A 288,358-nucleotide genomic window follows, 5' to 3' on the forward strand; every position below is an offset into this window, starting at 1 on the left:
CTGTGATGGATCTCACATTATCCACGGGCGGTGGTCTCCCGGATTTGACCCGTCGGAAACGGGAGTATGCACCAGTCCCGGGTAGTTTTGATAAAAACATATACACAGACGCAATAGGAGTACCCAGAGGGGTCCCCAACGAACATAAAGCCTGGAATCAGATAGCGGCAGGATTTGAAACAATTCTATTTTGGTGGTCTACTATTAATAAAAATGTTGACTGGATAAATTACATATACTATAATCAACAAAGGTTTGTTAATTTTACAGAAGAGGCAGTCAAAGGACTGTCCGAACAATTGGATGCCACCTCCCGGATGACCTATCAGAATAGGCTAGCCTTAGATATGTTATTAGCAGAACGAGGAGGGGTGTGCAGGATGATAGGGACAACATGTTGTACTTTTATCCCCAATAACACAGCTCCAGATGGGTCCGTGGCCAGGGCGTTGGCCGGACTGCAATCCCTCAAGTTAGAGTTGGCCGAGAACTCCGGTATTATTGACCCAATAGCTGGATGGATGGAGAACCTGTTTGGTAGGTGGAAAGGCATGATCCAGTCAGTACTCATCGCGGGAATAATGGCAGTAGCCGTGTTAATTGTTGTCGGCTGCTGTTGTATTCCCTGCGCACGAGGGCTACTGAATCGGCTGATCACCACAGCAGTGGGCGCTACAGAAGTGCCAGGTGGCATTCATGCTTACGTAGGAATCAGATATAATCCGTTGAACTTGGATGAAATACCACCTGAGGGTTAGCTAACCTCTCTGTGAGCTGAGCCCTTGACAAGGAGGGACGAGTCTTGGGTTCATGAATTACAGGCCCCGACGGCGACAGAAGAAACAATGGCTGCGATAATAACAACGTCCAAAACCACCCACATGCAACAGCGCACCAATACACGAAGATCACCTGAACCACCCAAATCCATGCTAGCCTATCAATAATCTTGAATTTTTTAAATTTTTATTATGACTACTAATTTTGTACTTTACTTTTGCACATGTTGAAAATTGTATGACCTTGTGTTGCACATAACCAAAAGGTATTAGCTTAGGATTTCTATGGATACTTTTGTTTGTGTGCTGTTTGACCATATGATTGTATGATAACCAGGATATATGTTCATTGTTGTATTGTTAATATGACTTGTATTACCTATGAGACCCATCAGGGCGAATGCCGTTACAGTGTCATGGTAACCCGTGGTGGTTTTTACTCTAATATGGAGTTGTTCCCACTCGGTTGGTGGTGTTGATGATTTATCCTACTTTGACTATGTTTTCGGTGTGGTAAATGGTGTTTATGATTTAAAATATTATTGTATGGTCATCTGAGATGACCAAGGAGGGATTGTTACGTATTTTAAGAACCTAAGCAACCCACACATAGACCCTATGAAGCAGAACCAAATATATAAGCCGTAAATACTATACATAGCCACAAGGGGAGCGAGACCTTACTGAAGGCTGCAATAATTAGTTAAGCCACAGAAGGCAGCACCACAGACAAGGGAGGAAGCCAAGGGTAATACGTCACACCGGCTCCTCCCACTCCTTCCGGGTCTTGCGGACCAGACGATAACATTGCGAACACGGGGGAGAGGTCTCCAGAATCTTCTTTGCAGCTATTAGACATACAGGGTTAATGTTTTTGATCAGCTAGGAGACGCTCGACACGTGTTAAGATACGCTTCAACCTCCTTTTGCTCCGTAGTATCAGTTTTTACCTTTCCCAAAAATACTTTATACCAAATAAAGTCTCTTAAAATCTATCCTTTGGATTTGACCACTTTCCTTGAAGAACTCAGCAAGTCAGTCTCTTGTTGACACAAAGAGACTTGGTCATTCTTGCTTTACTTGAATTCTGGAATAATTGTGGGGGGGAGTGCATGAGTTTTTGATCAGAATGCCTGATGTAGGCTAGATTGGATGGAATGTGTGAATTGAGAACAGCCAGCTCACGATGTGATACAGCGTTCAGCTGTGCAACAAATATATTTTTCTTTTTCAATATTGACGACTTTTGTAGCGCTGTGTGTAGCCACACGTTTGACCCTTCTGAACTTAAACACACAGTTAATTTCCTTTCCTAGATCCTCATGTTTATGTTGGTAGCTTATCCATGTCTTGTCACGTTGTCAACATTGGATACATGGAGCAGAACAAAGTGGGTCATATGTACGATGCTTTTTGGAAACGTTTTCTTCATAAAACGTGTCAGACAGATTTTGTATACATTTTATTCCTTAGTAATTAGCTACATGGGTATGGCGTCTTTTAGAACCTTTCATTACCGGTGTGATGCCCACTAATGTGTGTTGCCCACTAATGTGTGCCCACATTTGTGTATATTACGTTTTTATATACTGCACCATTTTATATTATTACGACACTTTATTTCCTACTAAATTGATCTTATTTTGTATGAGCAATATCTTTTATAGTTTTACATTTTTACAATGCAAGTGCACTTTCCTGCCAGTAGGAGGCACAGTAATATTGTGGTTTGCCTGAATCCCCGTGGGATCCTCATAACTAATGAGGATTTGAAAAGACAAGCCACGTCTCCCGTGTCAGCATTCTTTTCTCTTTGTTTCAGGTGGGTTATGTGTTTAGCTAGTAAGGGCCGACGCTCGCCGAGAGATTTGTAATGGCGGCGCCGTTTGAAGTCTCAAGTAGTCTGAAGTCTGTTTGAAGTAGCTTTAAGCTAGTACAGACCACGCTCGTCTCTACCTTTTTGTTTTATTGTAATTACACCACACGTGGCTCATTTCTTGACGTTTTCGAAAGTGTTAAAACGTTTAGTGATTTTTGTAAAGTACTTTAAAGATACTGTTAAAAACGGGTTTAGAAAAGTTATTTGAAGTTCAGTAATAAGAAAATGACTGACCTAATGCAGACTGAATCTGCATTAGGATTAGACTTAAAAAATGTAAGTGGAAGTGGTGGAAGCCAACGTCCCCGCCGTGTACGCTCTGGAATCCCGGCTTGGTAAAAAAAAAAAAATTACCGAGGACACCATTTAACATCACAGAACGGGTGACAACTTTTCCTCAACCGTCACGAGTTCATGACTAAACGAAGATCCTCCCTCCCTCTCTCTCGGTCCTCAACCACGAATTTGCTCAGGTCTATTATTAGTGTGGTAATGGCATAAAGTATAGTAGGTTAGCGACATTATAATATGTTGTGAATGTTTGCCCGAAGTATATAGTGCTACCTGCTGTGACCATTGTTGAATCTGTTCTGTCTCTCACACACACACACACACACACACACACACACACACACACACACACACACACACACACACACACACACACACACACACACACACACACACACACACACACACACACACACGTTCTTGTTGTCTCACTCATTGTTTAATAAAAAAAAATACTATCTCATTCATCCGAACGTAATGGGTTGTTATTCTTTAATATATATGATACTTTGTGCATGGCTTATGTGACGGACACATAAGATTGACTGACGTCTGGACCAATGGGAGTGGGAAGCAGACATGGAAGAGAGGCGGAAGAGGCGGGTGACGAAGGACGAAATATCGCCCCAAGCTTTAAGTATCCTAGCAACCAGAAATAAGTGTGGGAAATCGAGATGGCGGCGTCAAGTAGACAAGAACAAGAACACACAGGGCTTCAGCTACCCATCAATTCTGTAAAATCTCTCTTGCTAAACCCCTTCGAAAGGAAAATTTTAGGGGAAAAACTCTGCGTTAAAGAACTTGGACCTGAGAAGCCCGGCCTGAATGTAACACAGCAGACACAGGAGAAAGGTAAAACGTACCAGAGGAGCTTCTCTCTTAACTGGTATGACAGGAAGGCTTGGCTAACTGGATGTGGTTTTGCAAATGCAGTATTCTGCTTCCCGTGTTCACTTTTTAAAATGCCGGGGACAGATACTACGTGGACTGTAACAGGAGACCTAAAACATTTCCTCATCGTCATCCGCTTATCCTGGGTCGGGTCGCGGGGGGGAGCAGCTCAAGCCGGGGGCCCCAGACTTCCCTTTCCCGGGCCACATTGACCAGCTCTGACGGGGGGATCCCGAGGCGTTCCCAGGCCAGTGTTGAGATATAATCTCTCCACCTAGTCCTGGGTCTTCCCCGAGGCCTCCTCCCCACTGGGCGTTCCTGAAACACCTCCCAAGGAAGGCGCCCAGTGGGCATCCTTACCAGATGCCCGAACCACCTCAGCTGACTCCTTTCTAAGTAAAGGAGCAGCGGCTCTAATCCGAGTTCCTCACGGATGGCTGAGCTTCTCACCCTATCCCTAAGGGAGACGCCAGCCACCCTTCTGAGAAAACTCATCTCGGCCGCTTGTACCCGCGATCTCGTCCTTTCGGTCATCACCCAGCCCTCATGACCATAGGTGAGGATAGGAATGAAGATCGGCGCGGTAAAGCGAACACAATACCGCCCCCGCTGCTCCGATTCTCCGGCCAATCTCACGCTCCATAGTACCCTCACTCGCGAACAAGACCCCGAGGTACTTGAACTCCTTCACTTGGGCTAAGGACTCATTTCCTACCCGGAGTAAGCAATCCACCGGTTTCCTGCTAAGAGTCATGGCCTCAGATTTAGCGGTGCTGATCCTCATCCCAGCCGCTTCACACTCGGCCGCCAGCCGATCCAGTGAGTGCTGAAGGTCACATGCCGATGATCCAAAGAGGACCACATCATCTGCAAAAAGCAGTGACGAGATCCTCAGACCACCGAACTGCAACCCCTCCCCACCACGACTACGCCTCGATATCCTGTCCATGTATATCACAAACAGGATTGGTGACAAGGCGCAGCCCTGGCAAAGACCAGCACCCACTGAGAACGAAACTGACTGGCTGCCGAGGACGCGAACACAGCTCTCGCTTTGGGAGTACAAAGATTGGATGGCCCTGAGGATAGACCCCCTTACCCCATACTCCCGCAGCAACTCCCACAGTTTCTCCCGGGGGACCCGGTCATACGCCTTCTCCAGATCCACAAAACACATGTAGACCGGATGGGCATACTCCCAGGCCCCCTCCAGGATCCTTGCGAGAGTGAAGAGCTGGTCCGTTGTTCCACGTCCGGGGCGAAAACCGCATTGTTCCTCTTCAATCTGAGGTTCGACGATCGGCCGAACCCTCCTTTCCAGCACCTTGGAGTAGACTTTACCAGGGAGGCTGAGAAGTGTGATACCCCGGTAATTGGCACACACTCTCTGGTCCCCCTTTTTGAACAGGGGAACCACCACCCCGGTTTGCCACTCCTTTGGCACTGTACCCGACTCCCACGCGATGTTGAATAAGCGTGTCAACCGTGACAGCCCCTCAACACCCAGAGCCTTTAGCATTTCTGGCTGGATCTCATCAATCCCTGGGGCTTTGCCACTGCGGAGATGTTTGACTACCTCAGTGACCTCCACCAGGGAAATTGACGACGAAACACCATCAACCTCGAGCTCTGCCTCCAACATAGAGGGCGTGTTATTCGGATTCAGGAGTTCCTCAAAGTGTTCCTTCTAACGTCCGACGACCTCCTCAGTTGAGGTCAACAGAGTCTTACTGTACACAGCTTGGATGGTTCCCCGTTTCCCCCTCCTGAGGTGCCGGATAGTCTTCCAGAAACACTTTGGTGCCGACCGAAAGTCCTTCTCCATGGCCTCTCCGAACTTCTCCCACACCCGCTGCTTAGCCTCCGACACGGCAGCCGCTGCAGCCCTTCGAGCCTGTCGGTACCCTGCAACCGAGTCAGGAGTCCTCCAGGATATCATATCCCGGAAGGCCTCCTTCTTCAATCGGACGGCTTCCCTGACCACCGGTGTCCACCACGGTGTCCGAGGGTTCCCGCCCCTTGAGGAGCCTAAGACCCTGAGGCCACAGCTAGCCACCGCAGCTTCAGCAATGGAGGCTTTGAACACCGCCCACTCCGGCTCAATGCCCCCAACCTCCACAGGAATGCCAGAAAAGCTCCGCCGGAGGTGTGAGTTGAAGATACCTAGGACGGGGGCCTCCTCCAGACGTTCCCAGTTCACCCGCACTACTCGTTTGGGCTTACCAGGTCTATCCGGAAATTTCCCCCATTCCCTGATCCAACTCACAACCAGATGGTGGTCGGTTGACAGTTCCGCCACTCTCTTTACCCGAGTGTCCAAAACATGCGGCCTCAGATCAGATGACACGATCACGAAATCGATCATCGATCTTCGGCCTAGGGTACTCTGGTACCAGGTACACTTATGAGCACCCTTATGTTCGAACATGGTGTTTGTTATGGATAATCCATGACTAGCACAGAAGTCCAATAACAAACGACCGCTCGGGTTTAGATCAGGGAGGCCGTTCCTCCCCACCACGCCTCTCCAGGTGTCTCCATTGTTGCCCACGTGGGCATTGAAGTGTCCCAGCAGAACTACGGAGTCCCCTACTGGAGCCCCATACAGGACTCCATTCAGGGTCTCCAAGAAGGCCGAGTACTCTGAGCTGCTGTTTGGTGCATAAGCACAAACAACAGTCAGAGTTTTCCCCCCTACAACCCTTAGGCGCAGGGAGGCAACCCTCTCGTCTACCGGGGTAAACTCCAACACCGCGGCGCTCAGCCGGGGATTTATGAGTAGCCTCACGCCGGGCGGGTGAGGCGCCTTCGGCAACTCCGGAGAAGAATAGAGTCCAACCCTTATCCAGGAGTACGGTACCAGAGCTGAGACTGTGCGTGGAGGTAAGCCCCACCAGATCTAACTGATAGCGCTCCACCTCCCTCACAAGCTCCGGTTCCTTTCCCCACAGCGAGGTGACGTTCCACGTCCCCAGAGCCAGCTTCTGCCGCCCGGGTCTGGTCCGTCGAGACCCCTGACCTTCGCTGCCACCCATGTGGCTGCGCAGCCGACCCCAACGGGTCTTCCCACAGGTGGTGGGCCCATGGGATGAAGAGAGGGGGGGTGCCACGTAGTTTGTTCGGGCTGTGCCCGACCGGGCTCCGTGGCAAACCCGGCCACCAGGCGCTCGCCATCGAGCCCTCCGTCTGGGCCTGGCTCCAGACGGGGGCCCCGGGCTTCCTCCGGGCCGGGTCACATCTCCTCTTTTTTCGTTATTCATTGGAGTTTTTGAACCATTCTTAGTCTGGCCCCTCACCTCAAACATTTATCCGAGCGCATTTAAAAAACATGAATGCTCGAAGGTGCACATGAACAACGCCGTCAAGCTAGCTATGCTAGGAAGGATAATTAGCATAGCTGCACAGCTGGATGAAGGACACAGGATTGCGGTGAGGAAACACAACGAAGAGGTGGATAAGAACAGACACATTTTATCGAAGATCATTGATTGTGTGAAATTCTGTGGAGCTCTTGAGCTGGCATTGCGGTGCCATGCCGTAATTCCGACGCCTCATTGTTCCGACGTCTCAATGGTCCGAAATATTTCCCATTAGATCGACATGCCACTATGCCGACGGTTCAATGTTCCGAAAACGGAACCCATTGGTCCGAAGGTCCGTTTGTCCGACTTTTCAAAAAGGAGGCGCATTAGGCCGACGGTTCAATATGCCGAATAGGCCAAGGCGCAATTCCCCATGTGTGATAATGAAACCAAAAATAAAAGACGATGTAGGCTATAGTTCCAGCAGTGCACTTCACCAAGCCAGACTGTTGCTGTGGGCTTGAACGGTCACAAGAGGTGAATTTATGAAGCGCACGTTATACAAGGACTAATGCTTTTACTGTAAAGAAGTCAAACAGTGAGTGAAAAACAAATACAAATGTTATCTTTAGTAGCTGTGTGTGGGCCTATATGTGTTGTTTACTGTGTTTACAGTGGGCTTTTAGCCTAAATAATTTCGTTGGTATTGATTTAGTCAAACTTGGGCTGAAACACCGTGTCGAAATGAAATGAAGTGAAGCGTTGTCACTTTGCTCTCCAATATTCATCATGAACGTGATATGTAGGCCTATGTTGTATTTTGTTGAGAGAGCGAGAGAGAGCGAGAGCGGGAGCGAGGTATACAACTCTTTATATGTAGTAGGCCTATTCGGCATATTGAACCGTCGGCCTAATGCGCCTCCTTTTTGAAAAGTCTGACAAACGGGAACATTGAACCGTCGGCATAGTGGCATGTCGATCTGATGGGAAATATTTCGGACCATTGAGACGTCGGAACAATGAGGTGTCGGAATTACGGGCAGGCGCCACGATGAGACGGCATCCTCCAACAACCCTGGCATTTTTCGGGGATTAGTCGATCTTGTGGCGTCACTGGACGGTGTGTTAGCGGAGCACCTGAAGACCGCCACTGTCTTTAAAGGCACCTCAAAGACAGTTCAAAACAAACTTTTGGACTGCAGCTGTCGGTTCTTCGAGACTGCATTCTGGAGGATGTAAAAAGGGCAGATTATCTGGCTATTCAGGCAGATGAAACAACAGACACTGCCACTCACCGTCAGCTGGTGCTTGTGCTACGTTACATTGACAGCCTGAATGAAGTCCGAGAGCGTTTTTATGAGTTCATCCAGCTTCCAAACTCGACCGCTGACACAGTCGCCACCGCGGTGTTAGAAAGGCTGAATACTTTTCTTCCTGAGGGACAACGGGGGAAATTAATCGCCCAAGTCTATGATGGAGCTGCTCTGATGAGAGGAGTCACAGGTGGAGTGCAGTGCAAAGTTAAAGACGTGTACGGGAGTGCCCACTATGTACACAGTTATGCTCATCAGCTCAACCTGATAATGCAGCAGGCAACATCCCACATCACCAAGGTCGGTGCTTTTTTTTCAGATCTGGGTGGTTTTGCTGCGTTTTTCTCCAGGTCATCCCAGCGAACCGCTGTGCTTGATAAATTGGTGGCACACAGACTTCCTAGAGCTTCATCAACAAGGTGGAACTTTCACAGTCGTGCTGTTAACACCATTTTTGAGCACAAGGACAACCTCCTGAAGTGTTTTCGGACCATCAGAGAGAATGGTGAATTTGATGCAACAACTGTGAGAGAAGCTTGGGGTTTTGAGAGGATGCTGGAAGATGTTTTTTCTTGCATTTTTTCATAAGATCATGGCACATGTAGACATGGGGCCCTATCTTGCATCCGGCGCAAGTGACTTAGTCACTGGCGCATGTGTCGTTGCTAGTTTACAACTGGCGCAGAGCGTTCTTTTCCCACCACCGCCACTCGCCGGTAAATTAGGGATTGATCATGCGCTCCAAGGGGCGGTTCGGCGGAAGAAGGAGGCGTGTTCTGGCGCAAACGGTATTTGGTAACCCTTCCTTTTACAGTCCCCTAATTACTAGGTATTTACCCGGTACATACATGGTAAATTATAGTGTATTACTGGGTAATTACCACTGGTAATAAGAAGGTAAATACAGAGGTAGTTACCCGGTAAATACATGGTAAATCATAGTGTATTACTGGGTAATTACCACTGGTAATAAGAAGGTAAATACAGAGGAATTATCCGGTTAATTATAGTGTATTACTGTGTAATTACCACTGGTAATAAGAGGGTAAATACAGAGGAATTACAGCTGATGTACCAAGTAAAACCTTCACTATTACCCATCAACTCAACTAAGTAGCGTGTAGTTGTAACTGTTTTAGGTTGGTAATAACTCCGATATTGTGGACTTCCTAGGAAATTAGGCAACCAATTCTTAGAAACACCCATTATCCAAGGTTTATGTTGGTAACAGCCCAAATTTAATGATGTACTATCTAGAAATTAGCATAGTACTTTAAAATAAAATACTTTTTCTTAGTTATTATTCATAGCTACACCCATTTAGAAAGGGTTTATTCGATTTACCACTATGGAATTACTTACCTGGTAACAACCTCTGCAGGAATCTGTTTTCCTCTAGTGTCATGGTACATCTTCTTAAATACTGGGTACGAAGCCGTTTGTTTCCATGGTATTACCAGGTTCTTACCATATAATTCATAATAGATACATTCCATTATCCATGCAGTCAACACAAACTTGTACCATGTACGTTCTGCGACGTTACCAAGTAAAACACGACAATTTACCCAGTAATTAAGCTGAAACTGTACTGTAAAAGGAAGCCTTGTTTGTTTCCATGGTATTACCAGGTTCTTACCATATAATTTGTAATACATTATTCCCTTTTCCATGCAATCAACACAAACTTGTACCATGTACGTTCTGCGACATTACCAAGTAAAACACGACAATTTACCCAGTAATTAAGCTGAAACTGTACTGTAAAAGGAAGCCTCGTTTGTTTCCATGGTATTACCAGGTTCTTACCATATCATTTGTAATACATTATTCCCTTTTCCATGCAGTCAACACAAACTTGTACCATGTACGTTCTGCGACGTTACCAAGTAAAACACGACAATTTACCCATTAATTAAGCTGAAACTGTACTGTAAAAGGAAGCCTTGTTTGTTTCCATGGTATTACCATGTTCTTACCATATAATTTGTAATACATTATTCCCTTTTACATGCAGTCAACACAAACTTGTACCATGTACGTTCTGCGACGTTACCAAGTAAAACACGACAATTTACCCAGTAATTAAGCTGAAACTGTACTGTAAAAGGAAGCCTTGTTTGTTTCCATGGTATTACCAGGTTCTTACCATATAATTTGTAATATATTATTCCCTTTTCCATGCAATCAACACAAATTTGTACCATGAACGTTCTGCGACGTTACCAAGTAAAACACGACAATTTACCCAGTAATTAAGCTGAAACTGTACTGTAAAAGGAAGCCTTGTTTGTTTCCATGGTATTACCAGGTTCTTACCACATAATTTGTAATACATAATTCCCTTTTCCATGCAGTCAACACAAACTTGTACCATGTACGTTCTGCGACGTTACCAAGTAAAACACGACAATTTACCCAGTAAGTTAGCTGAAACTGTACTGTAAAAGGAAGCCTCGTTTGTTTCCATGGTATTACCAGGCTCTTACCATACAAGTTGTAACTGGTTATTCCCTTCTCCATGCAATCAACACAAACCATATATGTTCTGCAACATCGTTCACCAGTAGTTAAGCACTTTAATTGTTGTTATAAAACCCCAATCCACTGTTGATGAAAGGCATATTAAAATTAAACAAAATCAAAGGCTTATCTTTCAAAAAATGCATACCTCACAAACAAGCACTGAACACTGAAGAAATCAGACAAAAAAAAAGAGCCGTCTGCATCAACTCAATATAAATGTTACTGATGGTGTTTTCATAAAACACATGACAGTGTTATGGCAAGTGACCACAAGGAAGACTGCTTCAACCTCTACAATTTGAATAAGTGGTGAATGCCATGCAGCAATCGGCCTATGGGAGCATCTTTGTGGTCATTCGCAAACCAATGAGTCCACTCGATGAATGAGAGATGACTCTTTAGTGTCTTCTCTGTGAGGTATCCCTGCAGTCTCCACATCTGGGATTTGAAGGCTGACCAAGACCTGACCAGGTACCTCCAAATCTCCCCTTCCATACTGTAATAAAGAATCAGAAGACAAGAAAATAAACATTAGGACTGTCAATTAATGAACATTTCTAGAACATGTAGAACTCAAAGATTATTTTGTTTATCAGTTAAGAAAGGATGCTGGTCCTCTGGCCATTGTGTTTGGTCATATTGAAAAGAGAAAAAGGCATAGCCATAAATACAGTTAATAGGACGGGAGGGGACAGGCTGTTAGCTCCGGTTAGCCATTTAGCATCGAGCTAGCGGAGCTTCTGTCATTCAAATAACTCGGACATGTTGTTTAAAAACTATAACATCGAATTTATTAAAATATCCGGATTTAATCGGGCTCTCTCCCATAAGTACAGTTAATAGGACGGGAAGAGACAGGCTCTGTTAGCCCCGGTTAGCGCGATGCTAAAGAGCAGCTCTACAGGAGCATGCCACCTCAACAGGTGCAAGTTAGCCTCCGGTTTGATATTCGGTTTACCACCCAATCGGATTCATCAACATAAGTGCAATACATTACGGGCTTAGTATGTTGAGGACGGTTTAGGACACCGTATCGCGAAAAATCACAAACACATGTTGGCGCCATCAATGTCTGTGCAACAACGTCATTTACGTTCTGGCTGCTACCTGTTTTAGGGACCGTCAACAAATTACACTCACCGATAGGTGGCAGAGACGTTACCATGGAATTGTTTCAGGAAATTAATCACACAAATATATTGCAATATAGTTAATCAAAATGCAGTTAATAGTTTAATATTCGAAAAAAAATCGACTAAACTATATTTGAAATTATTAATTGCATTCCGTATAACAATAATGCAATATATTAGCAAAGTTACCTGCAGTAAGTAGCAGACCACCATTGGCAACTACTACTACAATCAGGTGACAAAATGTATTTTTTTTTGTGATTTTTATATTATTTTATATGATTTATTTCCAGAAACAATTCCATGGTAACGTCTCTGCCACCAGTCGGTATGTGTAACTTGTTGACGGTCCCTAAAACAGGTAGCAGCCAGAACGTAAATGACGTTGTTGCACAGACATCAATGGCGACAACATGTGTTTGTGATTTTCGCGATGCACCGTCCTCAACATACTAAGCCCGTAATGTATTGAACTTATGTTGATGAATCCGATTGGGTGGTAAACCGAATATCTGGCGAATATCAAACCGGAGGCTAACTTGCACCTGTTGAGGTGGCATGCTCCGGTAGAGCTGCTCTTTAGCATCGCGCTAACCGGGGCTAACAGAGTCTCTTCCCGTCCTATTAACTGTACTTATGGGAGAGAGCCCGATTAAATCAGGATATTTTAATAAATTTGGTGCTATAGGTTTTAAACAACATGTCCGAGTTATTTGAATGACAGAAGCTCCGCTAGCTCGATGCTAAAGTGCTAACCGGAGCTAACAGCCTGTCCCCTCCCGTCCTATTAACTGTATTTATGGCTATGCCTTTTTCTCTTTTCAATATGACCAAACACAATGGCCAGAGGACCAGCATCCTTTTTTAACTAATAAACAAAATAATCTTTGAGTTCTACATGTTCTAGAAATGTTCATTAATTGACAGTCCTAATGTTTATTTTCTTGTCTTCTGATTCTTTATTGCAGTATGGAAGGGGAGATTTGGAGGTACCTGGTCAGGTCTTGGTCAGCCTTCAAATCCCAGATGTGGAGACTGCAGGGATACCTCACAGAGAAGAAACTAAAGAGTCAACTCTCATTCATCGAGTGGACTCATTGGTTTGCGAATTATCACAAAGATGCTCCCATAGGCAGATTGCTGCATGGCATGCACCGCTTATTCAAATTGAAGAGGTTGAAGCAGTCTTCCTTGTGGTCACTTGCCATAACAATGTCATGTGTTTTATGAAAACACCATCAGTAACATTTAAATTGAGTTAATGTGGACGGCTCTTTTTTTTGTCAGATTTCTTCAGTGTTCAGTGCCTGTTTGTGAGATATGCAATGTTTGAAAGATAAGCCTTTGATTTTGTTTAATTTTAATATGCCTTTCATCAACAGTGGTTTGGGGTTTTATAACAACAATTAAAGTGCTTAACTACTGGTGAACGATGTTGCAGAACATATATGGTTTGTGTTGATTGCATGGAAAAGGGAATAACCAGTTACAACTTATATGGTAAGAGCCTGGTAATACCATGGAAACAAACTAGGCTTCCTTTTACAGTACAGTTTCAGCTTACTTACTGGGTAAATTGTCGTGTTTTACTTGGTAACGTCGCAGAACGTACATGGTACAAGTCTGTGTTGACTGCATGTAAAAGGGAATAATGTATTACAAATTATATGGTAAGAACCTGGTAATACCAAGGAAATAAACAAGGCTTCCTTTTACAGTACAGTTTCAGCTTAATTACTGGGTAAATTGTCGTGTTTTACTTGGTAACGTCGCAGAACGTACATGGTACAAGTTTGTGTTGACTGCATAGAAAAGGGAATAATGTATTACAAATTATATGGTAAGAACCTGGTAATACCATGGAAACAAACGAGGCTTCCTTTTACAGTACAGTTTCAGCTTATTGACGTGTTTTACTTGGTAACGTCGCAGAACGTACATGGTACAAGTTTGTGTTGACTGCATGGAAAAGGGAATAATGTGTTACAAATTATATGGTAAGAGCCTGGTAATACCATGGAAACAAACGAGGCTTCCTTTTACAGTACAGTTTCAGCTTAATTACTGGGTAATTTGTCGTGTTTTACTTGGTAACGTCGCAGAACGTACATGGTACAAGTTTGTGTTGATTGCATGGAAAAGAGAATAATGTATTACAAATTATATGGTAAGAACCTGGTAATACCATGGAAACAAACGAGGCTTCCTTTTACAGTACAGTTTCAGCTTAATTACTGGGTAAATTGTCGTGTTTTACTTGGTAAAGTCGCAGAACGTACATGGTACAAGTTTGTGTTGACTGCATGGAAAAAGTAATAATGTCTTACAAATTATATGGTAAGAACCTGGTAATACCATGGAAACAAACGAGGCTTCCTTTTACAGTACAGTTTCAGCTTATTGACGTGTTTTACTTGGTAACGTCGCAGAACGTACATGGTACAAGTTTGTGTTGACTGCATGGAAAAGGGAATAATGTGTTACAAATTATATGGTAAGAGCCTGGTAATACCATGGAAACAAACGAGGCTTCCTTTTACAGTACAGTTTCAGCTTAATTACTGGGTAATTTGTCGTGTTTTACTTGGTAACGTCGCAGAACGTACATGGTACAAGTTTGTGTTGATTGCATGGAAAAGAGAATAATGTATTACAAATTATATGGTAAGAACCTGGTAATACCATGGAAACAAACGAGGCTTCCTTTTACAGTACAGTTTCAGCTTAATTACTGGGTAAATTGTCGTGTTTTACTTGGTAAAGTCGCAGAACGTACATGGTACAAGTTTGTGTTGACTGCATGGAAAAGGTAATAATGTCTTACAAATTATATGGTAAGAACCTGGTAATACCATGGAAACAAACGAGGCTTCCTTTTACAGTACAGTTTCAGCTTAATTACTGGGTAAATTGTCGTGTTTTACTTGGTAACGTCGCAGAACGTACATGGTAAAAGTTTGTGTTGACTAGATGGAAAAGGGAATAATGTATTACAAATTATATGGTAAGAACATGGTAATACCATGGAAACAAACGAGGCTTCCTTTTACAGTGCAGTTTCAGCTTAATTACTGGGTAAATTGTCGTTTTTTACTTGGTAACGTCGCAGAACGTACATGGTACAAGTTTGTGTTGACTGCATGGATAATGGAATGTATCTGTTATAAATTATATGGTAAGAACTTGGTAATACCATGGAAACAAACGGCTTCGTACCCAGTATTTAAGAAGATGTACCATGACACTAGAGGAAAACAGATTCCTGCAGAGGTTGTTACCAGGTAAGTAATTCCATAGTGGTAAATCGAATAAACCCTTTCTAGATGGGTGTAGCTATGAATAATAACTAAGAAAAAGTATTTTATTGTAAAGTACTATGCTAATTTCTAGATTGTACATCATTAAATTTGGGCTGTTGCCAACATAAACCTTGGATAATAGGTGTTTCTAAGAATTGGTTGCCTAATTTCGTAGGAAGTACACAATATCGGAGTTATTACCAACCTAAAACAGTTACAACTACACGCTACTTAGTTGAGTTGATGGGTAATAGTGAAGGTTTTACTTGGTACATCAGCTGTAATTCCTCTGTATTTACCCTCTTATTACCAGTGGTAATTACACAGTAATACACTATTATTTACCGGATAATTCCTCTGTATTTACCTTCTTATTACCAGTGGTAATTACACAGTAATACACTATGATTTACCATGTATTTACCGGGTAACTACCTCTGTATTTACCTTCTTATTACCAGTGGTAATTACCCAGTAATACACTATAATTTACCATGTATGTACCGGGTAAATACCTAGTAATTAGGGGACTGTAAAAGGAAGGGTTACCCGGTATTTTGCCGTTTCTGAATACCATTGCGCTACTGACCAGGAAATACCTGGTTTAAAGTCAGTGGCGCGTTGTTCAGATGCTATTTTAAGGGCGCATGCATACATGCGCATGCGATGCATACGGATTGCTTGTGCACCTCGCGCATACACTTTGCTTCTCTCATCTACACGGACAGCAGCTCCCATTTGTGCAAACCATACATAATTACAAGGAAAATAAAATATTACCACACAAGGAAAATCATTGTGGTGTCCATAAAGATAAAATAAATAGGCATAAATCTAGCGTACACATTTAACCAATTTTCACGCGAATTGTAGCAGGCGTAATGACGGATCAAATTAACCTGGTTGACCAATAGTGGCAAGAGACACATGTAAGGACACCTGTCAAAGTGGGTTGTCCGTCAAGAATCAGGAACCACAATTCTGAAGACTGTGAATTCACCTTCTGTAAGTCCATTTAAAACCTACTCTGCAACTTACCAGTTAAGTTGAGGTTGCTCATAATTTTTCTATTGCACAGTGGAATGGAATACGTCTTGGGACAGAGGATCAGACGCCGGGGGGAGAGGGTCTACCGGCCCAGACACACCTATCTCTCCCTGAGTGAGGCGGAATGCAGGCGTAAGCTACGCCTGACCCGTCAGGCTGTCACAGATATCTGTCATCTCCTGGTCATCTCCTGGCAGATGAACTGGGGACTGATGCACGCTGTCCCTATGCCCTCCCCGTTGAAGTGAAAGTTACAGCGGCACTGCATTTCTATGCATCTGGGTCGTTCCAGCATCCCCTTAGTTCTATTGGACGCATTTCACAATCGGCAATAAGTTCGGCTATACATGCAGTTACGTCAGGTCTAGTCCGACATGCTGGGGAATACATCAAATTCCCTGTTACACCTGACAGCCAGGAAAGAACAAAGCAGGAGTTTTGGACCAAGTATGGGTTCCCTGGCGTCCTTGGTGCTATAGACTGCACCCATGTGCAGGTACGTGCCCCATCAGTAAACGCACTCGTATACATAAACCGGAACGGAACTCATTCGATTAATATCCAAGTCATTTCCGATGCTAATTGTAGAATAAATCATGTCTTTGCTAATTACCCTGGCTCAAGCCATGACTCTTTCATATTGGCAAACTCGACCATTCCTGCTATATTTCGAGGGGAATCCTCCCTTGGATGGGTGGCTGTTAGGGGACAACGGCTATCCGTTGAAGTCATGGCTCATGACCCCCATTTCTTATGCCAGCAACCAGTGCGCGAAATTGGTATTCAACAGAAACACACACAAACACGCAGTGTAATTGAACGTACATTCGGAATACTGAAAATGCGCTTCAGGTGTTTGGATAGGTCAGGTGGTACTTTACAGTATGGTCCTCAAAAAGTCGCAGCATTCTTTGTGGCATGTTGTGTTTTACATAATAGCAATCCGCCATGGAACAAGCGCCGATCGCTCTTAAAGGGGATGCGAGAAAACGCTCTGATTGGTTCATTGCAACGTTACGCCCAAACCACACCTAACGGGTAATTAGGCTGCTTCAGACCAACCCTTTTGACACTTGCGCCGCGGCGGAAGTGTAATTTATCCGCCTGTAAAATAGCGATAGCGCCGTAGAACCGCCCACAAAGCTACTTGCGCTTTGCGCTTCCCACTTGCGTTTCAGACCGTTAAAATAGGGCCCATGCTGTTTAACCAGCTGCAAAAGAGGGACATCGACTCTGTCTACATCACAGGAGTCATTCAGAGGTTCACCAACAGCATACAAGCTATCAGGTAGGCTATGTCATTTTTCACATTGACTGATAAAATGTCTATGAAAAGAACAAACATTAATTACATGTCTGAACACAGTAGAATAACTCATAATTTTGATAATAATAACTAAGCCATTTTTCACAATTTTAAAGACAATCCAGTTCGGATGAGCTAGTAAAAATGTATTAATGTAGTGACAATACACAGAGCTGGACTAATTTTATATCTTTATATTTCTGAAACTGTAATTGTGCACAGCGACTTATGAATCATCTGTTTTGTATCAGGGACTCCATTCCTCTATCTGTTGCAGGCAGCCATCCACAAAGAAACGGAAGGCCCCAGGCCAAGAGGAGCAGCACCGGTTAGCTACAGAGGTAAGCTGTAACATTGTTCTATATACAGGACATGAGGTGTTTTACTTTTGGTATCTTTGTTTGTCTTAAATTCCTGTATAAAACAGTTAGCCTATGCATTAAAATATTATGAGCAGCAGAGCAGCAGAGCAGCGCTAACATCCACCTGGCTCCAGCAACAGCTAACAGCACAGGCAGCCACCATCCACCTGGCTCCAGCAGCAGCAAGCAGCAGCCACCATCCACCAGACCCAGGCTTGAGCAGCAGCCACCATCCACCTGGCTCCAGCAGCAGCTAGCAGCAGCTAGCGGCAGCTACCATCCACCAGGCCCAGGCTTGAGCAGCAGCTACCAGCCACAAGACCCAGGCTTGAGCAGCAGCCACCAGCCACAAGACCCAGGCTTGAGCAGCAGCCACCATCCACCTGGCTCCAGCAGCAGCTAGCAGCCACCATCCACCAGGTACAGGCTTGAGCAGCAGCTACCAGCAACAAGGCCCAGGCTTGAGCAGCAGCCACCATCCACCTGGCTCCAGCAGCAGCTAGCAGCTACCATCCACAAGGCCCAGGCTTGAGCAGCAGCCAGCAGCCACAAGGCCCAGGCTTGAGCAGCAGCCACCATCCACCTGGCTCCAGCAGCAGCTAGCAGCTACCATCCACAAGGCCCAGGCTTGAGCAGCAGCCAGCAGCCACCATCCACCTGGCTCCAGCAGCAGCTAGCAGCAGCTAGCAGCTACCATCCACCAGACCCAGGCTTGAGCAGCAGCCACCATCCACCAGGTACAGGCTTGAGCAGCAGCCACCATCCACCTGGCTCCAGCAGCAGCAGCTACCAGCCAAACATCAGAATGCCACCCAAAGGGTCAAAGGCGGAGCCGAAGGTGGAAGAGGAATACGTACCCCTTTCCCAGGTGAGCGATTTACTCCTCCAACAAAAAGAAATGTTTATGGCGCTGATACAGCAACAAAGTGACAATTTCAGAGGCTTTGTGAAAGATATAATGGACACAACCAATACACGCTTAGATGCGCTATCAAGGGAACTACATGACATTAAAACCAGCCTGCAGTACACGCAGAAGGAGGTAGATGAAGTAAAGAATTCCAACGCGCAACAAACAGAGCGCTGCAGCGCGACCCAGACAGACCTCTAAAAAATGTGTGAGAGTCTGCTGGTTGCCACAGACAAGATGGAGTACCTCGAGGGACAGTCCAGACGCAACAACCTGGTGTTTGATGGCATCGCTGAATCACCAGGAGAGACCTGGGCAGAGGCAGAGGAAAAAGTGAAGAAGGTGCTGGCTGAGAAGCTACAGCTGCAGCAGGACGTGGAGGTGGAGAGGGCCCATCGCGCAGGGAAACCTGGAGGTGAACGACCAAGGCCGATCGTGGTTAAATTCCTCCGATACAAGGACAGAACATCAATCCTACAGCGCACAAAGGCACTCAAAGGAACCAGAATCTTCATAAATGAAGATTTCACAGAATCAGTGAGGCAAAAAAGAAAGGAGCTGATGCCAGAGCTAAGAGCTGCAAGAGAGAGGGGTGACATAGCCTACTTACGCCACGACAAGCTAGTTATCCACCCTCGTACCAGTACATCAAATCCACCCAGAGACGTTTAAATAACACAATCATCCCAGGCATAATCCAGATACACACATAATCTACAAACCAGGTACGTTAAATGCACTCTGATGACAAACACAACTCACACATATCCCGGACAGAATGATTTATCACAAAGGATTGCTAATTATGAGGATGTGGAAATACAGACCTTTCAACACAGTAACTATCACACACATGACATTGAAAATGATATAGATCCCGAGACTAACTTCTTTCACAGCTTAAACAATGACTGCCGATACTACAATGAAGAGCAATTCAATAATACCATCAAGACCAGTCATAAACTTTCAATCATTCATTTCAATAGCAGAAGCCTGTATGCCAATATTCACAACATAAAGTATTACCTCGGACAATTCTCGCAGCCATTCAACATTATTGCCATTACAGAAACCTGGATTAACAATGAAAGGGGCATGGACTTTGAACTCGAAGGGTACGAAATGATTTGTAAAAACAGAGAAAACAAAAATGGAGGTGGTGTGGCTCTGTTTGTAGATAAAAATCTCACCTACAAGGTAGTAGAGAACATGTCAACAGTGATAAATGATGTTTTTCAATGTGTTACAATTGAAATATTAATGGAAAAAAAGAAAAACATCATTGTGAGTTGCATGTACAGAACTCCAGGCTCCAATATAGATTCTATCATTAACTGGGTTGCAGAAAAATTTACAAAAACAAACCATAAAACCATGTTTATCTGCGGAGACTACAATATTGACCTTCTGAACCCAAAAAAAGAACAGAATGACAGAATAATTCATTAACACCTTATACAGTCTCAGTCTGTGCCCTAAAATAACTAGACCCAGTCGAATCACCTCACACTGTGCCACGTTAATTGACAACATTTTCACAAACGTCCTAGATAACAACATAATAAGTGGATTATTAATAAATGACATCACTGACCATTTACCTGTATTTATTGTCTATAACTGCAACTACAATAAAACCTCCAAAGACATCAGACCACAATACAGACGAGTCAGAACAGAGGAATCTATTATTGCATTAGAAAACAATTTGATTGCATATGACTGGGACTCAATATATAAAGAAAATGATGTGAATATAGCATATGATAAGTTTGGAAAATCTTTCAAAAGGTTATATGATAAAAATTGTCCAGTTAGGGAAGACAGCAGGAAAAATAAACATAAAAATTACCCATGGATCTCAAAAGGATTACAAAATGCTTGTAAAAAAAAGAACACTCTATATAGAGAATTTGTCAAACACAGAACTAAGGAAGCAGAAAATAAATATAAGAAATACAAAAATAAGTTTACAAGTATTATCAGAATATGTAAAAAAGAATATTATAGTACAATATTAGAAAATAATAAAAATAATATTAAAAGCATAAGGACCATATTAAATAATGTGATTAGAGATACCCCGAGACATATCACTTACCCCCAATATTTCAGCGACAATGATAAAAAAATTAATAAAATGGAAGAGGTGGTTAATCAGTTTAATAATTATTTTGTAAACATTGGACCAAATTTAGCGGAAAAAATACCTATGACAGATACTTTAGCCCATGATGATACACCTATTAAGAGAAACACCAGCTCAATGTACCTTAATCCTGTTCTTGAAAAATAAATTATAGATGTTCAAATGCAAAAACAAAACTTCCATTGATTGTGATGACATTGACATAAAAACTGTCAAAAGGGTAATTACGGGTATCTCTAAACCATTAGCACACATCTGTAACCTGTCATTCCAAACTGGACAATTTCCTAATAAAATGAAAACAGCCAAAGTCATACCGATGTACAAAACTGGCAATAAACACCACTTCACAAATTATAGGCCAATCTCTCTGCTCCCACAATTCTCTAAAATTCTTGAAAAACTCTTTAATGACAGATTATGCAAATTCATAGATAAATACAAATTACTAACCGACAGTCAATATGGATTCAGAACAAACCGGTCAACAGCACTAGCCTTAACAGAACTCACAGAAGAAATCACTAACGCCACGGACAATAAGAAATTTGCGATCGGCACATTTATAGACTTAAAAAAGCATTTGATACTATAAATCACAATATATTAATTACAAAACTAGACGAATATGGGATCCGGGGGGTAGTTTTGAATTGGGTGAGGAGCTATTTAGAGAGAAGGCAACAATTTGTGATAATGGATGGATTTAAGTCAGAATGCTTGGACATTGTGTGTGGGGTTCCGCAGGGGTCAGTGCTGGGACCAATGTTATTTAACATGTATATCAATGATATTTGCAACGTATCGAAATCTCTGAAATTCATACTTTTTGCAGATGACACAAATATACTGGTTTCTGGGGAAAATTTGCAGCAACTTCTGTCCACATTGACCGTAGAGATTAGTAGACTAAAAAAATGGTTTGACAGAAATAAGTTATCTCTAAACCTAAATAAAACTAAAATTATGATATTTGGAAACTGTAAAAAATCGGAAAACATTGAGGTACAAATAGAGGGTGTAAACTTTGAAAGGGTATATGAAAACAAATTTCTAGGAGTAATCATTGACGACAAAATTTGCTGGAAACCTCATATAAAACACATACAAACCAAACTATCAAGAAGCATCTCAGTCCTGTGCAAAGCCAAGCACTTCCTGAATAATAAATCACTCCATATTCTTTATAACTCATTAATATTACCATATTTGTATTACTGTTCAGAAATCTGGGGAAACACATACAAAAGCTCTTTACAACCGTTGTGTATTCTTCAGAAGCGAGCCATTAGAATAATCCATAATGTAATTTATCATGAACATACTAATCAACTATTCATACAGTCCAAAACTCTCAAATTTCCTGATCTGGTTGAATTCAAAACTGCCCAAACAATCTTCAAAGCCAGAAATGATATGCTACCAAAAAACATACAGGCAATGTTTTCTGAAAGGGAGGGACGTTATAAGTTAAGGAGACAGCTGAACTTCAAGGTCCACCACACACGCACAATGAAAAAAAGCTTTTGTATCAGCATCTACGGAGTTAAATTGTGGAATAAGTTAAGTGTGGAATTACAGAAAAGCCAAAGCACAGGACAGTTTAAAAACAAATATAAAGACATCATCTTCACAAAGTAACGAAATTTAGAAAAGCCTCTGTAACATTGACATATGTAGACTGTAGTTTTGTAATATACGTGGTACTTGTGTTTATATTTGTAATATCTATATATATAGTAACTTATAATATACATGTATAGGTATTTATAATGTAATATGAATTGTTTGTAGTATATATATATATATATATATATATATAATTGTTTACAATTATATATAAAATTGTTTACAATATTTGTGTGTGATTATATTGACTATTTATAAATATATGTGGATATATATACGTAGATATATATATATATACACCCAATTATTCTGTTTTCATATTTATATGCATTATTATAGCTTGTATTATACTGACATGTTGGTGACATCTATCCAAGCTAAATTGATCTATTAAGGGGTAGGACTAGATACGTTTTTTTTACTTCCTCCTACCCCCTTTCGAGCATGTAGAAAGTTTTTATTTTTATTTTACTTCTGTGTGTTTTTTTTTTTGTTGGCTCTTTTATTTTTTATTTCATCTATTAATAATCAATTGATAATCATTAATTGATTGATAATCATGTTTTTTTTATTGTTTACATGTTAGAAATAAAGACAATCAATCAATCAATCAAACTATTCACCATACAGCTACTAAAAAAAGCAAACACGCTAAAATGTTTAGATGCAGTTATTTCATATTTATGATGTTTAACAATAAGCTGTCCTTGTCCTTGTCAGATGCTAATGATATTTATATCAATGTTCAATGATATATGAACATTTAATTCTACTGTTTATTCAGAGTAGTGACCTTCTTTTTAAATGATGTATCATTTCATAGGTATGTGATACCATTCTGAGTCATGCCAAGGAGAGGTTCTCTTTCACCAAGCACCTCATCAGTGCCACTCTGCTGCAAGGAGACTTGTTCCCCCAACACAGCGTAAAGTTCCCAGATTCAGCGCTGGAAACCACTGTGGAAGCCTACCCCACACTGGACAAGGCCAAACTGAAGACAGAATTGTCCCTGGTCTATTTAAGGCTTGCATGTGGCGCACTGGCTCTCTTCCAGGTTTTTCATGGAAACAAAACTTCAGGACACATTCAGCGAGACTGTAAGTCTTTTAAAGATTTCTCATCACCACAACCGATGACCACAGCAGAATCAGAGAGGTGCTTCTCTACTTTTAAAGAAGATAAAAACATTCCTTAGGAACCCCCATGGCACAAGCACCGCCTGAACGCACTGCTATGCTATGCTCTCCAGTGGAGGAAAACCTGATACAGAACAATCCTGACTTTAACACCAAAGTCATTGAGAAGTTTGCCACTAAGAAAAAACAGAAGAGCAAAGTTCATGTACAAATAAGAGCCCTCACTCCCTCACAACACTCTCAACTCACTCACACACACTCTCTCAAATTCACTGCACTCACTACAACTTTCAAAACTCAACACACTCACTCACAAACACACTCTCAAACTCCCTCACTCACTCAACAACACACATACTCACTCACACACTCTCACACTCACTCACAAACACACTTGCACATATACTCACTCACAATCACACTCACACATATACTCACTCACTCATACAACTCAGTATTTACGCAGTCCCCAGGTTTCAAGGGAGTGAGACATAAACGCTGATTAGACTCCAATTGGTACATTTTATGTTCCTATACCAGTTTTTCTGTGTGTAGTTAACTTTAATCATCCATCTGTAAATATTACAATCATATACAATGATATTGTAATTTTGTACTAAGAGTATTCACTTATATATTTAATCCAATTGGTACATTTTATGTTCCTATGACAGTTTTTCTTTGTATATAGTTATTTTTAATCATCATCCACTTGTAAATGTCTCTCGAGAACTTGAATTTTGTATTAAGAGTATTCACTAATATACATCGCATATCATTGTCATTATCTGTCTGTTGTTTTTAAAGGGCAATTAAATAAATATTGTTTATCCCTAAAACAATGGTACCTTTTGGTTTGGGTTCTTTTATTGGGATAGTTACCGAAAGCTTCTGGCACCTACAGCCCCACCTAGAATATTTTTCACCAGCCGCCACTGTTTGTGACTGTTCGAACAACTTTCGCCACCTGTTCAAATAGATACAGACTAAATATCTTAGTTAAATTTGATTTATTTTATGGAGATATCTACTGTTGATTCATTACTGTGTTGTACGGAAACTATGTTTAGTGTTTAGATTATTTTACGTTTAGATTATTTGCAGGCCTGCAACGCAAATATAATTATTTGTTTGATTACTATTTCATTATTTCTTAAACTGCCCAACGGAACTGCAGCTTAATTGAGTAACATTAAATGTATTGTTTTTTTCTTTAGGATATTTTCTGTTTTTCTGGACAAAAAAGGTGGGATATATTCTAATGTTTTCTCAGTTTCACTACATTGACCGCATCACTTAGTTGCCCCGCAGTAATTCCCAGTTAGTGCTCGCATAACAAACGGCCACACTGAACGCGTTACGTGCGTAGGCGTTGAAAATCAGAATTATTTCGGCGCGTTACGCCCAACGTGCATCTTTAGCACGTGTAACGCATATACGCACCTAAACCAATGGTTCCCTATGCAAAAATGCAGATTTTCAACGCCTCTAACGCTCGTAACGCGTTCAGTGTGGCTGTACCTTAACGTGTGACTTTAACAACCAATGAGTATGCAAACCTCTAAATTCACAGGAATAGGCTGCAGTGAACCTTCCATTGTCTACAGGTGTATTATGGTTTGTAGAATAACCTTCATATCCTTGATTTTTTTTATATCTAATAAAGGGACTAATAAAGTACATCAAGTACATACAAGTATAAAGATACGTACTGTAATGTTCACACTTTTGTGTTTTTAACAAGCCTTAAACAATGTTAACTTTACATCTTATTAAGTTCAGCTTTAATATTGAATGTCTGCTCAGTGTTCAATAAAAAAACAAATGGTGTGTTGAACATCGGAAGGTACATTTATCATTGGATACAGCACAGGAATTACATATTGATCAGGACTCATTGCAGCTTCCTTCTGCAAAATTCTAAATATGACCTTCCGCCCACGCCAAACTTACCTGAATTTGTAACATAATTAATGGAGAACAACGGAGTAAAACTTGGCAGCCGACTTCAGTTAACACTGAATGAACTCCGCTCAACGTCGAGGACACAAGGATCAGTTGGTACTACAAACGGTACAACTATAGTGTTTGTGAAATATGAAGTTGTGAAAATGGCTGTGTGATTGGCTGGAGGACTTAAAATGACTTGTATTATAATGCTGAATATGGACATGGTTAAAATACTGAAACACACCCCTTTAAAAAGTAAATCAGAAACAATCATTAGGCAATGTTTGAGTCAGCCTGTCTGTCTGTCCTACTTGGGGGTAGTGAGGGTCAAGATGTCTGTCGGTCTGTCCTAGCTCGGGGTATTTATCTGTCCTAGCTGGAGTCGTTAGGGTCAGAATCTGTCTGACAATCTGTCCTAGCTGGGAAGTTAGGATCTGTCTGTCCTAGCTGGGGGGGCGGTGGCATTAAGGGAATGTTTTCGGAGCAGAAGAATATGAACTTGACTTCAAAGCCACTGTGCTTTGTTGGATCAACATTACCAAAGACAAAAATTCTAATCCTAAAATTAACACAACAAAAATAAATTTAAGGAGAACATTCCATTAAAAAAAAAAAAGAATCCATGAAGAATTAGTACATATACATATTTATATAACAACGTTGTATACTTATAGTATAACCATAAAGAAGCTAATGTTTTGAGTGTATTTCTGAACGCGTTCTTGCAGAGCTGTAGAGGGTTATTGAAGCAGCCATGTCAGTGAGGAAGAATGTTAGTCTTGTAAGATACGTCCCTATTGGTAGGACACTAAATACAGATTCAACGTGTTCTTGATAGCATAATCACATGGCAACAATGGATAATTGTCCATCATTCTGCATTTGCCATGTCTGGCAACAGGAGGGAGCAGTTGAAACCAAATACGATTTCTTCAATAGCAAGCTTTGAATAAATCAGTTTCAACAATCAGTGACTGAAAAGCATGTGGGCCATAAGCCTAGAGACAGGATTGCAGTAGTCATAATGTTGGAGAAAGGTGAAAGCAACCAAAAAAAATTAATCAGCTAATCAAACACGGAAAAGCATTGAGTTCTGCCCTTTTCCTGCTTCTAGACCAATGAAAAGGGAACACAGCAAGATTCTGCAGCTCGCACTCTTTAGCTGTTCATTTTACATCCTTCCTTCAAACAAGGTGTAGGGGGGCGGGGTGGCGTCTGGGGTCCAGGTGTGCGGGATCTAGGTGTAGACCTAGGAGGTGCCCTCCTTGGGAGAGATGGGACCATAGGACTGGGAGGTGCTGGAGGAGGAGGTGGAGGCAGAGGAGGAGTTCTTCAGCGAGCCCAAAGTCTTACTGAACCAAGAGTTCTTGGCAGCCTGGACCTCGTTCAGCAACACACCCCTCTGGTGCTCCAGCTCCTGGAAAGGATTTTAAACATAAAAAAATACGTAAAATGGTTGGAAACAAATAAAGTGTGTGTGTTTGTGTGCGTCTACTAGGGTAGTAACTTGGAAAAGTATGTTATTGACCTTATTCCTTCACAACTAGTTCATCGCAATAAGCACGCAAAATGATGAGGCTTTCAAATCCACTAGAAACAACGAAATTGAGCAAAATAGCAAAATTGCATGATATGTGTGGAGTTTAAGCTAAAATATATCCAAATTTCCAGAGTGGATTTTTGAAATTGTGGTATCTTTGGAAAGCTGGCGAAGTGTAGTGTGCATATCTGGTGTTGTATCTAACACCATTTCAAAGCTGTCCTCTAGGGAGCGCAACGAAATTGAGCAAAAAAGCAAAATCACATTATATTTGTGGAGATTAAGCTGAAATATCTCCAAATTGCCACAGTGTATTTTTGTAATTCGTGCTATCATTGGAAAGCTGAGGAGATCTAGTGTCCAGATGTGGTGTAATATATGACGCCATTTTAAAGCTGTCAACTAGGAGGCGCAACGAAATTGAGAAAAATAGCAAAATCGCATATGTATGGAGTTTAAGCTGAAATATCTCCAGATTTCCAGTGGATTTTTTAAATTGGGGTATCCTTGGAAAGCTGGGGAAGTGTAGTGTGCATATCTCGTTTGTATCCAACGCCATTTCAAAGCTGTCCACTAGGAAGCGCAATGACATTGAGCAAAATAGCAAAATCGCATAATATGTGTGGAGTTTAAGCTGAAATACCTCCAAATTTCCAGTGGATTTTAGAAATTGTGGTATCGTTGGAAAGCTGGCAAGGTCTAGTGTCCATATGTGGCGTAATATCTAATTTCAAATATGTCCACTAGGAGGCGCAACGAAATTGAGCAAAATAGCAAAATCGCACAATATGTGTGGAATTTAAGCTGAAATATCTCCAAATTGCCAAAGTCGATTTTAGAATTTTTGGTATGATTAGAAAGCTGAGGAGGTCCGGTGTCCACATGTGGTGTAATATATAACGCCATTTCAAAGCTGTCCACTGGGAGGCACAACAAAATTGAGCAAAATAGCAAAATCTGTGGAGTTTAAGCTGAAATATCTCCAAGTTTCCACAGTGGATTTTTGAAATTGTGGTATCTTTGTGTAACCCATATGGAATATAGGGCTACTAAATCCTTTATTATTCAAAGATGCAATTGCTTGTGTTCTCCAGTAGGGAGCGCTCAACATAATTCCAGTAGCAGGAAATTACACGTGAGCACCCCGTTTCCAGGTTGTCACCTTGAACCGTAACATTGGACAGACAGCAGGTATTAAACACAACAGAGAATCTCCCGGTATAAAACGCCATAAATTAATATTACAACCTTGATTAATTCAGTCATAAAAATGTCCATGATATTAATAAGGCGTTTTATTAGGACCTGAACATTGAAAATAGAAGATAACTACCGTGAATTATATTGTTCACTTGAATCTCCGGTGAGTGTTGCCCATGCCAATGCTAATGTATTGTTGCTTAGTACTAAAGAGAACAAGATACTATAAAAGCTATTTGAGTTCAGATACCTTTTTAAGTATACTTTTGTGTTCATGGTGTCATTTTTAAATGTGTTTAATAAATTGCTAATGCGATCGCTAATCGTTAGCTACATGCTAAGTGCTAGCTGCTAATCGTTCATACCAGGCTAATTGTATGCTAATAGCAGCGAAGGTCAATCACTATGCTAAGGACGCATCCTAGTTAGTAGAGCAGCATAGACATGATGATGAAACCTTAAAGATGAACTGAACTGATATTTGAGGTTTAGTTGATATAACAGATGCATTGTCTGCCTTCTCATTGGTACAATAACTAAAAATGGCTGAACTTGCTAAAAGGGTATAAATTGTACGTTGAAAGTGTTACAGGGCGCCGCCATGTTGGATTTCAACAATCAGCTTTGTCACTGGCATGATAACCTACTCCTACTCTGTGGCTCTAGCAGCCATAACAGGTAATTCTCCTTTCGCTAAGCCCCGCCCCCCTTGGTTACTGTTGCCAAGTCCGACAAGCGAGTTACTAATTTCAACATGGCATTTTTGACAGCTCTTCCAGCTGAACTGCTGTCCGGCTTTTATAAAGCAGCAAATGCTGTTTCTGACCGAAGTAGACAGAAAGGTTTACAATATGCCTTTGAGGGTTACATACAGGACATCAAGGTAACAAAAAAATAGCATAATGCGATAAAAATAGAGGCAAAAGCCTATTGATCACAATCAAAAAGTGAGTTGCCACATCAGCTGATGATCAAGACGGAGGCTTGCACAAATGATATCAACGAGCAACACTGTTTCTGTAAAGCTGGGTAGGTCTATATTCACTATTATCGTCGTTATTATAACGCAAAAGCACAAAGCATGTATAACATTGTATAGCATTATATGCTAGCATATCATAACCATAATAGTCAACGTTAGCAGGCTAGCTGTAATTAACGAGGTGATCTTTCGTTAGCTCCGCAGGGTTCTGCGCCCACATCATTGGGCTTATCCATACCCTGGACCTCTGTAAGACGCCAACATGTCTATAGGCCTACAACTACAGTCCTCCACAAGCTTACCAACACAGTGGCATAAACCCAGAGGTGTCAAAGTAACACCACAGCCCGTGACAGCAATTGTTGTGGCCAGGGCCAAGACAGACAGAAAAAGGAGACCCATCTTCTGCCAATACAACAACGACAGGTAAGAAAACTCTTGTTTTTAAACACACCTTATTTCCTTCTTCCACATAGTAAACAATTCAACTTACTGTGATGAGATGAAGCTTGTACTCCAGATCAGATAACATAATTAGGTATGGATAATTTTGTATTGATCAGATTGATATAAGTAGACATGTATGTTTTTTGTATCTCACAGGGCCATGTCTGAGGTCACAGATCAGGGTATTTTGTTGTTGAGGGAACTGTCAGGGACACCTATGAGCTCCATAGCAAGCAAGCCTCCGATGGATGTAGAATTAGGTTAGGAGAAGTACCCTCTTGTAGGGCTGGGCGATATGACGATATATATCGTGTGATGATATAAAAATGTCTATCGTTTCATATTATGCTCTATCGTTTATATCGTCTTGTCGCAAATCACACTCATTACGGTAATATTTTAAGTCATTTGGACGACGCTTTACATTCTTCCACACGGCACATGAAGGCAACACAAACAAACATGGAGGAGAGTGAACATGACAATTCTGAACAGCAGAAGGACTCCGATGACCAGCCAAGACAAAATGAGCTCGTACCTAAAAGAGGGGCTACTTCTATCGCATGGACGTGGTTTGGGTTTGAAAAGTCGGACACGGACCAGAAAAACTTACTTTGTAAAGTATGACGCAAACCGGTCCCCTCACCAGACTCAAACACCACCAACCTATTTTACCACCTACGAATGAATCACGACAAACAGTACGGAGAGTGTCTACGGATGAAATCCACAAAAGTACAGTAGTCGAGTGCTCAAAACGTACTTGTAATATTCTATATATTTATATTGTGAGCCTTATTTTGCTGCATTGGTCCCATTGAAAGTGTTCCATGTTTACATTTCGTATTTTATATACCAATATTTATGTTAGGCCTGTATTAATTTTTGTTTGCGGCTACAATACAAAGTTCTACTGTTAAAGACTATTGGTATGGTTGGTTTTAATATTTTTGAAAACCAACCAAAAAAGAGTGTTTTATATTTACCTTTTTATATTTATACATTCATATTTTATATTTTGCTGGATGCATAATTTGCACAAAGGTTCTAAATAAAAGGAGAAAAATAATCATGAGTAAGTGGATAGAGTAAGAGTATATAATTCAAAATGTAATACGAAATAGGCCAAGTGGTCATTTTATATAAACTATTTATTCATTGAATTTACAGAAAATGTGCTATATCGTGATATATATCGTTATTGGGATATGAATGACCTATATCGGGATATGATATTTTGGTCAGATCGCCCAGCCCTACCCTCTTGGAAGTGGCTTTAGCTACCAGGTAAAGCAGTTAATCCTAAACTGATAAAGATTAGGACTTATTTCTTATCATTTGCAGGTAGAGATTTTATTACAGTCACATACATACATTTCATTCATTCATTCATTCAATTCAGTAGCTTATTTTAGCGTCTCTTTATTTAGAGACATAATGATCCGCTAGATAGAGCCTATGCCTTTATAATGTGCGGCTGGAAATTTGGCAGCATACAGACTACAAACCATATCTGATTTATGTTTCCAAGCCCGACATCCTTCCAGAAACTATTTTAAATTTCTTCACTTTGGCGATAGCTCTTTCCACATGTACCCGGTGTTTGGCTTTTTTCTTTGTCATCTCAACATCTGTAGCTGGCATTTGACTATTTGATTTGGCAATGGGAGGAATGTTCAAATTAAGGCCTAGCTCATTCACATCCTTCTCAATAAGAAAGCTTTTATCAACCATGAGCCCATCGCCTGCCTTAAGGTAGCCACAGTGAAGCAGACCTTTCAGTAAATCCTTGACTCCACATTGTCTAAATATTTCTTGGTCAGAGATTGATCCAGTGAAAAGTGTTGATACAAAGATAATGGAGCAACGAGGATCACAGGCAATCAGACACTTAAGCGTATTGGTAGTTTGTAGTTCGTAGGCATGTTTTCTGTTATGCTGTCCCTGTGCGGCCAAATAGACAAGTTGCCTAGCTTGCCATACATGAAATCAATCCGCGAATTGGATAAAGTGCTAACGCTTTGCACTGGAATTTGACATTTGAAGGCAAGCTCTGTCAGATCAAAGTTTTGCCTCAGCTTCATCAGTGTGAGTAGGAACTGTTGTCGTGGTTAAAGGGGGGTGTCATGAATATTTGGCCTGTTAAGCCCTTTGAGACTGTAATGGTGATTAAGGGCTATACAAATAAAATTGAATTGAATTGTCGTAAAGGCATGAGGTTGACCTGCTGATCTACTTTGTGATATGTCACAGGGATAAATGTTTTTGGATCCTTTGCAGTACTGGGTAACCTGAAAAATGCACACAGCTTATTAAACTCATCATAACTAAAGCCTGTGCAATACTTGAAGTACTCAGACACATCACAGTTGCATAAAGTCTCCGGTGTGAGTGGGTACGGTCCCTGAGTGGGTGTGGGTGTGGCGTGGGTGAACTTTGTATCTTTTCCCTCAGTAAGGCATTTTCTTTTTCCTTTTCAGCGAGTTGCCTCTTAAGTCTTTTCACTTCATCTTCCTCTGTGCGATCTTGGTCCTCTGTGTGAACCTGGTCCACTGTGCAGAAACATAATTATAAAGAGATTACAACAGGATGAAAACATAATGCAAGTAATCAATTGTAAATATTTGTTTTCTTCTTTGCATGTGCAGCTCCCACTTATGGACAGTTGGCAAAAATCCTCCCAATCAAACTCTACTGGTGATGACTTCCCAGCATTCCCTTTCCCACCACTGCCAGGCACTTTCTATACTGTCCTTTCTAAAGTGCAGATGGAAATGTTTAACACTATGATGGTCTCCAAGTCTGAGGCAGAGGCGCTTGAGAAAGAGACCAGACAGCAAAGTAGCAACAACATATGGCATCATGTCCGCTCTACTCGCCTTACTTCAACTTCATTCAAGAGAATATTCTCGAGGAGAGCAGACTTCGAAAAGCTTGCCACCATTGGAAAAAGAAGAACATCTGTACTGAAGCAATGAGGAGAGGCATAGAGCTTGAACCAGCTGGTGCAGCCCAGTACTCTGGCAACAAAGTTCAAATTTGTGGATTGGTTGTTAACCCTGACGCCCCCCATTTAGGTACATCCCCTGACAGAAGATTTCAGAGCGATGAGGGCAAAACCTATGAAATTAAGTGCCTGATGCAAATCACATACACCAATTACCAGTACATTGAAAAGCTTAGTGATAACACCTACAGGCTTAAGCGTACACATGAGTATTATTTTCAGATCATGGGACAGTTGGGGATAACTGGTATGCCATGGTGTGACCTTTTTGTTTCATGTGATGGTGACTATCACCTGGAACAAATTCATTTTGAGGCAGAGATGTGGGGGAAAATTGAAGCAAGGCTAGACTGGTACTTTTTTGAGCACTTTTTACCAATAATGTGCAATGGATCCTTATAGTCACATGAACTCATACCTGTTTCAATGACCATGGGCCTCTCCTCCGTTGCGGTGTCCTCCACTAATGAGCCTGATGTTGTGGTGATCTCTCTGTAATATACATGATACAAATTAAAGTATTTGATGCTACTCCGATGTTGTGTTGTGGCTGTGATGTTTTTCTATAATAAAGTTGTTATTCTATTACATAAATTTAACCTTTTAGTCTGAAGTCTTCGACATTTCACTGGAATTTCTCTACCAGATGGAACAGCAGGAACTGGATTTGGGTAGTCGAGACTTGGCTCCCCATTGACAAAGTGCTGAAATAGCAAGAGAAAATATTGTTGAACTGGCAACACAGTGAAGATATTCACCTAGAAAACAGCCATAACAGTTGGTCTGTAACATATTAACGTATTAAGGTGTTTGGATGGACCATGACAAGTCAACAATCTAGCTCTAGCTCTGTTACTATGTTGTCAAAAATAGAATCCAGACTTTAGCATCTAGCACTACTCGATTGCTAAGCTATCGCTAAGGTTGCTTGCTACAAGCTAGCGCCTATGATTCCTCATAATTTGGGTTAGCGAGCCAAATGTATAGATCAAAATCACAGAATACCGAATCGTTTAACTTAATTGTAGGGTACGTTGAGGACAAAAGTCTTACCTTTGAACACACAAAAGTGTGCCGGTCGATCCTTGAGGGGTTCAGCTGAGAGTGAGGATGTCCACAAAGTTTTATCCACAGGCGACACTTGTCAGGCTTTGATTTTGGTTTGGGGAAGGGGAAAAAAACGCACAACCCCCTCCAACCTCTCTGGGTAACGACTATCAGTCTTACAAGTGCCCCAGGCACAACGTTTAACCATCTTTCTCATAGTCTAAAAACGACAGTGTTAAAAGACGAAAGTACGAAAATCTGAGACACAGTCAATGGAGCACTGTCGTGAAAGTGTCTGAGCTTAGTCGGAGACGGCTTTTGGCTCCGCTGTGATTGGCCAGTCTGCATTCTAGGGCGTGGCTTAGCGAAAGGCGAATTGTCACAATGTCAAACTTTTGTCATGGACCACTAGATGTTGCCAATTCTGACTCTGGTCTCTGTGTTTATTCTGTCTAAATTATGTCTCTGGTTAAGCAGACTCACCTGCCCCCTGTTCTAATTAACATAATGAGTCAGGCTTTGAGGTAGGGCTGCACGATTTGGGCATAATATGATATCCCGATATTTTAATAATCACCTGTGCAAAAAAAAAAGCTGTAGGTTACACAGCTTCTCCCTCCCTTCTCCGTTCCATTTGGGAACATGTTTGGTTTAATTTCGCTTGTTTCGTATATTTTAATTAATTAATTAAGGGCGCCACCAGAGGGTGCCCCCAACACATTTTCCGCCCTATGCGATTGCCTAGGTCGCCTATGCCGAACGCCGGCCCTGGTTTCGGGGCAGAAGAAGCTGTTGCGGCCGGTGATGCAGCAGCAGAGTTTTACGCATTCCTCATACTGCACTATGTGCCGCTGCTGTAAATGGTGGAACACATTTGTCGTGCTTCCACTTTTAGCGGTTTTGCTACACTCTCTCTCTACAGATGACCTGCAGCTGCTGCTCATCTGTTTTTTAAACCCAAACCATTTCCATATTATGGAGCCGTTGGTTCTCCTCTTTGAAACAATTTCGTCTCACGCCGCCGTCACGTTTTCTTTAACGATATTCTCCATGCATGTTGTGTTGTGTGGGGGCGGTGGGGGCGGGAATGAGGCGTCTTTGCACACGGCACGTTCGGAAGGACAGAGTGGGAGGGGGAGGGGTCGCGCTCACAGTCTCCAAGGCAAACACAGGTGGAAACTGAGGTGGAAACTGACCATTTTAACGCATATATCGATGTAAACGATATTGTCAAATCTTGTATCCCCTTGGAAATTATATCGATATATCTTACATAGTCGATATATCCTGCAGCCCTACTCTGAGGCTCGCTGAAATGGCTACGGAAAAGCAAACAACCAGGTCTACAGGAGGATGATCTTATTGCATTGCCCCTGTCTGCAGTAATGAATTATATAGGGCCAAGGCAGCTGGGGTAATCATACATTTCCACAGGCTACCTTTGAATAGGAAACCAGCCCTTAATAGATGGCTGGCAGCCTTAAAACTGACTAACCCTCCGATTGCCCCTGTCATGTCAATCTCCACAAGCTAGCACTCCGACCATAAAGTGTATAAACTATTACTCAGACGATATCCCAGATCTATGTTTCCAAGCTGCTAATTAAACCACGGCGGGTCTGTAAACAGAATTTCCACAAATGTCCCTTTCCACTCACCCTGATGTTCGCCGACTAGCCGATTGCTGATGAGATGCGGGAGTTAAACTCGAAGAAGTAGTTACATAGTAAGATGTATCTGTGCAATATCCATCTGTGCAATATCCATCAATTTCCACCAGAAAGTAAACCTCCAACATCCACCTAAAGTAAACGTGACACTTGTGAATCCGCCTCGCATCTATGCTCACCCAAAGTGCATCTAACATGTCTTAGAGGTCCCGTCCACCCGGAGCAGATTTTTTTGTGAAACCATGTCTTTAATAACCATGTTATTAGCCTGATAATAAACCATGTTCTTTAATAGGTCCAATGTCCTCCATGACTTGAATGTTTTTATACAGCGCGCAGACTGCATGCGCGCAGGCTTGATGCACGCAGGCTTGATGCGCTCAGGCTTGATGCGCTCCACTTTTTTTTGTGGAAAACTAGCGCCTTGAATATGTAGGTACTACAGCGTTTGTACAGCTCGTTGCTCTTCCGCAATGACTCCGTCTTTACGGAGATATTCCTGAAATGCATCAAAGGAAAACGGAGGGGGAAAGGCGTTTTCGCCTTGTTACTTGGTTGCTATTTATGGGCGCTCCAGTGTCTCTGCTCGGACGTCCCTTACTGTGCGTTCACACTAAACGAGACATTTGTCGCCCGTTCGCGTTGTCGGCGAAGTTTTGTCGCGCCACAAATCCTAATCTGTCGTTCTGCGGCGGAGGACCTGACGCAGTCTATTTATAATACTGTAATGACCACGGAAGAGGCAGTGAATGAAGTATTGATTAGACAGAGATTTATTAGATAGGCCTGCCTAATAAACCGTTGGAACACACAAGACCGGAAACCATAGCAACACCGGTAAACAAACCCCGAGAGGCCCAATCCCTATGAGCTCCCCGCGCTATGGCCATCCGGAGGCGCACAGATATTATTTGGCCGTGATATTATATATACAATTATATTATATACTATTATATATAGAGCTCCGGGAGTCGCAAACGGCAACAATCACTTTCTCCTCCATTGCTGCAGTTCACCCCGGACTGCACTGCACTGAGTTTGACGGTTGAACGCTGATTGGCTGTTTACGTTACACATGTCAACTCAGTGGCCACGCTGTTGAACGCTGATTGGATCACGCGAAATTCGCGTCAAAGTTGAAATGTTTCATCAACTCGAGCAGTAATAATAGGGCAGAGGTGGTGGAGAACGATATAGTGTGGCCCGAAAGAGGCACATTGCCAAGCAGAGAAAACGGGCCCTTGAAAGGCTTGTCCAGGCCAAAAGGATGAAAAAATGAAATTAATAAGTTCCATCCACTATAAATTAAGTTATAGTGGATAGACCTTTTTACATTTAAAATGTTCTTTACTGACCAGTTTATGGGTTAATAAATGTGCCATTTTTACCGTAAGAAAATGTTATCTTTTCCCTTTATTTTCTTCATGGACTAAACCAGAATGCTTAATTTACATGTTAAAATAGCAAAATTTGGGTATTCGTTTTCTTGTAGCAGTATTCGTAACATAGTTGTAGCAGTGCAAATGGATAAAATAAGAAGATTAAGATTAAGAGAATACATAAAAAAAGTAATTATCCAAAATAGAGATGAGCAAAGAGCTGAGGACTGAGCAGTAGGGTTAAGATTAGGACCACACAGGAGACGGTAAACCCTCTGGTAGCCTACCTGTATCCTGCACTTGGCCTCCACCAGCTGCAGCTTGGTTTGGGCCAGCTCAAGCTCCAGCTCCCTCAGCTGATCCATCAGGGAGTCCTTCTCATCATCTCCCCGGCTGGCCCTGAGGCCCTCCTGGCTCGGGGCCAGCGTGTGGAGGGGTCCCTCAGCACAAAACACATCCCTGCATCGCTCACAGGACATCACCTTACTCTATACAGACACACACACACACACACACACACACACACACACACACACACACACACACACACACACACACACACACACACACACACATACACACAGTACAAAGTGCCATTGTAATTCAGAGTGGATACTCTGAATTTTAGCCTGATTGGATTAGTATTTTGTATTGCTAAAGATATTTTTAGCATTGATGTCTTTAGGCTAGCTACTAGTTGGCTGTTATGAGGTTAGCTAGTAGCTTACTACTAAACCAGCCAGCCTGTCTTTAAGGCTATCTACAGTATAAGCTGCCTTTAAGGCTATCTATAAGCTGTCTTTAAGGCTAGCTAATACCTTAATATCTTTAGAGGATAACTTACAGGATTTTTCAACCTAGACCATACATTCACATTATTTTGGGTCTATGTGACTAATGTGGACAAACAATTTTGTATTGGTCCAGTTTTGCACAACAAGGTTTAAGCCCTTACAGCCCGTTCGCAGCTGCAATGTAACCCTTAGGGGAAAAGCAACACGTCAATGTATGTCCCCCTAAAAGTAGTCCCTTTGTCCCAATATGGTTGGAAAATAGGTTCCAGATTTTCAGATACTAGCTGAATATCTTTACGGCTAGCTTTTAGCTGAATATCGTCCAGCTAGTAACTAGCTGTCTTTAAAGCTAGCTACTTGGTGAAAGTGGCGTCTCACCCGTACGATGTCCATTTCCTCTTTAGTGGCGACCTGCTGCTTCTCTAGGCGACTGCTCAGCTGGGAGCAGATCTGTCCCATTCACACAGAGACAACATTTAGTCACCATGCCAACACCAACCCAGCACCTGACACCTCTTTTATTCAAAAAGGTTCAGGTTCAGTTCATCAAAGTCAAAATCTGTCAAAAATGTTGAAAAGAAAGTCTGCATGTACGGCAAGAAACTGAATGCAGTATGTGACCTTTTGCTTTTGGGGGCATCCTACCTGTTTATATTCCGCAATGATAGCTGTCGTTTTCTTGATCTCCGACTCTGCTTTCTCAAGCTCTCTCCTGAACACCTCCTTCAGCTGGGAGAGAGAAAAATGTAATCAAAGAAACAATAGAGTCTATCACTGTGTGGCTCATACGATGGGGCAGACTTGTTAGGACAGATGGTGCACTCATTAGGACAAATAGTGGACTCCTGAGGACAGATAGAGGACTCATTAGGACCAATCTAACCTGTTAGGGCAGATAGAAGATTTGTTGGGGTGTGTAGAAGACATCCACCAGGATGGAAAAAGGACTCTTCTTTGGGGGTAGAAGGAAGACCAGATAGTGCAAACCATAGGAGAGGTAGAAATGTTAGAATGGAGGACGAACCTGCGCCGTCTCCTCGTCTTGTCTCCTCTTCTCCTCCTCTGTCTCCACAAGGCGCTCCTTGGTGTTCAGCAGCTCTTTGTTCAGAACATCAGCCTTGTCCTCCACCTGCAACACACACACACACACACACACACACACACACACACACACACACACACACACACACACACACACACACACACACACACACACACACACACACACACACCACACACACACACACACACACACACACACACAAATGCGGCTGATCAGCAAGTGCTTAGACATCTCATCCAATATGCTGTCACATTATGACATTATAATGGGAGCCTTATTAATCCTGATGGTTCCCATGTTCTCAAAGTTTAGTGTGTGTGTGTGTATGTGTATGTGTTGGTTTCAGTGCGTGCCCGGCTGTCTCGTGTGTGAGTGAGGGACCTGGTCCAGGTGGTTCCTCAGGGAGATCTTGCTGGTGACTAGCTCGTGGGCGAGGTCATCGTTCTCCTGCTCCAGACGCATGCTGGCCTCCTGTAGTCGCCGGTTCTCCCTCTGCACACACCAACACATATACATTAGATGTACACAAACACACACGCCACAGGTACACATTATATTGATGCAAACACACACAAGCGCTGACACACACATTAGTTACACACAAACACACACACACACACACACACACACATTTGGTACACACAAACAAACGACCACACACACATGTAGAAACATACACACACATTAGGTATACACTCAAACCAACACACTCACACACCCACTTTCAACATGAAGAAACACTAACAGATTCAACTTGTTTCCTCAAAGTTTAAAATAAGCAAAGTAGCGGAAGAAAATAACCTAATGGGTTATGTGTTCCAATAAAGTATTCTGTAACATCACATAATACATTCTATACCATCCCTATGATTACCCACAAGTATTTATTATGTAGTATTTATTATGCTATACCAGTGAAGTTGTCAGAGTGCTAGCAAAATGCTAGCATTATTGTTATGCTAAAAATATCTGAACACCGTATTCTGTCTGTCTGTCTAGGCTATAAATAAAATATCAAACAGAAGCTACATAAGCCAATAAGTTGTTTAACAACAATATACATAACCACACCATTCCTTTCAGAACTATACATGTGACGCGTACAGGATGCACAAATATTGAATATAAATCAGAGACCATTTCCAATAGAAAAAAGCGACCAGGAGTGATTTTAAAACACTAAAAATAGCTGCCTCCCCCCTCACAATATTGACAGAATCACAAATAGACGGTATCTAATAATAGCATTTCCCTGAATCTTCAGTTCCTGCTGCCACTCCATTTAGCATGTGCTCACTAGTTCTTGGAAAAGTTACTCTGCATACCATGGGACCGCTTAGAGCAGTAGGTGTGTTTGTGTTCTGTACCTGGTAGCGGTCTATGGGGTCCTCCTGCTGTAGCTGGCTCACTTTCTGGGTCTGGTACTCCTTCTCATACTTCTTCAGCTTCTTCGTGGGAACCTGCAAACGACAGACAGACAGACAGACAGACAGACAGACAGACAGACAGACAGACAGACAGACAGACAGACAGACAGTGAGGAGACAGAAATAAAGACTGCTGTTTATAGAGAAAAAAAATCATTCTGAGTTTTGGCAAACATAAAAAAATATATATTTATCATAGCACTTTTATCTGGGTCTTATCTACAACTTCATTATACACATTCTTTAGGCAGGTATAACTGCTATCCCTCAGAGGTTAAGTGTTGCCATGGCACCCGCTGATTGTTACAGGTCCGTCCCTGGGGGGAGGGGCTCCGGTCACATGACCCCTTTCCCCTGGACTCTGCTCTCTCTGTGTGTCTGTGTGTCTCTGTGTCTTGCAGGTATGTACAGGGCCACAGGAGCAGTGCGTAGTTAGCTCTCTTATAGTAAGTAATTTAGAAAGTGCCACAGACTTATCTCTCAAAATGTTGCACCAAAGTGTGGAAGTACCAGAAATCGTGACATTAAATAACAATAAGAATGATGTAAGTGAATGTGCCGAGTCACTACAGCACAAGAGCATGGATAGCGCTGGACTGGGACCAACGCGGTCCATTTCCTTGTCTACAACAAACAAGCTGCGAAGCTGATTGGCTGAAAGGGGCCAAAGGAGGGCGGGGGATAGAATAACTCTGATACACTACGGAAACGGGTGAGAGACAGATGACTAGAGAGCGAGGGACAGCGACAGAGAGAGGGGGTAGATTGAGGTAAAGAGAGTGAGACCAAGAGGGAGAGAGGGATGTAAAGAGAGAGACAGAGGGGGAGAGGGATATTTGCTTTGATGATGGCATCAGTATTTAGTAAAATCTGCCAAAATGTGCAGATTTCGGTCTCCCTTTCTTTAGCTCAGTTGCAATAGGAACCTGGTGGCAGGCAGCATTGGTTGTTGTAAAAGTAGCAACGGTAGGGCAATAACGGGGTGAGGGACGAGGACATGGAATTCCAAGCCACTGCCCCACCAGCGAACTCTTACAAACTAAAGCCAATATGTCTGTTTGAGAACCTACTTACAGAGCAGGTTCCACGGTACTAATATCTATCCAAGACCCTACAGCTGAATACAGCATCACGTCGTAATATACTGGCACTTCAAATCGCAAGGTTTGGTGATGAATGCTAGCATTCATCACAGCTACAGGCATCTATGTTACCACTTGGATACACCTGTGTGACAGTTTGCTACTGTAATGATTTAAATCTCAAAGCAACAAGTTACTAATATTTAGGTCAGCGGTTAATGCATAATGTATAAGAACCACCAGGAACGTCTCTGGAAAGTGTTCTCATGTTTGCTTGCAAAGATGATTTGATAAAAAAAAAAGAAGCAGATATCCTATTTTTTGGCTTTCAACAACACTCTCTTGCACACCAAACACATATACACACACATACACAATGCCATTGACTTCAAAATACAACTATAATTGAAACTAACTTCCATGCTCACGCACTTGCACACACACACAAATCTACCCGATCTGTTACATGCCGGGAAATATGACAGAGAGACACCGACATAAAGAAAGAGGCACAGAAGGAGAGACAGATAATAATATATATGAAGAATTATAGATAGAGTGGTAGATAGGGAGAGAGAGGTACAGAGAGAGAGCGAGAGGTAGTGAGAGAGCGAGAGGTAGAGAGAGAGAACGAGAGGTAGAGCGAGAGAGAGAGAGAGCTAGAGAGAGAGGTAGAGAGGTAGAGCGAGAGAAAGAGAGAGAGAGAGAGAGAGAGAGAGAGGTAGAGAGAGAGAGAAAATAGTAAGAGAGAGCCAGAGCGAAAGAGAGACAAAGAGCTGGATGGAGAGTGTGTTAGAGAGAGGTTAGGCAGCAGGCAGACCTACCCCAGGCCAGTGCCGTTTGGTATGTGCCAGCATGTTCACCAGCACATCCTCCTCTACCAGCTGGTTGAGCACATGGGCATCGTAGGCCACACTGATGGACACCTCCTCCATCATCCTGACCCCCGAACCCCCCCTCGTCACCTCCACACACTGCCTTTACTACAACTGAAGAGCCCACCGGAGCAGAGAGGAAATTAGACAAGATGTGAGAGGAAGAGTGGAGATAGGGATGGGATTGGTCGAAAAAGAGGAGACGAGAGAATAGAGGAGACGCGAGAGCGACCGACCGGTTTTGTATGCGAGCGGAGACGGAGCTCGACTCAATACAGCCTCAAGTCACGCCCCTCTCCTCCTTCCCTCCCTGGGGGACGTAGGGACGAGAAAGAGAGAACAACAACATCACCTCTCTCTCTCTCTCTCTCTCTCTCTCTCTCTCTCTCTCTCTCTCTCTCTCTCTCTCTCTCTCTCTCTCTCTCATCGAGCGTGACGTGTTTCCTGGGCGTATATGTTATCCGAGCACTGCTCTCACTCAGATAAGCTTCAGTTACACTCAACTGCTGTGTGCTTTGAAACAGGAAGTATCCTGTTAGTTGGATCAGAGTGACTCTTCATATCGAGCGGAAGGTCCTGAATTGTTGGGCTGTCTTGGCTGCTGCTTGCGCCGCCTGGCTGATTCAGGTCTACACCTGAGGGTGTCACACCAGTCGTTTTTAAACTGCCAAATATGCCAGCCTTTTACCCGGCATGGTCAGCACGTTAACACTGACCGAGGTAATATACCGGCTTGATTTCGCACCCCAATTTCCCCTCTCGAACCCTTCACATATTGGGGGTTTCATTTGCATGTAATGCGATAAGACGGCATCGCTGTACCAGGGGCGGGACTTGGGTAGAGGTGTTGCTTCGTTGTCTCTACAACAGAAACAACGCAGAGACATCAACATGAGTTCTAACTGGACTTACTGGAGAGACGGTGAAATCCCCAACTGCTGACCATCATGGGAGAGAAGTTGAGGCTTTTGTCGGGATGAATAATATAACCTCTCTCTCTCTCTCTCTCTCTCTCTCTCTCTCTCTCTCTCTCTCTCTCTCTCTCTCTCTCTCTCTCTCTCTCTCTCTCTCTCTCTCTCTCTCTCTCTCTCTCTCTCTCTCTCTCTCTCTCTCTCTCTCCAAATTCCTTCCCATAATCCCTGGGGTCTGTGGAGCGGAGGTGGCAGGAGTTCCCGCTCCTGTAAGCTACTTAGGCCCGGGTGAACTCGGCTTGATGACCATGCCGCAAAATATGTCGACTATGTAGGAGGTGAACAAGGTTAGAGGTACACGGCCTAGCTTATTTTAAACTTTGAGGAAACATTAATTAAGTTCTCTACCTTGAGTGAGAAAGATAATGAAATAATGACGAGGACGAAGCGTATACACAATCATTAACCGTTACCCAGAAATTTTAAATCACAAATCATAGTTAACTTTTATTTTTAAAATTAACTATGATCACAAAAAGGTAAGTAGCTTGCAAGTTACTGAAAGCGATCCCATTTCAACAATGATGACGTTTGACTACAGCTCTCTGCATTGGGACTTTTTCCAGCCAAAATCAATAACAAACTGGTTAATGATTACAGCGTTATTGATCAGCTGCATGCAGAAACTCATCCTTGGCAAAACTGTCTCTCTGACCATAGTCACAGCCCCGATCAGTGATATCAAATACTGTCTTCTCCTGTCCTAATTGACCTCATATTCTATCCTACAGGATATGAGGTCACTGTAGGACATGTGAGAATGAACAGATTTCCACCAATGAGGCATCACAATATCATTTGTAGATGGGTGGATAATTGGATAGGTAGTGCGGGGTGGTGTGGGAGACACTGCATTGATTAAGTATTTATAATCTATAATACAACCAATGAAACAAGCCAATGTATACACGATACTTTATATTGCATCGAAGCCCACACACACAAGGTTCTATCTCAGGCCCCGTCCACACGAAGCCGATTTCATGGCGAAACCGCAAAGGTCTTGTACGGTTCGGCCTTCCGTCCACACGAAGCCGGCGAATCCGCTGACCGAAACCGCAAACTTCTGAAACCACCCTCGGAGGTGGTTTCAAATCTACCCGGTTTCGTTTTGGATTCGTGTGGACGCCTGAAACCGACTGAAACCGTAAACCATGACGTCATCGCCCCACCCCTCGACCCTCTAGCCAATGACTGTTAAGCCCGCGGAGTCTCAGAACTCACAACAACAAGGATTTCTGTAGCAGAAGCAGCGCCCCTTATGGGCCAGGCATGTGTACTACAGCGTTTCTACAGATCTACCCGGTTTCGCTTGGCTTCGTCTTTACGGAGATACTGCGAAACCGGATAGATCGAAACCGTAACGGTTTCGCCTGTTTCGGCTTCGTGTGGACGGGGCCTAAATCTCAATCATTTCCATGTCTCTGTTCCTCATGGTTTATCTAATGGCCACACACAAACGCATATACAGTAATACTACAGTTGATTATGTCAAGCAGTGTTAAGAGAGTGTGGGCCCTATTTTAACGGTCTGAAACGCAAGTGAGAAGCGCCAAACGCAAGTAGCTTTGGGGACGGTTCTATGGCGATGATAACGGCGGATAAATTACTCTAAAAAGGGTTGCTCTGAAGTAGCCTAATTACACGTAGGTGTGGTTTGGCCGTAACTTGCAATAAACCAATGAGAGTGCCATCTCCCATCCCCTTTAAGAGCCATGAGCACATTTGAACCTGACGAGTTGATATTTTGAAGGCGCGTTTGCAGTCTCCGATGAGACAGATGCATTCCCACATGGATTTCAAACTTCAAATGGCTCCGTTTATAGCCAAATAATATGACCTAATTCACACATGGAATAGTGTTTCTTACCAGTATTGTAAACATTATCGGTATTGACTTGTGTTCCTCATATGCCTGTGTCCCCCCGTTAATATACATTGCCATGGACTGTTTGGTTTGCGTGTGTTTAAAGAGAATGATGCACACATGCGCATTCATTCATTCTTTTACACATACGCACATGCGCATCCGCATTCATTCATTCTTTTTAACAGTCACTCGGCATAAAACTATGTTTTCTCACGATCAAATACTTATCAATCCCAAAAGTTATGGGCTTGTGCACGATGTCTGTGTCAAGAAAATATGTGTTTGCTGTACGGTGTTTGCAGATGCATTGATTTAAATACAACTTATTATCGCTGTATCAGCTGTTTTTTCCCAAATAATTTAACCGACGTTATCATTTACCCTAAAACAAGATTTTGTTTTGGAAGGCTGGGTTATAGCCTACTTTGCTCGAGTTTATTGTTGTTATTATTATTATTTAAACGCATGGCATAGCCTACCACAGTGTAAATTCATGCAGCCCCTATGAAATTATATTTTTTCCCACAATCCACATCATCATCATAATATTTCAATAAGGCGTTTGCATGTTTGAACTGTGTAAAGCCTACTGGTGTGTAAGCTTATGTTGAAGTTCAGACTTGCCATTGTACGTCAAAATAGCAAGACCAACTGCTCTATCCGCTAGTGCACTTAGACCAGGTATTTGTTGGTCAGTTGCGCAACTGCTTTATCGAACTGTAAGATAGCACCATGTATCATTTGCGTCGGAACACCCCTCTGCTTTTCGGCAACACGCCTCTCAGGGCAGAAGTTTAGTGGCGCGAGTTTGCTGCGGGGGAAATTCAGCTTTGCGCCGGGTGCAAACTAGCAGCAATACATGCGTCGGTTTAGAAAGTCACTTGCACTGGGTGCAAGATAGGACCCTGTGTGTGGGTGGGTGCGTGCTTGCGTTCGAGGGAGTGTGTGTGCTCTACCTTGATGTTGCAGGCCTGCTCCATGAGTCTGCGAGCATTCTCTGCTGCTCTGTAGCGCTTGGGAAGCTGCACTCTGAAGAACTTTAGCGCTCCTTCAAAGTCCGCTTGAAGTAGGTCCTCCTTGGACGTCTGAGAGAACAAAGTAATACAGTTTCACCTTCAGTCTGTATCCTCTTTTGTTGAACCAGATCCCTGTGTGGATTCTATCTGTAACAGATCATAGTGTTACCTGTTGAACCGGATGATCAACCACTGCTCAATCACAGAGTGACTGTTAAACAGTGGTGTATACTATACACCACTGTTTAATAGTCAATGTTGTTTGCCAACACAAAAAGTGATATCGGAAATCGGTATCGGTAAACCAGTATCGGGAAATATCGGGATCAGATCGGGAGCAATATGAAAATATCAGAATCGGATTGGGAGCTAGAAAATGAGATCGGGACATCTCTAATGTATAGAGTACCTGAAAACCATACTTGAGTAAAAGTAGAGATAACTCACTGGAAAAATTGTGGTTTTATGTTAAAAGTCACCCATTACAATGCCACTTGAGTAAAAGTCTTAAAGTGTCTGACTTTACCGGTAAAATAAAGTATCAAAAGTATTTATCTGATATTGCATTTAGGCTTAACTCAATAGTCTCACGATTCAACATGTTTGATGAATTAAACTCCCTGTTTAGAACTGAATTCCAGTTGCTCCACTATATCTTACCAATTAAAAAAAAAGGGAAACATCATTGATCGCGAAATGTGTCGTTCTCTCGGATGGATAAAAAATGTGGTACCCAATTCAACCAAATACCCTACAGTTGGTGATAAGGGTAGCACGCAAAATCGAACAGGTTACGATCGTTGAAATGAAAATTAAAATGTATTGGAGTACTCAGGACATCGTTTCTTTGTAATTGTAGCCCAGAAACTAAAAAATATGCGTATTAAAAAAACTCAGTTAAAGTACAAAGTTGCCCAAAAGATAATGTACTTTGTACAGTTACTTCGTAACTGTACAAAGTATTATACACCACTCAAGTATTATACACCACTGCCATTAGACCTGATCACAGAGAGTCTGTTGAACCACATCCTAGAGCGACCATTAACCCAGATCACAGATCAACCGTTAAACCAGATCAGAGATTGTTGAAGCAGATAACTGAATAGCTTGCAAAGAATATCACAGAGAGACTCTTGAACCAGATTATACCAGATCACAGTGACTACTAAAACAGTGTCTGTTGAATCAGACTAAACCAGATCAACATATACTGCCTGGTAAACCAGATAACAGGGTGACTGTTGAACCAGATTAAACCAGATAACAGAGCGTCTGCCAAACCGGATCACAACAAGGTTTCACCATCACTAAAATAACTACTGTCTACTCTACGGCATCAAGAAGGTGAAAATAAATCCAACTCCAGACACCAGACATAACAAATATCACATTTGGAAAGTAGATTAGGACCTTAAACACTTCCCACATCCTACAATGGTTTATAAAGAACAAGCACAAGAACAGTCATCCCAAAGACAGAGGCAGTAGGATTATAATGAGAATTTTGCCAGAGCAATGGATTACAATAAACACCTACAGGAGTGTGGTGCCGAGACTATGTGTGTTTAAAATGATTCCTGATTGATGTTTGCTCTATCCTTCTTCTCATCGTGACACACCATCCTGTGACACCAAATCTAGACAAAACATCCTTTTCTTTCACACATTTCGAAAACAAGTATTGGGCAAGCTTCCTGAGGCTATTATTTCCAATAAAGGTGATGACTCCTAAAACAACACCTAAACTCTCAATACAGGTTATTCGATCGATATCTTACAACCAGACAAACCAATAACAAGCAGAAACAGACCCCAGCCTTCCCAAGAGACGGCGCTGTTTCTCAGGTTGATATTTTTGAAGTGGTGGGTCAGAACAGAACATCAAACATGGAGTTGACATGGTAGAAACTAACAACCACAACCGCCCTCACCGCCAGCAGCTTGGGAACGAAGAGACGGTGACCCATGCCCAGGAGGCCCATCACCCGGCACACAGACTCTGATCCGGCCTGCCCAGCCTGGGCCCCATCATCCTCCGCTTTGCTCCCACCATCCTCCAGGGCCAGCTGCACCGCAGGTGGTGTAGTGCAGGGGGGAGGTGTTGGACAGGGGGTGGTTGAGGAGGAGGACAGCGGGTCCCATGCTGGGGCCAGAGTGGCAGCAGTCGGTTCCAGCATGTCGTCCGAGCGCCCCAGAGGCTTCTGGGAGTTGTGGTCGTGAGCCAGGCTGACAATTGGGTTAGGGTTTGGAGTTCAGCAGGAGTCACATGCAGGGCAGTTAACCCAAGTGGATGCTTGTAGAACCTGTGTGGTCCTGAGCTCAGGAATCCTTATGATTCAGTCTGGCCTCTGCAGAACTGTGGGAGAGGGGGGAGGTCGGTTGTCATAGTCCAGAGATCTGTTGGCATGGTAACACCACATCCTTAGCATCACGGGTCGGATTTGGTCCTGTCATGATTTATAACTCCCAGTAGGACATACTGGGCAGGAAGCCCACGTCACAAGAACCTGTAACTGCTCATCCCCTCGCTCCTACCTGATAGTCCCTCTTATTCCCTAACCGGCCAACCTGTGCTTAGCAACAGAGCTGCTACACCAGTGGGCAGGTGAAGGACACTGTTATGCCCCAGTTAGCATGACCCCGTTATAGCCATGCTTTGATAATAAGGTTAGCTCACAGGAGTGGACAGGAGAATGTCTTGTTTTTTAAGTACAACCAACCAGGTCTATTGGTGCCGTCTTGCCTGCTGATCTAGGAACAGCTAAATCCTCTCCTCTAATGGACACTTAACTGATGGATGGAGGAAAGAGATTCAGAGAGTGGAGGGACATACCGAGTTAAAGGGTAGAGATGGAAGGATAGAAAGATAAAAAAACAGAAGTGAGACGGAGAGTGGGAGAGATAAAGAGGGTCACACAGAGAGCTAGTTTTGTTTATGACTAAATTATCGCTTAACAGCATCAAGGGTCGATGAAAAGGATTTTGACAAGGAAACACAAAATCTCGACAGGCGTGAAACACTCAGTATCCAGTGTATGTTTATGAGCAGGCCCTCCACCTCTCCCTTCAGCCCTCTTCTCCCTCCTACATTTGGGAACTTCGCAAACCCGTCCCTGAGAATCCTGATAGCTCCAGTGGAAGCTAAACAGATCTGTGTGTGAATCAGTCAGTCGAGTGGTTGTCCAGAATGCAGCAGCTGGGGCGAAGGCAGAGGAACCACAACAGCAGTCTCTCTTTCTCTCTGTCCAGCTGAGGCATGTGATGCTAGCAGCTAGCGGTGGGGCTAAGTAGCAGCCTTGGGGCCCTTCACTCCTCGGCTGAGGCAGATGGGAGGCGGCACAGGAGGCTTAGAGGAGGCAAGAGGAGAAAGGATAGAATCGCAGAGGTAGAGAACAGTCCACAGGCTAGCTAACTATTTAGCTAGCAATACGACCAGTCCTGGAAGGGAAAAAAGGCCTCCCATCACTGGGCTTCTATTGCACCTTGGCTAACAGCTAAAGTCTAAAGGCTAATACTAACGTAAGCTAATGCTGCTGCTAACGCATAGCGGGATGGTGTCTGGTAGAGACGGAAAATGAGAGGAGGTGAGGCTAAGGCATAGAGAGAGAGATAGAGCAGGGATAGAGAAAGAGAGGGGAGGAGAATGAGAGAGAGCAGATGAGGCAGGGCTGAGGAGGGGGGGCGGGTGGTCTCCGGGGAGAATGCCGTCATGCCTGGCCAATAGGAGAGAGGCTGTGGAAGCCCCTTTCTCTCTCTCCCTCTCCTCCACTGTCTCCCTCTTGCCTCTCCTCAGTCTCCCTCTATCTGCTTTCGCTTTGCCCTTTGCTCCCTCCTCCCCTGTCTAATATTTAGAGATAATGTACAGCAAAATCAACATGTATCAGGGATATTTCACGATAATGACCCGCTCGCATTAACCAGCTTATAACACAGCTACCTACTAAAGAAATCGAAATTTTTACATGAAATATAATTTCAATTGTGTTCTATTCAAAAATATGAATTTATTGCATCCACTAAAGAAAAACTGTGTTTTACGGTTGGCAATAGTGTCCATAGCAACGGCCTTTTATTATGTTTGCAGAAATAACAGACCAGTGTATTTGTGAGGCCATAACTCTCATCAGGAAACCGGTGGATTCGGGTAGGAAATGACTCCTTAGCCCAAGTGAAGGAGTTCAAGAACCTTGGGATCTTGTTCGCGAGTGAGGGTACGATGGAGCTTGAGATTGGCCGGAGAATCAGAGCAATGGTGGCGGTATTGTGTTCATTTAACGGCACCGTTCTGACGAAAAGAGAGCTGAGCCGCAAGGCAAAGCTCTTGATCTACCGTCGATCCTCGTTCCTAACCTCACCTATGGTCATGAGGGATGGGTGGTGACCGAGAGGAAGAGATCTCGGGTACAAGCGGCCGAGATGAGTTTTCTCAGGAGGGTGGCTGGTGTCTCCCTTAGGTATAGAATGAGAAGCACAGCCATCCGTCAGGAACTCGGATTAGAGCCGCTGCTCATCTGCTTAGAAAGGAGTCAGTTGAGGTGGTTCGGGCATCTGGTAAGGATGCCCACTGGGCACCTCCCTAGGGAGGTGTTCCACGCACGACCAATTTGGAGGAGACCTCGTGGAAGACCCAGGACTAGGTAGAGAGATTATAGCTCAACACTGGCCTGGGGATGCCTCGAGATCCCCGTCAAAAGTCTGCTTGAGCTGCAACCTGACATACACATTTATATTAGGGATACACAATACCCGATAACATACAGCTCCTAAAGGCCGATACCGATACCGATAACACACACATATGTATGATCATGACCTAAGATCATTACATTAATACTATGAACAAACCCAAAAACCTTTGGGGTTTTATTCACAATGGATGCCCGATCGGTGTCGCTCAGACATCAGTAGATCAACGGGGGGGTTCAGGGGGGCGGGCTTGCAAGGGGCAGGATATGACGTAGGGTCGAGGTTCGCAAGAGGCGGGATAAGGACGGCCCCTGTCACTCAGGTGCGTTTTGGCCTGAATGGGCAGAATTCCTCGCGATCATAAATATTGCTGCAGCGATGCATCATATATTCCGTTGCATCCACAACATCTGTATCAATCTACAAAAGATTTGAGCACGAGGTACAGACAAATAGAAGAAACCATGAAGAAGAAAGGCGTCGCGAACGACTGCGTTACCAGAGAAAGAGAGCGTATATTTTTTGCTTAATTTCACATCTAACTAACACTGGGACAAATGTAGTTGACTTCTGTGTTTAACTGAGAAAACAGGGAGTGGAAGGCCGGGACCATATAATGGTCAGTTAACTGTTTTCAATAATAATTGTTACAAGAGTAGCGTATGTGTGTGCGCAGGAATGGCAGTGTGTGTGGGTGGTCGAGCGAGGAGAGCGAGCGGTAGCTTTGGGCAGTTTAGTTAAGTAATGAACGAGTCCGGTTGTGTCTATGCAAATGTGTACTGTAAAGTTAGTGAAACTAAGAATAAAGTACCCAGCCTGTCAATAATCGGCGGCCGCTTCATTCAGACCATATTCCGATGACGTAATAATTTCTGTTATCGGTCCGACATTTATCGGCCCGATAATTATCGTGCACCCCTAATATATATATAGATATACATACATACACATATTTAACAAAGATTCGCCGAAGGCGAAGTGATTAGCGGGGAATAGGGCTATTCCCCACTATTCACGGAGCCTGAGGTGAATAATTGTTTTAGTATACCCATGAACACTCCAAAAACAACAAAAGATAACACTTTTTTTAATAGCGGTTTGTTTTTATTAGCGTGATGAGACAACCGTCACGTAACATCCCGAGTTTGAGATATCAATCATGGGATATTGCCCAATATCCCGAGATAGCGAACCAATCAAATTGAGCCATCTTAGGAGGTTCACGTGTAGCATACTAAATATACACACACACACACGCACACACACACAGCGTGTTCTAGCTTCTGAAACAGTGGTTGTATTAGCAGATTGCCGCCACCAGTGTGAGACAGGTTGTAACCAACAAAGACAAACGCTTTCTGTCTGAGCCTGGGTGGCCCATTCAGATAGAGATAGAGACCTAGACCGTGGACGAGAGACAGAGAGATTGAGTTTTTTTAAAATGTATTTAATACCAACCTTTAGAAGAGCCAGGGCTACATTAAAGATGATGTTCAAACCCTTAATGAGAGAAGAGAAGAGAGGAGAGGATATGTATTAAAAACAACAGCAGACCATCCTGTGAATCACATATTGTGTTTTGATGAAACAACACATGTTTTTTTTATTATGAATGCTTTCAATGTGTTAATATTAACCCTTTCACTTTTAACATCCTACTTAAAGCTAGGGTAGGTAATTTATTTTTGAAGCATTGTGTGTGATATTTGTTGAATTCACTTCACCATCCGACATCAATTAATAGAAATAGAAGAAATCTTAGCCTGAGCCAATCTAACTGTGCTCTGCCCATGCACTCATTTCGCCTGAATAGTTTCTTCCACAGGACTAGGCCAACCTATTGCTAAAGCGAGTGAGCCAGTCATGTATTTGGGGGATTATCTTTCAAGCAGGCCTGAAAGGGCGGGCGGGATTGTTTTGGTTGGAATCTTTAAAAATGTAGTATACTCTGGACAAACTTAATTTGGACAAACCAAATTTTGCTAAAACAAGGACCAAACTTATGAAAAAAAAATATGTGAAAAAAGTGTGATATTGCATTATGTCATATTGTTAATAACCTTTGATCACGACTGCCTTTCTGAACTAAACGTGTTTAAGTATCCAAGTGAGAGATGTACAGTGAGATCAAGGGCATCTGAAGGGCCATACCGTGGCAACAAGTTGGTCTCAACAGCGGTGGACCAATGCAACTGTAAAAGATTAGTATTTAATTTAAAGCTGATTTACCGACTAAGAGTGTCATTGTGCCGATTATAAAAGCACCTGTTTCTGGGAACAATGATTAAGGTTAGATGTTCAAATTATGGAACTTACTATTATGATGATTAGGCTATATGTGGTTTATATTTGTAGGCTTTAATTAATTTTACTGGCCAGATAATAGGTTGGATAAAAAGAAGGAGACACGTACAAACAATATCACAGACAGAAGAAATGACTGGCAGGCAGATGGTCAGACACACAAATAGAGGGACATACCAGCAGACAGATGTACAGACCGATAGAAAGATAGAGGGACAGACATAACATTAACATTTAGCCGACGGTATTATCCAAAGCGACTTACAATGAGTACATGTCAGTAGAAAGACAAACAACTAGAGGGACAGACAGACAGACAGACAGAGGGACAGGCAGACAGCAGCACAGACAGACAGGAAGATACAGGGACAGACAGGCAGAGAGTATGACAGTGGCAAACACAGACAGAACGAGAGATACAGAGAGACAAAGGCTAAGACATGCAGGCATGTAGGCACACACTGAGAAGGAGGGACAAAATCATGTCAACTCTGCCCGGGAACACCCATCTCCCCTGTTGCCCTGACAACCTATCCACATGGCAACTCAGGGCTAAAAATACCCTGACAGTTCTATAAATAAAAGCCGGCGATGTGAGCATCTCCACCTCCAGGCCGCTAGATGGCGCTGGTAGGCTGAGATCCCTGTATTTGTGTGTGTGGGTGTGCGTATTGCTGGGTAAAGGACTGTGTGTGGTTTGGATCACGTGGATATGTGTGTGTGGATGTGATGATGGGTGAATGAGTGTGTCTGTGCGAATCTGTGTGTGCATGGTTGGCAGGAAGAATCTGTGTGTATATGTGGGTGGGAGAGTGAGTGAGTGAGTGAGTGTGTTGTAAGCACGAGTGTGAGAGAAACAAAGAAAGGAAAAAAGGAAAGAGAAAAACAGAAAGAGAGAGATAGGGAGAGAGACTGCGTTGCCAAGCCCAATCCACATCACACATTAACCTGCGGCACTAAATGACAGAGTGAGAGAGAGAGCAACAGAGCGACCAAGATAAACAAGGGAGAGATTTTCACATTTTATATTTAATCTGTTACTAATTGTCATTTGTAAATCATTCACTCTGTGCTTGCCAATGTAAAACAACATTTTTCTGCGCCACAAAGATCGTGTCCAAGCCTCTTATAGTCATTCTATTCAATAAAGGGCTGTGTGTTTATCAGCAGAGTTTAAAGTGTTAGTGATCCAACTGATTCAAAGAAGATCGAAAGAAATATGTTTTAGTTAGTTTTAGGAATGAGGGGGGGGGGGGGGGGGGGGGGTTCACAATGGCTATGACCCAAGCCAACTTCATGATACTTTTAGAGAGATGCTGTATATGAAATGTGCCACACACCATAGCGTTATACTATAAGTATCCGTGTTGCTAACCTCACTTGAACTTCGACATTAAATAAACTGCTGCTCAGACATAGCTCCATACATGGGTGACGCAGTCAACCACAGCCCAGACAGATCTCTGCACGTCCACGCACACACAGCCGCTGGTCTCCCTTGGTCGTGACGACGAAGTGCCTTGGAAAAGGCACGTTGGGATGTTACCTGCGTACTAGGGATGGGCGTGAGGAATCGATTACTCGAGTACTCCTCGTTACAAATGAACTCGGTTGGTGGACAGGCAAACTCGAGTTTGCATATACACACAAACAAAGTTTTCTGAAGCAAATGTATACATTTTCTGTCGGCGCCACTAACACATGACGTGGGCACAAAGAAAATTAAATGCATCCATTTCCATGGCGCGTTCCGTGCCGTGTGCAGGCACGCCAGAATTCAAAAAGTTAAGAGATGGCGGTTAAAGCAAAGCGCAGCGAAGAATTGAAATACTTTAAAGAAATAGGAGATCATAAGGTGAAATGTAAAATATGCCAAGCAAAATCGAGCTACCCGAAAGTACTATGCGGCAACATGCTCCTGAAACACAACGGTGAGTTCGGGAAAGCAGACCCGCAGCAACGGTGAAAGTGAAAGTGTGTCGGCTATTTTCACTGCCGCAAGACGCAGCTGTAATCCCGGGCGTGTAGAGAAGATCACAACGCTGAGTATTTCCATAGTCCATTTGCTGCCGTTTTATTTGCAGCTTTAAGTTATTTGCAATGGTTAGGCTACTTGTTTCGTTTTTTTTTTACTTTTACAGGCCTTGGTTCGACGTGATTTAAATTGTGAGACGCATATTTATTTTTGTAAGGAAAATGTGTTTTGAACGTTTGCAAAAATAAATAATGAATACTCTGATAACTCTGACTGTTTTGATGGAGAATAAGCATTACATGTTTGGTTGGTAATATCGCCGTTCATCATCAGGCCTATTCCTGCTGCAGATGCGTTGCATTCTAAAAATAGATTTGATTTAACGAGTACTCGATTGATCCTCGAGGAATTCCTTCGATCACTCAAGTTTGGAATTTACTACTCGTGCCCATCCCTACTGCGTACCAAGCAGCTTGGTACGCAGGTAACATCCCAACGTGCCTTTTCCAAGGCACTTCGTCGAATGTTCACGTAGTGTTGTGACTGGCAGAAACATAGTGTTTTACTCCTGTTTGCTCAAAATGAGGATGTTATTTCAGTAAAAGTGCTAAAATGGTAATAACTATGATGACAATAATATAAGACATATAACCACATAAAAATAAACGGTTTGGAGTTGAATTGTTCTTTAGATGCTCCTTTGAGGATAAGTCCCCAAAAAAAACACTAGTGAGTTAAATACCCCCGAAAAGGTTAGGGTTAGGAGAAGGTAAGAGAGGTGGGAGGAGAAGGGAGGAGGTATAAAGTAAAGGCAGGTTAGAGGAGGAGTCAATGGGAGCAGGTGAGGGATCGAGGTCAAAGGGGCAGGGGAGGGAAGAGTTAGGTAGTGAAAAAAGTAATTCCTCAGAAGAGAAGGGGTAGGATTAGGCAGGGAAAGAGAAGAGAGAGGAGGAGGAGGAGGAGGTTAGGGGAGAAGGATATGAGGGGAGGAGGTAGGGGGTAAGAGAAGGGAGTGAATCAGTATCTCATCATGCGGTTCACTTGCTGAGAAAAAACCTGAGAAACTTAATTGTCCTGCCTGAGGGCGAGCAAGCCTCTCTCTCTCTCTCTCTGGAACACAATGCAGAGTTGTTGAGCTGTTGTGTTATTATTGTATTGTTGTGTTACCTCAGACAGCAGCAGGTCTGTGATATGGAACACCATGCAGAGGGGGAACTTGGCGGTGAAAAGGGTGAGGAACCACTGGGATGCGTACATGTGGGCTTCCAGACTCAGATCATGGAAGTGAGCCCACAGGTCTGGAAGCTGCTCCTAAAGGAGGAGACAGGAGGTGCCAGGAGGAGGAGGAAGGGTGTTAGCTTACAGAGAACAGATTTTCTTTCAATGTTCACTCCTTCCATATCCCTGAAACTGGCCTCCTTGTCATTGCTAAGATGAGGTTCAACACCTACGAATGGAGACCTACGATCTGAGAACTACGATCTCAGAACTTTGACCCGAGACCTACGACATTAGAAATATGACCCATGACCAGTGATCTAAGTACAAGTCTCATCTCATCATCTCATCTTCATCCGCTTATCCGGGGTCGGGTCGCGGGGGGAGCAGCTCAAGCAGGGGGCCCCAGACTTCCCTTTCCCGGGCCACATTGACCAGCTCTGACGGGGGGATCCCGAGGCGTTCCCAGGCCAGTGTTGAGATATAATCTCTCCACCTAGTCCTGGGTCTTCCCCGAGGTCTCCTCCCCACTGGACGTGCCTGAAACACCTCCCAAGGGAGGCGCCCAGTGGGCATCCTTACCAGATGCCCGAACCACCTCAGCTGACTCCTTTCTAAGTAAAGGAGCAGCGGCTCTAATCCGAGTTCCTCAAGGATGGCTGAGCTCCTCACCCTATCCCTAAGGGAGACGCCATTCACCCTTCTGAGAAAACTCATCTCGGCCGCTTGCACCCGCGATCTCGTCCTTCCGGTCATCACCCAACCCTCATGACCATAGGTGAGGATAGGAACAAAGATCGACCGGTAGATCGAGAGCTTTGCCCTGCGGCTCAGCTCTCTTTTCGTAACAACGGTGCGGTAAAGCGAACGCAATATCGCCCCCGCTGCTCCGATTCTCCGGCCAATCTCACGCTCCATCGTACCCTCACTCGCGAACAATACCCCGAGGTACTTGAACTCCTTCACTTGGGCTAAGGACTCATTTCCTACCCGGAGTAAGCAATCCACCGGTTTGCTTACACCGCTAAATCTGAGTCATGGCCTCAGATTTAGCAGTGCTGATCCTCATCCCAGCCGCTTCACACTCGGCCGCCAGCCGATCCAGTGAGTGCTGAAGGTCACAGGCCGATGATCCAATGAGGACCATCATCTGCAAAAAGCAGTGACGAGTAGGCCTGTCGCGATATGCAGTAAATCAATTAATTGAGCGATAAATTAAAATGAGTGATAATTTTTTGCCGGCCGCAATAATTTCCATTCGCACTCTTTTTTTCAAATCATTGCTTTATTGGCCTAATCTGAGAAGAAATCTATGCCATAAACAGAAATATTATAGGCCTTTATTACACGGGTCTTCTCAATGCCGTGGAACGCTCCGTTCACTTGCATAGATAGTCCGGTAACTTGTCAACCCCAGCGTCTTCGTTTGCTAAGCAACGTCAACGTCTTTGAAGGACTATTTCTCTGCTGATCAACACTAGGAATGCTGCTAATGAAGAAATTGTAAAAAGACACACCATGTGAAGTTATTTTTTCGTCTTGGCAAGTAGCCTTGTAATAAGCGGGATGATGTAGTATAGAACGTCGCCGGTCATTATCTAAAATAAGCCCCTTCAGGGTGAAGCAAGACACCTCGGCTGCGCGTCGGTCGCCTGTTCGCCCTGTCGTGGGCTTATTTTCCCGATAGTGACCGGCGTTCTATGCATTATATATATTTATATACATTATATATATTTAGCAGGGTAGGCCTAAGTAACAAATGTCGGGTTGAAATCGGGCTCCGGTTCAACACCATCATCCCACAACAACTTATCTGTAAACTGGTCCAGCTGGGGCTCAGCACCTCGCTTTGCAACTGGGTGCTGGACTTCCTCAGCGAGAGGCCACAGACAGTACGGGTCGGCAATAACACCTCGAGCAGCATCACACTCAGCACTGGGGCCCCCCAAGGCTGTGTGCTCTCGCCCCTGCTCTTCACCCTGCTGACTCATGACTGCACACCAACCTACAGCACCAATCACATGGTGAAGTTTGCGGATGATACCACTCTGGTGGGTCTCATCACTAAGAACGATGAGACCAGCTATAGGAAGGAGGTCAACCTTCTGACCATGTGGTGCAGCAACAACAACCTCCTGCTGAATGTCAGCAAAACTAAGGAGATTGTTGTTGACTTCAGGAGACGCCACACTGAGCACCCACCACTGACCATCGATGGTGCGGCAGTGGAGCGAGTGAGTGGCACAAAATTCCTGGGGGTGTACATCAGCGACGACCTCTCCTGGACCACCAACACTGCATCACTGGCGAAGAAAGCCCATCAGCGCCTCTACTTCCTCCGAAAATTGAAGCAAGCACGAGCCCCCCCATCAATCATGTGCACATTCTACCGAGGCACCATTGAGAGCATCCTGTTCAGCTGCATCACCGTGTGGGGCGGGAGCTGCACTGAATACAGCAGGAAAGCCCTGCAGCGCGTGGTTAACACAGCTGCAAAGATCATCGGTGCCCCACTCCCCTCCATGCAACACACATACAGCACTTGCCTCACCCGCAAAGCGACCAGGATTGTGAGCGAGGCCAGCCATCCCGCTCACAGTCTGTTCACCCTCCTGCCCTCTGGAAGAAGGTATCGGAGCCTGCATGCCCGCACCACCAGACTCAAAAACAGCTTCATCCACCAGGCTGTCAAGAAACTAAATTCTCTCCCCTCTCTCCCCTCAGCCACATCAACAGGGCTGTCAGTAAGCTGAGATACCCCCCCCCCCCCTGCTTTCTGCCTTGCTACACTGTGGACTAACTGTATTTGCAATATTACTATTACTATTACTAGTTTAAATACACACCATACAGACTGAAATTGCTGCTATTATTTATTTATTTATCTATTTAAAAAATGCACTACTACATGACTTTTTGCTGCCAGTATTGACTGCCTCTTTGCACAAATATTTTTACTTATTTTATTCATACAGAACTCCTATATTTTATGTCATTGTCTATCTTGTCTATTTTTAGTGTTGTCTCGTATATTTGTGTTTGTGCCTTTGCACTTGTTATATGTTCACCGCGGGATAGGGGGAAACGTTTTCTCGATTCCCTCACATGTCTTGTACATGTGAAGTGTTGACAATAAAGCTGACTTTGACTTTGACTTTGACTTGATAATTACAGGGCACAACGAGTAAACCCCCTCGTCAAGTGTCAGTAGCCGCGTTGACATGGACACATCTGTTCCGCATAGATTTCTATGTGGAACAGAAAATGATCATGTATACGCCTCATTCGGAATACAATTATCTGTTCGGCATAGATTCTATGCCGAATAGAAGAGGTGGTGTAGTCCGTTTTAATCGCCATGTATGCACTTATTCCGAATAGATTGGGGTTTAACTTAGAGTAGCCGCAGTAGTTCGCAATTGGTCCACTGAGCTCCGTCGGTACTTTTAAGCACACCGAACTTCACCGCTGTCAAGGAAAGTGGATTTATTGCCTGATTCACGTCTTTGTTATCACTCCGTAAAAGTAGTCCGGTAAGCGTGTCAGGTTGCTAAGCGACGGGACATGGGTGTTTATTAATGACGTGTTCGCGTATCGTAGTGTCCGCGCGCGTCCGAGGTAACTGTAAATGAGTAGGCTACTAGTAGTACTTTTGCAAGCTGAACGTTAAAATACTTCTTAACTTAGAGAGATGGCAGCTGCAGTAGTTCGCAAATGGACCTTCGAGGATTCCTGGTCACTAAATTCCTGTAAGACCACTCTCTCCCACCAGTCTTGGCTGCAGACTCGCATCCAAATTCCTCTTGTTTGCGGCGGAGCTTAAGGTAAATATAAAGATCTGACGAGAAATTGACGTTGCTGCGCTGTCCTCCTCCTTCTTAATTGAAGGAGCAGGCAGAGAAAAGCTCTTTCCTGCTGTGCTTTCATTAAAATCAAATTTAAAATCCGCGATAGTGATAAGACATCCATTATGTCGCCGCCGGTCCAGAGATGCGTCAGGTGTGCGCGAGAGACAGAACGGACACTTTTGTTACTGCCATGTATACAGTAGCCTACATTCGGAACACATTTTAAGAACAGATCTGTGCCCGACCGGGCTCCGTGGCAAACCCGGCCACCAGGCGCTCGCCATCGAGCCCTCCGTCTGGGCCTGGCTCCAGACGGGGGCCCCGGGCTTCCTCCGGGCCGGGTCACATCTCCTCTTCTTCCATTATTCATTGGAGTTTTTGAACCATTCTTAGTCTGGCCCCTCACCTGAGACCACTCTGCCATGAGAGAGCCTACCAGGAGCACAAGGCTCCAGACTACACAGCCCTCAGGTTCACAGGGACACGCAAACCTCTCCACCACGATAAGGTGACGGTTCCATGGAGAGGCTAAATACAAGTATCAGAAAAAATGTGTTCACTTAATGTGTAATTTCCCTCTTTTAAAGGGACACTGTGTAAGGATTACTCCCATCTAGTGGTACAATTGTATATTGCATTCAAACTAATGGTGCTCGCTTGTTCAAAAACTACGGTGGGCAGTATGTGCCAAGAAGCTGTATCATGACATCCAATACTACCTCATCGAGTCATTCGAGTGATGATGAGGTTCGTTATTTCAAACAAATTTCAAACTGCATTGAATCATTAGTGTAAGCTAATGATGTACGAGTAATTATTCCTCGAGCAAGATAGTGAATTATTTCAGTCATCATTCACGGTGGCTCAGAGTGAAAACGCGTTTGCATTTCCTGTACCACGTAGTGCTTTTTATCCCTCTCGGCAGTTCATAGACCGGAAGAACATGAAAGCCTCCATGAAGCTTACCCGTCCTATGTAACTACATATTAATTATTCTTCGCTCAGGAGGATGAGTGAGATTTTTGGCAGAGATAATTTTACACCCATGTGGCCATATTTATGAATGAATACGTTGATTTGAGGTAATAATTACTTAAGATATTACACAGTGTCCCTTTAAAAGGTCCCATGGCATGAAAATCTCACTTTATGAGGTTTTCTAACATAAATATGAGTTCCCCTAGCCTGCCTATGGGGCCCCAGTGGCTAAAATTTGCGTTTGTGTAAAACGAGCACTAGGTATTCTGCCCGCCTTTGAAAAAACTGCGGCTCAAGCGCGCTGATTTGGAATGTGGTCCCATATGTCGTCATAAAGGATCTAAGCTCCTCCCCTTTCTCTGCCATGCCCGCCAATGAGACACGGCCCTGCGAGCGCCACGTATGTGTGTGTGTGTGATTACACACCCTGCAACGCAAGTATTTGCTGCTGTTGGCGTTATGGCGCATAACCGACGTCTCTTATATTTCCACACCGAGGCTGTAGTTGGGGTTAACTCAGCCATGGTTGAGAAGGAATTGGGGGAAAGGGACTTTGGCTTTGACTCCCTGAAGAACATGAACTGCGACATGCTGCCTGCCACCGGTTGCCGAGAGGCACCACCGCCGCAAAGCACCACCGCCTGGCAGAGGGCAGCCGGCAGCAGGCAGCGTGCGGTTCAGTCTACTTCAGATTGATGTGGAAGTGGAAGAAGCAGAGACGTCGGAGAACCCAACAAAGTCGTTTGCGATTCATAATATCGTCTGGAGGCGCACACAGCTTTTGGCCTTGTATAATATGTATTTAATGATATAGATATCTATGTATTATATGATATTATTTAGATATTATTATTAAGATATTATTATATTATATTAGATATTATTTAGGCAGTGGTCCCTCGGCAGCGAGGCTCCGGCAGGAGACCACCGCGGTCAACAATCACGGGCAACAATCCCTTTCTCCTCCATGTCGTGGTTCATTCTACTTCAGATTGATGTGGACGTGGAAGAACCAGAGACGTCGGAGAACCCGACACGGTCGTTTGAGATTCATAATATCGTCTGGAGGCTCACACAGGTTCTGGCCGTGATAATTAAGCAATAGATCACGACAGGCTGTGGTATGTGCTCATTATACCACTGTTAAGGGGCGTTGTCCGGCCCCGACGTGCAGCGGAGGGCCGGCGACCCCCTTCACAGTGGTATAATGAGCCTCCATAATAGCTCCAATGAGCTATTATGGCAAAGCGAAAGTCATAGACACACTACATTTAAAAAGAAACAACAAGAAAGTCAAAGTAGCTGTTTTATTGAAGAATACAAAAAAGTAGTCCCTCCTGGCTGCCTTCAAAATGCACGACGGTCGCTATGCAACACACTTTAGCATCCCTCCGAGAGAAGGCTCCGCTAGAGCGGTTTGCCGGCAATTTATCCTATGGAGCAGTTCACTCGCCGTGTGCCTTAACTTTCGTTAGTCTCTCCATCGCCTTGCTCACTCCCGGACTAACAACATTTACACCCTCTCCATCATCCAACATATGTTTTACTTTGTAACTGTTTCTACTTCCAGGCGCGGAGTGATATGCAAACTTTCACAAAATGATCGGGCGTCATAGCAGTTATGTATACGCTCATTATACAACAGTTAGGAACCAATCAGATCGCTGGATTTAGGCCCCCCGTTGTATAATATATATTATATGATAAAGATATGTATAATAATATATTATTTAGATTTAGAGCTCCAAGACCCTGTGTGTTCTAGAATATTTACAGAACACGGCTAAAGGCTGTGTGTGCCTCGCCATTGCGATACAGCCAATGTAAAAAGAGCACATGGTACCGTGGCTGGAAGCTGCTCAGGGCCACACCCCCACCCTCCTCCTTGACCCACCTCTCTCCTCCTTATTTGCATTAAAGCTACAGACACAGAAATGGGGCATTTGAGGAAAGCTCAATGTGCGACTGGCTCGTAGTGGCTGTAATTCTGCACCACGGCTGAAATTCGGGAACGTAACTGTTAACCGTGTTGCACCAAACTTTAAACCTGGTTTAAACATAGTTTAATATTAATCCTGGTTATATTTAACCCTTTGGTAATCTCAGTTTAAACTAACAATTCAACTGAGATAAATTTAAATCTGTTGCACCAGCAATTTGAAACCTAGTTTAAACCTGGTTTAACAGTTATATTCAAACCACCTCCTGAGGAGGTTTATGTTAGGGTTATCACCGTTTTCTTGACAACATGGCTGCATATCTTCGCTGGATGGCGTTAGAGGAAAGAGTTCCTCGCAGGAAAATTAGAGATAGGTTAAACCCAATTAAATTTTACGAAAATAGCAAGTTTTCACAGCGGTATAGATTCCCAAGGAATCTGTCATATGCATCAATGGGAAGGTTGGACCAGCTATCAAGCATCAAAGTGAGAGGAACTTTGCTGTGCAACCACTTCAACAGCTTTTAATAGCTTTGCGATTTTATGCTACAGGCTGTTTTCAGATGGTTGACGGGAATCTTTTTGGAGTTCATAAATCCACAGTCTGCAGGATTGTCAGCAGAGTGTCAAGGCAATTGCAAGATTGAAGGGTCCGTATAAACGTTTTGAACCGAGGAGAGAGACAACAGCTGGATTCTATAGGAGAGCAGGTTTTCTGGGAGTAATTGGGGCTATTGACTGCACCCACTACCAATCCAGGTGGTGAGAATGGGGAACTGTTTCGGAATCGAAAGGGCTACTGCTCGATTAATGTCCAGGTTGTGTGCGATGACCAGGCCAGGATCACACACGTAGTTTGCACGATGGCCAGGATCCACACATGACAGCCGTATCTTTGACAACAGTCAACCTTGTGCACTGCTGGAAGGAGGGGACATCCATGGACACCCAGTGGGTGACAATGGCTATTCATGTTGCCCATACCTGATGACTCCGCTTTTGAACCCTCAGACCTAGGCAGAGAAAAATTACAACTACTCCCACATTCAAACTAGAGGAATAATAGAGAGAGTATTTGGTGTGTGGAAGCGGAGATTCCCATGTATACAAGAGGGACTCAGCACTAGCTGTACTGTTTTAGCCTGGCAAGCCAGACCCATATCGGAAAGATATTGGGTCCGGTCTCGTACGGTGGCGGGATAAACGGTTGTCTTTGAAGTTCCCTCTGCACGCAATAGGTTAGCGCTACAACCAATCAGAACAACGAAGAAGGTGACGTAGTCAGAGCGACGGAAATTTCCATGGGGAAGTGTTGCGAATGGTGGATTGAGAGAATGGAGACCAACGACGAAACTATCACCGTATCAGGTCGGCAAAACTCCGAATACATCTTTCTTTTCCAGGAAAGACAGTGCAGTTCTTTTTCATTTCTCAAAGAAAATGATAACTTCAAGTGTTGAAGAGTCGCGTCCAAAGCCGAGTCGAAAGACAGCTGTTCGCCAGCAGCAGCAGCCATTATTGTTTACCTCTAACCCTGCGTTCACACCAAAAGATGCAAAAAGTTGACTCGCGGCACGATCCCATTCAAAGTGAATGTAGAGACGCGTTGCTGCTTTGCTGCCGCAGCATTTGCTGCCGAGAAAACCGGCAGCAAAATTTGATTTGCGGTGCGGCAAAATCTGATTTGCAGCGCGGCATGCCCGTGCCCGGCAGCGGGCACGGCGGGCGCGTTCACGTATTTTGCGGCGCGTCAAATGCTGCTCGAGTTGAAATATTTCAACTTTTCGGCAGCAAACGCGTGATGACAGCCAATCTGCGTTCAACAGCGTTGCCACTGAGGCGTTGCCACTGAGTGACATGCCGTAACAGCCAATCAGTGTTACTCCCTTGGAGTGAACTAGAGTTCACTACCGTCACACATTTATTTAGTAACTCGAAAAAACCCACAAATCAGCATTCTGTAGTGTAGTTGTGTTTACAGTTAAACTAAACTACGAGTATGCTAAAGGGCTAGAAAACAACCCCAAACAAAACCCAGTTGGGTGCCAGGCAGCACCAGCCTTCCAGGCTCCGAATGGTCTCATGAACCCATAAACGACGGGCATTCCGACGTCTCTCCCTCTTCCACAACAGGTAAAGACATGCAATGCTCGTAATGTCGGCCATGGTTGTGAATGAATTCAGAAGCACCGCGGGCAAAACTTGCCGTGCCGCGAAACTTCCCGCGCTGCAAAACGTTTTTCCAGCAGGCTTTCAGTTGCGTCCTGTCCCTCGTCTCCTTAATGCCAGTTGAGCCATTGAAGCGCTCTGCTAACATGACCCAGGTCTCCTCCTTCTTGTCCAGTGTAACGCTGTCAGTCCTCTTACCCTCAAATATAACCCCAAACTCCTCCATCAAGGGCACACTCACACTAGGCCATCTGTACCGTGCCCAAGTCCGTTTCACACCTGTACCGTACTCAAGTCTAGATCGTTTGGCTAGTGAGAGCGATTTGAACGTACTGAAGTACAGTTCAAATCCGTGGCCTGCGCACACTTCGGAGAGATGTGCTCAGGCCATGGTACAGATGCTAATGAGCCGACACACGCACACGCAGGGCTACGCAACCTGAGCTGGATGACGTATAGTCCATGCTACCCTTCTTTCCCATTAAACAATAAACATGACGGCAAGCGGTTCACGTTGGTGCGATGGTGAAGTTGAGTTTTTGATCAAAAATCCACCGTTCGTCACGGCGCAGGCGTTCTTGGTTCACTTGAGAAGGAGGGGTTGCCTGTGGAGTCTAGACCTCTTTAGAATACTTTGCACACTCCCGAATGTTTAAATTTTTTTATGAAAGAAGAAATCCGCATGCAAGAATAAGTTCACGTCCGAGTGTAGGCTACAAACGCGATTAACTATTTACAAGTGCAAAAACGCCAACATATTCTTTATTTTGCTGACCACTTGTTTTTTATCCCCTAGATCGCAACATCTTTCAACGTCTTTGTTTAATACGACTGCTCACCATCTCTCACATGATCAGCAGCTCGCGGATTTCACTTTCTCTCAAGTTAGAAGTTAACTGCTCATGATCATATCGTTACTTGTCTCTGTGGAGACAGCGCAGCAACACCACTATCCCCCCCCCCCCCCCCCGGAACCGCTGAGCCGTTGCATTTTCAACAGAATTAAACCCAAAAGAACACCAATGTGTGCAGGGTCCCGGAGGGGAAATTGGGGTTCTAGCTCAAGCAGGCAATTTACCTCGGGGAGTGTAAAAGAGCAGACTGTGCCGCGAAAAAAGCGTGCATAAAACGGCCTATTTGGCAGTGTAAAAAGGCTCAGTGAGAGAGGGCTGTATCTGAGTAGAACGGCTCCAAATAAGCAACAGAGTCAGTAAAGTGTCAACTGTGTTCTCTGGCTGTTTCCCAAAGTGAAGGCTGCAGCCTTGCTAGAACACTTCCTTGCTAGTCGCGTCTAGTCGTCTAGTCGCGTCTAGTCGCGTATGGAGATGAGGCTAGGGTGCTGCCTCGTGTTTGTAGCGTCCAGGCTTGCTAGTATGGAAGCGCTTCCGCTTTTTAAATATTGATCCACTAATATTTTTATATTTTAATTGTTGAAATTGTTATTGGCGACAGTAGTTGGTTTAAACACCACCTACTTACATATTAAAGCAAATCAATCCATACAAAATATAGCCATTACGTTGCAAAACGTTTGAAAGAAATCGCACAGGTTACATTTTTGCATTTACATGAATAATCTATAAAAAGCAATACAGCACAAAATATTTCTGAAACGTTCAAATAACTTCACTTGTGTAAAGCAATATGTATTGCTTTCTATACGCATTTTTTTAATATCCCGCGCAGCGTGTGAACGCAAAGGATTGTGGGTATTTTGTCTCGTTGAGGATGCATCGATGCATCCTTGAAAAATCTCGGAATTCTCAAAAATAAAAGGATGTGAAAAAGGGCGCGAATATTTGAGTGTTCTCAACATTGGAACAGTGCCTGTCGGCGTTCTATGACGCAGCGTCCGGACTTGGGCACGGTACAGATGGCTTAGTGTGACGGCGCCCTTAATCTATGAAAGAAGATTATCCCATCAGTCTTTTTCTTGCACATTGCATCTAGAACAGGACAGTTTACCTTTCGCATTGTGACGTAAGGCTGCCTTTTTGAGTTACTGTTTCAAGCACCCCCCCCCCACACACACACACACCCACACAAAAAGTCTGGGTTTCTGGTTGAGAGAACTTCCTCCAGCTAAATCCTCAGCTTCCTGCTTGTTGATGACTTGTGACACTAATGAACTTGCTGTTTCCAAGAGCTGCGAGGAACAAATTGCTGTCAAATGAATATGATGCAAAATTCAATTAACTGTGTTGAGTCGGATTCAATTAACTTGAGGAGGCGGTGGCTTCTGATTGGGTCAGCCCTGGGGCCTTACGACCAACTAGGGTTAGGGGTTCCATGCTAACCCCTTTACTTTGAGAGGTATCGATAGATGAGAATGGTGTGTGTGTGTGTGTGTGTGTGTGTGTGTGTGTGTGTGTGTGTGTGTGTGTGTGTGTGTGTGTGTCAAACGAGAGTCATGATGTTGGAAAAGCCTGCTAACAGCACTTAAGTGGAGTTAAGAGACAAATTAAAGTCCACTTAGAGAGTGGATTTAAGCATGTAGGGAACATCAGCAGAAAGCATCTAATTAAAGGGCTCAATTTAAAACTGTGTTTGTCTATGTGGTCGTCTGTCTGTGTGTCGAACTGCTCAGCTCCACCCGAGCCGTCAGCGTTCCATTTAATGAGTGTTCCATCAACTTTTAAATCTGTCTGGGTCACTCTGCCGTGATAACGTATGGAAGGTGCTCAAACAGTGGTGCACTACTTTCACTCTGAAATGATGACATCACTCTTTGTACATTTCTTGTTTTCAATGTCCGACAGAGCAACTTGTGACCCTCACTGTGGAGCACATACAGCGTTGAAGTGACGCTGAAAATGTCACAACGCCACTTTGCACATGACTCACATGACCTCACAGAACAGCGCATAACCTCATAGCTCATCACGTGACATCACTGTATATCACATGATATGATGGACATCACATGCCCTCACAGAACGTCTCACTAGCTCAACGGTCATTACACAACATCAAGAAAATAGCATGACATCATCACATGAACTCACAGAACCTAACATGACCTCACAGAGTCTAGCAAGACCTGACAGAGCATCACAAGACTTGTGCTGACCTGCATGAGTTTTTCCAGCTGGTAGAACTTGCAGTGGAGGTCCTCAAAGTTGTTTTTGTACAGAGACCGGAGCCCATATTCATACATGATCTTCACCAGCACACAGAAGGTCTGTTCCTCTGGCATCTAGTTGTACATGAACACAGACACAGACACAAACACACACGCAAATACAGAGGGTAAGAGTGACGTGAGGATGGGGTGAGCTTGATTAGGTGAACCGGGTTGGGTTGACAAGGCTGAAACTGAGTGAGTGAGGGGGGCTGGTTGAGAGTGACTGAGTGGGAGTTAAGCCGCCTTCACACAGCATCCGTCCGTTGACGGATCTCATTGACTTTGCATGGGGCGCTCTCGAAATGCATTGTGGGTTTGTCTGTTCTGTCGGCTCCGTTGCCTACGTCGAAAAGTTGAGAAATGTTCAACTTTTCAGGCAGTGACGGATCTGTCGGCCAATCAGATCGCGTCCCCAAACGTCAGTAAAGCCCTCTGTCATCCGTCGACGGACGTGTGCAGTGTGAACGCGGCGGTACTGGGTGAGGCTGACAGGGTGGGAGTGACTGGGTGAGTCTCAGTGTGAGAATGACTCGGTGAGGGTAACAAAATGAGTGTTACAGGGCGGGAATGACAGTTTCGGGATTCTATGTGTGGCCTTATATTATAAGACAAAGGTACTTACATGCAGCAGCAGAACTGCAGCCAGAAAGGACTGGCCCTGACAGTAGCCAATCTCGTCATCATACACGGAGTAGGCCTGCAAGAGAGACACAGAGATACAGTGTAGGCCCTGAAGAGAGACACAATGTAGGCCCTGAGGAGAGACACAGAGATACAGTGTAGGTCCTGAAGAGAAACACACAGATACAATGTATGCCTTGAAGAACAGACACATAGTAAGAATGTAGTTCTGGGAGAGAGACATATAGATACAGAGTAGGTCGTTTTGTGGGCGGATCTCTTGCGCTGTTGCTATTATACCGGCAGATAAATAACTCTTGCGGCTGATGCAAATCTAAAATGGGTTGGTCTGAAGTAGCTTAATGTGTAGGTTTGTTTTGGGCGTAACTTGCAATAAACCAATGAGAGTGCCAACTTCCAGATCCTTTGAGAGCCAGCACATTTGAACTTGAGTTGATATTTTGACATCATGCAGCTGAGACAGATTCATGATGATGACCAAATGAATTTCAAACTTCAAATGGCTCTGTATATGGCCAAATAATAGGCCTCATTCACACATGGAATAGCGTTTTCTTCTACAACTTTAGAACACTGAGTCGTCATGTACATTTCGGCCAAGATTCCTGCGTCCGCAGCTGAGGGTCTATTTAATGATATGCGGCAATACATTAACAAACATCTTTTGTTACCAGCATTGTATACATTATCGTTATCGACTTGTGTTAATAATATGCATGCGTCCCCCCGTTAATATACATTGCCCTGGACTGTATTATGCGTTACGTCTTTAGTTTGCATGTGTTTAAACAGATCGGTGCACACATATTGTTGAACTGCGAGCCAAAATCACCCGCATTCATTCATTATTTTAAACACTCAATCGCGGTAAAACTATGTTTGCAAATACTCATCGATCCTAAAAGTTATGGGCTTGAACACGATGTCTTTCAAGAAAAGATGATGCATTGCTTTAAAGTAATAATTCTCACCGCTGTACCATCTTTCCCAAATAATTTAACCAACGTTATCATTTACCCTAAAACAAGATTTTTTTTTGTAAGGCTGGTATGGTACTTTGCTCAAATTATTATTATTATTATTATTATTAATAACGCATTTCATTAGCCTACTACAGTGTTCATTCATGCTGCCCCTATGGAAACAGTTGTTTCCACAATCCACATGACATTTCATACATAACAATCTTTGACATCTTAATATTTCATATAGGCTAATCGTTTGCATGTTTGTGCTGTGTATAGCCTACGTGTTTGTAAGCTTATGTTGCAGATCCGACCTGCCATGGCACGTCAAAATAGCAACACCAACTGCGCTATCCGCTAGGGGAATTAGACCAGGTATTTGCCGGTGAGTGGCGCAATGCTTTTTGGATCACTAAAATGGTAAATGGTAAATGGACTGCATTTATATAGCGCTTTTTCTGTAACCTGTGGCCACCCAAAGCGCTTTACAATATTGCCTCGTAATCACCCATTCATACACACATTCACACAACGACGGCAGAGTCAGCCATGCAAAGGCGACAGCCAGCTCATCGGGAGCAGTTAGGGTTAGGTGCCTTGCCCAGGGACACCTCGACACTCGGAGGAGCCGGGGATTGAACTAGCAACCTTGCGGTTACCAGCCAACCCGCTCTACCACCTGAGCTACTGCAGCTAGGGCACCATGTATCATTTGCGCAGGAAGACGCCTCTGCTTTTCGCCGACACGCCTCTCCAGTGTAGTTGCGCGAGTTTGCTGCAGGGGAAAATCAGCTTTACGCCGGGTGCAAACTAGCAACGATACATGTGTTGGTGTAGAAAGAAATTGCGCTGGATGCAAGATTGGGCCCATAGAGATAGAGTATAGAACTTTGAGAGAGCACCAAGGACTCTGGTTTTATAGGATATCCCCCAGTAGATGATATTGGTTGTACTGGACAGTGCCCAGTGTCCCCCAGTTGAAGACTGTGGTTGCACTAGGCATTTGTTACAATAGGCTTGTTGTGCTGTGGTATAAACACGGACCATAAAGAGAATAGAGATTGATCATTTGGGATTACTGGTAATTGGTAGGTGACCTTGGCTGACCTTATCATCAGCAGATCTGTAGCCAATCCAGGTGGAAAATGTTTTGCATATAGATGAAGCTAGTCTCCCCATTGATCTATTTTTGCTTGGTATCAGCCGCTCCCATCTCTCTTTCTCCCTCAAGATGAGCACCACCCACATATTCACTTGCCTGCCGATTTATCATTGGGGGTTGGCAGGTGGCAGGTGGGGGGGTCGGCAGGTGTGCAACAGATTTCTCCCTCTAGACTGTTTTGGTGTTCCAAGGTGTACGACAGGTGCCTCTCACCTTGCAGATCTTGTATAGGGAGTCCTGTCCGTCTCCATCCGAGTCCTTGAAATAGTCGTGGGCGGGGAAGGTCCTGTGGATATCCCTGGTGATCACCCCGTCCTGAGCGGATTCCTGGCAAATACACACACATCGTCCCACCAGAAGTGAGACACACTGAAATAGAATAGAATACAACTATATTCGGCCAAAGCAGGAATTTGTTTGGCAAAAAAAATCTGTAATTAAAAACATAAATGCAACACTAAACAACCCTATAACAACCCATTCGGGACCAATAACACTGTACATATGAACCACACACTGAACCGAGTCGATATGTATGGGCTCACTCAGGAAGGCTTGACTAGCTGAGACAATGAGGTTTGAGTAGAATTGTATGGATGTTGGAACAGAGCAAGGCCATTGGAATAGTTACATGACACATGCAAGATGCAGTTTGTAAGCAAACATAATAAAATAAAAACATCTTCTAAATGGCCTTGATCGCTGAAAAATGAAAGATGGTTTGTTTTGATGAGGCATTGCTGTCAGCTTCTCAAGGCCTTGAGGTGGAGCACAGACCCATCTCTGAATGTCTTCAACGATCAGTCACTGCCCACCTCAAACTCTCAGTTCAGCCCATTCATTCTGTGCCACAATAATCATCACAGCATTGTATGCCTTTTATATAAATAATTCCAATTGGTTAATTACAAGCTGCTTTACCATGGCCAGCTGCATCACCATAGCAAACCGGCCTCACATACACACACACACTAAACACACAATCACTGTACTTTTTTCCTCTATATGAAGTTGTCTATCACCCCCTTAGTATCTTGTGTGTTTGTCAAGTTTGTGTCATCAACAGGAAACAATGTTAACCAACCATGATTTTGAACCAACACAACCTGCCTAGCAACAATCACTAGATACTGACGCTGTTCGCACTAGGAATGTTCCAGATTGTACCAGAACAAGAAGGTGTTCACATAGCACCTGGACTGCTCCAGATCAACTAAGGCACTACGGACATCATAATATATTCCACTTGGTGGATGTTATTATATTGAATATCACGTCTACTGTGACTGGATAAGTTCTAAGTATGGGTGAACCCTAGTGGGAATGGAACCACTGACTCTTACTGTGTTATTGCCTAGCTCTATCAATTGAGCTAAAAGTACTTCTTTAGATAAATTTCATACATATTCATTTACAATGTGTTCATCATAATGGTTTTAATGATACAAATATTTGATAGATGGTTTGCATATGATGAAAACAGGTTATGCCGGGAGGAGAGCACTATCTCTAAGCAGTAGAGCAAAGCCCAGGACTTGAGAGGAGCTCAAGCAGGGATGGGAGAGTTTTAACTCTCTGCAGAAGGATCTTAACGTCTGACTGGCTGCTTTCTGACACTCATCACTAGTAATCTCCAGTGCAGAACAAAACTCCAAATGGCTTTTCTCCTGCCTCAAATCGCATACAACGGGAGGGAAATGAGGCAGAAAAGAAACACTAATTACACTCCCCAGGCTGCCACAACAACACAGCCAATACAACAACGCTACGACAACAACCACATCACAGACACAATTGGCTGATCCGCAATTGAATATACAAGTACAAATAGAGACTAAAGTCGGTAGAAACTGAGCTAAATAACTATATACTAGTGAATTATATATAATCTACAAAGATATAACATATAATAATCCCTAAAAGGAACAGGGCTGAGGAGAACACCATCTAGCTCAGAAGCGCCACAGAAAGCAGTTAATGGATAATCCTCCAAAGCCCTGGATCAGCTAGTTACTTTCGTAGCGTGGTACGCCTTACAGTTGGTCTCTATATTTACATTCAGTGCAAAACTGTTGACAAGATCTGCACACTTTAGAAGGGCTTTACCACCGCCGCATAACGCTCCTCATCCCGGAGCCTGCAGGGGTCTGCCAGTGATCTCCCCACCACCACACCCATCTGCTCCACCGAGCTGGGTGGCTCCATCTGGGAGAGGCACGGGGAGAAACAACTGGCTCCCCCTTACCGGATGAGGCCACGGCTATATAGCTATGGAAATGCACAGCATCATCAATGCAGGATTTTCACACTGCCGTGGCCATTTGCATCGTGAGAATTGGCACTTTAATCTAGTTCTGAGAGAGATGTGAATGAGATGAGAGAAATGGTTACCGCGGGTTATGTTATTGGGCACCAGTAGTGCCAATAAATAGCATAGCCAGGGAAAGGAGTGAATTCTGTGAGATTGCTATGGTGAAGCAAAAAGAGACCTGTGTTATCGTTTTCATCGCAGATGTGATCTCATCTGTTGCAAAGTGAGGATGTTAATGATTGGATGTCAAGAGAACAAGCCTGTAGGGATGAGGAGATTGCATTTCTAACCAAATGATGGCTTCTCTCTTGTGCCGTACAACTTAGGCCGACCCAAGGTGTCAAGAAAGAAGTAGGTGAAAAAATACATCCGCCACCCTGCATCCGTGCTCCATGTACTCCATTGTGCTTTGCTTAGAACCATACGATTCTTGTTGCCGTTTGTGTCGGGCTACAAATATGTTCTTGCTCCGTGTGTTTTGGGCTTCAGGAGCAAGGTGTTTTCCTAAGGATCAAATTACTAATTGGATAGATCATGTGAGATTAGAATATACAGTGAAATTTCATCTCCGTGGAATGCATGACAGTATCTTGCTACAATACAATTTATATGTTAACTTCCTTCACTATATTTATTTTATGGAAATGTTTAATTATGAATTGAATTGAGAGAGCGAGTAAGAAGGATAGAGGGGAGGTATTGAGGGAGATAGAGAGAGAGAGTCATGGTTGATGGCAGGATGTGGCACAGTGACAGGTAGAGTTCCTATGAGTCCCCAGGCCGGGGTTCTGTTAAAGACCAACTTATAGTGAAATAAAAAAACCGACGGCCTTATTGCCTGCTGTCACACACAAACACACACACTCTTGTTAAACTCTCCGGATAGTCTCTTGTGATTGGCTCAAATATCCTGGCTTTGCTTAGCTGCATTAAGCAGTCTGCTGAAAAAAACAACACTAGACTGAAAATATTACTATTCCCAATTGGGAAAACAAACCATTTTAGAACACAGACAAAACAAGACAAAGACTTACATTATATCATTAAAGAAAGAGAGGTGTATCGAGGTAAAGAGAGTAAGGGATAGAGACTGAGAGGGACAGAGAGAAACTGAATCAGGGAGGAAGAGAAAGAAAGAGATAGAGAAGTGTTAGACTAAATAAGACTGAGACCTCTGCTCCTCCAATGTCTTCCCTCTTTCTCCTCTTCGGTTTCTCTATCTTGCTTCTTTCCTCACCTCCTCCTCTTCTTCTTTCATCTCCTCCTTTACTTGCTTCTTTTTCATGTCTAAAGAAACTTTCAGCCATGGAGTCTGTGCCTCACCACTCCAACGGTGCCCCCATTTTGCAGATGTTGACCAAGTGTTATTTTTACACACATTAATATTAAATTACTCTCTGACACAACAGTACACCTAAACGTACAAACACACAGTAAGGAAATGGCCTGTGTGTGCTATATTTGCCTCATTATATTCTAGCTGTGCGTCTTTGAAAAATCAAAAAGGAACAACATATGAATGAATAACCAGGAGCACTCCGCAGTCACTGCTAATCACCATTTTAATTTATCCCTATTTTTAAACTGCAAATAAACTCGCAGAAAACTGCCTCTCGTCTCTAGGCTGTGCTCGGGGTTGCCATAGTGACGCAGCTCCTGTGATGCATGAGGATGTGTTGTCATAGAAGACAAAAGGACGCAGAAGCTCTACAGTAGTCAGTACATACGGCCCCACAAGTCGGTCCACACAAGCAACACACACACACATACACACAGCGTGTGTCCATACAATGCTAACACATGTGGTTCCAGACTGAACGATGGAGGGATGATAAAGGAGGGGTGAAAGTAAGGATGGAAGGGTGGTTGAGCGATAAAGAAGTGACATGAAAGGACAGAATGATAGATACATGGTACACAAGTGACAGAGGAAGTACTAATGATGGGGTATCGAGAGAAAAAGTTACAGAGGACAAAGGACAAATTATAGGGGAAGAAGATGAGTGATAGCAGAGAAGCAAAGTCAAAAGTCAAAGTCAAAGTGTGTTTATTGTTGCATGTACCAAATTGCTTCAGCAAAGCAAAAATTCTTACGACTTGGCAAGCATCATTCATCTACGCAGTAGACGTCATACATATAACAAAAATAACATAAAACTCTATAACACTATGACAATAAACCATATAAAATGTAACATTAACATACAACAATTTAAAAAACAACATATATCTCTGTAGCACTATGACATTATAACAATATAACATATAACATTCCACAATTAGAGTACAGTAGAAGGGCTAGCAGCAGTTTAAGTGTGAATAGAGAATAAGTTAAAAAGAAATGCTAAGGATAAGTTAAAAGTTTTTAAAATTGTGCAAATATATCTATGAAGTGAATTGTATGAGTGGGGGAGCAGGGAGTAGGTGGAGGTGGCAACTGTTCAGAGGTTCAGTGTTTCTGATTCAGAAGCCTTACAGCCAGGGGGAAAAAGCTATTTGTGAGTCTGGTAGTCCGTGTTCGGATGCTCCGGTAGCGTCTACCAGACGGCAGGAATGAGAACAGTCCATAGCCTGGGTGGCTGTTGTCCTTTAGAATCTTTTTTGCTTTCCTCAGGCATCTACTGTTGTAGATGCCTTGCACGGAGGGGAGATGGCTGCCGGTGATACGCTCCGCTGTCTTCACCACCCTCTGCAGGGCCTTGCGGTCGGCAGCGGAGCAGCTACCATACCAGGCAGTGATGCAGCCTGAGAGGATGCTCTCAATGGTGCATCTGTAAAAGTTTGTTAAAGTGTTTGAAGACATGCCAAACTTCTTGAGTCTCCTCAAGAAGTATAGCCGCTTCTGTGCAGTTTTGACTGCTGAGCCTGCCTGCATGGACCAGGTTAGGTCATCCTTGATGTACACACCGAGGAATTTGAAGTTAGAGACTCTCTCCACTTCAGCTCCCTCGATGTGTATGGGGTCCTGACCCCCCCTCTGCAGCTTCCTGAAATCCACGATCATTTCCTTGGTTTTGCAGACGTTGAGAGACAGGTTGTTGTCTTGGCACCATTCTGCCAAGACCCTTACCTCATCTCTATAGGCGGTCTCATCGTTGTTAGAGATGAGACCCAGGATGGTAGTGTCGTCTGCAATCTTCAGGATGATGTTGGAACTGTGTGTTGCCACACAGTCATGCGTGTACAGGGAGTACAGGAGGGGACTGAGTACGCAGCCCTGGGGGGCCCCGGTACTCAGGGTCAGTGAGGAGGAGGTGTGGTTGCCCATTCTCACCACCTGGGGTCTGCTCGTCAGGAAGTCCAGGATCCAGTTGCACAGGGGTGTTTTAAGACCCAGGCCCCTGAGCTTCGGGACGAGCTTGGCAGGCACAATAGTGTTGAATGCTGAGCTGTAGTCCACAAACAGCATCCTCACATATGTGTTGCTCTTTTCCAGGTGGGAGAGGGTGGCGTGTGTAGCTAGGGCAATGGCATCGTCTGTTGATCGGTTTGGACGGTATGCAAACTGAAAGGGGTCCAGGGTGTTGGGAAGGGTAGAGCAGATGTGGGTTCTGACCAGCCGCTCAAAGCACTTCATAATTGTGGAGGTCAGTGCTACAGGGCGGTAGTCATTCAAGCAGGTTACTGATGTTTTCTTTGGTATGGGGATGATGGTGGCCTGCTTGAAGCAGGTGGGGACTTCAGACAGATGCAGTGATAAGTTGAATATGGAGGTGAATACCTCCGCAAGCTGGTCAGCGCACCCCCTGAGGACGCGGCCTGGGACTCCATCGGGCCCCGATGACTTCCGGGGGTTCACCCTTTGGAGCTCTCGCCTCACGTCAGCCACGGTCAGGGACAGAGTGTAGTCGTCCTGGTCCTCGGCCAGTCTTGCTGAAGGAAGGGGGTTGGTTGCCTCAAACCTTCCGTAAAAGGTGTTGAGGTCGTCAGGGAGAGAGGCGGCAGGCTGATCATCACTGCTATTTCTCCCTTTATAGCCAGTGATGTGTCGCAGGCCACCCCACAGGCGTCGGGGGTCAGAGCTGAGGTAGGTGGACTCCAGCTTGTCCCTGTATTCTCTCTTTGCATCTCTGATGGCCGTCCGCAGGTCACATCTGGACTTCCCCAAAGCCTCCTGGTCACCAGAGTTAAAGGCAGAGGACCGTGCTTTGAGCTTAGCACGGACATTACCATTTACCCAGGGCTTTTGGTTTGGGAAGGTCTTAACACTGACCCTAAGTACGACATCATCAATGCATTTGGAGATGTATGAGGAGACAGAGTCTGTGTATTCATTGATGTCCCCATCAGCTGCAACAAAGAACATCTGCCAGTCTGTTGTGTCAAAGCAGTCCTGCAGAGTGCTAATGGCTTCAGCACTCCAGTGTTGAACTGCCCTAGAAACCGGTTTTTCCTGTTTTAGGCGCTGTCTGTAGGTAGGGATAAGCATAATGGAGGTGTGATCCGATTTTCCGAAAGCGGGGCGGGGGAGGGGTTTGTAACACTTTCGAATCTGTGAGTAGCAATGGTCAAGAATCTGAATCTGAATCTGATCAGAATCTGATCATCAAAATAAGCAATCCAACAACCAACACACAAACCCGTTACCTACCTGTCTCAAATGCAGCCACCTGTTGGCGGATTCTCTCTCTCTCCCCCTCTCCCTCTTACCGCCCGAGGACGTTCCTCCCTCAGCCTCCACAGACTCCCCCATTCGTTTCCCCGGCAGTGTAGGCGGCCGGTGAATAATATGGGGTTCAATGAGAGAGAGTGGAGTGTGACTAGCTAAGGGGTCTGAATAGGCTGGAGCCCTCGCTGCACAATGAACCAATATGGCTGCGCTATGAATCAATATGGCTGCGCTATGAATCCTGGCTGTGGAACAACCCCGAGCGCCGCACCTATTTTTTGGCATTCCTCCGTTGGATTACCAAGCAATCTGAAAGGGTGCCGAAAACATGGAGCTCCACACGCCGTAATTCTGAAATCACTTACATATTTTTATTTTTTATTTTCTTAAAACAACTGTAGCTGAAAATAAACACAGCCAAATAACAACCAATAGCTTCAGTCATTGAAGGCAAAAATATGCCCAATGATAGGCCCAGATCATTTTATTTAGTTTTACAAATCAAGAGTAGGCCTGATTTGACTAATTGGCTTTGCATTCTTTCATTCTGCCCTTGTAGTCCATTTCAAAGACACGCTGCCCACCAGCTTTCAAAGTACAACGCTTCCACTGGAGGAAATGTATACATTTTATTCACATAATCATCCCTCCTGGCTATTTTGTAGTTCACCAAAACACCCAGAAACAACTTCAGTCTCACATACTTATGCCGACATACGCCACTAACAGTGCAAGCAGGCCAATGGCAAGCAGGCCAATGGCAACCAGGAGCGCAGTTCTTCCCTCCCTAACTTTAAGAACCACCGGCCGCCACAATTATATATTTAAGCAATAGATCACGCCAGGCTGTGGTATGTGCTCATTATACCACTGTTAAGGGGCGTTGTCCGGCCCCGACGCGCAGCGGAGGGCCGGCGACCCCCTTCACAGTGGTATAATGAGCACATGCCACTGACTGAAGTGATCTATTGCTTTTATACAACGGTTACTATTATGGCGAAACGAAAGTCATAGACACACTACATTTAAAAAGAAACCAAGAAAGTCAAAATAGCCGTTTAATTAAAGACTACGAAAAAGTAGTCCCTCCTGGCTGCCGCTATGCATCGACGGTCGCTATGCAACACACTTTAGCGTCCCTCCGAGAGAAGGCTCCAATAGAGCGGTTCGCCGGCAATTTATCCTATGGAGCAGTTCACTCGCCGTGTGCCTAAGCTTTCGTTAGTCTCTCCATCGCCTTGCTCACTCCCGGAGTAACAACATTTACACGCTCTCCATCATCCAACACATGTTTTACTTTGTAACTGTTTCTACTTCCAGGCGCGGAGTGATATGCAAACTTTCACAAAATGATCGGGCGTCATAGCAGTTATGTATACGCTCATTATACAACAGTTGGGAACCAATCAGATCGCTGGATTTAGGTCCCCCATATATATATATATATATATATTCCATGTGTGAATTAGGCCATATTATTTGGCCATAAACTGAGCCATTTGAAGTTTGAAATTCATGTGGTCATGCATCAGTCTCATCGGAGACTGCAAACGCGCAAAATCAAAATATCAACTTGTCAGATTCAAATGCGCTCATGGCTCTTAAAGGGGATGGGAGATGGCACTCTCATTCAGGGTTTCCCCAGGTTTGATCAACCCAAATTTAAGACTTTTTTTTTACTTTTATAAGACCACTTCAATGAAAATTAAGACCTACATCGCACCCATTAAGCGGTCGGAAAGCACCAGTGCATATGTTATTCATGTTTTTTTGCAACATATGAAACATTCATGTCAATACATTAATGAATGTGCCAAAGGATAAGTGTGCACTCACCAATCAAAGAGCCAAACTGAGGACCTAACTCAAAGCCTAGAGGCCTGATGTCTCTTAAGACCATGTACCCAGAAATGATAATAAAAGATTAAAAATACAATACACAAAGTGATGGTGTGAAAGTGTAGCTGTATTTTTGGTTTAAATATCAAACTTTCAACACACAATATAAAATATGAACAAACAAACTCTTTTCAAATTGCTATAGTTTCTCAGCATTCAAATTTCCTCAACCATTTCAATGAATCCACCACTTGCCTCGTTGACCTCTTTTACTAACTCCTTCGTAATTTATGGAGCCAGCCCGAACCCTAACCCTAACCCGTCCACAGACATGGTGACTAATGTATGATAGTAAGCATTATTGGCCCTTAACACTAATATTCGGAAACAACACTGCCTCAAAAGGATATTGGCCTAAGTAACACCAGTAGAGGCTATACTTTTCCCTGAACTTTTAAACGTTGCAAACGTGCAAAAACATAATTATATATTTATGTGGCATTCAGTCCAATGCTTAAAATATATCTGTGGCATTCAGTAGGCCAATGCTGTGGTAAAGTGTGTAAAGTATGACCAAGTGTTTCTTTCTGTTCAATAGATATAACTTTATCAATCCCCTGTAGGAGAAATTAGTTAATGTTTGTCCCTATAAAACAATAATGGCAAAAAAAAAAAATACAAAACATGACGGTAACTCTAAAGTCAAACCGTCCAATATGAAGGCTCTACTTAACCACTCCCCCTACTCACTTCCAGCAATGCATAGCGAACAGAACTGAGGTGGGGAGGGCGTAGCTTAAGTAGTTTGTGACCGACCCAGAGGAACGCAGCGCAAATTCAATGTGAACATGTATGAGGCTTTAATAAAATCACGGACGATTTTGAAATTCTGTCTCAAAAAGAGGGCATGTCTGGGCAAAAGAGGACGTCTGGTCACCCTTCGTAAGGGGGACCCATTTGATTCCTACCTGTTCCACTGTTAAATAGTGGCGCAAGTTGGTGGGCGCTATCCTGGTAATTTCTCTGCGTGAGAAATACGAAGTGTGGCGTGTGCATGGGTCGAATTGCGTGTGTCTCACGCCGAATGCGTGAGACTTGAGAGCCCTGCTTCCCCATGATGTGGCGTCTCCTCTCGACTGATTATGTTTGTTGAGATTGCCGGCGCGAAAACCAAAAGTATTGTTCGTGCATACTCCAATAAATTAGACGTTCTCTGACGTTACGCAAAACCCCGATACGCAAAACGCCCCCCATTTTCCCCTTGTGTTACAGTCCGGTTGACTACGAAAACATATCCTAGTAGGAAATTTAAGACCATCTTCAAAAAATTAAGACTTGGGTAACGCAATTTAAGACTTTTTAAGGCCTTAATTTAGGAACATGAAATTTAAGACATTTTTTAGACTTTTAAGACCCTCCGGCTACCCTGCTCATTGGTTTACTGCACGTTATGCCCAAACCACACCTACGGGTAATTAGGCTACTTCAGACCAACCCTTTTTAGATGTGCGTGGGGCGCAAATCATTTATCCTCCGGTAAAATAGCAGCATCGCCATCGAACCGCCCACAAAGATACTTGCGTTTGGCGCTTCTCACTTGCGTTTCAGACCGTTAAAATAGGGCACTATATAGTGTAGCTAGAAGGTATGGTAGCTAATACTAAAGCTATATGGTCAAGCGAGATAACAATGTGCCGTGTCCAATAGACGTGCATGAAATATTTATATAACATAAATATTTACTCCTGATGTCTTTTAGTTTATGATTCTAAGCAATTATTATGAGGTTAACAGGCATTTAATAACAAGGTCTGTTAAACACTTAACACAGAAGTGGGTTGTTTCTACTATGTTTGTTCCCATGTGATTTGTAGATGGGTGAGAAGAAAAGTCATAGTGCCTTACCTGCTGTGTGCATGTGCACACACAGACACACACATGGTGCACAGCTTTGTTGATGCAAGGAGGACATGCACACCAGTCATACAAACGTGTTGTACACACACACACACACACACACACACACACACACAGGCTTCCAAACTACACACACAAACACACACCAGGTCTATTGTACTTAGGGATCGACCGATATATCGGTCGGCATTCGCGGTTTTTACGTGTATCGTATCGGCCGATACGCGGCTGATTTTCGCCGATATTTTTTCGCCGTTTTTTTTTTTTCTTTTTTTACTTGTTCTACCTCACCTGTTTTTAATATTTGTTAAATATTGTTCATCTACTTATTCTTACTTGTTCTACCTCACCTGTTTTTACTATTTGTTAAATATAGTTTTTTATATTGAAGTTGTAAAGTTATAAATGTTCCTTTTTTTAAATTGAGACTTGTAACATTTGTTATCAGTGTATTTTTTATGATTGAGGGAGCAAAAGCAGTATCGGCTCTAAATATCGGCTCTAAATATCGGTATCGTGTATCGCCGTATCGGCTAAGGCTGATGAAAAAATATCGGTATCGTATCTGCCCTAAAAAATCTGTATCGGTCGATCCCTAATTGTACTATTTACAAGTTTATTTGATAGACAGCTACAGTGACAATAGATCTGAAAAAAAAATAGATGTGGCATTGCTGAGCAGACATAATCTTGTTATAATAATGTAAGATATATATATAAATATATATTAGGGATGGGCGTGAGGAATCGATTACTCGAGTACTCCTCGTTACAAATGAACTCGGTTGGTGGACAGGCAAACTCGAGTTTGCATATACACACACAAACAAAGTTTTCTGAAGCAAATGTATCAATTTTCTGTCGGCGCCACTAACGCATGACGTGGGCACAAAGAAATTGAAATGCATCCATTTCCATGGCGCGTTCCGTGCCGTGTGCAGGCACGCCAGAATTAAAAAAAGTTAAGAGATGGCGGTTAAAGCAAACCGCAGCGAGAAACGTGTAAATGGAAAGGAGTGAACCGCAAAGAAGGAGTGAACCGCAAAGAATTGAAATACTTTAAAGAAATAGGAGATCATAAGGTGAAATGTAAAATATGGCAAGCGAAATCGAGCTACCAGAAAGTACTATGCGGCAACATATGCTCCTGAAACACAACGGTGAGTTCGGGAAAGCAGACCCGCAGCAACGGTGAAAGTGAAAGTGTGTCGGCTATTTTCACCGCCGGAAGACGCAGCTGTAATCCCGGGCGTGTAGAGAAGATCACAACGCTGAGTATTTCCATAGTCCATTTGCTGCCGTTTTATTTGCAGCTTTAAATTATTTGCAATGGTTAGGCTACTTGTTTCGTTTTTTTTAAACTGTTACAGGCCTTGGTTCGACGTGATTTAAATTGTGAGACGCATATTTATTTTTGTAAGGAAAATGTGTTTTGAACGTTTGCAAAAATAAATAATGAATACTCTGATAACTCTGACTGTTTTGATGGAGAATAAGCATTACATGTTTGGTTGGTAATATTGCCGTTCATCATCAGGCCTTTTCCTGCTGCAGATGCGTTGCATTCTAAAAATAGATTTGATTTAACGAGTACTCGACTGATCCTCGAGGAATTCCTTCGATCACTCGAGTTTGGAATTTACTACTCGTGCCCATCCCTAATATATATATATATATATATATATATATGCATATATATATATTAGAGCTGTCAAGCGATTAAAATATTTAATCGTGATTAATCGCATTAATGTCATAGTTAACTCACGATTAATCGCAATTAATCACAAATTCTTTTTCTATGCTAAATATCCCTTGATTTTTTTGTCCCATACTTCTTCTTTTTAATTCTCTTATCAACATGGTGAAGTGCATCGGCTTGCCTTGTGCAAATGATTTTTTATTGATGACAACATTGGCATATACTGATCAAAACAGGACGATACAAAAAAAGAGCCTATAGTGCAATTAAACGACTGCTTTGAACAGATGTCATTTGAACATAGCAGTCAGGCTACCGCTTCTTTGTTTTGAGCCAAAGAAAAAAAAAAAAAAAAAAATCTTTTTTAAACATAATAATTGCGTTAATCGCGCGATAAAAAATTTAACGCCGTTAAAATTGGTTTGCGTTAACGCCGTTAATAACGCGTTTAACTGACAGCTCTAATATATATATACACACACACATATATATACATCCACATGTATATATACATCCACATGTATATATACATCCACATGTATATATACATACACACATATATATACATACACATGTATATATATATATACGTGTATATATATATACATACACATGTATATATATATACGTGTATACGTGTATATATATATATATATATATATATACACGTGTATATATATATATATATACATATATATATATACACACGTGTATATATATATATATATATATATATACGTGTATATATATATATATATATATATATACACACGTGTATATATATATATATATACATATATATACACACACATATATATATACATATACATTTTTTTTTTTTTAAGTCTTTTATTGAACATGGTTAAAATAAATCAATAAAATAATACAAACAAAAACAATTGAGCAGTAAAAAAGGAAATAAATAAATTAAAAACAAACAAATGGGATCCTCAGGATCCTAAGCAACAATTACATAGCTCAAATAACATAGTTCATGTTCAAAAGGGATAGGAAGAAGTTAAAAAAAAACTTTTCTGGTCCTACCCCCTCTTATTTTTTATAATTGTTTTCCAAAAAATAAATCTTCAATATGAATCAGTCAGTGTCTATGATGTTTAGCTCGTGGGTTAAACAATTCAAAACTTTTAGACAAGACAATATCAAAATAAAATAATGGAACAGATGAACGAAAACCATCAAATAGAAAACAGCATAACAGAAATTCACTGCTCCAGCTCATAACAATTCAATGTTTTTCTTCTGAAGAGTTTTTTTTATTTTGATATAGTTGTACATTTTTTCAGCTAATCATTGCAGTTGTTCCACAGACTTACAGCCTTTGTCGTTATACAGTGCAGTTTTGTATTGGTTCTTATAGATGGTTTGTTGAATATACATGTTCCTCTTAAATTGTATTTGCTCTCTCTCAGTTGGAACAACTCCTGGATGCCATGAGGCAATTAGTGATTATTTGCTTTAAACATTATTGGAATAGTTTTATAGTCAATCAAATCTAGAAATTTAAGTGTTTTTAGTTGAACAAATAATGGATTTGTTGGTTCTCTGTAAGAGGTTTTAGGTATAATTCGTATAGCTTTTTTTCGAAGGATGAAGATCGGGCAGTAGGGCCGAGATCGTTTATTGGCCTGTGGCATGTGCCACCGCGACCACTGACATACCATGGCATATGCCGTTCTGGAACGGTAACTGCCGTTCTGAAACGGTAACTACCGTTCTGAAACGGTAACTGCCGTCGCGACCACTGACATACCATGGCATATGCCGTTCTGGAACGGTAACTACCATTATGAAACGGTAACTACCGTTCTGAAACGGTAACTGCCGTCGCGACCACAGACATACCATGGCATATGCCGTTCTGGAACGGTAACTGCCGTTCTGAAACGGTAACTGCCGTCGCGACCACTGACATACCATGGCATATGCCGTTCTGAAACGGTAACTGCCGTTCTGAAACGGTAACTACCGTTCTGAAACGGTAACTACCGTTCTGAAACGGTAATGCCATGGCATATGCCTTTCTGGAACGGTAACTACCGTTCTGAACTGCCGTTCAGGTGGAACGGTAACTGCAGTTCCCAACAATGGTATGTGACACCAGCATAACTCCTCCGTATAATTTCAAGACAGGTATTGCCATAAATGTAAAGGTATATATATTTGGTATTTATTGACACAATATCACAACATAACGCCGTAAATAAAGGGATTTACACGTTTCTCTCGTCCGTGCTGTTGTAAGGATATTTCCGATCTGTTTGTTGTTGCTTTTGTAATGACAGATGCTTTTGAAAACAGCCGGACTTGCTCCGGTGACGGTAGTTATAGCCTAGCCTTCTAGGTGGCCATAGAGCTATAGTCTATTGCTTTGTTCCAATATCCATACTATCCGCAGTCATTATACTTTATTTTAGTATGACTTATTTTTTATATAGTTTGAGTACGTAGTGCGTTGCAATTAAGATCAGGGCGAAAGGAAGTGTAGTGAAAGGACCCGAATGGTATACTCAAAACGGTCAAACCGATGAGTGTGGATTGATGTACACCTTTCGTGCTACACGGCAGCGATCTTAGCTACGTAGCTGAAGAGGCGGAGCCAGGCTGAGCCAACGTCGGCGCATTTTCTTTAATAGGTCCATGCATTTTCCACGTATCCTGCATTAATGGAGTCATTTTGTAGTTTTAATAGCTTTATAACTACTATGTGTAAAGAGTTCACCGTTCAAAGCGAGATGTTTATTGCGGTTGCGATCGTAGTTTCCGGTTAGTGCACCAGAGCCAGGTCCCTATAGGGGTGGCACTGTAGGCTATGGCTAGACAGTCATCCATTTTTCCACTCGTGTTTTATCAAGATGTTCTAGTAGCGTAGCCTATAATAAAGCCTACTGTATGTCTGCTTCAGCTCATAACTATTCAATAGGCCAAATATTAAGTTTTGCATTTGTTCTTATTGGTGTTTAACCAAATATTTAAGTAGGCCTATAGGTTCCTATCATTTAACCCTGATCCAGTGTCATAAACCTTTCTATATCGACATGATCCAGTGTCATAAACCTTTCTATATCGACATGATCCAGTGGTATCATGGCATACAGGCCAAAAGTTTTTCCGCTGGCAAGCCAATTATGTTAATCGGAAGTTCCATTTCCTCCTGGAACCACCGTTTTTCCGCTGGCATGCCACTCATGTAAAATGGTATTACCAGTTTCTACTGGCACCTACCGTTTTTCCGCTGGCATGCCACTCATGGAAAATGGTAATTACCAGTTTCTACTGGCACCTACCGTTTTTCCGCTGGCATGCCACTCATGTAAAATGGTATTACCAGTTTCTACTGGCACCTACCGTTTTTCCGCTGGCATGCCACTCATGGAAAATGGTAATTACCAGTTTCTACTGGCACCTACCGTTTTTTCCGCTGGCATGCCACTCATGGAAAATGGTATTACCAGTTTCTACTGGCACCTACCGCTTTTCCGCTGGCATGCCACTCATGGAAAATGGTAATTACCAGTTTCTACTGGCACCTACCGTTTTTCCGCTGGCATGCCACTCATGGAAAATGGTAATTACCAGTTTCTACTGGCACCTACCGTTTGCCAGTAGATATTCCTTTCCTGTGGTATTTGCCCGTTCATACACACATACCACTCATGATTCACAGCTACACAATCATTCTTATAAAAACGGTAGGTGCCAGTAGAAACTGGTAATTACCATTTTCCATGAGTGGCATGCCAGCGGAAAAACGGTAGGTGCCAGTAGAAACTGGTAATACCATTTTACATGAGTGGCATGCCAGCGGAAAAACGGTAGGTGCCAGTAGAAACTGGTAATACCATTTTACTTGAGTGGCATGCCAGCGGAAAAACGGTAGGTGCCAGTAGAAACTGGTAATACCATTTTACATGAGTGGCATGCCAGCGGACAAACGGTGGTTCCAGTAGAAAATGGAACTTCCGATTAACATAATTGGCTTGCCAGCGGAAAAACTTTTGGCCTGTATGCCATGATACCACTGGATCATGTCGATATAGAAAGGTTTATGACACTGGATCAGGGTTAAATGATAGGAACCTATAGGCCTACTTAAATTATTTGGTTAAACACCAATAAGAACAAATGCAAAACTTAATATTTGGCCTATTGAATAGTTATGAGCTGAAGCAGTCATACAGTAGGCTTTATTATAGGCTACGCTACTAGAACATCTTGATAAAACACGAGTGGAAAAATGGATGACTGTCTAGCCATAGCCTACAGTGCCACCCCTATAGGGACCTGCCTCTGGTGCACTAACCGGAAACTACGATCGCAACCGCAATAAACATCTCGCTTTGAACGGTGAACTCTTTACACATAGTAGTTATAAAGCTATTAAAACTACAAAATGACTCCATTAATGCAGGATACGTGGAAAATGCATGGACCTATTAAAGAAAATGCGCCGACGTTGGCTCAGCCTGGCTCCGCCTCTTCAGCTACGTAGCTAAGATCGCTGCCGTGGAGCACGAAAGGTGTACATCAATCCACACTCATCGGTTTGACCGTTTTGAGTATACCATCCGGGTCCTTTCACTACACTTCCTTTCGCCCTGATCTTAATTGCAACGCACTACGTACTCAAACTATATAAAAAATAAGTCATACTAAAATAAAGTATAATGACTGCGGATAGTATGGATATTGGAACAAAGCAATAGACTATAGCTCTATGGCCACCTAGAAGGCTAGGCTATAACTACCGTCACCGGAGCAAGTCCGGCTGTTTTCAAAAGCATCTGTCATTACAAAAGCAACAACAAACAGATCGGAAATATCCTTACAACAGCACGGACGAGAGAAACGTGTAAATCCCTTTATTTACGGCGTTATGTTGTGATATTGTGTCAATAAATACCAAATATATATACCTTTACATTTATGGCAATACCTGTCTTGAAATTATACGGAGGAGTTATGCTGGTGTCACATACCATTGTTGGGAACTGCAGTTACCGTTCCACCTGAACGGCAGTTACCGTTTCAGAACGGTAGTTACCGTTCCAGAAAGGCATATGCCATGGCATTACCGTTTCAGAACGGTAGTTACCGTTTCAGAACGGCAGTTACCGTTCCAGAACGGCATATGCCATGGCATTACCGTTTCAGAACGGTAGTTACCGTTTCAGAACGGCAGTTACCGTTCCAGAACGGCATATGCCATGGTATGTCAGTTGTCGCGACGGCAGTTACCGTTTCAGAACGGTAGTTACCGTTTCAGAACGGCAGTTACCGTTCCAGAACGGCATATGCCATGGTATGTCAGTGGTCGCGACGGCAGTTACCGTTTCAGAACGGCAGTTACCGTTCCAGAACGGCATATGCCATGGTATGTCAGTGGTCGCGACGGCAGTTACCGTTTCAGAACGGCAGTTACCGTTCCAGAACGGCATATGCCATGGTATGTCAGTGGTCGCGGTGGCACATGCCACAGGCCATTAAACGATCTCGGCGTCTCTCAGATCGGGTGTATATTTGTTTTGTATGTGTTCCCCCATATCTCCACACAGTAGGTCATGTAAGGAAGTATGAAGGAGCAGTACAATGTATACAGGGAGGTTTTATTCAGTAGGTATTTGGTTTTATTGAGTATTGCTATTGATTTAGATATTTTAGCTTTAATATAATTTATGTGAGGTTTCCAACTTAATTTGTTGTCAATTAATACTCCCAGAAACTTTATTTCAGATACTCTTTCTAGTTCTATGCCATTTATCATGAGTTTCTTTTCTGTGTTGGTTGGTCTATTCCCAAAAATTATAGATTTAGTTTTACTTAGATTCAATGTGAGTTTATATTCATCAAACCAGATCTTCATCCTGTTCAATTCCTTTTCCACAGTATCCAGAAGCTTTTCCAAGTTATCTCCACAGCAGAGTAAATTTGTGTCATCAGCAAAAAGAACAGTGTTCACAGTTTTTGATACTTCACATATATTATTGATGTACAGATTGAATAATAATGGCCCTAACACTGAGCCCTGGGGCACCCCACATTTAACCTGTTGCAATTGTGATTTATGATTTTGAATTTCGACATATTGTTTCCTGTTCTGTAGGTAGCTGGATAACCATGCCTGTGCAATGCCTCTAATGCCATATCTTTGTAGTTTTTTTATTAACAGCTCATGATCAACAGTGTCAAATGCTTTTTTTTAATCCAGAAATACCCCCACTGCATATTCTTTATTTTCTATTGCCTTTGTGATTTTGTCTACAAATTCTATGATTGCAAATGAAGTAGTTCTCTTTGCTCTAAAACCATATTGTTGTTCATACAGTATGTTATGTTTGGTAATGAATTCATTAATTCTTGTATAGAATATTTTTTCCAGTATTTTGGAGAACTTGGGAAGCAATGAAATTGGTCTGTAGTTTGAGAGTACATGTTTGTCTCCAGTTTTATGTATTAGTATGACTTTAGCTGTTTTCATATTGTTTGGAAATACACCGGTTTGAAGAGACTGATTGCAAATGTGGGTTAGAGGCCTTGCTATACATTCAATTACATTTTTGACAGTGCACATATCAATATCATGACAGTCTGTGGACTTTTTGCTCTTAAGTTTTTTAACAGTGTCAATAATTTCTTTTTCCTCAGTCCCTCTTAGAAACATTGTTTCATCAACATATATGTCTTTACTTTCTACACCATCACTAATACCAGTATTTGGAATTTCCCCGGCCAAACCAGGACCAACCCCGACAAAGAATGTATTAAATTCCTCTGCAGCTGAAGCCATATCAGTGATTGTTTTGTTATTTGGAGACATGAAAGAGTTTGGATATTCTGCCTTTTCACTTCTTTTTTTGATAATGGCATTTAATACATTCCATGTATTTTTAATATTGTTTTTGTTGTCCTCCAGTAAATTGCTATAGTGATCCATTTTGCTGTGTCTCATAATTTGTTTTTTGTTTATTCTTATATGTCTTATATTTTTGTTCTGCTTCTGTTCTTTTCCTTAAAAAATCTTTATATAATGAATTTTTCTTCTTACATGCTTTTGATATTCCTTTAGTTAGCCATAGTTTCTCAGCATATTTTGGTTTCACTATTTTCTTTGCTAGAGGACAATTTTTTTCATACAGTTCTGCTACAATTTCCAGAAATGATTCATAGGCTTCATTTGCACCTTTAACATATACCTTGTTCCAGTCTTGTCTCAGTAGGTCTTCTTTAAAGGAATTAATAGCGTTTTGTGTTTTATGTCTGGTTATTTTGACCGTTGTGGTGTCTTTTTTTATCCTCGTACAGCTCTGTATGGTTGCGAAGACTGGCAGGTGATCGCTTGTGTCATTTATTACTAAACCACTGTGAACTTTCCTATCCCAGACATTTGTGAATATGTTGTCAATTAGTGTAGCACTGTGTGTTGTAATTCTGGTTGGACGTGTGATTGTTGGATATAAGCTGTTGCTATACATTGAATTAATAAATTCTGCTGTTGAATTGTGTTCTTGCGGGTTTAATAAATCAATGTTAAAGTCTCCACAGACAAACACAATTTTCTTGTTATTTATGTTGTGATATAGTTCAGCTAACTTTTCCTTAAATGTGTCAACACAAGAACCAGGTTTTCTGTACACACAGCTTATCAGAATATTTTTAGATTTTTCCATCTCAATTTCAACAGTAATGCATTCCATGATGTTGTCCAATGCAAATGTCATTTTACTGGCATATTTACTTTTGCAGCTGGTATCAATATATAGTGCAACACCACCACCCTTCGATTGAGTCCTGTTAAGAAAAAACATTTCATATCCCTCAATATCCACCATGTTACTTGTCTCTTCACTAAGCCATGTTTCAGTTATTGCAATTATAGTGAATTTTTTGTCCAGTTGCCTTGAACAATGTTTGATTTTTGATAAGTTTGAATTAAGGCTCCTGCTATTAAAATGTATGATGGATATTGATCCGTCCATTATTACACTTTTTCTGAATTGTTGTTCTGTATAATATTCACAATGGCTGTGTGTGTTATTATAAAAATAGTTTTCAGGATCGATGTCATTTTCAATGTCTTATGTTGCATATTCAAAACATTTCAAATCCAGTTTTTCATATTCTGTTGATAGATTATAGTCCGAACTTGTCATGGGTGTTCTAGGTGTGTTCACTTCAGTGTGTATTCAGTTACCTTGTGTTTTTTCTTTCATACCTCAAACTTTTCCAGCTCGGTAACGTCTCTGACGAGGAGCACTTTCGCTGACTCAGGAGTGGTTCCATTCAGTTTAATGAATACTTTGCAGTTTGAAGTCCATGTTGCTTGAATCTTGTTTTGTTTTCTTAGGATGCGTGCTTTCCTTGCGATGTCAGCGTTCTTCTTTGTGAGGTTTTCGTTGATGTAGACGTCGGTTCCTTTTAATTTCCTTCCTTGTTTGATGATTGCTTGTTTGTTCTTTCTGTTGGTAAACCGGATTATTATTGCAGGCGCGATCGTTTTGTTTTTACTATGCAGGGTGTGACAGGCCTCGATGTCTCCGCTGTCAACCGAGATGCCCTTGCTTTCCAAAAAGCAAAGGACCTGTTGCTCCAGCGACTCGCGGTCGTCCTCGGAAGCGTCGGTCCCTTGCCTCCCGGCGGCGGTGTCTTCGGAGGCCGCAGCAGCCCTGGCATAGCTCCGGTGTTTGGTCCTCAGACCGCTGATGATTAAATCATTCATGCGGGAGTATTGCTCGAGATCGTCCACTCGGTTTTCCAGTAGCGTGATTTTTGTGTCCTTTTCCATGTTTTTTATCTTGAGTGTGTGGATTTCACCCATCAGATCCATGATTTTTGTTTGTTGCGCAGAGATTTTTGCCACCTCAGCTGACAAGAAATCAAGCGATCTTCTAATCTCCTCCGCCTCGTCAGGCTGGCTTGCCGTTTTCTTCGGTGGCATTTTGTCATCAGTTAAAAGTTACAGCAGTTTACATCGAATGGCTTCATTTGAGACATCTAATGGTTGCTCGATAATAATCCCTTGCCGCTGTCACCATCAAAATAGGAATCAAAGCCGCTTTGTGAGTGCGACAAGCAACTACGCTTACACCTGTAGAGCGCTTCTACTTCCTCATCCATATATATATATATATATATATATATATATATATATATATATATATATATATATATATATACACATATATATAACGCGAAACTTTTATCGCGAAACTTTTATCGCGCGATAAAAAAAATATCGCCTTTAATCTATTTTCAAACACTACCTTGTTCGGACCCATCACATGACTGGACTAACCAATCATAAGCTAGAATTTAGACTGAGGTAAATGTGAGGGAATCAGAGAGGCAGATTCAACTGAATATCCTGACTGTTAAATATGTAAACATGTAAATATGTAAGTAATAATTGTGGAACATAAATATGTAAATGATTAACTGACTAAACATTGTAAGTTCATTTCTATCAAACTAACTCCCAATATAAATTATATAAATTTATTCTACAACTTTCAAATATTTAACTTCTTAACCTTACATTATTATGGATTATTACACAGCTCTTCTCAATGCTGTAGACTGCTCCATTCACTTGCATGGACCTTCCCATCGTTCAGCTGTCAATTATTTTTGTTTATGCTCCGTACACTTGCATGGGCACTTCACAACTTCCGGCGGTGAATTATATTTGATAATTTACCGTTGCCAAGTATAATTGACAGCTGTCAAGGTAAACAAAAGGATTCTTTGCCGTTTGCAAAAAAAAAAAAAAAAAAATTAAAGCTCATTGCGGGGGCGGGCGTGATGATAGAGGTGCATTTGCGGGTGCGGGATGATACACTGCACTCCCGCAAATCAAATATGAGGGTAAAATATAAAAATTATCATGAAGCCCTCATCAATAATCAAAACCTACTTTTCCAACAACTTTTCCTTCATGGTCCAAGCAGCAGCTGATTCTTTTACCTTTCATTTTTCATTTAGACGTGCTGGTACTAACCCTTTTATTTTTATATACATATACATACATATACATATATGTATACATATATACATACATATATATATACACACATATATACATATACATATATATGTATACATATATACATACATATATATATACACACATATATACATATATGTATACATATATACATACATATATATATACACACATATATACATATATATATGTACACACATATATACATATATATATATACACATATATACATATATATATATACACACATATATATATATACACACATATATATACACATATATATGCACATATATATACACACATATATACACATATATATACACGTATATACACACATATACACACACATATTATTTTTGTTTATGCTCCGTTCACTTGCATGGGCACTTCTCGACTTCCGGCGGTGAATTATATTTGATAAATCACCATTGCCCAGTATAATTGACCGCTGTCAAGGTAAACAAACAGATTTTTTGCCGTTTGCCATTTTAATCTAGATTCATTTTGGAATTAATCTAGATTAATCTAATTTTAAAAAAAATAATCCCACCACTAATATATATATATATATATATATATATATATATATATATATATATATATATACACACACACATATATATATACATATATATATATATAATCAAAACTTGTCGCCGGCAAATTAAAATTTGTCGCCGGTTTTCTCCCGCGAAAAATTCGCCCGATACACGTCTCTACTTTCACTTTGTATGGGATCTTGTCGCCCCGTCGCGTTTGGTGTGAACGCACAGTGCGCTTCTTCCTTGGCGGCGCTGTCACGCCAAATTTGTACCGGCTGCCAAATTTGTACCGGGCACGTCATCCATACGTAATCCATTCCAAACCTGCCTGGCAACAGATGATCGCGTCGTCCGTTGCCTGGCAACGGATGATCGTGTCGTCCGTTGCCTGGCAACGGACGATCGCGTCGAATGACGTGAAAGGTTCACGAACATTCGCGAACCTTCAAGCTCGTTCATTCGCACTTGTCCGTTATCTGTATTGTGCTATTTCGTCCTTGACCTGCAAGTGTTATCTAGCGATCCGTTTTCTGTATTATGTTATTTCGTCTTTGGCAACATGAGCGCGAATGTTTTTTGAAACCCACTTTAAACACTCAGTTTACTGGCTAAATTTGATTAAACAATTAAATACAATACAAATATAAAGTAAAAACAAGTGTTATCTAGCGATCCGTTATCTGCATTATGTTATTTCGTCTTTGGCAATATGAGCGCGAATGTTTTTTGAAACCTGCCCGGCAACGGACAACCCTTACGTAATCAGTTGTCCGTTGCCTGCCAACGGACAACCCTTACGTAATCAGTTGTCCGTTGCCTGGCAACGGACAACCCTTACGTAATCAGCAACCGGAACCGATAAACGGAATCGTTAAGCAGGCTTGCTAATGTTTCCAAGGAATTGGTTGACTCGGCACCGGTTCTGAACAAGAACCGGTTCTCGATTCCCATCCCTAGGTCTCATTGAGGTTCGATGACACACGCACAAGTCAAACAAAAGAAAATATTTTCATATATTTATTTAGTAGTACACACACACACACACACACACACACACACACATACACACACACACACACACACACACATATATACACATATACATATATATACATACATACATACATACATACACACACACACACACACACACACACACACATATATATACACACACGCAAATATATACACATATACTGAATATACACCAGTGGAGGCTTCTACATTGAGGAGAGGGAGGAAGATCCTCCTTAACATTGTTGAGAATAAAAAATGTAGATTGCCCAGACTACTGTAATGAATTAATGCCCTTAAATATGACTACTTTAATGGGACATTAAAGGGACATTAGCACCCCCTATCGCCTATTGACAATTATTTCAGGGAGGAAGGTCCTCCCTCAGCCTCCGTTGACTCCCATTCATTTCCCCGAAAGTACTGGCGGCCGGTGAATAACATGGGTTTCAATGGGAGAGAGGAGGAAAGTCCTCCTCTGAGTGGGTGTGACCTTATGGCATCTGATTCGCGCAAAACTCTAGTAGCGCTGTGCTATGAACCAATAAGCAGGATCCTTGGCTGGTGAGCAGTGTTGCCAGATTGAGCAGATTTCCCACCCAATTGGGCTTCTTTTAACCATGAAAGGCCGTGTTCACATCTAGCATTTATTTAAATCTGCCAGCGCTTGTTTTACATCATATTCCTATGGAGCAGAGCGTTTCTGGAAAAAGGCACAGCCGTTTTTTTAAACGCCTCTCCAAGCGTTTTTTTTTGCCATACGGAGCGTTGAAAAAAGTTCAACTTTCAGGAAGAAAGCGGCCGACGTCAGGCGTCTTTTGGGCAACTGACCAATCACAAGCGGAACATTGACACTTCGTCACGAAGGAAACTGTCAAAACAAGAAACAATGGCAGACAAATCACTCGGGAAAGTTCTGTTGGAGCGATTAATACTTTTAATTACAGAACATGTCGAGATCTACGACATGTCTAATGGGCTCTAGCCTGGATACATAGTAGGCGGGTAATGTCGGTTCTAGAATGGGTTCGTTGCTAGGCGATAAAAAAAAAACTGCGCTTTTAGGGCAAAAAAACGCTGCCAGCTTTTCTTTTTGTTGAAAAAACGGTCGGCTCAACTTTTCCCTATTACAAAAAACGCTAGATGTGAACACGGCCTTAGGCTGGGAAAATTATCGTTGGGCCGGAAATCTACCCAATCTGGCAACGCTGTCGATAACAGACCCGCTCTGCCTGCATTGCCGCTCAGTCTAAGAGACGCAAAGCAGGTGAAATCATCTGAAAGACAACGAGATTCTAAAATTTGCGAATAAACTGTAAAATGGAAACATTGGAAATAGAGGACATTGTTCATGTTTAACTACACAAAGCATTCCATTCATTGAGTTACAGTGCTAAGTTAGCGACCAAAGAAAAAGGTAGACCAGTTCGCAAAATAGAGATCACCAAAAGTATTGGCAACGTCAGTGTTGTGGGTGCTACATGGTTTGCTAGGTATTCATGGCTAATTGGTAGCATTACTAGCCATCGACTGTATTGCTGGCCCTGTTTGCTAATGAATAATGGCAAATCTCAAACGTGGGCTGTTCATGGTTTCACTGATGTGAAAAATCTTGAAAGGGCAACCAAACGCCACGACAAGTGCTGCTATGCGACTTTCCTTGCTAGGCACCATGCCTATAGATCAGGTTGTTTGAAATAATGTTCTTTTACTAGTTTGTTATTCTGACCGTTCTGTTTGATATTGTGGAAAGGGTGAATGATTCAGAGCAAGATGCATTTTAAATGCCACACATGCCAGTCTTTTTCTTAAAACAACTGAAAATAAACATAGCTAAATTGCAACCAATAACTTCAGTCATTGAGGGCAAAAATAGGACCAGATCTTTTTATTTACTTTTACAAATCAAGAGTAGGCCTGATTTGACTAATGGGCTTTGCATCCTTTCCTTCTGCCCTTGTAGTCCATTTCAAAGACATGCTGCCCACCGGCTTTCAAATTACAGTGATGCCACTTGTGGCTTTGTATCAATTTTATTCACATAACTATCCCTCCCTACTATTTTGTAGTTCACCAAAACACCCTGAAACAACTTGAGTCTCACATTCTTATGCTACCATACACCAACAGTGCAAGCAGGCCAATGGCAACCAAGCGCGCAGTCTTTCCTCCCTCACTTTAAAAACCACCAGCCGCCACTGATATACACACACATATGTATACACACACACACAATATATATATATATAAAAACCTACTGGGGCTGGGCGATATGGACCAAAAGTCATATCTCAATAACTTCAAGCAGAATATCGATATAGATAAATATCGATATTTGTTGCCGCAATAACATAGTTGCAGTTGCCGCGCTCCATCTCGTCATTCTACATCGGTAGCGCCGCTGTGCTCTCATTTCCAGCCTTCCTGCGTCGCTGTGCTCGTTAACCTGCCTTGCTGATGGAGGGAGGGGGGAGTTACCGTTATTACTATAGCCTACCTACCTACCTACCGTTTGGATTTCAGTGTTTCCCCCAGTAAATGTCTTAGTCAAGGTGGTCAATATTTTTATTTTTTTGATAATTTTTATTTTTTATTTTATATACATTGGTAGTCAAGGCGGGGCCCTATTGTTGATAAGGCGGCCGCCTTAACAACACAGTGCTGGGGGAAACACTGGATTTACCGTTACCATTCCTACGCACACCTTCACTAGTCCACCAAGCCGCACCAAACCGACCCGCACCCTCTGGTGGAAATGCGCCAATTCTGTGTACTTTCATATATAATACATGCTGCATTTTCAGTTTTATAACTGATTGTCTTATTTTGTTTAAAAGTTACGGATGGAGTCTGGAGGAATTATGGGGTACTTATTGTTTACACCTTATATTACACAGTTCAGGCTGTTGCAGCTAGCTCAGGGGATAGGCCGTATGACACTAGGTGGTACAACCTGAGACATGCATAATAAAAAAAGAAATTCTTCTTCTGCATTTTCTTTTTCTTTTCCATTCATTGTACCGAACTCACACCGAACCGTGATGTCTGAACCGAGGTATGAACCGAACCGTGACTTCAGTGTACCGTTACATCCCTAATATACATATACACACACATGTATATATACACACACACGTATGTACTAGGGATGGGCAAAATGATTCTTTTCCGGGAACTAGTTCTTTCAGTTCAGTTCACTATAACGATTCGTTTATTTGATTCGTTCGTTTTGATTCGTTCGTTACGTCAGATTACATCTTAAAAAAAATAAAAAATAAAAAAACTTTTTTTTATAATTTTTTTTTTTATTAATTGGTCATGGGTCCGGATAGGACCGTCAAGACTGCAGTCCGCCGTTTGGAGATGCCTGCTATATAGTATGTCAAACGTCCCACCAATATTTATACCACTTGCTTACTCTCTATATTTCATTCATGGTTTTACATTTATAATTTTATTTTACTTTACATTTAATTCTTCATTGTTCAGGCATTACAGAACTTGCATGGTCATAAATAAAAAATACGAACTGCAGTTTAATTTCTTTGTTTGTTCTTAAATTTACGTAGAATGGAGCAAAGACTCCTGGGATTGGGAAATGCGTTTATCCAATAAACAGATGGAGGTCAAGTCTATTTTCGAAAAAATGTAGGGGGATATATGAGTCGAATGGTATGACCCAAGATACGTCAGACAGAGAAAGCGCGCATATTCGACGGTACCGCCTTGTCATTGGTTTACCCAGGTGCCATTCCAACACCATTGCTACCTCTCATTGGCTGAATCTTTGAGAAAGTTGTAGACTCAATCAATGGAAGTCGCGGGGAGACGGAGCTCTGTTCGTTTGTATATTTTATTTACGTGACCATATGTTTGGTTTATGTTAAAAAAAAAGAATCAAAGAACCAGTTCTTCTTGTTTTGGAGAACCAGTTCTTGTCGTTCACGTTCGGGATTCGTTCGTTGTAACGAATCAGTCGCGACCGACACATCCCTAGTATGTACGTATGCATGTATGTATACACACACACACACACACACATATATACATATACACACACACATATATACATAAATACACACATACACATATATACATAAATACATATATATATACATACATATATATACATACATATACATAGGCCTGTCGCGATAAGCAATAAATCAATCAATTGCGCGATAAATTAAAATGAGCGATATTTTTTGGCCGGTCACAATATTTTCCATTCACGCTCTTTTCTTTTTTAAATCATTGCTTTATTGGCCTAATCTGAGAAGAAGTCTATGCCATAAACAGAAATATTAAAAGGCCTTTATTACACGGGTGTTCTCAATGCCGTGGAACGCTCCGTTCACCTGCATAGATAGTAGTCCGGTAACTTGTCAACCCCAGTGTCTTCGGTTGCTAAGCAACGTCAACTTTTTTGGCGGACTATTTCTCTGCTGATCAGCACTACGAATACTGCTAACGAATAAATTGTAAAAAGACACACAGTGTGAAGTTATTTTTTCGTTTTGGCAAGTAACCGTGTAATAAGCGGGATAATGTATAGAACGTCGCCGGTCATTATAAAAAAAAAAGCACCTTCAGGGCGAAGCAAGACAACTCCGCTGCGCGTCCATGTCCTGTTCGCCCTGTCGGGGCTTATTTTCACGATAATGACCTGCATTCTATACATTATATATATTTATATATATTATATATATTTAGCAGAGTAGGCCTAAGTAAAAATTGTCGGGTTCAAATCGGGCTCGGGCTCATAATAACAGGGCACAACGAGTAAACCCCCTCGAGCATGTTTTTTTTTGTTTGTTAAAATAGAGTCCATTTTATTTATTGTTTTTGTTTGTTTTGTTAATTTATTCTGGATATTTGAAACGTCTTCCAGACGTCCAGTTTCATTATTCTTTAAAAATAAAAGTTTATTGATCCTCGAAAGGGTGTACCTGCATTATTATGCAATTATCATTATATTAGTTGAAAAACTGCAATATTATCGCTTATCGCAATAATTTCTGGGGCAATTAATCGCCCAGAAAAATTTGTTATCGTGACAGGCCTACATATACATGCACATATACATATATACATAAACATACAGACTGTACACACACACACACACACACACACACACACACACACACACACACACACACACACACACACACACACACACACACACACACACACACACACACACACACACACACACACACACACGTATGTTCCAATGTTATTTTGGTAGCTGCAATGCCTGGGCTATATGCCTATATGCGATCTTTAATATCACTAGTTTGCCTCTATTATCTGACGACACAGTGCTTAGATACCAACCTTTGCATTTCTCTCTATTGTCCACGAGAACTCTAAACGTACATTAAATGCTGATGAATAAAAAACGAGAGGAAGGAAGGGTAGGAATGGTAAAAGTAAGCTTGTAGAATATGGTTGGACTAGGATAAGGTTGTGAGACCTCATCAAACTCTGAAGCCACGGACCAGCAAGAGAGAGATGGAACAAAATACACACTTCTTTTTCTTTCTGAACTAAATAATGGATTTCCTCCAGGGATACTTTTCTTTCCATTAGCTCACGGACAAAAAAAATCATGAATCAACATTGTTACGCACATACAGTTTAAAAAGAATAATCTGGAATGGACCCAGGAGAGGACCATTTCCCCAAAATGGTACAATTTAATGACTTCAATAGTCTCAATATAAGCCTTGTTACTTCAACCATTTCTGTTTCTTGCCAAACAGAAAGCATCCCAAAAGATCGACGAAAATACAGGAATAAAGGAAATTTCAAAATTATTCAAATTTAGATTTGACTTAACCTTAAACAATCAGATAGCCCTATCTTGATGAATATGAATATGTCCAACTAAGGAGCCGGTTGGATGCTAACAGATCAGATCCAAAGGCAATCTTTACGACACCTAAATCTTCTGAACGCCACATGACGGCATGGCGTGGGCGGGCCGTGGCGTGTCCTACAGACCCCTGGTGACCTGGTAACAGTCTTGGCACGTAAGCGAGTTAAGGATAGAAACAAATATGGAGGAGCAGTACAGGACAAGGAGCACAACTACCCACCTTTTCAATAGAATAGAATTGACCAAATCCAAATAATCTTCTAGTGCTGATTAATTGGATATAGTATAAAAACCAGACATGCGAGGCCGGCCTCGAATTACAATGTCTACGGAAAGTGATACACAAAGAAACATCGAGCCAAGCCCCACGCTGATTTGACCCAGCTAACCTCTACACCCTTTTGTTTTCCCTAAGATACCCAAAGCTGCCACTAACACACACTAAATCACACTTTCCCTGAATCTTTTCTAACAGGCTCTTCTTTAGCCCCAAAATCTTACCGACCAACCCCTACCAACACCCGCCCCTTACCACCACCACCCAGGGACTTCTGCCTCAATACGAGTAGACGGACCCTGAACCAAGCAGACCTGCTGGGGGACCAGTCCTCCAAGAGTAGAGCAGTGCTTACTTCCATTAGGAAACAACAGTCATAGCCACAAACACCATCTGCTCTCTAACAGTAAGGAAACGGTTTACCTCACTTGTGCTTGTACAGTTGAAACGCCAATGTGGTTGTAAACGATTTATTACCTTGTTACGCCAGGGGAATGTGTGTTAATAAGGACCTGTAGGCTAATGCTAATCATAGGGAGAATGCAAACTTGCTGTTGCAGGGCAATTTAGATTCAATCTAAAAAATGATATAGAAAAACTTCAACATCACCCACATCAATCTTCTACCAAAATCAACATACAATTAATCGTGTGGTCTCATTTGACGATTTAATGGCAATGTTTGTGAATCTTTCACAATTTACGGTGGTGACTTCCTATGGGCTAGCAGAGGACACCGAGGGAGAATTGAGCATTAGACGACAGCCATGCTGCAACTAGTTTCTATGTGGGGGTTCTAACTAAAAAAGCAACACCGCAGATTAAAGGGAGCCACAGAGTTTCTGTCTCCCGCCTGTTTGGACACTACATATGCTTCTGTAATTTCCTGTAAAGGATTATTAAAGGATCTATCTATCTTCATGAGCTCTTGATGCAAATAAATCCCTGTTAAACATGACAACAGTCTTGCCAATGTCCACTAAGACTATCACAACAAGAATACTGTTCATCAGGTTCAGCCCTGAACAACTCACTGCTCAACATTCCCCAGCGCCAGATAGTTTGTTATTTGCAGGTTCAAGAAAAGTCATCCGTTGAGGATCCCTCTTTCAAATGGAGCAGGAGTTGGATCTCTTCCTGGGCTTGGGCTGTCTAAAGTCCCGGTCGTCCGCTGAGCAGTGGCTAAAGGAACAAATGGTCTGCGACAGGCTGCGCATGCCCAGGCGGAACACGCTATTGGACAAGCTGTAGATAACGCAGTTGCAGAAGCTATTGCTAATGGCCAGCCAAGTTGTGATGAAGGAGAGGGCGGGGCTGTCCAGCAAATGGGAGCTCTCCAGCAGGAAGTAGATGATGTAGGGCAGCCATAGCATGTAGAAGACGCTGGTGATACGGAAGAGGACCATGGCGTAGCTCCGGTCGGGCCCGTGCCCCCCCTGGCTCCCCCCACTGCCTCCCCGCTCTACGGCCTCCATCTCCTGGCTGGGGAACCTGGCCCGGCGCTCGCTGATCTCTCGGTTGTGCTGCTGGCAGATGCGGAAGATGTGGTAGTAGGTGAAGCAGACCACGAGGGCAGCCGGCGCGTACAACAGGCACACCACGAAGCCTGTGAAGAGGGCCGAGGTGGGCCATGAGCGGGCACACCACTCAAAGATGTCGCCGTGGTAGCCGGGCTTGCCCCAGCCAAAGAAGGAGGGCAGGAAGATCAGGCTGGAATAGAGCCAGATGAGGGCGATGCAGCAGCGCAAGCGGCAAGGAGTCACCAGCTGGTTGTAGGACAGTGGCTTGGTGATGGCAAGGTAGCGGTCCCCGCTGATGCAGGCCAGGCAGGCCATAGACACGCTCTTGAGGACAGAGATGACGTAGCTGAAGGCCTGGCAGGCGAGGGGCTCCTGGACGCTGGCAGGGTAGTGGAGCAGGGACAGTGTGGGCACCAGACAGCTCAGCCCCACCAGCAGGTCGGCGTAGGCCATGGTCTGGATGAAGTAGCTGGTGGTGTAGTGGTGTAGCAGCGGGGCACAGTGGAACACAAAGATGACCGTCAGGTTTCCGGCGATGATGAGCACCGTCATCAGGACAATGACCACCGTCTCCAGGACACAGGCCTCCAGTGGCTCGTTTTGGCCCAAGCCCAGGGGGCAGGAGAAGTTGAAAGCCTGGCCTGGGAGCCCATCTACCAGGCTTCCGTTAGCAGCAGACGCCGGGTCCGTGCTCAGTTTGGAGTAATTCATGGCTCTGGGCAACGTACGGGGGGGGGGGGGTCGTACCACCCACAATTCTCTCTCTCTCTCTCTCTCTCTCTCTCTCTCTCTCTCTCTCTCTCTCTCTCTCTCTCTCTCTCTCTCTCTCTCTCTCTCTCTCTCTCTCTCTCTCTCTCTCTCTCTCTCTCTCTCTCTCTCTCTCTCTCTCTCTCTCTCTCTCTCTCGAAAAGACTGTCTTGCTCACTTTCATGTCACACCGCCTGGCGGCAAATCAATAGAGCCTCTGGAAGCGAGGGGCAACCGTCACGCCTCTCCTTTCCCCATCAGTCATGCTCTGAGTGTGGGGAGTAGTTTGCCAGTGAGGAGGAAGAGGAGAATTGGGAGAAACATAGCAAGCAGTCTTCCCCCGGCACGACGAGAGTGCAGAAGGAGCTGGCGTTAGCACTTCTGTCGGTTCTTATTCCGTCATGCAGGCAGGGTGCCTGCTTCTTGTCTTTCTGCCCATCTGATGCAACATCTTCCTGGGCCTAACGAGGACAGCTGGCGGGAGGATCAGAGGAACCACGCTGCGCTTACCAGGAGGACGAGTGAGATGAAACCTGGCCCGAGGAGCAGTCAGGGATCCAACACACACAAATGGTCGCGATATGAATCCCAAGCAAATGTGGAGACCCTGAATTTGGGTGCGTTTGCACACACTTAACTGGACTCAACTGGAAATACTGATGGTGTGATGACCATTCCTTAGTGACTGGCTGAATCCATACGAGTCCCTGCATGGAGGTTAAACATCCCATTGAGCAGACACCGAGCCATGGCCGCTGCCCTTACCGTGTCACGGCCCCAGCCCATGTGTGCGCTTGTTTTGATGGCTGACAGAACAGTGTCGCCGGGACTGTGTACGCCCTTTCTATTGTCAGAATCCAAACACAGACACGGGCTACAACAACACGCAGATTGCAGCCGCTGATAATGTCATCACACACAGCAAGCTCTGTTAAAGGGAGGGGCGCAGGGGCGGAGGCTGAGTTTACAGGCTGGAGACAAGAAGGTTCAACCAGACACATTCTCATTGGTTACAATTGTTCAGATCTTGTTTCCTGCGTGCCCTGAAACTGTTCACCTGTCCAACGTCAGGGGCTGTGACATTGGTCACCAAAACCTGGAAAAGGGTTAGGAGGAAATCCAGTAGAGTAGGCAAAAAAAGTTGTGTATGTGGCCGGATATAAAGCGACGACGTTGAATTGGTGTGTAGATAGCGTGCAGGTGAATTTCATTGAAGGGAGAGGCCGCTGGGGTACAATAACAAGAGCTCCTCTCACTGTCTCTCCTCACCCCTGTAGATACCAGCACAGGTAATCAAGATCATTTGGCATTCTGCGTGTTTATCCCATCTAGTTGTCCGTCCCGCAGGCACCGTCCGACACCCGGTAGAGGTGTTTGTCTGGAGTGTGTTTACTGGAGAGGATCGCCTGAGGGCGCCTTCCTGGTCCATTCAAAGTCTGACGGTCTTCTTTAGGTATTAGAGAGAGCGGAGAAATGTACCCTCTCTCTCGTCTCCTTTTCCCTCTCTCTCCATCCGTCTCTCCGTCAAGAGTGGGGTGATTACAAAAATCCTACAGACTGAAAAGGGTCACGTCCGTAAGCCACCCCGCCCCCCCAACCCCTCCATATCCCAGTCCCACCGCAGAGATCAGATTAACGCGGCGAGTCCATGCAGAGCAGAGCGGTGACTGTGCTGGTGAACAGAAGCGCTTAGTCTGCAAAGAGGAGAGAATAGAGGAGAGAAGCAGAGAGAGAGCGAAAGGAGAAGAGAGGACGTAGCGTCTCGGTGCCGCGTTGCATCGAAGGCAGGCTCTCTCTCCCTCCCTCCCTCTCTCTCTCCCTCCCTCCCTCCCTCTCCCTGACCGGCTGCACCTCAGGTTCTGTGACACATTATTCAGCTTTCTCTCTCTTTACCTCCCTCTCTTTTTCCCCGACAGCTAAATTTGGACATGTTTCCTATTTACCACACTTCAATCTCACAGTCCATTTACTATTAACTAGACCCAAGCCCCTCCCCATAGCCTTTCTCCATCCCACCCTTTGCCAACCATATTCTCTCTCCCTTTCACCCTTTTACTCTCACTCCATATCCCCCATATCTCGTTGATCTTCTTTTAGAAGCAAACTCTTATCACATTGATGTTTTTATTTTGGCAAGGACTAATTCAAGCTAACACTGTTTAAATTCTATACTTTGTGTAAAATGCCTGAAAATAATATAAAACACACGCTTTTTAACACATGCTTATAATACTCAATGCTTAAAATATACACAATGATACAATCGAGAGAATATAAAATAACGTGAAGGGAGAAAAGGGAGATAAGTCAGAGAAATTGCTTGATAGAGTGTATGCGAGAGAAGATCAGAGAGAATATAAGAATATGAGAGAGCGAGTCAAGCTCATAGGAATATAAATTACAATCCCTTATAATAGTTGGGATAACAAGAGCGAGGGAATAAGCAAAAGAGACTGAGTATTGGAGATCTTTCTGAGATTGCATCTGGATGACCTTCCAGTGTGAAGGAGATAAACCAGCGGAGCAGAAACAGAGCATTCCTGGGAGTTTAGAGAAGGTGACAGGGAATTAAATGAGCTCCGCCTACCCATCCCCACTAAGCTAATGGTGTGATCCAGATGCCTCGGACACCAGCATTCCAAGTTACGAGTGGTGTAATCTCCCAGCTTTCTTGCGGCATTTCACGAAGAACTGCCCCTTTTGGTCAGGCCCCCTCGGAGTTCTGAGCGTATACTAAGTTCAATGATGACGCTCTCAACAAAAAAGCCAGTCTTGATGTGTGTGCAATACAATGTAAAGTTGTGTTTTTGAGCTGGTTTACTAAAGAAGCTAATGTAGCTAACATTGGGGTCCTGACCGGTTTATCGGCGGGCCAATATTATCGGCCGATATTAGGCATTTTCCAAGTATCAGTATCGGCATTTATAATGTCCGATTAATTAATATATTTAAAAAAATAAAATAAAAACGGACGAAAGATCCTTCAACCATGTTACGAGTGTTGGCGTTGCATAGTTTTTCCACCAGAAGGCGCTCTAACGCCACAAACCCTACAACCAGCTTATCCAGCCAGAGTCAGGCAGAGTGATATTGAAGGAGATCATGGTGAAGTGTGTTCATGGTAAGTTGGCAACTGTCACGAGACAAACATTGCTTGAATAACAATTAAAAGAAAATCCCCATCAGTTCTCTAAAGTCAATAAGCATGACAAAATTCATGACTACCATGTCCAGTTTTGCTGCTGTTACATGCTAGCTGAGAGTGAAACAGATTTAGCCAACGTTAGTTGTTACAGTATAGTTGACTGACTGTTGGTTTAACTCTTGATAATGTGCCTGAAGATGCATTTCTTTAATATCCCTGGCCCGTTATTTGGAAAACTAAGTTTTACAATCATTTGCAGCAGCATGTGCCGCGTGAACTTTAATATATTTTGATGTTCTTTTCTGTTGTGACAATAAAACGATCAAATAAAGCTTATTTTTAAACTGCATTACCTTATTATTTTTAGTGAGGACTCATAAATAATTACAAATAACCAATGTTAGGGAAATCTGTTTATGTTTTGTAACGCGTTTCTGGAATATCTTTTTTAAATATATATCGACCGATATATCGGAATATCTGATTTTTAAATCACCAGATATTTGTATCGGTATCGGCTAGGGATGGGCACGAGTAGTAAATTCCAAACTCGAGTGATCGAAGGAATTCCTCGAGGATCAATCGAGTTTAATCAAATCAATTTTTAGAATGCAACGCATCTGCAGCAGGAATAGGCCTAATGATGAACGGCAATATTACCAACCAAACATGTAATGCTTATTCTGCATTAAAACAGTCAGAGTTATCAGAGTATTCATTATTTATTTTTGCAAACGTTCAAAACACATTTTCCTTACAAAAATAAATATGCGTCTCACAATTTAAATCACGTCGAACCAAGGCCTGTAACGGTTAAAAAAAAAAAAAAACGAAACAAGTAGCCTAACCATTGCAAATAATCTAAAGCTGCAAATAAAACGGCAGCAAATGTACTATGGAAATACTCAGCGTTGTGATCTTCTCTACACGGCCGGGATAGCTGCGTCTTGCGGTGGTGAAAATAGCCGACACACTTGGTTGCTGCGGGTCTGCTTTCCCGAACTCACAGTTGTGTTTCAGGAGCATATGTTGCCGCATAGTAGCCTACTTGTAGAACTCTGGTAGCTCGATTTCGCTTGGCATATTTTACATTTCACCCTATGATCTCCTATTTCTTTAAAGTATTTCAATACTTCGCTGCGCTTTGCTTTAACCGCCATCTCTTAACTTTTTTAATTCTGGCGTGCCTGCGCGCGGCACGGCACGCGCCACACAGAAATTGTATACATTTCATTTTCTTTGTGCCCACAGCATGCATTAGTGGCGCCGCACAGAAAATGTATACATTTGCTTCAGAAAACTTTGTTTTTGTGTGTGTATTATGCAAACTCGAGTTTGCCTGTCCACCAACCGAGTTTATTTGTAACTAGGAGTACTCGAGTAATCGATTCCTCAGGCCCATCCCTAGTATCGGCCTTAAAAACCCTTTACCGATCGGGCTCTAGCTAACATTAACCAACGAATAGGCAATTTCATGACACAATCACTAAGACAAACGGGGACGCTACAAGTGCTCCGAGACCGGTAATGATGTCACAAGTGCAACTCGGAAGGCTGGTGTCCGAGACATCTGTATCACACCATTAGATCATCTTTGAAAAAATCTCCCATGCATGCCAAGCCCCCTCCCATCTCCAACATGCCCCAACTCAAAGCAAGCCCCTCCCATTATGTTTTCCACACTGCTGTTTTTCCCCCCTCCCCTTTAACAAACCAATCCATTAATCGCTGATTATGGAGAATCTCCTGTCGACTCTGCAGGTGATCTCCAGTAGGAGGTCAGCTCAATGGAGCTGCCCATGAGGTGAAATACTAGAGCTGTAGCGATGCGTCGATGATGTCGACGTGTCAACGTCAAAAATTCTTCGACGTCAAATTTCTGGTAAGAATTTAAATGGACGAAAGTCACAATAAAGGAAAATGTCCGCGCACAAAATCATCAAAGGTATGGACCTACTTCCAAGTTAAGTCCTAAACGGAAAGGTGTTGTGATTTGCACTCTTTGCCAAATGGAGTTGGCATATCACAAGAGCACGACAGCAATGTTGGAGCATCTCAAACGAGAAAGTATCTCGTGCGCACGAGAAAGTATCTCGTGCGCACGAGAAAGTATCTCATGAGCATGGGGAAATATCGTGCGCATATCACTGGCAGTGTGTGTGTGTGTGTGTGTGTGTGTGTGTGTGTGTGTGTGTGTGTGTGTGTGTGTGTGTGTGTGTGTGTGTGTGTGTGTGTGTGTGTGTGTGTGTGTCGTCAGCGAGTAGGTGGACGAGCGAGGAGAGCGAGCGATAGCGTGCGTGTAAGTCTAGTGAAGTCATGAACGAGTCCGGTTGTGTGTAAGAATAAAGTACCCAGCCTGTCAAGAATCGGTGGCCGCTTCATTCCATCATATTCCGACCTATAAGCAGACTCACTGTCGGTCAAAGTGAAGGGTCATGCCCCCGAGAGACCATCGGACCTGGAGGGAACGTATCACCTCTGCTACTCTCTTGCGCTCCGCCTCCTCCTGGAGGCGGAGCGCAAGAGAGTATACGCACACATTTTTTTCATGTCCATTTACGGGTTCCGTATTAAACAAAGTATATTATTACGATTTTTTTGGTATTTATTTGAGATACATTATGGTTTTTATTAATCGAGCAACAGAAAAATAGATAATCGTCCAATTAGTCATTCGATTAGTCGACTAATCGATAAAATAATCGCCCGATTAATCGTTTGATAAATAATCGTTTACCCCCAGCCTTATGAAATACATTGTATTTTATACATATACGTTTCCTTCAAGGCCGACATAGGACCATAACCGTAGCCAATGGGAGAAATGTGCTGTGTGTGTGTGTGTGTGTGTGTGTTTGTGTTTGTGTGTGTGTGTGTGTGTGTGTGTGTGTGTGTGTGTACCAATTGTGTGCGTGTGACACGTGTAAGCATAAATGTTTATGACACAATGATATTGCAAGGCAATTTTGATTCAGTTTGGTCTGACAGTGATGAAGAAAAAAAATACAGCCCAGGGAGAAACATACAGATATATAGATCTGAAACACCTCGGACCAAAGTCACCAAAACCCACTTCATAGAGTTTATATCCAAATTACTTTCTCATAGAAAATCACGGAGGCAAGCAAAGTAAAAAATAAATAGGACTCCTATTAGCATACATAATCAATGCATATGTTGCAATAGATATGGGGGTCCAGACACATGACTAAACCTGGCAGGGGCCAGGGACAAACAGGACCTCTACCAGACTTACTACTAAGGTACTAACAGTGCAACAGTATATAATAACACACAGTGCAGCGTCAACAGCACCTCTTGCATTCTGACATAGTACTAAAGTACTAACATAGTACCACAGTTGTACTGACACACACGGTGCAGGGTCAACAGCACCTCTAGCAGTTTGACATAGTACTACAGTACTAACATAGTATTACAGTATACTGACACACACAAACACACACACACACACACGGTACAGAGACAAACAGAAGCTCTGGCAGACTCTAATGTTGTCATCGTGCTTGACCGCGCACACCAAGAATGCCGTAATCCCAGTAGTCGCGCAGGGTTCATATGTCTATTCGCCGCGTGCATCTCTGTATCTTTGAAGCTCCACAAGCAGAGTGCGCAAACCGCTGTCTATAGCCATGTTACTGCAAAACGCAGATTATAAATTCCATGTCCATGCGTGGACCGTCCGCATACCTAACAAACGTCCTGAAAACACTCCCTCATTATTGACATCTTGAGAAGCTCCTGCAGTCTCACTGCTCTGGAGCCAATATACTCTTCAACCCCAGAGAACCAATATAGTCTCATCCAAGTCATGACGAGAGAGGAGTGGGTATAAACTGTGTGTGTGTGTGGCTCTATATGTGTGTCAATTCTGGCAGGCTGTGTGCGTGCGTGTGTGTTACCTTGGTGATGAGTGTGCGGTACTCCTCCAGAAGGGTGAGTTCGCTTGGGCAGCCCGCTAGGAGCTGCCAGACCTCAGCCCTCAGAGCCTCGGGGACCCCTGCCCTCACTAGGGACCCCAGGCCCTTTGGACGGATGGCCAGGTTACAATGCCTGGTACACACACACACACGCACACACACACACACACACACACACACACACACACACACACACACACACACACACACACACACACACACACACACACACACACACACACACACACACACACACACACACACACACACACAACAAATCAGAAGATCTTATATCATGCCTGGAGCATTTCAAGAACTGAAATATGAATGGATATAACAGCACACAAGAAAAGACCAACAGATAAAATAATTTCTATTCATAATTTATAGTTTCTACACTGTAGAATCCGATAAGAGGGGCTCAGAAAACTGGGTAATCATGTAGTAATCAAATAGTAATTAGAATTGCTTGAGGTAATTACGGCTACACGAGAACCCGAGTATACTGTGATTAATATTGTCAGGTTATTAATCACAATTAATAGTGTCTATGTCCCTCCCTCTCTCTCTCTCCATCACTCAGTCTCTGTCTCTCTCCCTCACTCTGTCTCTGTCTCTCGCCCATCCCTCACCATCTGCTCAGCATTCCTCCCCATAGCTCCAGAATCTTCTCCGGACAGTCCTTTGAAACGTCTCCTGTCCCACTGGAGATCTCGCTGTCGCTGTCTACACAGGAAACACACACGCCCCGACACAGGAGGTCAAAACCCGCCACTCCCAGTCATGGACAAGCTTCCAATCAAACCTCTTGCTTTATGTGATCCATGTGTATAGGCAGAATAGCATGTGATATAGTATGTGGTACAGTATGTAGTATAGTATAGCATAAGTATAGTTTGGGCTATAGCATACAGTATATATATTATAATATTTGGTATAGTATGTAGTACATCGTATAGTATGTGGTATAGTGTGTATTATATAGTATAGTACATAGAATATAATAGAGAATGTAGTATATTGTATAGCATGAAAAATAGTTTGGGTGTATAGTATGTAGAATAAATTATATTATATGATAGTATGCAGTTCTGTCCTTCCGAGGAGACACAAAACTGAGGTCCTGACTCGCTGATGTCATAAAAGATCCCATATCGCAAAGAGTAGGGGTTTCCCCGGTGTCCTGTTTAAAACTGCCCAACCAGGCTCATACAATCTGGCCTCCTAATCATCCTCCTGTATAATTGGCTGACTCATTAATTCCCTCTGGCGCAGATTGGCGGCAGTGAATCACCCAAGTGGGTGCTACAAACTGGTGGGGGTGAGTGAGGTCCCCCCCCTTTACTGTAAAGCCTCTGAGTGTCTAGAAAAGCACTATATAAATTAATCCATTATTTTTATTATTATTATTATTATTAGTTGTTGTATATCGTTCAGTATGTGGTAAAGTATGTAGTATAAAGTATAATATGGTGCAGGGGCGGATGATGTATAGGGGCGATTTGGGCGAAGCACGGCCAATTGGGAGAAAGGATTTTTTTTCTGACAAATTCTATCACAGCAAAAGTAATTATCAGTGTTCTAGACATATTATTTGTCATTGTCCGATCAGAATTGTCAGATTCAAGTCGCTTTTCAAATTGTCCCGCCTCTCTGGGCGAATTCATTGACGTGGAAAATCGCCCAAGCATTCTCCCAGTGACTGTCATGTTAAAACCTTAACATGACCTTCAATGCATTTTCAATGGGGATTTGGGACTCGCCCTAACGCTATTGCGTCACACGAGCAAAGAGCGCGAAGGGATATCTTCGATCAAGTCACTTGCTAATTTTAACATGGCTGCTAATGTGTGCAATTCCTTTGCGTCTCTGAAATAAGTGCCTTTTAGTCGACGATCCAATTCAGACAAATTGGCATGAAACAATCAGGACCTCCAAGACCAAAATTAATAATTAACCAAATTTCTACAAAGGGGGGAAAGTCCTCCACAAACCCTGAAAAATGCCACGGTGTTCAAGGGGACATCCAAGACGTTGCGGAACAAGCTTTTGGAATGTATGCTAGCGGTCGCACAGGAAAGGAATGTGGAGGTAAAGTCAGCTAGCTATCTGGCCATCCAAGCTGATGAAACTACGGACGTCTCCACGCAGACACACAGGCGCGTGCCGTCCATATGGACAGGTAGGGCGGCGAACTCCCTGCAAAAGCATGCTCCCAAAAAGAATAGTTCCTCAATAAATCATTGCTCCAAGTTTATTTTTAATAATGTGATTGTCACATTAACTATCTATAGTTTCTGTAGGCCTTCCGACTATTTTTGTTCTGTTGATATCAAATTGATGGTGGTGATTCTAGTTGAGTTTAACAAGTCATGCAATGTGGGGCAGGGGAACTCAACGACCGCGTCCCTCCGTATGTTTCTCGCATAACTCTGCAAGCTGCAATAAGAATTGCAATCCACGCATAAGACGCCCATATGGTCGTAAAGTAGTCTGCCCCATGATCATATTCTAGGACTGTTGTTTAAAATCGAATTACTCCGCCTGTATCTTTCGGCATTGAAGCCTATTCATTTATTTATTTCAGCAGGTATTAAAATTGTATACCTGATTTCATACCTGATTTAAACCGCTGTTATTGAGAAATATCTGATTTAAAAAGTGTTGTTATTGAGAGATTTGCACACATCGTCGGGCCAAGGTCCAAATCGAAGGTCTGCTTGATTGATGACTTGTATTTCTACTTTTCATGTTTTTGCAATGCACTCGCTAAGCCTGTTGTTAAATTGTTGTTAGATTGTTCAAATCAAATATGGAAGAAATAACTTCCCTATAATGTCGAATTTGTCCTTTGAAATTTTTGACAATGCAGAGTTGGTGTTTCCATTGGACATAGGCTATTCTAATTAGCCTGACATCATATGACGAGTGTTGCGGATGGCACTTCAAAAGCGTTGCAGTAACATTAGGCTATTAGTTTATTTTTAAATCTTACTCATCGTCACTTCCGGGCGATGTGGGGATAAAAACAAACAAACAGTAGCCTCGAGGTATTATTCTTTACAATGAACATGTCGCGTGAAACGCTTGCTTAGGCAAACAAGGAGGTGGAGAAGTTCCTCTGCATTCTTGAGGAGGAAGACGTGCAGAGGGAGATTGATGGAGCAGTGAGGAACGGTTTAATGCTTCGCGTTCAACTTTTCCATTGTTTTTATTGAGCAGGCTACACTGTGTCACGCTGCTATGATGTCACGATGTTTACGTAGCTGCCGCGATCGACATCCGGCCTACCATAAAGGGTACTGTCGGCGGTGGAAACACGACCTCGGAACTGAGCTGGGCTATACCGCTCCCTCCCTACCGGACTGAGGCGAACCGAACCGTACCGCACCCTTCAGTGGAAACGCGGCATAAGTACAAGGAAATATGTTTGAAAGGTACTGCCATTCATTTTCTGCTGATGCTCTGAATGCCACTGTCAATGCATATCCCACGCCTGACAAGGCAAAGCTCAAGACGGAACTGTCTCTGATCTATGAGAATCCTGAATTCAAGGCTTGTTGTGGTGCACTGGCACTGTACCAGGTTATCATGAGCTACAACCTCCAGGAGACATTCTCTGAGACCACCCGCGGCGCTACCATTGGGCCAACCCATTTTAGGTCCGGGCCCGCCCATTTTGACCCAGGCCTATAGTGAGTAGTGAGTGATTTTCATTCTAGCTGTTCATCCAATAAGCAGCCTGAGGAAAGCATTGAGCAAAAGCTTCTCAGCCAATCAGCGGCTTCTACCCCATATGTGGACTACCTGCCCACAGGCTGCAATACACACGTTGACTCTACTGGGCAAATCATACCTGTACAGCCAAACTCTGTCCTACAGAAATTAAATTATGGAATGACATACTGGACAAGCAGATGATGGAGCTGAACATTTGTTTCAAGCCCGACACATACGGCATATGAGAGCCGCTGCTGCCTGCTTGCCACAGTCTGACACCTTTGGTGACAAGGCTCTCATCCGGCCCGCCTACGCACACTTTTCCATTCCGGTGGAAGACGCAGAACACACTGTGTTTGTGCAGCAGCTTAAAAGAAAGGCAAAGGCCAACAACCAACAAAAAATAAACACTCGTAGAAGTGCTCAACGCATGCCCCCGTGATATTTTCCCCAACATGAACCGCCTCCTCACATTGCCCATGACGACAAGTACTGTGCAGAGACTCTTTTCAGCTGTCAATCGGATTAAAAAAAAGGCACCAGGGCAACAATGTTGACAGATGGAATGAACTCGTCCCTGCTTTCATTTGAAAGGGAATTGACTGATTCACTGGAATTTCAAGAAATTCTTGCTGTGTTCAGCAAGAAACCCTGCTGCCTCCTGCTGTCAGCCCCAAGTCCCACAAGCAAGTTTGAATTTAATTGTGTGCATTTGTGATTATTTATCAGTTATCTCGGAATGTTATGCTGTTGTTTATATTGTTAGATACGTTATTAGGGGTCCAAGCCAACAGGTTGGATCTCTATTGTTTTTGTAAGGATTGGATGCATGAGTAGATCCAGGTACGTGAGGTGACCGCAGACCACAAAATCCAGACCTGCCGGTCACTAGGTGGCGCTATACCTAGGAAAACGTGTTTGGGGCTATAACTCCCACACCGAACCTCCCACAGTCAAAAACGTTATACCCACAGATGCACTGGAGTCTGCTGCATCTTTTGGCATAGGCCACGCCCATTTGCGTCTATAATTTTTTTTCGCTCAAACCGCTAGACTGCCTTTTCGCTACTCCGCCCACATTGCTCGCCCGATCGACACCAAACTTTGCACACGACATCTTCCATCGCACACCAAAAAAGATATTCGAACAATTTTTTGATCCGACCTTCGACGACGAAACGGTAGCGTTCTGAATATTGGTTTATTAGCTAAATTAGACGTGGAAAATCAAAAATCCAAAGAAATCCAAAATTAGACATCGGATCGAGTCCAAATTTTACACCGATGTTGGTGCTAACCTTAAAGGTTGGATAGGTGATCTGCTTTTTTGGCCATTTTTGCAAAATTACTTGAAATCCTTATCATAACCCGCTTACAGCCACTGAGTTAGAAGTACTGACATGAAAATTAAACAAGTCAATCATCTGTGGAACGGGCAGGGCTCGAAAAAACTCCAGCCAATCATTTCCATTGCCACCGAGTTGCATTGGACAGTAAGTACGTCAATCAAACGGTCGTACTGCACTCCCCCTCCCCCCCTTCGTGCAGTACTCGTGACCCAGAGCTCGTGACCCAGAGCAAGCTCCTGTTTGTTGTTATCCTGCGGTAGCTACTGGAACTAGTTAATCCACATTTGGACCTAGCAGTAGAAGACAATTTCCATGGCAGACAAGACGCCACCATCCCCACCACCACCAGCAAAGAGGACAAAAAGGAAAACTCTTTTTCAGAGAGTAATTGATAATAAAAACGCTGAAAGAGAAAAACTGAAATCAAGAATAATCCTAGGCGCTGCTTTCGAACGTTGGCGGCAACTGAAGGACGAGAAGGGTCTAAAAACCGATGCTTGTGTGGCGGTTGACCTAGTTTCAAAGTTTATACCGTTTATACTCGGTAATACCGGTGTGGAGACGAGTGTATTACTCGGTGTGAAAATGTCCACACCGCGGCAACCCTAGTGAAAACCAGGACTTCCAATACAATTATATGAAACAAACATACATTTTCTAAAAATAGTAATGATTTATGTGACCGTTTAATGTTTATAACATCTGGTCCAACCATAGCAGCGAGAACGTATTCTCAGCAGGGGGTGCTGGAAAAAAAAAAAACTCAGCCTGCACTAGACTCGCAACTCGTTACATTGATAAAAAAAGATGTATAGCAGCGCAGCTCAATTACACCAGTGCATGCGCGCACAGTTGAAAATCGATCGTTCACATCCAGCTGCTCACAGAACAAGTTTAGCGCACCACCGCTACCCTCACACTTTTCATATAACCTTTTTTTAGCACTAGGTCATATGAGCATTAAATAAATGCTGCGTCTCAAAATGCCTTGGACAGCAGCGAGGATGACTCGCTTTGCCACGGGCCGAAACAGTTCGGAGCGACCACAGCCAGAGCGAACACAGCGGGGCAGAGGAGTGTCAGGAATAGTCTTTGGTGTACACATCAGCACGGCCTATTTGCACTACTGTTTAGTGGCAATGCAGTGTTTTATTCGATGCCTTTTTATTTTCGTATATTATTTCAATGAATACAATTTATTTATTCATAAAAAACGGATCTGGTCTTCAAATCTTTTTTCCAAATATAGGTCGTCTTACAATGGGGTTTATGTTTATATTCGGACCAATACGGTACAGCGGGCGCTCACATGACGTTAAGCATTTCCTGGTGCATAATGTGACGCTTCAGAACCTAAAATCCCGTTTCTCCCCGTTGACACGACAACACATAACCGGTGTTTTCAGAAATCTCCACTTTGGCCGGAGTTTTTAGAAATGATCGTTTTCTGTGATAAGACAGGGCCTCGGACAGGGGGTGTTGCAGCACCCCCAGCACCCCTACTTCCCGCGGTACTGGGTGCAACTTACAGCTGAATGTAGTGCCATGTTGTTAAACGAAAACCTACGCTAGCCTGGCTCGCTCTCGCGCATCTCTGTTCGCGCTCGTGCATGATTGCGCGTCCAGGTACTTGGAATGGGTGGAGTCAGAGTCAGCGTTGAAGGAGAGGGGGTAGGACCATTTGAGTTGTGTATTTTCAAAATCTGCTGGCGTTTCGCAAATCGCGTACCCAACCTTTAATGTCGTTCGATAAAAAAATCTGAAAATTTCGCCATTAGGGGGCGCAATAAACGAGGAAATTGTATATCTTCTACAAAATGTCGCCATTAGGGGCCGCCATAAACGAGGGAATTGTACATCTCCTAACTGGCCAAAGGAATGTTCTGAAAACGCGTTTGGGGATATAACTCCCACACCGAACCTCTCACAGTCAAAACCTTTGTATCCACAGGTTCACGGTAGCGTTTTGAATACATGCTTCGCGTTGTGCCGGCGAAATGCACATTTCTTGGACCCCTGCATAACTGCTTGCAGTTCTAGTTCATTTAATTATTCTTAAGAAATAAGCTACAGGAGAAATATTTTTTGGGTATACTCATCATGCCTTCAGTGTGTCTTGAACAACCACACATAAAAGGTTGCACATATTATATTGATATTTTATCGTATATGTCTAAATGCATACTTGACTGTAGATAGATTTGAGTGAAGTAAGGCCGCTGTATTAGATATGACATGACAAATTTTCTTTTTGTGATCATTCTGATCGTGCATTCGCCCGGTTGATAAACAAATAATCCCCCTATAGCGACTGCACTCCCACTTTAATATATATATATTTTTAAATCATTAATTATTTTAAAATCGGTTAACCATGTACACGTAAAAAAGGGGTTGTGTAACCGTTTAAGGTACGGCCACACCATACCTTGGGGGCGTAAAAAATCGGCATTTTTGCATAGCGAACCATTGGTATAGACGCGTAGACGCGTTACACGCGTTGAAGCGTCGTGTTAGGGGCGTAAAGGTACGGCCACACCAACCGCGTTACTCGCGTTTGGGGCGTCGAAAATCGGCTTTTTGGCATAGGGAACCATTGGTATAGACCAACATGGTCTCACAGGAATCCGTGAAATGACTAAGGTCGTCACGGAAACACGCCGATATCCGTGTGTGAGCCACGGAATAACAGTGTCATTTACTTGCATTGGAGCAAATTCCGTGGGCCACATCACGGACAATTGAAGTGATTCCGTCAGACCACCGCGGATTTTGAGTTAAGCCCTTGCTGTGGTCAAATGTGGCACACACAGATTGAAACGGGAGCACACACACAGATTGAAACGGGAATCTGTGTGTGTGCCACGGAATATCATTGTCATTTACTTGCATTGGAGCAACTTCCGTGGACACAACAAGGACAATTTAAGTGTTTCAGTGAGACCACCCCGGGTTTTGAGTTAAGCTCCCGTGGTCAACTCGCTCGTTGAAACGGGGATCCGTGTGTGAGCCACGGAACATCAGCGTCATTAACTTGCATTGGATAGAATTCCGTGGCCACATCACGGAAATCGGCGTGTTTCCGTGATGTGTCCATGGATTTCGAGTTAAGCGTCCGACCGTAGTCATTTCACGGATTCCTGTGAGACCAGGTTGGTATAGACGCGTAGACGCGTTACACACGTTGAAGCGTTGCGTTAAGGTACGGCCACACCAACCGCGTTACTCGTGTTAGGGGCGTCGAAATCTGCATTCTTGCATAGGGAACCATTGGTATAGGCGCGTAGACGTGTTACACGCGTTGAAGCGTTGCGTTAGGGGCGTTAGACGCGGCAGACGCACGTAATTACGCACGTAAACGCAGTAACGCGCCCAACGCACCAACGCCCGGAGTTCAAAAAATTGAACCTTCAACGCTCCAACGCGTGACGCTTAGCCGCGATAGCCAATCAGCGTGGAGCTTGACCCGACGTCACTGGCAGAGAGTAGTGACGCTTGCACAGAAGCATACGGCCGACATCTTTCTTTATTCTGGGTGGAAATAGTAACATAGTTACGCCATAAAATGTGTTTATGGAAAAAAAAATAGCGAGAAATGTGCATTTTACTTTCATAATGTTCGCTCGGTGAATGTGAAGGATGTTTGGTTTGATAATTATGACGAAGAGGGAACGCTCCATTCACTTGCATGGACAGCGTCTCTGGTTGCTAAGCAACCTCAACGTCTTGGTGGACTACATCTCTGCTGATCAACACTACGAATGCTGGAAACACACCAGACACACCATGTGAAGTTATTTAACCCGATTATTGTTATTTATATCCGAGATTATTTAATCTAATCCGATCTAAGCTCTATCATGCACCCAAACACGGTGGCGTTTGAGTTTCCTACCTCGGACTCCTAAATCCAGCGCAGCCACAGGCGCGTTAGGCGCGTTGAACCATTTTTGTGACACACAATGATCAAGCGTCAAGTTGGGCTTACGTGCGCATCCAATATTTTTTAACTATCCTTCGACGCCATGGACCTATTGGTCGACGCAACGGAGACGGCAAGGGCTGTGATTGGTCGTCTAACAAAATCATTTCCTGAATCACTTCTCCGGTTTGACTTTGCACCTTAATTACTTTGTACATTGTTTACTTTGCACCTTAAGAACCAATAAAACACTGAATAAGATTTGAAATGCTTTGGAAGTTTATTTACAACACTGCTTACATGGTTTGTAGTCAACATATAAGATAGATGGGGCGGCGAATTGCATTGCGTATTCGACATCCCTACGGAGAGCTGCTGAGCGGATTACGGAGTCGGGTTTTACATTCCGCATCGCAAAACAAGCCTTTACATTCGCCATATTAACACTATGTACACCACATTTACGAACCGCGGTACACCTCTAGTTACTATGGCGCCCAAACCGCCAGTATGGACGCAAGAAGATTCAGGTTTATTTTTTTACTTTTAGAATACCTTCTAAAAGTGTCTGGGTTAAGGGCTGCCGTTTACACTACTTCAGTTTACTGATGAGAAACATTGTTTATTTGCTGTGTAACAATGCCATTACTGAGGAAGATGATGCCGTTATGATATTAATAACCTTTATTTGTATAGCACTTTTCGAAACAGGATTACAAAGTGCTTCAAATAACAGAATAGAACATAATTAAAAGAAGTGACACACAAAAAACGAGAGTACAAGAAGTACTAACAAAAACACCATGAAGTAGAGCAAAAGGAAGGGAGCAATGTGTTAAAATAATAAAACTACTATAAGACAGCTTTTGCAAAAATAAATGGTTTTGAGAAGAGACTTAAGATGATACTGATTCCACTTGTCAGAGATTCTCAGGCAGGGAGCCCCACAACTGAGGGGCCCGTACAGCAAAAGCCCGGTCACCTTTAGTTACAAGCCATGATTTGGGAACAACCAGGAGACCCCTGCCCGAGGATCTCAGGCTTCGCTCAGGCTCATAGGGGACCAATAGGTCTGAAATATAACTCGGAGCCAGACCATGCAGAGCTTTAAAAGTTATCAGTAAAATCTTAAAATCAACTCTAAAAACTACAGGCAACCAGTGAAGAGAGGCAAGGATGGGAGTAATATGGTCTCGTCTCCTAGAATTAGTTAAAAACCTAGCGGCAGCATTTTATACCAGCTGGAGGCGCGACGTGGCTTTCTGACTCAGCCCAGAGTATAGTGAGTTACAATAATCTAAACATGAGTAAATAAAAGCATGGATAACCTTTTCAAGGTCTGTACGAGATACCAAGGACCTGATTTTAGTTATGTTGGTGTACATCCATGGAAGCCCCAGCATAATATGAAGGCTAAGTTTTTAACTCATAGCTAGAATTTGGTTTTACTGAAGTTTAGAACTGCATTTGATTCAAAAGATTCAAGATTCAAAAAGCTTTATTGTCTAGTATGTTGCCATACTAGAAAATTGTCTTTTGACTGAAGGCTTGGAGGTGTGTGTGTGTGTGTGTGTGTGTGTGTGTGTGTGTGTGTGTGTGTGTGTGTGTGTGTGTGTGTGTGTGTGTGCGCGTTATTTGTGTGAGTTCTTTGAGGAATGAGTGTTCTGTGTGTATATAGCTATGGGGATGAATGATTTTTTGTAGATAGCTTTCCTGGCCAAAGGCATTCTGAATCTTCTGCCAGAAGGAAGTAGATCAAAACAAGGATGGAGTGGGTGGGAGGGATCTAAGAGGATGGAGTTGGTCTTCCTTCCCACTGCCTGGATATACAGATCCTCCAGCGCTTTCTGGTGTATTCCTATTAGCTTGCTTGCTTGCTTAGTTAATCTATTAAGTCTGCTTTTGCTTGCGTTTGTGAGGAAGCCGTACCAGGATGTAATGTTGCAAGTGATGATGGATTCCACCAGAGATTGGTAGGCAGTTGACAAAATGTCTTTACTGACATTGAAGGTGTCTAGTTTCCTCAGGAGATACAGACGTTGTTGTCCCTTCTTGTAAACCCCATCTGCATGCTGGCTAAAGGACAGACGTTGGTCGATCTCTGTGCCAAGGTATTTGAACTTCACCACCTGTTCAACCACTAGTCCTTCCAGGGTCAAAGGTGAGGAAAGTGGATGTGGGGTGTTAGATGCCCTCCTCCTATGGCAACACAGTTCTTTGGTTTTGCTGATGTTCAACTGCAGTGAGCTTTCTTTGAACCACAGGGCCATTTCAGTGATATATTGGGTGTACTTGGACAGGGTGCTTTGATCTGTTGATTTGCAGTTTAATAATACTACCACTTATACATCCGTTCATGTCTGCAGGGTTAGCCTACTCATACTTCTACAAACCACTAATAGCTAGTATATATAAAGAATTCATATTTCTTTGCTGTATAGTAATTGTGATATAACTGATAACAATTATGGTAATGGTATTATTCTTATAAACATGAAACTCCTTTATGGCTGCAGGCTTAGAATACTACTGCATACTCTGTATACACTGAATAGATTCAGCATGCTTACATATGTATGGCTATTTAAGCGTGTACGTGAGGTAGATAATGCTGCTGAAATAGTGATGGAACATTGACCAGAAATGTAGGGGTAGAAAGGGTTAGAGTGAATGAGGGTGAAGGTGATGGAGAGTGAGGGGGAGAGAGGGTATAGATGAAATGAGGGTGAGAGAGGGCGAGAGAATGAGAGTGTGAGTGAGAGAGAGGGCGAGAGAGAGGGCCGTCTACCTTCCTCGTGCTCCTCTTCCTCAGCGAGTGAGGACCCCTGAGCTCTGTTGGTGCGGTCCGCCTCTCGCTGCAAACTGACCACCTCGAACACAGCATCGCCCAGAGAGCCAGCCTCCAGTCTCTGACACACACACACACACACACACACACACACACTTCCTGGGATTGTGTTTCAATAAACAGCATTGATCCAAAGGCTCAGGACACTTCACTGGCAGGCAGTGGACTTAATAGATTTTACTGGAGATCTGGATAGAACAGTCTAATAGTATGCTTAAGCCTAATGACTTTATGATACTATTAGGCCCCATCTCATTCCTTTGCTACATAGAAAATCTCAACCCTAGCCCTCGCTGTTGCGCGTTCACGCGCCGTGGAGTCATGTCCCAATACTGTTTAAATGTAGCTTAAGGGGTAGGGGGGAGGGCTAACATCCCCTCAAAATTGAGATTTTCGATGGGCACCCTCAAAGCGATTCAGTTCTGACTTGCTCCCACAATACCTTGCGAGAAAACGGAAAATCAAGAAATATCCTAGACAAGATGGAGGACGAAAAGATGCGACAGGATTGGAAAAACACAAATGTAAGTATTTTCTCTGTAATTAACTAGTAATTATTTTTATTAATTATACTCTGCAGCCCGGCCGCGGGCTTCGAAGCCCGGCCAAGGACTCTCGGAAGATCGTGAAAGTCTGTGGCCGATTTTCGCGGAAGATCGCGAAACTCCCCGGCCGACTTTCGCAGGCCGCCCGACCCCGGTTCTCGGCCGGGATGCATGCCCGATCACGGGCTCTGCATCCCGGCCGTCGACCGGGCTGCAGACCGGGCTGCAGACCGGGCTGCAGACCGGGCTGGATATCATGTCGTATGATATCAAGATCTTCCATGTTCTAGTGACTCCAGGTTAAAAATAAACTTTACTATACTAACACATATTAGATTAGATTAGATTAGATTAGATTAGGCTTTATTGATCCTTTTGGGATGACTCCCTCAAGGAAATTGATTGTCCAGTAGCTTACAGAAAGAAACACAACACAATATTAAATTATATACAATATAAGATAAACAATACACTCTAAGATAACTATAAAAAGTAAAATAAAAAGTAAACAGTAAACAATAATTATAATATAATATAAGATAAACAATAAACTCTTAACTAACTATAAAAAGTAAACAAAAAACAGTAAACAGTAAACAATAAACTCTTATGTAATATAGAAAGTAATTTTAGTAATATTATTAGTTATTAATTATTAATATTCTATAAGTGATATTATTATACTAATATATTATATTATATTAGTAATATTACATGGTTAATCAATGTATTTTTTGGCAGTACTATATTGTGTACATAGCTATTATATATTGTACATAACATATGGCCATATCAACCAGTTCTGGCATATAATTTCTGTTTCCTTCTTATTCGTTTTCTTTCAGGACTTCGTTGAGTCCACTGCCACCAGCCCCCCCCACCTCTCCCTCATGCTCCTCCACCCCAGGCACCTCTTCCACCACCCCAGACACCCCTTCCAAGAGGAGAGTGCCAGGGGGCAGGCGAGGCATGAGGAGAGCGAGGCAAAGTTGGCGGAATGGTGGAGAAGATGTGATTCTCCACCATTCTCTCAAAAGCTGAGAGAGAGTGTGTGTATTTTTAGGTGTGCGTGTGTGTGTATTTTTAGATGCGTGTGTGTGTATTTTTAGATGTGTGGTTCAGTGTTTCTTATTTAAATAAAGTGTTTCTTCTAAAGTGTTCTTGTTCTTAACCGATTATTATCTAAGGGTGCACTCACACTAGGCCATCTGTCCGTGGCCGTGGCCGTTTTAGCACCTAACCGTGCTCAAATCTGCCAGTGTGAGTGTGGCCAGTCTGGCTAATACCACCTTAACAGTATTATTATTTTTTTAACACTTTATTTAAACATGCCAATTACAAAATATAAATACCATTTCAGGTTAAACATCTTTACAATGGGTCTTGCTCGTTGCCCGAGACAATGGGAGCCAGTCTGTCTCTTGTAACATTACCAGGGGTCTGGTTATCTGCTAGGGGGCACAGGGAGGCCATGATGACGTCACAGGGTAGGGTTGTCCCATTTGGTAGGGGACCGTTAAGGGGTAGCAATGAGGGGTAGCAATGAGATTGAGCAATGAGGGTTAGGGTTGAGATGTAGGGTTGAGACAGAGCAAATTAATGAGATTGGGCCTAAGTCTTAGTTTGTTTAAGCCTATATCAGTTTTGTTACTATTACAGTCTTATAGTCTGTAAAGTCTATAGACGTTATGATACTATTACAGTTACTATTACAGTCTTATAGTATGTCAAAGTCTATAGATGTTATGATACTCTTAGGCCCAATCCCGTTTCTTTGCTCACTGTCTCAACCCTACATCTCAACCCTAACCCTCATTGCTCATGCTCATTGCTACCCCTCATTGCTACCCTAACCGATCCCCTACCAAATGGGACAACCCTACCCTGTGACGTCATCATGGCCTCCCCGTGCCCCCTAGCAGATAACCAGACCCCTGGTAATGTTACAAGAGACAGACTGGCTGCCATTGTCTCGGGCAACGAGCAAGACCCATTGTAAAGATGTTTAACCTGAAATGGTATTTATATTTTGTAATTGGCCCGGCCTGGCGAGACTGGCCACACTCACACTGGCAGATTTGAGCACGGTTAGGTGCTAAAACAGCCACGGCCACGGCCAGAAGGCCTAGTGTGAGTGCACCCTTAGATAATAATCGGTTAAGAACAAGAACACTTTAGAAGAAACACTTTATTTAAATAAGAAACACTGAACCACACATCTAAAAATACACACAAACGCACACCTAAAAATACACACACACACACACCCTCTCTCATCTTTTGAGAGAATGGTGGAGAATTACATCTTCTCCACCATTCCGCCAACTTTGCCTCGCTCTCCTCATGCCTCGCCTGCTCCCTGGCACTCTCCTCTTGGAAGGGGTGTCTGGGGTGGTGGAAGAGGTGCCTGGGGTGGAGGAGCATGAGGGAGAGGTGGGGGGGCTGGTGGCAGTGGACTCAACGATGTCCTGAAAGAAAACGAATAAGAAGGAATTAGGAATTATATGCCAGAACTGGTTGATATGGCCATATGTTACGTACAATATGTAATAGCTATGTACACAATATAGTACTGCCAAAAAATACATTGATTAACCATGTAATATTACTAATATAATATATTAGTATAATAATACTTATAGAATATTACTAATATAATATATATATTAGTATATATAATATTACTTACAGAATATTAATAATTAATAACTGATAATGTTACTAATATTCTAATATTCTATATTAGCTAAGAGTTTATTGTTTACTGTTTACTGTTTTTTGTTTACTTTTTATAGTTAGTTATTTAAGAGTTTATTGTTTATCTTATATTATAATTATTGTTTACTGTTTACTTTTTATTTTACTTTTTATTGTTATCTTAGAGCGTATTGTTTATCTTATATTGTATATAATTTAATATTGTGTTGTGTTTCTTTCTGTAAGCTACTGGACAATCAATTTCCTTGAGGGAGTCATCCCAAAAGGATCAATAAAGCCTAATCTAATCTAATCTAATCTAATCTAATATATTAGTATAGTAAAGTTTATTTTTAACCTGGAGTCACTAGAACATGGAAGATCTGGATATCATACGACATGATATCCAGCCCGGTCGTATGCATCCCGGTCTGCAGCCCGGTCTGCAGCACGGTCTGCAGCCCGGTCGACGGCCGGGCTGCAGAGCCCGTGATCGGGCATGCATCCCGGCCGAGAACCGGGGTCGGGCGGCCTGCGAAAGTCGGCCGGGGACATTCGCGATCTTCCGCGAAAGTCGGCCGGGGACTTCCGAGAGTCCGCGGCCGGGCTTCGAAGCCCGCGGCCTGGGCTGCAGAGTATAATTAATAAAATAATTACTAGTTAATTACAGAGAAAATACTTACATTTGTGTTTTTCCAATCCTGTCGCATCTTTTCGTCCTCCATCTTGTCTAGGATATTTCTTGATTTTCCGTTTTCTCGCAAGGTATTGTGGGAGCAAGTCAGAACTGAAGCGCTTTGAGGGTGCCCATAGAAAATCTCAATTTTGAGGGGATGTTAGCCCTCCCCCTTACCCCTTAAAGCTACATTAAAGAGGTATTGGGACATTGCTCCACGGTGCGTGCACGCGCAACAGCGAGGGCTAGGGCTGAGATTTTCTTTGGAGCAAAGGAATGAGATTCACCCTAAGTATTGTAGTATCTTTCAGCCTAAAGACTTTATGATACCATTAAAGTCTTAGTTTGTTTAAGCCTATAGACTTTTGTTAATATTACAGTCTTATAGTCTGTTAAGTCTAAAGAAAATATTTATCTCTCTTTTAGTCAGTTAAAAGTCTATAGACGTTACTCTATTAAAGTGTTTTAGTTTGTTAAGATTTAAGCATATAGTCTTTAAGATATTATTATAGTTTGATAAATAAGCTGGTTACACTGAAAAGGAGGAGAAGGGATAATCATCACCACTAGTGATGGGTCGGTCGCGAACGATTCGGTCAGAACGAACAAATCCAGAAGGTGAACGACGAGAACCGATTCCCAAAACAAGAGAAATTATTATTTTTTCTTTTCTTTTTAAACATATAACAAAAATATGGTCAAGTAAATAAAATATACAAATGAACAGAGCTTCGTCTCCCCGCAACCTTATATTGATTGAGTCTAAAACGTTCTAATCGATTCAGCCAATGAGAGTACTACAGCAGGTAGCAATCGCGTTGCCATGGCCCTTGGGTGCACAAATGATAAAGGCACCTTATCATTTTACTGGACACAAGTAAACTAACGATCGCTGTAGGCTTCAATATCATGCAAGCACTTTATGTTTTCTTTTTATTATGTTCTACATCACAATTGCGTGCTTTCATAAAGTATTGTTTTTTACCTACCATTAAGATTGGCCTAGTGGGGAATTCGCACAAAGGTGCTGCTGCTGCTTGCTTACGCGCTTCACTGCTTATTAGCGCTACTTGGAAGACGCCATTTAATTCTCAATGCACCAGATTATGTATTAAGGATATTCCTGAAAAAAATGCACGTATCTGCTTTATGTATATGCTTAATATTTACACTTAACCTGGGTAATTTCGCCAGAACATTAGAAAGTAGTAGGCTACATGCATGTTGATTAACATTTATTCCATAATTTCTGATTCCCTGGCAAATGACGTAACAGACCATCTGACTTACCGAACTAATCAAACGAACGAATCAAACATACAAGTTGTGATAGTGAACGGAACTGAAAGAACTGAATCCTGGAAAAGAATCGTTTTGCCCATCCCTAACCACCACACTAACTCCACAATGCATTATAGAGGAGGAGGAGGAGGAGGAGGAGGAGGAGGGGTGGGGGTTAGAGGAGAAGGAGGGGTGGGGGGGGGTAGAAGAGGAGGAGCTCAACTATATAATACAGGAAGAAAAGTGTGTTAAAATATCCACATTCACGCATGGACCAACTTCTGGCTAGCTGAAACATTGGCCGAACTCTGAATGTAAATAGATAATAGGTGTGTTCTATGATTCAGAAACCTTTCTGAAGGTACCGTACCTCCTATACAGAAACAACTAAAACCAAACAGAGCACCATCTGCATTATGTTTCTAAAACATGGGGGGGGGGGGAAATGTCGAGATACCGCAGGAAACTGTATATATACTGAATACATGAATGGATGAATTAAGAGAGCTCCAACCTGCTGCAGTTTGAGGTAGAAGGTCTCGCTGTAGCTCTTGCGGCTGAAGTACCAGAAGCGTTCGTTGGCGGGGTAGACCCGGACCAGGACCTCCAGCAGGAAGCGGACTGGCTCCTGGACCTCCGTCACTACCAGGTCCACCGCCACCGTCATGTACATCTGCTTGTCTGGGACACGCGCGCACACCCACCCCCCCACATTATATATATATATATATATATATATATATATATATATATATATATATATATATATATATATTTTTTTTTTTATTTATTTATTTATTTATACACACACTCACACACACACGCACGTAACATGCACCCATATAGAGAAGACACAATGCACACACACACACACACAGCATAAGCACATCACAGATACAAAAGATTACACAAAAGTGAAGGTTTAAGAATGATTTAGCACGTGCGTGTGTGCGTGCGTGAATAAGTTTGTCTGTCCACACTGGCTAAATCTCTAGGAATGATTGTAATGTTAATATATCCAAGCACTAGATTGTGCATTCATCACTCCCTCTCATCTACCGATCACAACTCATTAAAAAATAAATATACAAATTTGCCAAGGAACAAATGTATCCTTAGAATACTCGTATAATACCTTCTTTACATCATTACTAGTTAATCCAACACACATTTGTATAAAGTATCATTGCACCTAGAGGAAGCTCGATTCCTCTATACAATTGAAAAGTGTAATGTGAAATAGCATTTGTATCGCCACGGAAGACAGTTCGCACCACCATGTCAACCTCCTGAAGTCTTAATTGTGTGTATTCCTTTAGTTGACTTACATCTTTAAAAATAACATGTCTTGTAGCCTGCTGTAAAACTTAATAACAAGAACTGAGAATGTGCCGACTCTCAGAGCGAAATCAAATGAATGAGTTTTTTGCGGAATGATCCTGTTGCACAAAATATATACAAAGAAGGAAAAATACTATAAAAATATATATGTTAATCAATATGAATACCTAACCTGTATAACACTTGGTTATAGAATAACATAAATTACGAATCATACCTTGCTTATGCTTCAAGAGACCATAATTATCTTTTCAATTACATGAAATGGGAATGCGGGAAAGTAGGAGGGCTTTTCTCTCGTTCTCGTTTTTACATTTCAAATTCATATTAGACTTTAAAATATTACATTACAGCCCTAATGTTGTGTTTTATGAGAACACCTTGGAAAAGCTCACCTTTAGCTGTATCTTCGTTGAGCAGCTGGAAGGCGGCCATGTTGGGGTTCCAGGTTCCCGTGATGAGGTAGGCCTTCCCATCCGAGCTCTTCCCCATTGACTCCTGAGGTCAAACACAAACATATCATGATTTCCGACTACCTTCTTGTGATTGTGATGCACAACATGTCCTGAAGGGTCCACAGGAAAACACATATCCCAGTTCCAACGTTTTGTATGCATATTGAAATAATAGGCAAGGTGTATAACACCTTTAACACTGAAGCAAGAAAGCTATTTCTGCCAGTGTTTCTTGCCATATTCTATACCATTGTCGATATCAGGGGAAAAGTTTTTTTCAGGAAAGAACATACCCAAAGTAAATAGATTATATCTCCACAACTGCAAGGGCGATAATGTCATCTTTGGGCCAAAAGAAAGATTGTTGTGCAAGTGAAATATTCAATGGGGATAATACTTGGTTAAAGTGAATAAAGCCATGGAACACAGCATAAGTGGAAGATAACATTTCCACCTAATTATCAGTATCAGTTGGTTGTTATCAGTTGGGAGCGCTGTCTTACTAGGAGACACAAATAAAGGTAGATATCTTACAATTTTGACACTTGACACCCCTATTTAAAGTTCAGGGCAATCGAATGCACCAAGCCAAACACTCGCAAATAAATATATGGCCACTAGATTGCGCTGAAGAATATGTTTTCTGATTGAAGGCAATTTACCTATTTCCTAAGAAACCTTCTCTTATTAATTGATTGAAAACACCATGTTAAGTTGCAAAATTTGGCCAAGATACTGGATAATCTGTTTATGGTGGTTTTATTCGATCAGAATCAACTTTGTGGACAAAAATCACAAAGGTAATACTTCATTTTTGGTTGTTAAAAGAAAAGGGGACGTATCTTCTTAAGTTGTTATGTGTGAGTTTTAGTCACAGAATGATATGGTTTGGACTGTTGGAATAAGTGGAGGCTCAGCTTTCATGTAATATATAAAGTAGTTTGTGAGGGTCCAATTTCGTGAAAAAGATCGCTATTGCTGTGTGCATGTGCACAGTTATGAAACCCAAAACCGTGTTCTTGACTTTCCTTGATAATTTGCCTCAATCCAAAGTACTTCCAAACTGCACTCCTCCATCACTACTCCATTTAACTTCTACCTAAACCGTTCGCGGAGGTGCTGCACTTGAGATGCTAGCTGTGTTGGCTAACCTTTAGCGAATCACTGCCAGAGACCGCACTGCGAGTGAGTGACAGAAGGCGGGGCTATATTCGCACTGAAGCGATGCGTGTCTGTTAACTCGCTTTCCGAGAGAAGAGAAGACAGCGCGCTGATCAATTGCAAATACTTCTATTTTGTGTGGTTTTGCGGAACAAAAGCTTGTTCTGCAGTTTCTAAAAACATTTGAATAAATAGCTTTTATATTAACATCAACCCAAAATACACTTGCCCATTCGGGCAACCAGAAAAAATCTCAACTTGCCCAAACATTTTTTTTACTTGCCCCGGGCAAGCGGGCATCCGTTAGTGTCAACCCCTGCTTATAGTAATAATAAAAAATACATATTTGGCATCTTTCAGGACACTAAAGGTCACCTTGTATATCATATGTCATTATAAAAATCTCTGTGTGTCGAGGGTTCTGCTCAGTGCTCACCATGTCCAGCAGATGCATGTCACTGTTCCGGACCTTCTGTCCTGGAGACAGCAGCATCCCGAAGCATCTGCAGATAGACACAGGAGACCGGAGACAGGAATAAGCCTTATAACACTAATGTACAAACCATGAACCATCCATACTATTTAGCTGACACTTTTTTCCAACGCAACTTGTTTTTTAGAGACATACTGATGTCACAACAGTCACATACAGTTACATCTGTTATCTGTTATCAGTGATATCACAACAGTTTGATCCAAACAGGGACATCACAAAAGTAAATTTTCAATATATAGAGTGACTTCAACAGTCTGATATGTACCGTGATGTCACCAGTTCATAATTGTACATTGGATACAGTGATCTCACAATAGTCGCATATATATATTTATTGCACGCCTCTTCTCAATGCCGTGGAACGCTCCGTTCACTTGCCTGGGCCCTTCACAACTTCCGGCGGTGAATTATATTTGATAATTCACCGCTGTCAAGGAAAGTGGATTATTTGCAATCCTTCGTATCACTCCGCAAGTAGTCCGGTAACTTATCAACCCCAGCGTACTCAGTTGCTAGATGACGTCAACTTCTTTGGCGGACTATTTCTCAGCTGATCAACACTATGAATACTGGTAACAAATAAATTGTAAAAAGACAAACCATGTGAATTTTTTTTTTCGTTTTGGCAAGTAGCCGTGTAATAAGCAGGATAATGTATAGAATGTCGCTGGTCTTTACACACGGGCACACCCACACAGTGCGCACGCACGGAACCACACACAAAAAATTTCTATGGTCAAAATCAAAACAAACTACAGTGACAGCGGCAACACTTATCCCGCCTCTTGCGAACTTACACCCTAGGCCAGGGGTTTTCAAAGTGTCAGAGAGTGAGCCCCCCCTCAGAGAAAAAAATTCAGCTATTTTAATTATTTTACACATTTGAAACATCTCTGATCATCATTTTAAAACATTTGAAACATTTTTTAAACATTTTAAACATATTTCTGAAACATTACAACATCTTTGTGCGTTTTTAAACACATTTCTTAACACAATTTAACAACTTTATCCAAGCATGTTTTAGCTTAACCTTTTTTAAATACATTTGAACATCTTAATCTGTGTAAACTGCCAGTCGAATCAGATCTGCCTTTTCAGTCCAGAGATTCGACTATTCGGCGGAGTTTGTTTACCGGCGTTGCTATGGTGACCTAAATTATTATAAGCAACTGAAAACGATGCCGGTTTGAAACTAAAACTGTGGTTCTGAAAAAAGTATAAATGCTATCAAAATTCCGTTTCGATAGTATTGAAGATACAAGTGTCGAGATTTGTTTAATGGTTTGAACGATGGTAAACGGTTGAAAAAGGAATGAGTTACGATGTCTATCAGAGGTGTATCAGAATAGGCTGACGTCTTCAATGAAAACAGCTGAAAACGAAGCGGCATGAAACTAAAACTGTGATTCTGAATAAATTTTAAATGATATTGAAATTCTGTTTAGATATTATTGAAGATAGAAGTGTGTAGATTTGTTAAATGGTTTGCACGAAGATAAACGGTTGAAAATGTATTTAGTTATGTTACTTCTACAGTTGAAGTACGACTGATGATTTGAATCGTCGACTTTCAGGTTTTTTTTCGGGTTTATTTTTTTCTCACGTCGCGCCCCCCCTGAAGAACTCTGGCGCCCCCCAGGGGGGGCGCGCCCCACAGTTTGAAAACCACTGTCATAGGCCGTATTCCGCCCCTTCTCGGGCAAGCACACCCCCCTAAACCCCCCGTAGATTCTACTGATGTCTTAACGACATTGATGTCCGCATATAAAGCATTAAGTGTGAATCACCCTCAGGGTAGGATATCCTGATACACAAATGCTGCAAAAATGTGTGAAAACGGCTTACAAGTAGACAATTATTATGCTTGCTTCTTAACGTAAGGAGGAAATATTGTGCTTGCTTCATTACGTAATAGGTGAACCAAAATGTTATACTTTGTAACACTACAGGCAAAATATTATTATTTTATGTGCTCAGAAATGTTGTTACATTATCGACTGGGGTTTCTACAGAACCCGTGAATGGTTAGTGAAGGGAAGTATCTGGTGCTCACGAGAAAGTATCTGGTGGGCACGAGAAAGTAGGCCTATCTCGTACGCATATCACTGGCTGTGTGTGTGAGTGTGAGTGTGTGTCAGCGAGTGAGTGGACGAGCGAGGACAGCGAGCGGTAGCGTGCGTGTCAGTTTAGTGAAGTAATGAACGAGTCCGGTTGTGTGTAAGAATAAAGTACCCAGCCTGTCAAGAATCGGTGGCCGCCTCATTCCGACCATATTCCGACCCACTGCCGGTCGAAGTGAAGAGTGTTGCACCCGAGAGAGCATTGGCCCTGGAGGGAACGTCTCCCCTGTGCTCCTCGGTCTGGGAGCCGACCGCAGGATAGTGTAACACTAATCATTTCGTAGTTGGAGGCAAGAGATTATACGTGCTCCAATAGTGCTAGATAAAAATAAAGCACATTAATTTGAATGATTTTAGCTTGCGTGTGCCCGTGATGAATCACACACAAGCTAAAATCATTAGGGGTCAAGCAGCGAAGCTGCGAGACAACCTATTGTTTTCGTACGTTTACTTATTATTTTCCTGCCATGGGAGTCTATGGCAGCCCATAGAATGCCTTGGTTAAAAGTTGTGAAATTTTGCACACTGGTTCAGGACAGTCCCATTAGCCCAATTCATCAGCTCTAGCACCACCATCAGGTCAAAGTTGGACATGCATTGTTCATAACTTTCGACCCATTTGTCCAATATTCACAAACAAGGTATCATTGGATTCCTTGCTCCAAGCCGAGTTCAACGCACCCTATGACGTCAATTTGCGCCATGATGGATTCTCCGCCATCTTGGTTTATGTCAAAAACTTTCATAATGCATCTCCTATCACAAATGTTCTCCAATCATCTCGAAACTTGGCACACATGATCTTCAGGCCATGCTTGATAAAAAACTTTGAATAGATTTTTCAAATTCAAAACCGTTTGTCCGCTACAGCCAATCAAATTTGACCGTCAAGTCGCCAAACAGGAAGTAAGCCGATATCTCAGCAGCCCTTTGACATATCATAATTAACCTTGTTCCATAGACCCATGACATCATCATGGGGACACCCAATGAATCTGGTGACCTTTGACCGCTAGGGGGCGCTGTTATTAATGTAGATGTGTTTTAACTCCTCTCTCTTCACATGAGTATATTTCAAACTTATTTTCAATGTCTGGTGATACTATCAGACCTCCCAATATAGCTATGTATATTATTTCTTGCAGAAATATCCGCGACAGCCAATCATATTCGACCGCGAAGCCGCCAAATAGGAAGTAAGCCAATTTCTCAGCAACCCTTTGACATATCGTAACCAAACTTGATTCATAGACCAATAACATCATCATGGGGAAACTCAATGAATTTGGTGACCATTGACCTCTAGGGGGCGCTATAATTAATGAAGACGTGTTTTAACTCCTCTCTCTTCACATGAGTAAATTTAAAACTTATTTTCAATGTCTGATGATACTGTCAGACCTCCTCATATAGCTTATAAATTATTTCTCATGGCATCATCAGACCATGGCCGCCATGTTGAAAGTTGTCAAAATCAGTTGTACATTTCCACAGGCCACAAATTTCAAACAGCTTTCTCAAATTCAATACCATTTGGCCGTTACAGTAGGTCTGTACGGTATGGACTAAAATGTATATCACGGTATGATTTGAGGAATAGACGGTAACGGTATTATATCACGGTATGTTCATTTGTTATCTTCTAATTTCGATATAAATGCCTCTGGAAAGGCAGCATATCCGCATAAAAAAAAATTAAAATCTTTTCTCAAGTTACTTCCATCTCTGAAAAACACTAATGTCATTAAAGGGTAGACACTGCACTCGTGTGGCGAAAAGCGGTACTGCATGTAGAATGCAACAATGAATATATTTACCATTCCGCCCACTTACAATATAAACTGCAATTCCCACTGGATTAGATGCTTCACAAACCAACTCCAGAACGGATGCTTGTTTACATTGTGTCTCTTTTAGGAATATTGTTCCGAACTCCTATGTATTTGTGACATTTGTTCTGTCAGGCAGACTGTATTGCGCCCTTACCTCTAGGTGGGGTCATTTTCCCATTTGGTAAACATTGACGCGTACTCGCATAATGCTCATCCCACCGGCTGTCGGTATTACCGATTACCGAGACGGTCGTCATGTAGCCACCTAGCCGACTACGTCCGTCCAGCAAAATTAGTTTATCAAGTCCCATTATGCTTGAACCCCACATTGCTGCTCGCAGCTATATTTCTAATTAATGTGCTATATTTTTATCTCGCACTATTGGAGCACGTACAGTCAGGTCCATAAATATTGGTACATCGACACAATTCTAATCTTTTTGGCTCGATACACCACCACAATGGATTTGAAATGAAACAAACAAGATGTGCTTTAACTGCAGACTTTCAGCTTCAATTTGAGGGTATTTACATCACCTGATTTTACAACAAATCAGGTGAACGTTGTAGGAATTACAAAAGTTTGTATCTGTGCCTCCCACTTTTTAAGGGACCAAAAGTAATGGGACAAATTAACAATCATAAATTTGTAATACTTGGTTGCAAATCCTTTGCAGTCAATTACAGCCTGAAGTCTGGAACGCATAGACCAGGGGTTAAAATTAACTTTTTTTCACCACCGTCCCGGAAATGTCCCGAAAAACATTTTGAACCGTCCTGAATCGTCCCGAATTATTCCCATAAATCTTTTTTAAATTTTGAGTTGTTACTTACTGATAATATAATAAAAACACAATACATTATGTTGATGAAATAATATATTTATTTCCAGATGACAAGCAACACCCTCAGTCGCAGAACTGTGGTCTACGCGACCACAGTTTTGCGTCTGTGGTCGCAGAGCAGCAGGCTCTCGCACTACTTGCCGCTAAAGCAGCGCGAGACTGCCTAATATGCCATCTTATGCACGCCTTTTTCGCGGCACGGTCCGCGCGTTTACACTGCTCGAGGTAAATTGCCTGCTTGAGCTAGAACCCCAATTTACCCTCCCGGACCCTACACATATTGGCGGTTTATTGGGTTTCATTCTGATGTAAATGCGACGGCTCCGCGGTTCCAGGGGGGGCTTGGGTAGAGAGTTGCGCGGTCTCAAAAGAGAATAGATACATAGAACAATGTGTGGCGCAGCGCCACAGATTCAACACAGAGCGCCACAAATTGATTCTGCTTTTTACTTTTCTTTTTTTTTTGATTTTGAAACATAAATATCGTTCCGTTCAGTCATCTCCGCCTAGCCCATCTTTCTCCCCGTCATTCTCGTTCACACACGCACACAGAGACAAGCGCGCACACAGAGACAAGCGCGCACACAGAGACAAGCGCGCATACATACCAATGGTGCGCGGGTACTCTACCACTTATTGGATAAACCTGCGTATCATACATGCACACGCACTGACAGCGGATTCGCCCGCTCCTCCTCTCAATGCGCCTACAAAGGCAAACCCGAAGCAGCGGGATATCGTAAGGGATAATGTATAGAACGCCGGTAATTATCGGGAAAATAAGCCCCAACAGGGCAAACTTGCTTTGCCCTGAAGGGGCTTATTTTTGATCATGACCGGCGATGTTCTCTACATTATCCCCCTTATTAGACGGCTACTTGCCAAAACGAAAAAATAACTTCACATGGTGTGTCTTTTTACAATTTATTTGATACCAGAATTCGTAGTGTTGATCAGCAGAGAAATAGTCCGCCAAAGACGTTGCCGTCGCTTAGCAACCGAAGACGCTTGGGTTGACAAGTTACCGGTACTTGCGGAGTGATACCGAAGACGTCATTAGAGGCGAAAAATCTGTTGTTTTCCAGTTTTGACAGTGGTCAATTATACTCAAGATTATACTTAGCAACGGTGAATTATCAAATATAATTCACTACCGGAAGTTGTGAAGGGCCCATGCAAGTGAACAGAGCGTTTCGTGGCATTGAGAAGACCCGTGTAATAATTGCGATTAGTGTGAAATACTATATATATACACACATATGAAATTTATATAAATTACGGTGTTAGACCCCCAGGCCGTTCTGCCGGCGATTTAAATTCGCTCTGCAGCATAGGCTGGAGATCGGGAAGTCTCCCGGTGGGTCGGTCCACTTTGAAAATTAGAGGTCTAGACTCCATGCGCAGCCCCGCCTTCTCCAGTGAACCAAGAAAGCCGGCGCCATGACGAACGATTTTACCCCCTCTGCCTCACTGAACAACACAAACGCGAGCGCGCCAGCCAATTGAACGAAGCCCTTTCCATTTAATTAAGTATTTTCCACCGATCGCGACACGTTCTGGTTTGCAGAAAGTGTTGAAAACTTAAACAAAAAAAAATGAAGTTAGTGCAGGCAAAATTCTCTTCGTCCCGAGGTCGACCCGAGAGAGAATAAAATTCCTCCCGATGACAATTAATTACGTCCCCGGGACGACGGGACGTCGTTAATTTTATCCCTGGCATAGACATCACCAGACGCTGGGTTTCATCCCTGGTGATGCTCTACCAGGCCTCTACTGTAACTGTCTTCAGTTCCTGCTTGTTCTGTTGGGGAATTTTCCCTTCAGTTTTGTCTTCAGCAAGTGAAATGCATGCTCAAAAAAAAACCTCTTTGGTTGCTTTCGCAGTATGCTTCGGGTCATTGTCCATCTGCACTGTGAAGTGCCGTCCAATGAGTTCTGAAGCATTTGGCTGAATATGAGCAGATAATATTGCCTGAAACACTTCAGAATTCATCCTGCTGCTTTTTTCAGCAGTCACATCATCGATAAATACAAGGGAACCGGTTGACACTATTAAACGATGCAAGTCGCTTTGGATGAAAGCTTTTGTTCCGCAAAATCATAACTGTGCACATGCAATAGCGATCTTTTTCACAAAATTGGATCTTCACAAACTATATATTATATGAAAGCTGATCCTCCACTTATTCCGACAGTCCAAACCATATCATTCTGTGACTAAAACTCACAAATAACAATTTAAGAAGAAACATTCTCTTTTCTTTTAACAACCAAAAATTAAGTTTTACCTTTATGATTTTTGTCCACAAAGTTGATTCTGATCGCATAACACCACCACAAACAGATAATCCAGTGTCTGGGCCAAATTTTGCAACTAAACATGGTGTTTACAATCAATGACTAAGAGAAGGTTTCTTAGGAAAAAGGTAAATTGCCTTCGATCAGAACACACAACACAATATTCAGCGAAATCTAATCTGTGTATTTGCGAGTGTTTGGCTTGGTGTCATTCGATTATATTTACCCTGAACTTTAAATAGGTGTCAAGTGTCAAAATTTTAAGATATCTACCTTTATTTGTGTATCATAGTAAGTAGGCGCTACCAACTAATAACGACCAAATGATAATTATTTCAGGTGGAAATGTTATCTTTCACTTATGCCGTGTTCCATGGCTTCATTCACTTTAACCAAGTATTATCCACATTGAATATTTCACTTGCACAACAATCTTTCTATTGTCACCAAGATTACATTATAGCCCATGCAGTTCTGGAGATATACTCTATTTACTTTGGGTACGTTCTTTTAAAAAAAAAAAAACTGTTTTCCCTGTTTCACTGTTTTTTTGATATCGAAGATGGTATAGAATATAGATATTTTTCCAGGTATAGTATCGAAGGTAGAAAAAATTATGACTGACAACACTACTAGAAACGCGATTGTGATTATTCATTTATACCTAGAAGAAACATGAAAGTTAAAAAAGACATATCTTTGCTACTACCTTGGACATTTAGTAATGTACATTTGCATAAAATCATGCAGGTCTACATATAACTAGGGTTGGGTATCGTTCTTGTTTTATCCGATACCGGTGCCTCCTCGGTACTTTTCAAACGGTTCCCGTTAGGGGTGCAACGGATCACAAAGCTCACGGTTCGGATCGGGTCACGGTTTTTGAGTCACGGGTCGGATCATTTTCGGATCAACAACAATAAAGATAAAAAGACAAATGTGACTTTAAATAAAATCTTTTAACTGTGTAAAAACAAAATAAAGTGACAAATTAGGTAATAATCCTGCTTCCTTTAAAGTGCGTATTGGAAGTTAATTTATTTTTTTTAATTTTTTTATTTTTTTTTAAATATTTATACATAACATTCTCTGAAAATTGCCTTTTGAAATTGAAATGCAGGATTTTATCAGTTAAAAATATTATATCGGCAAAAATTCCAGTTTTAAAGTGACTATTTTGAGCAAGGCTTCAAAAAACGTTGTTTTTTTATGTGATACGTCAAACGCGTCATATTACGTAGGAATTAGTAGACGCGGTCGCTGTTGCTGCCTCAGCACTATGCGTAGTTGTGAGTAGTTACCGCGGTGAGCGGTATTGTATTCACCATATTCGGTTTTTGTTTTTTTTTAATCGGCGAGATGAGGTTTTGTATCTGTGGGGGTTGTTCCAACTCCGACCTCCTGTCCGACCATCACCGATTTCACAGTTTCCCCGATCGGAGAAAGGATGGAGCAGGCTTTCGAGCCTGGGTGCATTTTGTTCAGGTGAAGAGAAAGGACTTTTTTTTCACTTCTGTCACCAAATACTCGTTCATTTGCGCGGCTCACTTTAGACCTGAGGACTATGTTTCCGGGGACATGATGGAGTTCAAGATGGGTTTTCGGAGCGAGAAAAGAGTGAGGCTGAAAGCCGGTGCGATTCCCTCAATTCATGCCGCTCCAGCCGCAGCTTCGGGCTCAGCCACCGGCGGCAGTGAAGATCACGGACCGGTCAGAGATTCAACGATTCGGAAACGTGAACTGTGCACTATAAGTTTTGTTTTCTGACGTTTACTATCTTCCTACATTAGTCAACATAATGACTTATGGTCAGTATCTTTTATTGTAAAGCAGCTTTGCTGTCCTGTAAAATCCATCAGTTTATACTGTAAACATGCTAAAATGTTAGCTAGCAACAGCATCCTATTTTATGAAACTTTTATGAAATCATCGTCATTAACAGTTACCTGTTAAGCCGTAAACCGTCGACTAGAACATAAAGCAATTTAAATATTCAAAATGTTATAAAACAACTTTAAAATAATACAATTTAATTAAATATATATGGGATAGGGGGTGAGTCAGTGATTTTGATGCTCCTTTGAGACGACTATGGAACTCCTAAAAACGCTAATTTCTTGTGGTTAAAACGTTATTCAGAGACAGTTTCCGAGGCTGTTCACTTTGTTGGAGCGGTATTTGTGCTTTCCCGAACATCAGGCACTAGGCTACCACATGAGCGGTTTTTCCTACAACGTCAGTGCGCACCGTGCGCACTAGACTGCCTGTCGATATGTTGACGTTTCTAAATAAACTAGTAGACTATCAGGCTATCGGCTATCAGGGATTTTAAACAGTTTGAAATGAAATTGTATATGTAATGTTTTTCTTATTAGTTGCTGGGAAATACGGCACGTTTTGAAGCCACAGATGCGCCTACAGCCAGTGAAGACTCGGAGCAAGAGGCCGTCGCTTCACTGGCTTCTCAGCCAAAATCTGTGCTTCACTTTGGCTCACAGTGTCACATAAGACCTCCTTATCGTTCATCAGGTAGTGTGACTTAACTCTTATATCTAGCTTTAGCTCTACATGTTCTTAGCCAACATATTCACTCTTTACATACTGTCACAATAATTAATTATCTATTTTATAGCTGGGATAGCTCAACAGTATATCCACTTTAATTTACATGAATAAGAACACCTCAGACCAAATGAATACAAAAACTAAACGATACTTTGTAAAAGTAGATTTTATTCCAGGTTTGTCATATCTGATTGCATTCTATTGTATAGGTGTAGTGGCCATTGAATATATGATGATTTTTTACATTTACAGTATATTAAGTAAATCTCTTTCAACCTAGCTATCCAGGTACAGACACAGACGGTCAGTGTGGGGACACAGACCGAACTCTGTGTATCATCAATTCCACTGCCCAGTCCAGTACAAACAGAGGATGAATCATCCTCTGTTTCAAGAGATCAACCAGATGACAGGTCATGGAGTGAAGTGGAAGAGATGAGCGTGTCATCTTCTGAGGAGGAGTCAGAGCCACAGCAGGGTTCTCAGTGGGACTTCGGGTAAGACGACTTCCTTAACTTTTAGATTATTTTTTTTTCAAAATTCTGTCTGTCAGAAATAATAAGTGTTTTGTTTTTCCAGAGTTGCAGACAAGTTCATTGTCTGTCTCACCCAGCTGATGGCTCTCTTCACCATTTGTCCTGCCTGTTGTGGGGAAACCCATGGTAACGTGGAGCAGCAGCAGGGAACATTTGTTCAGATCAAGCAAGTAAGAGGATATTGTAGTCATATAAAAGTAAAGATGTGTGCTAACCTGTATTTATATTGTATATATTGTGTGTTTTTTGTGTTGTCATTTTTACTTTATCAATTCACTTTTTTGACTGTTTAAGAGTTCTAATGGTCATTTTCATACACATCTCTTAGGTCTGGGCAGCTTGTGGGTTCGAGCGTGTCTGGCAGAACCAGCCAGTGCTGCATAGAAACATGCCAGCCTGCAACCTGATGCTTAGTGGGGCCATCCACTTTTCTGGTTGTATGGCTACACAAACACTTAGGATGTTAAAACTGTTTGGCCTTCAATGTTTTACTGCAAACACATTCTTCCGCCATCAACGCCTTTACACAATTCCCACCATTGTGCAGGCGTGGAAGAATGAGCAAGCTGGCATAGTCAGCCAGCTGAAGGAGATGGGGGGGGGTCTAATCCTCTCAGGTGACTGCAGGCATAACACCTCGCTTGTATACTTTTATATCAGACCTGCAAACTCCTCAGAGGAAAAAAGGTGACAGTGTCACGGGGGGATTTTTTTTTTATTGTAATATACAAATGACACTACTCTAAGCGTGACTTAACAAAACTCTTTATCAAAAATCAATGTCAAAACATCCTTAAGGCTTATAAAAAATATTTTATTTACAACTGTGACCATTTTTAGAGACAAAAAATAATTATTATTCTGTGGTTGATGAAGTTGATGAATTGTCACTTTTAGGTTTTCTACCCAGTTACCAAAAAAAGAAACATTTGGAATAGTATGCGCTGTGGCAAGCACATGGTTTGCATGTGTTACTTCGAAGGCAAAAAAAATCTAAAATACAAGAAAACACAAAAACCTACATTCAACCAGTGGGGTATGGCCCCTGACTCTCTGAGGAGGTAGGTACCTCCAGGTACCACCTCCATGCCAGGGCGCCCTGAATTTATGTTTATTAACAGCTCCTCCACCGGGGTCAAGACAATTTGAGGGCCAGATCCAGTCTGCCGACTGTCGGCCTATTCACGATTTGCTTAAAAAAATGGCTAATTTAAATTTATACCAATACGATGGTGGCAAAAGCTTACCAGTTTTTATGTTTTTTATGCTTCATTTCTATACTTGATCCGCTGACCGCTTGGAAGCCATCGGAGTACATATTTCTTTAGAAGAAAGGGGTTATGTGGTAGGATCTTTAAGAATGCTTAACTGGGATATTTATATATTCATGGCTCAAATATTAAGGATCATGCTTTTGAGGTGTAACTAACGCATTTACGCGGTCAGCGATCCGCTGCCAGGCTTTGGTTCTCCGGGTTGCAGAGGCTTTAGCGTTCCCTTTTCTTGTGATAATGTCCTTCTCCTCGTCATAGCTCTCCAGGAGAACCTGAAGTTCCATTTCATTGAAATAAGCGGCCCGTTTCGCCATTTCGAACAGGGTTTCCATGATCCATACATCACGTCTTTTTAGGTTTGGCGGTGACGCGCACAACCCTGTGATAACCAACCCCGAGTTGATTGAACTAATGCATAACCGCTGCTGTGGAACCGAAAACTCTGGGTTAGTCGGCACAGGGTAAATCAACCTAGAGTTCAGCGTTAACTCAGTGTTTGTTTAACCTCCGTTCGTGGAACACCCCTCTGGACGAGGGTTTCGCAAGCTCTCTTGAGTTGTTTGGCGCGCATGAGCGGTAGGCGACCGTCTCATCCAATGGCGAGCTCAGTTGGCGCTGTGTGCTTCAAGATTCCGATTGGCCCAGAGAAATGTCAATTATAAGAAAGATTCTGAAGCAAGTGCTGAGATTCCGATTGGCCCAGAGAAATGTCAATTATAAGAACGATCCAATAATTTTTCTATTATTCTGGACCCCCCCCCCCCCCCCACCCCAAAAACAAAACTCTCCGGTTCTACACGATTCACGTGAATGACCAAATTGACCAAGAAAACGGCGATTGTCGCCGAAAAGCGACAAGTTTGCAGCTCTGTTATATGTTACCGTTACGTGCCGTAGTGTGTTGGTTTTGGGCTTGTTTCGTTTTGTGTTTTATGTTCAGGCTTGCCCCATACCGGTGACCGCCAGCAGCATAGGGCCAGCTTCTATTGGTCGCCAGTGAGGGTGCCGTGTGTTGTTTGCTGATCCTTGCCAAATCTTTGCATGTGTCCCGTCTTCGCGTGTGGAGATCGCCTTCAGTTTATTTTTGTGGTTCCGAGTAGCTAAGTAACAGTATCCATTGCAGTGTTTTTTGGCTTAAATGTTTTAATTAATTAAGCTATTCATGACAATCATAGGTCAGACTCTCCTGGTCATTGTGCCAATTATGGGACCTACACCGTGATTGAGGACCGCATCAACAAGGTTTTGGATCTTCAACTTGTCCAAGTAAATTACCATTAGTGGACACACAAATCAGTTGTTCTCTTTTTGATGTGGCACACTTTCTTACATGACTGATTCATGTTTTTTACAGAGCTCAGAGGTACCAAGCAGCAACTGGTGTGAGCTGGAGGGTTTGAAGCGAACCATAGCATTTCTCAAGGAGCAACACTTGCAAGTTTCAGCCCTTATTACCGACAGAAATCGCCAGGTAAAGACAAACAAGAAAGACATATGTATCAGTGTATTCATTATATGTTCCCCTACATTCATTTTACAGTGGGCTGTTGATTTTGACACGCTGTAAGGAGCAAATGCTCAAAAAAGCCTTACTAATTTATTTATTTTTGTACGATATTTTCTTTACTTTATTAGACAGATTTGTACCCACTGTGCCATTGGCGCAGTGGGTTTTTATGAAATTTGGTATAAATGTGGTCATTCGTTTATATTATAGAATCAAAATGTTCATACTACTCAAACATATGCCAATAAAGAGTAAAACAAGAGACACTGAACATTTAAAGTGGTCTCTTAATTTTTTCCGGAGCTGTATAACCCAAAGTGTGCTCACACATAAACAAAGTACTGTTCAAACTTGTGTGATACTGGAAGTAATTATATAATCATGCCTAATCAGTGTATGTAACTAATGAATATATGGTCATCTATTAACATTGGAACACATGTTATGTTGTTGTTTATGCAGGATCAACTGTAGCTATTAAGTTGGAGAGTGTCACTACAAGAACAGCATTGTTGAAGGTTCGGCAGTTGTCCCCACAGCATCAGACCTTTTCCCTGGAGGCCTTTCACTCGCTTATCCTCCACTTTGCACCTAAGCACACTGGCTTCTCCTTCCTTGGGATGTACAGCAGGTAAATAGAGTGATATTGAAATGAGTATGGTACAGTGAGGCTGCAACTGCATTCATTTTAAATTGGTACTTGGATTTAAGAGCAGCTTGTGAATTGCTTTTTCTACAGGCTTCTCTTAGCAGCCCTGCATTACAACCACAATGGAAGTCGAGAGGTTGCACGAACACATGACGGCGAGGTTCAATATGGAGTTCGTTACCCAAGGTTCCGCAAAGGAGGCTGGGTCGTCCGCCCTGTCAAGGAGAAGCCATCGTACGGTAAGCTGTTTTAGTTTTTTATTACTTTATAACTTACTTTTATTAAGTCCCTGAATGGGATCTAAACATTTGTTTTCTTTCTTCAGCTTATGCATCTGCCCTTATGGAGTCGCTGATTGAGGCCTACTCTAGGTCACCAAGGAGTCTACAAGAGAGCTCAGCTGACTTGTCCTCCTCTGCACCTGCCCCGCTTTCCACATCCTTCCAGATGATCAGCAAGGATGAGGCTGTTGGCTTGTATCTTGCACGACACACACGTTTTAACACAGGAAATTAGTGTTAAACACTGTTAGGTATTTCGTACACTATATTGTAAAGCCACATTTAATCTCAGAGATAGATGTGGGACCATGGAGTTATGTGGTATCTGCAGTGCTTAATTTGTCCAGTGGGAGCTCCCGGAGCGCTGAGGACGGGGGAGGGCGATTGTTGACGGGGGGGGAGGGTCCGTAGCAATTGTTGACGGGGGGGGGGGGGGGGGGGGTTCCGTCGATTGTTGGGGGGGGGGGGGGGGGGGGGGGGGGGGTCGTCAACCAACGAACTTCAGTGAGGGTTTCGTTCCATCTATACACGGGTGTACGCCTGCAGCACGGGGCGCCAAAGTACCTATTCCCCACGCAATGTTATATCGTACTTCATTGATTACCGCTACGCAGCGCATTTTTTTTTTATACTGCTCGTGGCGGAGCTGGCGGAGCGCACGTCGGAGCTTCCGGAGCGCGCGTCAGAGCTTCCGGAGCGCGCTCCCCCTTGCTCCCCCTCAAATTAAGCACTGGGTATCTGCATTTGCAACCAAGAGAAAGACACATCTATTGGCACATGGATCCATTCAGGGAAAGATCCCTCTTTACTTGAACTTCTGGATTCTTAAATTATTTCCCCCATTCTGATTATCTGCATTTTATTATTAATGAAGTTAATAACAAAACTATTCTTTCCCTAGGTTTTTTCTGGAGGTTTGCCTGCGGTTACCACCTGGTCCTGCTTGACACCCACGCTTTGGCTGAAATAAGTTTATGTTCTAGTCTACAGTTTATGCATGCTACACAGGAATATTTTATGAAGTTCTGATCCTGTATCTTAGTTTTGTTGCTGTGGTTAATTTTACGTTTCAATTTGTATTGCAGTATGTTCCTTTTGTTTTCAAACTGCAAGAACTAAATATTAAAAGAAAAGAATCATTAAAAGTTTCTATAAAATAAGACATTATTTTTATTGACTGTCATTTAAATGAGGCCACCCAAAACCTTTATAAACCCCATGTTCCTCTGGAAACTGCCGTCGGATGGCAGACACAATGCATGCAGGTAAGGGCTTCCTGATGTGCCTGCCAAGAATTCCATAGGCCCAGCGAACAACCTGCCTGTATGCGGTGTAACGATACTGCCTTTAGGATAGGGAAACAATATCGACAGTTAAACTTGGTCATCAAAAAGGGTGATATTGTAAATGGTATTAATAAGGTAAATAACAATAGAAAAAAAATCAATTGAGTTCTGATATTGCTACCAATTAATGTATTTAAATGTTTAATGTTTTCAGTTATATAAAATTGGTAAAGTCCATTCAACATAATAAACAAGTCACAAATTCTGGGGTTCAGCAGGTTTCAAAACCCCAGAATCTGTGACTTGAGCTCTATTTACTTGGTAAACTAGGATCTTTTTATAGTTATTTTGGAATGTGGACAACTGAACATACTCGTGTGTGCTGGCCTGCAGAGGGCCATGCTCCTGTTTGAAGGCCAAGTATGCTACCTGGAGCACAAAGGGGTTCAGACAGCATCCCTCAAAGCCTGGATGCAGAGTCAGGCATGTTACGTCTGGTCTGGGGTTTAGCGTCTCCACTAGAGCCCAGAAGGGATCCACCTCCCTGCAACACATGCTCTCCTCAGCTGAGCTCATTGGCTGGCATTTCCCACACAAGCACCTATCAAAATGAAATGTGAGGTTAACTTCGCTCGTTTCTTTCAGTTTGATCGCGCACTCTCTTGCTCGCCAACCCGTCCTTCCGCCCTACCTCCATCCCTCCAGTAGTAGTTATGTAAGAGATAGTGTGGAGTTATACATCCTGTAGATTCATATATAATCAAGTACTAGTAAAGTTATGCCTGTTAAATATTGAAACGTGGCCATCATTTGCTGTCATTAGCTAATATTAACTCAAGCTAATGCCAGTTACTCACCAAGACACCTGCCCAATTCTCCACTGATTCTCCTGACACCACAACTCTATCTCCCTCCTATTGCCATGGTGTCTCCCCCTATTAGGTGGTTGCTGTTCTCCCTCACGGCTCGCTGGCTCAAAATTGTACGGAAGTGGTCCGAAACTGTTATCCATTGTCATGTTGCCTATGTAGTCTATGATGATTAGAACGTCCGTCTACCAATTCCTACGTCACGCTTGAAAACGAGCGTTTGAGATGCGGAAGTAAAATTGTATCACAAAAACGGCTCAAGATGCCACTTGTAGTGTAGATTTATTAATAAAAACTAAAAAATCGTGTATTCAAATTTTATTCCTATATGATTCTTCACTGTAGTATCTAACTTCCAATACGCACTTTAAGCATGGTCAATATTTAACCTTCTTTTTAACATGGATAGGATAGTAAATAATCCCTAACCCTGGATTTACAATTCAGGATGTCTGCATTGCCTGGGGAGTTTAGAGTCTACACTCTCCCAAGGCAATGCAGACATCCTTATCTTCTTTTTTTTAGTTTGGTAGCGAAATACAGTTTCTGTGGTGTTTTATTTGGCATTTTGTAAATCCATTGATTTCGGTTGGGAGACTCATGCTCATTGCAAGGGGGGTTGGTTGTAGTCTTTTCGCTCGGTTCTTGCCCTACTGTTGATACGCGAAAAGACTACAACCAAACCTAAAGACGTCCGGTTCCGGTTTACGTTTCAATGGGATTTACGGAACGCCAAATAAAACACAACAGAAACTGTATTTCGCTACGATACTTGATGATGTTGTCAATACCGGAATTGTCCTCTAAACATGCGCTGATCACGTCAACGCACAACTTTTTTTTTTAATCAGCCGATCCGCGGATCACTTGCGTCCCGAACCGTGATGGTTGATCCGTACGGATCACGGGAAACCCGTGAACCGTTGCACCACTAGTTCCTGTGCTAAAATGGTTCTCAAACCGGTACTTAAAAAAACGAAACGGCACACAGTTGCATTAAGCAGAAAGTCAGCGGACACTGAGTTGAATGGCAACGGTGTTTGCTAGCCTACTTGATATGCAAGATTTACGGTTGGCATTCAATTACTCGACTTACCCGAAGAGGCTGCTGTGACTGATACATATCTTTTTAAAATTACAAATAATTTTAATTACTCACTGAAAGCAGGCAGGCACGCATCATGGCGCAACATTACTGCCAAAGTCATATTCAGTAATATAACTCATGTGCGCAAGGCAGCCACAGGAGACGCCAACATTGTTTTCAACCGCTCGGTACCGCGCTGTATTAATTCCCAAGTTTTGAAAAGAAAAAGTATTTGAGGCGTATAACGACTCTGTTTTTGATTTGTTTATTTGGTTTTTGAACAGCAAGTTTTGGATGCATGCATCGGCTTTGAGTTAGTTTGTTTGTTACTTTAAAATTACATTTGCTCGCAACACGCACACACACACGCACACACGTTCATTCACGTTCACCCACTACAACCTGCCGATCTTCAATCAAAACAAGATCAAGTAAGCGATGCCACAGCGCGTTGACAAGTCCGTCCCGAGTCTCGAGGCGCACATAGGCTTTATGGTTTATATGTTTGAAAGCCGTGACACACTCTTTTACCAGTTGGCCTGAAATACCACGCCTCGCAGTCATGGACCTATAAAGAAAGTCGTAGTCGTACCATACTTGTTTACCGCAACATTGAGAAGGGTCCCGTCTGAAACAGAGTCGCGCAGCGCTACGTTCCGAACGTTGTGTAATCAAATACACCGGTATGGCGGTAGGCTATATAAAAAAATCATATCCTAACGAAAATACACACCGTTATTCAGTGAGAACCGGTATAGTGCCCAGCACTAACGCAAGTTGACGCCGCAACACCATGGGGGCGGGGCAGGGGGCGTTAAAAAACGTCAGGCACCGTTATGAGGAACCGAAATGTGCGTTCTTATTCGATCTCGTTACAACCGTTTACGTCGGAACCGGTTCCCTACTGGAACCGAGTTTTGGTGCTCAACCCTACATATAACTGGCTGATAGCTTTAATCAGTTGCAACGGTGGACTGAAATCACTTCATGGCACGATGTGACCGTTAGATTAATAAGTAAACAAAGAGAAGTTTGTTATTTTTAAAACACAACATGTGTGGAGTCTAACATTCAGCTTCAGTCTGAGCTAGGATGAGTTTACTCGGGCAAGTGAACATCAAATTCGGGCAAGTCGAACATGACCTGTATTTGCCCGATTGGCAAGTGCTTTTGAAACCCAAGTGTTAACCCTGTCGTGTTCTTGAAGAAAGTAGTCTAAACCGGATCGCTTTTATGTGCTTAAAATACGTAAAAACCCCTGAGTTCCATTGGCAGCCATACATGCCCATGCCATCAACATGGATCATGAGCAGTTCCTTATCTTCTCCATACTCTTCTCTTCCCATCACTCTGGTACAGGTTGATCTTTGTCTCATCTGTCCATAGGATGTTGTTCCAGAACTGTGAAGGCTTCTTTAGATGTTGTTTGGCAAACTCTAATCTGGCCTTCTTGTTTTTGAGGCTCACCAATGGTTTACATCTTGTGGTGAACACTCTGTATTCACTGGTGAAGTCTTCTCTTGATTGTTGACTTTGACAGACATACACCTACCTGCTGGAGAGTGTTCTTGATCTGGCCAACTGTTGTGAAGGGTGTTTTCTTCACCAGGGAAAGAATTCTTCGGTCATCCACCACAGTTGTTTTCCGTGGTCTTCCGGGTATTTTGGTGTTGCTGAGCTCACCGGTACGTTCTTTCTTTTTAAGAATGTTCCCAACAGTTGATTTGGCCACACCTAATGTTTTTGCTATCTCTCTGATGGGCTTGTTAGCGACAGCTCTTTGGATCTCATATTGAGAGTTGACAGCAACAGATGCCAAATGCAAATAGCACACTTGAAATTAACTCTCAACCTTTTATCTGCTCCTTGTCAATGGGATAATGAGGGAATAACACACACCTGGCCAAGGAACAGCTGAGTAGCCAATTGTCCCATTACTTTTGGTCCCTTAAAAAGTGGGAGGCACATATACAAACTGTTGTAATTCCTACACCGTTCACCTGATTTGGATGTAAATACCCTAAAATTAGAGCTGAAAGTCTGCAGTTAAAGCACATCTTGTTCGTTTCATTTCAAATCCATTGTGGTGGGGTATAGAGCCAAAAAGATAAGAATTGTGTCGATATCCCAATATTTATGGAGCTGACTGTATACTCTCTTGCGCTCCGCCTCCAACTACGAGATGGTTAGTTACACCTTTCCTGCTGATGGCTCCCAGACCGAGGAGCACAGGGGAGACGTTCCCTTCAGGCCCGATGCTCTCTCGGGGAAAACACCTTTCACTTTGACCGGCAGTGGGTCTGCTTATAGGTCTCTCGGGGAAAACACCTTTCACTTTGACCGGCAGTGGGTCTGCTTTATACGGCCTTACCACCATGGGCACGCCCGATCTCGTCTGATCTCGGAAGCTAAGCATGGTCGGGCCTGGTTAGTACTTGGATGGGAGACCGCCTGGGAATACCAGGTGCTGTAAGTGGTGTCGGGTGGTGGCCAATAGGTGGCACCCTTCACTCTGGCCTTAAAATCAATCCCGATGCCCCAGTGCAGTGACGGGGACACTGTGCTGCGGAAGACGCCGTTCTTCGGAGGAGACGTAATACCGAGGTCCTGACTCACCAAGGTCCTGACTCACTGAGGTCATAAAAGATCCCAGTGTAGGAGATCGCAATGAAATGGAGACGGAGACTTGATTGCCGGTGAAAAACACGAGAAGGATTTATTTCCCAAAACACAGAAAACGCACAGCCAGAGGTGCGTTCCTTAAGACCTGCGTTGTAACACCAGGTGGGTGCCACGCCCCCTTCCCTTAAAGGGGGCACGCACCATACAACATACACAGTGAATACGATACCGCTACAGACGCCCCCCCAGAATTCACACTCCCGAACAGTCAAGGCCAACGGGAAGGAGCCCTGAGCACCCGCCCGAAACGACTCAGCGGAACCGGTGCGGGGGCCACAGCAGGCAGTGCCGGAGTCATGAGGCGGTGTGGCTTGAAAACCGGAGGACGACCCCGCCGCGGGGGCAGAGCCAACCCCACGGGCTGGTCCAGATCCAGGTGGGCTGGCTTGAGGCGATCGACCGAAATGTAGTCAGGCCTGCCCCCGATGTCTACCAAGAAGGCCTTGTCACCGGCCTCCAGGACGCGAAACGGACCGTCGTAGGGAGGACGGAAAGGACCCCGATGGGCATCATGGCGGATGAACACATACCCCGCCGTCCGCAGGCTGGGCGGCACACAAGCCTTCGGGAGGCCGTGCTGCGAGGTGGGCACCGGCGTGAAACCCCGGACCCTGTCCTGGAGCGAGGTCCGCTCCTGGGCTGCCGACCAGGGAGCTGTGGCGGTGGGGATGAAATCCCCAGGAACCCGTAGTGGCTGTCCGTAAACCAGCTCGGCCGACGAAGCCCGCAGGTCCTCCTTAGGGGCAGTCCGGAGGCCCAACATGACCCAGGGGAGCCTATCGACCCAACCGTCATCCGTAAGGCTGGCCCGGAGTGCAGCTTTCAAGGAGCGATGAAACCGCTCACACAACCCATTAGCCTGGGGGTGATAAGCGGTTGTTCGATGGAGCCGCACACCCAGGCCCCCGGCGACCGCATTCCACAGCTCGGAAGTGAACTGAGGTCCCCTGTCAGAGGAGACATCAGAAGGGGGGCCGAGGTGCCTATGAACGCCCGGGCCACGTCAGAGGTCGTAGTGGATGCCAGCGGGACAGCCTCCGGCCAGCGGGTGGTCCTGTCCACCATCGTTAGGAGGTAGCTGAACCCTTGAGAGGGCGGCAGGGGCCCCACCAGGTCCACATGCACGTGGTCGAACCGCCGCTCCGGCACTGAAAAATGCGCCAGCGGAGCAGTCACATGCCGATGCACCTTGGCTCGCTGGCAAACCACGCAGGCCCGAGCCCAGTCCTTCTTAAGGCCATGCCAGACAAACTTCCCGGCCACCAGCTGCTGTGATGTCCTCCGCCCAGGATGGGCAAGGCCGTGCACGGCATCGAAAACCTGACGCCTCCAACTGCCGGGCACGACCGGCCTCGGCTGTCCAGTGGAGACGTCACACAGGAGCGTGGCACCGACGTTGTCGTACTTGATGTCCTCCAACCTGAGTCCCGTGACAGCTGTCCTCAGAGCCTGGACCTCCGGGTCGGAGGCCTGATCACCTGCCATGCTGGTGTAGTCGATTCCCAGGTGGACAGCTCCTGCGATGGCCCGGGAGAGGCAATCAGCCACGTGATTGTCCTTACCCGCCACATGGCGGATGTCCGTGGTAAACTCGGAGATGTAGGCCAGCTGTCGCTGCTGACGGGCAGACCACGGCTCCGAAACCTTCGCCATCGCGAACGTCAACGGCTTGTGGTCCACGAAAACGGAGAATGGCCGAGCCTCCAACAGGAAACGGAAATGCCTAATGGCGAGGTAAAGGCCGAGGAGCTCTCGATCGAAGGTGCTATATTTCCGTTCGCAGGGGCGGAGCTGCCGGCTGAAGAATGCCAGCGGCTGCCAGACGCCGTTCACCAACTGCTCGTGCACGGCACCAACAGCATAGTCCGAAGCGTCGGTGGTCAGGGCAATCAACGCCGCAGGCAAAGGATGCGCCAGCATAGTCGCCTCGGCCAATGCCCGTTTAGTGTCCCCAAAGGCCGCCTCTCTCTAAGCGGTCCAGTCAATAATATGCTTCGTTGTCTTACCCTTGAGTGCCTCATACAGGGGCCGCATGAGCCGGGCCGCACGGGGAACAAAACGGTGATAAAAATTCACCATCCCCAAAAACTCCTGCAGGGCCCGAACTGTAAGAGGGCGCTGGAAGTCCGCCACTGCAGCCACCTTCGAGGGCAGGGGAACAGCTCCCTCCTTGGTGATGCGGTGGCCCAGGAAGTCAATGGTGATCCGGCCGAATTGGCACTTGGCTGGATTGACAATCAGGCCATGCTGGCTGAGCCGCTCGAAGAGTGTTCGCAGATGCTTCATGTGCTCGGCCGTGGAGGCGCTGGCGATCAGAATGTCATCCAGGTAAACGAACAGGAATGGCAGGTCCCGCAGCACGGTGTCCATCAGGCGCTGAAAGGCCTGGGCTGCGTTCTTCAGGCCGAACGGCATCCGTAAAAACTCAAATAGTCCAAACGGAGTGATCACCGCCGTCTTCGGGACGTCCTGCGGCTGGACGGGCACCTGGTGATAGCCCCGAACGAGGTCCACCTTGGAGAACACTACCGCACCGGCCAGGCGGGCAGAAAAGTCCTGGATGTGGGGAATCGGATAGCGGTCGGGCACCGTAATGTCATTGAGCCGGCGGTAATCCCCACATGGACGCCACCCACCGCCAGGCTTCGAGACGATGTGGAGCGGGGAAGCCCAGGGGCTGTCCGATCGCCGGACAATTCCAAGACGCTCCAGGGTGTCAAACTCAGACCTAGCAACGGCGAGCTTAGCAGAGTCGAGGCGCCGGGCCCTGGCATAGACCGGCGGATCAGTGGTCGCGATGTGATGCTCCACTCCGTGCTTGGTGGCGGCAGCTGAGAACGTGGGCTCCGTAAGCTCCGGGAATTCCGCGAGGAGGGGGGGAAAACACATCGGAGGGTGAGAGTGCGCCCGACAGCTTCGTCGTGCTCGAGCCACTGAGCTCACATGCCAGGGAGCTAAAAGTCTCAGCACTTATCAAGCGCCGGTTCATCACATCCACCAAAAGGCCATTGGCGCAGAGGAAATCGGCGCCGAGGAGGGGTGTGGAGACCTCCGCGGTGACAAAATCCCAGCCGAAACGCTGACCCCCGAAACATAAATTAACAGTCCTAGTCCCAAAGGTGCGGATGGGGCTGCCGTTGGCGGCCTCCAGGGCGGGGCCGTGGCCGCCCCCTATTCTGTCAATGCGTGACGCGGGCAGAACGCTCACCTGGGCCCCCGTGTCACACAGGAACCGTCGCCCAGAGCCTGTATCTGTGATGAATAACAGACCCCCAGAACGGCCGACACACACGGCAGCTAGCGAGTGCCGGCCCGTGCATTTCCCGATGCCACGAAACTGCACGGGGGGCGGCACCTCCTAGCTTTGGGTCCATACAGGGCGTGGAAATAGCACAGGCCTGCAGACTGCTGTGGCTGTCGTCGTGTCGCCGCGGCCACAGCGATGGTGTCCGTCATCTCCAGGTCGCCAGTGGTGTGAGCCAATACGGCCGTGCAGCGCTCGCGCCCGGCGGCGAAAAAGCGATCCGCCTCCCTAGCCAGAGCCCGAAAGTCCGTGGTGTCGCTGTTGGCTAGAGCTGCCCTAACACGCACTGGCAGCTGCTGCATAAATAAAGCCCGAAACAAAAAACAAGGCTTTTTACTCCCCAGGAGATTGAGCATGTGATCCATGAGCTCCGATGGTTTGGAGTCCCCGAGGCCATTCAATGCCAGAAGCTGCTCGCCCCGTTCAGCCTCCGACAAACAGAACGTCTCCATCAGGAACCCCTTTAGCAATGCATACTTCCCACGGGCCGGGGGGTCCTCGAGAATATACATCGCTCTGGCCGCCGTCGAGCCACCAAGCGCGGAGACTACATAATAAAACTTGGTTTCATCCGCAGTAATCCCCTTCAGCGCGAATTGCGCCTCCGCTTGCGCGAACCAGACCCGCGGCTGCCGTTCCCAAAACTCCGGGAGCTTCAGGGAGACTGCCATCACCGGAGCAGCAGCCACGGAACCTTCCGCCGAATCGAACTCCATAGCCCAATCTCCGATCTGCGCGTCCTCGCTCTTCCAGCGCATAGAACAGTAATCCGGTAAAACGTCCGGAAACTGTCAGGGTCACCAATGTAGGAGATCGCATTGAAATGGAGACGGAGACTTGATTGCCGGTGAAAAACACGAGAAGGATTTATTTCCCAAAACACAGAAAACGCACAGCCAGAGGTGCGTTCCTTAAGACCTGCGTTGTAACACCAGGTGGGTGCCACGCCCCCTTCCCTTAAAGGGGGCACGCACCATACAACATACAAAGTGAATACGATACCGCTACACCAGGGCACTTATCGCAAAGAGCAGGGGTTTCCCAGGTGTCCTGGCCTAACCAGGCTCATTCAATCTGGCCCCCTAATCATCCTCCTGTATAATTGGCTGACTTAATAATTCCCTCACTCTCCACCTCAAGCTGGTGTGTGGTGAGCGTTCTGGCGCAGATTGGCTGCCGTGAATCACCCAAGTGGGTGCTACATAAATGGCGTGTCTTCGCGGGGGTGGCCGCCGAGTTTGCCCAAAAATATTATATTAAATGCATTATGTAAAATATATTTACGTTATATTAAATAATAAATCAAAATATCGGTAGGGACAATCCTTTCTTTCCCAAAGTTGGCCGTACCTATGCGAAATAACGCCCTTGCTTTCTTCCAACACACAACCGGACTCGGTTATTACTTCACTCAACTGACACTGTGGCAACCCGTCTCTGGCACAGCGCCCCTGGAGGCCAAGGGGGCAGGTTGTGGAGGCGGTGTACCACAGATTTTCAACAGATAGCGCCAGTAAGAGCATTGGTGCCAATCATTGAAATGCGGAGCACCTGATGAGCAGGTGGGCAGCATGCTTTAAAAAGCATGCTTCCATACTCATTCAGGGCTCTCCTGGTTCACGTGTGCGGAGAGACCACTCTCCGTGGGTGATGTGATTCCACCCGGAGGAACAAGACTGTGGATTCCTCCAAAGCTGGGTTTTGTTTGGTTTGATAGTAATATAATTTATGTTTGAATAAAAGTGCCATTTTTGGCTTTAAGTAAGCTCCAGTTCGTGTGCTGATTGGAAGGAGGCGGCTCACTCACCAAGCCAGGTTGCCACAACACGCACGCAGCCACTCGCTCTCCTCGCTCGTCCACTCACTCACTGACGTCTCACTCACACACACACACACACACACACACACACACACACACACACACACACACATGCGTACGATACCTTCTCGTGCTCACGAGATACTTTCTTGTGCGCACAACATATTTTCTCGTCGCACAAGATACTTTCTCATGCGCACCAGATACTTTCTCATGCGCACCAGCAGGGCTCCAGAGTGCGACCTAATTTCTTTAGGTGCGAGTTAAAATTGAATGAGGACGCTCCGGTGTTTCTTGCAGGAGGACGATTGAAAAAAAATATATAGCGTTTTTTATTTTTTTTATTTCTCTCCCCACTCCCGCGGTTGTGGTTGATAATAAAATCTTACTTTCTGGCTCATTCCAGCGAGTCCACTACTCTCTCTCGCTCCCTGTCTCTGCCTGCCTGTCTGTCTGCACCTTTTACAGTCTATGGTCTGCACACTACACGTGCACAGTCTTGCTGCGCACGCAGCACGCACAAAACAGTAAACAAAGCAGATACAATATGAAGCGGTCGATAGTCGATTATTTTAAGAAAAGAAATGTGCCAGAGGAAACAAATGAGGCTGTTGTTTAGTGGTGCAACGGTTCACGGGTTTCCCGTGATCAGTACGGTTCAACCCTCACGGTTCGGGACGCAAGTGATCCGCGGATCGGCTGATAAAAAAATAAGTTGTTTTTTAACCGGAAACCGGAACCGGAAGCGGTCATATTTATGTTTAGTTGTAGTCTTTTTGCTCGGTTCTCCGTATAAACATTAGGGCTAGAACCCAGCGAAATGACCCTTGCAATGAGCAATGAGTCTTCCAACCAAAATCAATGGATTTACAAAATGCCAAATAAAACACGACAGAAACTGTATGTCGCTACCATACTTGATGAAAAAAAAAAGATTTTTTTTCAGTGACTCAAGGGGCCGGTCGGTATACGTGTGACTGAGGCCGATATATGCTCTGTTTTAGACGTAACGCGTAAGCACGTAAGATACATAACCCCCCCCTTGCGCGGTAAAATATCCCCCCTTACGTGCTTAAGTGCGTCGGCCAAAATTCCTGACTATGCGACTAAAACACTACGGCCCTTCGCAGCTCGCAAAGACTGTGATTGGCCAGCTAACCACATCCTTTCAGGAGTCTCACATTTCCGGTTTTACAGCATAATAGCGCCATTTTTAAAAGGCTGTGACAGAAGCGAATGAAGAATTTTGAAGAAGGAGAAGAAGAAAACACAAGAACGAATTATGATAATTATAAATATAAACAAGCCAGCGATTTCCACTTCCACGCCCACAGATTCGTTCGTTGCTCCCCCTACTGTTCTGGCGGAGAATCCCCTTGCAACACGTGCAATCCTTAAGGAACCTTAAAGGAACCGTAAATCAAAACTTGTCTAAAACAAGTCCCTAGTGTAAATTACGTGCTTACGTCTCTGCGTCTAAAACGACCCTAAATCGGCCTTGACTGCTGCTGAGATGGACTGTCTGCCTCGAGTTTGGGAGGGCTGGAGCGGTCTGTGGGCTGGAGTGCTATCTGTTTATCGTTGCAACCCCCAGCCTCGTATTGAGATCGCGGCGCGCGGTTGCAAAATAAGAGCGCCCAGCACGATTTTTTTTTTTTTTTTTTATAATTAAAAAAACTTTTCAAAACAGCTCGAGGGCCATTAATAGACACCCCGCGGGCCACAAAAGGCCCGCGGGCCGCTACTTGAGTATGTCTGGTGTAGACTCTAAACTCTCCCAAGGCAATGCAGACATCCTGAATTTAAAGTAGTAAATCCAGGGTTAGGGATTATTCACTATCCATGTTAAAAAGAAGAAGGAATAATGCCTCAGATTGCAATTTTTTTAAATATTGACTATGCTTTAAGGAAGCAGGATTATTACCTGATAGGAATGGGAACGAGTAGTAAATTCCGAACTCGAGTGATCGAAGGAATTCCTCGAGGATCAATCGAGTACTCGTTAAATCAAATCTATTTTTAGAATGCAACGCATCTGCAGCAGGAATAGGCCTGATGATGAACGGCAATATTACCAACCAAACATGTAATGCTTATTCTCCATCAAAACAGTCAGAGTTATCAGAGTATTCATTATTTATTTTTGCAAACGTTCAAAACACATTTTCCTTACAAAAATAAATATGCGTCTCACAATTTAAATCACGTCGAACCAAGGCCTGTATCAGTTTAAAAAAAACGAAACAAGTAGCCTAACCATTGCAAATAATTTAAAGCTGCAAATAAAACGGCAGCAAATGGACTATGGAATACTCAGCGTTGTGATCTTCTCTACACGCCCGGGATTACAGCTGCGTCTTGCGGCGGTGAAAATAGCCGACACACTTTCACTTTCACCGTTGCTGCGGGTCTGCTTTCCCGAACTCACCGTTGTGTTTCAGGAGCATATGTTGCCGCATAGTACTTTCTGGTAGCTCAATTTCGCTTGGCATATTTTACATTTCACCTTATGATCTCCTATTTCTTTAAAGTATTTCAATTCTTCGCTGCGGTTTGCTTTAACCGCCATCTCTTAACTTTTTGAATTCTGGCGTGCCTGCACACGGCACGGAACGCGCCATGGAAATGGATGCATTTAATTTTCTTTTTGCCCACGTCATGCGTTAGTGGCGCCGACAGAAAATTGATACATTTGCTTCAGAAAACTTTGTTTGTGTGTATATGCAAACTCGAGTTTGCCTGTCCACCAACCGAGTTCATTTGTAACGAGGCGTACTCGAGTAATCGATTCCTCACGCCCATCCCTTTTACCTAATTTTTCACTTTATTTTGTTTTTACACATTTGAAGATTTTATTTAAAGTCACATTTGTCTCGTTATCTTTTTTGCTGTTGTTGATCCGAAAATGATCCGACCCGTGATTCAAAAACCGTGACACGATCCGAACCGTGAGTTTTGTGATCCATTGCACCCCTACTGTTGGTGGTGGTGGAGAAGGGTTAGCAGAGGAAGCGACAGTGACACGTTGGCGAAAAAGGCGGGGGGCAGTGGGGAGAAAAAAAAAATGTACAGTTTTCAACAACAATGGCTGGTGCAGTTCCCGTGGTTACGATATGAGGGACAAGCCATGGTGTGTGTGTACTGCAGGACATGTGGCCCGTCCGTTGCAGGCAGGACACATTTTGTAAATGGATCTACACAATTCAAAGTTCAGTCATTAAAATTACACAACGAAAGCCAAAAGCACAATACGTGCAGGGACCGCTGCATCACACGAAGCTCCCAGCCCCTCCCCACCTCATTTAATAGGATAGATGAGAGCAAACGCTCGGCGGAGAATGAAGAAATAATCATCAAGTTTAACACCGCCTACATCATCGCGAGGAGGAACTCCCGTTCACAAAAAAAAAAAAATGGTGCTACCTTATTTGTTTTGGTGCTACTAAATGAAAAGCTAGGTGGCACCAGTGTTACCTGTGAAAAAGTTAGTCTGGAGCCCTGCGCACCAGATACTTTCTCCTGCGTACCATATCATTTCTCATGATCACGAGAAATGCTATTTATTTATTTTTTTTCCCCATGTCCTTTTACGGGTTCCATAGGTTTCCACATTATTGCTTTGGGTTTAATTACCACTAGAGGTTGACCGTGTGTGCGGAAACTCTATTATATAGTAATGTCACAGCAGTCTGTTTTATACAATGAGGTCATAAGTAAGTTATAATGTGTGACGTCACAACAGTCTGTTAAAAACACTGATGTGCTATCTCACTGCTTTCTCCCACTTCCTGAAGGTTGGAGGGGCCCCCATGTGGCCAACAAGCTATACTGCTTCATAAAGATCAAGCTGATGCCAAAAGAAAGAGGGTTCTCTCATTTGAAACCACCATCTTATTTTCATACAGTTACCCTGGTCTTGCAGAACTGAATACAGAAAATTCAGAATGCAACTGCTGACAAATCAAACATATAAGTGTGAAACTTCATGTGTGTGTGTGTGTGTATATATATATATATATATATATATATATATATATATATATATATATATATATATATATATATATATATATATATATATATATATGTGTGTGTGTGTGTGTGTGTGTGTGTGTGTGTGTGTGTGTGTGTGTGTGTGTGTGTGTGTGTGTGTGTGTGTGTGTGTGTGTGTGTGTGTGTGTGTGTGTGTGTGTGTGTGTGTGTGTGTGTGTAAATGCATGCAGAAATGACAGGGATGAGGTCACCTGACCCAGATAGGATGTCAGGTGATTTGTAGTGAAGTTCCTGTTCCCCTGGTTGGGGGAGGTGAGGGGTTGAAGGTACCCCACGACCATACCAGAAGGATCAAAGTTCACTCTCATTGACCTTTGATCTATGACTCTTCATTGTGTGTCTGCAATGCTCTCCAACAAACACTGGATAGTAACGGATGAAAGTTATGTTAAAAAGTTTGAATCCTTTAGAAAGTTAGAAGTTAAAATCCTTTAGAAATGGTTCTTAACCAACGATACTTTCTAAGTAACTGTGCATCCTAACTAACCGTGATGCCTTACCCTGCTCCCTAACCAACCATTCGTCCTAACCAACCATAGTACCTAACTAACCGTTCTTCCTATCTGACAAAGGCTCTTACCTCACTATGGTTGCAGCTTTCATCGCCGATAGAGAAGCCCCTTACCTCTCGATGGCCAGCTCCTTATTGCACATCTGCTGCACTGAGATCAACACCTTCTTCTGGACGCCTTGGCGCAGCTTGAAGTAGAACTTGTCTCGGTCTTTAGGAACAGCACTTGAGGAGTGGGTAAAGGACAGAAGAGTTTAAATGTCACCACGGAAATGGATAACGTTTTTTGTGACATGGCCCTGCCTCTCATTCCCACAAATGCTCACAATAACATTGATAACACAACTCTATATGCTCTGTTTGTATATTGTGGCAACCCGGCCCGGGCCAATTAAGGACATGCAGAGCACCCGAGGAACAGGTGGAGAACCAGGGCTTAAGCTATGTTTATACGTAGCAGGGTATTTATAGAAACGAATATTTCCCCCCCTCCGTTTTCAAAAATAACATTGTGCACACATCGTTTTCAAAATAGTTGTCGTTTACATCAAAACGCATAAATACGCCGTTGAGCGCAATTAAAGCCATGCAAGCCAATCAGAATCCGCAGAATCAACAATGAATAACACGAGCGTCTTCCTGTAACAAACAAACTGTAAACATAGGGCGCAAATATGACGTTAAGCATTTCCTGGCGCATAATGTGACGCTTCAGAACTTAAAACCCCGTTTCCCTCGTTGACACGACAACACATAACCGACGTTTTCAGAAATCTCCACTTTGGCCGGAGTTTTTAGAAATTATCGTTTTCTGTGACAAAAACTGTGTTTTCGTGTAAATGAGAGGCCAAACCGCGTGGAAATATCTGCGTTTTCCCTTCGTGTAAACAGGGCCTTAAATAGCCTGCTTCTCCACTCATTCGGGGCTCTCCCAGCCATGGAGCCTCTGTACGGAGAGACCAGTCCTCGTGGCTGACGGAATTCCACCCAGGTTTTTTCGTTGTTGTATTATTTTCAGTATGTTTGTTTGATTTTGGATTAAACCTGCCTTTTTGGCTTTTGCCCAGCAAAGTTGAGTCCTGTTTCGGGAGGTTGTGGTTCGCTCTCCGTGCCGGGTTACATCATATGGTGGAGAATGCGGGCAATTCGACCAAACAACGGAGATTTTCTGAGTGAACGCCAACCAACAGCCGCGACATGAGGCAACGCGATCCCTTGGCAAACCCCAAACCAGACCATGAAGCAGCCGGAGACGACACAGCCAGAGACGACCCCGCCAGAGACGACGCCGCCAGAGACGACGCCGCCAGACACGACGCAGCCCGAGACGACGCAGCACGAGACGACGCAGACCGAGACGACGCAGACCGAGACGACGCAGACCGAGACGACGCAGACCGAGACGACGCAGACCGAGACGACGCAGACCGAGACCAGGCCGCGGGAGACCAGGCCGCGGGAGACCAGGCCGCGGGAGACCAGGCCGCGGGAGACAACGCCGCGGGAGACAACGCCGCGGGAGACAACGCCGCGGGAGACAACGCGGGTCGCGCGTGGAGGGGGAGTGCAGTACAACCGTTTGATTGACGTACTTACAGTCCAATGCCACTCGGTGGGTCTGGAAATCATTGGCTGAAGTTTTTCGAGCCCTCCCCGTTCCACAGATGATTGACTTGTTTAATTTTCCTGTCAGTACTTCTAACTCAGTGGCTGTAAGTGGGTTATGATAAGGATTTCAAGTAATTTTGCAAAAATTGCCAAAAAAGAGAATTCCATACCAAAACCTTTAATGTGCAAAGTAAACAATGTACAAAGTAAATAAGGTGCAAAGTCAAACCAGAGAAGTGATTCCGGAAATGATTTTGTTAGAGGACCAATCACAGCCCTTGCCGTCTACGTTGCGTCAACGGATAGTTAAAAAATATTGGATATGCACGTAAGCTACGACAGGCTCTCCGGCTACAGATAGGGCTTTCCGTGTCTACTTTCAACACTTTGACAAGCACGCGCATTTGAAAAGGCACCATCAAGGTGTTACCATCACCGTTGCTGTGAAAAAAAAACGAGCTGCACAAACCCAGCTCACGACACTATTTCAACAACCCCTGTCTGGGAATTCAGAACGGGCAAATGCCATAACCAAGTCTAGTGGTGTTTTCATTGCTGCTGATCTACGGCCATTCTCTGTTGTTGCCAAACAAGCTTTTTTTTTTTTTTTTTTTTTCCTTAACTAAGAACCGTACCGTCCTGTACCGAACCGTGACCAAGGTACATACCGAACCGTGACTTTTGTGTACCGTTACACCCTTATTATTAGTTGTTGTGTTACTTATAGCTCTAGAAAAGAGGGCTAGCTTGCCAGCCGATTCCTGATTGTACGGTTGGATACCAGAATTGTGCAGACTACAATAACTTTCAGCTGGTTGACTGAGGAGGACAAATGCTAACATGTCCAATGGTAGCTCTATCCTAGGCAAGACAAGGCAAGGCAACTTTATTTATATAGCACTTTTCATACACAAGGCAGACTCAAAGTGCTTCACATATAAACATTGTCATACAAAAAAATAAAATAGAAAAGTAAAAGAAAAACATACGCAAAGAAATCAGTAAAATAGAAAGTTAAAGGCATTTTAGTATTAAAATAGAAAATAAATGCAAAGTTAAAAAAGCTTTTTAGAAAGTGCAATATATTTAAGATTTAGCAGAAAGCTAAAGCAAATATAAAAGTCTTCAGTCTTGTTTTAAAGGTGCTCAGAGTTTGGGCCAGTCTTAAATCCTCTGAGTTTATTCCAGCTATTTGTTGCATAGTAACTAAATCCTGCTTTCCCATGTTTCGTGTTTACTCTGGGGATAATTAACAGATTGGTCTCAGAGGATCTTAGTGGTCTAGAAGACTTATGTAGTGGAAGCATATCAGTTAAATATTTTGGGCCTAAACCATGTAGGGATTTATAGGTTAGCAACATGATTTTAAAATAAATTCTCTGACCTAGGAAGCCAATGTAACGATTTAAGAATTGGTTCAAATATTTTGGTCTTTGTTAGAACTCTAGCAGCAGCATTCTGAACAAGCTGAAGCTTCCTCAGAGTTTGTTTTGGGACACCTGTAAGGAGACCATTGCAGTAATCAAGCTTACTAGTGATAAAGGCATGTACAAGTTTTTGTAAGTCTTCGGTGGACATGAGCCCTCCAAGTCTTGCTACATTTTTAAGGTGATAATATGCAGATTTTGTAACTGATTTGATGTGACTGTCGAAATGTAAATCTGAATCCATGATAACCCCTAGATTTCTGGCTTCGATTGAGGTTTTCAGGGACAGAGAGTGAAGGTGTTGGGTTACTTTAAGTTTAAGCCTTTCCGTTTTAGAACCAAATACAATTATCTCTGTTTTGTCCTCATTTAGTTGAAGGAAATTTCGGCACATCCAGTCCTTCACTTGCTCAATGCACTGGCACAGCAGGTCTATGGGCAGATAGTCATTTGGTGATAGCGATACATACATTTTCATGTCATCAGCATAGCAATGATGGTCAATATTGTTATTTTGCATGATTTGCCCTAGTGGGAGCATGTAGATGTTGAATAAAGAGGGTCCTAAGATCGAACCTTGTGGGACTCCACATGTCACGTTGGTTGATTCTGATACAAAGTCGCCAATGGAAACAAAGTAGTTCCTATTTTGAAGGTAGGACCTGAACTAATTTAAGACTGTGCCTGAAAGCCCCACCCAGTTTTCTAACCGGTCCAAAAGTATTGTATGGTCTACAGTGTTGAATGCAGCAACTAACACTTTCATATTTCCTTAAGTAAACTACAGATCAGGTGACCCCACAGAGGTTCAAGAGTCGATGCTGACCTGTAGTTTACCCTTGCTGTCGTCCTCCTTGACCTCCAGAGAGACGGTGAAGGTATAGAGGTCGTTGTCGGCGGAGGAGGGGAGAGTCTGGTCCCGGATATCGGTTGGGGGCCGCGACGAACGCTTGAAGGCCGTGGAGAAACTGTACAGGATGCGGCTAACCTGGAGGAGACACAAAGGCTAACGTTCACTGAGTCATGTTAGTATGTTGACATAAGCTTGCTAGCTTACTTTAATTTATTGTTGTTTCTTCATTCCTACCTTACTATGTATTTTTATATTGATGTGTGATTTTTGTATACTGCTGGAAAAACCAAACTCCTCTTGGGGATGCATAAACCCATGTATCCACCTCCATCTATCAATTAGGCAAGCTGGACTTTGAGATGGTACCCAAAACTACAATACCCAAGTCACACTATGAACAGATTGCTATTAAATTAAATGTGTAAGACAGCATGCTGGTGAACGAGGCCGTGGAACCTACGGCCTCCTTGATGTGGCAGGAAAAGACGTGGATCTGGAAGTCTTCAGAGCTGCGGTAGCTCTCTGTTAAGGAGAAGCAGTCGCTCTCCACAGAGTCCTCCCAGCCCCGGGCGCAAAACAGCACCTTGTAGATGGGGAAGGAGGAAACCTCGGTCCCAGAGGACTGCTCCACGATCCTGGAGAAGACACAAGAGAGGGCAAGGTAGAATTATTAATATAGACCATTCAAACACAAGGCATATTGCTTTACAAAGGAAAGAACAACAATGGAAGAAACACCCATTCTGGCAGAATTTGACTGCAAAGTAGTGTTGGATTTTCTAACTTCGATTCAAAACCTTGATATCGATATTGGATACCATTTTTGATACCAAGAGGGAAAACAAAAGAAAGATTATGGTGCAAGTGAAATATTCAATGTGGAAACTACTTGGTTAGAGTGGATAAAGCTAGAACACAGCATAAGTGGAAGATTACATTTCCACCTGAAACCATGATCAGTTGGTCATTATCAGTTGGTAGCCCTTTATATCTATGAGACACAAATAGGTAGATAATCTTGAAAATTATCTAAAAATTTTGACACTTGACCCTCTATTGAAAGTTCAGGGCAAATATAATTGAATGACACCAAGCCAACACTCGCAAATACAGCATATGGCCACCAGACAGCGATGAAGGACATGTGTTCTGATTGAAGGCAGTTAACCTTATTTCCTCAGAAACCTTCTCTTTAGGTCATTGATTGTAAACACCATGTTTACTGGCAAAATTGAAAGTAAATTTTTTTTTTTTGAACAACCATTTTTGGTTGTAAAAAGAAAAGGGGAAGTTTGTTCTTCATTGGTTATTTGTGAGTCTTAATCACAGAGTGATATAGTTTGGACTGTTGGAAACAGTGGAGGCTCAGCTTTCATATAATGAATAGTTTGTGCAGGTCAAATTTTGTGAGAAAGACCACAATTGCTGTGCCAGATCAGTTATGGAACCCAAAACCTTGTTCTTGCATATGGGTAAACATGCTTCTTTTGAATTGCCTTGGGAATTAGCCTCAATGCCAAGTCTAAACAGCAAACCTGACGTTTTCATCGCTCCCAAAAGCGGTAGCGGGAGGCCGCTGCACTTGACATGCTAGTTGTGTTGGCTAACCTAACACAGAGCATTGAGACTAGTGCACTGCCAGAGACCGCGAGTGAGTGACAGGAGGGGGGGGGCTATGTTGGCACTGTAGCGATGCGTGTCTGTTAACTCGCTGGTCGGAGAGAATGATAGCGAGAAAGCACAGCTGGTATTTTAGTATCGATAATGCAGAAACTGATTATTGAAAGCGTTTAAAAATGAACTCCTCCGTGATAAATTCAAGACTTTGAAGATGAAATTCAATACTTTTAAGGCCTTCATTTGGGAAAATTTAATTTAATTATTTTCTAATACTTTTGAGACTCCGCGGGTACCCTGTAAATACATGGAAAACACAAAATAACATTTAGACAAACAGGGAGGGAGAGAGGGAGGGAGTAAAGAAAAATATAAAATACTTTAAAAAGGAGTTAATAAAAAAAGACAACAAAAGGAAGTGACAACTTGAGGGGACATAAGTGCTGACTATGGAGACCCACGGACGGGAGCGAGTGAACTTTAACTTTCAATGTGGCTGACCAGCCATAGGGAATGCTAACTGGTAGGGACAGTGACTATATGGAGTATAAACTTTTTGGGGACCTACCGGACGGAGCCATGGGAACCGTTGGGGACATGCAGGATAACAGGGATGGGGATGGCACTCTCAGCCCGCAGCGTAGCCATGGCCCTCTGGGCCTGGACCTCGTTGCGGGGGGCTTTTACCCAGGTGCAGCCCAGGTAGGACAGCTTGCTGAACTGAACACTTTGTCTTCCTCCGGAGTGGTTCATCGTGGGAACTCCTGAAGCATCTGTAGTAGGAGTTGTAGTGCTTTCATGTATTCTAGAACCATAATAGTAGTTAAGCTTAAAAATGATCGTTAGTTTAGCTATCATTTACTTTCAGAATGTCATTTAAGTAAAGCTAAGTGGGAAAAATTTGAATCTAACATTGCCGGTTCCCCCGGATTTCTCAAAATAGCTACATTAAGCGATGAAACAACGTAATCATAGCATAAACTTCACCTAAATTCATCTTTAAATAACTTCACATTAAAAACACATTTTTGCCATATAGCACTATGCCCTAGGGCTGCAGGATATATCGGCTATGTACGATATATCGATATAATTTCCAAGGGGATACAAGATTTGACAATATCGTTTATATCGATATGCGTTAAAATGGTCAGTTTCCCCCTCAAGCGTCTACAGCGCTTGCCTTGGAGACTGTGAGCGCGACCCCTCCCCCTCCCACTCTGTCTTTCCGAACATGCCGTGTGCAAAGACGCCTCATTCCCGCCCCCTCACAACACAACAAGCATGGATGATACCCGTAAAGAAAACGAGACGGCGGCGGGAGACGAAATTGTTTCAAAGAGGAGAAACGGCTCCATAATGTTGAAATAGTTCGGGTTTAAAAAAAACTGATGAGCAGCAGCTGCAGGTCATCTGTAGAGAGTGTAGCAAAACCGTTGCGACTAAAAGTGGAAGCACGACAAATCTGTTCCACCATTTACAGCAGCGGCACAAAGTGCAGTATGAGGAATGCGTAAACTCCGTGGCTGTGCTGCTGCATCACCGGCCGCGACAGTTTCTTCTGCCCCGAAACAAGGGCCGGCGCTCAGCAAATGTGTTGGGGGCGCCCTCTGGTGACGGTCTTAATTAATTAAAATATACAAAACAAGCAAAATGAAACCAAACATGCTCCCAAATGAAACGGAGAAGGGAGGGGGCGGGGGATTAAAGGCGCACTGAAACCTTCACCGTAGTACGCAGGACAATGCGACGAAGCCAATGCTCTTAATGGTAGCTAATGTGTGTAACCTACAGCTTTATATTGTCATGCATAGGTGATTATTTTGTGAAGAAGGTGAAAAAAGTCCCTTTTTTTAATATGTTCATTCAATTCTGTGGAAAATAACGATACAAAATCATATGTTGCAGTCAAACTGACATATGTTTTAATAAAAGTGCTTGCAACATCTCACATGTGGCTTTTGACTTACAAAAAAACATCTAACCCACTCTATAGAAAATATCGAGATATATATCGTATATCGCCATTCAGCCAAAAAGTATCGGGATATCATATTTTGCCCATTTCGTGCAGCCCTACTACGTCCCCTCTGTCCACGTTCTGACAGAGGGTCATGTGGATAGTTCCTATGCAGTATTTAATAAAGCTATTTCCTGAAAGGCCCCGTTTCAGCTGAAGTTTTAATAATAAAAGGCCAAAAAGGATTGGACTGATTTGTTGAATTAATGGACGACACATGTCATCCAATTAATCACATGACCAGGAAGTCACAACAAAGGTGCTGTTCTGCTCAGCAGCAGGGAACACTGACTCCTGTGTTGGAGAGGGTGATAAACAGGTTACAGAGCGAGAGAGGGACAGATACAGAGAGAGGGAAAGAGCCGGAGACAGATTCCCATTGAAACGAATGGCGCGGTGATTATTCTTCCAAAACGAGAGCTGTTAAATTGTGAAAAATGAATTCAACTGTAATCAGACAACGCGGTTATATGCCATAGGACCCTAGAATATCTGTGGTATAAAGGCTGAGACGAATTTGAATTATAAATATGTACAATCCATAACGTTAGCTCTCTGGCTCATAGCTCAGCGGACTAGAATACCTCCTTGAATCATTGCTTGTTGGCCGGAAACGGAAAGGGGGCCTGTTTACGTTTGGTTGTAGTCTTTTCGCTCGGTTCTCCATCTCAACAGTAGGGCTAGAACCGAGAGAAATGACTACAACCAAACGTGAACACCCCCCCTTTCCGATTCCGGCCAACAAGCAATTAGTCTTCCAACAGAAATCAATGGGATTTAAAACACCATAGAAACTGTATTTCGCTACGATACTTGATTCAACCATTCCATTTCATCCTAGAAAAACCAAAAAGGGGGGCTCAATGTTCAATACCGGAAAGAAATAATAGCTCACAGCAACATATAAAAAAAAAGAACTATGAACCAGCTATCTTTTGGAACTATGAACTTAGTTAAAAATTTTGAATTATGAACGTTTAACTGAACTGAAAAATTTGTGAACTGAACTTTGAACTAGTTCACATAGAAAGTGAACTTTCCAAACACTGGAAAGAGAGAGAGAATTTCTAAAGGGCACAAATGCTCTTCAAAAACAGGAAACAGGACAACGGAGAGATAGAGATAACTGCAGCCTGCTGATTGGATGGCCTGGGAGGCAGTGCTCCATACAGGAAGTAAAACGCTAACTGTACCTACATGATGGCATGACAAAGAACTATTTCAATAGTGCCATTTCAAATCATTGTTTAAATATTTTAGAACAGGAGTAGATGGCTTTTATCAAACTATGAAGCACTACTACATACTGCCAACAGACGCTAAACAAATGTTTTTTGACACTTTCTTGTATTTTTTTATCAATGTGTGTCCATCAGTACAGAGTTTGTGGGCATCATAACAGTGAATAGCCATACAAGCACTCGTAAAACACAAAGATCAACATGCTATATTGGTATTCCTATGTCAAGGTATCTGCAGGTTTCAGCAAGTCAAATTTAAGACTTTTTAAGACCTTTTTAATACCACCTTGAATGAAATTTAAGACCTTAAACCCGCGATGGTGGGGGGGATCCCGCTGTATTACAACCCAAGCATAGCATGTGCGTCACTCAATGAGACTCATTCAAGTTTACTTTCTGTCTGTTTATTGAACATAAATTGATACTCCAGGGCTCCAGACTAACTTTTTCCTTGGGTGCACTGGTGCGCCTAAATTTTTAATTTGGGTGCACCAGCACGTATTCATGGTGCACCCAATATTTACGCCACTGATTAATAATATTTTCATAAAATGATAATAAATGCCTTCAGTAAGACCTGGGGGGTATACCACGATCCTCGTTGAACATACCCAGGCTTTCTTGGGAAAACCTGGCTCGACAGAGCCGCAACTCGCAATCACAGTTAAATGGTACCACGACGCTCACTTTAGATTCAATTAGTTGAACCAGGTTTTCCGCTTTAGGTTCAATGCGCGTTCACATAAAAGGGGCGTTTCTCGCGTCATTTGACTCACCCTTATGCAAAATAAATCGCGCAAGAGCGGTGTATTTCATTCAAGGCGAGCAATGTATTATTATGAACTCCTACGAGGAATTCAAAGTTCAAATCACAGCCAAGGGGAACACGGTTGCCCATAATATTGCTAGGGTGGCGTGCTGGCAAAAATAGCCGACCGTGTTAATTCGTAAGTGAAAAGATTCTGCATATTGTCTAAAAATATTATGTATCATCATCCCTTTTACCCCCATATATGTGGGGCCCCATGAATTGCGAGCCCAAGTACCGGGAATGCACTCTATCTCCGACCCAATATCGGACGTGCACGTCAAGTTGCTTGCTTTTAGTGGCGTGGTTCAACGTCTCAAATATCAAAACAAAAGCCTTGTAGACGCTGCAGAAATCGCTCGTTTCGGATGAAAGGCGCTGGTCCGAAAGCGAGTTATATACGCCGTTTTTGTCCCTTCCAGCAGTAAAGGTGCTCGCGATTTGAGAGTCAGGGAACAACCGAAGAGATCTCCTATCCCCTCATTCGAGTTGTAGGACTGGTGCTTGACCACTGTGTTTAGAATCCACAACACCTCCGCTTTCAGTGTTGGTGTCGCACCAAATGCTACCCTCAGGTCAGTGCTAGCAGCGCGGACCGTCTGCGGCAGTGGCGCCGGGGCAGAGATGCAAAACATAGAAATGGCTGGGGTCTGTGTGTGGCTCCTGGCAGAGGTTTTATGTTTTTGGCTCTGCCTATGGCTGACGACAGCCTTAATCCCCATGGTGCCGGTCTTGAATGTAGGCTACTTTTGCACGGAATGCATCTGGCCCTGTTTCTGGGTTGGCAACGGACGCTAGCCAACCTCGGAAACGGACGTCTTCCAGCCAACTGACGTTGAACTTGCATTTACCCATTGTTGCAGACTAGCTAGCAAGCGCGCAGACATCCGTTTATATATGCAGCTAGCAAGAAAGTAGCCCCTCGTACATCTCCTTCCCGAAAAGTCCCGCGAGAAAAATTAAAAATTAAATAACCCTGCCCCGACAAATTTAAGACCTCCGAGTTATAAATTTAAGACCAGCATATGACATTTTTGATGAATTTAAGACTTTTTAAGGCCTTAAATTTAGAAAAATGAATTTAAGACTTTTAAGACCTCCGCGGACACCCTGTATATTCTAAATCCTCTCCCTCAGAATCGGTAAATTGAAGTAATTTCTCCAAATTATATTGGAAAAATCAGCGGTGACACCAGGGCTTCAGAAACGGTACCATCGGTCGCAGGTTCCAGGTTCAGCGCTGCGGGCCAATCCCGAGAAGGAGGTTCTGCTCCTCTCTGCTTCTCCATCTTCTCCACACTGCTCTTCTCCACCTCCTCCTCGTCATTAAACACCTCCTGCATAACCTTCTCCAGCTGCTCACTGCCGTTCACAGACATCTGGCAGACAGACAGATAGATATATAAGACATAGGCGGGTAAAAAGACAGATGGACAGACAGGCAGATAGATAACACACAGATTGACGGATAAACTGGTAGGTAGGTAAACTGACGGACTGACAGACAGACCGCAGAACAACGGTATGACAGACAAACGGACACAAACACAGGTAAGGACAGACAGAGGTCATTCTTGTTAAAGAAAAATGTACTGAGTTAGAATGAGAGACAGACAGAACCACAGACAGACAGACCTTGAGCCTGGGCTTGCCCTCTGATCCTGAGGGTGAAGCGGCTCCACTGGACTGGACCAAAACAAACTCCTCACTGGTCACCGTGGCAACGGACTCTGTAGAGCCACCCACTTTACCCATGAATGAGTTATCCTCCATGTTTGGCTGAGGACGGGCAGGGGGCAGGCGGGGCCAGGGGTGGAGCCAGTAAGACCAGGTCTTAATTCACCCCTCTTCTCCTCAGAGCTCAACTTTGAACATCCAATGATGAAACATTTCAAAAAATTCATTAATACAATAGAGAGAGGGAGAACTTAGAAAGAAAGTTTACAGTGAGGACCATGATACAATCAATGATAACTGCTCTCAGCACCCTGAGACAGGCTTAGCTTTAAGTCAGAGTTGAAAATAGACTAGCCAAATGTATTCTACTTTAATTGTTTCTCTTATTAAAATATGTTAATGTATTCAGTAAAACCTATTAAACATAAATAAGCTACCATTTCAAATTAACCAGGATTAGCAAGGATTTCCTTGTTCTTCGCTTTCTTGTACTTCTGAATGTACAATGGGTTGACCAGAGCAGGTTGAGATGAAAGTCAAACTGTACTACACAACAGCCGTGTTCCGACTAAGGGACTTTTTGCAAAGCGGCTCAGTGTTTTGGCTACGCCCACTCAGTTAGTCCCCTCGGCGTCCGTTGCCATACAGGAACCTTTATAGCGGCTACTCAACGGAGTTCATGTGACGTAATATCCCGACTTAATCATACTCCGTACCCACGTCATATCCCGCCTGCACCGTATCCAATCAACGTAGACTTTTTAGGAGCAGCACAGTAAGCTCCTACCCCGAGGTAGGTACTACCTGAGCAGCTGAGCAGCTCACGCTAGGAAAAGTCCCTCAGTCGGAAAGCGCCTGATGGCAATGTCAGCAATGGTGCAAAGCCTACCTCTGTTATATAGATCCGCTCACAGAGAGCCTGGTTTTGCTGAAAGGCCCATTATTATTTTAACCTTAAAGAACCCTGTTTGGTGAATGACTACACCGAATGTCAAAAAGTGTACTGAATAAACATTAACATGTATTGGTTTAGCAGATGCTTTCATCCAAAAGCGAAGGAAAAGTAAAGTTGAGAAATATTTAAAGGGTACAATAAATGTTGGACCAGTTTCCAGGATAAGAATTGAACTAGCAAATTAGTGCCTGTTCTTCAGCACTATCGATGTTTACCTATTTAACAGTAATGCTAACATAAGAATCACATAACAATGAAATCCAACATTAAACATCCAACATTGGGCATAAACATTACATTTTTCTCTTTTCAGACCAAAACCAAGACCAAAATATAGTTGCAAGCAACCATGAGGGGGTCCTACTGTACAACTATGGTGGCCTAATGAATACTTGATGGTAAAGATCATTTCATGTGATGCCTCACAGAATTGTTGGTTGAGAATGTTCTTGAACCAGCAACCCCATGGTCATAAGTCCAACGCAATACCATTACACTATATGGACATTTACGCTGAAAAGGGCAGATCAGATTATAATTTCAGTAAAATAAGTCTTCCATACGTTGAGGTATGGTGAGCTTGGTCTTTATGGTAATATGGCATGGACCTCAAATGGGTTTACCGGAAGTTCACGTATGAAAACAATCAACCATGTTTCTAAAGCGGTGGTTCCCAACCTGGGGGGCGCCAAACAGCCAAGAGGGGGCGTGAAGCCTCTGATGGCTAGAGGCAAATTGACGTCCGAGCAGTGCCACAATTTCAGAACGTAGCAAATGCAGCAGCAGTGCGCCCGTGCCCGACTTTATAACAGCTCATCTGAGCTAGAAAGAACTATTTTAGATCTCACGGGCCCCGCGATTGAAAATAGACCTGTCTCCAAGTCGTTACCATGACGAACTCGGACAAACAAACCAGACTTGATAACAAAAACATATGGGAAAATGTCAGCTGACAGTATATCAAAGCAGGTTTTGGAGGTCTTGGGCGAAGAAGGATTACGTTTCTTCCAGGATCAATCGAAAGGAACTACATTACGCTTTGGAAGGGTATACTCAAAACTTTTAAACAAACGCGATTAACTATTTACATGTGTATAAACGCCAACATATTTTTTAGTCTGCAGACCACTTTTTTTTTTGATCCCGACAAAAGCCTCCTAAGGACAGTTCCTCTGCGTCTCTCTCGTAGATCGCACCATCTTTCAACGTCTTTGTTGAATGAGACTGCATCATCTTTTCTCACTTGATCCAGCAGCTCGCGGTTTCACTTTCTCTCCAGTTAGAACTGCTCATGATGATATCGCTGCGTTGCCTCTGTGGAGACAGCTCAGCAAAACCTCTACCCAAGACTTTGGTCTGAACTGGGCTAAAGGGCGGAGCTTAGCTACAGGTCAGTCCCATCAATTCGCAAATGCATTACTGCCATTCACCACACTTGTCGCCATCAAAACAAAAGTGCGCAACAGACTGGAGGAGCACAACGACTTTAGACTGGCTGTCATTCGTATTACGCCTGACATTCAAGCCCTGGCTGTGGGTATGCAAGCCCAAGGTTCACATTAATGAATGTAGGCTTATTAATACAATGCACTGTAAGCTACGAAAATAACATTTATTAAGTAAAATAAAAGAAAGAATAGTAATGTACGGTTATGGGGGGGGGGGGGGGGGGCGTATTCCATCAGAAGTGTATTAGGGGGGCCCAGGATAAAAAAGGTTGGGAACCACTGTTCTAAAGCATACGATGGCGGAATTACGTGTGTACCGCTTTAAGGCCTAGCCTGCCTTGGAGAGAAGTGTGGTTTAGGAATGCAACTTTAAACTAACGTTTCTTTGTTTTTTTTATCAGATAGTCTTCAAATTTGGCATGGGTATACTATGGAATCAACTCTTAGTAGTCATATTCGACAGCTGAGCCCAAGTGTTTTAACTTTACTTTACTTAGCGGCATTTGGCAGACGCCTTTGTCCAAGGCGACATACAACATATAAAAAAAAAAAACACATCATGACAGTAAGTGCCAACATAGCACAAACTGATAGAAGAAGGGGAAGTGAACATTTGTTTTTAGAAGGACTGAGTGTTCTGGACCCCAAGCATCTAAGGCAGGCTGGATCATCTGAAATAGATGAGTCTTTAGATGTTTTTTAAAAGTGTCCAGACTGGGGGCCGAGCGGATGGGGCCCGGGATGTCGTTCCACCATTGTGGCAACGGGAAGGAAAACAATCTCGACTGGGACTTTGTGGTGGTGTTGGCGTAGGAGACGTTCCTGGGACGAGCGCAGGGGTCTGTCAGGGCTGTAGGGCTGTATAAAGAGACAGGATGGCGCAGACCCTGCGAGAACCCTGTAGGCCAGGGTCAAGGATTTGAATTTAATCCTGGCTTCGATAGGGAGCAAGTGCAGTGAGACCAGTAGCGGTGTTACATGTGCCCTCTTTGGTTGTGAGAAGATGAGGCGGGCTGCCGTGTTCTGTATCATCTGGAGTGGTTTGATGGTACATTATGGGAGGCCAGTCAGTCCGGAGTTGCAGTAGTCGAGTTTTGACAAGACCATGGTCTGAACGAGAAGTTGGGCTGAGTACTGGGAGAGATAGGGTCTGTTCTTCCTAATGTTGTAAAGTGTGAATCTGCAGGATTTGGTGACTGTAGCAATATATTCAGTGAAGGTGAGGCCATTGTCTATTATAACGCCCAAGTTTCGGGCAGTGTTGGTTGGTGTCAGGGAGAGTGAATCCAACTGAACATTGATATGCTGGGAGATGCTCAGTTTAGCAGGGACCACTAGCAGTTCAGTTTTTGTTAGGATAAGCTGCAAGTGGTGATATTTCATCCAGATAGAGATGTCCCGCAGGCAAGCAGAGATCCTAGTCGAAATTGAGGGTTCTTCTGGGGAAAAGGACAGATAGAGTTGAGTGTCGTCTGCGTAGCAGTGATAAGAGAAGCCATGGGAGAGAATTATTTTGCCTAGTGAGGTGGCATAGATGGAGAACAGAAGGGGGCCGAGGACTGAACCCTGGGGAACGCCAGTTGACAGCTTGTGAGGTTTGGATAGCTGCCCTCGCCAGGACACACAAATTTTGTCCAATCATCTCGAAACTTGGCACACATGATCTTCAGGCGATGTTTGATAAAAATAAATCGAGATATCTTTCAAATTCAAAATATATATCTTTCAAATTCAAATTCGACCGCGAAGTCGCCAAACAGGAAGTAAGCCAATATCTCAGCAGCCCTTTGATATATCATAACCATACATTGTAGATAGACCAATGACGTCATCATTGGGACACTCAATGAATTTGGTGACCATTGACCTCTAGGGGGCGCTATAATTAACAAAGACGTGTTTTAACTCCTCTCTTGTCACACGAGTATATATTTCCCAAGGCAACATCAGAAATTGGCCCCCATGTTGAAAGTTCTCAAAAACAATATTACATGCCCACAGGCCACAGATTATGTCCAATCATTATGAAACTTGCCCTATATGATCTTCAGACCAAGCCGAACAAATGTGCCAAACAGCATTTTCTAATTCAAAACCGTTCGGCCGTGACAGCCAATCAACCTTGACGGCAAAGCCGCCAAACAGGAAGTAAGCCTGTTCCCAGCAACTCTTTAAGATATCATAGCCAAACTTGCTACATAGACTCATGACATCATTCTGGGGACGGCCAAACAATTTGGTGACCTTTGACCTCAGGGGGACGTCAAACAACAATGACCTTATTTGTTGTTTGACGCCCACTTACAATAAAAACTGCAATTCTTGCCGCTTACTCGCATAACGCTGGAGTTCATTCCGCCAGCCGTCGTTATTACCGATTACCGAGACGGTTGTCATGTAGCCACCTAGCCGATACAGTCGTCATGTAGACACCTAGCCGATTACGTCTGCGTACGCGCATAATGCTGTAGTTCATTCCACCAGCTGTCGTTATTACCGATTACCGAGACGGTCTTCATGTAGCCCCCTAGCCGATTACGTCCGTCCGGCAGAATTAGCTTATCGAGTCCCATTATGCTTGACACCCACATTGCTGCATGCAGCTATATTTGGTTGTCAAGCAAAGAAGTTGCGAGACAACCTATTGTTTTTGTATGAATTCTTATTATTGGGTCTCAAGCAACTATGTTGCGAGACAACCTATTGTTTTTGTATGAATTCCTATTATTATTCAGGCATGCAAACTGGCTCGGGGTGAAAAAGGTGAGAATGATGCGTGAGCTAAGAAAAACACATACCCACTATAGGGTTCCAGGTTTATACTCCGGGGAGTTTTCTTTTACAGCATGCAACATGCAGCATGCAAAACAGCGACTTCTCTCACCTATATCGACTAGTATCTATCAACACAAATGGTGCCCCCGCTGAAAAATTCTCTTTCGGCGCGTTTCCACCTGAGGGTGCTTCGGTACGGTTCGCAAAGTTGCGGCACGGTTCGCGTTTCCACTGCCAAAAGTGGGCGTGACATGGGGATAAAAACAAACCGCGAGGTATTATTCTGGACAATGGACGTGTCGCGTAAAACGTTAGCTTGGGCGAACAAGGAGGTGGAGCATGGACCTATTAAAGAAGACAATACTTTATTAAAGCATGCAATTGTGATGTAGAACAAAATAAAAAGAAAACAAAGTGCTTGCATGATATTGAAGCCTACAGCGATCGTCATGCCGCGTTTCCACTGCAGGGTGCGGAACGGATCGGATCGCAAAGGTGCGGTAGGGAGGGGGCGGTAAAGCCCAGTTCAGTTCTGAGGTCGCGTTTCCATCGCCGACAGTACCCTTGGTGGTAGGCCGGATGTCGATCGCCGCGGCAGCTACGTAAACATCGTAAACAACGTCTTCCTCCCCAAGAATGCAGACGAACGTCTCCTCCTCCTTGTTCGCCCAAGCAAGCTTTTTACGCGACATGTTAATTGTAAAGAATAATACCTCGAGGCTACTGTTTGTTTGTTTTTATCCCCGCGTCACCCGGAAGTGACGATTCTGTCGACCAATCAACGGAGGGGGGGTGTAGCTAGAATTTCACGGGACCCTTTCAGGCGTCTGGTCTCGTTTTGGGTACCGCAACGGAGGAGTCCCGAGAATGGGGCTGGAACGGGTACGGCAAAGTCCGGGTCATGCCCACTTTTGGCGGTGGAAACGCGACCCGACCCGCACCTTTGCGATCCGATCCGTTCCGCACCCTGCAGTGGAAACGTGCCATTACTTAACTTGTGTGGTGGTGCCTTATCATTTGTTTACCCTTCACTCCCATTGGCTGAATCGATGAGAACGTTTTAGATAATATAAGGTCGCGGGGAGACGAAGCTCTGTTCGTTTGTATATTTTATTTACGTGACCATATTTTTGTTATGTTTGTTTTGGGAATCAGTTCTCGTCGTTCATGTTTACGTAGCTGCCGCGGCGATCGACATCCGGCCTACCATGAGGGTACTGTCGGCGGTGGAAACGCTCGGTGGAAACGAGGCATTTAAAGGCTCCGCTGGGCTCACGCTTGGCCGTTTCAGATGGTAGGCGACTTTCCGCTCGCGCTGTCGGTTGGCCACGCGGCTTCACGAGCGCGCACATGCGTTCGACGAGCACGGAAGCGACAGTTCCACGGGAGTGCGCCCACTTGTCGTGCCGCCTGACAGAATGCTGCGCCTTCTCTCTGTCCGCTCGCCTCTCCATCGAGAATGTATTAGCAGGCGCTACAAGGACCCCCCCCCCCCCCCCCCAAAATGTTTTCTCAACGGATCTCCACGAATCACACAAGTGGTAAATTTTGTCTTCAAAACGGCGAGTTTCGCCGAAAGGTGACTAGTTTGCATGCCTGATTATTATTTACCTGCCATGGGAGTCTATGGCAGCCCATAGAACCGCTTGGTGAAAAGTTGTGAAATTTTGCACACTGGTTCAGGACAGCCCCATTAGCCCAACAAGCCAAATTCAGGTTGCTAGCCCAACAGCTCTAGTGCCACCAACAGGTCAAAGTTACACATGCATTCATGTTCATAACTTTCGACCCATTCGTCCAATATTCACAAACCAGGTATCATTAGATTCCTTGAACCAAGCCGAATTCAATGCGCCCTATGACTTCATTTTGCGCCAGGATGGATTTTCCGCCATCTTGGCTTATGTCAAAAACCTTCAAAATGCTACTTCTATCACAAATTTTGTCCAATCATCTCAAAACTTGGCACACATGATCATCAGGCCATGCTTGATAAAAAACATTGAATAGATTTTTCAAATTCAAAACCGTTTGCCCGCTACAGCCAATCAAATTTGACCGAAGCCGCCAAACAGGTAGTAAGCCGATATCTCAGCAGCCCTTTGACATATCATAACTAACCTTGGTACATAGACCCACAACATCATCATGGGGACCCCCAATGAATCTGGTAACCTTTGACCTCTAGGGGGCGCTGTTATTAATGTAGATGTGTTTTAACTCCTCTCTCTTCACACAAGTATATTTAAAACAAATGTTTTAATATCTGGTGATACTTTCAGACCTCCCCGTATAACTAGTAAATGATTTCTCACGGAAACATCCGCGACAGCCAATCAAATTCGACCGTGAATCCTCCAAACCGGAAATACGCCAATATCTCAGCACCCCTTTGACGTATCATAACCATACTTGACTCATGACGTCATCGCGTAAACACTCAATGCATTTGGTGATCATCGACCTCTAGGGGGCGCTATAATTAACAGAGAAGTGTTTTAACTCCTCTCTCGTCACATGAGTAAATTTCAAACTTATTTTCAGTGTCTGCTGATACTGTCAGACCGCCCCATGTAGCTATTAAAATATTTCCCATGGCAACATCAGAAATTGGCCACCATGTTGAAAGTTCTCAAAATCAATATTACATGCCCACAAGCCATATATGATCTTCAGACCAAGCCGAACAAACTTGCCACCTTTTTCTAATTCTAAACCGTTTGGCCGTGACAGCCAATCAAACTTGTCGGCAAAGCCTGGCCGCCTTGTTGAAAGTTGTCAATATCAACATTACATAACCACAGGCCACAAATGATGTCCAAACATCCGGAAAATTGCCCTATATGATCTCCAGACCAAGCCGAACAAATGTGCCTAACAGCATCTTCTAATTCAAAACCCTTTGGGCGTGACACTCATCAAACTTGACGGCAAACCCGCCAAAAACAAGGAGTAAGCCTGTTCTCTTTAACTCTTTAACATAGCCAAACTTGCTACATAGACTCATGACATCATTCTGGGGACAGCCAACGATTTGGTGACCTTCGACCTCAGGGGGACGTCAAACAACAATGACCTTATTTTACCATTCCGCAAACTTATTGGCGGATTAGATTATTCATGAACCACCTCCAGAACAGATGCGTGATAAAATTGTCTCTCTTTTGTGTAATGTATTGTAGGGCTGTCAAAATTGCTCAAAAATGACATTCGAATGTTCGTTTGGAAAAAAATCACGAATTCGAACTATTCGAATATCTGGTTGCCTATTTTACGCAGTTGCCGTCAATATGTCAATAATGCGACAAAACCATGGTTCAAATTAGCGGGATATATATATATCCTATAAACAGCCCAGTAACGTGGAGGCCTAATCATGAAAAGCCACAACTTTGTATCGCTTGCATTTCACCACCACACCTGCAAGCGCGCAAACTATAGTAATCTGAAGAAGACGCCCGCTTCTGAATGTCACAAAGTATGCTAGTGGTAACGTTCCTTGCTTTGCTTACCAAGTTACCATTTATCGAGAAGGCCTATTAAAATCGATAAAGAAAGATATGCATGTCGCCTACGTCTTCCACCATGCCAGCGAAAGGGCACTTCGCACTACGCACCGTTCGGATTCATGAAAAAAAAGCTGTCTCGGACTTTGCCGAGAACATTGCGTTATAGCAGCTTTCACCAGCCAGACTACTAGCTCCCTGAGCTCTACTTCGGATGCTTATTGAATGGCATAGCCGAGCTGGAATACCTATATCCAAGTACGGAAACCCCGAGGGGATAAAATACATTCGCTCTTCACAATACTAGTCTGTTACACTTGTACCGCGGGAGTGTTTTTTCACATTCGAATATTATGAGGGACATCGCGAACAGACAGAGGCTCATTCACAAAGCAGATAGAGGCGCTTGTACCGCGGGAGTGTTTTTTCACATTCGAATATTAATTTTCACGTTCGAATTCGCGTTTTTGTATACATTTTGAACGAATATTCGAACTTCGAATATTCGTTGACAGCCCTAATGTATTGTGTAATTTGTTCTGTCGGGCAGACGATAATGCGCCCTTACCTCTAGGTAAAGGTCATATTTCCATTTGGTAAACATTGCCGCGTATTCGCATAATGCTGTAGTTCATTCCACCAGCCGTCGTTATTACCGATTACCGAGACGGTCGTCATGTAGCCACCCATTCCACCAGCCGTCGTTATTACCGATTACCGATACGGTCGTCATGTAGCCACCTAGCCGATTACCTCCGTCCGACAGAATTAGTTTACCTATTACCGAGGTCATCATGTAGCCACCCAGCCGATTACGTCCGTCCGGCAGAGTTAGTTTACCGATTACCGAGACGGTCGTCATGTAGCCACCCAGCCGATTACGTCCGTCCGGCAGAATTAGCTGATCGAGTCCCATTATGCTTGACACCCACATTGCTGCATGCTAGGGTGTGACGAGATCTCGTGCCACGAGATCTCGCGAGATTAAACTCGACGATATTACCCGTCGCATTAAAAATCTGTCTCGCGAGATTTTTGAGCTATCCAAACTTCTATTTGTCGCCTGTGGGGGCAGTAATGCGCCTTTGCTACATATAGGCTGCCAGAACCTAAAGGAGGAGAAGGAAAAGAAGAGGAGGAGAAGGAGGGGAAGCATCGAAAGCAGCCATAAGCTGTGTTCGAAATCGTTCCCTATCACGGATATAGTGTACTATATAGGGTGCTCGCCATTTTGTAGTGGTGTTCGAATTCTCAGTGGTTAATTTCATGCACTATAGTGCACTTAAAATACCCAAAATTTGAGTGTACATACGATGTACCATACATGTTACTCCCGTATACCACAATGCAATGCGGTCGTGTTTTTTCGGAGGAGAAGACAAGGCTGAATAACCGCGAAAACCATGGCGAAAACGAATACATTTACTGATGGAGTCTCCGGCTTGCGTTTAGAAATGTCAACAATTTATTTGGGATTTAAAATAGAATATTTAACATTCAAAATTAATTAAAAAACTTGAAAAAGGAAATGTAACATTCAACATCAATACAACCTCCAGCCCGGTTAGTTTTTTAGATGATGTGGGCGCATCACGTCACACAAATACCCGGCGCATTTACTGACGCAAATGACGTTTAGAAATGTTCAGCGTAGTGTCTGAATTCTCATTTGTTCGTTCCCTATATAGTACACTATATCATGAACACTATATAGGGAATAGTGAGTGAGTGTATAGGGAACGATTTCGGACACAGCTAAAGACAGCCAGAATGACGTCGGAAAATACCCATATTACCGTCGAAGATGCCCCCGCCACTTTTAAATAATTTGTTTGGCAGCATTTTGGGTACTTTGATTTGGTTTTGCACATAATATTGTTTGCACTTGAAAAGAGAATTATTTAATTTAATTTATTTTACTTTAACTTTTATAAATTTCAGTTTTAGTTTCAATTTCATGCATGTAAAGAGTTATAATAAAACTTTTCAAAATGCATGTGCAACTTGGTTAAATAAAAGTCTGTTGGTCCAGTCATATATTTTTGATTGTAGTTTTCTTAAAATCTCGCCTCGTCTCGTTCTCGTGAACCCAATATCGTGTCTCGTCTCGTCTCGTGAGCCGAGTGTATCGTCACACCCCTACTGCAATATAACTTGCAATAATCCATGGTAAAGTTAATATTACTGATAGTGAAGTATGTCACAATCACAAAGATACTGCACTTTTGTGAGATAAATACTATGGTTAGTCAATTAAGAATATTTTTTCTGGCTGCATTTACTAGGCTTATCTCTTCAAAGTAATGGAAAATAAATGGCATGAAATGTTCTTTGATTTCTCCAGTAATCCTTCCTAAATTACTAATTGCGTGGGGATCGAACACCGGACAACCGGATACAAGTCCGACACGATACCTCAAGACTTTCTCCCTGATTACAAATCCATGGTCAATATTCAATCAAGTATGTTACTCTTAATACTACTTATGCATTCAAAAGATCTGCAATGTTTTTGTCAGGCGGCCTCCCTGTTTTTATTAATGGTTACGGTGTTCCCTTTTGGAGTTATTATATGCTTGTACTCCCACACCTCCACAAGCAACTTCTGTTCGCCGCTGGAAAAGATCCCGCTCTGCCCTTTACGAACATTTGATCAATGATTGGTATGGAAGTAATTCTGTCTCATCGGATTTTGAAAAAGAAAAGCCATTGTATTTTAAGCACTGAATATTTATGCATTGAAATAACGCATCTGAATTTTTTGCCTCTGGATATAAATCTTTACATTTTCCATTTTCTTTATTTTTCGATGTAAAAGATTTTGTAAATCCATTGATTTCGGTTGGGAGACTCATTGCAAGGGAGGTTGGTTGTAGTCTTTTCGCTCGGTTCTAGCCCTACTGTTGATACGGAGAACCGAGCAAAAAGACTACAACCAAACAAACATGTCCGGTTCCGGTTTACGTTTCAATGGGATTTACGGAACGCCAAATAAAACACAACAGAAACTGCATTTCGCTACGATACTTGATGTTGTTGTTAATACCGGAATTGTCCTTTACGGTACGGCCACACCAACCGCGTTACTCGCGTTAGGGGCGTCCAAACTCGGCATTTTTGCATAGGGAACCATTGGTATAGGCGCGTAGACGCGTTACATGCGTTGAAGCGTCGCGTTAGGGCGTTAGGCGCGTCAGACGCACGTAATTACGCACGTAAACGCAGTAACGCGCCCAACGCCCGGAGTTCAGAAATGTGAACTTTCAACGCTCCAACGCGTGGCGCTTAGCCGCGATAGCCAATCAGCGTGGAGCTTGACCCGACGTCACTGGCAGAGAGTAGTGAGCTTGGACAGAAGCATACGGCCGACATCTTTCTTTATTCTGGGTGGAAATAGTAACATAGTTACGCTATTAAATTCGTTTATGGAAACATTTTTAGCGAGAAATGTGCATTTTACTTTGCATTTTTTACTTTTTGACTTTTTTTTTGTCATTTTTATGTGCATTTTTAATTTGACACACCATGTGAAGTTATTTAACCCGATTATTGTTATTTATATCAGAGATTATTTAATCTAACCCGATCTAAACTCTATCACCCAAACACGGCGGCGTTTGGGTTTCCTACCTCGGACTCCAGCGCAGCCACGGCCGACAACTATCTTTATTCTGGGTGGAAATAGTAACATAGTTACGCCATTAAATGCGTTTATGGAAAAAAAATTAGCGAGAAATGTGCATTTTACTTTCATAATGTTCGCTCGGTGAATGTGAAGGATGTTTGGTTTGATAGTTATGACGGAGAGGGAACGCTCCGTTCACTTGCATGGACAGAGTCTCTGGATGCTAAGCAACCTCAACGTCTTGGCGGACTATTTCTCTGCTGATCAACACTATGAATGCTGGAAACACACCAGACACCATGTGAAGTTATTCAACCCGATTATTGTTATTTATATCAGAGATTATTTAATCAAACCCGATCTAAGCTCTATCACCCAAACACGGCGGCGTTTGGGTTTCCTACCTCGGACTCCAGCGCAGCCACGGCTGACAACTATCTTTATTCTGGGTGGAAATAGTAACATAGTTACGCCATTAAATGCGTTTATGGAAACGTTTTTAGCGAGAAATGTGCATTTTACTTACATAATGTTCGCTCGGTGAATGTGAAGGATGTTTGGTTTGATAGTTATGACGAAGAGGGAACGCTCCGTTCACTTGCATGGACATGGACTCATCTAGCTGCGTTGGCGCGTTGACGCGTTGGAAGCGTTGAACCGAGTAACCACCACACAATGATCAAGCGTCAGGTTAGGCGCGTTACTCGCGTTATCCAACGCGAGTAACGCGTTTGGTGTGGCCGCACCGTAAGCCAATAGCCTTTTTGAGGCAGTGTTGTTTCTGAATATTAGTGTTAAGGGCCAATAATGCGCGACACTTACCATCATACATTAGTCACCATGTCTGTGGACACATTTGTATGCAGTCACATAATTAATAATAGTTAATATACCCCCCCCCCCCCAAAAAATCTCACTCTGAACTCAGTTCAAAACTTGAGAGCCCTGATGTTAGTTTGCAGATATAGCGACAGACTGTTGAAAATGTTGTTACTTTGAGTTGCTTGCATATAGTCACTCACACATAAACTTAACCCTCACACCTGGAGTATACAGGTTGCACTTCTGTTTGAGATGCGTTAGTGAAATATAAACGTAATTTCTGTTTAGGTTACGTCACGTGTATAGTGTACATTGGCGCTGTAAACAAACAATATGAAAAAAAAATTGTTACGTGAACACCATCACATAACAACTTCTGAAAATGCCAGGCCTGAAAGAAAAGAAACACACACACGCGCGGAAGTACACACATTCCCGCAGAAAAAACAACAGCTAGCGTGTGATGTCCTGGTAAAAGCTGTAGGTCCCGTGCCTTCGCATGCGTGCAAATAAGTGCTTCAGACATCCCCATTCCGAAGTCACCGAGGGGTGAACAGGAAGAATGATGGACTTTTAATTAATCGTGAGAACGGGTTATTCTGATCTCCAGGGCAGAAAGCCATCTCACAACAAACCATTACGTCTACAGGAAGACAGGCATGACATAGCCAGTAGTATGCTAACTGCAGCTAGCAGCTACTCATGGCTCGTTGTTGGCATTCAAATAGGATGTTATCGACAGGAACAGATACGGGATTGAGTCGGACGACATGTCAGAAGGCATTCACTCAAATTAAGCTGAATGTCAAGCCAATATAACAAGAAAGATTCTCAGGCTCTTAAGTGTTGCTAAGTAAGCTAAGTTACCGCTAGCGCTGCTCAAAGTCCAAAACAATTTTGGATGGGTGGCGAACACAATAGAATTACTAAGCACGATCGAGAAAAAAACATTCATATTGAACTTTTTCACAAATTAAACGCTAATGTCAACAAGCAAAAGCACAGCTGTCAACTTACTTGCGAGACACGTACAGCTTGGAGATTGAGTAAAAGTCGCTAGCTGTCAGCAGAGAGTTGCAGGCAAACCTCTCTGGCGCGCTCCGCATGTCGCGGGAGCGCGCCTATCCACTCCGTGCAGGCTTGGCACGAACCAGAGGGGTATTTCATCGAAGTCGCTAACGAAGGCGGCGGTTAGTTGTTTAAAGTGTAATTCCAGTGAAAATTGAACACAGGGTCTTTTTCGGCATGAAGACCCATAGAGTAAGCCCTCCAGACACTTTTTGTCGTTGATAATGGAGTACAGAGCTTGCCCGGAGCAATGTCACAGCCTAAATGGCTTCCATGTTATTGGCTAGGGGCAGTGTGAAAGCTTCCAAATCTGCATTTTTTTAACCATTAATATTGCTCAAAATAGCACCAAACCTCGAAGACCCTTAGTGAAAATATAGGCTGTTTGTACTTCATATATGTAAATTTGACCAATTGCGGTCTTTCACTTGACAAAATCGTGACGACTAGGCTTGTATAATAAAAACATAGACCTATATAAAATAATATATTGCGTGTATATTATAATTGAATTAGGGACCACTTGATTAGAGTGGTAGCCTCACTCAAGCTTTTTACTTTTATATATTATAAAACGGCCTATTGGTCTAACAAAATCGCTATATCTTATTGTACTACCGCACCCCCTGCATATTTGTTCTGTTTAATCAGATGTTAAGTAATTAAATAGGCTTTTGGTTGCGACCGAAAGCAGCCAGCAGCCTGTCATTACGTCCTATAATTATAATACTATTGTATTAAATCAAAAATAAAATGTTCAAATGAAAGGCCGGTTGCATCAATAAATTGGACTACAAGAGCAACAGTGAATCCGACCATAAAGGGAATAGAACAGGTAAACACTTGATTAAAGAGCTAGCGTCAATAACCACTGTGGCATTTGTTATCTCTCCTGTTACACTTATATCAAGGTATATTACGCTATAACTAGTAAATTTTGTTCATAATGTATCTTATAAGGCTTCATGACATTTAACAAATAGGCTATCTATAACATATAAAATACAATATTTGTACTCACTGCAAAATACTATATTAGATTTTATTGATACTGATAAAGCAACAATTACATCATTAGGTGAGTGCCGCATGCAGTGCTCAACTATTCTTCTTAAAGGTCCCATGACATGCTATTTTATGTATTCTTTAATATAGGTATTAGTGGGCAACTAACACAGTATTCAAAGACGTTCCCGAAATTCAGCCGTGGTGCAGAGTTACAGCCACTCCGAGCCAGTCGCACATTGAGCTTCCCCCAAATGCGCTGTTTTGGCGTCCGTTCGCTGTTCTATAATGCAAATGAGGAGGAGCGGGGCGGGTCAAGGAGGAGGGTGGGGGTGTGGCCCTGAGCAGCTTGCAGCCACCACGGTACCATGCGCTCTGTTTACAGTGGATGTATCGCAATGGCGAGGCGCACACAGCCTTCAGTCGTGTTCTGCCTTCCGTAAGAAATGTATTCTTTCCTTAGTTTGTTAAATACTGCCACCCTGTGGTCAAATTGTGATATTGACGACGCTATAAACAACCGCAAACCTACTTCCGGTTCTCTTCCCGATTCACTCGACAAGGAAAGAACACGCCGTACTATCACTCTCGCAAACTATCAAATACGTTTAACTATAGAAATGATTTGTCTGTAAGTTAAAATCAGATCACTTCATACGAGTTTGTGTTCAGATTTTATGTTATGATTCTGATCGAGTTAAAGTGTAAAATGTAATCTGTATCTGTTAGCAATACTAGCTCTCGGATTCCCGTGTGTTAGTAATGATGCAAGACCTCTAAACGTATATGTTTTTATTTCTGTATTTGTTACAGTTCTACAAAAACAAAGTTATGAAGAAACTAACATCCGATAAAGAAACAAGAAAAGCAAGCCTTGTGTACCGGATTCCACTTCTTTGTAAATACTGTTAACTAGCTGTCTAGTTTTAACTGGAACACATTACGAGGGCAGCATAAGTCGTGTTCTGTAAATATTCTAGAACAGGGAGCTCTATATCTAAATATCATATAGCCTACATAGATATCTATATCATATAACATATATTATCACGGCCCAAAGCTGTGTGAGCCGATATTATGAATCTCAAATGACCGTGTTGGGTTCTCCGACGTTCCTGGTTCTTCCACGTCCACATCAATTTGAAGTAGACTGAACCACGACAAGGAGGAGAAAGGGATTGTTGCCGGGCAGCGCTTAGGCACCTCCGCCTCCGGCGGTGGTCCCTCAGCGGGGCTCAAGCGGGAGACATTCGCCGCCAACCAGGGCTGGACTGACCATCTGGCATACCGGGCAAATGCCCGGTGGGCCGGCAGCCCTTTTGGGCCGACGAGGTGTAAAAAAAAAAAAAAAAAAATTATAATTTATTTTCAAAAATAATTCGGGGCCCGGCCCGGCCCGCCCCCTACCGAGGGCCGAGGTCCTTTCCCTCTTGTGTGTGCGGGCTGCCTGTCAGTGTCAACTTAACATGAAAGGCCCATTACTCATCATGATTGGTTCTGGGCTGGGCCTGGCCCTATCACACACACACCAGAGGGGCGAGGTCCCACCCGTCTGGCCCCGGCTGTCAATCTGTCAATCAGTCACATGATATCACATCACTTAAAAACAATGGAGAAGAAACGTAAAGGAGGCGCGGAGAAACTCAAGAGACAAAAAAAGACAAGCCCTGGAGGCAAACGCTGCAAAATGTGGAAAAATATCGCACATGTTTGCTGCGACAGCTGGAGCTGGCCCTTCATCAGCACCGCCACCACCGACTACGGTGGAAATTGCAGCGGCAGAGGCCGAGCAGGATGCCGGCGGCGGGGTCGAAGAGGGGAATGAATGGCGGCCGAGGCCAAGATCAGCGATAGCTGGCGGCGGCAACGGCCAGGGCTCAGGTGAGGAGATTGGGAGTCTCTTTCCGCTCAGCGGGACAGTTGCTGGACTAGTGGTAAGAAGTTGTAAATTAAGTTATGTTGCTAAAAGAAAAATGTGTAGCCAGCTTGCTTAATTATAACACAGCAAGTGTAGTTTGCAGCTAGCTGCCTGGCCTGGATTATAACATCATGGTGTACAGAGCCAGCTCAAAGTGGCTATTTTAGCTAACACCACAATTAGCCCTACTAAACATTTGCTAGCTCTTGTGTTTTCTTTGGGGAGTTAAATAGCTCTGTTGTTGGTGGACTGAAAAAGTTTAATTATTGTGCTAGTTGATCATCATTAAAGTGAGGAAGCTGCATGTTTTAGTTGCCATATTAATTTATTAGGCTAAGGCCATATGGGTAAACAGCTCTTTTGGGACAAAAATAGATAAAACTTGTTTATGAGCCAGCTTTTGTTTAGCCTATGCTATAAGCTAAATAAATTAAATTTAGACAAACATGCATGTCAGTCTAAGGGGAAAACAAATGATTTTTATCTATAATTTAAAAACACAGACAGTAATTTGACCTGAACATTAAAAATGTATTAATATATTTCAAAGTTAACAGTAATTGCAGAAAATTATGTTCACTCAAATATGCAACTTAAAGTACTCACTTTCTACTTCACAACACTTTGAGTTTTCGAGGCCTTAGGCTTTGTCTTTTAGAAACATTCAGAAGATTAGACGACCACAGAATTGCATTTAATTTTTACAAGCTGTTGAGTAATGCATCTTTTATTAGACCTGCTTTCTATACCATCATGTACTTTAGAATGCTTACATTAAGTACACCATTACTTTTGTGAACTTTTTTTCACATTGGTTCACTTAGTAAAACAACAATTTGTGCATTTTGCCTACATAACTATATTTGAATGCATCTTTCCACCTCTTTAACTGACAAATCCTTTTAACCTCAATCAATTGTGTGTGTCTCCTCATTTATGATACAGGTTGAGCCACCATCCAGAGAGGCGGAGTCGGTCAAGAGAGAGAGCAAGGAGCAGGGCGTTGATTTCTTTGTCCGTCCTGACCTTCCATTTTAGAGGCATTTTTGGATCACCACCCACAACAAAATACTAGCAATCCAGTTGTGCAGAAGGTATTCAGTTGTAAAGATGGCACCAGCAGGAAGTGGCTCACATACTGCACGGAACGCCACAAATTGTTCTGTTTTGTCTGTCTGGCAATTGGGAAGAGGACTGATGCCATCATATTCACTACTGGAATGTCAGATTGGAGACATGTACATCAGCGTACAGAGGAGCACGAAAAGAGCACTGCACACAGAACCTGTGCAGAAGCTTATTTTTTAAGGTGCTCAAAAAAAAAGAAAAGATAAACACATTTTAATTCAATTCAATAGAACAGTCATCTTTAAGGGACCGCGATAAATGTGTACTGGTGGGTGGTCGATTAATTGTGGTGGGCCGGTCTGGGTCCAAAATGCCAGGGCCGATTTTTTGTCCCAGTCCAGCCCTGCCGCCAACAATCCCTTTCTCCTCCATGTCGTGGTTCATGTTCTTGAGGGAGTCAAAGCCAAAGTTCCTTCCCCCCAATTCATTCTCAACCTTGGCTGAGATAACCCCCACTACGAGTCTCGTTGTAGAAATACCAGAGACGAGAGTCCGACGTGTTATGCGCCATAACACCTAAGTGTACAACACTTACAGTCCTGGAGCTCGATATCTAAATAATATCATAGATATCTATATCATATAATACATATTATCACGGCCAAAAGCTGTGTGCGCCTCCAGATGATATTATGAATCACAAACGACTTTGTCTCTGGTTCTTCCACTTTCACATCAATCTGAAGTAGACTGAACCGCGCGCTGCCCGCTGCCGGGCGATGGTGCCACGCGGCAACCGGCGGCATGTCGCAGTTCATGTACAGCGAGTCAAAGCCAAAGTTTCATTCCCCCAATTCCTTCTCAACCATGGCTCAGATAACCCCCACTACAGTCTCGTTGTGGGAATACAAGAGACGTCAAAGAACCGACAAGAAACACTTGCGTTACAGTGTGTGTATTCACACATACACATGTGGCGCTCGCACGGTCGTGTCTCATTGGCGGGCCAACGTCTCTGGGCGAGCCAGGCAGAGTAAGGGGAGGAGCTTAGATGCTTAATAAATAAATAAAGACTTTCCAGATCAGCGCGCTTGAGCTTCCGTTTTTTCAAAGGCGAGCAGAACAGCTAGTGCTCGTTTTACACCAAACGGAAGTTTTAGCCACTGGGGGACCATAGGCAGGCTAGGGGAACTCATATTTATGTTAGAAAACCTCATAAAGTGAGATTTTCATGTCATGGGACCTTTAAAGGAGCATTTCACCGGTGGAGGCATGAATATGTATTGAAATTGGGTCCTATATGTAGTCGAATAATAAAATAAAATTCTAATTTGGTGCCGTCTTGACCGAGAAAAGGCAGAAAGTGACTTTTTGGCGCTTGTGGATTGAAGACAACAACTCCCAGCATGCACCACGATGCACAGCTTCGCTGGCCACTCCCGCTGATCTAGATCTCCGCCTATCGGACACCTCGCTGTTCCATCTACCAAGCTGATACCGCAAGACTGCTTGAAAATCATTTCACACAACATTTCTAGTGAAGAGTATTAGTTGGTGAAAACGATCCGATTTCGTTTTATGAGGTTCAGGGATATCTCCGTAAAGACGGAGTCATTTCGAAACCGCATCGAGCTGTAGAAACGCTGTAGTAAATATTCAAGGCGCTGGTTCTCCACAGAAAAAAGTGGAGCGCATCAAGCCTGCGCGCTGTATACAAACATTCAGTCACGAGGAGATTCAACCTTTTAAATTGAGCAGAAATACTTTTTAATGTACAGTTAGTAATTACATTTATCAAGGGGCTTTATTTAAAGCTCCAAAAAGAATACAAATAAAATAATAAATAAAAAATTCAACGCAACTCTGACGTCCCCCAGCTGGTGGGGGGCCAATGCCATCAAGCGTTTCAGACGTCCACACACTAATCCTAAAACGAAACCGCATGGGTCCGGATAGATTTGAAACCACCTCCGAGGGTGGTTTCAGAAATGTGCGGTTTCGGGCACCGGATTCGCCGGCTCCGTCTGGACGGTCGGCCGAACGGAAAAGACTTATGCGGTTTCACCAAAAAATAGGCTTTGTGTGGACGGGGCCTTAGAAGGCGAACACACGTTCACCAAGACGGAGAGACAGCGCCGAGCGACTTACGTCACTATCTGCCAATGGATCGTGGATGGCTGGGCTGATATATCAGTCTCAACTGTGGTCCAAGCTTTCACGAAGGCAGGAATAATCACTGAACTGCCAGGCAGCAGCAGCGACACTGACTTGGATAATGACGAGAGGGAGCCAGGCATGTTGGATGCCGTACTCGCCCAACTGTTCAATTCGGACACTGAAGAAGAAGAATTCGAGGGATTCATGGACGGGGAATGAACTGAAAAAGTAGGCTTTACGTGTTATACGTAACTGAACAATGTTGAGTTATGCACTAACGTTTGAATTAGCGTATCAGAAAGGGGTTCATTTTACGTGTTTACAACTGAACAAGGCTGGGAGATATTGTTAATATGCACATTAACGTTTGAACATCGTTACCATGGGAGTGAACAGAGTTTTTAGAACGCTTAATAAAGTTAGACTTTATCTGACTGTCTTGTTGACATTCCCTTTTGCACAGCTCCATCTAGTCGATGCATAACGCAACCCCAGTCAAACGTTTATTCTATGCGCCTTATAATCCGGTCCACCCTATATATGAGTTCTATAGTTCTAAAATAGTCCATTCATTGAAGGTGCGCCTTATAATCCGGTGCGCCTTATAGTGCGGAAAATACGGTAGTCCTTGTTTGTATTTCTTTCGAAAAGGTGAACTTGCCATCTTCTATGTCAGATCCAGTACCCTCCGCCATTGTACTTCAGTTTTATCAACAGCCTCTGTTAGCTTAGCTTCAGACGCTGTGGATGTTAGTTTCTGCTGGTGAAGTCCCACCCACTGGCACTGCTCTAATAGGTCTGTAGCGTCAGTGGGTCCCACCCCCTATAGAGGGGTGGGACTAGTGGTTGTAGTCTTACGAGAATCCTCCCCTCTTATACTTCCTATTTACTTCTACGCAAAAATCGTCATATTGCGTCATTTTAAGTGTTGGAGATCGATACGGATCTCTCCAGTCTCTCCAGAAAATAAGAGAATGATGCACGACCATTCAAAAATATGAGTGGGTTTCTATTCTAACGATACAAAGCTTAATGGAAATGGGTGAAGTTCCCCTTTAAGTTTTATTATTTCTTTCTTTCTTTCTTCCTCTACAAACTTTGGGACCTATCTCCTTCCTCTTTTCACCTAGAGACTCCATTCCAATTTTAAAATGTTCAGAATAGCTTGGAAACGGGCGCTTCTTTACAGATAAAAATAAAAAGATTCAACTCTTCAAGATATTCTACTTTCAAAATAGTATATTTTCTTTAATGATAGTGATGCTAATGTTGTGATTATATGTATATTAATGTGGAGCTGTCACGTTAAAATTGTACCGGGGGCGAAAATTGTACCGGCCTACGTCATCGTTTGTTTACATCCTGACAACCTGCCCGGCTACAGACGACGCGATGCAGAAAACATGTTTCCAAACGACGAAATAACATAATACAGATAGCGGATCGCTATCTGTATTATGATAGATAGCGATAACATTTGTTTTTACTTTATATTTGTATTGTATTTAATTGTTTAGTCGAAACAATAAAAAAAATTGCCCGCGAAACGGGCGATCGCGTCAAATGACAAATGTTTTGCCCGCGAAACGGGCGATCGCGTCAAATGACGTAGGAGGGTTCTTGAAACATAATACAGATAACGGATCGCTAGATAACACTTGTTTTTACTTTATATTTGTGTTGTATTGAATTGTTTAATCGAATTTAGCTAGTGTTTTAAGCAGGTTTCATAGTCTAGAATGTTCAAGAACCTTCCTACGTGATTTGACGCGTCATTTGACGCGATCGCCCGTTTTGCGGGCACATTTTTTTATTGTTTCGATTAAACAATTAAATACAATACAAATATAAAGTAAAAACAAGTGTTATCGCTATCTATGATAATACAGATAGCGATCCGCTATCTGTATTATGTTATTTCGTCGTTTGGAAACATGTTTTCTGCATCGCGTCGTCTGTTGCCGGGCAGGTTGTCAGGTTGTCAGGATGTAAACAAACGATGACGTAGGCCGGTACAATTTTCGCCCCCGGTACAATTTTAACGTGACAGAGCCGTCCTCTGGTACTTCAACTGTTTAAGGCGTAACTAAATCAATTTGCAAAAGTTTATCTTCGTTCACCATTTAACAAATCTACACACTTGTATCTTCAATAGAATCTTAACGGAATTTCAATATCATTTATACTTTCTTCAGAATCACATTTTCAGTTTCATACTGGCTTCGTTTTCAGTTGGTCTCATTTGAGCAATACAAAAGTGAGCCCTGAGGACTAAGGACTCAAGGACTTAATTGATCTCAGGTTCTAAGTGAGCAAGTTTGTGAGGCCACATGGCCTCAGATAGGTATATATGGGATTTGGACAGCACTTCACGAGAGAACATGTTACCTTGACAGGTTTAATGACAAAGATGTTGCTGACACATGCCGGTTTGGGAATCTCATTTTGACGTTTTTTTGTAAATGCAATGAAAACAATTGACTACAGCAATTTATTGATATTAGACAATATCATTTTTACTTCAGTATAAAGGATGCATTGAATAATTTAGGTCATTATTGGCCTACACATACTAATCATAAGTCAGAACGTGCTACCTTTGGCTGAAATATAAGTACTCATATGAAGAGCCGTTTGGGAGTTCATAGTTCACTGATGACGGATCATGTGTTACGCCTCGTCCCGCTACTCGGTCCAACACCCCCCTCTCGCGGCGGCAGGGCGTAACGGATTCCTCTTCCCGCAACCCAGCTGTCTGCAATCCGCAATCCACGTTCCCTATTTCAGTCTGGGATCCCCAGTCTGCCGGTGCCAGTTCGTCATACACTTCCAGCAAGTTCGTATCGCCTACCCGCTCTATTGCCAAGTCCTGTTCGTATACCCAGTCCCTCTAGTAATCCCATTTCCCCTTCTCTAGTTCTCCCGCTACCGGACCTCCGCCTGCCCGACTACTCGATCCTCGCCTAGCCCCCACCTGCACGATCGCCCTCCCGGCTCCAGACCCCCCCGCCTGCCCGACTGCCCGATCCTCGCCTAGCCCACTCCAGCACGATCGCCCTCCCGGTTCCTGAGTGACCCCCGCCTGCCTGACTACCCGTCCACCGTCTAGCCCGTGACCACCTGATTGCCAGCCCGTTCCCGAACGCTCCACGAATAAATTCCTTTGCCTTTACCCTGTCTCCGCCTCCCTGCGTCCTGCACTTGGGTCCCAGTAACCCGTACCGTAACATAATGTATTGATCCATTTATTCAAAAGATCCAAATAAAAAGAACAGGTGCATTACGGTATCATTTTATATTGTTGTTGGACCGGAGTGGGGCGATGGGCATGCGTTCTATATTTCTGCATCCGGTACGTCATGAAATAGGGCGTAGCCATAGAGCCATGATGCGGAAGCATATCGCTCCTTGATGTTGCCCTGCGCCACTGAGCAGTTTACGGGACTCTCTAAATCGACGCCACTTCGACCTGGGCGGGACTTTACGTCCTACGTCACTCGCTATGGGTGTGCATGTGTGCGCGTAGCCGTTTGTCTCAGGGATCTGTGCACGAACTCCCTTGCACTACAGGATTGTCGTACGCGATGGAGGGTGGGTGACATTCCTACAGTCTGTGATGATAGGCTATATTTCTACAAATGACATGACGAAACAACACGAACTAAGCTAACATTAGACTATAGCCATACCAGATAACGCCATACCAGCTAACCCTAACTATTTATATTAAACTCTGAACCACTTTGCAACAGGCAACTGTGTGTTGGTGTGTCTTATTGCTTCCGACGTCTGCGTCTGCATCTTTCCCACCCCTGGCTAATAGTTTCAGCTTTTGTACTGTATATCAGAAATCGACACCCTGTACCACACTGCTGACTTGTTGATGTTTTGTGAGCACTCAGGCATTTCTCTAGGTATCTTAAGTTTCCTACTGGAGTCATCAAAACTTTGAACTTTGTTATTGTAAGAAATATTGTGTTGCAAAAACACTTTGTGTCTTACCCTTACCCTGCGTTCACACCAAAAGATGCATTTGCTGCCCGAACGCGTTGACGCCGAGGTTTTGCGGCGCGGCAAATCAAGTTTTGCGGCGCAGCAAAAGTTTTGCAGCGCAGCAAATGTTTTGCGGCGCAGCAAAGGTTTTGACGCGCAGCAAAAGTTTTGCTGCGCCGCAGTTTTGCAGCGCGGGAAGTTTCGCGGCACGGCAAGTTTTCGCGCGGTGCTTCTGAATTCATTCACAACCATGGACGACATTACGAGCATTGCATTTCTTTACCTGTTGTGGAAGAGGGAGAGACGTCGGAATGCCCGTCGTTTATGGGTTCATGAGACCATTCGGAGCCTGGAAGGCTGGTGCTGCCTGCCACCCAACTGGGTTTTGTTTGGGGTTGTTATTCTAGCCCTTTAGCATACTCATAGTTTAGTTTAACTGTAAACACAACTACACTACAGAATGCTGATTTGTGGGTTTTTTCGAGTTACTAAATAAATGTAACGGTAGTGAACTCTAGGCCACTCCAAGGGAGTAACACTGATTGGCTGTTACGGCATGTCACTCAGTGGCAACGCCTCAGTGGCAACGCTGTTGAACGCTGATTGGCTGTCATCACGCGTTTGCTGCCGAAAAGTTGAAATATTTCAACTCGAGCAGCATTTGACGCGCCGCAAAATACGTGAACGCGCCCGCCGCCCGCGCTTCAAATCAGATTTTGCCGCGCCGCAAATCAAATTTTGCTGCCGGTTTTCTCGGCAGCAAATGCTGCGGCAGCAAAGCAGCAACGCGTCTCTACATTCACTTTGAATGGGATTGTGCCGCGCGTCAACTTTTTGCAACTTTTTGGTGTGAACGCAGGGTTACCGTTACCCTAACCTTAACCCCAGTAAAATTTCTTGGCAAAATGGCATACAAACATCCAGTCGCGTTGTGTGTGCAGTCCAAAATGAAAGAAAAAACCTTGCATCACTAGGGAATCGAACCCCCAATCATCAGTCTTTAAACGTTGGTCGTTGGTAACTGTAAACAAAGAGATCGCATTTTGTTTAACTGCTAACTAACAAACGGGTTTATGCGTTCACTGAACAAAGATTATGGAAATAAAAGACCACTTTTCCATCAGAAAAATCATCAGAACCGTTATTACCAACCCATAGACACTAAAAGCCAAAACCTTTCTCACATGCACACCCATCGCGAGTGGCGGCTACGCGCACACATGCACACCCATAGCGAGTGACGTAGGACGTAAAGTCCCTCCCAGGTCGAAGTGGCGGAATGAATGAATAGGCGCCATTTTGGAATCCGTTGTCCATTCTATAATACGTCCATGTTATAAACGGTGCTCAAACAGTTTTGGCTTTGATTTCATTGAACGGAGCCCGTTCTCTCACAAAGCCATTGGAAACATGTCCAAAAGCACTGATTAATGCATATTCTTATTTTCACATGTTAAAGTAAGGATTGGCATTGTTAAAGTTAGATATTAAGACAGTATTTTCTAGTTTCTATTAACTGAAAATGAAGAACTTGGACAGTCATATGATTCATGAGATTTTATTTGCTTATACAAAACAGAATAAATAAGACAATACATTGATACAACTGAGGAACAGCTAAATGTAAATCCATAAAAAAACGGCATGTTTAGATCCCATGATGAATTCATGAATGTGTAGATTTATTTATTTTTCGATTTTCCAGATGTTCAATGAATTGTATCCTTGCCTATACAACTAATAACAATAAATAATGTAACATTTTCCTCGTTTCCACTAGGGGTATCTTTGCTCTATAATTTAAAAAACATCTGTAAAATATTAAAAATTTCAAGGTAGGCCTATAAGAATGTATATAATGTGTTACCACATTCATGAATATATCCTCAATTGACCGTGGGATCAAAACACGATGTTTTCATGGATTTACACTGAGCTGTATGTGTGTATGTGAATTGCAGTGTATGTGTTTGGATACACCCAAGGGCACACACACTGACATATTTGTATGTTACTATATATATATATATATTTTTATTCATATTATTTTTTTTTTATTCATGTGGCCTGCAGTGGCGATATCGCACAGGTGTATTCCCACAGGCTCGGAAAACAACAGTCTTCAAGCCATATCTCCACTCCTCTCGACGGGAAGGGGGGGGGGGGGGGGGGGGGGGGGAATGCCATCTGAAAGAAGCAGAGGTGTGTAGATGTATTTATCTTGAGACCTTTAACTTCATACAATTAGTCTCGTCAGGGATTTGTATCCATATTTACAACTTAAATGTACCTATGATCTTGGACGGCAGATGTCATCACAGTACCCCCCCCCGTCGTAGCTGTCGGAATATATTCCTTCCAGTTTGCCTCTTTTCCCTGTACCAATATATCCTAAAACAGAAAAAAAAAATGAAATCATAGTCTAACCACACACTTTGCATGCGGTCTATACAGCTCAACACTTCATGTACTGACGCATAAGATTAGGGACTTGGAGCAGCAACTAGGGATGAGTCGGTCGCGACCGATTCGTTCACAATGAACTAATCCCGAAGGTGAACGACAAGAACTGGTTCTCCAAAACAAGAGAAATGTTAAGCTTGCTGGTAGTTCTACCAGGAGGACTCAAATCACGCGCGGCTGGCCGCCAATCACCAATCACCAGCTACCAATCACCTGCCTACACCTGCTCTATAAAGAGTAGTCTAACATATGTCTTTGCTGCTCAGGTCTTCGTTCGACGCATGAGCTGCTTACTGTGCTTCGATTTCGCTTCGCTAAATCTCGTCGCCTAGTACTATGTCGTTTAATACATACCCAGATGCCGTAATGTCGGATTCCGATGAGGACGCTTTTCCTCCATCTCCTGCCGTATCACGTAGGAGTTCGGGAATCCATTTAAAATCGGCTTCTTGGGCGTCTTGGCCAACCAAAAAACTGCTGGAACTCCTGACCCAAGAAGGCGTCCCAGTGGAAGTCGGCTTGTCGCGGGCGGATGCCCTGCAGCTTGCCGACACAGCGCTGGGGGATCATCTCCACGCTCCACTCTCTCCAACGTTCACTCCGGATGCCGCCGCTGCTGGCTCCGCTGCTGCGACGACTACAAAACCCGGCAAAAAGCGCGCTGGTCGGCCTACTACCTCCGGCCCGGGCAAGCGAGCGCGGAAAGCCGGTAATTTCGGTCCACGGGATCCTCATCACCACCCCCAACAAATCCCCGACGCGGACCTTCGCCAGGTTCTACACACCCTCGCCGAGTCGGTCCAAAGCCTCGGCGCCAGGATGGATGCTGTCGAAACACCAGGGCGCATTCCCGGACGGGTCCAGGCCCACAACCCACCGTTTTCCTTCCAGCTACCATCTGGCTCGGCTCCTTCCGCCTCCACAGGCTATGCTCCTGGCATGTGCTCGGGTACCACGGCTACTGCAGCCCCCGCGGTCGCCCCTTTCGCGTATTCGCTCGCTACTGCTCTACCAGTCCAGTTCCAGGGTAGGAGCTTTATTACGCCCGCCGCGGCTACGGTTTCTCAGACCACAAAAAATAATATACTCCAGGGCAGAGACGTTAATCTCGCGGCATTATTGTTACCCTCCCCCGCCATAGAGCGTCAATGGGTTGATTGCGGTGACGTGTCCGTTCTCTTGAAAACGTCAGACCCTAGACTTACGCGCAATCTCTCTTTTGGCGAGTTCGTCATTACATTCGGGATTTACAGAGACATTATGTGCCAAGTTTATCCGGATAGGAGGGCAGAACTTGACGCTTACCTTGCTATTATCGCCGACCTCAACCAGCGCTACGCCGGAACGCTACTTTATGAATATCATAAAGCATTTTCTGCTAAGTCGGCCCAATGGATCTCCATGCTTAATGTGAGGATTGATTGGTCCACTACGGACACCGAGCTTCTGCTCCACCACTTCGGTGGCCATCAGTCAATTTCTTGCGCTATCTGCAGTTCCCACGGGCACACAACGGTGCTATGCCCCAAGACCGCTACTACCGCCCCCGTCTATGCCTCTAAAACGCCACCCGTCCATAGTGAAGTTAACGTAAGACCACCGTGCGATCGTCTCGGACGGGCTGTCGTTTCTTTCAATGGGAGGCCTATCTGTAATAATTTTAATGAATCTGTCTGTTCTTACTATCAATGTAAATTCTCCCACATTTGCAGCTTTTGCAGGGACCCGCACCCGAAAACTACCTGCCCCCGCCGCCAAAGGCCGGCAATTCAAGGGAGGGGCCATCCCTCCAAGAGATTTTAAAATCTCACCCATCTACCCCAATTAACATTTCTTCTCTTTCATCATTCCTCTCATCGCACCCCGACTCCGGTTTTGTAGACCATCTTATCACGGGCCTTTCACAGGGGTTCCGAGTGGGAGTCCTTTCTCCATTGTCCACTAAATATGTGGCAAAAAATCTCCAGTCAGCTCTGGCAGAACCAGAAATCGTGTCTGCTCTTCTGGCTAAAGAGCTTCTCAAAAATTATGTTATCGGCCCATTTAGTTCTCCCCCCTTTTCTTTCTTTAGAATAAATTCTCTCGGCGTTGCTACCCGGAGATATTCAGGGAAAAAACGTCTTATTTTTGATATGTCTTCTCCTCACTCTGACTCTTTCGCTAGCGTCAACGAATGTATCCCATCAGAACTATTCTCGTTGTACTATGCCACTATCGACCACGCCATCGCGTTGATAAAAATCGCAGGCCAGGGAGCTTGGCTCGCTAAAGCCAACATTACAGATGCTTTTAAAATAATGCCCATTCATCGGTCTGATTGGCCGTTGTTCGGCGTGAAATGGCAGTCCAAATTCTATTTCGCAGTTAGACTAACATTCGGGTGTAGGAGCAGCCCCCACCTCTTCAATTTGCTATCTGAGGCCCTATGCTGGATTATGCTAAACATATGTAGGTTGCCATTCGTTCTACATCTGCTGGACGATTTTTTGCTTATTGACTTTCCATCTAACCAAACCAGCGTCCTGGATACTCTTAAGAGAGTGTTCAGCGAGATCGGAGTTCCCTTATCTGAAGAGAAAACGGAGGGGCCAGTTACCGCAATCGAATTTCTAGGGATTCGCTTAGATTCGGATAGGATGCAAGCATCCCTCCCGGACGAGAAACTACAGAGGATCAGATCGTTTCTCAATGCGTTTATAACGTCTGCTGGAATCACTAAACGTGAAATGCTCTCACTCCTAGGCCACCTCAATTTCGCTATGCGTATTATACCACAAGGGCGCTCGTTCATCTCTCGCCTCCTAGATCTGGCACATTCGGTCCCAAAACTGAACGACGTGATACACCTCAACGAAGGCTGCAGGTCCGATCTCAAATTCTGGTCGTTCCTCATCGCTAATTGGAACGGAATTTCCTTCTTCTATAACGACACGCCTGAATCATCTGATTCTCTCGAACTATTCACTGATGCGGCCCCCTCGGTCGGGTTTGGGGGGTTTTTCCAAGGCCAATGGTTCGCTGGGAGATGGCCGGTCGAATTCCGCACATTCGCCCTCGGGTCAGAGTCGTCTGCGTTGTTCGAGCTCTACCCTATTGTGGCAGCTAGCGTTCTGTGGGGCCAAGCATGGCGGCGTAAACGTATTACCATGTTTTGCGATAACGAAGCAGTGGTGGCTATCATCAATAAAAAGCGATCTGCATGCCCCACTATCATGTCCATGCTTAGACGTCTCACATGGCAGTCCGTCACCCTCAATTTCATCATTAATGCTGAGCATATACCTGGTCACCATAATAGTCTTGCTGATTCCCTCTCTCGTTTCCGTTTCCAGGAATTCAGACGTCTATGCCCCGCAGCGAATACGGACCCAATAATCAGCCCACCCTTCCACGAACTCCGGCTGGATTAGGCAATAGGCTAAATTCGCTGCTCGACTCCGCGAGTGTTTTTATGGCAAAAGCTCTAGCGCCATCTACCCTTAAAGCTTATAGCTACGCGTGGTCCCTGTTTAATTCATTTTGCATTTCCATGCACGTTTCAGTTCTTCCAGTGTCGGTACCTATCGTCTGCGCTTTTATCGTCCACTGCTTCGAATCTCATAGACATAAATTGTCTACGATTCGGGGGAATATCGCTGGTATTCAATTTTATGCTAGATGCCTAGATCCTGGCTCCCCTAGTCTATTTTCGGCTCCCGCAATCCGTCTCTTATTGAAGGGCATGTATAAATCGGTGCCAAAAGTACCAGACAAACGCTCTCCTATCACACTCGATATATTGAACAGATTAGTGTGCGCTCTTAGAGCCGGGAAATTCCATCCTTATTTTAACATATTACTCGAGACAGTGTTTCTCACAGCATTCTACGGGTTCATGCGTCCAGGGGAATATACGTCTCCTACTCAGACTTTTTCCCCTACACGGGGCCTGGCTTTTGCTGATGTCACCTTCTTTGCAAGGCATTTTTCCATCTTCTTAAAACGGTCCAAAAGCGATAGCCTAGGGGTAGGTGCTACTATTATCATCTCAAGAATCAACAACTCTCTCTGCCCTTACGCTTCCATGCTCCTCTACCTCAAGCTCCGGCAACGCACGCCTCCCGAATCACCTCTGTTTATTTTGCCTAACGGCCGGCCAATGACTAAAGAGTGGTTTAGAGTCCATCTCGCGAAGGTGGTAGAAGGGTGTGGCCTACCTTCTCCTCTCTACACTGGCCACTCCTTCCGGATTGGAGCGGCAACTACAGCCGCTGAACAAGGGTTGCCGGACGCGTCTATCAAACGGCTTGGAAGGTGGTCTTCCACAGCCTACGAATCCTACATCCGGTCGAATTCAAGGTTCTTCCATCAAGCGCACACGATGCTCTCATACGTCGGTTAAGGCAGGTTTAACACATTTTCAACTATAGCTGTTTCTGGCGGCCTGTTTCCATTTCAGGGTTATTCTAGTCTTAGTGTCTAGCTGTTATTTTAGTCTATTCGTTTTAGTTACGTCTATATTCTTTCTAGTGTTATCGAAATATATTGCACTATGTATTTAACTACAGTTATTGTCACACGCCCAGCATGCACGTTGCGTCCTGTTTGTTGTTTGTTTGTTTGTTTGTTTTTCTTTCTCACGCGATAAAGGTTCGTGATGACGATATTTTGTCATTATTTTCGTTGCTAAAAGCGACACTATTTGCAACTACTGGTGGTGGTGGTTAAGCAAAATTCGGTTTCATAACTCAGGTTAACCTGCAGCAACCCCGGCGAGTGTGACCACGTCGGTGGATCATCTAGAAAACACTCTTGAGTTCGCTGTCACGTCAGTGGCGTAAAATAGGAAAATAAAACTCAAGGTTGCAGCGCCAACCCCGGTGAGTGCGTGACCACGTCGGTGGCACATCAAGGGCACTCGTGAGTATGACCACGTCGGTGGCACGTTATCTAGTACTCATGGTTTGACTGCTGTAACCCCGGTGAGTGCGTTGCTCACGTCGGTGGGAACAACTCAAGCACTCATGAGTTCGTTGCGCACGTCGGTGCGGTACAACACGGAACTCTACGTTCGTTGCAGCAAATCCGGTGAGTGCGTTGCCCACGTCGGCGGGAACAACTCAAGCACTCGTGAGTTCGTTGCGCACGTCGGTGCGGTACAACTCAGAACTCACGTTCGCTGCAGCAACCCTGGTAGTGCGTTGACCACGTCGGTGGGCACTACTCAGGTACATGAAATTTAATTACCACGTCGGTGGCATAATATCAAAAGCTCAAGTGCAGGGCACTCGGAGTTCATTGACCACGTCGGTGTTTAACACGGAAGTTCACAATATTTGCTGCAGCAACACCGGTGAGTGCGTGACCACGTCGGTGGCATAGCAAGGGCACTCGTGATTTCGTTGACCACGTCGGTGTTCAACACGGAACTTCACAATATTTGCTGCAGCAACACCGGTGAGTGCGTGACCACGTCGGTGGCACATCAAGGGCACTCGTGAGTTCGTTGACCACATCGGTGGTTCAACGCGAAAGCACTCAGGTCATGCAGCGACCCCGGAGAGTGAATCGACCACGGCAGTTGGTACAGCACGAAAGCACTCGTGGCTCGCTGCGTAACAGCTGCAGAGTGCTCTAAATTTTAATTGATCTCGCTGAGGTATTTTAAGTCGATTGCTTTTACGTGATTCATCGATCTCGCTGACGGTTTTAAGCTTATCGTTTTACGTTATGTATGATTGACTCTTAATATGTTGTATATTGGGTATGCCTTTTATCTTCCAGAAGCAGTATAGATCCTTGTCCACTTCTTCTACGCGGGTATGTATGGTCTCATTACCCCCTTTCGCTATCTATTTTTGGGGTCGGCTCCGCCCCTGCCAGTCCCGGCAGGACATGCCGAGTTCTCTCCTACTTCTGGCGAAGGCCTACGTCCTCTCTTTTGGGGAAGGCTCCGCCCCTGCTAGTCCTGGCAGGATACGCCGAGTCCGCACGTCACCCTGGATCAGTGACGAGGCTCATGCCAAAGATTTACCATGCAAAATATTCCCATGTTGTTATTTAAATAAATCCTGTTCATACTTATCGGTGATCGAGTCTTTATGGGAGAAATGTTAAGCTTGCTGGTAGTTCTACCAGGAGGACTCAAATCACGCGCGGCTGGCCACCAATCACCAGCTACCAATCACCTGCCTACACCTGCTCTATAAAGAGTAGTCTAACATATGTCTTTGCTGCTCAGGTCTTCGTTCGACGCACCTCCATCCACCCCACCACCACCAGGTCGGCCTCAGTCTACTTGTCCAGGGGAAGGCTCCGCCCCTGCTAGTCCTGGCAGGATACGCCGAGTCCGCACGTCACCCTGGATCAGTGACGAGGCTCATGCCAAAGATTTACCATGCAAAATATTCCCATGTCGTTATTTAAATAAATCCTGTTCATACTTATCGGTGATCGAGTCTTTATGGGAGAACTGGTTCTTTGATTCTTTTTCTTTTTTTAACATAAAACAAAAATATGGTCACGTAAATAAAATATACAAGCGAACAGAGCTTTGTCTCCCCGCGACCTAATTTTGATTGTGTCTACAACGTTCTCAAAGATTCAGCCAATGAGAGGTAGCAATGGTGTTGCCATGGCACCTTGGTAAACAAATGACAAGGTGGTACTGTCGAATTTGCGCGCTTTCTCTGTCTGACGTATCTTGGGTCATGCCATTCGACGTTGGGCCACTCATATATCCCCCTACATTTCTGAAAATAGACTTGACCTCCATCTGTTTATTGGATAAACGCATTTCCCAATCCCAGGAGTCTTTTCTCCCTCCATTCTACGTCAATTCAAGAACAAACAAAGAAATTAAACTGAAGTTCGTATTTTTTATTTATGACCATGAAAGTTCTGTAATGCCTGAATAATGAAGAATTAAATGTAAAGTAATTCTGCAGTTCGTATTTTTTATTTATGACCATGAAAGTTCTGTAATGCCTGAATAATGAAGAATTAAATGTAAAGTAAAAAATATATAAAACCATGAATGACATATAGAGAGTAAGCAATTGGTATAAATATTGGTGGGACGTTTGGCTATACAATATACTATATCTTGTGGATTTTCACAGAGGGTAGAGCCTAGAAGTCGTTTAAATTATGCTCAGGGCCGTCTCGCGGGGGGGGGGGGGGGGGGGGGGGCAGACACCTGTGAGATTCCCTGTCAAATGACATAATCTGACGTAACGAACGAATCAAAACGAACGAATCAAACGGACGAATCGTTATAGTGAACTGAACTGAAAGAACTGATTCCCGCAAAAGAATCATTTTGCCCATCCCTAGCAGCAACAGTTGAGTGGAGGGCTACCTCGAGAACAACTTATGGCATTCTGGAATTTATGTTATCACCTCCCCTCCAGTAGTCCGTCTGTTTATAAGGAGGAATGGGTGTTTTGTCAAGCAAGTAGAGAGTGGCTAAGACATACTTGAGTTATATTACGGCAACCCGATGCTGTTGCCTCCCATAAAACGTTGCTGCTTAAAGTCCCTATTATCAAAGGTAAGAACCTGTGCAGACTTTGTAGAGCCGACCACATGCCATGCAGGTCCCAATACTGTACATGGTGTAGAACTCTGCTCTGTAGTTGGCGGATACTCTACACCAGGGGTCTTCAATTAAAATTGAACAAGGTCCAGTTACTAAAAATTCCTTCCAAGAAAGGTCCGAACCTACCACGTCCTAATAGCCTTCTTTTGTCAAATACAATCAACACGGCATATTACCTTATAATTTCAGATGTATTTATTTTCAATTTCCAAATAGCTTACTTTTAACCATGAAAAACTAGTAAGACAAAGTAACGCATATTAACATTTCAAGTAAACAAAACAGGTACATTAGGCATGCAATTCAAACAAACATAAAAAGTGCATTAGGCCTACATTTCAAGTAAGCAAAACAGGTACACCAGACCTACATTTCAAATAAAAACAAAAAGAGCATTAGGCCTTCACTTCAAGTAAGCAAAACAGTGTCTCAAGTGGTGTTAGACCCAATAGGTCCTCGCAGATCTCTTTCTTGTCTTGATGAAACAATCGCACATAAACCAAAAGCTGGGCATTATCCGTTACATCTGAAGACTCATCAATGGCTAAGGATGGGGCACTCTGAACAGCCGCATGAAGCTGTGACAGTGCGTCATCTGATAACATTTCGGATCTTCTGGTTGTCATTGCAGCTCACATTGGGATTTGCTTTATTTTTTCACACAATTCATCCCTTTGTTTACCTTCAAGTAACGTCTCGGCAGCGGCGTTCAAGCACTCCTTCACAACAGTCGTGTCACTGAAAGTTTGTTTATGTTGCCCCAAAATCCATGCAATATTAAGTGAGCATTCATTTGCACGTTGCGGGCCTGTAAATGAGTGTGTGAAGACACGCGTAGACCTCTCATACTGAGCTCTCAGCTCTTACTTCTGACTTCTGGGGATACTTTTCCTCGAAGGATCTGTGTTTGGATTCGTAATGCCGCTTAATATTCCCGCTTTTTATCAGCGCCACGGTTTCAACACATAAAAGAAAAAACAATGAACAAGTATTGGTCAGTCCATTCATCTTTAAAAAGTCTGTTTTCAGGGTCAACTTTCCTTTTTTCGAGCAAGCCATTTTCTCATTCCAAATCGCTCTTCCGGTAAACAAAAAATTTGATTGGCTATTTTTTGAGTGACGCTATTACGCACATGCCGTGACAGACGGAGGGAGGGGGGGGAGTTCGGTGAGTGCATGATCTTCGCTCTGTGAAGATCATTGCTTTTTGCTGTTTTTATGCTGTAATACAGACTATTCTGCCTTTCAATTTGTATTTCAGTGAGAAATGATTTTACTAACATAATCAATCATGCTTTGTGTAGTGAAATCTTTTTTTATTAGGGGTCCAAGCCAACAGGTTGGATCCCTATTGTTTTTGTAAGGATTTTTAGGGGTCCAAGCCAACAGGTTGGATCCCTATTGTTTTTGTAAGGATTTTTATACTACCTCCCCGTGAAAGTGGAACCACAGCCCAAACCGTAAATGGCGCACACGCGCCAATTGCATGACTAGATCCAGAATCGGCACCGCTACTCAGATAACAAAATCCAGACACGCCGGTCACTAGGTGGCGCTATACCAAGGAATACGCGTTTGGGGCTATAACTCCCACACCGAACCTCCCAGAGTCCAAAAACTTGTATACACAGATGCACTGGAGTCTGCTGCATCTTTTGGCCTAGGCCACGCCCATTTGCGTCTATGAATATTTTTCGCTAAATTGCGAAAACCGCAAAACGGTTTTTTCGCTACTCCTCCCACATTTCTTGACCAATCGACACCAAACTTTGCACACGGCATCTTCAGACGCACACGCAAAGAATGCATGAAAACACTTTTTTGATCCGTCTTTCGATAACGAAACGGTAGCGTTTTGAATATTGGTTTATTAGCTAAATTAGACGTGGAATATCAAAAATCCAAAGAAATCCAAAATTAGACATCGGATCGAGTCCACATTTTACACACATGTTGGTGCTAACCTTAATGTCGTTCGATAAAAAATTCGGAAAATTTCGCCATTAGGGGGCGCAATAAACGAGGAAATTGTATATCTTCTACAAAATTTCGCCGCGAAAACGCTACACTGACTTCTCGCTACTCCTACCACAGTCAAATCCTTTGTATCCACAGGTTCAGGGTAGCGTTTTGAACACATGCTTCGCGTTGTGCCAGCGAAACGCACATTTCTTGTCGCGTTGTGCCGGCGAAACGCACACTTCTTGGACCCCTGCATAACTGCTTGCAGTTCTAGTTAGGGGTCCAAGCCAACAGGTTGGATCCCTATTGTTTTTGTAAGGATTATTATTATTCCGACATGCTAATCCTAAAAGTGTGCCCACAGCCCAAACCGTAAATGGTGCCGACACGCCAATTGCATGAGTAGATCAAGGGCCCTGAGTTCTAAGCAGACGACCAAATCCAGACACGCCGGCCACTAGGTGGCGCTATACCAAGGAAAGATGCGTTTGGGGCTATAACTCCCACACCGAACCTCCCACAGTCAAAAACTTGTACCCACATATTCACTGGAGTCCGCTGCATCTTTTGGCATAGGCCACGCCCATTTGCGTCTAGGAATATTTTTCGCTAAATCGCGAAAACCGCAAAACTGTATTTTCGCTACTCCTCCCACAATTCTTGACCAATCGACACCAAACTTTGCACACGACATCTTCAGACGCACACGCAAAGAATGCATGAGACACTTTTTTGATGCGACCTTTGACGACGAAACGGTAGCGTTTTGAATATTGGTTTATTAGCTAAATTAGACGTGGAATATCAAAAATCCAAAGAAATCCAAAATTAGACATCGGATCGAGTCCAAATTTTACACACATGTTGGTGTTAACGTTAATGTCGTTCAATAAAAAAAACGGAAAATTCTGCCATTAGGGGGCGCAATAAACGAGGAAATTGTATATCTTCTAATTGGCTGAAGGAATGTTCTTCAAACTCAAGGGAAACCATCAAGGGGCAAACCCGAGTCTATATAGAAAATATGGCCAAGAATTATTAATGTGGGCGGGAGTTATTTGGCAAAGGAAAATTGTCTTTGGAAGATTTCGCCACAGGGCGGCGCCAGAAAACTACGACATTGTCTATCTCCTATTTGGCCAATGTTCTGAAAACGCGTTTTAGGCTATAACTCCCACACCGAAGCTCCCACAGTCAAAACCTTTATATCCACATGTTGTTCACGGTAGCGTTTTGAATACTTGCTTCGCGTTGTGCCGGCGAAACGCACATTTCTTGTCGCGTTGTGCCGGCGAAATGCACACTTCTTGGACCCCTGCATAACTGCTTGCAGTTCTAGTTCCTATTATACTTACCTCCCTAAAAGTGGGACCACAGCCCAAACCGTAAATGGTGCCGACACGCCAATTGCATGACTAGATCCAGATCTCTTCGGACTATGCAGACGACAAAATCCAGACACGCCGGTCACTAGGTGGCGCTATACCAAGGAATACGCGTTTGGGGCTATAACTCCCACACCGAACCTCCCACAGTCAAAAACTTGTACGCACATATTCACTGGAGTCTGTTGCATCTTTTGGCATAGGCCACGCCCATTTGCGTCTAGAATTTTTTTTCGCAAAGTCGCGAAAACCGCAAAACAGTTTTTTCCCTACTCCTCCCACATTTCTTGACCAATCGACACCAAACTTTGCACACGGCATCTTCAGACGCACACGCAAAGAATGCTGGAACACTTTTTTGATCCGACCTTCGACGACGAAACGGTAGCGTTTTGAATATTGGTTTATGAGCTAAATTAGACGTGGAAAATCAAAAATCCAAAGAAATCCAAAATTAGACATCGGAACGAGTCCAAATTTTACACACATGTTGGTGCTAACCTTAATGTCGTACGATAAAAATTTCGGAAAATGTCGCCATTAGGGGGCGCCATAAACGAGGAAATTGTATATCTTCTAATTGGCCAAAGGAATGTTCTTCAAACTATGAGGGAACCATCAAGGGGCAAACCCGAGTCTATATAAAGATTATGGTCAAGAATTATTAATGTGGGCGGGAGTTATTTGGAAAAGGAAAATTGTCATTGCAAAATTTCGCCACAAGAGGGCGCAAAAAACGACGAAATAATACATCTCCTAATCGCCAATGGAATGTTCTGAAAACGCGTTTTGGGCAATTACTCCCACACCGAACCTCCCACAGTCAAAACCTTTATATCCACATGTTGTTCACGGTAGCGTTTTGAATACTTGCTTCGCGTTCTGCCGGCGAAATGCACATTTCTTGTTGCGTTGTGCCGGCGAAATGCACACTTCTTGGACCCCTGCATAACTGCTTGCAGTTCTAGTTATTATTAGGGGTCCAAGCCAACAGGTTGGATCCCTATTGTTTTTGTAAGGATTTTTCTTATTAGGGGTCCAAGCCAACAGGTTGGATCCCTATTGTTTTTGTAAGGATTTTTCTTCCTATTATTAGGGGTCCAAGCCAACAGGTTGGATCCCTATTGTTTTTGTAAGGATTTTTAGGGGTCCAAGCCAACAGGTTGGATCCCTATTGTTTTTGTAAGGATTTTTCTTATTATTATTCCTGCGCTAAATGTGGTACCACAGCCCAAACCGTAAATGGTGCCGACACGCCAATTGCATGACTTGATCCAGGTCCGGCACCGCTACTCAGATAACAAAATCCAGACACGCCGGCCACTAGGTGGCGCTATACCAAGGAAAGACGCGTTTGGGGCTATAACTCCCACACCGAACCTCCCACATTCAAAACCTTGTACACACATATTCACTGGAGTCTGCTGCATCTTTTGGCCTAGGCCACGCCCATTTGCGTCTGGGAATATTTTTCGCAAAATCGCGAAAACCGCAAAACTGTTTTTTCCCTACTCCTCCCACATTTCTTGACCAATCGACACCAAACTTTGCAAACGACATCTTCAGATGCACACGCAAGGAATGCATGAAACACTTTTTTGATCCGTCCTTCGATAACGAAACGGTAGCGTTTTGAATATTGGTTTATTAGCTAAATTAGACGTGGAATATCAAAAATCCAAAGAAATCCAAAATTAGACATCGGATCGAGTCCACATTTTACACACATGTTGGTGCTAACGTTAATGTCGTTCGATAAAAATTTCGGAAAATTTCGCCATTAGGGGGCGCAATAAACGAGGAAATTGTATATCTTCTACAAAATTTCGCCGCGAAAACGCTACACTGACTCCTGCTACTCCTACCACAGTCAAATCCTTTGTATCCACAGGTTCAGGGTAGCGTTTTGAACACATGCTTCGCGTTGTGCCGGCGAAACGCACATTTCTTGTCGCGTTGTGCCGGCGAAATGCACACTTCTTGGACCCCTGCATAACTGCTTGCAGTTCTAGTTAGGGGTCCAAGCCAACAGGTTGGATCCCTATTGTTTTTGTAGTGTTTATTATTAGGGGTCCAAGCCAACAGGTTGGATCCCTATTGTTTTTGTAAGGATTTTTATTATTATACTACCTCCCCGTGAAAGTGGAACCACAGCCCAAACCGTAAATGGTGCCGACACGCCAATTGCATGACTAGATCCAGAATCGGCACCGCTACTCAGATAACAAAATCCAGACACGCCGGCCACTAGGTGGCGCTATACCAAGGGAAAATGCGTTTGGGGCTATAACTCCCACACCGAACCTCCCACAGTCAAAAACTTGTACGCACATATTCACTGGAGTCTGCTGCATCTTTTGGCATAGGCCACGCCCATTTGCGTCCAGAATTTTTTTTCGCAAAATCGCGAAAACCGCAAAACTGTATTTTCGCTACTCCTCCCACATTTCTTGACCAATCGACACCAAACTTTGCACACGACATCTTCAGACGCACACGCAAAGGAATCGTGAGACAGTTTTTTGATCCGACCTTCGACGACGAAACGGTAGCGTTTTGAATATTGGTTTATGAGCTAAATTAGACGTGGAAAATTAAAAATCCAAAAAAATCCAAAATTAGACATCGGATCGAGTCCAAATTTAACACACATGTTAGCGCCACCCTTAACGACGTTCGAATAAAAATTCGGACAATTACGCCCTAAGGGGGCGCTATAAACGAGGAAATTGTATATCTTCTAATTGGCCAAAGGAATGTTCTTCAAACTCAAGGGAAACCATCAAGGGGCAAACCCGAGTCTATATAGAAAATGTGGCCAAGAATTATTAATGTGGGCGGGAGTTATTTGGCAAAGGGAAATTGTCTTTGGAAAATTAAAAATTTCGCCACAGGGCGGCGCCAAAAAACAACAACATTGTCTATCTCCTATTTGGCCAATGGAATGTTCTGAAAACGCGTTTTGGGCTATAACTCCCACACCGAAGCTCCCACAGTCAAAACCTTTATATCCACATGTTGTTCACGGTAGCGTTTTGAATACTTGCTTCGCGTTGTGCCGGCGAAATGCACATTTCTTGTCGCGTTGTGCCGGCGAAATGCACACTTCTTGGACCCCTGCATAACTGCTTGCAGTTCTAGTTATTATTATACTTACCTCCCTAAAAGTGTGCCCACAGCCCAAACCGTAAATGGTGCCGACACGCCAATTGCATGACTAGATCCAGATCCGTGGGGACTACGCAGACGACAAAATCCAGACATGCCGGCCACTAGGTGGCGCTATACCAAGGAATACGCGTTTGGGGCTATAACTCCCACACCGAACCTCCCACAGTCAAAAACTTGTACGCACATATTCACTGGAGTCTGCTGCATCTTTTGGCATAGGCCACGCCCATTTGCGTCCAGAATTTTTTTTCGCAAAATCGTGAAAACCGCAAAACAGTTTTTTCCCTACTCCTCCCACATTTCTTGACCAATCGACACCAAACTTTGCACACGGCATCTTCAGACGCACACGCAAAGAACGCTGGAACACTTTTTTGATCCAACCTTCGACGACGAAACGGTAGCGTTTTGAATATTGGTTTATGAGCTAAATTAGACGTGGAAAATCAAAAATCCAAAGAAATCCAAAATTAGACATCGGAACGAGTCCAAATTTTACACACATGTTGGTGCTAACCTTAATGTCGTACGATAAAAATTTCGGAAAATGTCGCCATTAGGGGGCGCCATAAATGTTGAAATTGTATATCTTCTAATTGGCCAAAGGAATGTTCTTCAAACTATGAGGGAACCATCAAGGGGCAAACCCGAGTCTATATAAAAATTATGGTCAAGAATTATTAATGTGGGCGGGAGTTATTTGGAAAAGGAAAATTGTCTTTGCAAAATTTCGCCACAAGAGGGCGCAAAAAAACGACGAAATAATACATCTCCATGTTCTGAAAACGCGTTTTGGGCTATAACTCCCACACCGAACCTCCCACAGTCAAAACCTTTATATCCACATGTTGTTCACGGTAGTGTTTTGAATACTTGCTTCGCGTTCTGCCGGTGAAACGCACATTTCTTGTCGCGTTGTGCCGGCGAAATGCACACTTCTTGGACCCCTGCATAACTGCTTGCAGTTCTAGTTAGGGGTCCAAGCCAACAGGTTGGATCCCTATTGTTTTTGTAAGGATTCTTCTTTTTAGGGGTCCAAGCCAACAGGATTGGATCCCTATTGTTTTTGTAAGGATTTTTAGGGGTCCAAGCCAACAGGTTGGATCCCTATTGTTTTTGTAAGGATTATTCCTATTATTATTCTTACCTCCCTCAAAGTGTGACCACAGCCCAAACCGTAAATGGTGCCGACATGCGAATTGCATGACTAGATCCAGATCTCTTCGGACTACGCAGACGACAAAATCCAGACACGCCGGTCACTAGGTGGCGCTATAACAAGGGAAAACGCGTTTGGGGCTATAACTCCCACACCGAACCTACCACAGTCAAAAACTTGTTCCCACATATTCACTGGAGTCTGCTGCATCTTTTGGCATAGGCCACGCCCATTTGCGCCTAGAATTTTTTTTCGCAAAATCGCGAAAACCGTAAAACTGTTTTTTCGCTACTCCTCCCACATTTCTCGCCCGATCAACACCAAACTTTGCACACAACATCGTCAGACGCACACGCAAAGAATGCATGAAACACTTTTTTGATCCGTCCTTCGACGACGAAACGGTAGCGTTTTGAATATTGGTTTATTAGCTAAATTAGACGTGGAATATCAAAAATCCAAAGAAATCCAAAATTAGACATCGGATCGAGTCCACATTTTACACACATGTTGGTGCTAACCTTAATGTCGTTCGATAGAAATTTCGGAAAATTTCGCCATTAGGGGGCGCAATAAACGAGGAAATTGTATATCTTCTAATTGGCCGAAGGAATGTTCTTCAAACTCAAGGGAAACCATCAAGGGGCAAACCCGAGTCTACATAGAAAATATGGCCAAGAATTATTAATATGGGCGGGAGTTATTTGGCAAAGGAAAATTGTCTTTGGAAAATTTTGCCACAGGGCGGCGCCAAAAAACGACGACATTGTCTATCTCCTATTTGGCCAATGTTCTGAAAACGCGTTTTAGGCTATAACTCCCACACCGAAGCTCCCACAGTCAAAATCTTTATATCCACATGTTGTTCACGGTAGCGTTTTGAATACTTGCTTCGTGTTGTGCCGGCGAAATGCACATTTCTTGTCGCGTTGTGCCGGCGAAATGCACACTTCTTGGACCCCTGCATAACTGCTTGCAGTTCTAGTTAGGGGTCCAAGCCAACAGGTTGGATCCCTATTGTTTTTGTAAGGATTTTTATTATTTTTATTATACTTCCCGCGCTAAAAGTGGGCCCACAGCCCAAACCGTAAATGGTGCCGACACGCCAATTGCATGACTAGATCCAGGTCCGGCACCGCTACTCAGATAACAAAATCCAGACACGCCGGCCACTAGGTGGCGCTATACCAAGGAAAGACGCGTTTGGGGCTATAACTCCCACACCGAACCTCCCACATTCAAAACCTTGTACACACATATTCACTGGAGTCTGCTGCATCTTTTGGCATAGGCCACGCCCATTTGCGTCTAAATTTTTTTTTCGCAAAATCGCGAAAACCGCAAAACTGTTTTTTCCCTACTCCTCCCACATTTCTTGACCAATCGACACCAAACTTTGCACACGACATCTTCAGACGCACACGCAAAGAATGCATGAAACACTTTTTTGATGCGACCTTCGACGACGAAACGGTAGCGTTTTGAATATTGGTTTATTAGCTAAATTAGACGTGGAAAATCAAAAATCCAAAGAAATCCAAAATTAGACATCGGAACGAGTCCAAATTGTACACACATGTTGGTGCTAACCTTAATGTCGTACGATAAAAATTTCGGAAGATTTCGCCATTAGGGGGCGCCATAAACGAGGAAATTGTATATCTTCTACAGAATTTCGCCGCGAAAACGCTACACTGACTTCTCGCTACTCCTACCACAGTCAAATCCTTTGTATCCACAGGTTCAGGGTAGCGTTTTGAACACATGCTTCGCGTTGTGCCGGCGAAATGCACATTTCTTGTCGCGTTGTGCCGGCGAAATGCACACTTCTTGGACCCCTGCATAACTGCTTGCAGTTCTAGTTATTATTATTATTATACTTCCCGCGCTAAAAGTGGGCCCACAGCCCAAACCGTAAATGGTGCCGACACGCCAATTGCATGACTAGATCCAGGTCCGGCACCGCTACTCAGATAATTAAATCCAGACACGCCGGCCACTAGGTGGCGCTATACCAAGGAAAGACGCGTTTGGGGCTATAACTCCCACACCGAACCTCCCACATTCAAAACCTTGTACACACATGTTCACTGGAGTCTGCTGCATCTTTTGGCATAGGCCACGCCCATTTGCGTCTAGAATTTTTTTTCGCAAAATCGCGAAAACCGCAAAACTGTTTTTTCCCTACTCCTCCCACATTTCTTGACCAATCGACACCAAACTTTGCACACGACATCTTCAGACGCACACGCAAAGAATGCATGAAACACTTTTTTGATCCGTCCTTCGATAACGAAACGGTAGCGTTTTGAATATTGGTTTATGAGCTAAATTAGACGTGGAATATCAAAAATCCAAAGAAATCCAAAATTAGACATCGGATCGAGTCCACATTTTACAAACATGTTGGTGCTAACCTTAATGTCGTTCGATAAAAATTTCGGAAAATTTCGCCATTAGGGGGCGCAATAAACGAGGAAATTGTATATCTTCTACAAAATTTCGCCGCGAAAACGCTAGACTGACTTCTCGCTACTCCTACCAAAGTCAAATCCTTTGTATCCACAGGTTCAGGGTAGCGTTTTGAACACATGCTTCGCGTTGTGCCGGCGAAACGCACATTTCTTGTCGCGTTGTGCCGGCGAAATGCACACTTCTTGGACCCCTGCATAACTGCTTGCAGTTCTAGTTAGGGGTCCAAGCCAACAGGATTGGATCCCTATTGTTTTTGTAAGGATTTTTATTATTAGGGGTCCAAGCCAACAGGTTGGATCCCTATTGTTTTTGTAAGGATTTTTTTATTATACTTCCCGCGCTAAAAGTGGGCCCACAGCCCAAACCGTAAATGGTGCCGACACGCCAATTGCATGACTAGATCCAGGTCCGGCACCGCTACTCAGATAACAAAATCCAGACACGCCGGCCACTAGGTGGCGCTATACCAAGGAAAGACGCGTTTGGGGCTATAACTCCCACACCGAACCTCCCACATTCAAAACCTTGTACACACATATTCACTGGAGTCTGCTGCATCTTTTGGCATAGGCCACGCCCATTTGCGTCTAGAATTTTTTTTCGCAAAATCGCGAAAACCGCAAAACTGTTTTTTCGCTACTCCTCCCACATTTCTCGACCAATCAACACCAAACTTTGCACACGACATCTTCAGACGCACACGCAAAGAATGCACGAAACACTCTTTTGATGCGACCTTTGACGACGAAACGGTAGCGTTTTGAATATTGGTATATTAGCTAAATTAGACGTGGAATATCAAAAATCCAAAGAAATCCAAAATTAGACATCGGATCGAGTCCAAATTTTACACACATGTTGGTGCTAACCTTAATGTCGTTCGATAAAAATTTCGGAAAATTTCGCCATTAGGGGGCGCAATAAACGAGGAAATTGTATATCTTCTAATTGGCTGAAGGAATGTTCTTCAAACTCAAGGGAAACCATCAAGGGGCAAACCCGAGTCTATATAGAAAATATGGCCAAGAATTATTAATGTGGGCGGGAGTTATTTGGCAAAGGAAAATTGTCTTTGGAAGATTTCGCCACAGGGCGGCGCCAGAAAACTACGACATTGTCTATCTCCTATTTGGCCAATGTTCTGAAAACGCGTTTTAGGCTATAACTCCCACACCGAAGCTCCCACAGTCAAAACCTTTATATCCACATGTTGTTCACGGTAGCGTTTTGAATACTTGCTTCGCGTTGTGCCGGCGAAACGCACATTTCTTGTTATTATTAGGGGTCCAAGCCAACAGGTTGGATCCCTATTGTTTTTGTAAGGATTTTTCTTCCTATTATTATTATACTTACCCCCCTAAAAGTGGTACCACAGCCCAAACCGTATATGGTGCACACACGCCAATTACATGACTAGATCCAGATCTCTTCGGACTACGCAGACGACAAAATCCAGACACGCCGGTCACTAGGTGGCGCTATACCAAGGAATACGCGTTTGGGGCTATAACTCCCACACCGAACCTCCCACATTCAAAACCTTGTACACACAGCTTCACTGGAGTCTGCTGCATCTTTTGGCATAGGCCACGCCCATTTGCGTCCAGAATTTTTTTTCGCAAAATCACGAAAACCGCAAAACTGTTTTTTCCCTACTCCTCCCACATTTCTTGACCAATCGACACAAAACTTTGCACACGACATCTTCAGACACACACGCAAAGAATGCATGAAACACTTTTTTGATGCGACCTTTGACGACAAAACTGTATCGTTTTTAATATTTGTTTATTAGCTAAATTAGACGTGAAAAATCCAAAATCCAAAAAAAACCAAAATTACACATCGGATCGAGTCCAAATTTAACACACATGTTAGCGCCACCCTTAACGACGTTCGAATAAAAATTCGGAAAATTACGCCCTAAGGGGGCGCTATAAACGAGGAAATTGTATATCTTCTAATTGGCCAAAGGAATGTTCTTCAAACTCAAGGGAAACCATCAAGGGGCAAACCCGAGTCTATATAGAAAAAATGGCCAAGAATTATTAATGTGGGCGGGAGTTATTTGGCAAAGGATAATTCTCTTTGGAAAATTTCTCCACAGGGCGGCGCCAAAAAACGACGACATTGTCTATCTCCTATTTGGCCATGGAATGTTCTGAAAACGCGTTTTAGGCTATAACTCCCACACCGAAGCTCCCACAGTCAAAACCTTTATATCCACATGTTGTTCACGGTAGCGTTTTGAATACTTGCTTCGCGTTGTGCCGGCAAAATGCACATTTATTGTCGCGTTGTGCCGGCGAAATGCACACTTCTTGGACCCCTGCATAACTGCTTGCAGTTCTAGTTATTATTATTATTATTATTATTCTTCCCCCCGTACTTGTGGGACTACAGCCCAAACCGTAAATGGTGCACACGCGCCAATTGCATGACTAGATCCAGGTCCGGCACCGCTACTCAGATAACCAAATCCAGACGCGCCGGCCACTAGGTGGCGCTATACCAAGGACAGACGCGTTTGGGGCTATAACTCCCACACCGAATCTCCCACATTCAAAAACTTGTACGCACAGATTCACTGGAGTCTGCTGCATCTTTTGGCATAGGCCACGCCCATTTGCGTCTATAATTTTTTTTCGCAAAATCGCGAAAACCGCAAAAATGCTTTTTCCCTACTCCTCCCACATTTTTTGACCAATCAACACCAAACTTTGCAAACGACATCTTCAGACGCACGCGCAAGGAATGCAGGAAACACTTTTTTGATGCGACCTTTGACGACGAAACGGTAGCGTTTTGAATATTGGTTTATTAGCTAAATTAGACGTGGAATATCCAAAATCCCGAAAAATTCAAAATTACACATCGGATCGACTCCAAGTTTTACACACATGTTGGTGCTAACCTTCATGTCGTTCGATAAAAATTTCAGAAAATTTCGCCATTAGGGGGCGCAATAAACGAGGAAATTGTATATCTTCTACAAAATTTTGCCGCGAAAACGCTACACTGACTTCTCGCTACTCCTACCACAGTCAAATCCTTTGTATCCACAGGTTCAGGGTAGCGTTTTTAACAATTGGCCAAAGGAATGTTCTTCGAACTCAAGGGAAACCATCAAGGGGCAAACCCAAGTCTATATAGAAAATATGGCCAAGAATTATTAATGTGGGCGGGAGTTATTTGGCAAAAGAAAATTGTCTTTGGAAAATTAAAAATTTCGCCACAGGGCGGCGCCAAAAAACAACGACATTGTCTATCTCCTATTTGGCCAATGGAATGTTCTGAAAACGCGTTTTGGGCTATAACTCCCACACCGAAGCTCCCACAGTCAAAACCTTTGTATCCACATGTTGTTCACGGTATGGTTTCGAATACTTGCTTCGCGTTGTGCCGGCGAAATGCACATTTCTTGTCGCGTTGTGCCGGCGAAATGCACACTTCTTGGACCCCTGCATAACTGCTTGCAGTTCTAGTTATTATTATACTTCCCGCGCTAAAAGTGGGCCCACAGCCCAAACCGTAAATGGTGCCGACACGCCAATTGCATGACTAGATCCAGGTCCGGCACCGCTACTCAGATAATTAAATCCAGACACGCCGGCCACTAGGTGGCGCTATACCAAGGAAAGACGCGTTTGGGGCTATAACTCCCACACCGAACCTCCCACATTCAAAACCTTGTACACACATGTTCACTGGAGTCTGCTGCATCTTTTGGCATAGGCCACGCCCATTTGCGTCTAGAATTTTTTTTCGCAAAATCGCGAAAACCGCAAAACTGTTTTTTCCCTACTCCTCCCACATTTCTTGACCAATCGACACCAAACTTTGCACACGACATCTTCAGACGCACACGCAAAGAATGCATGAAACACTTTTTTGATCCGTCCTTCGATAACGAAACGGTAGCGTTTTGAATATTGGTTTATGAGCTAAATTAGACGTGGAATATCAAAAATCCAAAGAAATCCAAAATTAGACATCGGATCGAGTCCACATTTTACAAACATGTTGGTGCTAACCTTAATGTCGTTCGATAAAAATTTCGGAAAATTTCGCCATTAGGGGGCGCAATAAACGAGGAAATTGTATATCTTCTACAAAATTTCGCCGCGAAAACGCTAGACTGACTTCTCGCTACTCCTACCAAAGTCAAATCCTTTGTATCCACAGGTTCAGGGTAGCGTTTTGAACACATGCTTCGCGTTGTGCCGGCGAAACGCACATTTCTTGTCGCGTTGTGCCGGCGAAATGCACACTTCTTGGACCCCAGCATAACTGCTTGCAGTTCTAGTTATACTTCCCGCGCTAAAAGTGGGCCCACAGCCCAAACCGTAAATGGTGCACACGCGCCAATTACATGACTAGAACCAGGTCCGGCACCGCTACTCAGATAACCAAATCCAGACATGCCGGCCACTAGGTGGCGCTATACCAAGGAGAAACACGTTTGGGGCAATAGCTCCCACACCGAACCTCCCAGAGTCCAAAAACTTGTACACACAGATGCACTGGAGTCTGCTGCATCTTTTGGCCTAGGCCACGCCCATTTGCGTCTAGAATTTTTTTTCGCAAAATCGCGAAAACCGCAAAACTGTTTTTTCCCTACTCCTCCCACATTTCTTGACCAATCGACACCAAACTTTGCACACGACATCTTCAGACACACACGCAAAGAATGCACAAAAGACTTTTTTGATCCGACCTTCGACGACGAAACGGTAGCGTTTTGAATATTGGTTTATTAGCTAAATTAGACGTGGAATAGCAAAAATCCAAAGAAATCCAAAATGAGACATCGGATCGAGTCCAAATTTTACACACATGTTGGTGCTAACCTTAATGTCGTTCGATAAAAAATTCGGAAAATTTCGCCATTAGGGGGCGCAATAAACGAGGAAATTGTATATCTTCTAATTGGCCAAAGGAATGTTCTTCAAACTCAAGGGAAACCATCAAGGGGCAAACCCGAGTCTATATAGAAAATATGGCCAAGAATTATTAATGTGGGCGGGAGTTATTTGGCAAAGGAAAATTGTCCTTGGAAAATTTCGCCACAGGGCGGCGCCAAAAAACGACGACATTGTCTATGTCCTATTTGGCCAACGTTCTGAAAACGCGTTTTAGGCTATAACTCCCACACCGAAGCTCCCACAGTCAAAACCTTTATATCCACAGATTCACTGGAGTCAGTTGCATCTTTTGGCATAGGCCAAGCCCATTTGTTTTGAACAAATGCTTCGCGTTGTGCCGGCGAAATGCACACTTCTTGGACCCCTGCATAACTGCTTGCAGTTCTAGTTATTATTATACTTACCCCCCTGAAACTATGCCCACACCCCAAACCGTAAATGGTGCCGACGCGCGAATTGCATGACTAGATCCAGATCTCTTCGGACTACGCAGACGACAAAATCCAGACATGCCGGCCACTAGGTGGCGCTATACCAAGGAATACGCGTTTGGGGCTATAACTCCCACACCGAACCTCCCACAGTCAAAAACTTGTACGCACATATTCACTGGAGTCTGCTGCATCTTTTGGCATAGGCCACGCCCATTTGCGTCTAGAATTTTTTTTCGCAAAATCGCGAAAACCGCAAAACAGTTTTTTCCCTACTCCTCCCACATTTCTTGACCAATCGACACCAAACTTTGCACACGACATCTTCAGACGCACACGCAAAGAATGCTGGAACACTTTTTTGATCCGACCTTCGATTACGAAACGGTAGCATTTTGAATATTTGTTTATTAGCTACGTTTTACGTCGAAAATCAAAAATCCAGAAAAATACCAAAATTAGACATCGGATCAAGTCCAAATTTTACACACATGTCGGTGCCAACCTTAATGTCGTTCGATAAAAAATTCAGAACATTTCGCCATTAGGGGGCGCAATAAACGAGGAAATTGTGTATCTTCTACAAAATTTCGCCGCGAAAACGCTACACTGACTTCTCGCTACTCCTACCACGGTCAAATCCTTTGTATCCACAGGTTCAGGGTAGCGTTTTGAACACATGCTTCGCGTTGTGCCGGCGAAATGCACATTTCTTGTCGCGTTGTGCCGGCGAAATGCACACTTCTTGGACCCCTGCATAACTGCTTGCAGTTCTAGTTATTAGGGGTCCAAGCCAACAGGTTGGATCCCTATTGTTTTTGTAAGGATTATTATTCCTATTATTATTATTATTATTAGGGGTCCAAGCCAACAGGTTGGATCCCTATTGTTTTTGTAAGGATTTTTCTTATTATTATTCCTGCGCTAAATGTGGTACCACAGCCCAAACCGTAAATGGTGCCGACACGCCAATTGCATGACTTGATCCAGGTCCGGCACCGCTACTCAGATAACAAAATCCAGACACGCCGGCCACTAGGTGGCGCTATACCAAGGAAAGACGCGTTTGGGGCTATAACTCCCACACCGAACCTCCCACATTCAAAACCTTGTACACACATATTCACTGGAGTCTGCTGCATCTTTTGGCATAGGCCACGCCCATTTGCGTCTAGGAATATTTTTCGCTAAATCGCGAAAACCGCGAAACTGTATTTTCGCTACTCCTCCCACATTTCTTGACCAATCAACACCAAACTTTGCACACGACATCTTCAGACGCACACGCAAAGAATGCATGAAACACTTTTTTGATGCGACCTTTGACGACGAAACGGTAGCGTTTTGAATATTGGTTTATAAGCTAAATTAGACGTGGAATATCAAAAATCCAAAGAAATCCAAAATTAGACATCGGATCGAGTCCAAATTTTACACACATGTTGGTGTTAACCTTAACGTCGTTCGATAAAAAAATCAGAAAAATTCGCCATTAGGGGGCGCAATAAACGAGGAAATTGTATATCGTCTACAAAATTTCGCCGCGAAAACGCTACACTGACTTCTCGCTGCTCCTACCATGGTCAAATCCTTTGTATCCACAGGTTCAGGGTAGCGTTTTCAACACATGCTTCACGTTGTGCCGGCGAAACGCACATTTCTTGTCGCGTTGTGCCGGCGAAATGCACACTTCTTGGACCCCTGCATAACTGCTTGCAGTTCTAGTTAGGGGTCCAAGCCAACAGGTTGGATCCCTATTGTTTTTGTAAGGATTTTTATTATTCTTCACGCCTTGAAAGTGGAACCACAGCCCAAACCGTAAATGGTGCACACGCGCCGATTACATGACTAGATCCAGATCTCTTCGGACTACGCAGACGACAAAATCCAGACACGCCGGTCCCTAGGTGGCGCTATACCAAGGAATACGCGTTTGGGGCTATAACTCCCACATCGAACCTCCCACAGTCCAAAAACTTGTACACACAGATGCACTGGAGTCTGCTGCATCTTTTGGCATAGGCCACGCCCATTTGCGTCCAGAATTTTTTTTCGCAAAATCGCGAAAACCGCAAAACTGTTTTTTCGCTACTCCTCCCACATTTCTCGACCAATTGACACAAAACTTTGCACACGGCATCTTCAGACCTACACGAAAATAATTGCTGAATTTATTTTTTGATCCGACCTTCGACGACGAAACGGTATCGTTTTTAATATTTGTTTATTAGCTAAATTAGACGTGAAAAATCCAAAATCCAAAAAAATCCAAAATTACACATCGGATCGAGTCCAAATTTAACACACATGTTAGCGCCACCCTTAACGACGTTCGAATAAAAATTCGGAAAATTACGCCCTAAGGGGGCGCTATAAACGAGGAAATTGTATATTTTCTAATTGGCCAAAGGAATGTTCTTCAAACTCAAGGGAAACCATCAAGGGGCAAACCCGAGTCTATATAGAAAATATGGCCAAGAATTATTAATATGGGCGGGAGTTATTTGGCAAAGGAAAATTGTCTTTGGAAAATTTCGCCACAGGGCGGCGCCAAAAAACGACGACATTGTCTATCTCCTATTTGGCCAATGGAATGTTCTGAAAACGCGTTTTAGGCTATAACTCCCACACCGAAGCTCCCACAGTCAAAACCTTTATATCCACATGTTGTTCACGGTAGCGTTTTGAATACTTGCTTCGCGTTGTGGTGGCGAAATGCACATTTCTTGTCGCGTTGTGCCGGCGAAATGCACACTTCTTGGACCCCTGCATAACTGCTTGCAGTTCTAGTTATTATTATTATTCCCAACTAGAAGTGGTACCACAGCCCAGACCGTAAATGGTGCCGACACGCCAATTGCATGAATAGATCCAGGTCCCTGAAGACTATGCAGACGACAAAATCCAGGCATGCCGGCCACTAGGTGGCGCTATACTAAGGAATACGCGTTTGGGGCTATAACTCCCACACCGAACCTCCCACAGTCAAAAACTTGTACCCACATATTCACTGGAGTCTGCTGCATCTTTTGGCATAGGCCACGCCCATTTGCGTCTATAATTTTTTTTCGCAAAATCGCGAAAACCGCAAAAATGATTTTTCGCTACTCCTCCCACATTTCTCGCCCGATCAACACCAAACTTTGCACACGACATCTTCAGACACACACGAAAAGGAACCGTATACACTTTTTTGATCCGACCTTCGACGACGAAACGGTAGCGTTTTGAATATTGGTCTATTAGCTATATTAGACGTGGAAAATCCAAAATCCCAAAAAATCCAAAATTACACATCGGATCGACTCCAAGTTTTACACACATGTTGGTGCTAACCTTAATGTCGTACGATAAAAATTTCGGAAAATTTCGCCATTAGGGGGCGCCATAAACGAGGAAATTGTATATCTTCTAATTGGCCAAAGGAATGTTCTTCAAACTATGAGGGAACCATCAAGGGGCAAACCCGAGTCTATATAAAAATTATGGTCAAGAATTATTAATGTGGGCGGGAGTAATTTGGAAAAGGAAAATTGTCTTTGGAAAATTTCGCCACAAGAGGGCGCAAAAAAACGACGAAATAATACATCTCCTAATTGGCCAATGGAATGTTCTGAAAACGCGTTTTGGGCTATAACTCCCACACCGAACCTCCCACAGTCAAAACCTTTATATCCACAGATTCACTGGAGTCAGCTGCATCTTTTGGCATACACCGTTTCTCAATTTCGAACACATGCTTCGCGTTGTGCCGGCGAAATGCACACTTCTTGGACCCCTGCATAACTGCTTGCAGTTCTAGTTAGGGGTCCAAGCCAACAGGTTGGATCCCTATTGTTTTTGTAAGGATTTTTTTTATTAGGGGTCCAAGCCAACAGGTTGGATCCCTATTGTTTTTGTAAGGATTATTCCTATTATTCTTACCTCCCTAAAAGTGGTACTACAGCCCAAACCGTAAATGGTGCCGACAAGCCAATTGCATGACTAGATCCAGATCTCTTCGGACTACGCAGACGACAAAATCCAGACACGCCGGTCCCTAGGTGGCGCTATACCAAGGAATACGCGTTTGGGGCTTTAACTCCCACACCGAACCTCTCAGAGTCCAAAAACTTGTACACACAGATGCACTGGAGTCTGCTGCATCTTTTGGCCTAGGCCACGCCCATTTGCGTCCAGGAATATTTTTCACAAAATCGCGAAAACCGCAAAACTGTTTTTTCCCTACTCCTCCCACATTTCTTGACCAATCGACACCAAACTTTGCACACGACATCTTCAGACGCACACGCAAAGAATGCATGAAACACTTTTTTGATGCGACCTTTGACGACGAAACGGTAGCGTTTTGAATATTGGTTTATTAGCTAAATTAGACGTGAAACATCAAAAATCCAAAGAAATCCAAAATTAGACATCGGATCGAGTCCAAATTTTACAAATTTTACAGACATGTTGGTGTTAACGTTAATGTCGTTCGATAAAAAATTCGGAAAATTTCGCCATTAGGGGGCGCAATAAACGAGGAAATTGTATATCTTCTACGCAATTTTGCCGCGAAAATGCCACACTGACTTCTCGCTACTCCTACCACAGTCAAATCCTTTGTATCCACAGGTTCAGGGTAGCGTTTTGAACACATGCTTCGCGTTGTGCCGGCGAAACGCACATTTCTTGTCGCGTTGTGCCGGCGAAATGCACACTTCTTGGACCCCTGCATAACTGCTTGCAGTTCTAGTTAGGGGTCCAAGCCAACAGGTTGGATCCCTATTGTTTTTGTAATGATTTTTATTAGGGGTCCAAGCCAACAGGTTGGATCCCTATTGTTTTTGTAAGGATTTTTATTATTATTATACTTCCCGCGCTAAAAGTGGGCCCACAGCCCAAACCGTAAATGGTGCCGACACGCCAATTGCATGACTAGATCCAGGTCCGGCACCGCTACTCAGATAACAAAATCCAGACACGCCGGCCACTAGGTGGCGCTATACCAAGGAAAGACGCGTTTGGGGCTATAACTCACACACCGAACCTCCAACATTCAAAACCTTGTACACACATATTCACTGGAGTCTGCTGCATCTTTTGGCATAGGCCACGCCCATTTGCGTCTAGAATTTTTTTTCGCAAAATCGCGAAAACCGCAAAACTGTTTTTTCCCTACTCCTCCCACATTTCTTGACCAATCGACACCAAACTTTGCACACGACATCTTCAGACACACACGCAAAGAATGCATGAAACTTTTTGATCCGACCTTCGACGACGAAACGGTAGCGTTTTGAATATTGGTTTATTAGCTAAATTAGACGTGGAATAGCAAAAATCCAAAGAAATCCAAAATGAGACATCGGATCGAGTCCAAATTTTACAAACATGTTGGTGCTAACCTTAATGTCGTTCGATAAAAATTTCGGAAAATTTCGCCATTAGGGGGCGCAATAAACGAGTAAATTGTATATCTTCTAATTGGCCAAAGGAATGTTCTTCAAACTCAAGGGAAACCATCAAGGGGCAAACCCGAGTCTATATAGAAAATATGGCCAAGAATTATTAATGTGGGCGGGAGTTATTTGGCAAAGGAAAATTGTCCTTGGAAAATTTCGCCACAGGGCGGCGCCAAAAAACGACGACATTGTCCATCTCCTATTTGGCCAATGTTCTGAAAACGCGTTTTAGGCTATAACTCCCACACCGAAGCTCCCACAGTCAAAACCTTTATATCCACAGGTTCAGGGTAGCGTTTTCAACACATGCTTCGCGTTGTGCCGGCGAAACGCACATTTCTTGTCGCGTTGTGCCGGCGAAATGCACACTTCTTGGACCCCTGCATAACTGCTTGCAGTTCTAGTTATTATTATTATTATTTCCTGCTAGAAGTGGGCCCACAGCCCAAACCGTAAATGGTGCCGACACGCCAATTGCATGACTAGATCCAGGTCCGTGAACATTACGCAGACCACAAAAATACAGACACGCCGGCCACTAGGTGGCGCTATACCAAGGGAAAACGCGTTTGGGACTATAACTCCCACACCGAACCTCCCACAGTCAAAAACTTGTACCCACTTATTCACTGGAGTCTGCTGCATCTTTTGGCATAGGCCACGCCCATTTGCGTCTATAATTTTTTTTCGCAAAATCGCGAAAACCGCAAAACTGTTTTTTCGCTACTCCTCCCACATTTCCTGACCAATCGACACCAAACTTTGCACACGGCATCTTCAGGCCTACACGAAAAGAAATGCTGCATTACTTTTTTGATCCGACCCTCGACGACGAAACGGTAGCGTTTTGAACATTGGTTTATTAGCTACGTTTTACGCCGAAACGCAAAAATTCAAAAAATACCAAAATTAGACATCGGATCTAGCCCACATTTTAGACACATGTCGGTGTTACCCTTAATGGCGTTCAATAAAAAAAACGGAATTTTTCGCCATTAGGGGGCGCAATAAACGAGGAAATTGTATATCTTCTAATTGGCCAGAGGAATGTTCTTCAAACTATAAGGGAACCATCAAGGGGCAAACCCGAGTCTATATAGAAAATATGGCCAAGAATTATTAATGTGGGCGGGAGTTATTTGGCAAAGGAAAATTGTCTTTGGAAAATGTCGCCACAGGGCGGCGCCAAAAAACGACGACATTGTCTATCTCCTATTTGGCCAATGGAATGTTCTGAAAACGCGTTTTAGGCTATAACTCCCACACCGAAGCTCCCACAGTCAAAACCTTTATATCCACATGTTGTTCACGGTAGCCTTATGAATACTTGCTTTGCGTTGTGCCGGCGAAATGCACATTTATTGTCGCGGTGTGCCGGCGAAATGCACACTTCTTGGACCCCTGCATAACTGCTTGCAGTTCTAGTTATTATTCCCGCGCTAAAAGTGGGCCCACAGCCCAAACCGTAAATGGTGCCGACACGCCAATTGCATGACTTGATCCAGGTCCGGCACCGCTACTCAGATAACAAAATCCAGACACGCCGGCCACTAGGTGGCGCTATACCAAGGAAAGACGCGTTTGGGGCTATAACTCCCACACCGAACCTCCCACATTCAAAACCTTGTACACACATATTCACTGGAGTCTGCTGCATCTTTTGGCATAGGCCACGCCCATTTGCGTCCATAATTTTTTTTCGCAAAATCGCGAAAACCCCAAAACTGTTTTTTCCCTACTCCTCCCACATTTCTTGACCAATCGACACCAAACTTTGCACACGACATCTTCAGACGCACACGCAAAGAAAGCACGAAACACTTTTTTGATCCGTCCTTCGATAACGAAACGGTAGCGTTTTGAATATTGGTTTATTAGCTAAATTAGACGTGGAATATCAAAAATCCAAAGAAATCCAAAATTAGACATCGGATCGAGTCCAAATTTGACACACATGTTGGTGTTAACCTTAATGTCGTTCGATAAAAAATTCGGAAAAATTCGCCATCAGGGGGCGCAATAAACGAGGAAATTGTATATCGTCTGCAAAATTTCGCCGCGAAAACGCTACACTGACTTCTCGCTACTCCTACCACAGTCAAATCCTTTGTATCCACAGGTTCAGGGTAGCGTTTTGAACACATGCTTCGCGTTGTGCCGGCGAAACGCACATTTCTTGTCGCGTTGTGCCGGCGAAATGCACACTTCTTGGACCCCTGCATAACTGCCTGCAGTTCTAGTTTTTATACTACCTCCCCTTAGAAGTGGTACCACAGCCCAAACCGTAAATGGTGACGACACGCCAATTGCATGACTAGATTCAGGTCCGGCACCGCTACTCAGATAACCAAATCCAGACACGCCGGTCACTAGGTGGCGCTATACCAAGGAATACGCGTTTGGGGCTATAACTCCCACACCGAACCTCCCACAGTCCAAAAACTTGTACACACAGATGCACTGGAGTCTGCTGCATCTTTTGGCCTAGGCCACGCCCATTTGCGTCCATAATTTTTTTTCGCAAAATCGCGAATACCGCAAAACAGTTTTTTCCCTACTTCTCCCACATTTCTTGACCAATCGACACCAAACTTTGCACACGACATCTTCAGACGCACACGCAAAAAATGCATGAGACACTTTTTTGATGCGACCTTTGACGACGAAACGGTAGCGTTTTGAATATTGGTTTATTAGCTAAATTAGACGTGGAATATCAAAAATCCAAAGAAATCCAAAATTAGACATCGGATCGAGTCCAAATTTTACACACATGTTGGTGTTAACCTTAACGTCGTTCGATAAAAAAATCGGAAAAATTCGCCATTAGGGGGCGCAATAAACGAGGAAATTGTATATCGTCTACAAAATTTCGCCGCGAAAACGCTACACTGACTTCTCGCTACTCCTACCACAGTCAAATCCTTTGTATCCACAGGTTCAGGGTAGCGTTTTGAACACATGCTTCGCGTTGTGCCGGCGAAACGCACATTTCTTGTCGCGTTGTGCCGGCGAAATGCACACTTCTTGGACCCCTGCATAACTGCTTGCAGTTCTAGTTATACTTCCCGCGGTGAAAGTGGAACCACAGCCCAAACCGTAAATGGTGCACACGCGCCAATTGCATGACTAGATCCAGAATCGGCACCGCTACTCAGATAACAAAATCCAGACACGCCGGCCACTAGGTGGCGCTATACCAAGGAATACGCGTTTGCGGCTATAACTCCCACACCGAACCTCCCAGAGTCCAAAAACTTGTACACACAGATGCACTGGGGTCTGCTGCATCTTTTGGCCTAGGCCACGCCCATTTGCGTCTAGGAATATTTTTCGCAAAATCGCGAAAACCGCAAAACTGTTTTTTCCCTACTCCTCCCACATTTCTTAACCAATCGACGCCAAACTTTGCACACGACATCTTCAGACGCACACGCAAAGAATGCATGAAACACTTTTTTGATGCGACCTTTGACGACGAAACGGTAGAGTTTTGAATATTTGTTTATTAGCTAAATTAGACGTGGGAAATTAAAAATCCAAAGAAATCCAAAATTAGACATCGGAACGAGTCCAAATTGTACACACATGTTGGTGCTAACCTTAATGACGTTCAATAAAAAAATCGGAAAATTTCGCCATTAGGGGGCGCAATAAACAAGGAAATTGTATATCTTCTACAAAATTTCGCCGCGAAAACGCTACACTGACTTCTCGCTACTCCTACCACAGTCAAATCCTTTGTATCCACAGGTTCAGGGTAGCGTTTTGAACACATGCTTCGCGTTGTGCCGGCGAAATGCACATTTCTTGTCGCGTTGTGCCGGCGAAATGCACACTTCTTGGACCCCTGCATAACTGCTTGCAGTTCTAGTTATTAGGGGTCCAAGCCAACAGGTTGGATCCCTATTGTTTTTGTAAGGATTTTTAGGGGTCCAAGCCAACAGGTTGGATCCCTATTGTTTTTGTAAGGATTTTTATTATTATTATTATTATTATACTTCCTACCAAGAAAGTGCTACTACAGCCCATACCGTAAATGGTGCACACACGCCAATTACATGACTAGATCTAGGTACGTGAAGACTATGCAGACGACAAAATCCAGACACGCCGGCCACTAGGTGGCGCTATACCAAGGAAAGACGCGTTTGGGGCTATAACTCCCACACCGAACCTCCCACAGTCAAAAACTTGTACGCACATATTCACTGGAGTCTGCTGCATCTTTTGGCATAGGCCACGCCCATTTGCGTCTAGAATTTTTTTTCGCAAAATCGCGAAAACCGCAAAACTGTTTTTTCCCTACTCCTCCCACATTTCTTGACCAATCGACACCAAACTTTGCACACGACATCTTCAGACACACACGCAAAGAATGCATGAAACACTTTTTTGATCCGACCTTCGACGACGAAACGTTAGCGTTTTCAATATTGGTTTATTAGCTAAATTAGACGTGGAATAGCAAAAATCCAAAGAAATCCAAAATGAGACATCGGATCGAGTCCAAATTTTACACACATGTTGGAGCTAACCTTAATGTCGTTCGATAAAAATTTCGGAAAATTTCGCCATTAGGGGGCGCAATAAACGAGTAAATTGTATATCTTCTAATTGGCCAAAGGAATGTTCTTCAAACTCAAGGGAAACCATCAAGGGGCAAACCCGAGTCTATATAGAAAATATGGCCAAGAATTATTAATGTGGGCGGGAGTTATTTGGCAAAGGAAAATTGTCCTTGGAAAATTTCGCCACAGGGCGGCGCCAAAAAACGACGACATTGTCTATCTCCTATTTGGCCAATGTTCTGAAAACGCGTTTTAGGCTATAACTCCCACACCGAAGCTCCCACAGTCAAAACCTTTATATCCACAGGTTCAGGGTAGCGTCTTGAACACATGCTTCGCGTTGTGCCGGCGAAACGCACATTTCTTGTCGCGTTGTGCCGGCGAAATGCACACTTCTTGGACCCCTGCATAACTGCTTGCAGTTCTAGTTATTATTCTTCACGCCTTGAAAGTGGAACCACAGCCCAAACCGTAAATGGTGCACACGCGCCAATTGCATGACTACATCCAGAATCGGCACCGCTACTCAGATAACAAAATCCAGACACGCCGGCCACTAGGTGGCGCTATACCAAGGAATACGCGTTTGTGGCTATAACTCCCACACCGAACCTCCCAGAGTCCAAAAACTTGTACACACAGATGCACTGGAGTCTGCTGCATCTTTTGGCATAGGCCACGCCCATTTGCGTCTGGGAATATTTTTTGCTAAATCGCGAAAACCGCAAAACTGTTTTTTCCCTACTCCTCCCACATTTCTTGACCAATTGACACCAAACTTTGCACACGACATCTTCAGACGCACACGCAAAGAATGCATGAGACACTTTTTTGATGCGACCTTTGACGACGAAACGGTAGCGTTTTGAATATCGGTTTATTAGTTAAATTAGACGTGGAATATCAAAAATCCAAAGAAATCCAAAATTAGACATCGGATCGAGTCCAAATTTTACACACATGTTGGTGTTAACCTTAACGTCGTTCGATAAAAAATTCGGAAAAATTCGCCGTTAGGGGGCGCAATAAACGAGGAAATTGTATATCGTCTACAAAATTTCGCCGCCAAAGCGCTACACTGACTTCTTGCTACTCCTACCACAGTCAAATCCTTTGTATCCACAGGTTCAGGGTAGCGTTTTGAACACATGCTTCGCGTTGTGCCGGCGAAACGCACATTTTTTGTCGCGTTGTGCCGGCGAAATGCACACTTCTTGTTATACTTCCCCCCGTACTTGTGGGACTACAGCCCAAACCGTAAATGGTGCACACGCGCCAATTGCATGACTAGATCCAGAATCGGCACCGCTACTCAGATAACCAAATCCAGACACGCCGGTCCCTAGGTGGCGCTATACCAAGGAATACGCGTTTGGGGCTATAACTCCCACACCGAACCTCCCACAATCATAAACTTGTACCCACATATTCACTGGAGTCTGCTGCATCTTTTGACATAGGCCACGCCCATTTGCGTCTGCAATTTTTTTTCGCAAAATCGCGAAAACCGCAAAACTGTTTTTTCCCTACTCCTCCCACATTTCTTGACCAATCAACACCAAACTTTGCACACGACATCTTCAGACGCACGCGCAAAGAATGCATGAAACACTTTTTTGATGCGACCTTCGACGACGAAACGGTAGCGTTTTGAATATTGGTTTATTAGCTAAATTAGACGTGGAGTATCAAAAATCCAAAGAAATCCAAAATTAGACATCGGATCGAGTCCAAGTTTTACACGCATGTTGGTGTTAACCTTAATGTCGTTCGATAAAAAATTCGGAAAATTTCGCCATTAGGGGGCGCAATAAACGAGGAAATTGTTTATCTTCTACAAATTTTCGCCGCGAAAACGCTACACTGACTTCTCGCTACTCCTACCACAGTCAAATCCTTTGTATCCACATGTTCAGGGTAGCGTTTTGAACACATGCTTCGCGTTGTGCCGGCGAAACGCACATTTCTTGTCGCGTTGTGCCGGCGAAATGCACACTTCTTGGACCCCTGCATAACTGCTTGCAGTTCTAGTTATTAGGGGTCCAAGCCAACAGGTTGGATCCCTATTGTTTTTGTAGTGTTTATTAGGGGTCCAAGCCAACAGGTTGGATCCCTATTGTTTTTGTAAGGATTTTTATTATACTTCCTTCGTTAGAAGTGGTACTACAGCCCAAACCGTAAATGGTGCACACAAGCCAATTACATGACTAGATCCAGGTCCGTGAGGTGACGGCAGACGACAAAATCCAGACATGCCGGCCACTAGGTGGCGCTATACCAAAGAAAACTTGTTTGGGGCTATAACTCCCACACCGAACCTCCCACAGTCAGAAGAGTGAGACACACAGATTCACTGGAGTCTGCCGCATCTTTTGGCATAGGCCACGCCCATTTGCGTCTAGGAATATTTTTCGCAAAATCGCGAAAACCGCAAAACTGTTTTTTCGCTACTCCTCCCACATTTCTCGACCAATCGACACCAAACTTTGCACACGACATCTTCAGACGCACACGCAAAGAATGCATGAGACACTTTTTTGATGCGACCTTTGACGACGAAACGGTAGCGTTTTGAATATTGGTTTATTAGCTAAATTAGACGTGGAATATCAAAAATCCAAAGAAATCCAAAATTAGACATCAGATCGAGTCCACATTTTACACACATGTTGGTGTTAACCTTAACGTCGTTCGATAAAAAATTCGGAAAAATTCGCCATTAGGGGGCGCAATAAACGAGGAAATTGTATATCGTCTACAAAATTTTGCCGCGTAAACTTTGCACTGACTTCTCGCTACTCGCTACAACAGTCAAATCCTTTGTATCCACAGGTTCAGGGTAGCGTTTTGAACACATGCTTCGCGTTGTGCCGGCGAAACGCACATTTGTTGTCGCGTTGTGCCGGCGAAATGCACACTTCTTGGACCCCTGCATAACTGCTTGCAGTTCTAGTTAGGGGTCCAAGCCAACAGGTTGGATCCCTATTGTTTCTGTAAGGATTTTTATTAGGGGTCCAAGCCAACAGGTTGGATCCCTATTGTTTTTGTAAGGATTTTTATTAGGGGTCCAAGCCAACAGGTTGGATCCCTATTGTTTTTGTAAGGATTTTTCCTATTATTAGGGGTCCAAGCCAACAGGTTGGATCCCTATTGTTTTTGTAAGGATTTTTATTATTATTATTATTATTATACTTCCTACCAAGAAAGTGCTACTACAGCCCATACCGTAAATGGTGCACACACGCCAATTACATGACTAGATCTAGGTACGTGAAGACTATGCAGACGACAAAATCCAGACACGCCGGCCACTAGGTGGCGCTATTCCAAGGAAAGACGCGTTTGGGGCTATAACTCCCACACCGAACCTCCCACAGTCAAAAACTTGTACGCACATATTCACTGGAGTCTGCTGGATCTTTTGGCATAGGCCACGCCCATTTCCGTCCATAATTTTTTTTCGCAAAATCGCGAAAACCGCAAAACTGTTTTTTCCCTACTCCTCCCACATTTCTCGCCCGATCAACACCAAACTTTGCACACGACATCTTCAGACGCACATGCAAAGAATGCATGAAACACTTTTTTGATGCGACCTTTGACGACGAAACAGTAGCGTTTTGAATATTGGTTTATTAGCTAAATTAGACGTGAAATATCAAAAATCCAAAGAAATCCAAAATTAGACATCGGATCGAGTCCAAATTTTACAGACATGTTGGTGTTAACGTTAATGTCGTTCGATAAAAAATTCGGAAAATTTCGCCATTAGGGGGCGCAAAAAACGAGGAAATTGTATATCATCTACGCAATTTTGCCGCGAAAACGCCACACTGACTTCTCGCTACTCCTACCACAGTCAAATCCTTTGTATCCACAGGTTCAGGGTAGCGTTTTTAACACATGCTTCGCGTTGTGCCGGCGAAACGCACATTTCTTGTCGCGTTGTGCCGGCGAAATGCACACTTCTTGGACCCCTGCATAACTGCTTGCAGTTCTAGTTAGGGGTCCAAGCCAACAGGTTGGATCCCTATTGTTTTTGTAAGGATTTTTATACTACCTCCCCGTGAAAGTGGAACCACAGCCCAAACCGTAAATGGTGCACACGCGCCAATTGCATGACTAGATCCAGAATCGGCACCGCTACTCAGATAACAAAATCCAGACACGCCGGCCACTAGGTGGCGCTATACCAAGGAATACGCGTTTGGGGCTATAACTCCCACACCGAAACTCCCACATTCAAAAACTTGTACACACAGATGCACTGGAGTCTGCTGCATCTTTTGGCCTAGGCCACGCCCATTTGCGTCTAGAATTTTTTTTCGCAAAATCGCGAAAACCGCAAAACCGTTTTTTCGCTACTCCTCCCACATTTCTCGCCCGATCAACACCAAACTTTGCACACAACATCGTCAGACGCACACGCAAAGAATGCATGAGACACTTTTTTGATGCGACCTTTGACGACGAAACGGTAGCGTTTTGAATATTGGTTTATTAGCTAAATTAGACGTGGAAAATCAAAAATCCAAAAAATTCAAAATTACACATCGGAACGAGTCCAAATTGTGCACACATGTTGGTGCTAACCTTAATGTCGTACGATAAAAATTTCGGAAAATTTCGCCATTAGGGGGCGCAATAAACGAGGAAATTGTATATCTTCTACAAAATTTCGCCACGAAAACGCTACACTGACTTCTCGCTACTCCTACCACAGTCAAATCCTTTGTATCCACAGGTTCAGGGTAGTGTTTTGAACACATGCTTCGCGTTGTGCCGGCGAAACGCACATTTCTTGTCGCGTTGTGCCGGCGAAATGCACACTTCTTGGACCCCTGCATAACTGCTTGCAGTTCTAGTTAGGGGTCCAAGCCAACAGGTTGGATCCCTATTGTTTTTGTAAGGATTTTTCCTATTATTATTATTAGGGGTCCAAGCCAACAGGTTGGATCCCTATTGTTTTTGTAAGGATTCTTTTTATTTTTATTATTCCCCCCGTAAAAGTGGGCCCACAGCCCAAACCGTAAATGGTGCGGACATGCCAATAGCATGACTAGATTCAGGTCCGGCACCGCTACTCAGATATCAAAATTCAGACATGCCGGCCACTAGGTGGCGCTATACCAAGGAATACGCGTTTGGGGCTATAACTCCCACACCGAACCTCCCACATTCAAAACCTTGTACACACAGATTCACTGGAGTCTGATGCATCTTTTGGCATAGGCCACGCCCATTTGCGTCTAGAATTTTTTTTCGCAAAATCGCGAAAACCGCAAAACTGTTTTTTCCCTACTCCTCCCACATTTCTTGACCAATTGACACAAAACTTTGCACACGACATCTTCAGACGCACACGCAAAGGAATCGTGAGACAGTTTTTTGATCCGACCTTCGACGACGAAACGGTTGCGTTTTGAATATTGGTTTATTAGCTAAATTAGACGTGAAAAATCAAAAATCCAAAAAAATCCAAAATTAGGCATCGGCTCGAGTCCAAATTTTACACACATGTTGGTGCTAACCATAATGACGTTAGATAAAAATTTTGGAAAATGTCGCCATTAGGGGGCGCAATAAACGAGGAAATTGTCTATCTTCTAATTGGCCAAAGGAATGTTCTTCAAACTATGAGGGAACCATCAAGGGGCAAACCCGAGTCTATATAAAAATTATGGTCAAGAATTATTAATGGGGGCGGGAGTTATTTGGAAAAGGAAAATTGTGTTTGGAAAATTTCGCCACAAGAGGGCGCAAAAAAACGACGAAATTATACATCTCCTAATTGGCCAATGGAATGTTCTGAAAACGCGTTTTGGGCTATAACTCCCACACCGAACCTCCCACAGTCAAAACCTTTATATCCACAGATTCAATGGAGTCAGCTGCATCTTTTGGCATACGCCGTTTCTCAATTTCGAACACATGCTTCGCGTTGTGCCGGCGAAATGCACACTTCTTGGACCCCTGCATAACTGCTTGCAGTTCTAGTTATACTTCCCCCCGTACTTGTGGGACTACAGCCCAAACCGTAAATGGTGCACACGCGCCAATTACATGACTAGAACCAGGTCCGGCACCGCTACTCAGATAACCAAATCCAGACACGCCGGCCACTAGGTGGCGCTATTCCAAGGAAAGACGCGTTTGGGGCTATAACTCCCACACCGAACCTCCCACAGTCAAAAACTTGTACGCACATATTCACTGGAGTCTGCTGGATCTTTTGGCATAGGCCACGCCCATTTCCGTCCATAATTTTTTTTCGCAAAATCGCGAAAACCGCAAAACTGTTTTTTCCCTACTCCTCCCACATTTCTCGCCCGATCAACACCAAACTTTGCACACGACATCTTCAGACGCACATGCAAAGAATGCATGAAACACTTTTTTGATGCGACCTTTGACGACGAAACAGTAGCGTTTTGAATATTGGTTTATTAGCTAAATTAGACGTGAAATATCAAAAATCCAAAGAAATCCAAAATTAGACATCGGATCGAGTCCAAATTTTACAGACATGTTGGTGTTAACGTTAATGTCGTTCGATAAAAAATTCGGAAAATTTCGCCATTAGGGGGCGCAAAAAACGAGGAAATTGTATATCATCTACGCAATTTTGCCGCGAAAACGCCACACTGACTTCTCGCTACTCCTACCACAGTCAAATCCTTTGTATCCACAGGTTCAGGGTAGCGTTTTTAACACATGCTTCGCGTTGTGCCGGCGAAACGCACATTTCTTGTCGCGTTGTGCCGGCGAAATGCACACTTCTTGGACCCCTGCATAACTGCTTGCAGTTCTAGTTATTCTTCCCCCCGTACTTGTGGGACTACAGACCAAACCGTAAATGCTGCACACGCGCCAATTGCATGACTAGATCCAGGTACGGCACCGCTACTCAGATAACCAAATCCAGACACGCCGGCCACTAGGTGGCGCTATACCAAGGAATACGCGTTTGGGGCTATAACTCCCACACCGAACCTCCCACATTCAAAACCTTGTACGCACATATTCACTGGAGTCTGCTGCATCTTTTGGCATAGGCCACGCCCATTTGCGTCTAGAATTTTTTTTCGCAAAATCGCGAAAACCGCAAAACTGTTTTTTCCCTACTCCTCCCACATTTCTTGACCAATCGACACCAAACTTTGCACACGACATCTTCAGACACACACGCAAAGAATGCATGAAACACTTTTTTGATCCGACCTTCGACGACGAAACGGTAGCGTTTTCAATATTGGTTTATTAGCTAAATTAGACGTGGAATAGCAAAAATCCAAAGAAATCCAAAATGAGACATCGGATCGAGTCCAAATTTTACACACATGTTGGAGCTAACCTTAATGTCGTTCGATAAAAATTTCGGAAAATTTCGCCATTAGGGGGCGCAATAAACGAGTAAATTGTATATCTTCTAATTGGCCAAAGGAATGTTCTTCAAACTCAAGGGAAACCATCAAGGGGCAAACCCGAGTCTATATAGAAAATATGGCCAAGAATTATTAATGTGGGCGGGAGTTATTTGGCAAAGGAAAATTGTCCTTGGAAAATTTCGCCACAGGGCGGCGCCAAAAAACGACGACATTGTCTATCTCCTATTTGGCCAATGTTCTGAAAACGCGTTTTAGGCTATAACTCCCACACCGAAGCTCCCACAGTCAAAACCTTTATATCCACAGGTTCAGGGTAGCGTCTTGAACACATGCTTCGCGTTGTGCCGGCGAAACGCACATTTCTTGTCGCGTTGTGCCGGCGAAATGCACACTTCTTGGACCCCTGCATAACTGCTTGCAGTTCTAGTTATTATTATACTTCCCCCCGTACTTGTGGGACTACAGCCCAAACCGTAAATGGTGCACACGCGCCAATTACATGACTAGAACCAGGTCCGGCACCGCTACTCAGATAACCAAATCCAGACACGCCGGCCACTAGGTGGCGCTATTCCAAGGAAAGACGCGTTTGGGGCTATAACTCCCACACCGAACCTCCCACAGTCAAAAACTTGTACGCACATATTCACTGGAGTCTGCTGGATCTTTTGGCATAGGCCACGCCCATTTCCGTCCATAATTTTTTTTCGCAAAATCGCGAAAACCGCAAAACTGTTTTTTCCCTTCTCCTCCCACATTTCTCGCCCGATCAACACCAAACTTTGCACACGACATCTTCAGACGCACATGCAAAGAATGCATGAAACACTTTTTTGATGCGACCTTTGACGACGAAACAGTAGCGTTTTGAATATTGGTTTATTAGCTAAATTAGACGTGAAATATCAAAAATCCAAAGAAATCCAAAATTAGACATCGGATCGAGTCCAAATTTTACAGACATGTTGGTGTTAACGTTAATGTCGTTCGATAAAAAATTCGGAAAATTTCGCCATTAGGGGGCGCAAAAAACGAGGAAATTGTATATCATCTACGCAATTTTGCCGCGAAAACGCCACACTGACTTCTCGCTACTCCTACCACAGTCAAATCCTTTGTATCCACAGGTTCAGGGTAGCGTTTTTAACACATGCTTCGCGTTGTGCCGGCGAAACGCACATTTCTTGTCGCGTTGTGCCGGCGAAATGCACACTTCTTGGACCCCTGCATAACTGCTTGCAGTTCTAGTTATTCTTCCCCCCGTACTTGTGGGACTACAGACCAAACCGTAAATGCTGCACACGCGCCAATTGCATGACTAGATCCAGGTACGGCACCGCTACTCAGATAACCAAATCCAGACACGCCGGCCACTAGGTGGCGCTATACCAAGGAATACGCGTTTGGGGCTATAACTCCCACACCGAACCTCCCACATTCAAAACCTTGTACGCACAGATTCACTGGAGTCTGCTGCATCTTTTGGCATAGGCCACGCCCATTTGCGTCTAGAATTTTTTTTCGCAAAATCGCGAAAACCGCAAAACAGTTTTTTCCCTACTCCTCCCACATTTCTTGACCAATCGACACCAAACTTTGCACACGACATTTTCAGACGCACACGCAAAGAATGCATGAAACACTTTTTTGATGCGACCTTTGACGACGAAACGGTAGCGTTTTGAATATTGGTTTATTAGCTAAATTAGACGTGGAATATCAAAAATCCAAAGAAATCCAAAATTAGACATCGGATCGAGTCCAAGTTTTACATGCATGTTGGTGTTAACCTTAATGTCGTTCGATAAAAAATTCGGAAAATTTCGCCATTAGGGGGCGCAATAAACGAGGAAATTGGATATCTTCTACAAAATTTCGCCGCGAAAACGCTACGATGACTTCTCGCTACTCCTACCACAGTCAAATCCTTTGTATCCACAGGTTCAGGGTAGCGTTTTGAACACATGCTTCGCGTTGTGCCGGCGAAACGCACATTTCTTGTCGCGTTGTGCCGGCGAAATGCACACTTCTTGTTATACTTCCCCCCGTACTTGTGGGACTACAGCCCAAACCGTAAATGGTGCACACGTGCCAATTACATGACTAGAACCAGGTCCGGCACCGCTACTCAGATAACCAAATCCAGACACGCCGGCCACTAGGTGGCGCTATACCAAGGAAAGACGCGTTTGGGGCTATAACTCCCACACCGAACCTCCCACAGTCAAAAACTTGTACGCACATATTCACTGGAGTCTGCTGGATCTTTTGGCATAGGCCACGCCCATTTCCGTCTATAATATTTTTTCGCTAAAATCGCGAAAAACCGCAAAACTGTTTTTTCCCTACTCCTCCCACATTTCTCGCTCGATCAACACCAAACTTTGCACACGACATCTTCAGACGCACATGCAAAGAATGCATGAAACACTTTTTTGATGCGACCTTTGACGACGAAACGGTAGCGTTTTGAATATTGGTATATTAGCTAAATTAGACGTGGAATATCAAAAATCCAAAGAAATCCAAAATTAGACATCGGATCGAGTCCACATTTTACACACATGTTGGTGCTAACCTTAATGTCGTTCGATAAAAAATTCGGAAAATTTCGCCATTAGGGGGCGCAATAAACGAGGAAATTGTATATCTTCTACAAAATTTCGCCGCGAAAACGCTACACTGACTTCTCGCTACTCCTACCACAGTCAAATCCTTTGTATCCACATATTCAGGGTAGCGTTTTCAACACATGCTTCGCGTCGTGCCGGCGAAACGCACATTTCTTGTCGCGTTGTGCCGGCGAAATGCACACTTCTTGGACCCCTGCATAACTGCTTGCAGTTCTAGTTAGGGGTCCAAGCCAACAGGTTGGATCCCTATTGTTTTTGTAAGGATTTTATTATTATACTTCCCGCGCTAAAAGTGGGTCCACAGCCCAAACCGTAAATGGTGCCGACACGCCAATTGCATGACTAGATCCAGGTCCCTGCACCGTCTACTCAGACTAACAAAATCCAGACACGCCGGCCACTAGGTGGCGCTATACCAAGGAAAGACTGCGTTTGGGGCTATAACTCCCACACCGAACCTCCCACATTCAAAACCTTGTACACACATATTCACTGGAGTCTGCTGCATCTTTTGGCCTAGGCCACGCCCATTTGCGTCTAGAATTTTTTTTCGCAAAATCGCGAAACCGCAAAACAGTTTTTTCCCTACTCCTTCCACATTTCTTGACCAATCAACACCAAACTTTGCACACGACATCGTCAGACGCACACGCAAAGAATGCATGAGACACTTTTTTGATGCGACCTTTGACGACGAAACGGTAGCGTTTTGAATATTGGTTTATTAGCTAAATTAGACGTGGAATATCAAAAATCCAAAGAAATCCAAAATTAGACATCGGATCGAGTCCAAGTTTTACACGCATGTTGGTGTTAACCTTAATGTCGTTCGATAAAAAATTCGGAAAATTTCGCCATTAGGGGGCACAATAAACGAGGAAATTGTATATCTTCTACAAATTTTCGCCGCGAAAACGCTACACTGACTTCTCGCTACTCCTACCACAGTCAAATCCTTTGTATCCACAGGTTCAGGGAAGCGTTTTGAACACATGCTTCGCGGTTGTGCCGGCGAAATGCACATTTCTTGTCGCGTTGTGCCGGCGAAATGCACACTTCTTGGACCCCTGCATAACTGCTTGCAGTTCTAGTTCTTATTATTCCAGCAGCTAAAAGTGGTACTACAGCCCAAACCGTAAATGGTGCACACACGCCAATTACATGACTAGATCCAGGTCCGTGAGATGACGGCAGACGACAAAAACCAGACACGCCGGCCACTAGGTGGCGCTATACCAAGGAATACGCGTTTGGGGCTATAACTCCCACACCGAAACTCCCACATTCAAAAACTTGTACACACAGATGCACTGGAGTCTGCTGCATCTTTTGGCCTAGGCCACGCCCATTTGCGTCTGGAATTTCTTTTCGCAAAATCGCGAAAACCGTAAAACTGTTTTTTCGCTACTCCTCCCACATTTCTCGCCCGATCAACACCAAACTTTGCACACAACATCGTCAGACGCACACGCAAAGAATGCATGAAACACTTTTTTGATCCGTCCTTCGACGACGAAACGGTAGCGTTTTGAATATTGGTTCATTAGCTAAATTAGACGTGGAATATCAAAAATCCAAAGAAATCCAAAATTAGACATCGGATCGAGTCCACATTTTACACACATGTTGGTGCTAACCTTAATGTCGTTCGATAAAAATTTCGGAAAATTTTGCCATTAGGGGGCGCAATAAACGAGGAAATTGTATATCTTCTACAAAATTTCGCCGCGAAAACGCTACACTGACTTCTCGCTACTCCTACCACAGTCAAATCCTTTGTATCCACAGGTTCAGGGTAGCGTTTTGAACACATGCTTCGCTTTGTGCCGGCGAAACGCACATTTCTTGTCGCGTTGTGCCGGCGAAATGCACACTTCTTGGACCCCTGCATAACTGCTTGCAGTTCTAGTTTTTTTATTATTATTTTAAATTGGTCATGGGTCACGCGGTCCGCCGTTTGGAGATGCCTGCTCTACACCATGTAGTGACGCCTGTGACAAACGATGAAAAAAGATGAAAGAGCACATTTATTTTTATAGAGCAGTAAAAACATGCATAGACCCCACATTATTATATTAAATTAGGATATTGTACACTGATGCACCCTTCACTGATGCACTTACTGTTGAGCCACAGAAAATGTGCCTGTCGTTTGAACCTGTCAGTGGACACTATGTTCCTGAAGGTGGAACACACCAGAGCCAGTATGGAGTAAGCTTTTATCTCCCTCTTGGAGTACCACCTCAGTGAGGATGTCAGACAGCACTGACTTTGGCAACTGTAAAATATATGTCAGGCAATATCAAGAAGATTTCATAGATAACACAACAACACAGTTTCAAACGCAATTTGGCGTTTAAAGCTTTTTTGCATAAGGCTACAGCAATTTCAATATCTACAATTATATGTAAATTGATTATAACACATCCCCATATGTGCCCATTTGGTTTCCACTACCATAAAAAAACATATGGGATCTTAAAGGTCGGGTACGCGATTTGCGAAACGCCAGCAGATTTTGAAAATACACAACTCAAATGGTCCTACCCCCTCTCCTTCAACGCTGACTCTGACTCCACCCATTCCAAGTACCTGGACGCGCAATCATGCACGAGCGCGAACAGAGATGCGCGAGAGCGAGCCAGGCTAGCGTAGGTTTTCGTTTAACAACATGGCACTACATTCAGCTGTAAGTTGCACCCAGTACCGCGGGAAGTAGGGGTGCTGGGGGTTCTGCAACACCCCCTGTCCGAGGCCCTGTCTTATCACAGAAAACGATCATTTCTAAAAACTCCGGCCAAAGTGGAGATTTCTGAAAACACCGGTTATGTGTTGTCGTGTCAACGGGGAGAAACGGGATTTTAGGTTCTGAAGCGTCACATTATGCACCAGGAAATGCTTAACGTCATGTGAGCGCCCGCTGTACCGTATTGGTCCGAATATAAACATAAACCCCATTGTAAGACGACCTATATTTGGAAAAAAGATTTGAAGACCAGATCCGTTTTTTATGATTAAATAAATTGTATTCATTGAAATAATATACGAAAATAAAAAGGCATCGAATAAAACACTGCATTGCCACTAAACAGTAGTGCAAATAGGCCGTACTGATGTGTACACCAAAGACTATTCCTGACACTCCTCTGCCCCGCTGTGTTCGCTCTGGCTGTGGTCGCTCCGAACTGTTTCGGCCCGTGGCAAAGCGAGTCATCCTCGCTGCTGTCCAAGGCATTTTGAGACGCAGCATTTATTTAATGCTCATATGACCTAGTGCTGAAAAAAGGTTATATGAAAAAGTGTGAGGGTAGCGGTGGTGCGCTAAACTTGTTCTGTGAGCAGCTGGATGTGAACGATCGATTTTCAACTGTGCGCGCATGCACTGGTGTAATTGAGCTGCGCTGCTATACATCTTTTTTTATCAATGTAACGAGTTGCGAGTCTAGTGCAGGCTGAGTTTTTTTTTTTCCCAGCACCCCCTGCTGAGAATACGTTCTCGCTGCTATGGTTGGACCAAATGTTATAAACATTAAACGGTCACATAAATCATTACTATTTTTAGAAAATGTATGTTTGTTTCATATAATTGTATTGGAAGTCCTGGTTTTCACTAGGGTTGCCGCGGTGTTGACATTTTCACACCGAGTAATACACTCGTCTCCACACCGGTATTACCGAGTATAAACGGTATAAACTTTGAAACTAGGTCAACCGCCACACAAGCATCGGTTTTTAGACCCTTCTCGTCCTTCAGTTGCCGCCAACGTTCGAAAGCAGCGCCTAGGATTATTCTTGATTTCAGTTTTTCTCTTTCAGCGTTTTTATTATCAATTACTCTCTGAAAAAGAGTTTTCCTTCTCTTTGCTGGTGGTGGTGGTGGTGGTGGGGATGGTGGCGTCTTGTCTGCCATGGAAATTGTCTTCTACTGCTAGGTCCAAATGTGGATTAACTAGTTCCAGTAGCTACCGCAGGATAACAACAAACAGGAGCTTGCTCTGGGTCACGAGTACTGCACGAAGGGGTCGCGCGCGGGGGAGGGGGAGTGCAGTACGACCGTTTGATTGACGTACTTACTGTCCAATGCAACTCGGTGGCAATGGAAATGATTGGCTGGAGTTTTTTCGAGCCCTGCCCGTTCCACAGATGATTGACTTGTTTAATTTTCATGTCAGTACTTCTAACTCAGTGGCTGTAAGCGGGTTATGATAAGGATTTCAAGTAATTTTGCAAAAATGGCCAAAAAAGCAAATCACCTATCCAACCTTTAATAGGACGGGAGGGGACAGGCTGTTAGCTCCGGTTAGCCCTTTAGCATCGAGCTAGCGGAGCTTCTGTCATTCAAATAACTCAGACATGTTGTTTAAAACCTATAACACCCAATTTATTAAAATATCCGGATTTAATCGGGCTCTCTCCCATAAGTACAGTTAATAGGACGGGAAGAGACAGGCTCTCTTAGCCCCGGTTAGCGCGATGCTAAAGAGCAGCTCTACCGGAGCATGCCACCTCAACAGGTGCAAGTTAGCCTCCGGTTTGATATCTGCCGGATATTCGGTTTACCACCCAATGGGATTCATCAACATAAGTGCAATACATTACGGGCTTAGTATGTTGAGGACGGTTTAGGGCACCGTATCGCGAAAAATCACAAACACATGTTGTCGCCATCAATGTCTGTGCAACAACGTCATTTACGTTCTGGCTGCTACCTTTTTTAGGGACCGTCAACAAATTACACTCACCGACTGTTGGCAGAGACGTTACCATGGAATTGTTGCAGGAAATTAATCACACAAATATATTGCAATATAGTTAATCATAATGCAGTTAATAGTTTAATATTCGACAAAAATCGACCAAACTATATTTGAAATTATTAATTGCATCCCGTTTAACAATAATGCAATATATTAGCAAAGTTACCTGCAGTAAGTAGCAGCCCACCATTGGCAACTTCTACTACAATCAGGTGACAAAATGTATTTTTTAGTGATTTTTATGTTATTTTATATGATTTATTTCCAGAAACAATTCCATGGTAACGTCTCTGCCACCAGTCGGTGAGTGTAACTTGTTGACGGTCCCTAAAACAGGTAGCAGCCAGAGAACGTAAATTACGTTGTTACACAGACATCGATGGCGACAACATGTGTTTGTGATTTTTCGCGATACGGTGTCCTAAACCGTCCTCAACATACTAAGCCCGTAATGTATTGTACTTATGTTGATGAATCCGATTGGGTGGTAAACCGAATATCCGGCGAATATCAAACCGGAGGCCAACTTGCACCTGTTGAGGTGGCATGCTCCGGTAGAGCTGCTCTTTAGCATCGCGCTAACCGGGGCTAACAGAGCCTGTCTCTTCCCGTCCTATTAACTGTACTTATGGGAGAGTGCCTGATTAAATCTGGATATTTTAATAAATTGGGTGTTATAGGTTTTAAACAACATGTCTGAGTTATTTGAATGACAGAAGCTCCGCTAGCTCGATGCTAAAGGGCTAACCGGAGCTAACTGCCTGTCCCCTCCCGTCCTATTAACTGTATTTATGGCTATGCCTTTTTCTCTTTTCAATATGACCAAACACAATGGCCAGAGGACCAGCATCCTTTCTTAACTGATAAACAAAATAATCTTTGAGTTCTACATGTTCTAGAAATGTTCATTAATTGACAGTCCTAATGTTTATTTTCTTGTCTTCTGATTCTTGAAGGGGAGATTTGGAGGTACCTGGTCAGGTCTTGGTCAGCCTTCAAATCCCAGATGTGGAGACTGCAGGGATACCTCACAGAGAAGACACTAAAGAGTCATCTCTCATTCATCGAGTGGACTCATTGGTTTGCGAATGACCACAAAGATGCTCCCATAGGCAGATTGCTGCATGGCATTCACCACTTATTCAAATTGTAGAGGTTGAAGCAGTCTTCCTTGTGGTCACCTGCCATAACACTAGGGGTGAAACGGATCAGTGTGTCCACGGTTCGGTTCAGATAACCATTTTGGGCCTCGGTTTCGGATACGGTTCGGATTAGGATCATGTCCGTGGTAGTAAAAAGGCAGACTTTTTTTTGACGGAGGGTTTGGGGGAGAAACACAAAAATGAATGAGACCCACAGGCTATTTGCAATGTGTTAATTGACTGCAATCAGACAACTTGCAAGGCTTTTTTGTGCAATAAATGTTCCCCTAAATGCATTTGAAAACATGGTGCACTGACACATGTAAGGGATTACGGCCGACGAGGCTTAGAACTCTGGCGACGAGCGCAGCATGAAGCCAGAGTTGCCTCTACCTGTCCATTATTTCCATCGAACCGGTCGACCTCGAAGGCCGTTATCCCGCTTATCACCCGTTTGTATTTATCTCCCGTATATTTAGAATATAATTGTATCAATTACTTTCTTTAAATTTAGGAATCGTGCGCTTGAACTTCAGAAAACAACCTATTACAGCTACCTCATTGGCTCGGGCAGCACTGGAGAGAATGCATTCCGCTGGGTCCTAAACACCCTTTTGTATCGGACGTAGGCTACAGTAGGCAAAATACGCTACATAAGGCAATGCCTTCATGAAACCGAAATCCGCGGATCTCCAGAATGCTCCGAACTGTGGTAAACGAACCGAACGGATTCGGATACAATTCGAATCCGCTGCAGGCCTACATAACACTGTCATGTGTTTTATGAAAACACCATCAGTAACATTTAAATTGAGTTGATGTGGACGGCTCTTTTTTTTGTCCGATTTCTTCAGTGTTCAGTGCCTGTTTGTGAGATATGCATTGTTTGAAAGATAAGCCTTTGATTTTGTTTAATTTTAATATGTCTTTCATCAACAGTGGTTTGGGGTTTTATAACAACAATTAAAGTGCTTAACTACTGGTGAACGATGTTGCAGAACATATATGGTTTGTGTTGATTGCATGGAAAAGGGATTAACCAGTTACAACTTATATGGTAAGAGCCTGGTAATACCATGGAAACAAACGAGGCTTCCTTTTACAGTACAGTTTCAGCTTACTTACTGGGTAAATTGTCGTGTTTTACTTGGTAACGTCGCAGAACGTACATGGTACAAGTTTGTGTTGACTGCATGGAAAAGGGAATAATGTATTACAAATTATATGGTAAGAACCTGGTAATACCATGGAAACAAACGAGGCTTCCTTTTACAGTACAGTTTCAGCTTAATTACTGGGTAAATTGTCGTGTTTTACTTGGTAACGTCGCAGAACGTACATGGTACAAGTTTGTGTTGACTGCATGGAAAAGGGAATAATGTATTACAAATTATATGGTAAGAACCTGGTAATACCATGGAAACAAACAAGGCTTCCTTTTACAGTACAGTTTCAGCTTAATTACTGGGTAAATTGTCGTGTTTTACTTGGTAACGTCGCAGAACGTACATGGTACAAGTTTGTGTTGACTGCATGGAAAAGGGAATAATGTATTACAAATTATATGGTAAGAACCTGGTAATACCATGGAAAGAAACAAGGCTTCCTTTTACAGTACAGTTTCAGCTTAATTACTGGGTAAATTGGTGTGTTTTACTTGGTAACGTCGCAGAACGTACATGGTACAAGTTTGTGTTGACTGCATGGATAATGGAATGTATCTATTATAAATTATATGGTAAGAACCTGGTAATACCATAGAAACAAACGGCTTTGTACCCAGTATTTAAGAAGATGTACCATAACACTAGAGGAAAACTGTTCCTGCAGAGGTTGTTACCAGGTAAGTAATTCCATAGTGGTAAATCGAATAAACCCTTTCTAAATGGGTGTAGCTACGAATAATAACTAAGAAAAAGTATTTTATTAGAAAGTACTATGCTAATTTCTAGATAGTACATCATTAAACTTCGGCTGTTAAGAACATAAACCTTGGATAATAAGTGCTTCTAAGAATTGGTTGCCTAATTTCCTAGGAAGTACACAATATCGGAGTTATTACCAACCTAAAACAGTTACAACTACACGCTACTTAGTTGAGTTGATGGGTAATAGTGGAGGTTTTACTTAGTACTTCAGCTGTAATTCCTCTGTATTTACCTTCTTATTACCAGTGGTAATTACACAGTAATACACTATAATTTACTGGATAATTCCTTTCTTATTACCAGTGGTAATTACCCAGTAATACACTATGATTTACCATGTATTTGCCGGGTAACTACCTCTGTATTTACCTTCTTATTACCAGTGGTAATTACCCAGTAATACACTATGATTTACCATGTATGTACCGGGTAAATACCTAGTAATTAGGGGACTGTAAAAGGAAGGGTTACCGTTTTACTCATCCGTGTGGACAGCATAGAGATGGAGAACATCAAGGCATGCTATCCCAAACGCTGCAGTGGCTTAGGTGAGATACAACAACCATGCGCCATCAAGCTTAAACCCGATGCTGTGACATTTTCTGTGAAAATCCCCAGGAGAATTCCTATACCGTTGGTTGGCAAAGTCAAAGAAGAGCTCCAGCGCATGGAACGCCTGGCCGTCATCAGCCGTGTTGAGGAGCCGACTGAGTGGTGTGCCGGCATGGTGGTCGTGCCCAAGAAGGATAAGGAGTCCGTACGCTTGTATGGGGATCTGACCGGCTTCAACGTGTATGTGTGCCGCGAAAAGTACATTCTACCGTCAGTAGACCAGAGCCTTGGAATGCTTGCTGGGGCGAAGTTTTTCAGCAAACTGGACGCCAACATGGGGTTTTGGCAGATTCCGCTGACAAAGGAATCATCCAAGTACACCACATTCATCACACCTTTTGGGCGGTTCCATTTTAACCGCCTCACTTTCGGTATTGCCTCAGCGCCCGAACAATTCCACCGCATGATGGCTGAGGTCATTGAGGGGCTAGAAGGGGTGGTCTGCCACATTGAAGACCTACCGGTGTGGGGACGCGACCAGGAAGAGCATGATGCTCGACTCCATGGCGTGCTACAGAGACTGGAGAAAGCAGGCATCACCCTTAATGTGGACAAATGCGAACTCTCCACAAGTGAGGTAACCTGTACTGAAAAACTACTGGCCAGAGCAAGCTACACTCACAGTGAAAGACGGCTTATTGCTGAAAGACACAAGGCTCGTTATACCTGCTGCCATGAGGAAAGACGTGTTAGCAAAACTGCATGAAGGACATCAGGATGTGGAGAAGTGCAAAAGCCATGCTCATCAGTCTGTGTGGTGGCCTGGTCTCAGTCAGCAAATAAACAAAATGGTGCTCAACTGCAGAGCATGCATACAAGAGCGACAGAATCGCAAGGAGCCACTCATGCCATCAGAATGCCCGGGAAGACCATGGCAAAAGTTGGGGGCAGACCTGTTCCTCCTGGGGAGCAAAACTTACCTGCTTGTGGTTGATTACTTCTCCAGGTATGTTGAGATTGCACAGTTATCGCACACCAGGTCCACCGATGTCATTGTCCATCTCAAGTCGATTTTTGCCAGGCATGGTATTCCTGAGGTCCTGGTGTCTGACAACGGGCCGCATTTTTGCTGGCTTTGCAGCCTCTTATAGATTCAGACACGTCACAAGCAGCCCAAGGTTTCCGCAGAGTAATGGTGAAGCGGAACGGGCAGTACAGAAATCTGCTGAAGAAGGCAGCAGACCCCTACCTGGGCGTCTTCGCACCACAGTGCCAATTCTTCTCACTTAGCTAGACCCTGCACTGCCTGATGGTGCAGCTTTCGCTAGGGAGGAAAGAGAGAAGAGGAGGTCAGACGCTGAAAACTACAACAGGCGTCACCGTGTCAATGCTCTCAGTGCTCTGACGGCTGGAGAGCGGGTATGGGTAACTGACACAAAGACATCAGGAACTGTGCTTCAGAACCATTCCACTCCAAGGTCCTAGTTGATGGATCTAACCCAGGGGGTGGTGAGACGCAACCGCAGTCACCTGATACTTCTACATACACCTACAGAAAACAGAGGTTTTCCAACACAGCAAATACCAGAGACCTGATGTGACAACGCATGTTTCACCTACAGAGACTCCCACTCTCAGAACCAGGTCTGGGAGAGCTATAGTTGCACCTGGTAGACTTAACCTGTGATCTAAAAAAAAAAGAAAGAAGAAAAAAAAAAAGGAAATACTGTGTACTGTTCGTGTTCTAGCTTTGTACACTGGGGAGTATTTCGAATTTAACAGTATTTTATTTTGTTACAATCTGCCTTTATTTACGTCGTTCTTCCTTACAGGGTTCAGATAGGGACAGACCTTTCAACAAAGAGGCAGAATAATCCTCTAAGGCAGTGGTTTTCAAACTGTGGGGCGCGCCCCCCCTGGGGGGCGCCAGAGTTCTTCAGGGGGGGCGCGACGTGAGAAAAAAACAACAACGAAAAGACCCCTGAAACCCGTACTTCAACTGTAAAAGTAACATAACCAGTGCTTAATTTGAGGGGGAGCAAGGGGGAGCGCGCTCCGGAAGCTCTGACGCGCGCTCCGGAAGCTCCGACGCGCGCTCCGCCAGCTCCGACGTGCGCTCCGCCAGCTCCGCCATGAGCAGTATAAAAAAAAAATGCGCTGCGTAGCGGTAATCAATGAAGTACGACATAACATTGCGTGGGGAATAGGTACTTTGGCGCCCCGTGTACCCCCCCCCCCCCCCCCCGCGTCAACAACCGCTACGGACCCCCCCCCCCCCCCCCCCGTCAACAATCGCCCCCCCCCCGTCCTCAGCGCTCCGGGAGCTCCCACTGGACAAATTAAGCACTGAACATAACTAAATACATTTTCAACCGTTTATCTTCGTGCAAACCATTTAACAAATCTACACACTTGTATCTTCAATAATATCTAAACAGAATTTCGGTATCATTTAAAATGTCTTCAGAATCACAGTTTTAGTTTCATACCGCTTCGTTTTCAGCTGTTTTCATTGAAGACGTCAGCCCATTCTGATACACCTACTTCTAGACATCGTAACTCATTCATTTTTCCACCGTTTACCATCGTTCAAACCATTAAACAAATCTACACACTTGTATCTTCAATACTATATAAACGGAATTTTGATAGCATTTATACTCTTTTCAGAATCACATTTTAGTTTCAAACCGGCATCGTTTTCAGTTGCTTATAATAATTTAGGTCACCATAGCAACGCCGGTAAACAAACCCCGCCGAATAGTCGAATCTCTGGACTGAAAAGGCAGATCTGATTAGACTCAGAAAATTCATAGTCGGGGACCCTGAATGAATCTGTGTAAACTGGCAGTTTACACAAATTAAGATATTCAAATGTATTTAAAAAAGGTTAAGCTAAAACATGCTCAGATAAAGTTGTTAAATTGTGTTAAGAAATGTGTTTAAAAACGCAAAAAGATGTTGTAATGTTTCAGAAATATGTTTAAAATGTTTAAAAAATATGTTTCAAATGTTTTAAAATTATGATCAGAGATGTTTAAAATGTGTAAAATAATTAAGATAGCTTTCAAAACACAAACCTATTTAGAACAAACATTTTTTTGTGGGGGGGGGCTCAGCTGAATTTTTTCTCTGAGGGGGGGCTCACTCTCTCAAACTTTGAAAACCCCTGCTCTAAGGTCTGATGAGACAAAGGCAGACTACCCTTTGTTCTCTAGAAAGGGGAGATGTGGTATTATTGCATTTTAGTTCATAATAATAATAACGTGATAGGAACCTATGTGTTGGGGGAAGGTTAAGCCGGATGCACGGGAAGTGTGGATAACGTGATACTCGGGGGATGCTGGATTCATTCAATAAAGTGGTAGCCAGTTAACAGTGAACTCGTGTGTGTTATTATTCAGTAAACACGACAATAGCCTACACATTAACACACACAAACAGCCAAATAAAAATCACATTTGCATTGTGTGCGCGGCGGCACATTAAATACCACAGACGCCAACAACAATATGCCGCGCCACGCAGTCGAGCAAATAAACATAAACATACAAAACATTCGCAACATTGCATCATATGCTCGGCCAAAACATTGTCGCATAAACCAATGAACGCGCCGGTCGGGACCCATGACGTCGGCATGTGAACAGACTTCTTCTCTTTTCACTAGAATTTGTAGGAAATGAGACAAAAACTACCAAAACAATTAGGCGGAGGAATAAAGTCTGTGGTAAATACATCAGAGTTCGGTCTATTCGGGTCGGAGAAAGAGGTAAAAGGTAAGCCTCGGAGGAGAAGGCTAATGGTGGCTGCGTTGTTACAGCTAGCGGCGGGAACTCAAATCCAGCTCCAGCAAGAGGCTCAGCCTGGTCAGGGTTTAAGCTAACTTTACTTGCTCTAACTGCAGGTTTTTTTTCCGGATAAGTAGGCCCATTAGTTTTTAACCAGCATCTGATATCCATTTTACTTTTAAAACACCAGAGCAGGCTAGGATACTAATATGAATTTGCCGGTTAACGCCGTTGTTCCGTGTGACGCATTCTGAATAGTGATAGGTTTACACATATGTCAATCACATAGTCTCTATTTTCTAGACATTTTTTATTTAGTTTAACAATTATTTGTTGAGATTTTAAATAGTATCTGACATCATATATATCTTAGCATGAGAAATTAAATAAAAAAGTAAAATACATTTTATTTTTACAAGGGCAAAGACATCAAATGGGCGGGCCCGGCCCGATCTGGCCCGCCCTTGGCGCCGGGTCTGGCTCTCATGTTCCCCCCTGCGGTGTAGTCCTTGTCCGCATCCCCTGCCATCAAGTTGTTATACGATTCATGCAGACTGGCTTTGAACGGCTGATTCCATGGATGTACTTTGCGTGTGTCGTGTTTTCCCGCCGATGTGGCGAAGCTGTATGGTTATGCTGTTGAGAGCTTAAATAAATGGAATATATAAGTTGACTACGAGCAATTATTGAAGTTTAACATTTTGTCCAGCAAATTTGACAACTGACAGATGCAATATTGTAGCCAGTGAAAACCGCATAAATTCTGACGTGTACATTTATGTGGAGTCAGAACAGTCTCATTATTAATGAATGCACAGAGAAGGATTCACAAATGTATTTTGTGATTTATATATAAATTACTCTCTTCTCACAAATACATTTCAATGCATACACAAATGGATATCGGCATGTATAAATGTAAAATAAATCCATAAACAAAAATAAATTTCACAAACATATTTCTGTTCCACACACATATATGTCTTGTTTTAAATAAAGGTAATATAAATCCATAAATATATTAATTAAAAAAAGATTTGCAATTTTCATCAAAAATGTATTTGGATGTTGTTGCACAATTCAAATGTTGCATTTGAATTGTGTTTAAATATGCTACAGTGGTCATTTGTTTAGCCAATTCATGTAAAACAATGAGGGTTTTGATTGTAGCGTAGCCTATGTGATAAAATAAATAAGTTGTTACATTTCGTCCACTCGCTCAAATTGATCGCTATAGACTACCGTAGGTTTATGAACTAAACGGCGGCAAGCTAGCGAAAGCCGGCGGCAAGCTTTGCGGAGTACCGGTATTTAACCATGGCGAATCAAAATATGATCACACACTTCTTTATATAGCCTGCCTATCAATTTTTTTAAGCGCAATATACACGGACAATATCCGTCCGATTTTTTTTCAATTTGACCGGTAAAATGAAACCTTCCCGGTCACCTGACCGCAACAATTGTCTTCTAGCGGAAACACTGATGTATGTATATAGTAATGCTTCGCGAAAGAGGAATCAGTCCAACCACGACTTTGGTATTAAGTTAACCTTGTGATGCATTGGCATATTGGTCTATTGGTCTCTTGAATATCGTGAACCCGGTGACTGTAAAGTTACCGAACAGGAGTGTATTTTATGCTCTTATTTTGCAATTAATAAATTCCAATGATTGAAAACATGACATATAAAACCATAAAGCCATACGTTTTTAAATGTGGACCAATCTTGCTCTAGATTTATTCTGGTTTTCATCCCAATTTTTTTTGTTATTCTCCACATCAGGCAATTTCCGAGTATGTTTGGTGAGCAGCTAAGAGGGAAAAAAAGATTCACTTCTCCTGCCCCCTGCGTTGTTAGAAGGACAGATTTTAATATGTATGACCTTTCGGGGCCCAGCCAGTTCACTCCAAAAGGCTCGGAAGAGCTAGAACATGCATATGCTGGCCTGGGAAAGAGGATGCTCAGTATACCAGACAACCTCATACACGTGAGGTTATCATATATACAATATTGTAGATTGCTCAATGATTAAAAATGTAAATAACTTTCTATATTATGAATCATATTTCACTTTGTTTTAAAGATTGTGGCTCTACTTGAGGAGGAATTTCCCAAACTTAAAACCTTAAAAGGAGGCTGGATGTTTTACAAGGCTACAGGAAACATTTAATCTCAATTACCAATGATGGGGAAATATAGGCTTTAATGTTTTTCACATTCAAAGCCCCAGAGATGTGTTATGCGGCATCCTACATTAATATCACTCCAAGTGGTAAACACCATTCTAGCTTGCCTGAAATTAATGTACGTGTTACGGCTCCAGGATGTTAGCTTGCTACGTCTAGGGGGGGGAGTAGGGGAACCATAACACATGTTACTGTTAGACTGACTGGGAGAAAAACAAAGCAGGGCACAACAGCAAACTAGGTACACAAGTGTATTTATTTGGCGAGTGTTCCGCCAAGGGGAATAGGGAACTATAAGCGGAGCCAAATCAAAGAAAACAAGATAAAGTGACAACTAACTAGTGCACACATACAACCTAGCTAATACATACAGAGGGTGGCCCCGCTTCTAACCTGATGTGATAACAGAGTAAAACTACGTGATGGTAGTGTAAACCCAAGGGTATCTTACCTATTCACCTAAACCCCTATGGCATCTCAAAAACAAAAGGCAACAGCATGACACAGCCAACACACAGGCAGACAATGGCGTTTTTCAATGGACACAAACAGGTGCAAGTTATCAAGGCCTGATGACACTGATTGGCCAACAGACAGCTCCCAGATTGGACAGGGGGTTGGACGATGGTGGAGGAACAGCCAATGGCGTGAGACCTACAGAGAACGAGAGGGGAGACACAGGAAAACAACCACACGTAACACCCCCACCCATAAGAGCAAACATCACACACGAGAAAGGGCATCCGCACACATATTCTCGGAGCCCTTGTGACGAATCACCAGGTTGTACCCCTGCACAATCAGCGCCCACCGCATGAGGCGCTGGTACCGCTGAGTACCGTGTCTGGCACTCATTGAACTTCCGTGAGAATTAGCAGACCGGATGGTCCAGCCCGTTGGAATCCTCCTGGATAAGAACGGCACCGGCACCTACATTACATGGGTCTACCTCCACCTTGAATGGCTTCTCAAAGTCAGGAGCCACCAGAACAGGGGTACTACATAGCAGAGCCTTAACAGAAACAAAAGCGTGTTGGCAATCTGGAGACCACGCAAACGGGACCAAGGGGCTCAACAGACTAGTCAGCGGGGCGACAACAGAGGCAAAATTCCTACAGAAACCACCATAGTACCCAGCCATACCCAAGAAGCGGCACAGCTCACGCCGGGTGGTGGGCACTGGGAAGGCAGTGATAGCAGTCACCTTAGCCTCCACGGGGCGCACTTCACCACCCCCAACCTGTTTACTAAGGTAAGCAACGGTAGCCCTACCAAACTCACATTTTGCCAAATTCAGCGTCAAGGAAGCCCTTGCCAAACGCTGGAACACTGTTGTCAAGGTATTTACATGAGCAGCCCAATCAGACGAATACACAACCACATCTTCGAGGTATGCAGCACAGTGTGGGACGTCAGCTAAAACAATATTCACCAAGCGCTGGAAAGTGGCAGGTGCATTCTGCATCCCAAACGCCATCACAGAGTACTGCTGAAACTTGTCTGGAGTGACAAATGCGGAGATCTCCGAAGCACGAGCAGTAAGTGGGACTTGCCAATATCCCTTTAACAGATCCAGCTTTGTCCCGTACCGGGCAGACCCAATTGTGTCCACACAATCTTCAATACGCGGCAACGGGTACGAGTCAGGAATCGTGACTGCGTTCACCTTCCTATAATCCGTACAGAAACGGAACGTGCCATCCGGCTTGGGTACCAAGAGGCATGGTGAACTCCAAGGGCTAGAGCTCGAAGACGCCAGATTATTCTCTACTAAATAAGACGCCTCCTGCGACATGATCAACCTTTTCGTAGTGTTAACGCGGTATGGATGCTGCCTGATAGGTGCTGCACCTCCCACATCTATATCATGTTTCAAAACGGTGGTCAGGGAAGGAACATCAACGAACAGACAAGGGAACCCACGTATTAGGGCTACCATGTCAGCCCTACGTTCCTCATCCAGATAGGCCAGATGCGAGTCAAGAGATAACAGCATCTGAGAGTTCAACAACCGAGGGGTCTGTTGAGGAGCACTCCGCAACTCCAATCCATCCTCGTCACCCTCAGTAACCTGGTAGGAGCCTGGAACCAATACAGCTGGAACGGCTGACTTGACTGTGGGACCCGTAGACCCTTCTACGGAGTCCTCATGAGGAGTAACTTTTGCATGATACAACTTAAGCATGTTGACATGGCAAACTCTTGACTTGCGCCTCCGATCTGGGGTCTGTATAACATAATCTGTGTCACTCAACTTCCGTCCCACACAATAAGGACCGGAGAAACGGGCAGAGAGAGAGGATCCGGGAATGGACAGCAGAACTAGAACCTGGTCACCGGTCTGCAGTGAACGTGGGACAGCCTTCTCATCAAAGTGACGCTTCATCCGCTTCTGTTAGGCGGACAGAGCTTTCCTAGCGAGGGCACAGGCACTGTGCAACCGTTCACGGAACCAGCTCACATAAGTTAACACATTTTGAGAAGAAGCACTACCCGAGATAAGCTGGTCTTTCAGAACTCTGAGAGGGCCGCGTACCGTATGTCCAAAAACAAGTTCAGCCGGACTAAACCCTAAGGACTCCTGAACGATCTCACGAACCGCAAACAAGGCAAAAGGAACACCCTCGTCCCAGTCCCTCCCGGTCTCGAGACAGTACTTTCGCAGTATGGATTTAAGCGTTTGGTGCCAACGTTCGAGGGCACCTTGAGACTCAGGGTGGTAGGCAATGGAAACTCTACGTGTAATAGACAAAGATGTCAATACCTGCTCAAAAAGGTTAGAAGGGAAATAAGTTCATTGATCAGTTTGCACAACTTTCGGGAGCCCAAACGTCGAGAAACTTAATCAAAGCCTTGACTACTGCCTGAGCAGTGATTTTCCGAAGGGGAATAGCCTCAGGATAACGTGTAGCAACACACATAATCGTCAATAAAAACTGGTTACCAGTCCTAGACTTAGGCAATGGGCCAACACAATCAACTAACACATGCTCAAAAGGCTCACCTAACGCGGGTATCGGACAGAGAGGAGCGGGTGGAATAACCTGGTTTGGTTTTCCTGTGACCCGACAGGTGTGACAAGTACGGCAGAATGCAGCTACATCACGTTTCAGACCAGGCCAAAAGAAGTGCCTCAGAATCCTGTCGTAGGTTTTTGTGATACCTAAATGACCAGACCATACGTGACTATGAGCAAGTGATAGAATATCCTGTCGATATGCAACAGGTACTACAATCTGATAGATCACAATCCAGTCACATTCTGAATCAAGAGATGAAGTCCACTTACGCATGAGAAGAGCATTATCTAGGAAGTAACCCACCTTACCCTCGACATCACCACCCGGAGTAACAGCCTTCCCATAATACTGCTCCAGTGTAGAATCTATCTTTTGTATAGCAACCAGCTTATCACAAGTTATCGGTAGAGGCAATGGGTCGAGACTAAGGCCAGCACACTCGACGGCACTGTTCTTATCAGGCTGTGGAGGGGGCACAGGGGTAGAACCAGTAACCTCATTTGTGTCCCCTACTGGGACAAGAAAGGAGTCAGATAGGTCAACCACATTACTCAATGGTCGGGACTGCGCGCGTGCAACAGCACCCACTGGAAAATTCCCAGGGAATCTCTCGGCTAACTCATCCTCAGCGTTAGCTTCGGGACAGTCCAATACCTCCAACATAGGCAGCACTCTGCCTCCAGCAATATCATTGCCCATGATAAACTGAACGCCTTTTACCGGCAGGTTATGACGTACCCCGACTTTGAAAATTCCACTGACTAAATCACATTTTAAATGTACCAGGCGCAAGGGGACTGGCACAAATCCCATCTCTATGCCCTGAACCAAAACACTGGAACCACAGAATGAATCACCTGACAATGGCACTACATCAGAGAGGATAAACGACCGCCCCAGTGTCTCGGAGACTCTGAACCTTTTGCTGGTCCTTTGGATCACCGGTCAGTGACACGAGACCACTCAAAATGAATGGTTTGTAGCTGGGGTCAGGAAGGTCAGAAATGCACACATTCGGCATAACTGCCACAGAGCGAGAAACTGTACTTATCAATCCAACCCCCTTTGGTTGTTGAACCAAAGGGGCGGTGGATGATTTCTCATACGAAGCTGACAGTCAGCAATTAAATGGCCAAGTTCATGACACTAAAAACACTCCCGTTCCTCCCTAGAGTGTAAAGGCAGCGAAACTGACTTGCGAAACTGAGTGGTGGGAGAGGTAGAGAACACATGAGCGGGCTTGTGGGTCAGTACAAACTCGTCCGCTAATACAGCTGCCTGGGACAGTGACATCACTTTTTGCTCATTCAAGTATGTTACTATTCGTTCGGATACACTATTCTTAAATTCCTCCAGCAGGACTAATTCACGAAGAGAGGAAAAATCTGTAGTTTTAGTGGCAGTGCACCACCGATCAAACAAGGTGGCCTCCTCTCGAGCAAACTCCATGAAAGTACGATCAGGAGACTTTTTGCAACTCCTAAATTTTTGTCTATATGCCTCAGGCACTAACTCATACGCACAAAGAACAGTGGTTTTAACAATTTCGTAATCTAGACTGTCCTCCAACGAAATGGACGCCAACAGTTTACACTGAAGCAAGAGGGGCCACACCTCTTTAGGCCACTGCATAGAAACGGCGATGCGTTCAAACACACCAAAATAAGAATCGATCCGATTCCCGGAACCAAAGCCATTTGTTTAGTCACATCCAATGTGCAAAATGAGCTAGCTAGTGGAGAAGAGAGGGTGGTTTGGGGTGAACGTGCTGCACTTGCAGCCTCCAATTCCAACCTCCGTAGTTTCACCTCCTTCTCTGCCTCAATCCGTCGAATCTCCAGATGGTGCTCACGCTCAGCTTGCCTCTCTCCACGCTCAGCTTGCCTCTCTTCACGCTCAGCCTCCATTGGCAAGCGGGCCAACCTTACTTTCAGACCGGCGTCCTGAGACGACATTGATAAAGTAGGTGACAACGGATTAAAGCGCGGTAAGGTAGCGGGTGGCTTAGCCTCTGCCCCAGCCTGCATGTCCGCACTGGCATCACTACAAGGAGAAGTCAATGTCACACCAAGCACCTCCTTGCCCACAAGCATATCCACGACACACTCCTTAAGTCTCGCTTTGATCAGGGCCCCCTGAACTGGAAACTCAAAATGAGCCGCTATGGCAAATAAATCAGCCTTCCGGCATCTGTCAATTCGATCCATAGACGGATCAGCCAAAAAGACAACCAAATCAAAAGCCTCCATAACGAGCCCTACAAAAACAACTACTGCCTATCCTATGCACACAAACCAGCTACACTATGCGCACACCTGCACCGAACAACTCACAGCCAGCCCGACGTGGAGTCCTACAATGAAGATCCCGGACGAGCCCCCAAATATGTTACGGCTCCAGGATGTTGCTTGCTACTTCTAGGGGGGGGAGTAGGGGAACCATAACACATGTTACTGTTAGACTGACTGGGAGAACAACAAAGCAGGGCCCAACAGCAAACTAGGTACATAAGTGTATTTATTTGGCGAGCGTTCCGCCAAGGGGAATAGGGAATATAAGCGGAGCCAAATCAAAGAAAACAAGATAAAGTGACAACTAACTAGTGCACACATACAACCTAGCTAATACATACAGAGGGTGGCCCTGCTTCTAACCTGATGTGATAACAGAGTAAAACTACGTGATGGTAGTGTAAACCCAAGGGTATCTTACCTATTCACCTAAACCCCTATGGCATCTCAAAAACAAAAGGCAACAGCATGACACAGCCAACACACAGGCAGACAATGGCGATTTTCAATGGAGACAAACAGGTGCAAGTTATCAAGGCCTGATGACACTGATTGGCCAACAGACAGCTCCCAGATTGGACAGGGGGTTGGACGATGGTGGAGGAACAGCCAATGGCGTGAGACCTACAGAGAACGAGAGGGGAGACACAGGAAAACAACCACATACGTAACAGTATGCATGTCAACAAGTTTTTAAAGGACATTTGTGTTGTTCCTCTTTACATTTCAAAATAGGTGGTAGCGGACATCGCAAGTTGACCATCATTCCAACTGAGTCCGAGGGGTACTCCACGAGGTTGTTTAAATCCGCTTCCAACAATGGGAAGAACACAATGTTTATAGTTCCTCTGCAGGAGCAGCTCTCAACTGAACCCCTTCCCTATGACTCAGCTGAGTTTGCAAAGATGCCTCAGTCAAGCTGCATCACATGTGGCAGTCAAATGCCTTTGCAGCTTTTGCCGCTACATGTGGAAGGATGCAATGGCACATTGATTTTAAGCTGTTATTCAAATGTTTCTCTTATAAATGAACATGTAATACTTTAGCTTGTGCAAATGACTATTTCAAAGTCTATAGCACCAGCTATTTTTTTATTTTAAGGAGAGTGAATGTGAGACACCTCTTGATGATTCTCCTATTATTGAGCAGCCAGTCTCGCCTACCACATTGAACGGAGAATCCTCAGAGGTAATTGATGTATTTTCATGTATCATGTCTCACCAAACTTACCTTTTGTACAGGGCACACGCATTTATGTACTCATTATTTAGCATAGGAATATATCTCCTGTATCTAGCAAATATCACATCTCTGAAAGACGTAAATTAACCATGATGCTTTTCTCATAAAACATTTGATCTGTTTTAAAAATATAGATTTTCTTTTTTTGTAGGTTTGCCCAATTTGTCTTGCATCGTTCCCAATTTGTGTCCTCCCTTCTCATGCAAGCACATGTGGTGACGGGTAAGACGTATAGTTCAGGTTCATGTTCTGAGTAAGGTGAATAACAATTAAAGTGGCTGCATCAGCATGTGCTGCACATTTATAATCACAGTAGAAATCATAGCAGAGCTAGATACTTTTTAGGGTTCTGATTTGATATGACTTTGTATGATGGTGGAGCCTATATGCAGAAAGAAATATGTGAAATATAATCGCTAGTCAAGATTTGTCTTTTTGTCATTCTTGCGAGTAACATATATATATATATATATATATTTTTTTTTTTTTGTCTGTCCTAAGAATGGACATTGATCTTCACAGTGGAGGAGCTGGTCCACCAAGAGAGGGACAACCAGGGGTCTCATTTATAGAACTGTGCGTGGGATCGTTACCAAAAGTGTACGTACGCCCAAAAGCCAAGTTTTGCGTGCGCCAAAAAATATTCTGATTTATAAAACCCTGCCTACGCACACCGTACGCAATCTTTGCTTTATAAATCACAGAGTGCCTACAAGTATTATGTCTTGTCGGAAACAATGGCAGAAGTACTGAGAAAAGCAAAAAAGCGAAATTTCACGGAGGTTGAAGTGGAGACATTTGTGGGTGAGATGGAGGCCCAAAAATTAGTTTTGTTCGGCGGTCACGGGATTGGGATCGCCAACAACAAAAAGCAGAATGAATTGCAACATGTTGCTGCAGCAGTGAACTCTGTCAGTAGCACGGAGCGCACAGTCCCAGAATTAAAAAAGAAGCGGTCTGACAAAAAGTTACATATTTTTATGTAGCCTACGAATAAATCGTTATGGTCCTTAAAGACCCTCTCCCTCCGAATCCTGCAATTTGCATGGTCTACCAGAAGTGCCATATGGTGCAGCATTACCACAGCACTCACCTCTGTATTTATAGGGTTACGGTAATAAGACTGACCGAGAAAACCTTGGATAATCAGTTTGTAATTACCCACGTAAAATGTTCTTAAACATAACCCATTTGTAATGCCTGGTTTGTCATGAAAAGCATCAAGAGTAACGGACAACGATTGTGATGAGGATTTGGTTTTCCACACTTGGGATTTAATTGACATTTGATTATGTGTTTACAGTGTCACATAAAAATATTAGGTTATTGACACATGTTGGACAGATGCTTTATTCCATGCAGTCGCGCCGTCAGTGGACAGTATGGAGTGACGGGATTAAATATAGAGAATTTTTTTTATTTCTATTCTAAGGAGATTTTTCTGGAGTTATAACTGAGAAATAACGCAGTTGCCTTAAATTATTCTGATTACATAGATTTAACGCATGATACGGGTTGAAATTAATGAAGGGCGATGATAAAACAATCGTTTTTCTCACTCTACAACTCTTCTGTCTGTCTTCAGTTCAGCACCACACCATCTGTGTCGCCAATTCTCCTTTTCCTCCAAACCATGCGTACGCATGGGTCAGAGATTGCTTAGGGCTGCGCACATTGTCCCGTCAAGTTGGTTTTTTATAGATCACAACCTTGGCGGGAAAATCACGTACGCCATTTTCAGGCCTGTTTTGTGCGTACGCAACAGTTATAAATGAGACCCCAGAACCTTCAATGCCACACTCACGATTAGCGCCATCTTCTTCAGAAGGTTGTTTCTTCGTAACTATCACTGCTGTGGTGTAATATGAAACTTGAAAAACGTTTTAGCCGTAAATGAGAAATCTTGCTACAAAATGATCCAGTCATTTTAAAAGGAACATTGATTTCAGTTTCTGCATACGGTGGCGCTGAGCATTCACCAAATAAAAAAAAGTTTCACAGCTAATGTAGCCGTTAGCACACTCAGGATCTCGTAATTACGAGATAATATCTCGTAATTACGAGATAAGGATCTCGTAATTACGAGAAAAGATCTCGTAATTACGAGATACGGATCTCGTAATTACGAGATAAAATATCATATTTACGACATAAGGATCTCGTTTACGAGAAAAGGATCACGCCTCTCATTCATCAATAACGTTGCTGTCTAGCTGCAGGCCGGCAAAGATGACGCTATCTGACGCTATCGTATTTAATCTCCTGCTCGGGTTGAGGCATTGGGTAATATTGATGTTCCTTAAAAGTGAGGAGGGCATTAATATTAGTATGTCAACATTGCGCAGACATCTGAAGTCATTGGCCGGCAAAGATGACGCTATCCGACGCTATCGTGCTTTATTTCCTGCTCGGGTTGAGGCATTGGGAAATATGGATTTTCCTTAAAAGTGAGGAGGGCATTAATATAAGTATGTCAACATTGCGCAGACATCTGAAGTCATTGGGACTGTTCAGGAGAAAAGCCCAGTCGGAGCTGCTACAAGTGGCTCTCTTCCTGCAGGAGCAGTTGAACCAGTACGGGATGCTTGTTCCATCATTTGATGTGCCAAAGCCCCTCGAATATTGACGCGTTAATTGTTCAGTGGAACCCAGAAGTGGAAATGTTGTTGTCGTGGTGGTTTAAAGGGCATGTGGCTGGCCCCTCACATTGCAGCTCTTAAAAGTTGAATACAGCAGTGCATTATGTGTTTAACTTTATACCATGCATTATTGTTCAGAAAACGTCTTACCTCAAGCTCTTTTCCAATTAATGAGCTAAATTGTTTTTATACAAATCAATAAAATATTGTTTTTGTGGGGAAATAGATTTTTTGTCCCACTGCCCACATTCGATTTTGTTTTAATATTGGCTGTGACAGTATGTCACATAATTAATGTATTCAAATTAAAAATACTATGTTCATAGTAAAGGCAAACCCTGTCAGTTGTTAAATTATTAAAAAAAAACCTTCACAGTGGTATAATGAGCACATACCGCTGACTGAAGTGATCTATTGCTTTTATACAACGGTTACCATTATGGCAAAACGAAAGTTATAGACACACTACATTTAAAAAAAACAACAAGAAAGTCAAAGTAGCTGTTTTATTAAAGAATACAAAAAAGTAGTCCCTCCTTGCTGCCTTCAAAATGCACGACGGTCGCTATGCAACACACTTTAGCGTCCCTCCGAGAGAACGGTTGTAGGGGGCTGTTTCCCAATGTCAAGGAAGCATGCTCAACGGCCGCCCTTTTAAGGTCGCTACGTCATAATACGCCGACAAGCACTGTTCCAATGTTGAGGACACTCGAAAGCCGCGCCATTATTGCGTCCTTTGTTTTTGAGAATTCCGAGATTTTTCAAGGATGCATCGCTGCATCCTAGACGAGCCAAAACTACCCACAATCCTCTGCCTTCACTGGGCGGGTTCTTGAAAATGGCAGCGCAGTACACGTTCAAATGAAGTGAAGTTATATTAGTTTTCAGAAATATTTTGTGCCGTATTGCTTTTTATAGATTCATCATGTTAATGCAAATAATCAAGCCTAAAGACCTGTGCCACTTTTCAAACGTTTTTGCAACTTAATGATACGTTGCTATATTTTGCATGGACGTAGCTGGTGTTAAACAACACTGTCACCAATGTCAATTTACTCGCTCACAAGATTACATTATTTATGTATACCTATTTATGTTTGTGTTGAATCGTTTTTTTTAGGGTCAGCCCAGCAAACGGAGGCTTTTGTGCGCCGGGTGGCGCGCAAACATTTGTTTACCGGTGGAAGGGATAGTGCCACTATCCAATGTTGTAAAATGAATGCACAACCGATCATTTGCAATGTTTGTAATTTTTAATGAATGTATACAATTGTATTTTATATGATATACTTATGTGTTCAAACCACTGGTAGATTGTAGGCATATATGAATGAATGAATCAGATCACTTAAATAATGTATCCAAATAAATACATGTTTATCATCTCTTTCTTTGTCTTTCCCCCCCTGCATAATAGTAATCAAACGTACTGTAAATGTGATGCATGAATTAAGTTCTCAGACAATTTCACTTAGTTTTATAAAAATTGAATGGATATTCCTTTTAATAAAGACGATTCTATCAACCGCAACAAAGCTTTTGTGACTTCCCCAAAGAGGCTCCATGCGAAGGAGACATGACCGCATTCATAACAGACAAAAGTCAAATAAATATCGATCAGCTTGATTGCTGCCATGTTTTATTCATAAGCGCACATGTGTTTACAAGCGGACACGCAGTATTAAAAAGCGGAAGCGGAAGCGCTTCCACACTACCAAGTTGTTCCAAAGTCTGAACGTTACAAACGCTAGGAAGCACTCGAGCTAGCACTCTAGTCTCATCTCCATAGGACGCGACTAGCAAGGACGCGTCCTAGCAAGGCTGCAGCCTTCACTTTGGGAAACAGCCACGGTTTCCACTTCAAGGCGCGGAGTGATACTTTCACAGAATGATTGGGCGTCATAGCAGTTATGTATACGCTCATTATATAACAGTAAGGAACCAATCAGATCGCTGGATTTAGGCCCCCCGTTGTATAATTAAGCAATAGATCACGCCAGGCTGTGGTATGTGCTCATTATACCACTGTTAAGGGGCGTTGTCCGGCCCCGACGCGCAGCGGAGGGCCGGCGACCACCCTCCAAGCATAACTGCTTGCAGTTCTATTGCTTTTATACAACGGTTACTATTATGGCGAAACGAAAGTCATAGACACACTACATTTAAAAAGAAACCAAGAAAGTCAAAATAGCAGTTTTATTAAAGAATACAAAAAAGTAGTCCCTCCTGGCTGCCGCTATGCATCGACGGTCGCTATGCAACACACTTTAGCGTCCCTCCCTCGCCGGCAATTTATCCTATGGAGCAGTTCACTCGCCGTGTGCCTAAGCTTTCGTTAGTCTCTCCATCGCCTTGCTCACTCCCGGAGTAACAACATTTACACGCTCTCCATCATCCAACATATGTTTTACTTTGTAACTCTTTTTACTTCCAGGCGCGGAGTGATATGCAAACTTTCACAAAATGATCGGGCGTCATAGTGTGGTAGAAATTAGTGAGTATATTCTATGGTAAACCATGATTATTAATAGGTTTTATATTTTAAATGGTGGAAAGCACATGATGCTTGCAGAGTCTGGGTTCAGAACAGATGGCGCACAGGAATGTCCAGGGAACTGGGGGGTCAAGCTAAATTGACCTCAGCCTTTTCAGCCTTGGGTCATCTTGGCTAACGAGGTTAATCCATGAGGACCTCAGAACTGGGCGGTTGATAACATGCTGAGACGAAGATTGACTGGGCGGAAACCCCATTGGGACTCCATTGTAACAAAGAAATTCCTGTATGTGTATAAAATGAAGCTGCAGTCAATGTTCGAGCAGTGACTCTATAGACCTACTCAGGCTGTTATCGTTGTTGCTTTTCTGAACGATAAAGTCTTTTGTCAATTCTTGCTCCGGACTCCTCGTTTTCATTTTACTCTCTCTCTCTCTTGAATTAGTCTAAGTGTTATATATCTCAGTTAATCCACAACAATAGCAGTTATGTATACGCTCATTATACAACAGTTGGGAACCAATCAGATCTCTGGATTTAGGCCCCCCGTTGTATAATATGATATAAAGAGCTCCGGGAGTCGCAAACGGCAACAATCACTTTCTCCTCCATATTGCAGTTCACCCCGGACGCCACTGCACTGAGTTGGCCGGTTGAACGCTGATTGGCTGTTACGTTACACATGTCACTCAGTGGCCAGGCTGTTGAATGCCGATTGGCTGTCATCACGCGAATGTCGCGTCAAAGTTTAAATATCTTTAAAGATTGATAGTATGAGTGACTACCAAGCCTGCTTGGATGCATTTCAGATGCATCAATTTGTATCCGTGAAGCATCCCGTACTGGTTCAACTGCTCCTGCAGGAAGAGAGCCACTTGTAGCAGGTCCGACTGGGCTTTTCTCCTGAGCAGTCCCAATGACTTCGTCTGCGCAATGTTGACATACTTATATTAATGCCCCCCTCACTTTTAAGGAACATCAATATTTCCCAATGCCTCAAACGGAGCAGGAAATAAAATACGATAGCGTCGGACAGCGTCATCTTTGCCGGCCAATGACTTCAGATGTCTGCGCAATGTTGACATACTTATATTAATGCCCTCCTCACTTTTAAGGAACATCCATATTTCCCAATGCCTCAACCCGAGCAGGAAATAAAGTACGATAGCGTCGGATAGCGTCATCTTTGCCGGCCAATGACTTCAGATGTCTGCGCAATGTTGACATACTTAATGCCCTCATCACTTTTAAGGAACATCAATATTTCCCAATGCCTCAACCCGAGCAGGAGATTAAATACGATAGCGTCGGATAGTGTCATCTTTGCCGGCCTGCAGCTAGCCAGCAACGTTATTGATGAATGAGAGGCGTGATCCTTTTCTCGTAAACGAGATCCTTATGTCGTAAATATGATATCTTATCTCGTAATTACGAGATCCTTATCTCATAATTACGAGATCCATATCTCGTAATTACGAGATCTTTTCTCGTAATTACGAGATCCTTATCTCGTAATTACGAGATATTATCTCGTAATTACGAGATCCTGAGTGTGCTAACGGCTACATTAGCTGTGAAACTTTTTTTTATTTGGTGAATGCTCAGAGCCACCGTACCTGCAGTTAATATATTGCTTTAAAATGCTGGGCTTCCAAAATGTCACTGAAAGGCATACCATTTTTGAAGTTCCCTGCAACGGCAACAACTTTATTTATTTTTTCTTCTTTTTTGCATGGGCCACTGAAGTAGACCCCCAGAAAGCTTGTCAGTTGTTCAGAGAAAATCTCCTGGACCGTAACTCTGAATGTCCAAGCCTCCTCCTCTCTCTCAACATGTTTGAAGAAGAAGAAGAACAGGACAGCTCATTTATTTCATTCTATAAAAGGAATGATGTTAACTGGGCAAGTCCATTCAGGTGCAGGCTGAGAGGTATAAAAAAACAGCATAACTTATTCATTTTCATTAGAGGCATTATCAACTGAATTCTTACTCAAAATTCCATGATGAAGTTTTAGTGCACCTTACTTTATCCATGGAAGACAGAATTTGTTGTGCTTGTTTTAGTTGAATCTTAAGTGTGTAGCACAATAGCCATATAATGTGGTTGCTTGTACTCTTCATCTGTATTCATCTTTATTTTAATAGGAGATGCAGCAGTCGGCGATGGTGTCAACCGACATGTTTTGTCAATGGCCATGCAGAAACTGAAGTCTGGCTTCAGTATCAATTTAGGTTTGTGTATAGACTGTATATGTACATATATATATAGAAAGTTGTCGCACATGTTAACACCCTCCAGAAACTGTTAATCTTTTCACAATAAAATGTTTAAATAATTGCACTATTTATTGTTGCCTATTCCTTTGACTTAAAGTGCATTCAATGGGGGAATATTATTGACATGTTAACACTCAGTTTTATTTAAATAAACCACCAAAGATTGAGTTTCTGTTCCACTGTGATCATGCATGTTTAATGGCTGCTTGCCTTACATAATGTTTTCACATTACATGGCGTCTGATAGATTTTCTCCCTCTTTTAAATGAAGGCTCTGTTGCTCTTTCAAGCCTTTTTGAAGGGGAAAAAGAACATCGGGTTCCCTCTGCAGCTGTTGTGCTTCGGGAAAGCAACCTGTTTGAGATGGCAGGTCGAATGATAGACCATTCCTTCCTGCATGGTGGTTATGGTGTGTCAGGAATCAGTTTGCCTGTGGTGACCCTGTTGACTGGTGGGAGCACAAACACAGCAGTGTCAGCTCTGACCCTGCTGGACTGTCCTGATCTTGACCATAGGAAACAATTGGTTTTGTAAGTAATGTTATTGAAAGTGTACATACAGTACACTAATGCACCACAATGATGCATTGTTTTGTCATCTAATGCATCAACAAATAGATTCAGAACTAGATATTAAGCAAAAGGTGATTTGTATCTACCCTTTTTTGTGGATTGCCCAGGAAACAACTTGGCATGTTATTCTGAAATTCTGCACTACTTTTGTGGATGTCGGCCTGTTTTAGCTGAAGAATACAGAACTTACTGCAGCAGAAACCACCCGTGTGACTGATCTTTGCCTGTCCTGGGACCTCCCTGTTCCAACCTCAACCAATCACGACTGGCTGTTCCAGGAACTGCTTTCACATGCGGTAATCATTTTATAAATTACCTTATTGAAAACTATAATGGTAACATTAGTCTAACCAGTTAGGTAATCGGTTTGCCATGCCGCATCTTGAAATGTTGCCTTCTATCCTATCAATTCTGTTTGCAGGTAATTCACCGTGTTAGGCTGCCTATCAAGCAGATCCGCAAAGGTCTTAAAGGGACAGGAATCTGGCCGCCTCTTTCAAGTAGACCAGATGTCGGACCCATAATCTTTCCGAGGGAGTCGAATGAGGAGCTTAACCCACAGGTTTGCTGCCTTCGTGTCTTAATTGGATTTATATTAAGCTATAAGTATTCCTGTAATTGAACTTGTTAGTCAGTGTAAAAACAATGCTTTACTATTAAGATTGTTCTGCAGCATCTAAGAAGAGTTTGTCTTGATGAAACATGCTTGGATTTGATCCACTGTAGGCTGTCATCCAGAACATCCACTGGCCACAACCCAAATGTGACAGCGACGAGGACGAGGATGACCCTGTTCCATTGGAGAAAGTCAGTCTCATCACTGGTTTTTTGTGGAAATTCATAGAGGAAGGTAACACTTTTTTTAAATATAGGAAATGTAGTGCAGCTGAAGAGATGCCAGTTCTGATATAAAATAATCAGCACACAATTTGGGGTCCATGCAGCAAGTTGCATAGGCTCAAATGTCATCTTTTGGAAGGAATGCTTTTGAGGTTTTACGTACATAAAATGTTCTCTTCCATAGCGTCACCAGAGGTGCTGCGTGACCTCATGAGGTTCTGGGTTGGCTGGGAGCTGCCAGCAAAAGAGCTATTTGTTGAAGTTGCAACCTCGACCTACCCGACAGCTTTTACCTGCTTCTACAAATTGAAGCTCCCCGGCCACTACCAGACCTACCCGATCTTTCACCAGGAAAATGATGATGGCCCTCAGTTCCGTCAGTTCCGGATTTGGTCTTGTGTAGTTTTAAAACAAGTTGAGTTAAAGATTTTGTTGAGTTTGTTGAGTTAAAGATTTTTTCAGATGTTCTCAAGATGTTCTCAAGACGTTCTCAAGCCAAGGCTGTTTGAATCCAAGAAGGGGGGTGCGCTTATGGTTAAAGTGCGTATTGGAAGTTAGATACTACAGTGAAGAATCATATAGGAAAAAAATTCGAATACACGATTTTTTAGTTTTTATTAATAAATCTACACTACAAGTGGCATCTTGAGCCGTTTTTGTGATACAATTTTACTTCCGCATCTCAAACGCTCGTTTTCAAGCGTGACGTAGGAATTGGTAGACGGACGTTCTATTCATCATAGACTACATAGGCAACATAACAATGGATAACAGTTTCGGACCACTTCCGTACAATTTTGAGCCAGCTAGCCGTGAGGGAGAACAGCAACCACCTAATAGGGGGAGACACCATGGCAATAGGAGGGAGATAGAGTTGTGGTGTCAGGAGAATCAGTGGAGAATTGGGCAGGTGTCTTGGTGAGTAACTGGCATTAGCTTGAGTTAATATTAGCTAATGACAGCAAATGATGGCCACGTTTCAATATTTAACAGGCATAACTTTACTAGTACTTGATTATATATGAATCTACAGGATGTATAACTCCACACTATCTCTTACATAACTACTACTGGAGGGATGGAGGGAGGGCGGACGGACGGGTGGGCGAGCAAGAGAGTGCGTGATCAAACTGAAAGAAACGAGCGAAGTTAACCTCACATTTCATTTTGATAGGTTATTGTGTGGGAAATGCCAGCCAATGAGCTCAGCTGAGGAGAGCATGTGTTGCAGGGAGGTGGATCCCTTCTGGGCTCTAGTGGAGACGCTAAACCCCAGACCAGACGTAACATGCCTGACTCTGCATCCAGGCTTTGAGGGATGCTGTCTGAACCCCTTTGTGCTCCAGGTAGCATACTTGGCCTTCAAACAGGAGCATGGCCCTCTGCAGGCCAGCACACACGAGTATGTTCAGTTGTCCACATTCCAAAATAACTATAAAAAGATCCTAGTTTACCAAGTAAATAGAGCTCAAGTCACAGATTCTGGGGTTTTGAAACCTGCTGAACCCCAGAATTTGTGACTTGTTTATTATGTTGAATGGACTTTACCAATTTTATATAACTGAAAACTAGGGATGTCCGATATTGGCTTTTTTGCCGATATCCGATATGCGATATTGTCCAACTCTAAATTTTCGATTCCGATATCAGCCGATACCGATGTCGATATTTGGGTTATTTTTCCTCAAACCTAATTTAGGTAACATTACATATCTCCTGTTGTGGAATTAACACAACATGCTTAATGTTATTGTGATGCCCCACTGGATGCATTCTTGAATGCAACAAGGCTTTCCAAATGTTAACATTGTATGTGCAAAATAAGAAAAATACTTTAACTTAATTTAAGGGAAAAGTGCCATGATTATTTTTATTTTTTTAATGGTCTCAGACAACAGATTGGATTACACTCTCCCTGAGATAATCTTGACAATGCCCACAACAAATAGGGCAAACTTGACTTCGCAAATGATAAAACATTGTACCCGAACAACTATGTGCAACATAGCAGTATGTTTCTTTAACTAAAACTCAATAACCTTAATTGAATAAATGCACAAATATGAGTCAATTACAATGTGCACTGTACAATTTTGAAAACATTTATTTGAGCTATATAAAAAAAAAAAAAAAAATCCGATACCGATATTGACAGATATTACATTTTTATGCTAATATCGGGCCGATAATATCGGTGGGCCGATAATATCGGACATCTCTACTGAAAACATTAAACATTTAAATACATTAATTGGTAGCAATATCAGAACTCAATAGATTTTTTTTTTATTGTAATTGACCTTATTAATACCATTTACAATATCACCCTTTTGGATGACCAAGTTTAACTGTCGATATTGTTTCCCTATCCTAAAGGCAGTATCGTTACACCGCATACAGGCAGGTTGTTCGCTGGGCCTATGGAATTCTTGGCAGGCACATCAGGAAGCCCTTACCTGCATGCATTGTGTCTGCCATCAGACGGCAGTTTCCAGAGGAACATGGGGTTTATAAAGGTTTTGGGTGGCCTCATTTAAATGACAGTCAATAAAAATAATGTCTTATTTTATAGAAACTTTTAATGATTCTTTTCTTTTAATATTTAGTTCTTGCAGTTTAAAAACAAAAGGAACATACTGCAATACAAATTGAAACGTAAAATTAACCACAGCAACAAAACTAAGATACAGGATCAGAACTTCATAAAATATTCCTGTGTAGCATACATAAACTGTAGACTAGAACATAAACTTATTTCAACCAAAGCGTGGGTGTCAAGCAGGACCAGGTGGTAACCGCAGGCAAACCTCCAGAAAAAACCTAGGGAAAGAATAGTTTTGTTATTAACTTCATTAATAATAAAATGCAGATAATCAGAATGGGGGAAATAATTTAAGAATCCAGAAGTTCAAGTAAAGAGGGATCTTTCCCTGAATGGATCCATGTGCCAATAGATGTGTCTTTCTCTTGGTTGCAAATGCAGATACCACATAACTCCATGGTCCCACATCTATCTCTGAGATTAAATGTGGCTTTACAATATAGTGTACGAAATACCTAACAGTGTTTAACACTAATTTCCTGTGTTAAAACGTGTGTGTCGTGCAAGATACAAGCCAACAGCCTCATCCTTGCTGATCATCTGGAAGGATGTGGAAAGGGGGGCAGGTGCAGAGGAGGACAAGTCAGCTGAGCTCTCTTGTAGACTCCTTGGTGACCTAGAGTAGGACTCAATCAGAGACTCCATAAGGGCAGATGCATAAGCTGAAGAAAGAAAACAAATGTTTAGATCCCATTCAGGGACTTAATAAAAGTAAGTTATAAAGTAATAAAAAACTAAAACAGCTTACCGTACGATGGCTTCTCCTTGACAGGGCGGACGACCCAGCCTCCTTTGCGGAACCTTGGGTAACGAACTCCATATTGAACCTCGCCGTCATGTGTTCGTGCAACCTCTCGACTTCCATTGTGGTTGTAATGCAGGGCTGCCAAGAGAAGCCTGTAGAAAAAGCAATTCACAAGCTGCTCTTATATCCAAGTACCAATTTAAAATGAATGCAGTTGCAGCCTCACTGTACCATACTCATTTCAATATCACTCTATTTACCTGCTGTACATCCCAAGGAAGGAGAAGCCAGTGTGCTTAGGTGCAAAGTGGAGGATAAGCGAGTGAAAGGCCTCCATGGAAAAGGTCTGATGCTGTGGGGACAACTGCCGAACATCCCTCAACAATGCTGTTCTTGTAGTGACACTCTCCAACTTAATAGCTACAGTTGATCCTGCATAAAAAACAACATAACATGTGTTCCAATGTTAATAGATGTCCATATATTCATTTCTCCCATAAAGACTCGATCACCGATAAGTATGAACAGGATTTATTTAAATAACGTCATGGGAATATTTTGCATGGTAAATCTTTGGCATGAGCCTCGTCACTGATCCAGGGTGACGTGCGGACTCGGCGTATCCTGCCAGGACTAGCAGGGGCGGAGCCTTCCCCTGGACGAGTAGACTGAGGCCGACCTGGTGGTGGTGGGGTGGATGGAGGTGCCTCGAACGAAGACCTGAGCAGCAAAGACATATGTTAGACTACTCTTTATAGAGCAGGTGTAGGCAGGTGATTGGTAGCTGGTGATTGGTGATTGGCGGCCAGCCGCGCGTGATTTGAGTCCTCCTGGTAGAACTACCAGCAAGCTTAACATTTCTCCCATAAAGACTCGATCACCGATAAGTATGAACAGGATTTATTTAAATAACGACATGGGAATATTTTGCATGGTAAATCTTTGGCATGAGCCTCGTCACTGATCCAGGGTGACGTGCGGACTCGGCGTATCCTGCCAGGACTAGCAGGGGCGGAGCCTTCCCCAAAAGAGAGGACGTAGGCCTTCGCCAGAAGTAGGAGATACCTCGGCATGTCCTGCCGGGACTGGCAGGGGCGGAGCCGACCCCAAAAATAGAATAGCGAAAGGGGGTAATGAGACCATACATACCCGCGTAGAAGAAGTGGACAAGGATCTATACTGCTTCTGGAAGATAAAAGGCATACCCAATATACGACATATTAAGAGTCAATCATACATACCATAAAACGATAAGCTTAAGACCGTCAGCGAGATCGATGAATCACATAAAAGCAGTCGACTTAAAATACCTCAGCGAGATCAATTAAAATTTAGAGCACTCTGCAGCTGTTACGCAGCGAGCCACGAGTGCTTTCGTGCTGTACCAACTGCCGTGGTCGATTCACTCTCCGGGGTCGCTGCGTGACCTGAGTGCTTTCGCGTTGAACCACCGATGTGGTCAACAAACTCACGAGTGCCCTTGATGTGCCACCGACGTGGTCACGCACTCACCGGTGTTGCTGCAGCAAATATTGTGAAGTTCCGTGTTGAACACCGACGTGGTCAACGAAATCACGAGTGCCCTTGCTGTGCCACCGACGTGGTCACGCACTCACCGGTGTTGCTGCAGCAAATATTGTGAACTTCCGTGTTAAACACTGACGTGGTCAATGAACTCCGAGTGCCCTGCACTTGAGCTTTTGATATTATGCCACCGACGTGGTAATTAAATTTGCATGTGCCTGAGTAGTGCCCACCGACGTGGTCAACGCACTACCAGGGTTGCTGCAGCGAACGTGGAGTTCTGAGTTGTACCGCACCGACGTGCGCAACGAACTCACGAGTGCTTGAGTTGTTCCCACCGCCTTGGGCAACGCACTCACCGGATTTGCTGCAACGAACCAAGAGTTCTGTGTTGTACCGCACCGACGTGCGCAACGAACTCACGAGTGCTTGAGTTGTTCCCACCGACGTGGGCAACGCACTCACCGGGGTTACTGCAGTCAAACCATGAGTACTAGATAACGTGCCACCGACGTGGTCATACTCACGAGTGCCCTTGATGTGCCACCGACGTGGTCACGCACTCACCGGGGTTGCCGCTGCAACCTTGAGTTTTATTTTCCTATTTTACGCCACTGACGTGACAGCGAACTCAAGAGTGTTTTCTAGATGATCCACCGACGTGGTCACACTCGCCGGGGTTGCTGCAGGTTAACCTGAGTTATGAAACCGAATTTTGCTTTATGAATTTAGTACCTGATAACCACCACCACCAGTAGTTGCAAATAATGTCGCTTTTAGCAACGAAAATAATGACAAAATATCGTCATCACAAACCTTTATCGCGTGAGAAAGAAAAACAAACAAACAAACAAACAAAAAACTAACAGGACGCAACGTGCATGCTGGGCGTGTGACAATAACTGTAGTTAAATACATAGTGCAATATATTTCGATAACACTAGAAAGAATATAGACGTAACTAAAACGAATAGACTAAAATAACAGCTAGACACTAAGACTAGAATAACCCTGGAATGGAAACAGGCCGCCAGAATAGTGTTGCTTTTGGCAATGAAAATTATGACTAAGAGTCGACATCAACAAGCCTTTATCGCGTGAGAAAAACGAGACTGGACGTAACGTGGATGCTGGGCGTGTGACAATAGCTTTGATTAAAAGCATAGTACAATATAGTTGGCGAATAAAACAAGACTAAAAAGTGTTTTACGAAAATAAGACTGCTAAAATGTCTCTTCATTTTCGTTGACCTAAACTAGGCGATAAAGACTTATAACGTTATTTTGTTCAACTGGAACTTCAACTGTTCCAGACATAACATCAATTTTCAACCGTTTACCTTATTTAACAAAACTACGCACTTGTAACTTTGATAATATCTAAATGTAATTACGATAACACTGGAAAGAGTATGAATGTAACTAAAACTAATAAAAACTAAAATGACAGCTTGACACAAGACTAGACTAACACTAGAAAGGAACAGGCCGCCAAAAACAGCTATGGTTGCAAACGTGTAAAACCTGTCTTAACCGACGTTAGAGAGCATCGTGTGCGCTTGAAGAAAGAACCTTGAACTCGACCGGATGTAGGACGTTGAGTACTGTGTTGTACCGCACCGACGTGTGCAACAAACTCACGAGTGCCTGAGTTGTGCCCCAATTGTGCGTTGACATGGTCAACGCACTCACCGGGGTTACTGCAGTCAACCTTGAGTTTTATTTTTTCCATGATATGCCACCAACGTGACACCGAACTCAAGAGTGTTTTCTAGATGATCCACCGACGTGGTCAAACTTGCCGGGGTTGCTGCAGGTTAACCTTGAGTTATATAGCCAAATTTTGCTTTATGAGTTTAGTACCTGATAACAACCACCACCACCACCACCACCACCAGTAGTTGCAAATAGTGTTGCTTTTGACACCAAAAATTATGACTAAATGTCGTCATCAACGAACCTTTATCGCGTGAGGAGAACAATGCTGGTCATATGACAATAACTATAATTAAATACGTAGTGCAATGTTGTTGGCGAATACAAACGAGACTGAAAGTGTTTTACAAAATAAGACTGCTAAAATGTCTTCATTTCCGTTGACCTAAACTAGGCGATAAACTGTAATACGTTATTTTGTCCAACTGGAACTTCAACTGTTGAGACATAACGACATCAATTTTCGACCGTTTACCTTATTTAACAAATCTACGCACTTGTATCTTTGATAATACCTAAACGGAATTTCGATATCGCTGGAAAGAGTATGAACATGACTAAACTAATAAAAACAAAAATGACACCTTGACACCAAGACTAAAACTAGAATGGAAACAGGCCGCCAAAAACAGCTGTAGTAGCAAACGTGATAAACCTGCCTTAACCGACGTTAGAGCATCGTGTGCGCTTGGAGGAAGAACCATGAATTCAACCGGATGTAGGATTCGTAAGCTGTGGAAGACCGCCTTCCCAGCCGTTTGATAGACGCGACCGGCAACCCTTGTTCAGCGGCTGTGGTTGCCGCTCCAATCCGGGAGGAGTGGCCAGTGTAGACAGTGGCGCCTCCAGAAGATTATTCCAGGGGTGGCCAATGGGGGCCACAGCAAATCTATAAACATCCCGGGCAGCGATTGTTGGCCGGGGGGGGACTACATTATAATATAATCTAGACTACATTATATATTTTAAATAAATATGCATTAAAAAAATTGTCTTAGGGGTGGCAAAGAATGATTTTGGGGTGGCAGTAGCCACCCCTCGCCACCCCATGGTGGCGCCACTGAGTGTAGAGGGGAGATGGTAGGCCGCACCCTTCTACCACCGTCGCGAGATGGACTCTGAACCACCCTTGAGGCATTGGCAGGCCGCAAATAAACAGGTGATTCGGGGACGTGCATTGCCGAAGCTTGAAATAAAGGAACATGGAAGCGTAAGGACAGAGAATTGTTGATTCTTGAAATGATAATAGTAACAGCTGCTCCTAGGCTATCGCTTTTAGATTGAAAAATGCCTTGTGGCATTTTTGGCAAAAGGCCCCGTGTAGGGGAAAAAGTCTGAGTAGAAGACGTGTACGCATTTGCGCATGAACGCAAGAACGCGTAAACCCGTAAACCCGTAGAACGCGTAAACCCGTAGAACGCGTAAACGCGCAAACCCGCAGAACGCGTAAACCCGCAGAACGCGTGAACGCGTAAACCCGTAGAACGCATGAACCCGTAGAACGCGTGAACCCGTAGAACGCTGTGAGAAACACCGTCTCGAGTAATATGTTAAAATAAGGATGAAATCTCCCAGAGAGCACACTAATCTATTCAAAATATCGAGTGTGAGTTGGAGTGGCCAACACACATAAATAATTGTAATACACCAAAATTGTTAACTGTCATACATAGCTAAACAAGCAAATGAAAAATTAAATACCCCGTGTAGGGGAAAAGTCGGAGTAGGAGACATGTATGCATGGACGCATGAACCCGAGAACGCATGAACCCGAGAACGCTGTGAGAAACACCGTCTCGAGTAATATGTTAAAATAAGGATGAAATCTCCCAGCTCTGAGAGAGCACACTAATCTATTTGAAATATCGAGAGTCGGAGTGGCCTACACGCGTAAATAATTGTAATACACCAACATTGTTAACTGTCATACATAGCTAAACGAGCAAATGAAAAATTAAATACCAACGCGACTGAAGCTATTAACAATAAGACTATAAATAATAATATAAAATTATACCATAATGTACCCGTTCTTTGTCTTTGGATCTTTTGAATAAATTGATCGATATGTGAATCGCATCGCGAGCAGAGGAACGTGAGAGTTAGTGAGCAGCAGCTGAACCAATCTAAAAGTCCCTTCGTCAATAAAAACCTTAGTGATATTCAGTTACCACAGTGCCTAAAACCCATCAACTTCATTCATGTTAAAGTGAAAAACCTCAGACACAAGAAGTTAACCGAACAGTGCACTAGGCCCTCTCGAATGCCAGGCCGAAACAACATGTCTCGCTACGACTCCTTTCAGCTGCCCACCCCTCCTTCTCCAGCAAAAAGTAATAACAGAAAACGGCTAATAAAACGCTTGAGGTGGCGTTATGAAGAGAAAACTTACACATTTTTTAGTACACGGTATAAAGATAGTTATGAACCTTTGATTGCGAACGTAGAGTTCTGTGTTGTACCACACCGACGTGTGCAACGAACTCACCGAATTCAACCGGATGTAAAATCCGTATGCTGTGGAAGACCACCTTCCCAGCCGTTTTGACGCTGCTTTGTTATCGCAAAACATGGTTATACGTTAACGCCGCCATGCTTTGCCCCACAGAACGCTAGCTGCTACGATAGGGTAAAGCTCGAACAGCGCAGACGAATCGACCCGAGGGCAAACGTGCCAGCTTCGACTGGCCATCTCTCAGCAAACCATTGCCCTTGGAAGAAACCCCCTAACCCGACCGAGGGAGCCGCATCCTGAAGCTGGACTGGTAGAGCTGTGAGAGAGAATACGCTGCGGGGGCTAACGCGGGGACTGCAATAGCCATGGTAGCAGGGCACGTGCCAGGTGCGTAGCCTGTGAAGGCGGAGGAAGCCGAGGCTGATGGTTGCTGGAAGTAGAAAGGCACCGTGGGGACTGACGACAGCGGGTTGGGGGCCTGGACCCGTCCGGGAGTTCCGCATGGTGTTTCGACGGCGTCCATCCTGGCGCCAAATGCTTTGCACCAACTCGGCGAGGGTTTGTAGAACCAGGCGGATGTCCGTGTTGGGAACTTCTTGGTGGTGTTGTTGAGGATACCGGGGACCGAAATTAACGGCTTTCTGCGCTCACTTGCCCGGACCAGAAGTAGTAGGCCGACCAGCACGAATCCAAAGTTATGACCTCTTGGTGTGTATTAAACCGACGTAGCAAACTAAGCGACGAGATATGCGAGATAATCAGAAGCACAGTAAAGCCGCAGCATGCCTCGAACGAAGACCTGAGCAGCAAAGACATATGTTAGACTACTCTTTATAGAGCAGGTGTAGGCAGGTGATTGGTAGCTGGTGATTGGTGATTGGCGGCCAGCCGCGCGTGATTTGAGTCCTCCTGGTAGAACTACCAGCAAGCTTAACATTAGTTACATACACTGATTAGGCATGATTATATAATTACTTCCAGTATCACACAAGTTTGAACAGTACTTTGTTTATGTGTGAGCACACTCTGGGTTATACAGCTCCGGAAAAAATTAAGAGACCACTTTAAATGTTCAGTGTCTCTTGTTTTACTCTTTATTGGCATATGTTTGAGTAGTATGAACATTTTGATTCTATAATATAAACTAATGACCACATTTATACCAAATTAACAATAAAAATATTGTCATTTAGAGCATTTTCAATAAGTAATTTAGGGATAACGATTTAAGAAAAATCCAGACTGGTGGCTTAATTTTTTTTTCTTTGCGGGGCTGTATATTGATGGAGTGCTGTGGAACACAAATTAACAAAGCACCAACAAGAACTTTGACCTCTAATCATATTCAGCCACACATGTAGTAGTATGTTGTACCTGGTTCCAGCCACTGCTTGTTCCTTGCTTCTCCCTCCAATGGGAGATGTGCACAGGAGGGAAATCCAGGACTGTCATGTTCATGGATGTCCTGAACATGGTTCACCATGCTTTGCCACTTGGCCTCCATTACATTTGGATCCCCATTAGGTGTGGAAGCTGCAGTCCAGTATAGGTGGTTGACAATCGATGGCCTCCACAGCTTAAGGTCCTCACAACCCCTCTCCTTTGCAGCAGCATCTAGCGCTTTTCCTATGCCTGTTTCAGAACATAAACACAATTTTATGTTTTTATTTTAACCAAGTGTTCATCTAAACAAACCTATAAACATCAAGTTACTTACTTTTACCAACATGCCAGATGTCAAAGAAGTGACTTGTTCCTTCAGGGCACAACTCCTCCCGCACCCACTTGGCAACCTAAAGAATGAGACAACATTTCTTAAAATTAGTAAGTCTGGGGCGCCAATGGCACAGTGGGTACAAATCTGTCTAATAAAGTAAAGAAAATATCGTACAAAAATAAATAAATGAGTAAGGCTTTTTTGAGCATTTGCTCCTTACAGCGTGTCAAAATCAACAGCCCACTGTAAAATTAATGTAGGGGAACATATAATGAATACACTGATACATATGTCTTTCTTGTTTGTCTTTACCTGGCGATTTCTGTCGGTAATAAGGGCTGAAACTTGCAAGTGTTGCTCCTTGAGAAATGCTATGGTTCGCTTCAAACCCTCCAGCTCACACCAGTTGCTGCTTGGTACCTCTGAGCTCTGTAAAAAACATTAATCAGTCATATAAGAAAGTGTGCCACATCAAAAAGAGAACAACTGATTTGTGTGTCCACTAATGGTAATTTACTTGGACAAGTTGAAGATCCAAAACCCTGTTGATGCGGTCCTCAATCACGGTGTAGGTCCCATACTTGGCACAATGACCAGGAGAGTCTGACCTATGATTGTCATGAATAGCTTAATTAATTAAAACATTTAAGCCAAAAAACACTGCAATGGATACTGTTACTTAGCTACTCGGAACCACAAAAATAAACTGAAGGCGATCTCCACACGCGAAGACGGGACACATGCAAAGATTTGGCAAGGATCATCAAACAACACACGGCACCCTCACTGGCGACCAATAGAAGCTGGCCCTATGCTGCTGGCGGTCACCGGTACGGGGCAAGCCTGAACATAAAACACAAAACGAAACAAGCCCAAAACCAACACACTACGGCACGCAACGTTAACATATAAAAGTATACAAGCGAGGTGTTATACCTGCAGTCACCTGAGAGGATTAGACCCCCCCCCCATCTCCTTCAGCTGGCTGACTATGCCAGCTTGCTCATTCTTCCACGCCTGCACAATGGTGGGAATTGTGTAAAGGCGTTGATGGCGGAAGAATGTGTTTGCAGTAAAACATTGAAGGCAAAACAGTTTTAACATCCTAAGTGTTTGTGTAGCCATACAACCAGAAAACTGGATGGCCACCACTTAAACAGTCAAAAAAGTGAATTGATAAAGTAAAATTGACAACACAAAAAACACACAATATATACAATATAAATACAGGTTAGCACACATCTTTACTTTTATATGACTACAATATCCTCTTACTTGCTTGATCTGAACAAATGTTCCCTGCTGCTGCTCCACGTTACCATGGGTTTCCCCACAACAGGCAGGACAAATGGTGAAGAGAGCCATCAGCTGGGTGAGACAGACAATGAACTTGTTTGCAACTCTGGAAAAACAAAACACTTATTATTTCTGACGGACAGAATTTTGAAAAAAACAAAATCTAAAAGTTAAGGAAGTCGTCTTACCCGAAGTCCCACTGAGAACCCTGCTGTGGCTCTGACTCCTCCTCAGAAGATGACACGCTCATCTCTTCCACTTCACTCCATGACCTGTCATCTGGTTGATCTCTTGAAACAGAGGATGATTCATCCTCTGTTTGTACTGGACTGGGCAGTGGAATTGATGATACACAGAGTTCGGTCTGTGTCCCCACACTGACCGTCTGTGTCTGTACCTGGATAGCTAGGTTGAAATAGATTTACTTAATATACTGTAAATGTAAAAAATCATCATATATTCAATGGCCACTACACCTATACAATAGAATGCAATCAGATATGACAAACCTGGAATAAAATCTACTTTTACAAAGTATCGTTTAGTTTTTGTAGTCATTTGGTCTGAGGTGTTCTTATTCATGTAAATTAAAGTGGATATACTGTTGAGCTATCCCAGCTATAAAATAGATAATTAATTATTGTGACAGTATGTAAAGAGTGAAAATGTTGGCTAAGAACATGTAGAGCTAAAGCTAGATATAAGAGTTAAGTCACACTACCTGATGAACGATAAGGAGGTCTTATGTGACACTGTGAGCCAAAGTGAAGCACAGATTTTGGCTGAGAAGCCAGTGAAGCGACGGCCTCTTGCTCCGAGTCTTCACTGGCTGTAGGCGCATCTGTGGCTTCAAAACGTGCCGTATTTCCCAGCAACTAATAAGAAAAACATTACATATACAATTTCATTTCAAACTGTTTAAAATCCCTGATAGCCGATAGCCTGATAGTCTACTAGTTTATTTAGAAACGTCAACATATCGACAGGCAGTCTAGTGCGCACTGTGCGCACTGACGTTGTAGGAAAAACCGCTCATGTGGTAGCCTAGTGCCTGATGTTCGGGAAAGCACAAATACCGCTCCAACAAAGTGAACAGCCTCGGAAACTGTCTCTGAATAACGTTTTAACCACAAGAAAATAGCTTTTTTAGGAGTTCCATATTCTTCTCAAAGGAGCATCATCATGGCGTCAGCCTGTCAGTGTCAATCACCTAGCCAAAAAATCGCTGACTCACCCCCTATCCCATATATATTTTATTAAATTGTATTATTTTAAAGTTGTTTTATAACATTTTGAATATTTAAATTGCTTTATGTTCTAGTCGACGGTTTACGGCTAAACAGGTAACTGTTAATGACGATGATTTCATAAAAGTTTCATAAAATAGGATGCTGTTGCTAGCTAACATTTTAGCATGTTTACAGTATAAACTGATGGATTTTACAGGACAGCAAAGCTGCTTTACAATAAAAGATACTGACCATAAGTCATTATGTTGACTAATGTAGGAAGTTAGTAAACGTCAGAAAACAAAACTGACAGTGCACAGTTCACGTTTCCGAATCGTTGAATCTCTGACCGGTCCGTGATCTCCACTGCCGCCGGTGGCTGAGCCCGAAGCTGCGGCTGGAGCGGCATGGATTGAGGGAATCACACCGGCTTTCAGCCTCACTCTTTTCTCGCTCCGAAAACCCATCTTGAACTTGTTGGGAAAAATAACCTGCTGAGTACATCACATGTACATTATAAATATAGCTAACTCCTACCCTAGCCTGATGAGCACATCACATGGCAGACACATTACAATATAGTCAACTCTTGCTCTAACCCAACGAACACAAACATGATAATATATAGTCAGGTCAAGGCCGGAGCCGAAGGCCCCATTTCCCAGGCTGGCAGATGGTGGACACTCAGACAAGGCACCAGTCATTGTCTGACTGGTGACTACGGACTACGGACTACGGACTATGGATCTACGGATCTTCTCAAGGACCCAACCACCTCAGCTTGCATCCCACCAGGACATTCTCAAACGACCAAAATACATCCACCGAGGCTCTGGACGGAATTTTCAGTACACTCACACCAGCAACAAAAACATCCGCTCCTTCTGGTCCACTGGGCCCCGCCCCCTTCCTCGCACAGCCCGTACGGTCAGTCCCGTTAATCACAGTGTCCTGTCCCCTCTGCTCAAAGCAACCTGCTACACTCCACTCACCTGTCTGAAACTCTGTCTGCTGAACACCAGATCCCTCAGTAATAAGGCCCTTTTGATAAATGACTTTATTGTTGACCAGAGCCTAGACATTCTCTGCCTCACTGAGACCTGGCAACAACCAAATGACTTCTCCCATCTAAATGAAGCTGTCCCACCAGGTTTTTCTTTTATTAGCAAACCCCGGGTTAATGGGAGGGGGGGTGGCCTCGCTCTCCTCCATCGTGATAACATCAAAGTCACCACAGTCACAGTCCCCCTTCACTCCTCCTTTGAATGTCTAGCTGTAAAACTCTCCGGCCCCAAACCCACTATCATTGTCACCATTTACAGACCACCAAAACCCTCCGCCGTTTTCCTCAATGAATTCTCATCACTACTGACATCTGTATGTGCAATGTCCCCCACTGTTATCCTCCTTGGTGATTTCAACATCCACATTGACAACCCATCCTGTACTTTTGCTAATGACTTCACATCACTTCTGGACTGTCTTGGCATCACACAACATGTCAACCTCCCAACCCATAACAAAGGTCACATTCTGGATTTAATCTGCTGCACTGACATCACTCCCACTAACCTTGATGTCATTGATTTCCCCATCTCCGACCACAAAGCTGTACTTTTTGACATTCATACCCAACTCCACAAAACCAAGGAACAACGGACCATCTCCTTCAGAAACATCAAACTTATCAACACCACAGACCTCTCCACCATGATCAGCTCCTACCCCAACCCTCCCCCAGCTTCCTCCCTGACTGACCTGGTGACTCACTACAATAACTGCCTCTCCTCCTCCCTCACCACCCTGGCCCCCCTGAAAACCCGCTCAGTCTCATTCACCCACACTGCTCCCTGGTTCACTCCTCATCTGCGCCAGCTCAAAGCCACTGGTCGTCGACTGGAGCGACTCTACAATAAGACAAAACTCACTGTACACCGCCAAATGTATTCGGACCACCTCCATCATTACAAGAATGCCCTCACCACTGCCAAAACCTCATACTACTCCAACCTCATCAACACTGGTACAGGCAACAGCAGAGTCCTCTTCTCAACAGTCAACCACTTACTTCAGCCTCCTAAATCTCTCCCTCCAGATATTTCCACCACCCAATGCACTGCGTTCCTTGACTTCTTCAGCTCTAAAATCAACACCATTCACCAACAACTGGCCTCATCTCGCACCCCCTCTGATGACCCACCCTGGATGATCACCTCTGGCCAACCTCTCATCAGCTCCCTCTCTGACTTCACCCTAGTAACAGAACAGACCGTCTCAGAACTCATCCGCAAAGCCAAAACCACCACCTGTCAGCTCGATCCTCTTCCCACCTCCCTTGTCAAAGCATGTCTTCCGTCCATCTCCCCCATGATCACCAACATAATTAACTCCTCCCTCACTACTGGTACTGTACCCCTCACTCTCAAGCTGGCTGCCATCACTCCCATCCTGAAAAAAACTGGTGCTGACCCATCTGACCTTAACCATTACCGGCCCATCTCCAATCTCCCTTTCATCTCCAAAACACTTGAAAGGGTGGTTGCCGCACAACTACAGTCCCACCTCGACATTAACAATCTCCACGAACCGTTCCAATCTGGCTTCCGTCCAAAACACAGCACTGAAACAGCCCTAGTCAAAATCACCAACGACCTCCTCCTTGCAGCCGACTCTGGATTACTCACCATTCTCATCCTCCTCGATCTCAGCGCAGCATTCGACACCATCTCCCACCCTCTGCTCCTGGACCGCCTAGCTGGTATTGGGATCACTGGTGCTGCACTCTCCTGGTTTACATCCTACCTCACCGGCCGTCAACAATTTGTTCAACTAAGCAACCACAAGTCTGGGTGTTCAGATATCTCACTGGGTGTCCCCCAGGGGTCAGTCTTGGGTCCACTCCTCATCACCACTTACCTCCTCCCGCTGGGCACACTCCTCCGTCACCATGGGGTCCATTTTCACTGCTACGCTGACGACACACAGGTCTACATCTCTACCAAACCCACCGCTGCCATCCCCCCCACCTCCCTCATCACGTGCCTGGAAGAGATCCGGAGCTGGTTGAGCAGGAACTTCCTGAAACTCAATGGAAACAAGACCGAGGCCCTGCTCATCGGATCCAAATCCACCCTCACTAAATCACAACACACCCCAGCTCCACTCATAATTATCGATGGATTCCCAGTACCCTTCTCCTCCAAAGTCAAGAGCCTCGGTGTCATCCTGGACAACACCCTCTCATTCGCACCCCATATTCACAACATCACCCGGACTGCATTCTTCCACCTCCGCAACATCGCCAGACTCCGCCCATCACTGACCCAATCCAGCACTGAAATCCTAGTTCACTCATTTGTCACATCACGCATAGACTACTGCAACGCCCTCCTC

At 43.7% G+C, this 288,358-nt stretch overlaps 4 protein-coding genes, 1 long non-coding RNA gene and 1 other non-coding gene across 18 annotated transcripts in view; 2 read left to right on the plus strand and 4 right to left on the minus strand.

Moving 5' to 3' along the window:
• Positions 1 to 848, minus strand: part of LOC115556308 (zinc finger BED domain-containing protein 4-like) — a 9,125-nt gene extending 8,277 nt beyond the window's left edge. The window contains exon 1 of the mRNA XM_030373497.1: positions 1 to 848. This exon is cut by the window's left edge and continues 6,828 nt beyond it. The gene's annotated coding sequence lies outside the window, so the exon portion shown is untranslated.
• Positions 849 to 25,722: 24,874 nt separating this feature from the next.
• On the minus strand, positions 25,723 to 186,288 carry rabgap1l (RAB GTPase activating protein 1-like). 13 transcript variants are annotated; one of them, XM_030372873.1, is made up of 27 exons: positions 186,166 to 186,288; positions 171,976 to 172,205; positions 171,554 to 171,719; positions 166,840 to 167,044; positions 165,115 to 165,289; positions 164,628 to 164,789; positions 163,096 to 163,103; positions 160,881 to 160,991; positions 131,186 to 131,252; positions 129,529 to 129,631; positions 128,307 to 128,473; positions 122,534 to 122,654; positions 111,387 to 111,480; positions 110,737 to 110,887; positions 71,502 to 71,615; positions 69,142 to 69,216; positions 68,466 to 68,591; positions 56,411 to 56,554; positions 52,423 to 52,464; positions 46,216 to 46,344; positions 40,402 to 40,494; positions 39,416 to 39,526; positions 38,996 to 39,100; positions 38,617 to 38,700; positions 38,350 to 38,421; positions 37,465 to 37,665; positions 25,723 to 27,322 (listed from the first exon to the last, which is right to left on the minus strand). In XM_030372873.1, the coding sequence occupies exons 2-27, from the start codon at positions 172,111 to 172,113 to the stop codon at positions 27,155 to 27,157; spliced, it is 3,132 nt and encodes a 1,043-aa protein (XP_030228733.1). In that variant the 5' UTR covers positions 172,114 to 172,205; positions 186,166 to 186,288; the 3' UTR covers positions 25,723 to 27,154. The 13 variants fall into 13 exon arrangements, with proteins under 13 accessions (XP_030228733.1, XP_030228728.1, XP_030228730.1 ...); XM_030372868.1 differs by lacking the exons at positions 163,096 to 163,103; positions 166,840 to 167,044; positions 171,554 to 171,719; positions 171,976 to 172,205; positions 186,166 to 186,288 and adding exons at positions 33,500 to 33,573; positions 33,682 to 33,785; positions 34,135 to 34,179; XM_030372861.1 differs by lacking the exons at positions 25,723 to 27,322; positions 163,096 to 163,103; positions 166,840 to 167,044; ... (1 more) ...; positions 171,976 to 172,205; positions 186,166 to 186,288 and adding exons at positions 28,723 to 32,626; positions 33,500 to 33,573; positions 33,682 to 33,785; positions 34,135 to 34,179.
• gpr52 (G protein-coupled receptor 52) lies at positions 100,054 to 103,713 on the minus strand. The gene has a single exon (XM_030372875.1). It carries the CDS (start codon positions 103,630 to 103,632, stop codon positions 102,511 to 102,513), a length of 1,122 nt encoding a protein of 373 aa, XP_030228735.1. The 5' UTR covers positions 103,633 to 103,713; the 3' UTR covers positions 100,054 to 102,510.
• Positions 150,755 to 150,873, plus strand: LOC115556419 (5S ribosomal RNA). Its single transcript, XR_003979002.1, has one exon. It is a non-coding gene; the product is annotated as a 5S ribosomal RNA (ribosomal RNA).
• An 84,345-nt stretch (positions 186,289 to 270,633) lies between the features above and the next one.
• On the plus strand, positions 270,634 to 274,566 carry LOC115555893 (uncharacterized). The gene is made up of 6 exons (XM_030372938.1): positions 270,634 to 270,705; positions 271,013 to 271,138; positions 271,264 to 271,404; positions 271,569 to 271,692; positions 271,867 to 273,084; positions 274,059 to 274,566. The coding sequence occupies exons 1-5, from the start codon at positions 270,634 to 270,636 to the stop codon at positions 272,130 to 272,132; spliced, it is 729 nt and encodes a 242-aa protein (XP_030228798.1). The 3' UTR covers positions 272,133 to 273,084; positions 274,059 to 274,566.
• A 7,559-nt stretch (positions 274,567 to 282,125) lies between these two features.
• LOC115555144 (uncharacterized) lies at positions 282,126 to 283,195 on the minus strand. Its single transcript, XR_003978822.1, has 4 exons — positions 282,958 to 283,195; positions 282,753 to 282,869; positions 282,441 to 282,516; positions 282,126 to 282,355 (listed from the first exon to the last, which is right to left on the minus strand). It is a non-coding gene; the product is annotated as an uncharacterized LOC115555144 (long non-coding RNA).
• Between the last annotated feature and the right edge of the window lie 5,163 nt (positions 283,196 to 288,358).

The sequence above is a fragment of the Gadus morhua genome, chromosome 12, assembly GCF_902167405.1.
Source record: "Gadus morhua chromosome 12, gadMor3.0, whole genome shotgun sequence".
NCBI classification, from domain to species: domain Eukaryota; kingdom Metazoa; phylum Chordata; class Actinopteri; order Gadiformes; family Gadidae; genus Gadus; species Gadus morhua.

Excerpts from the sequence above, each read along its gene's own strand:
- gpr52 (XM_030372875.1), bottom strand. The coding sequence starts at position 103,632 with ATGAATTACTCCAAACTGAGCACGGACCCGGCGTCTGCTGCTAACGGA.
- rabgap1l (XM_030372873.1), bottom strand. The coding sequence starts at position 172,113 with ATGGAGGATAACTCATTCATGGGTAAAGTGGGTGGCTCTACAGAGTCC. Across the intron at positions 164,790-165,114 it reads CCTGCCACATCAAGGAGGCC|GTTAGCCGCATCCTGTACAG; the intron begins GTAGGTTCCACG and ends TGTCTCCTCCAG. Across the intron at positions 110,888-111,386 it reads GGAGGAATGCTGAGCAGATG|GCATTGTAACCTGGCCATCC; the intron begins GTGAGGGATGGG and ends TGTGTGTACCAG.
- LOC115555893 (XM_030372938.1), top strand. The coding sequence starts at position 270,634 with ATGGCAGGTCGAATGATAGACCATTCCTTCCTGCATGGTGGTTATGGT. Across the intron at positions 271,139-271,263 it reads AGGAACTGCTTTCACATGCG|GTAATTCACCGTGTTAGGCT; the intron begins GTAATCATTTTA and ends TTCTGTTTGCAG. Across the intron at positions 271,405-271,568 it reads ATGAGGAGCTTAACCCACAG|GCTGTCATCCAGAACATCCA; the intron begins GTTTGCTGCCTT and ends GATCCACTGTAG.